This window comes from Lissotriton vulgaris, chromosome 7, assembly GCF_964263255.1.
Source record: "Lissotriton vulgaris chromosome 7, aLisVul1.2, whole genome shotgun sequence".
Taxonomy (NCBI): domain Eukaryota; kingdom Metazoa; phylum Chordata; class Amphibia; order Caudata; family Salamandridae; genus Lissotriton; species Lissotriton vulgaris.
The window spans coordinates 83,353,253-83,641,610 of NC_141695.1; the positions used below are offsets into that span (position 1 = coordinate 83,353,253).

Genomic DNA, 288,358 nt, shown 5'->3' on the forward strand with positions numbered 1-288,358 from the left:
GAACGCAAAGCAATGACTCTAGCTTCTTCAATTGTGTTTCCATATGAGAGCATGTCTTCTATCATCTAGGGGTAGGCAATTACATAAACATTTTATCTGAGTGGAAGTCCTTACATATAGGGGCATCATCTAATGGGTAAACATTTTCCTAAATGAGAAAATCTGAGTGTTCCTAAATCCCTCACCTAAAACATTTCAAAAACGAATTTACATAACAGATGATCAGGGGCATTCATACAATGGCTAATTTATCAAAAATGCGAAAACAGAGAAAAAACAAGAGTACAAACTCCTAATGTTTCCATTATTAGAACACATGTGGTCCATCAAACATTAAAACAGCAGCTAAAAGAACTGAGAACCTAATTAGAATGGGCATTACATTTTTTTCACATTCAAGAATGAACATACAGTGTCTCCTATTGAGATGAGAAACTTTCCTTATTATATTAAAAAAAATCAGTTAACCAGTCTATCACTAAGCTGACAGTCAGACTGGAAAGCATCAAAAATATAGGCCTAAAGAAAAAGTCTAAAAAGAAAGAAACAGTCTGGTCAGGTCATACTAAGGGGAATTATGCATAATGTTGTTGTTCCTATTACATCTCTGCAGTCTGGACACAATGCAACATCTGGGGAGAAGCGCCTCCTTCAAGGGAAAAAAATGAAAAATGTCGAAAAAATGAAAAAGTTAGGTCACCTTTTAACAAGAGCCACAAATCTATAATTGCATCCTTAGGTCCAATCAAATATATGTATATAAATCTGGGCCTGCCTGTTCCTTAAGGGAGAAAGGGCAGTATCTGTATTGTGGCTTCCTGTATATCTCTTTTATTTTACTTCAATACTATTATGTCCAAATTTTAACATCCACTGGTGAGGCGAATGTATTCTCATGATCACAGTATGCAAATATCATATCTGTGAAATTTAGTATGAACAAGAATATTAACCACGTGGTGTAAAACGACACATACCGTCATACATGTCTCTTCACAACACAGGCAAATTTGTAATAATATCAAAAAGCAGCTAATAAAACAAAACAACATGTCATTACGCTATCATCAAATATACATGCATATATAGTAGGCACAAAAAGCATAAACAAAGCACAATGGTACTTGTAATCAAGCAGAAACGCGTGCATGCATGCAACCCAAAACCCAGAATCCAGGCCAGCTTAATTTGTCAAAATCAAAAATTACACCAAAAGTACGCTTTCATTTTACTCACACCCCGCTTTTTGCCAGGTTATCACCAGTTGCGGGTTATCAAAACTGGCAAATACAACTTACAGTGCCGTTTGTGACCCATAGGATGAGCAAGAACCATTCATAAGGGAAAAATGCAAAATCATGAAAAAAAAACACACAAACATTTCATTTCAAAGAAGTCATAATAAAACCCATCTCTTCGCAAAATACTACTAACATAGCGCATAACAGAGTAAATCTCAACTGTTAACCAACCATCCTCATTGTAAAACATGCTAACCCGCTTTCATAGTGACTGTAAAACTTTTTCACAGACACACTGCATTCCTTGCACCAGCCTTTCCATGTGGCCCCTTCAGACCCCCTGCCCTCAAGGCCTTGAGAGCCTGCGGCCCCTCATGGCCCTGGGAGCCTGCGCCCCTTCACAGCCCTGGGAGCCTGCGAGCCCCACATGGTCCCCCCCTCTCCAAAGCCCTTGGAGGCCTGCTTTTTTTTTGTTTTTGTCTTTAGGGCTGGTCAAGAATGCACTACTCAAAAACAAAAACCTTCATGTAACCCATCTAATGTGCAAGCTTGAAATTCTGCTAATCAGAGAAGCTTTTTCACCAAGCAGTCCTTGCTCCATCTGTTCACTTACTTACTCCTAAACCCCCTTCTCACTGACCTTAAGGTCAAATTCTGCCAGGCCTACCGTGTGGGCCCTATATCCTATTTCCTCCCTTAAACTTACAAGACCAGAAACCATTCCCCACTCATTCTAAGCTACAAGATCAACCCTGTTGAAAAACACATGTTATATAAATGACTTCTTTCAGGAATAAAATGCATTTAGTAAAACATTTACTGTGAACAATTTGCAGAACATAACAACATAGCATACCAGCATTATCTTAAATGTTTGCTACCAGCCTATACAATTGCACTCAGTTATGAGCTCCACAAAGATAAAAGACAGAGTAGGCCCTGCCGAAATTTGAATTATCAATCCTGATATTAAACATAAACCTCTACACCGGGCACAGTAGCTCACTGAGCTATGAAGAACAACCTCAAATAATAACAACCCACACGTTTTGTAATAGATACAAACATGCATTCTCTGAAAGCCAGAAACACTGCAAGGCTATGGTAAATGACTAGAATGCTTTTTAAAAGGTCCAGTTTAACCTATTTTCGACTTTTGAGTTTGGGGCACTTAAAATTGAAAATCCTACACTTGCATTACATATTAATCATCCTTAGAATGTGCTTTACATGTTGCAAGGAGCAAACATGAGGCATAGGCATGTAATGCCTTAGAAAAATGAGCCTTTACGCCTGCGTCAAGTAAAACCCTAACATGCAAATATCCTAATTAGTCAGTCACACATTAATTTAATCAAGTTTTAATTTTAGGAGGTCATAGTATGAGTATTAAGCTTTCTAAATATCTAAAAACGATTTTGAAAAACACATTTTTTTTTTCAAATAATTTTTTCATGTTTAATAATTTATTTATTGTTTATTTTTTTCAAACCCATTCTGAATTACTAAAACCGCATTTAAAAACCAAACTGCATCTTTTGCCTAACAGTGTAGATGTAATCATGTATGAGCCTATGCGCAAAAAGCCTAAGTTAGAACAAGACATATTTTCGCGCCAGAATGTAAAAGAGAACATTTGAGCCACAAACCCAGAAATATACCCCTATTTCTTTTTACTTGTTTTACTCGTTTTAGGAAATGATCAAAAACCCCAATTGAAATGCCTTCCTGTAATACAAAATAATGCAACTTACTTTTGTAACCCTTTAAAACACTTATTCTGAGTTGCTAAATTCAGCCCGTGTTAAACTACCTTCTAATCTCTGGCTGAATCAACATTCCAATGTTTTATGGCCTGTAAAAAAAACACCATCTGCCGGTCTCAAGGCAGGAAGGCAGGAAATGACCTGCACGAAGCTGACCCTAGAGCTTTCAGGAAACAGACATTTTTAGAAACCTGTGTGCCACAAAATACATTTAAACTTAGCAAAAATTCACTTGTAGCTGAAACTTTAACATTTTACATGTATGAAAATGCATGTAAGTAAAGGAAGGCTTCAAATTCGTTTTTCCCCACAGAACCCACAATTTAATTTTCAGGCCTTTCATATTCCCAGTAAATGTAAATTTTCAACTCTATCTAATTTAAGCATTTAACATTTTGCACAGATGTGCCTTGTTTAGTCTAAAAAATTACGAGCAGCATATAACTATTTTGGCAAGTAACATGGCAGATTACTGCATTCTTATTTAGTTTCCACCTAATATCAATTAATCCAACATTTTTCTTAACAGACTGAAAAACATCAGGAAATCCACAATCACACATTGAGCTCATTTCACACAGAAACAGAAACATTTTCAAACATGCAGGACACACAATACAGCGCTTAAAGCATGTTTTTTCATAAATTTGCGCCAACGCTATTTACAAGCAGAAGTTACGCTAACAGGAAAAAAAAAAAGCCCACATTTTAACACACATTGAACCCACAGATCAACACATAGGACTGAAACAAAAACATGCCACAAACAGATCCTAAACCAAACCAATTGTAAATGCTAGTTGTACGTCATATTTACAAGGAGTGTTTGGCAATGATGTTTCAATTCACAATTTTTCTGACTGGCAGAGCACCAAAAATCGCTCTGCATTCCCCCATTTATAAAAGTGCGCAGAACAAAAGATCTTTACATGTATTATGGCCATATTTTAATTCCCTGAGGATACAATATCACCAAGGAAGAAATATGTTTTCACACCTAAACCTATTTAGGTATCCCTTCTAAGGGAAGCCGGCTCATTTACTTCACATCACATTATGGTACCATTCACAAAAGCAACACATTTTGACATGTGAGCTTAACCAAGGACAACAGGCATGCCAAAAAATAGTGCAGCGTATACACTACTATCAAAGGTGGAGGAAATATCCTCGCATTACCTGCCTATATGAGTTGCAACACATACATATCAGATCAAATCACATCAAATCATATTCATATCATATTCTTCGAAGATCAAACAAAATCCCAAGTAGACAAGTCTATCTCAAATTCAAATATGCCACAGTAAGCGTTACAAAGGCATTCAAAACTTAGAACAGGCGCCGCAAAATTACTTTTACCAAACATAAGCTGTCCAAATTCTAACTGCCAAGTCTCATCTAACAGTCTATCTTTTTATGTTACATTTTAATACTCACGCCAAAAGTGTTCTCAGTCAGGGGGGGTGACATCCTTAGGAGGACCAGAGGACAGGAAGGTCAGAAAACACACCGAGCTGCAGACACAAGAAATCAGGAGAAGCGCGCCGTGCACAGCATACCTCCTTGCAGAAACCAGTCCCATGCTGCTCAGCAGTTTTCTGCCTCCTGGCAAGTTGATCACTCCTCCAGATTGTCACCTCTCTGATGAGTCCCTTCGTGCGGTCGCCAATTGTGGAATTCAAAAACCTTGGAGTCCTTACATATAATAAAAGGCTGGCACAGAACTCTGAAATATCAAAGGACAGTTTATTACACTCATGTGAGGTGAGGCTGCGTCGCCCAAAAGCCATGGCAAATGAATGAGGCAGTCTGAGGAAGTCAGAAGGCTGATGCCTTATATACATTTCAGACTTACACAGTAAGCATACATAAAAGGGGGCAGTCTTAGCTCCTGCGAGCACACAAAGAATATCATTTAAGGACATGTGGAACCAAGTGGGAGGAGCTAACAGTTTCAGAACGTAGTAAACACATTCCTATGTAAAACTTAATCAGTAACAGATGCAGACTCTACCAGGCATTTCTGAGCATGCGTGGAAGTGGAGGAGGCTAAATATATCCTGTTACTAGGCAGACTTCAAGTGCAGTTAAAAGGAAGGTAGGACAATGCACAAAGTGAGCACATGGCAGCACATGGTAGCCAAGATGGCCTCCAGAAACTAAAATGGCTTCTAAAAAACGGGTAAGATAACTTCTAAATGCGAAATGGCTTCTGCTAACGCTAACCCATTTATGCTAATTTACAACACATGGTGGAAAAGGGGAGTTAAGGCCTAGCTGAACAGCGTATTTGGACTGAATTCCAGGTAGGAGGCCCATTTTTGCTTTTTGCCAGTTTGGGGGTGTTCTGCTTTTTTGTGGGTGGCTGCAGGGGTCTGGGGCCATTGCTGGGAATGTCTAATACTGGATCAAAGTGGTTTGGACAAAATTGGAGGTGAAATTTTGTTTGCGTTTTTGCTGACTTGCTTGTCTTTGAGGTGCTGTTTGGGAGGGTTCCGGGTGTTTGTGGGTGGGTTTTGGGGTCTGGGATCACTGCTGGGTATGGTTTCTTTTGATTGCAAGAGGTTTGAAGCAAATCCATAGTGGCAAAGCGGAGTTAGGGCCTAACTGCAGAGAGCGCGCTGAGTGATTTTGGAAATTTGCCTGAAAATGTCAAAGTCCCCATTTTTGTTGTTTTACTTTTCGGCTGTTTAGGGGTCTTCTACTTGTTTCTGCCTGGGTTGACGGGTCAGGGGCCATTGCTGGGAAGGTCTGATACCGGATCAAAGTGGTTTGGACAATATCGGAGGTGAACATTTTTTTGCGTTTTTGTTGACTTGCTTGTCTTTGAAGTGCTGTTTGGGGGGGTTCCGGGTGTTTGTGGGTGGGTTTTGGGGTCTGGGAGCACTGCTGGCACAGTCTAATGTTGATTGCATTTGTTTTTTCAGGAAATCCATGGTGGAAAAGGGGAGTTAGGGCCTAGCTGCACAGCGCATTTGGACTGAATTCCAGGTAGTATGCCCATGTTTGCTTTTTGCCAGTTTGGGGGTGTTCTGCTTTTCTGCTGGTGGCTGCAGGGGTCTGGGGCCATTGCTGGGAATGTCTAATACCGGATCAAAGTGGTTTGGACAAAATCGGAGGTGAAATTTTGTTTGCGTTTTTGCTGACTTGCAAGTCTTTGAGGTGCTGTTTGGGGGGGGTCCGTGTGTTTGTGGGTGGGTTTTGGGGTCTGGGAGCATTGCTGGGTATGGATACTTTTGATTGCAAGAGGTTTGAAGCAAATCCATGGTGGCAAAGGGGAGTTAGGGCCTAGCTGCAGAGAAATTTGCCTGAAAATTTCAGTCTCCTTTTTTGTAGTTTTGCTTTTTGGCTGTTTGGGGGTCTTCTACTTGTTGCCGCCTGGGTTGACGGGTCTGGGGCCATTGCTGGGAAGGTCTAATACCAGATCAAAGTGGTTTGGAAAAAATCGGAGCAAAAAAGTTTTGGGCTTTTGATCACTTGCCTGTCTTTGGGGTGCTGTTTGGCGGGCTTTTAGGTTGTTGTGGGTGGGTTTTCGGGTCTGGGAGCACTGCTGGCACAGTCTAATGTTGATTTCTTTTGTTTTTCAGGAAATCCATGGTGGAAAAGGGGTGTTAGGGCCTAGCTGCAGAGCGCGTTTGTACAGAATTGAAAGAAGGCCGAAAATATTCTAAGTATGAGATTTTCCATTTTTGCTTTTGCCTGTATGGGGGTGTTCTACTTTTTTGTGGGTGGGTTGGAAGGTCTTGGGGCATTACTGGGAAGGTCTAATTATCGTATAAAAGTGGTTTGGAGAAAATCCATGCTGAAAAGCGTTTTGGCACATTAACTTAGGGCTCGTTAGGGTTAGCACTAGCAGCAGGATTGCATGTGTTTCGGGGTGTTCTAGATTTTTGCAACTGAGTTCTGGGGTCTTAGAGCACTCGTGGGAATGTGTAATTTTAGTTGCAAGTGGTTTGAAGAAAATCCATGGTGGGAAAAGGGGGATTTGGCCTAGTTAAAGAAAGCTTTTGCCACTATTCTTAACGTAGGGCTCTTTAGGGTTAGCAGTATTGTATTGCATGTGTTTGGGTGGGGGGTCTGTTTGTGGGGGGGTTTGCGAGTCTTGGAGCGATGCTGGGTATGGATACTGTTGCTTGTTTGAAAGTGGTTTGAATGCAATCCATGGTGGGTAAGGGGGATTTGGGCCTACTTTACTTTCAAAGTACGTTTTGTCACCATTTTCTACTAGGCCTCGTTTTTGGAGATCTCATTGAGGGTCTTCTACATTTTTGCGACTGGGTTTAGTAAGGGTCTGGGAGCACTGCTGGGAAGGTCTAATTTTGTTCTAAAACATAGTTTACAGTACACCTAGCTTGAGGGGAAAGATCCGCTAAATTAATTCGCCCATACTTATTTATCCTTCAAAAGGAGACTGAGACAGAGTACGCACTTTCAAAAATATTGTACTGTCTATTAGGAAACTCAAAGTGTGACTTTTTGCACTACACAGCGTACATACCTTATATTTATTTGTCAGTGGTGTTCTAATATCACTTCCTGTTTTTCCATCAATAATTACAGGCCGAGTTTCAGCCTGTGCAATGGGAAAAAAGTATGATGTCAGGCTTCACATTAGCAAGCCGCAATTCAGCATCCGCCAGGCAGGCAGTGGACAGGGTGTCTTCTGGTCATCAACATTGATGGACGAGCGTCAGATGGAATGGAGGAGTCCCGCTAATAAGAGGAATGGTTGGATGCATGCAACTTCCAAAATTCAACAGGACAACTACAACAACATACAGATACAGTATCCGTTCTTTTCTAGTTATGTTTTAAGTAATGTTATTGCTGTGAACTTCTATGAGTTTGTCTCTTCATTTCTTTGATCTCTGCTTCTAAATTCATCCCTACAGCCATTCTATAGGTTTTACTTCTGCAATTTTTTTAACCTAATTTAATGTAAGAAGTGTTTCTCTGAGTGCAGAGATAGGCAAGTGAAAACGCACGGTTGTCGAAAGTACTACTTACTTTTAAGTAACCATGCATGCAGTAGTGCATGCACTTCCTTTATGTCACTTAAAAGATTTATGGTTAGCTTTGTACCCAAAGATTTGTTTATCTTCAATTATTGTTTGTCCATGCTGTGCTTTTTTTTCTTCTCTCAACAAAACTTTCCCAAAACCCACATTCCCATCCATTTTCCAAACCCTAACCCTCTTCCCCCGGGCTGTGTGGTTTTGATTGATGTGTGACTAAATGACAGCAATAATTCCACACACTTGCTGGGGAGGATAAGGTCATAGCAACAGGCTGGTGAAGGAATCCAAGGATATATTCTTACTCAGCTTGACACTGAGTCACTATTGGCACATGAAAGCATATTTTCATGTGCGCCATCAACTTGATTGGTAATCAAGAACATCCTCCTCCTAGACATGGCAAACTATTACGCTGCTGTGTCCTTCACCTTCAGTACTATTTCTTGTAGTAGTAGCCAATGTCAAAGAAATTCAACGCAAGTACTAGTTATACTTTCAATACTTTACCATTTGTTAGGCTACATTGTGGCACTGTTCTGGTGTACTGTCACCTGCTATATTCTCTATCGTACCATTCTAATGCTACGGTAAGGACAAACAAGGTTTCATTTTCTTTTTTTTCAGATGCTGCAACTGCCGCTGTGTAACACCACAAGCACCACCGCAATGATGACATTTCACCCGCCCAGGATTGCCAACCTTAATCGCCATTTCGCGTGCAGCCAGCCCGGTGCCTAGCCCTATTTCCAAACACAAATTACAGGTACGATAAGAGTTTGGGGGGAGGTAGTATAATGGAGTATTAGGAGATTAGGAACTTACGGTTCTAGGACTATTGAATTCACTTACTCTGTGAGAGGCACTTAGTTTTGAAAACATTTGGGCCATTACTACTTACTCAACTTGAATCAAGATGCCACTTAAGTTTCAGGACTGTCAAAACCCCACCCACCAGCCTCAAAAGCAGTAAAAATTAAACAAGTATGCTAAGAAAAAGTTTAAAAAAAATGTATATATCCTTAACATAAATAATGTCCCGTAAGACCCAACCCACCCCCCCCCCCCCGAACCCCAACAAATGTCTGTGAAAACGAAGTCCAAAAAAGTAGAAAACCCAACTCCCAATTCCCACCCCCCGGAAGTCTTTAAAAAAGGGGCAACGGACAGACTCCTCCTACTGCTGGCTGCTCTTGACTTTTCGGGCCAGGTCGGCATGCTCCTTGCGGAGGGTCTGGAGCAGGGTTTTGGTGTTGAGGAGCTCCTGCTCGAGGTAGGACACCCTGAGGGAAAGGCAGTGCATCCTTTTTTTGCAACTGCTGTGGGGGGCAGCTGATTTCTTTGCTGCTCGGCGGTAGCGGGTGGCTGCGGTACCCCAGCTCCGTACCGCTGGAGACCTGCTGCGCTGACTGGCTGACCCAGGGAGCACGGAGGAGGATGCAGGTGTCGCCATGGATGTTAGACATGTATGTGAAAATTGTCAAATAATAAATGCAAACACAAAGCATAACAAAAACGATAGACACCATACCCTATGGTGAATGTGTCAGAGCACGGAGAAACTGCAGCGAAGATGGAGAATTCCACACGTGCATAGAGGACATGCGCACACGTTTCTATAAACGTGGCCACAACCAGCAAGTAGTCAACCAGGCAGTCAAAAGAGCAAAAAAACTGAACCGCAGTAACACTCTATTGATCAAACCCAAACCTATTGACAAGAACCCAGAAACAAGAATGATCATTGACTATAACGAGATCAGTCCTGTGATAAAGACAAGTATCAATAGACACTGGAATATCCTCCTGGCAAACAAGACTCTGGCACCATGCATCAACTCCAGACCTCAGATCACATATCGAAGAGGCAAAACACTACGGAACAGGCTTAGCCCTACGGTCCTGCCTTCAGTCAACTCCAACTCATGGTTCACCCCATATACCAAGGGTTTTTACAACTGCGGCGGCTGCGGTGTCTGCAGATGGGCTAAAACAACACCAAACACTTTCAAGGCTACCACAAACAAAAATATGACATTAAGGAAAACATCAACTGTAACACAAAGTTTGTTGTGTACATCTTGGAATACACATGTCACACCCAATACGTGGGCAGCACAATCCGGCCCCTAAAAGAACGTATTGGAGAACATGCCAGAGCTATGCACCAACAGGATCCCCTCTACCCTATGGCTCTTCACATAGCAACGTGTGCCAGCCAATCCCAACACAAGAAATTTGAGTTCTATGGGATTGACACTGCTAAACCAAACATACGGGGAGGAAATAGAGAACTCCGTCTACGCAGACTAGAAGCAACCTGGATAATGCGTCTGCACACTGTAAAATACGGTCAGAACTTTGATTCAGAGCTTCAATACTTTCTAGACCATTGACTTTTCTAACTGATTTAGATTCTGAAATCCCTGGTCAAGCTGTCTACTGTTATCCTGCCACTTAACATCTGCGCAGAGCAGTATGCGCATCTGCCCTTTTCGCGCTTTCTCAGAAACAGTTTCGCCTCAATATGCATATATCCTCACCCTTTCTAACCTTCCACACTAAACTCAATCATGACTCAATTTTCATCAAAACAGATGTTTACCATTTTGTTAGATGATTTTCATGCAAAGTTCATTGCATGTTCTAGAATTTATTTAATTTGTAAATCTCGTTAGTTTCTTGCTTATGTGTTATATTAGTGTCCCTTCGGGACTCCACAACTGTACAAACATGATCCCTTTTGTTTTCGTTCCCGTTACGGTTAGCACACTAGTTTCTAGTCGGCCATACTCACTTCCGGGTGTCACTGCGCATGCGCACCAACACGGATTAGTATTTCCTTAGTCATGGAGGTATACTGCCTCTCGTAGTCACACCCCTCACGGAGCGACACCTCTACCCTGTTTCACGGTAAGGAGAGGAGATTTGCAGCTTTTCCTTCTGCCCCCTCCCTGACGTTACTTCTCCCTAACGTACGGGCATTTCTTTCTTCACTCATAGGTCACCGACTGCAGTCGTACCCGACTGTTACTTCCAGTCAACATATCCCGGTACACCAAGTACATTGACTACCAAGTAAAATACGATTACTCTACCCTACCAGGTGAGTTCTCTATTCCCCACGCTCGCCATTAGTGTAATATAGACATAATTGCTCTACAGGCATTGATATTCTTCTCCTCCCCCATAATTTTTGTCGTTTCTCTATAGTATTCCAATTCTTCACGCCACTCACAGGTATTTATACACATTCACTTGGCTTCGGGACCCCTCGGTCATTTTGTAGTAATCCCTATGTTTACAATTGATCACGCGCCGATACGCAATACTATACCACAACGCGTATATCTGCACCGGGATCATGTTTTAGACTTATTCACCACGATGTACCATGTCATGTTGTTCATCTGTGTACTTTTTTATTAACTAAACTAGGTTTCTGTTGTATATATGAAGTTTCCAGTCACATCTCAATGTCAATTTACAAAAGCGAATGTTTTTTTCTAATCTAGGCATATATTGTAACTGGCCTCATTTTCTTAGAGATGTGTTTCCTTTAATATGTAGCATAGAAACAACTATACTTCGCATTATGCACCTGATTGTTTAAGGCTATCCATGTTACTGGTATTTGTGTTAGACATGTTCTTAGACCCTGATTGTCACCTCTGCATGTCAGTTACCCAAGAACTGGTTATACAATCATCCTGTTGATTCGCTCAAGGGCTTTGTACTTACTTGGTACAATTGCCGAAAATAGCACGTGCTACGGTTTCCACCCACACTCCCGGGGCATACCTTCTGCTATATACCGCACCCGGCACTACCTACCCCTCTTTTCAGCTTTTTTAGGCACGGTATACACACAATCTCCAGATCACTACACCCCACTTTCTTTTATACGCTTTCGGACTGTCCCAGGCTTAACGGACGTCCGTTCACGACCTCTGCAACTTATATTCGCAACAACACTATTTTTAGGTGACTTCCAGTTGTTTTCCTGGCGTGACCAGTGGTTCTCTGTTCTCTCACTATACACTCCCACTCACCTTAGTCATCATCCCAAGTGATCACTCACTGAGCACTCACGTCCCATTTGTGCTGCACATGGTTCCAATGTGCACATGAGATTTTGTTTTTCCGCTGTCTTTCGAGTATCTATCGTTTTTGTTATGTTTTGTGTTTGCATTTATTATTTGACAATTGTCACATACATGTCTTACAGCCCTGATGATTCACAGGCTTCGTCCTGCTTGATGAAACACGTGTCCGCTGGCGTCTGTATACTCCTTAAAGAGAATTACATAAAGCTTTCATCAAACCAACAGCTTAATTTTCGTTTGTCCTACAGTACATGTTTACCAAATTATTTACCTGACATGTGCACAGTAACTGCTTATATGTTCTATAATGTTTAGGCACCCCATGCCTTAATATTAGTTAGAGGTTATAGGGTTCTCCTCTTATCCTATTATCATCCATTACCATACTCTACCCGCACTGTTTGAGCACCTCTCACCTGTACATACCAAACCCACAGCAGATCATACGTCGCCGTGGATGTTGTCTACGTACTTTTCGTGTCCTCCTCTTCCTGGGCTACCAGCCGCCGATATTCGGCGACAGTGGCTTCCAGCCTCCGTTGCTGGGCCCTTTTAGCCAGCTCCTTCTGTGTTGGTTTGGAAGGAGCATCTATATGAAGAAAGAAAGACATAGTCTGTAACCAATGCTCTTTAAGATTAGCACAGAATGATTCAGCAGAAAGTTGTGTCACAGTAGTACTAGCAACTTGCAAGCGCAGTACATAACTATTGTGGCGAGTATCTATCTAACCTCCCACTTCTTCATCCTTCATCTAACATTAGTGGGAGTTTAAGGAATAAATTCTAAGAGCACTATGGACTCACCCCATTAGAGTCGACTATGACAGTACACCAGTCTTATTCTTCTTCTTCTCTCTTGTTTAGAAAAATTGGTATGTTAACTTCTGCAAGCCGGCATAATGCCAGTGCAGTCAACTTGCACCCGAGAAAAACAAACGCCCGCCATGATGAGTGAGACAGACTTGCGTTACTGTACAGTCCGGTACATGCAGGTGGTGATGCTCTTACTTTTCTATTACGAGTGGCACTGAGAATACTCTGTTACAAGGGCTACTGCTTAATTAATTTAACTTTCACCCTACAGTGCCAATGAATACTAGAAAAGGAAAATGAAGAAAATAAATAATCTGATTATCTATCACTGCACATGGTATGTATTTGCTTACATTTAATCCTGGTGATTAAAGCTCACCGCATGCACACTTATATTCTATACAAACCTTCATCTGTGAAAAAATCTATAGGCCGTGTATGACTGGTGCAAAATCAACTCAAAATATAGGAATGAGTACAGGCGGTAAAAGTGAAAAAGAGATAATACTGGAGAGAAGGCAAGAAGTAGAATAGCGCTAGAAAGAAGCAGCAAGGAAAAAGTAGGATGCAATATGGAGAGTGCAGTTAACTGTACTAGAAGCCTAGTAACCATATTATACATGTGAAAACATGCACTGTAAAAACCTCCTTGGCAAAAACAGACTGCTAAACAGATTACCTAAATAGCTACACACAAAATTTTAACCTGCACCTACAAAAAATATTTACATACTCGTCACAAATATGTTCCGAGTACTGCAAGAATAGGATATTTAATAATTACAATATATATTGGAAAGGAGTTTGGATATATATAGGAATTAAATATCGGTTGATTCTTTGTATGGACCCAATTCATGCACGGTTGAGATTTTGGCAAATATAATTGCAATCCCATTTTTGCAGCCTACATGTTCACAACACACTGTACACAATATGCAACTCACCACTTGAATATAGTGTAAACCAACCAACTGTTACAAAGGTCGGTAAACTATGGACAAACTGAACCTCAAAAACATGGATATACTTACTACAACGTATATGGTATATTCTATGCCATCCAACGTATTTACTTATAAATCTAAGTAGTTCAAATGTGCTTCATGTACGATAATATACTATAAATTAATTGGCCTAAATAGCACTCCCATTTAATTGATATAGTTTGGCAATAACACAAACAAAAACATCAATAAATAAAATCCTGCACCTGAAGGGGGGGCACCCGTCTCTAATAGGCCAAGGGCGGATTCATACAGAGAGATAGAAATGAAAAATAAATCAAGGTTTACAGGAAATTAAGAGGGGATGAGGAGCAGGTGCTAGACTGAGGCAGCTCTGAGTATTTCATCACTATCCATATACACATAAACCAGTACACCACCTGAGCACCCCTGCACAACCCGTACATCGCTCCAGACCACGCCCAGGCTCAATAAACCAGCACTGCTGCTCCCTCATGCTCCCAAAGAAATCAGAAACGCAGTTGTACAGGGTTTCAAGTGGATTAGCAGTTCTATCGTGGTTCACACAGACGTGCTGCAGACCCCCTTAGCAGTGTATCGGCCCTCTGTATAGGACTTGAAACCCCAACCTCCTCCATAGCCTATTTGTGCATGACCACGCATCAAACATACGTACCGTGGCTGTAGAGGGCACCCCCAAAAAAAATTATTCAGATGGCGCAACGATGTTGTAATCACCTATAAAAACAAACCCAACTCCCCGCTACACCCTGTGTGTGACCCCCAAAAAAGGACCGCACACAAACAGAATTATAGCTGCACAGAAACCCTCATCTAAGACAAGCAGCGATACAGGACCCATATATAGAGGGAACCCCACCAGCCAGGAGGCACTCCTCAGAACAGAACGCCCCCCACACACACCTACTTATACGGGATCCCTGGTGCTCAGGCACCCCCTCCAACACCCAAATGTAAACTGCCGAACTGCAGGTCAGTGGGAGCCTCATGAAACAAGCAACAAACAAGTGGAGGAAACTAAGAGACAGATTTACGGGAAAAGGAGGAAACAGTGTTGCAGGAAATGAGAAGGGGCAGGAAGTGACCTGTGGATGTGGGTGGGCGTAAGTTGCACAGACCTCGGGACGGGGAGGGGCTATCTCCTCACCACAACCGCTAAGCAACGATTGGCTAAGGCCACGTTGTCACGTTGCCTTTGGATCGTCTGTAAGATAACCCACCTTGTTGGCATGTGTATATGCTAATAAACCTTCAGCTACTTTTCTCCAAAAAAAAGTTGTCTTGTCTGCTTATTCTGCAACATGCATGTTGCTGGGAGCGGGCTGGTGAGTGGGCCGATATTGGCACTAAGGCACGTCACTTTGACATAGACATGTTTACAGTGTGTGATCGGACTGTGCGCTATTCAGTCCTTTGTGAGAACTACAAAGCATAGGTAAAGCCAAGCAGAGCAGCACATGGCTTCTGCACACATCTCTTCATCCCAATGGACACTGATAGCCATAAGTGGGTAGGGGCCCATTGCAGTCCTGCTGTGTGCTCACCCACCAGGCAGCTGGCACCTGCTGACAGAGGGTTCCATGCTGGGGGTGGGCATCCTCGGGGCTGGACAGCGGGCATCCAAGCAGGTTGACCTGGAAAGAAGGTGGCAGTAGGCACGAATAACCTTGCAAGTTGACATCCAGAATCTTGTGAATTTGTGGGTTTCCAAAATGCTGGGCCAACCCTCTCTCACCCAGGAAACTCACCCTCCGGGGAGGAAACAAGAGCAGAGTCACACCCTACATTTGGCGGGGGTTGAGGGGAAAGTTTGCCCTCGTGGCAACAAATATTTTACCTGTGCAAGAAAAAACAATGAAACAAATGTTCATTGGCTCCGTCAGCACTCCATGTATTTCTACACATTGGACCTCTTGTTACCTCACATTTCGGAAATGCAAGTATTGTGATGAAAATGTCTGCCCATGGATGGCTCGGTGATGTTTATCTTAGGGAAAATGTCTGGCAAATTCCAAGACACGCGGAGTTTGGTGCAATAAGCATGAAATCCACAAGTTATTCCCCATTATCGGGGAAGACCCATGATTGGTGGCATGTATAACACCTGATAAATTCGGACTAAGTGAAGTCAGTTTTTATCGGGTGTGATAAATGCTGCACTGATCACCTGCCCACTCACCATGAGGGCAGATGTGAGTCTCCCTCCAAGTCATGGGGGCAGGGGCAGCAATTGGAGACGTCATGTGACATTGACTGGGGTATACCCTGGACCTCTCCCCGGGCCGATATGGCTCCCCACAAGGACCACTGAGAGGGTCTGTGAATTTGTAGGGGCACTATACTGACACCCAGTCATCATCCAACTTCAACGGGTGCAGTTTTGCTACTTTTTCCTGAATTCTCTAATATATCACTTTTCTTCTTTCGGCAATGGGTGGAGAAGGTGAAATACTGCATCAATTATGCACAGAAAAATAGATAATGGTTTTTGCTTAGGGAAGAAACATAAGCATTTTGCAATATTTCTATAAATCAACATGTGTATTAGTTTACATTTTTTTGCAGATTTACATAGCGCAGACTCAACCCGAAGGTATTGGATCACTTTACATGAGCGAGAGCTAGGTTACACAAGGACACATTCATTTTTTTGGGAGTCACGGGGACATGAAGTGATTTGTCCAGAATCACGGGATGTGGAGTCGACTATGAGGCTCAAAACTTGTTTACCCAGCTCCAACGTCGGCAGGCTAGTCATCAGACCACATCCTCTCCTGGAACATTGGGGAAAGATATACTCATCCTGTTGTGTTTTAGATGAATATGTCAATTTATTCCTTTTTACTTGCACTTTCCTGTGAACAATACATACGCTTTGTTACATTTTCACGGCCCTCCGTTTGTTAGAGCATTCCTACAAAAAATGCGCATTACGTATTTTATATGATAAGTATGTATTTGTTTTATGGATATGTGTCTGCAACAAAATGTTTCTGTTTTAAAATAGACATATTTAACAACAGTTTGTGGAAAAAATGTGCATTCTGCAACTTTCAGACATTTTGCTACGTGCATCTCTCCTGTGGGAAACATGACTGTATTTCCATTATCTGCAAAGGTATATTCAATGCCTATTCCGTATCCTTGCCATGGCGTGTAATCTAAGAGTAGGCGGAATTTGTGTAGTCGCGCTACGCAAAGCTCCTTGAAGCGATAAAAAATCTCTGCAAGCACGCAAAATGTCCGTGAACACGCGGAATTGCCTGTTCCGCCCATCAGCAATGCTTTTTTCCTGTTTGCGAACGCTGTTTGCATGCTCGGGGAGAAATATCTTGCGAATACGCATTTTGAAAGAGTGAATAAGCAAAAAATCCGCAAAGCAGCACATCGCAGAATTTTTGAAAATTCTGCCTTCTCCGCGGAACACGAAATTACACAAATTCCGTGAGCGGAACGGAATTTACCACCCAGACCTAGTGTAATCCTTGCCCCAATGTCTTGGGTACCCCTTGCCTTCTCTACCCCCTCGCTGCTAGTGCAGAGTTCCCCCCCACATTCCCCTCATCACACTTACCTTCACCCTCCGAGCTTCCTGAGGTACTTCATCAGATGTCTCTAAAGCTTGTCTGTTGGAGCGAGGGCTGTCCCAGGGGTTCTCTGCTCCACCCAAGATGCCCCTCTCTGTCTAGCCCCTCTCTGCTCACCCAAGTTTCCTCTCTCTGTCCATTTCTTATATGCTCAACCCAAGCTTCCTCTCTCTTCCCAGCCATTCTCTGCTCCACCCAAGCCTCACCTCTCTGTCCATCCCCACTCTCTGCCACCCAAGCTTCCTCTCTCTGTCCAGCCAATGTCTTCTCCACGCAAGCTGCCCCTCTTTGTCCAGCCCCTCTCTGTGCATCCCCTCTCTGTCTACCCCCGTGCCCCTCTCTATCCAGCACCTTCTGTGCTTCCACTTTTGAAGAAACAAAACTTGGACCCGAAAGATCCCAACATTTATAGGCCTATCTTGCGGCTTCTTTTTCCTGCTAAGATCATGGAGAAGATGATGAACATCCAACTCAGTGCATTTCTACATCGTAATAACTCCCTGGACCCATCACAATACGGGTTCAGGGCTGATCACAGCACTTAGTTGGTTCTGTTGAAATCCACTGAAAAAATTAGAGAGGCAGTGTATGGAGGAGGTAATCCTGTATTGATTTTATCGGACTTGTCCACGGCCTTTGACTCGGTCCATCATAAGATACTGATGGACGACTGTCTGAGATAGGTGTCGAAGGCCTAGCGTGGAAACTTCTTCAGTCTTTTTTAGCTGATAGGATCCAAACCGTGGATCGGAATGGTAATTCATCTAAACCATTCACACTCCAATGTGGGGTGCCACAATGCTGTTCATTGAACCCAACGCTTTTCAACATATATGTGGCACCTCTAGCAGGAGTTATTAGTTCCTTTGCTTTTCAGCTGATGACACACAAATTGTGTTGTTGCTGATGAAGTCCTCCAACTGTCTTAAGCTTAATTCTAATAAGACTGAGGTGCTAAATTTCGGTAAAAGATGATCTGGGCCTCTGCCCCATACCCACTAAGAAAGCTAAAAACTTGGGGGTACTAATTGATAACAAACTTGCCATGGGGCATCAAGTGCGCTTGGTGTCCTCAGCCTGCTTTATGATTCTAAGAATCATAAGGAAAATTAAGTTCTTCCTAACTGAGAGCAATCTTAAGACAGTAGTCATGGCTCTTATTTCATCATGTTTGAACGATTGGAATAGCCTATACCTGAACATACAAAAACAACATATGTATAGGCTCCAACTTGTCCAAAATGCAGCAGCAAGGCTGCTGTCCAGAACACCTACATTTGTTTCCGTTAGAGGAGAGCTTAAGAGCTACATTGGCTCCCAATAAAACAAAGAACTTGCTTCAAGGCTCTCTCTATAGTATTCAAAGCCATTAATGGTATTGGCCCGAAGTTTCTCAGGCAAAATTTCGCAGGTACGTTCCTGGGAGAACGTTACAATCCACCAGCGGTAAACAAGTGCACGTCTCCATGGCTAAAAATTAAGCTGGGGAGTCAGGAGTTTTACTCATTGTGCCTCTAAAGCCTGGAATGAGCTCCCTCTTTCCCTCAAAACTGCCCGAGTCTCCTTGTGTTCCGGAAGGGCCTGAAAACATGGCTCTTTTCACAGTTGCACTCCTTTCAGCTTCCCAGAAGACCAGTATTAAGCGCCAGGACACCCAAGGGTAATCGGGCACTTTATAAGTGCATATAATATAACATAACATTACCTCTCTGTTCCACACAAGCTGCCTCTCTCTGACCAGACCCTCTCTGTCCACCCCGCTGTCCCTCTATTTCCAGACCCTCTCTGCTCTGCCAATCTCTGATCCACCCCAGCTACTCCTCTCTAGACCACCCCTTTATGCGCTGCTCCTCTTTGCCCAGACGCTCGCTGCCCTGCCACTCTCTGCCCTGTCACTCTCTGCCCTGCCCCCTCTGCCTGACCCCTCTAAGCCTCTCTCCGCCCTACCCCTCTCTGACCTGCTCTTCTCTTCCTTACCCCTTTATGCCTGACCCCTCTCTGGCATACTCCTCTCTGGCCTGTTCCTCTCTGCCTGTACCCTCTCTTCCCTGCTCCGCTCAGCCCCTCTCTATCCAGCCCCTCTCTCTCCAGCCACTCTCTGCCCTGAACCTCTTTGCCCTGCTCCTCTCTGTCCAGACCCTCTCTGCCCTGCCCCTCTCTGTCATACTCCTCTCTGCCACTCTCTGTCCTGTCCCTCTCTGCTCTTTCCCTCTCTTCCCACCTCTGCTCTGTCCCTCTCTACCATGCCCCTCTCTGTCCAGCCACTCTCTGCCCTGAACCTCTTTGCCCTGCTTCTCTCTGTTCAGCCCCTCTCTGCTCCTCCCCAGTGATCCCTTTCTGTACAGCCCCTCTCTGCACCACCCTGGCTTTTCCTTTCTGGCCAGACCCTCTCTGTCCACCCCAGCTGCCCCTCTCTGTCCAGAACCTCTCTGCTCCACCCAAGGTTCCCCTCTCTGTTCAGCTCCTCTCTGCTCCACCCAAGCTTCCACTCTCTGTCCAGCCCCTCTCTGATCCACCCAAGCTGGCTCTCTCTGTCCAGCCCCTCTCTGCTCTACCAACCTGGCTTCTCTGTTCAGCCCCTTTGTGCTCCCCCCAAGCTGACCCTCTCTGTCCAGCCCCTCTCCACTCCCCTCAAACTGCCCCTTTCTGTCCAACCCTCTCCGCCCATTCCCCCATGCCATGCTCTGCTCTGCCCTGCCATCCCTGTCTTGCTCCTCTCTGCCCATCTCTCTGCCCTGCCCTTCTCTGTCCTGCCCTCTCTGCCCATCCCCTCTCTGCCCCACTCCTCTCTGTCCATCCCCTCTATGCCCTGCCCATCTCCCCCTGCCCCATCTGTGTTCTGCAGACAATGACTTCCAGGGCTGCACCTGGGAACTCAGGCACTTTTAGTCAGACAACGGTTTCACAAGAGAGGTGTCAAGGTGTCTGTATGAACCTGTCTGAACTGAGGTGTTTGGAGACAGCACCCCCCCAGCGACCCCGTATTCTATGTTTTTACTGTTCCCTCCTCTCTTCCTCGCCCTGTTGCCGCTCCGAGGCTGAGCCAGCTTGGTTTACCAGCCTGCGGCCCGAGGCTGCTACAAACAGTGTCTCCTTGTCGCCTACTCCTCAAAGGGGGGCAGTGGGAGTCCCAAAAATGTCCACAGGCTCCTCCGACCGAGGTGGGGAGCACCACCTCCTGCCGCCACCACTGCCCACAGCAAAGAGCACCCAAAGTGTAACCAGACTGCAAACTGTGTCTGCTAGGTGCCTCCTCTTTACAAGGGGCTGTGGGGGTCTCATTAATGTCCAGAGGCTCCTCTGAGTGCTGATGTATCTGGAAGAAATAGGGGGTGGGGGCGAGCGGGGGACACCGCCACTGCCCGCAGCACAGTGCACCCAGACTGCAAGCAGTGTCCCCTTGGTGTCTTCTCCTCAGATGCAAATTCCCAAGTACATTCCCAAGTACATCTCAGGCACAGAAGGTGGGAGCTCAGCAGTTTTGAGTTTCTTTATATATGCATCATTCATCACAATGTATTAGTTTGATTTATTCTTTCTCTACAAGTAAAGAAAGAAAATCTGCATTTCTTGCACATTGGCATAAATATATACTTGATTATAAAAACTGTAGTGAACCCACAACTGGTAAAACACTTTAGGTATTCAGTGCACAGCAACGACAAACATATTGTTTACAACAGTTAATGTTTAGGTTCCGTCCAGAGGTGTCAGGGAACAACACCCAAAGACCCCGGAGTTCCACCTGCCTTGGTGCACAAATGAACAGAAACAAGGGCTTCTCGATGGTGGCGTCAAAGACCAAAGGTTTATTACTGCAGGGACACAGAAGTCACAGATACTACACACGGGCAGTAACCAGGAGCCTGTTCAATTTGTACAAAGCGGGTTGCTCCTTATATACTAAATTTTAAGCTGGGGGCGAATTCTTTACATGTAATACATTCCCAAAACCTTTGTGTCTAAAACAATAAATATTTGGTGTTACACAGGAACCGTCGATAATATCTGAGGCCAAACATTGCGAAGAGAGGGGTTCCCACTAGTTTGTCACAATTCCCTGTCAATATTGCATTCAGGACCCGGACCGCCTCATCGTAAAGTTCGTTACCTCCCCCTAATAAAGATTCAGAAAGAAAGAAACAGAGCCAGGTGTGGAAGATAGAAAAGTGGGATAAGGGATGTTTGTGGGTTGTAAATGGGCAAGGCTACCGGCTTCGGCCGCCTAATCATGATCAGGACAATGGACACGAAGACCAGTTTGGCAGGACTGGCCTCGGGCAGAGGAGGTAGCCTTTGTCGAGTCATGCAGCTACAGCGTGATCTGGTTTAAGGTGCACGTGTCATGAAAGAGGTGAATCTCCGGCTAAGGTTACGTGTCCTTAATCGAAATGAAGTGATCAGAGGCTATTGCGTATGTGAGGGCAAGAAACACAAAATGGCGGCCATGATCTAAGATGGATGCCGTGGGTAGATCAGAAATGTGTTTATAAAAGGAGTGCTCTTGCTCATAGCGTAGCGTAAACACCAGGATATACTAAATGGATCATTTGCGGTTCGCTGATACCAATATTATGTATTTCCGACAAACTTGAAAACACGGGTTCAAATCGTCACGGAACCTCAGACCCTCCTTTTGCCCTTACATAGGCAATTACTCAGTCTATGTCAGAATCTAGTTCTATGCTCATCAGGTCAGTGACATGCTGTTGTATCATCATCCTTTCTCGTGTCTTTTCTCCAAACGCAGGTGGTTTTCTGAGACAAGTTGCAGCACAAAGACTACACAGAGCAGGACCACACTGGATAATCAGACAACATGAGAATAGGAATACTAAGATGACACCAATGACCATCAGAACCTTCCATCCCCATGCTGAGATCAGAGTCCAAAACCACTCCATGAAGGACCAGTTTCCCTTGTCTACATGTATGGAGTCTGAAATCTTGTGCAACTTAGAGATCGCCTCATAGACTGTTGGAGCATTATTAGGAATAAAGACACAGCAGCTCGATTGGATCATTCTACATACCCCACCTCGATCTGCAAGTATAACGTCTAGAACCATACGGTTCTGCAACGTCATGAGCCTATCCGCCTGAAGCTCAGCTGTCAGATTGCTAAGGGCACCAGCAGTTTCGGTAATAGTAGATTCAACTACCCGTGTTAGCTGACGTATGTTTCTACTATTGGCCATAGGTCCCCAGAACGGAAGGAAGTCTTTGTAGAAGTCTCCAGCTTCCTGACCAGCGGTATCTTCCTTGCTGAAGACACCTCTCTCTATTCTGGTTCTGTGGTAATCAGATGAAGCAGTGTATGTCGGAGGCAACAATCGAGCAATGTAACATGATCCTGAAAAGTCGGCAGGCAACCATGTATAAGCTCTGTCTCGACAAATGAAGTAGGTACCCCTAGCAGTAAGAAAGGCAGGGGAAGAGTTAGCCGGAAACACATAAGTCTCTACGCACTCACTCCTCCCTAGCTGAGCTCTCGGATTTCTCCTGTTACCTTGCAAACAGACCTGACCTCGGTGAGGTACGACCCAGATTGGAGTTGAGCTTTTACGTTTGCTTTCTCCTAAACTAAGGCGATACTCTGAAGTATTCCAACTTAAATATACTCGCAATTCGTCTCTAGGGTAAGATGGCGTATTATTGACGTCCTTGACCATGTCAATAATTCCCTGGACTAAGGCTTTGTTGGCAGAGTTATATTTAGTGGAACTCGGTGGACGTGGAGGATAGGTTTCAAGGGCATAAGCAAAGATGGTTTGGAAGGCCTGAAATGATCCATTATAGCTGTAAGGCAAAACCAGATAGGGAATACCTTTATCCATAGTGTGGGGTATCAAACCACACACCCAGCAGTCTGTAGTGTTAACTACCAGTTGGTGTTGGTGTAAGAGCTGTACAAATGTGTTGTTGGTGAACTCTGAGCGTCTGGCTTGCTCATGTTCCGGAAATGAGTGAAAAGAGTGTATAGAAGAAACAGTAGAAATAGCAGGATCAAGGGGAGGTACTGTAGAAACTGGCACAAAAATCAAATTTATACTAAAGACGATTCCACCCACCAATGTTGCTAAAACAATCAAAAATGTAATGGCACATTGCATCAAAAAGCATTTGCTATGAAGAATTCTATTAAGTCTGTTTCTACGAACATAAATCACATTTTCTCGTTGCAGCGCAGGAAGCTCCATCTTCTACAATCCGCTCGCGACCACTGATGATGTGTACGTAGATGAAAATGCCTCTATCAGCCCTGGGAGTTCCCAGAACCAACAGAAAGATCGACCTTGTGTCAGACCCCTGCAAATTCAAACTAGGCACACAGCCACGACCCTACGGCTACCCAGACGGCAAGGCAATTTTAAAAACAATAAACAATAGCAAACTTCCTGGCTGAAGGCAAAAGTTCAATATATCAAAATCACAATATGCAGTTGCCTGCTTTATTTGTCCATTTTACGGCTTCTTAGGTTGTATCTCTGCTTCGCTGGTACTGTCTGATCGGAAAATAGTGTATCACTAGCAGCTGTTGCAGAGTTTAAGTTCGCAGATAGCAAAGTTTCTTCCGATGCTGGAGACAAATGTTCAATGTTCAAAGGAGTCTTTTCAGGAGGAGAGTCAGGTTTTGAAGTGTCAGTAATCAATTCGGCATCGCTGAAAGAGATGAACTTCGGTGTGATTTCAGATTCGGAGGCACCAATTCCCTTTTTCACCCAGTCGTCGTAAGGGAGCGGCAAAGGAACACGCTTAACATGAGAGGCGTGTATCCAGTGCTTACGGCCAGCTACACGAACTGCTGTCCTCGTTGCCAGTAAGATCTGAAAAGGCCCACACAAATCTCGGCTGAAGGTTCTTCGTCCTCGCGAAGTTCTTGATGACAACCAGATCTCCTGGTTTCAGCTGATGCCCTGGACTCTCCGGAGGTTTTGGCAAAGCATCGAAAACCTGTTGATGAATAAGACTCAATTTAGCAGTCAAGTCGTAAAGGTAGTCTATCAACATAGGATATTCTATGGAACAAAATTCTTTAGGCCTTGGTACACCCCAGATATTTGCCGGGCGACCAAAGACTATCTCGTAAGGACTAAGCCCTATTCTAGAATGTACTGTTGCTCTCGTTGATAACAAGGCCAAGGGAAGTACGTCTGGCCAGGCTAAACCTGTGGATGCTTGTATTTTGGCTATTTTCAGCTTGAGGGTGCCATTGTAACCCTCGACTAAACCAGCAGACTGGGGATGGTTTGCACTGTGAAATTTCTGTTTCAATCCTAGGCCGGCACACACACTCTGCATAACTTTCCCTATAAACTCACTTCCGTTATCTGACCATACAATCCGTGGCATTCCATATCTAGGGAAAAATTCTTTGAGAAGAATTTTGGCAGTAGATAGGGCAGTGTTGTCCTTTAGTGGGTATGCTTCTATCCACCTGGAAAAAGCACAGACTACCACCAGGACATACTTCAAATTATTGCAGCGCTCCATGTGAATGAAGTCTAACTGAATCACTTCAAAGGGGCAGGAAGGAGGAGCGAAATGACCAGCTGGAGTTGGAGTTCCCTTGCCAGGATTATGCATCAAGCACACCATACAATTTTTCACCACTCTCTCTGCACACTTACTGATTCCCTCATTCTTCCAGACCGGAGCTAACATCTTACATATCCCTTTAGAACTTATATGCGCTACTCCATGCGCCATCGTCACTACTGCAAGCACATACGCATCGGGCAACATCCAACGCTGCTGTTCTGTCAAATCAATCCAACATCCATTCGAGTCCAACTTGCCCGTACTTTCTCTCCATACACGTTTCTCTTCCTTAGTTGCTTCTTTCTGAATCTCTTTCACACTTTCCATAGTATCCTCACACATTCCAGACTCAGCAATCCATCTTGCAGACGTAGCAACATACATTCTGCTTATCGTGTCTCTAGCTGTCTGTTTAGCAATTTCGTCAGCAAAAGCATTCCCACGACCAACATCATCCGTGATTGCTTTATGAGCACTGCACTTCACAATCGCAACTTCAGTCGGCAAGGTTAGAGATTCCAACAAGTCGTTAACTAGCTGACCATGCTGGATCTTAGTCCCATGGGACGTAATGAAACCTCTTTCTCTCCACAACCGGCCAAAACTATGGGCCACGCCAAATGCGTACTGACTATCTGTAAACACATTCACTCTCTTTCCCTCAGCTAAAACACACGCTCTCGTTAGAGCTATTAATTCTGCAGCTTGGGCAGAATTCTGACTCACTCTTGCAGTCTCCAAAATCGTCTTCAAAGTCGTTACTGCGTAAGCAGCAGTCACATCACCATTCTCCAATTTAAAACATGACCCGTCCACATACAGCGTACCATCCGGATCTGATAGCGGAGTATCTTTTAAATCAATGCGTCCTTTTGTCTCTTCCTCCGTTTTGAAATAGCAATCATGTGGCTCGGAATCACTCGACTCTTGATCAGTCGGCAACAATGTTGCTGGATTCAATACATTGCATCTTTTGATCTGAATATGGCTCGCTAACAGTGTCAGCTCATAGCCTGATAATCTAGCACTGGTAAGGTGTTGTGTCTTGGTTCGGTTCATGAGTGTATCCACAGCATGAGGAACCATGACCACTAGCATATTGTTCATCACCAAACCAGCAGATTGTCGAATGGAAGCTGCAGCTGCCGCTGTAGCTCTCAAACAACTAGGTAACGCTCTAGCTACCGGATCTAATGTTGATGAAAAATACGCACACGGGCGTTGTTTATCACAAAACTTCTGTGTCAGAACACTCAACGCGCAACCTTCTCTTTCGTGAACGTAGAGCGTGAATGGTTTACTGTAGTCAGGTGTACCCAATACAGGAGCTGAACACAATGCTTTTCGTAATTCAGTAAAACTCTCTTGGCCTTCATCAGACCATGGCACCGGACTCGGAACATTTTTCCCAGTCAAAGCTACCAATGGTTTCGCTAAAAGAGAAAAATTTGGAATCCACTGCCTACAGTAAGAGGTAATACCTAGGAAGGCACGTACTTCTCTCTGTGTGCGTGGAACACTCATCTGTGTAATTGCTTTTATTCTCTCTGGGGTCAACTTCCTTCCCTCCTTTGACAAGAGATGACCTAGGTAGGTCACTTCTTGGCAGCAGTATTGCATTTTGGAAGGAGACACCTTGTGATTCAAATTAGACAAATGATGCAATAGGGAAATTGTAGCTGCTTTGCAAGTTTCCTTGTCATCGGCAGCAACTAGAAGATTGTCTACGTACTGTACTAGGGCAGAACCTGGAGGAAGGACAAAAGAATCTAACTGGCTTTTTAATGCTTGACTGTAAATGGATGGACTTTCACAATAGCCTTGTGGTGCGCGTTTAAATCTGAAACTGCGACCTCCTAGACAGAAGCCGAAAATATCTCTACTTTCTTCGGCTATTGGAATGCTGAAAAAGGCATTCTTTAAGTCAATAACTGAGAACCATGTAGCTGTGGCAGGAATCAATGTTAACAAGGCAGTAATGTCTGGCACTACAGGAAACTGCGGGACTACAATCTTATTAACTTCTCTAAGGTCTATGACAAACCTGTACACTGGAGGTTTTGTAGGATCAGTTCGCTTCAGAATCGGTAATACAGGACTGTTACAGACATTTCCTCTAGTTTCTTCAACCACACCTTTCTTAATCAAATCTTGCACAATCAATAAAAGTGCACGCTCACCTTCACTTGATATTTTATATTGGGGAATTCTTGGAAATTTCACATTCGCTTTCAAAGTTACCACATACGGTGGAATTTCTAGGAGACCTACATCATTAGGACCAGTCGCCCAAAGAGAATCAGGGAGTGAATGTAGCTCCGGCGGGAGTGCATCCATTGACAAGTACATCGGAGAGGTGATATTTTTACCCAACGTAAGCTGTACTCCTTCCGGAGAACAGTACAATGTCGCATATAGTCGTTTTAACAAATCTAAACCAAGCAGATTTTCATTACAACCTGTCGTCAAAATCAGGGGTGCTTTCAATTGGCACGGTCCAACAGAAATAGACAAAGGACCAGATATCGGGTTGTAAACAGGGGCGCCTGAAAAACCTACGGAAACATTTGTTGAGCCGGACAAAGGTGCGCCAGGGAGTTTCGCATGAATGATAGAACTTTTTGCGGCACCAGTATCCAACAGAAACGGTTCGACTACACCTGATGTTGCTACTGCGACATAAGGCCCACTCTGATCCACTGGAACTGATACTACTCCCTCTCTCTGTCCATGGCTGTCCTAGTACCCATTTTGCTGAAAACCCTCATCTACTTCATTATAGTCCTCAACAAGATACTGTTGAGATCTATTTTGCTGAGCAGATTGTCCATTTCGTTGATCAAAGTGATTGGAGGGACGATCATTCGTTTGTGGAGGCATAGCACCTCGTCCTCGTCCTCTAGAATTCTGCACAAAACCACCACGACCTCTCTGAGCTGCTGCTGCATTATTTTGCGCTAAGATCGGACATTCATTTTTATAGTGACCCTCTTTCTTACAGTACGCACACTGATTCCACTGATATTGAGGTCTTGATGAACCATAATCTGTCCTTTGGTATGAACCTTGCTGCGTATTAGTCTGATTCGTGCGAGGCGGATACGCCTGCTGCAAAAGAACTTTAGTTTTTAAATCTTTCGTTTTCTTCTCTGATTTTTCCTTTTCCTCTTTATCCCTATTTTCGTAGTACTGTGCAGTCGCAAGTATTTGCGCTGTCGTAGATACAGCCCACGCACTTTCTGAATCCTTTAATTTATTGCATAATTCAGGTAACAAATTATGCACAAATTTATCTACAAACAGTCTTTGCCCTCCTTCTGTACTCATGTCCTGACCACTATGATCTACAAAAGTCTCTTCGAACCTCGTGAAGAAGTCGGAGACACTTTCGTCTTTCCTCTGCCTGCATGCTGACAGCTTGTCCCAATTTACACGCAATGCTGGCATCAGAGTCTTCATTAGATCAATTATTCTACCTGGAAGATTAGCAATTAGAGGTTCGGGTTTTGCACCACCTATTTGTTGACCATCTGCTGCAGTGATAGCTGCCCAATCACCACCTAAGGCAGCTTGATGATCCTCTCTACGAATTTTAGCCCACACTGGTTGCGGAACTACGTTACCAAACAACATATCGATGTCGGCTAGGTTCATTATACAAGCCTCAACTGTCTGTGTTAATTCCTTGTAATATCCAGCTGGATTCTTACGTGGATCTGGCAAGGCCTGTTTCACCGCTAACACTTCAGCTCGCTTCCATGGAATGTGTATCCACACTCGTTGAAACTGTGCTGGAGCAGCTGCAATTCCTGCATTATCATCACGTTGTATTGCTTCGCGCCAGATTGGAGGAACCTCCCTCATAGGATATTGGCGACTTAGTTTCATTTTACCTTTTTCTAAATCTCTCGGTGAACGAAGAGATGGATCATTCCTAAAACTTAAAATAAGTTCCATCGCTTCCTTTATATTCTCACCCACTATCATTCCAGCAGCGAACTCTTTTTGAACCCTAATTAAATCTTCCAAATCTGATTCGACATCATCTTCTTCTATTTCCTCACGTAACAACGAGCACATCTCATCAAAGACGTACCGTTGCGTTGGTTCCCCCCACTGCATAAATGTGTCTAGCACATCTCTCGTACTATATCTTCTACTCTTCGAAATCCATCTGAGAGCCGTGGAATCTAAAATTCCTCGTTCCTCAGTACTTGGAAGCTGACTTCGTCTCTGAACAGAGTCAGGAGTAGGAGTCTTAATTAAAGTTTTATATAAAGGAGACAGCATATTAGTAACAGAATCAGTGATTCTTCGACGAACAGAAAGCGGAGTTAGCACACTCGCAGACGTAGAGAACGCAGTAGAGGTAGGAATAGATAACGGAACAGTAGGAGTATCGAGGAAAATAGTTTCTGGAGCAGTAGGTACAGAGGTAGGTATGGAAGCTGGCAGTGCAGGAAGAGAAGGAGCTGTAGGAACATTCACATTCATCACAGGAGGTACGGGAACTTGATTCTGAGGGATAGGAGCAGGAACACCAGGTTGTCCAGCAACCGGCAATTGAACATTCGGGACAAGCGGAGCCGTAGCACCTTGTGCATACGGTGGAGGTGACCTTAACAGATAAGATAGCAGAGGATCGTTTTCAGAATCCTCCAGTATCTTAGCCATTTTCGATGGCAAGGCAGGATAGCACTTGTCAATTGCTAGATTATGCTCTCTAATGGCTATATCTATGGCCTTCTCACACTCGTTAGCCTGCAACTGTTTAGCCGCTTGCTCTAGAGTTAACTCTTCTTGTTCTTTCTGTTCTTTCTTCAACCTTTTCATTTCTCTCTGTTTGGATTCTTTTCGCCAGTAACGGAAAGAATCAAACATTGCCGGCCGGGCTTTCTTCCTGAACAATTTCGCTTCTAAGTTGTCGAGAATCTCTGGTTCAAAACTACCATGCAGTGGCCAACTAAGGACACCATCCTTCTTACAATAACGGACCCATACCTCATTATAAGATATAGGACCCACGCCATGCTTACAATATAAATCATATAGGGGAGTCCCAATCGGAGGAACCAGACAAGAGTCCTCCAATCGTGAGTCACGGTTGCAACCAAAACAAGACAACATTTTCCGACTTACCATTTTCAGTCCGGAACACAAAACAAACGAACACGAAACAAATATGTGCACTTGAACCAAGAACTTAGGCCTACCAAAACGAACTGATGTATCGATACCCAAACTAAACCAAATAGATTATCGTAACTAGAACAACCAGTGATAATCTGACAAAACCAAACCAAACCAAGAACCGATCAAGGATTTTTAACAATCCTCACAAAAGTAACCAGCTAGCTATCACTAAATACTTAACTGAGTCACTGAAGACGTCACCAAGGAGAAACCCGTCACGTTTCGCCGTACTAAGGACTGCACCTCGGGTCCAAGACAGGGCGACGGTCAAGGCAACGGCCCACTGCAGCCGTCCTGAACGGGAAACCCTCGTGGAAGAGAACTTCGGGCCACTTTTGCGATATGCCGGGATCGATGAAGTGGGGCGCCTCCCTCAGGAATCTTCACACGAAGCTTCTCGAACTCTTCAGGCTTTTGGACCGGTACCGAATGACGTCGCCCCACGTTGGGCGCCAATTGGAGTTCTGGACTTTTTGGTTCCGTCCAGAGGTGTCAGGGAACAACACCCAAAGACCCCGGAGTTCCACCTGCCTTGGTGCACAAATGAACAGAAACACGGGCTTCTCGATGGTGGCGTCAAAGACCAAAGGTTTATTACTGCAGGGACACAGAAGTCACAGATACTACACACGGGCAGTAACCAGGAGCCTGTTCAATTTGTACAAAGCGGGTTGCTCCTTATATACTAAATTTTAAGCTGGGGGTGAATTCTTTACATGTAATACATTCCCAAAACCTTTGTGTCTAAAACAATAAATATTTGGTGTTACACAGGAACCGTCGATAATATCTGAGGCCAAACATTGCGAAGAGAGGGGTTCCCACTAGTTTGTCACAATTCCCTGTCAATATTGCATTCAGGACCCGGACCGCCTCATCGTAAAGTTCGTTACCTCCCCCTAATAAAGATTCAGAAAGAAAGAAACAGAGCCAGGTGTGGAAGATAGAAAAGTGGGATAAGGGATGTTTGTGGGTTGTAAATGGGCAAGGCTACCGGCTTCGGCCGCCTAATCATGATCAGGACAATGGACACGAAGACCAGTTTGGCAGGACTGGCCTCGGGCAGAGGAGGTAGCCTTTGTCGAGTCATGCAGCTACAGCGTGATCTGGTTTAAGGTGCATGTGTCATGAAAGAGGTGAATCTCCGGCTAAGGTTACGTGTCCTTAATCGAAATGAAGTGATCAGAGGCTATTGCGTATGTGAGGGCAAGAAACACAAAATGGCGGCCATGATCTAAGATGGATGCCGTGGGTAGATCAGAAATGTGTTTATAAAAGGAGTGCTCTTGCTCATAGCGTAGCGTAAACACCAGGATATACTAAATGGATCATTTGCGGTTCGCTGATACCAATATTATGTATTTCCGACAAACTTGAAAACACGGGTTCAAATCGTCACGGAACCTCAACCCTCTTTGTTCACCCCGCTGCCCCCTCTGTCTATCCCCTCCCTGCTCCACCCAAGCTTCCTCTCTCTGCCCAGCCCATCTCAGCTCCACCCAAGCTTCCTCTCTCTGTCCAGCAGCCCCTCTCTGCTCCACCCAAGCTTCCGCTCTCTGTCCAGCCCCTCTCTGCTCCACCCAAGCTGGCTCTGTCCAGCCCCTCTCTGCTCTACCAAGCTGGCTTCTCTGTCCAGCCCCTCTGTGCTCCACCCAAGCTGCCCCTCTCTGTCCAGCCCCTCTCCGCTCCACTCAAGCTGCGCCTCTCTGCCCAGACCCTCTCTGGGTCGTTTTGGCCACCTGCAGGACATAAGCCTCAATGGTAGAAGTGAAAGAAGCTTCTTTCTGGGACAATAAGGTTATTATTCGGCTCAGCTTGTCGAACTCTGCCTTCAAGGTCAGAATGGAAGGCCAAATCGAGATATCTAAACTTCCCTGTGAGGGAGGAAACAGCATGTTTTTACAGAAACTATACGTTGTGACACAGTCACAATGTATGGAATACCTTTTAAGATGCACAGCATTTTTCAATATTCACGAGTAAAAAAGTGTCATTACACAACATCGTTTCTGCTGTTGTTGATATTGTACAGGATGATGTATCTGTGTTATATCATGGTCAGAACCAATTGCGGCTCGCGGCTATGCCTTAAGGAACCAGTACATTGGCGCACAGCTGTGCACCAACAAGCTGTTGGACCCGTAGCTCTACCTCTGTGAGCCAGCCGGTTAGCTCGTAGGTGTGTCTCTGCTAGCAGGCCCGTTGCTCCGTTGCTCTTCCTCTGCAAGTCAGGCCGTCGGCTCGCAGCTCGGGCACGCAGTTCAACCTCTGCGAGTTAGGCCGTTTGCTCGTAGCTGTTTCTCTGCTAGCACGGCTGTTGGTCCGTTGCTCTAACCACAGCTGTCCCTCTGCTAGCCAGTATGCTGCTGTGCCTTTATGAGCTGACAGCCTGTAGCTTTCCCTCTGCGAGCCAATATATATTCATTGAAAAAAACATAGGTTTTACAGACGTTATAGTTAGAAATTAGCATTTAAAAAACTTATGAAATTCACTGAAAAAACCCATAGGTAGGTTTCACAGATGTTATAGTTAGAAATTTGCATTTAAAAAACATTGAAATTCACTGAAAAAACCTTAAGTTTCAGCGGTGTTATGGTTAGCTGGATATTTCACACGTGCAAAACCAGAAAAAATTCCACTGTTATAGTTAGTTCAGCTAACTATAACTTGCGTCCCCGCAATGCATTGCTCATGACGTTACATATTACATCATTCATGGCATGGTGGGTGACATCACTGATTACATCACTAATTACATCTCAAATGACATCACTGTGCAGAAAGTACCAACCGAGATGCAGAAGGAGGCAACAGAACTACAGAACGAAGCAAGAGAGTTGCAGAAACTGGCAAGAGAGGTGCAGAAAAAGAGAGCGGGGTGCAGAAAGAGCCAAGAGAGGTTCAGAAAGAGGGTGAAGGGTGCAGAAAGAGGCAAGAGGGTTATAGAAAGAAGCAAGAGAAGTACAGAAAGAGGCAAGAGAGTTGCACAAACAAGCAACAGAGCTGCGTAAAGAAGCAAGAGCTGTGCAGAAAGAACCAACAGAGGTGCTGAAGGAGGCAAGAGGGGTGCAGAAAGAGTCAAGACAAGAGCAGAAATATGAAACAAGAGGTACAGAAAGAGACAAAAGGGGTACAGAAAGAGGCAAGATAAATGCAGAAAGAAGCAACAGAGGTTCAGAAAGAGGCAGGAAGGGTACAGAAATAAGCAAGAGAAGTGCAGAGAAGCAATAGAGATGTAGAAAGAGGAATGAGAGGTGGATAAAGAAGAGAGGACTGAAAAAAGGAGGAGAAGTGCCAAAAGAACCAACAGAGGTGCAGAAGGAGGCAAGAGAACTGCAGAAAGAGGCAAGATTGCAGAAAGAAGCAAGAGGCGTACAGAAACGGGCATGAGAAGTGTATAAATAAGCAAGAGAGATGTAGAAAGAGGCAAGAGAGTTACAGAAAAGCAGGAGTGGTGTAGAAAGAGATGAGAAGTACAGGAAGAAGCAACAGAGGTACAGAAGGAGGCAAGAGAAGTATAGAAAGAAGCAAAAGAGGTGCATAAAGAAGCACAAGCAGTGCAGAAAGTAACAGCAGAGGTGCGGAATGAGGCACGAGGGGTGCAGAAAGAGGCAAGAGAAGTGCAGACGGAAGCAAAAGACGTGCAGAAAGAAGAGGCAAGAGGGGTACAGAATGAAGCAAAAGAGGTGCAGAAAGAAGCAAGAGAAGTGAAGAAACAAGCAACACAGGTGCAGGAAGAGGCAAGAGAAGTCTAGAAAGAAGCAACAGAGGGGCAGAAAGAGGCAGGGGAAGTACAGAAAGGGGCAAAAGAGTTGCAGAAACAGGTAACAGCTGTGCGGAAAGAAGGAGTAAGGGTACAGACAGAGGCAAGAGAAGTGTGGAAAGATGGAAGAAGAGTGCAGAAAGAGGCAAGAGGGGTGCAAAAGTTTTCAAGAAGGGTGCAGAAAGAAGCAGGAGCATTGCAGAAAGAACCAATAGAGGTGCAGAAAGAGACAAGAGAGGTACAGAAATTGGCAAAAGAAGTGCAGAAAGAAGTAAAAGATTTGCATAAATTGGCAAGAGGGATGCAGAAAGAAGCAAGAAAGGTGCCTAAAAAAACAACAGAGGTCAAACAAGAGGTAAGAGGGGTGCAGAAAGAGGCAAGAGAAGTGCAGAAAGAAGCAACATAGGTACAGACAAAGGCAAGAGAAGTACAGAAAGGGACAAAAGAGTTAAAGAAACAGGCAAACGGGGTGCAGAAAGAGGGAACAAGGGTACAGAAAGAGGCAAGATTGGTGCAGTAATTATTCAAGAAAGGTGCCGAAAGAAGTAGGAGCATTGCAGAAAGAACCAACAGCGGTGCAGAAAGAGGCAAGAGGGGTGCAGAAAGAGGCAAGAGGAGTGCAGAAAAATGCTAAAGAGTTGTAGAAAGAGGCAAGAGGTGTACAGAAAGAGGCAAGAGAGGTGCAGAAAGGGGCAAGAGAGGTGCAATAATTTGCAAGAGAGGTACAGAAAGGAGCAAGAGAGTTGCAGAACGTAGCAGGAGTAGTGCAGAAAGAGGCAACAGAGGTGCAGAAAGAGGCAAGAGAGGTGTAGAAAGAAACAAGAGAAGTGAAGAAAGAAGCATCAGTGGTGCAGAAGGAGGCAAGAAAAATGCTAAAAGAGGCAAGAGTGAAGAAAGAACCAAGAGGGGTACACAAAGAGGCATGAGAAGTGCAGACAGAAGAAAAAGAGGTGCAGAAAGAGGCAAGAGGGGTACAGAAAGAGGCAATAGAAGTGCAGAATGAAGAAAAAGAGGTGTAGAAAGAGGCAATAGGGTTACAGAAAGAGGCAAGAGAAGTGCCGAAAGAAGCAAGAGAGATGCAGAAACACACAACATAGATGCAGAAAGAGAAAAGAGGAATGCAGAATGAAGCAAGAAAGGTGCAGAAAGAAGCAAGAAAAGTGCAGAAAAAAGCAAACGAGGTGCAGAAAAAGGCAAGAGAAGTGCATAAAGAGGCAAGAGAGGTGCAGAAAGAGGCAACAGAGGTGCAGAAAGAGCAAACAGATTGCAGAAAGAGGCAAGAGAATTGGAGAAAGAGGCAACAGAGGTGTAGAAAGTGGCAAGAGAGGTGCAGAGAGAAGGGAGCTGCAGAAAGCAGAAGAGTTGTGCAGAAAGAGGCAAGAGAAGTGCAGAAAAAGGAAGAACGTTGCAAAAAGAAGCAAGAGAAATACAGAAAGAGGCAAGATAGGCGCAGAAACAAGCTAGAGTGGTTTGCACACCATTAGTACCAACTTAACCTCCATATTTAGCGATAAGTAAGAGGTGATCATTCTAGATTTGCAACTGGCCTTTCACCACGTTATTTAGCACTTGTTGCCATATTTTTGGTAACATTTAAGGAGTTTTAACTAGAAACATGTTTTTTTGTTCAAATCTGCAGATTAGTCAGCAGATGATAGATTATGTGGAAATGTGCAAAATGTATATTTGTACAAAAGTTGATGCAGCCAAACAGTCGCATAATTCCAGAGACCCTGATCATACCTCTGACTAGGTCCAGAAGTGCTTTTTAGCAGTTTGCTATTGCACGGTGGAAGCACAGCTCCCGCCCTGCCATAGAAAACACTGCTTTGCTTCATGGAAGCAAGAGCAGGAAACCTGCTCTCACTTGCATGAAGCATAGCGGAATTGCTTTTTGGGCAAAGGGAGCTGCATGTTTGCCGCTCCCTTTGTCCAAAAGCAATACTGGCTCCCGCAGGAGGCAGAGAGCCGGCTGGGACAGTGGGGGCATTGGGGCTCCCCCCATGGCCCCCAACATGAGTTCAAGTGAAAGGGAGATGGAGTGTAGACTTCTTGATGCTTGGTGGAAGTTCATGTGGTGGTTAATGTAGGCAGGTCTGTTAAAATCATCCAAAGTCCAATAAAGTTTTAAAGTAGATGTATTTCAGTTTCAGCAAAGCAATGTAAGACCATCCACAAACTGCTCCAGATGCAACTGGGCCATAGATAGATCTCTAGTATAAACAGCTCATACAGAATTTGGAATGTAATTGGGAAGTAAACAGCTGGCATGAAACCAGGTGATGTAATAAAAAGGAAAGAAAAAAGAAATAGATAAAGAAAAAGGAAAAAGAATGCAACATATCCACCTATTAATAATAACAAGATAAACTTGTGAGCTAATTAAATACAATTATTAAACCTTTTTGGTCTTTGTATTATGTGATCAGATAATAACTGTTATTACTGGGACACTTAGCTATTCTTTGCACAATCCAAACCTTACTATCCTGAGTAATTAGCTATTACTGAAAACGTTTTGAAATTGTATAGGTTTTCCGAATTTATTTGTACTCTTATTCATTATACTAGATTTAAGAATTCTGACCCAAACTCCAACTTGGAAACTATGTAGTTTGTCTTTCCATCTATGATTGTACCACCTCATAGTTTTCTTTTGCTTTGTTTCAACTCTTTTGGCAGTATCATGCACACATTCCTTATCAGTAAATTTAGTTTGACATTTGTTCCTGAACCACCATGGACCAACACATGACGCAGGATCTCTTCTTTTGAGAATCTTGAATGGACTGATTTCTGTGCTAGAATGAGGAATAATACGATAAACCCATAATTTTTCTCATAAAGAGTTCATCCAGTTTCCACCTACTTTTAATGAATCAGAAACAAAAGTCTTTAGAACCCTATTAAATCGTTTCACTTGTCCATTTTCGTGTGGTTCGTATGAGGACGTGCATTTATGTTCAAAGCCATATTCCTTAAGAAAGTTTTCCATTTCCCCAGAAGTCAGCTGTACTCCATTGTCAGTAACTAAGATGGTGGTACACCCTTCTCATGCAAAAATGTATTTAAAGAAAATAATAACAGCACTCGTTGTAGCTTTGGAAACAAACTTGACCTCTGGGCACTTAGAATGGTTGTCAATCATGACTAAAGCAAAACGTGATGACTCCGGCAAATCACAAAATAGAACCCGATATATCAAAGGCCACCTTCTGCCATGGTACTTCAGGCCACTTAACCACTTTCAATGGTGGCCCATGCACTCTTAAAAATGTTTCACTTGAGACACATTCTTGACATTCCCTGACAGTGTGATCAATAAACCTATCCATGCCAGGCCACCAAAAGAAACTTCGGACCAAGCGTTTCATGGACGAAATTCCAGGATGTGTCTTGTGAGCTATATTGAGTATAATGTCTTGCATACCTCTAGGAGGAACACACTTCCCTGATTTGAACAGAAATTTGCCCTCCAAATCTAATTCTCCTGCTATATTGAAAAATTGTAAAAGTTCTGGTCTTACCATATTTTTTTGGGGCCATCCATGTGTGACAAATGTTTTTAAATCACTCCACCTTTCATCTAATTGGTCACAGTTATCCCACGTGTCTTCGGTAATTTCCTGAAATTGATTTGAAACAATATCACAAATAGTAACTACAAAATCGCACTCTTTGGTGATGCTTATCTTTTTTTCCTCACATAGAAGGCGAGAAAGAAAATCACCAGTATTATTTTTCTTTCCAGGAACATACTCTGTACTGAAGTTATATTCCTGTAACTTAGAGGTTAACCTTGCAATTCTGGCAGTAGAGTTCCGACCACCACCGTAGACAGAATGTTGACTAATGGTTTGTGATCTGTTTTAAGGATAAATGTAGTGCCCCATATGTATAGCCTGTAATGACTCCTGCCCACACACATGCAAGTAGTTCTCACTATCCAAAAATCTGGTTCCCCTATGGAACTCCTCACTAGCGAGGGGCATATTCCCTGAAACGTAGAAACATGCAACGGTGCTCCCCCTTACGAAAAAACACAATGTAGTGCCAGAAGAGCTGAGTAACTACCGCCCCATCTCACTTTTACCAGCCCCTGCCAAAATGCTGGAGACGTGGGTGCAAATACAACTATCTTTGCTTGTAGAGAACTCAGGTATCCTGCATGATACCAGATCCGGTTTTAGATCAGGCTTCAGCACCGAAACGGCCATTCTGGAAGTTTCAGAATCCCTCAAAGCCACATTGAACGCTGGAGATTCTGCAATGCTGGTGTAACTAGATTTAGCCCACGCTTTTGACACGGTGGACCATGCTCTACTTTTGGCTAGACTTTAAGAGAGCGGCATAGGTGGCAAAGCACTAAGCTGGCTAAGGTCTTTTCTGTCTAACCAGTCACAGCAAATTGCCCTTCAAACCCTTAAATTCAAATGTCAAAAGATCTGGTGATCTGTCCCCCAGGGCTCAGCACTCATCCCGCTCCTTTTTAATATTTACCTGGCTCCTTTAATTAACTCTTATCGCAAAATGGAGTGTGAAGCCAATATCTGATGCCGACGACACCCAGTTGGTGTTCTCCTTCAAAGAACATAAAGACATAGCCCTAACTAACTTTAAGGGATGCCTAACTGACATTTCTCATTGGATGAGTAACAACAAACTGAAGTTGAATGCCAGCAAAACGGAGGTACTATTCTTCGGGAACATCAGCCCTCCACCTACAGAGCTCTGGTGTCCGCAGAAAATGGGACTCCCACCAACCCCAGCAGCCTCTGCAAAAAATCTAGGGGTGAAATGGGTGACGGATCTCTCCATATCAGCACAGATCACACAGGTGTCAGCGACCTTATTTTAGGAAATTGAAAAGCCTACGAAAAGTCATCGAACTATTGCCTGGGGAATGCTTCCGGGTGGTTATACATGCCATGGTGACGGCAAGGTTGGACTATGCCAACAGCCTATATGTAGGACTGCCGGCCTACCAGATTAAAAGGTTGCAGTAGTCCAAAATGCTGCAGCAAGAATGATAAGGAGAGTGCTGTTCCGGCGCCACATTTCGTCACACCTCAAGATACTCCATTGGCTGCCCGTGGCCAGCAAAAGAGAGTTCAAGGCACTTACACTTGCTTTCCATTCTCTCTATAGGAACTGCCCTAAGTATTTTAAACAATGTCTCTGCAGCTACAAACAAAACAGGCCCCTTAGATCTAACGACTTGAACCTTCTGAACGTCCCTAGGTTCAAGAAGGCACGCATTGGAGGCAGATCCTTTGGGACCGTTGCCTCTAAGCACTGGAACGCGCTGCCCAATTTTCTGAGGCAGATTAAATCGGAGCCCATTTTTAGGAAAGCCTTGAAAACGTGGCTTTTCAGCCGATATCCTCAGTGACGAGAACACTCCTGCTGGTCTTGCAGTTGCACCCATGATATTTTCTCAGCGCCTGGACACCTATGCTTGAGGTAACTGTTCGCGCTCTTATACATTTCATTATTATTATTATTATTAATATGGTCCAAAACAATCTCTGCAGAATAGCCCTCTCTTGCAAATACACTGTGTCAAAATTGAATGACAACGCTGCAGGTAACACTATTTATAAATCCCAACTCCAGTCATTTTGCTATATAATTCATGAGAACAATAGCAAACTTGGAATTATCACCTAAAATGGTTATGGGGCCAGCTATGTCCAATGCCACTTTCATACATGAAATTAATAGTGGTAGGTTGAGTGACATGAGTTTTGTCACTAAGGACACAAGCCCCACAGTCTTGCACAAAACATTCCACCATCTTGTCAACCCCAGGCCCCCATAAATCTTCCCTAATCCTCTGTTTCATCAATCTTATCTCACTGTGACTTTCATAAGCAATTCCCAATATTTTTGACCTTAAACTTGTGGCAGCTACCAGCAGACCAAGTCTCCTTAGACATTCCTCTCCACATGTCAAGTCATAGGCAACATGTTCATTTTGTATGAAATTCTCACCCAGAGACTTAAGTCTGGAACACACCTGCACAATGCGAAACATGACTTTGCTAAGAGCGGGATACTTTCTAAACTCAGCTCTCATTCACTCTCTTCCAATGTACCTTACCACACACTGTTAATGGCATTAGTGAACATACAACATCATTGTTGTGAGGAAATAGAAATTTTACGTGGCCAGTGTGTCCCCCACTTGCACCCTATCTATGTACCAATGCCCCATGTATGTCCATGTCATCATGTAATTCCCTTCCCATGCCTGTAATAATAATGCCTCTGCATTTCCGTCCAATATTAGCATGTCAGTTATTAGGCCCTGTATGAATGAAACGTTAATTCTGCACTGAGGCCTATGTTGCCAATGCATTTACATGGTACACGTTTAAAAATCGAGATGCACGCGTTTTGTGGCACAGCCGAGCCAGGACCCGAATTCAGGCTCCGAGCCTCCTGATACTCTGGAAGCTGCCGTTTAGTTATGCATCCCTGACCTCTCACTTACTTCCTGCTCAGCCGAGAGGTGCCCAGCCTGGCCTGCCAAAGACAGTATTTTGCCTACAGTTATCTGCTCAGCACCACAGAAAACACATTCCAGTCTAGTGAAAGGGGTAAACATATTCCGCCTGCAGAAGACAGGGCCTAGCCTTTCTGTCTCCATTCAAGTGATTTACTGAACCCGTTTCCATAGAAGACCCATGCCCCCACGCAATGCACGAAGAAATATATGCACACACTAGCATTTAGTGATGAGCAGCCTTTGCTCAAGCGACCTTTACTTCAGACAATACATCCTCAAACACAAGATATCAGATAATGCCAAAGGTACAGGTCGTTCTGACATCCCAGACTCTCCTACTAGCACTAAAGTCAGCTCCCCCCCAGCTCTCCCCAGTTACACGTCAATTCCACGTCATGACCAGTTTTGCGCGCACAAGTAGGGTAAACGTTCCTGCTGACCATGCAGACCCCCTCTATGCATCCACCCACCTATGACACACCTATGACTCATCAAGTGAACACCCACGTGTACGCCTCCTTACACGCCTTCTTTCATGCCTATGTGCCCTTATCTCTCTCTTTAGCTTGCTCCGCCTAGAGCGCTCCGCCTTCTCTATCTAACTCAATGTATGTTTTAACCATATATAATGTGTTATGTGAATAAAGAATTCAGATGACGATCCTTCCTGAACCTTAGTGGTGATGGAACCCGATTCTCCAGTAGCTCAAGCTATTGTATTAAAGCCCTTCTGAATCGGACACCACGGACTCTGCCTCTCATTATATGCATGATCCTTATTAATGTATAGAAATTATGACAGGGTAAATAATTATTTACCACAGTTGTAGGAGAGTAGGATCTGCTTACCATGGTTACCCCCACTCTTTGCTGGTGTTTCACTGTTTTTCAACTTTAGTCTGGCTGGGGCCCTGCTATCCAGGACCCCAGTCTAGCTGCTTACTCTCTAAATTGATTGCATGTACTATGGGTACAATCCAGTTTGGTTACTGGGGTATCCCTGTGAGTCCCAAATATATGGTACACTAGGTAATAGGTACCCCAGAGGCCTACCAGGGGCTGCAGAATGTATTATGTCACCCCTGGGAAGCCTTCCAAAATGACACCACAGGACTGCTACTGCAGCTGGGGTAATGAGGTGCATGCACATTTGTTGTCCCTGTATATAGTCCAGTCCATACCAGTGGCAGGGACACTCAGCCCCTGCTCTGGCGCAAAACTGGACAAAGGAAATGGGTGTAGCCACCCCTCTATCCAAACCCTCCCATAGGTGGGTCCCCAGAGTATGTTCAACCCCTTTTTTTTAGTATAAGTAAGGGACCCCTGGCAACAGAACTTTAGATTACACCTGGATGAAACTCTGAAACTGAATCCTGGAACTTCACCGCTCTGCTGAAGACTAGAGGATGGAAGAATCTCCCTTGGGGTCAAGGAGTGACTAACCTGCTCAAGCAGGCACCAACAAAGCAATTGAGCCATCTGCAACCATGAAGCTCCTGATAGACTCCGATGTGTCCACAGCACAGAAATCACCTGACATTGGTGGGCACATGCCTATCGTGCTCCTGGTCACTGGATAGTGACCCAGACTCTGACCCCTCTGCTTTCAGGTTCTTCACATCTCCGATCCAGGCTTGGATCCACCCGACCAGATTCCTCTTCACCGGCAGCAGCCCTTTGCAGCAGATCGCCATCGGAACCGACGACGATTCCTGATTCCAAAAGACACCTCTGCACCTGACATCCCTGGGTGAGGTAAATTGAGTACTCCAGTGCTCCCATGGGTGTTCACTCTAGAACCCCTTAAGTCTAAAGGGGTTGGCTCAAAGTCATCTCTGAAGTGTCCCTTTTCTTTAAATCTCCAACTGCGACTTTTCCCATTGAAGTCAACAGTGATCTGCGGCTGTGTTTAGACACTGCACACGTCTCCTTTGGGACCCCTGTGTCACTACCTTGGGTATTTCCTTGTGGTCCCAGCACTTCTACAGGCTCTAGGCCTTGTGTCTAAGTCGTGGTTCTTATGCCGCTTTATTGATATATGGTTTGGTACACCCCTAGGCACAACGGATATTGTGCTAATTTATTGTGTGGTATTAAGTTTACTGAATGTACTTTTGCCTCTAGCCTCATAAAAAGACTAGAGGGATGTGTTTAGAATAAATCCATATATATATACCTGGTGTGGTTCTCCTTTCATTTTGTCATTCACAAGATTATAGACTAGTAAAACAAGCTGCTTTACATTCCTCCAAGACTTAGCCTGAAGGCTGCTCTCCACAACTACCATTAGGATAGCTTTCTATAAAGGTTGCCTTTAACCTACCATCAATAAGGAGTCATTTGGACTGGTGCAAGGTGCCCACTAGAATAGTGGACAGCATATGCCAGGCCAACTTCTCACAATTGTCTCCCTCAACAGCCACTTCAACATGTCCAACTGAATTATCTCACAGTATTATGTACAACAAGTCTGCAATAATGTTATTTTTTATTCATTTTACTAGGAACATACTCTATATAATAATTACATTCTTGTAGGTTATATTCTACTTGGCAATAATTGAAGTAGCCTTTTTACCCCTTTTCGTGCTAAACAATTCAATTAACTGTTTGTGATTTGTTCTTAGCAGAAAGGGAACACCCCATACATGTGTGCAGAAATGCTGAGTTCCCTACCATAGAGCCAAAGCTTCCTTCTCAAAGGTTTAGCATGTATGTTCAGCCCCCCAAGAGCCCGAGAGTCAAAGGCTAACATATCCTCGCTATCATCACTCTTTCTCTGCATGAGTATAGCACCAACCTCAACTCTGATAGCAGAGAAAACTTTGATGCTATTGTCCCTAGTATCAAACAATTTCAGCAGCCCAGCTGATACACTGTCAGACCGCACCTTGTTGAATGCTACTTGGCACTCATCACCCCACCCAAAAACAACCCTTTCCTCAACAGGTCCCTGAGGGGCCAGTGTTGCTTGCAAAATGGGGCAAACATTTCGAGCAATACTGGGCTAATCCCAGGAAGGATCTTAATTGGTCTTTGTTACAGGGAATAGGCGCTTCCTGTATAGCTTTAGGCAGCTTTATTTTGGGATTGATGTCCTCTTTAGCTATATAATGACCTAATGGTCTAGTCCAGGCTGTTTAAATGTACACTTTTCCTCCCTCAAAGTTACAACCCTTTCCTGCAATAAATTTAAAACACTGTCCACACGCCCATTGTGCTGATGAATATTTTGACCAAAAATCAAAATGTTGCCTTGAAAGTACTTGACCCCTCGAAATCCTTGAATATTTGCTATATAAGCCTTTGGAAGACTGATGCAATAGGTGCAAGGCTGAAGGGCATTCATTTAAAATGAAACATACCTTCTGGAATTCACAAACAAGGAAAAAATCCTGGATTCATCACACAGAACTACCTGGTGGTATGTGGGAGACATAACGAGGGAGGTAAATAGTTTTGCCCCTTCCAAAGTACTCAACATTTCACTAATGTTGTGCAAGGGTTTCCTGTCTACCCAAATATTTTGATTGAGGTTGCACAAATCTGCACACACATGTAAAGCATTGTCACTTTTACATGCCAAGAACACTGGGGCTAACCATTTGTAGCTCTCAATGGGCTTGATCACATCAAGACTGCACAACTTATTTAGTTCCTTGCACAGATCACACCTCAATTACAATGGCCCCCTGCTTATCTTGTGTGCTACAGTAAAACCAGTTCTCAAAATTATTTTTTTCTTAAATCCTAACAATTTTCCCATCTCCTTGGTAAAAATTTTGGGAAACTTTTCAACCCTCATATTGGCATAGACATGCTGGTACCACACTGGACCTTGACCTCACCCCATTAGGTTGATTGGAGTCCCCTTGGTCATGCCATCCCAACAGTTTCAAAACCTCCTTTGCCATAAACACAACCTCGCAAGCTGTGCTTTTAATTTTAACAGGCCATCAAATTGGCCATCAACTTCAATTCTTTTCCCACAATATGCGCATAGTCTCACCTTGGATGGTTGAAGTTTTTGAGGACTAAACTATGAAAAAGACATCAAGACCAATTTACGTGAAAGGTTAACTAGAATCCACCATTAGGCATACACCAAAACTGTTTATCATGACATTGCACAATGGCGGCTTCCCGCGAACAAGTTTTAATTCTCCCACCACATCATCAAACTCTTCAACTAATTCATTGCCCATAGCATATACATTATCATTAGGTGTTAGAATGACATCTTCGTCAGTCTCAATTGTACCATCATCCACCTGAGATAACACTGGCTTGCACGTGTTCCTGCAAACCCTAGCAAAATGTACCTTATGATTGCACTTAAAGCATGTAACAGACAATGCAAGGCAATTATTTGCTGAAGCCATGTAATAGTGACTCTCACATCTAAAAAACACAATAACGACACTGCCTTTTCTCGCTCTGATGAAGTATACTTCTTACTATCCTTCTGTTCTTCTAGATTATGGAGGATTCACTTCCATTGAGGTGCTTGTAACTAAGTATGGGCGAAATATGCGAATTTGCGGTCCGTGAAGTCGTGCGAAACGGCAAAAGAAATCCACGAGTTCGTGAATTTTCCCGCGAACTCGCAGATTTTGTGCCATTTGCACAAATATGTGACCACGTGTGCCTGTAAGTTTGCCAGCGCGCCAAAAGGCGCTGAAGTCCCTTGAGTGAGCTGGCCCTTATAGTGGGGATGGGCGGGAAGGCGTTTCATACAGCTAGTGTGTGGTGGACGTGACTAAATGGGCGGGGTTTCTATGCGAGTTCCCATGCATCTTGTTTATAAAGGGTCAGAGACAGAGCAGAGCAGCAGATGAGGAGAAAGCAGCCTCCTGGTCACAGGAGCTACACGGGGATGGCGCTCGGGAAACTCATTGATGCAAAAATACGTTTGGCACAGGACCTCAGAATCCTTCAGATGTCCAAGATAGCTCTGCTGCGTGTGTTGGTACGAAGCCATTCTGATCCTGCTCAGTGGGTTCAGGCGCATGCAGCTGCTGCTGCTGCTGGACAATGTTGTATCTCATACTAAACTGCCTTCTGCGGGTGCTCCACGCCTGGTACATGCACATACCGGTCCAGGGGGGACAAGTGTTTATTGGAGCTGTGCAGCAAGTTATGACTTTACATTTTGACTGCACCAGACGGTGGTACCACCTACACGGATCAGGAGCATACAGGCACCAGACTTCAAGGTGCAAGAGAATAATGGTGCTGTGCCGTACGGGTATATATGTTCTGGGCACCACTTAGCACAATGTGTGCTCACACCCAGAGGGCTCCCAGGCAACTGAGCACGAATGACTTTCACACTGAGGGCTCCTGGGCAGTTCAGCAGCACAGGGGCTCACACCCACTGAGCCCCGGGGCAGTTCAGTAGCGCGTGGGCTCACAACCCCTGGGCAGCTCAGCAGCACGGGGGCACACACCCACAGGGCTCCCGGGCAGTTTAGCAGTGCCACCCTCTGGTTCATCACTGCCACACTCTGGTTCATCACTGCCATCCTCTGGTACACCACTGCCACCCTTTGGTTCATCACAGCACCCTCTGGTTCACCACTGCCACCCTCTGGTTCATCACTGTCACCCTTTGGTTCATCACTGCCACCCTCTGGTTCATCACTGCTACCCTCTGGTTCATCACAGCTCCCTCTGGTTCACCACTGCCACCCTCTGGTTCATCACTGCTACCCTCGGTTAATCACAGCACCCTGGGGTTCACCACTGCCACCCTCTGGTTCCTCACTGCTACCCTCTAGTTCATCACTGCCACCCTCTGGTTCACCACTGACACCCTCTAGATCATCACTGTCAACCTCTGGTTCATCACTGCCACCCTCTGGTTCACCAATGCCACCCACTGGTTCATCACTGCAACCCTCTGGTTCATCACATCACCCTCTTGTTCACCGCTGCCACCCTCTGGTTCATCACTGCCACCCTCTGGTTCATCACTGCCAGCCTCTGGTTCACCACTGCCACCCTCTGGTTCACCACTGCCAGCATCTGGTTCATCACAGCACCCTCTGCTTCACCATTGCCACCCTCTGGTTCACCACTTCCACCCTCTGGTTCAACCCTCCCTCCATTTGGTTCATCACAGCACCCTTTGGTTCACCACTGCCACCCTATGGTTCACCACTGTCACCCTCTGGTTCATCACTGCCACCCTCTGTTTTACCACTGCCACCCTCTGGTTCACCACTGCCACCCTCTGGTTCACCACTGCCACCCTCTGGTTCATCACAACACCCTCTGGTTCACCGCTGCCACCCCCAGGTTCACTCCTGCCACCATCTGGTTCATCACTGCCACCCTCTGGTTCATCACTGCCACCCTCTGGTTCACCACTGCCACCCTCTGGTTCATCACTGCCACCATCTGGTTCACCACTGCCACCCTCAGGTTCATCACAGTCACCTTCTGGTTCACCACTGCCACCCTCTGGTTCATCACTGCCACCCACTGGTTCACCACTGCAACCCTCTGGTTCACCATTTCCACCTTCTGGTTCATCACTGCCACCTTCTGGTTCACCACTGCCACCCTCAGGTTCATCACAGTCACCCTCTGGTTCACCACTGCCACCCTCTGGTTCATCACTGCCACCCACTAGTTGACCACTGCAACCCTCTGGTTCATCACTGTCACCCTCTGGTTCATCACCTCCACCCTCTGGTTCATCACAGCACCCTCTGGTTCACCACTGCCACCCTCTGGTTCACCACTGACACCCTCTGGTTCACCACTGCCACCCTCTGGTTCATCCTTGTCACCCTCTGGTTCATCACTGTCACCCTCTGGTTCGTCACTGCCACCCTTTGGTTCATCACAGCACCCTCTGGTACACCACTGCTACCCTCTGGTTCACCACTGCCTCTCCCTGGTTCATCACAGCACCCTCTGTCTCACAACTGCACATTCTGGTTCATCACAGCACCCTCTGGTTCACCACTGCCACCCTCTGGTTCACCACTGCCACCCTCTGAATCACAACTGCACCTTTTGGTTCATCACAGCACCCTCTGGTGCACCACTGTAGATTATGGAAAGAAAGCACACCTGCCCAGTCTCAACCAGGGGCTGGTTAATGTGTTACTGAATTTGAGCTTCATGTCTCGCACCTGCTTCCTTATCTGTAAGTGCTTCCTGTTGTGGTTTAATTTTTGTGACAGCCTGGAGCATTGTGTCATACTTGTAACTATTCTCTGACCCTGCTTCGAGGGTCAGAGCAGGGTCAGAGAATAGTTGCAAGTAGGCAACAACTCTGGAGGCGCCACTCAGGAAGAACTTACAGGGTTACAGCAGGTGCCCAAGTTGAAGTTAATTTCTTTGTAACCATTTTGTAAATGGTTACAAAGAAATTACCTTTAACTTGGGCACCTTCTGTTACCCTGTAAGTGCTTCATGTACCTCAGTTTTTCAAAATCCGTCCCGCACGCGATTTCGCAGATTTTTCTGCAATTTCTCGAGATTCGCGGACCGCGAACTTGTAGAAAATCTGCAAATTCCGCGAACGGAAAAGATTTTACGCCCATGCTTATTTGTAACACCCTAGCCCTACAACTCCTTGAAATTCACGTCAGAATTTTCTGCATCCCTGGCAATGGTAATTGCAACCACAAGACTAGTATCATCCGTGTACAGCAACCTTTCCTCGATCTTCCTGCTGAATGTCTTTTATATCAACTCATCACAAATAATTTCATCTTTGAACTGTATGTTCCACTTCCAATTTCATATTTATTTATTTGATTCAGACCTCGACTAAGATCAACAAATACATACATAAAATTATTATTTGTGAATTAAGATAACATTTTTAAAACTCTTTCTAAGATGGAGAAATGACAATGTATTGTAGTCCGCTTATGCAGCATCTGAGTGTATAAGTTTATTAGAATTATGCACTTTACATTTAAAACATCCCTAAAAAAACTTTTAACAAACGTAAACAGATTATAGCATACAAATTCAATAACTGGTGAATTACACAGCAAGATGAAATAATTTGAGAAACGGTATACATATATTTGAAAGTAATTGCCAATTGATTTTTCATAGCCACAAAATCATAAACAGATTTGCCCTGATGTTATGCTCTTTGTGAAATGTATGTCTCTCTAGTACTACATTCCTAGATGGAGAAAATCTTCTATCAAGCATTTTTATCACTGAAGCATACTCATCCACAACGTCCACCCCTACCATATTCCCAGACACCCCTCCTTCTGTATTTACATTTTTACCTCTTGTACCAGTAATGTTAAAATAGACCTGCCTTCAAAGCCTACATTTTTTCTAATTAGTAAATGTGTCCACATCAATGGCATTCAAATGTGCCTCAAAGGCTCCTTCCATTAAATTCAGCACAGATGGAGTACACTTGGTGTGGACAAAAATGTGAGTGGAGCAGTTACACTATCCATTATGGTCCATGAAAGTGTGTAAGTACGTCCAACCACTCCGGAAGAGAGATCCCACCCTTTTAGCCAATAATAGAAAAATGGTCTTCAAAACATGGGCCAGGTAAGAAGGTTTAATGTATTATACAATTTCTCTTCAATCCAGCAGTACATCACCTTGTTCGGCACTTCCAATAATGCCAGTCCCCAACCGTCCGCCCAGAATCAATGTACCCCCACATTGCACATTCCATACACAACAGTGAGGGGCACTGTGGGATTGTTTACTGATGTGTATATAGGTAATGCCTCATTAGATGATAGGGTTACCCCTGGGAACTTTTACCCTACAGTTTATGGAGGGGTCAGAAATAACCCTCAGCCACCATTTGAAAGAGGTATTTTTCATGAAGAGCCCAGCTGACCAGCTGCAACTGGACCTGCCCTGGACCCTAATGTTGTGCTGGAGTGAGTCTTCACTTCCAGGTGCTGTTCCTGTGAGATAATCATCAGGAATTGCTCTATTGCCATTATTATAGATATCACTACATTTATCAATCAAAAGCCTAAGGGAAGTACATCATTGTGCAAAGTGGGAATATTGAGTGACCCCACTGATTAACCGTCCTGATTTCAGAGAAGTTTTTTAGGTTTTGACAATGACAACAGATCTGCGACATTTGCATTTTTTATTATCAGGAAGATGAACAATTATTCTGATTACTTATCGTAGGTATAGCTATTCATGACAGTTCATTGAATAGTTTTAGAATAGGTTTACACATATTCAGAAGTAAATATTATTGAGGAATTGAAAAACATATTTGGGGTACTGAACATTGGCAAAATCCAGGACACTGATGCCATGTTCAGAACATGCATGAATCCTAGAGATATTATATATTTTTTTAATAAGCCTGTGCAGCAAACAACATAGATGAAATTTGCATGCATAAAGATGTAAAAACACCATCTGTTTTGAGAATACATTTCAAACATTTTGTTAATGATGTCATTGAAATGGTTCTGAATTTAACGTACAATTCAAATAATGTTTGAGTTAGGTGATATAGACTTATGGCCAACAGAAACTCATACGATGCTTGTGCAGTTTTCTGAATGGGTCTATTATCATCTCTGCTGTAAATCTATTGCAGAAAGCTTTGAATTGGTTATATCATGTGCAATCTCTGCACTGATGCATTTCAGTTGGCAATGACTAGCACTTAAATTCAATAGAGAGCCACAGTCATGCATAAGGGATTCCACCGTCTTCCTCTCTTACAATCCTACTGATAACAATATTGTGAATGATTTGCCACCGCCTGCGTGGGGTCAGTACATTTTTTGTGAATGTCGATACCAAAGCATCGACATATTAGATTCCAATTCGTTATTTGGAAGGGATGCCTACAAGACTGCCCTTCCCGAGACCAATTGGTATCCATTCAGAATCCCATTTTAGAAGTTGGAAAAACTTTTCTAAGTCCTGAAAGTGGCATTAGAACTTAGGAAATAGAATTTTAACAGTTGCAAATGCTGAATTGGATTATTTGTGAATGTTAGGATGCTTAGTACATCTGGCCCCCTTTCTCTTCTTTTCTGTCTGGTCTATCAGTAAAAGTTGAAGTGCATATCTTCTGCTGCTTGGTGTACACTCAACATTTGCCAGCTACTAGGAAATTAGTGAGAAGGAAGCAAGATGCCACCACATGATGGGAGGAGAGCATGCTAACAAAGAGAGGAAAGTTTCAGAGTAGGTTTATATACATACAGTACTGTGTAGATATAGCATTTCATACAAAGGAGTAACTGTAAATCTGACAGACATTTAACTTTTTCCAGTGAACAGTGCAGGAATATGTTTAAGCTCTAGGAATCACAGTGAAAGCTGAAAGGAGAAATACAATGAGATGAAGAACCCCTGTAATTGAGCTGCGGCCAGTGTCAGTCATGAGAGCTTGATTGGAGTAGATAGAGATGGCGCACAACTTGTTGACTCTCAAACAGTGCAGGATGTGTTTGGTGGGTCAGAGATGTTGTGAACATAGCTGAAGTCATCAATGAAGCTTTGCTGAAAGCAGAGAACAAAGAAGAGAGGATTAGTTATCACAGAGCACATACATCAGCCATTGAGCATTAAAAGTGGCATAAAGATTGTCTTGCATTTTACAAATTCCTCGCAGAGAGGGGCACATACATGTACAGTCTAGCGCATAATGTAGCACCGTCCCCAGAGCAAGTGCATGCAAATGATCATTACACACCCAGAACTTTGTATTACATGTCTTCATTCCTCAGAATGTATCTATAATTGAAAATTGTACATCATGATTTCTATCCCTACACTCACACACTTATGTCACTGCTCTACAGAGTCGATCAGCAACCAAAATGGTCCCATCTTCTCTAACTCACAATACGTTGCATCTTCCCCTTTGTTAAATAAAAAGTGCAAGCAATACATACATAGATGACAACTATTCAAGAAGTTGTTTAGGTGCTCAAATCAATTTCCCAGATCTTGTCATGTAAAGCAGCAGCGATACAGGAGACCTGCCCATGACTGGCACTGGTGATAAAAATACTGGTGTAGTCACTCGGCAGATACATGAAATGCAAATAATCTAAGATAATGGACTTTCCAGGATGGTGAGCAGTCACCATGTGTCCTTTACTGGGCACAAATTCTCAGTGGGTTAGCATTAAAAGGAGCATTACACTTCCAAACACTGCCCGAGCACAGCGTCGTCTATCAGCATAGGTCTCCATTTTCTATTTGTGAGATGAATCAGTAGTGTGAAGTTTATCAATGTCAATAGATCTTTCAGTTGCCCATTGTGGCACTTTAGTTCTTATGTTTCTCCCAAACATTAAGGTGATAACAACATTTGTCTGTGGGCGGAGAGGTGTGCTTTTCTAGTGATTGACATTCAAATGAGTGAGAAAATCTTTAAACCTTTGACTATTGAAAGGTGTGCCATTGTTAGATTTCAAAATCAAAGGAACGTCCTATTTTGCAAAAATGCTTTCTAATCTCTCAATTACTCTGCCATGAGTAGATGATGACAGATCTGCCTCAAGAGGAAAATAGGAGTATTTATCGACAGTGACTAGTAGATGATGTCCATTGTCGAGGGTTTTAAAGAAATCAATTGCAATCTTATCCCATGCATTTTCTCAAATGGCAGGCCCTTAATTCATTTTCAACTCTTTCATCAAGATCGTTAAGAAGAAACATTCTCAGGTGACAGTTCTAGAACGTCATAAGATGATGCCTTCTTTAGTACACTAAAAGAGAAAAATTATCCTGGGTTGAGCTTTAAATATTGTACTAGGATGTTCTTCATAAAGTTATCTGTTCTCTGTGTTGTTTTTAGAATGTGTTAATTGTTTGTGGTATGTCTGAATGTGTAAGATCAGATAAGACAATACTCTCTGTGTCTTGGTGATGTTGTTTTCATTAACCCTTTTATTCTTTATATTGTATTAATCACCCTGATACGATTATATAATATATAGTATTTATTGTTGTGATACAAATAAAAATAAGAATGTAGGGGGATATTTACAAGGGCCATATCTCTGATTTTTTAGCTTTTAAAGCCAAAAAAGCTGAGATAAAAATATCGCCCTATTTACAAGAGGGGGCTAACATGCATTAGTGCATGTTAGCACCCTTTTATCCAACGCCTCCCTTTGCATTTCTAATGAGATGCAAAGTGGGCATCACTGGGCAGTACAGCCTTGTAAACATCGCTGATGTGCACATCGCGATATGTACAAGGTGGCCCACGTATTTTAGCAGACGTTAGTTTTGGGCGAAAATCGCTGTTTTCGCCCATAACTAACGTCTGCTAAAATCATGACTAACCCATACCTAATATAGGGGGTGGATTCTTGTGTTACAACCACATGGTTGTATCAACAAGCATATCGCAGTTTTGCAGGGAATATCACTGAAAAACCAGCGATGTTCCCAGCAAAACGGTGATTACCCCGCTATCGCCTGAATTTATATTGCCATTGCACTATGCGTTGTAAATACAGCACAAGCATGACGATAAATTCCAGCGATAGATGGCGATAAATATTAAAGCGATAAGCTTGCTTTACAATATTTATTGCCGTCTGTTATTAAGTATTGCCATGATATGTAATTGATACATATGAGAAATAGTCAAGAGGGTTTTGACCTGTCCCTGGTGATACACAATCATATAATCATACGCATGTAGTTGTTACCCTCACCTCTCAATGTACATGGGCATCTTGGCTTTATGATTGGTCAAATGCATTCCAAACAGAAACACATGAAAATGCTCACAAGCCCACACCACAGTGAGACTTTCTATTTCAGGTTGTCCATCTGTCACCAAAATTCTGATTTTTTTGTGGAATTGAACGGAGGCGGGGGTTTCAAGAATGCTGCAGCATCATAGCCTGTGTAACTTTATGCTGCCGGGAGCATAGCCTGCTGGGGCAGTGTCAGCTGCCCACCTGGACTGGCACCTTCATCCAGTATCCGCTGCATTTGGATCATCACGCCTGCTCTCTGGATGTAAGGTGCTGTCTTCTTCTTCGGTGGTGAGAAGAGGCTTTGTTTCCTGCAATGGTAATTCACCCTTCTCAACTCTTTGCATTGTACCTTGTTTCTACTGCCTTTAGTGTTTCTTTGTGTTAGAAAGGTTTTCTACTTATAACTCTTCCTTGCAGTTGACAATCACTACCTTTGGCAATACTCTGTACCTGGTTGTAGCTGCTTTTAGCGTTGTGATGTATGAATAATATCTCTTTGTTATGCTGTGGCATATTATCTCTTGTCTCAACATTTACCAGCAAATTTCTAGCAAATGAGAAGTAAACTTTCTGTAACACCTTCACCTTCTTTACCGTCCTTTCACTGCATGGAGTGGCGCTTTGACTCCAGATAAACCAACGGTCAGCTTTCACTTCAACTGAGGCACATGTGGCACACACAAGCAGTTTGCTGGACCATGGCAAAGTCTCTGGGAGAGCACTTTCAGTTCTTCGGGTCATGGGGTTTATGTAATCCCGTATCTTGTCCCCAATTGCAGCATCTACCCCAGCTCAGGTACATGCAAATAATCACGCCATTGATGATGCTTGGTATTACATGTCTTTATACCTCAGTATGTAATCATTAAGTGAATACTCTGCATCATGAATTATATACTCACACCCATGAACTTACATTACTATTCCATGCAGTCTTTCAGAACCAAAAGGGACTTATCATCTTTGACTTTCAATGCCCTTCACATAGGTACTTGGTGATCTTGGCTGTTTTAAAATTGTGGATCTTCGTAGGTGAACAGATATACTTGTGATTCTCTTGTGATGCTTTGATTCTGTGATGCCTACTCTTGGTAATGCAGGACCATGTAAGTAGAACTGCCCCCATGGGGCCTGAACCTTTTTTTGATTTTCTTTCAAGAAGGGAGAGGGGCCCCGGAGACCCCTCCACTGAGACCTGGCACTTTTTTCAAATTATTTTTAAACAAAACCAAGGGGGCTGCCCGGCCCCAATCCTGGGCTGAATTAAGACTTGGGGACCCCTGCTCCCATGCACCAGCCTGTAGTTTGGGTGCCCTGGTGGCAACCCAGGGAACCCACCGTAGGAAGGTGGATATCTGACTATGGTTACCCCCAAACTTTTTGCCTGGTGTTTAGCTGGTTTTTGAATTAGTTGGCCTGGGATCCTGCTATTCAAGGTCCCAGGCTAATTGCTCTCCCCTTAAAATGGACTCCATGTACCTTAGGTACATTCACAATTGGAACTGGTTCACCTTATAGGCCCCTGTAACAGTGTACCCCAGGTACCCAGGGCATAGGTGTATCCAAGGCCTACCAGGGGCTGCAGCATGTATTATGCCACCCCTGGCCTCCATATTCAACACAACTGGCTGATAGATCAGCTGGGGTAAGTTGGTGTAATCACCTCTTACTTAGGTATAGTAAATCTATATCTAACATATCTGGACACATGTTAACCTCTAAGATTCTCCTATGGGAGGCCTCAACAATCCTGGAGGCAGAGTGCTTGGTTTCCTGTGAGATTGTGCTCTGGCACTTGCTGAGCCTGTCTGCAGCTGTCAGGAACAACTCCCTAAGCTGTTCCGGGATATTGCCATACCATATACTCTTAAGTGCATTATAATCCTTGCGGTTTCATGCTAACTTTGGTTTGGCTTTATCAAAACATGTCAAGTAAGGTGTCATACAAATTGGAATACTACCCCCTCACCAATTCTGGTGACGGGGGTAGCATTCCAACCTTCTAGAGGGACACGACTTGTACATAACCTGAACCCCGGTTGAAGTTAACTCGAGCCTCAGGATCACAAAATGGATGCTGCCACCACAGACACAAGTCTGACCTCCTGCTGCTGGAAGTCCTTCCAGCGAGGGAGGCTTGGACAAAGGGTTTCCTGCCTTAGGAGGTGCTAACACCACCCCAGACAGGATGTTGTGTATTGGGTAGGACAGGGCTGAATAGGATGAGACATGCCTGGGGCACACAAGGTGGCCCTGTGCTTAAGCCAATCCAAACCGGTGCTGGGGCTTTCCAGCCCCAGTCCTGGCACGGAGCTGGTCAAAGGAAAGGGGGTGTAACCCCCCCCTTCCTGGTCCCACCCAGAGGAGGGACCTAGCAGGTGATCCGGCCCCTAGATTTGGAATAAGAGTAGGAGCTGTGTCGCAAGACTTCAGATCATCCTGAACTCGACTTGAAACTAAGAAGAAAACTGGACTTCGACATTCTGCTGCACAGAAGACTGAAAAGAAGAGACCCGTGGCGGCACCGATAGACGTGGGACCATCCATCTTGGAAGATTCACGAGAAGCTGACTGCACAGCACCCGAGGCACCCTCGACGCTGTGCTTTGGGGTTTGAGAAGCCCTACCACCGAGCAGCATCTGCACCGAAGATCAGCCCCCCAGCATCTCCACGATCTGCGTCATCCCGGTTACTGGCCCGTTGGCTAGTGGCCATCTTGGCGATGAAATCCAAAATCAACACTGCTGGTCTGGTTGCTCCAGACTGGCCCTCGCTCCTGTAAATAGGAGCGGCCCCTCTGACCTTGCTGGTCCGAGTGAGAAGCTTGCATCATTTCCTGCGTGGCTTGCATTAGCCAAGGCGTGTTTGCTCCAATCAAGAAGCCGACACTACCTTCAGCTAGAGCCTTTGTGGGACAGCTCGTGATCGATGCCTGGACGTCCTTGACTTCTTCATGTCCACGTGGCTACAGAGAAAATCTTCACTTCTTCGCCTCTTTGCACCCGACATCGCCTGGTTCCCTCCTGGTTCCATGCTAGTCACTGACTAGTGGCGTTGAACATTGTCCCCTTTGCTTTCAGGTCTTCACCTCTTCAGATCCACCTTTGGATCCACCGGAACTCTCCTCGACGACCCGCCTGCAGCATCTTCATCTACCGGCTCCATAGACAAGCGCTACGAAATCCGACACACTTGAGACATATGCACCCGCTTCCTGTGGGTGAGGTAACCCTGGCACTTTGGTGCTCCTGTGTAGCAATACACCTCTAGTGTCTATGTTCCAAGTTTATAGGTTCTAGGTCATCCGGAAGGTTCCCTTTTCAGTAACTTTGTACTTTTTACGCACCATTGACTTTGCATTGGTGCATGCGTGTGCTTTAAGCGCTGCACCCGAGTCCCGCGGGCCTTTCCCGACTTAGTCACTACTAGTTCCGAACAGCTCCAGCAATTCCCAAGGCCCTAGGCCTACTTACTTTTCAATTAGTGATACTCATACCACTATTTTAGTATATGGTTTAGGTGGCCCCTAGGGCCTATCCATATTGTGCAACTTTTGTATATTTAAACAGTGTTTCGTTTTAACGCATTTGCTTCTGTGCTCATAAAGAGTATAGGGGATAAATAAATATATATATATTTTCAATATATATCTGTGTGGTGTCCTTTCATTTGGTATTCAAGGGGATTTTATATGGTAAAACAGCTTGCTTCACATGCCTTTACAGAGTTTAGCCTAAGACTGCTTTGCCCACGCTACCTCTAGGATAGCTGGTCTATAAGGTTGACTTACAACCAATCATCATAAGGGTTGCTTGGCATGGTACAAGGTGATCACTAAAACTAGTGAGCATCATATACCAGGCCAACTTCTCACACCCACTGCCAGTGGTGGGACATGGGGGGAGCCTCAAGGCCCTCACACTCCTTGCCAGGTCCACACCACCTTCAGGAGCTGGGATTGCTTTCAGATCTAAGGAGCTGCTGACATGCAGCTCAATGAGATCCCAAAGCAATGCGTATGTTTCCCTGCTCGCTTCACAGCAGGCAGGGAAACAGACACTTGCTCTGCTTTCACCAAAAAAGAACACAAACTTGCTTGCTGAAAGCAGAGAGTTTGCTATGGCTTGGCAGGATCGGTTCTCCCACCAAGCAATAGGAAACTGCAATATCCCTGGGCTGGACACTTTGGGACATTGGGACATTCCCCAGGGCCATGTAGGACTCCAGGAGGGTGGCTCCGACAGCTCTCTCCTTTATTTGTTTTAGCCCGGGGAGGTGGTGAACCCATGGCTGCGGGGGAAGGGCAGAGCCTCCCCGCATTGTTATGATGTTTAGAGGTGGCAGTCCCTAGGGCTGTGGGGGCCCGCGTGGCCCCTCACAATTCTATTATGTTTAGCCCTAGGGAAGTGGCAGTCCCCAGGGCTTTAGCAGTGCCTCATGCCACCCTGAATCATCAAAACATCAGCCCAAGGGAGCTGGCAGTCCCCAGGGTGTGTGGAATGCCACAAGAGCAACCCCTGCATAAAAAAGAAAGATTCCCTTGGCTTTAGGCATTCTAGGAGGGGGGCCCTTGCACCGCCTCCTACATATTGAAACCAACCCCTGGGGCCTGATCCACCCGGGGACTTAAATTAAATGAAGCACAGAAGTACTGGTACTGATGAAACAGTTTGTCAAATTTCTTCAAATGAACACTGCGACAAACAGCATTTGATTGCTAACCTGTCAAGCCCCAACATTTACCAATTCACTTTTCACTATCTTCAAATTGTAGTGACAGCAATTGACAGACTACACAAGAGCATTGATAATAACAGGCTCACTCCATTAATTCCGGAGTTCAGGGATTGAAACCATTTATAAAGAATTGAACATATAATGGCTCAAACAGTTTAATATCACTTCATGCACAAATGTCTTTTTTCAAATTCTTCATATGGAAATAGAAAGCAGCTTACATTAGAATGAAACACTTCGATATACTGAACTGTTTCCTTTGTTTTCTTTTGCAGCAGTGCAATATTGTCAGTGGTCCAGGGAATGGAGTTCAAAGCATTGGGATTACTGCAAAAGAAAAGACAGATTAGTTAAAAAGGACAGTAGGTTTTCTATATCAGTTATATTAAGAATATCCAAATGCAGTTGAACTGAACAACCAGGAGCTTTCAATCAAAGTCCCCAAATGGGTGCTCTGTGTCCTGTAGTCCTTTAGCATTTGGTGGTGTCTCCTTTTACTAAGGCTAACAGCACACATCAAAGGTGGACCACCCACTTTAAAAGTACCCTCACTACATGGACATCACTGAGAGGTGGGAAGAGGCAGCACCTTATATATCTGATGTGCTCTCTCAAACCTCAGACGCTGCCCTCAAGGGCCTTAGTCTAAGGGTCACAAAGGCAGAAGCAGAACTCTAATCATGGCTCAACCTTGTGCTAACCCTGATGAGGCTGATAAAAGGCTACAGGAAGCACATATTGCCAAGCCTGTGATGTCACTGGTGGTCAATGATATAATTTCCGCTAACATTGGTGATTTTTAATGTGGCAAACAGCCTGGAAGTGCTCTTTTGCAATTCATGCCCTTTGGATCTGCAACACTACTTTAACCATTGATTTGTCCATCATTTTAACTGTCTTGCAAGTGGTTTAATTACTTACATTTAAGTCTTAAATGTTTAGCTCTTTGTTCAATCTTTTTAAGCGCATCCACTGCCTCACCTGCTCATGTATTTCAGTAAAAGTCCTGTTAATGATTCAACAATTGTTTAATGCTGTCATAGTAGCAAAAACTGGTTGGGCCACTAGTTGCCTAAAATATTTCTTTAGGACCTTTAACCCTTTAAGTGCTGCGGTCGGCCAACGGTGGTCACGAGCACTACCTTGCCAGTGCTGCACACGACCGTTGGCCGACGGGTCAGCATTCGTTATTTTAACGTTCAGCACTGGGCGCCGAACGTTCGACGCTCGGAAGGTGTTAAATACAAGCAGCACTGTGTACTCTCTAGCTTTAACGTCATTAAGACCAAGCAAGTGGGATATTTAACTGTAGGATACTACAGGCCTCGTTTAGAGTCTGGTAGACAGGGCACACGACCACAAATGAGTACTGTGTCCGCAAACCTGATTGTCCATTCACTCTATTTAGATTTAGAAGGATTTTCAAATTTCTGCCATTGGAAAAGTTGGTGTCTCTGTTTAAACCTTACATTGTTGACCTGTACCGGACTGCCCACCCTATTTAGAGCAGACAGAACGTTTCCTGGCAGTCACAAACAGACACAAAAGAAAAACACTGGCCATGCATTTAGAGCTGTCAGAGTCATCATTATGTTGTTTTTCAAAACAGGTCCCTCTTTGTAAAACAAAAAAATGAGCAGAACAGAAGTATGAAGCTTTCAGCACCTTCAGAGGAGCTGCAATGGCAGCAGCTTCTTTAAAGGAACATGCATCTCTACCAGTCCTGTAGACATGTCTAAGTATGGTGTGCAGGGCCTTTGTCTGTTAGAAAAATGTAAAAGAGATCAATTGTAAATTTATTTCAGTAGACATGGATGACACTTTATGTTGATCAATTAAGTGATAGATGGATTGGACTGAACAACAAGCTACTTATCTTAGTATCCAACTGGTGGATACTCTATCTAACCAGACAGTCCTTAGCTTGCGTCACACTGCATCATAAATATTTTCAGCAACTCCTCCCACATTCTGGTAGGTGGTATTCTCAGACTGCGCCGAGGTTCTGCACTGCCTTCAGGAGGGATGCAATGAGTCATATATAAAGAAGCTGTAAATTGAGATAGACTCCCCAATGTTGAAGGCCCACTCTACTGTTGGCAGAAAAGAAGCTAAGCACCAAGTTGCCACGCAAGAATGTGATATATGGTAGGTATACTGACATCACCTATGGTTTACTGACATCGAACACTGAAGTACTTGTAATAAGGAAAGCATTCATAATTCACAGCAACATCAGAGAACAGCTCTGCATAGGATCCATAGCAGTGCATATCAAGCAAGTGTTAAGATCCCACTGTAGCAGGAATAAGCATATAAGTGAAACCCTTCAGGAACCACATCACAACAGGTGACGTCCACAACAAAGCTCGGACCGACAAATGAAAAAAGGACTAAAGGGCCCACAAATAACATTTAACTATGATCACAGCAAAGTCTTGTGGGCTTGCAACAAAACAAATACCACTTCAGATAACTTGGCCTGAAGTGGGTCAGTCTTATGGTACTCACATTAGGACACACACGTTTATTTGTCCAGATACAAGAATACATTGATTTAGTACATGGGTTCTAAGCCTCCAAATAATGTCTACCTCTTCTGAGGGCTGATCAAAACTACTAAATTGGTGCCTTTCAAGGGAGTGTAGGTTGTGGAGTGTAGATCACTGATTTACTGCTGAGACAGGATACCCTCCTAAGGAGGTAGTTAGTGTTGTGTAGCATTTTAGGATTCAAGCAAAATCTACTGATTCATGCCCTTATATAGGTACAATTAACATTGCCCTTATATAGGCATAGAAATCATAACCATATTTAGACATAACCCATGCAGTCCACATACAGGCATGGCTTCTTCTACTCGTTCCAAAAAGCCACAAAGATTTCTTAGAAAACTCGGCTTCAGCAGTCAGGGACATCCCCTTGCTTGAATATTATTTTGTCCAAGAATTCATGGAGTTTTCATAGAACTACCATTCCCTTGGGGTTCTTTGGTGACATTATTATGTCCGATTTTACATCAAAATAGGCACCTTCCAGGTATAAATATGCATAGACTTGCCCTAGCAAACACACAGTGGTTCGGAGCAGCTCGACTATCTACTTGCCAAATGCAGCTCGCTAAAGCAAGTGCCGAAGGAAGCCGACCCTCCAGCTAATGCACTGACAGAGTTGCTGCATTTCTCCTGGCGATAATCCAGCTCCAGTGTTTCCAAGCTCCCCTCATGGGATGTTGGGAAATCGAGTCCGAGACAGAGATACCAGACCTCCGTCATTCTAAAACCAAGGTATGGAGCTGATTAGACCCTAAGAGAAATCTTGGTTAGATTCTTGGCAAAGAAATACTAAACCTATGCTCCACCTCACTTATTTCTTCCCTCATACTAGTCTTAGGTTAGGTATATTGGGGTAGGCGTATTTTAGAAGCACCAGTTGAGTACTTTTTAGCCTTTGTTATTTATGTATTTATTTTTCTATGGTTTATAAACCATACAATGCTTTTACAGTATTATTTCATAATACTCTTCTTACTGTACGCATTATACTTTGCAACCAGTATTACGATTGTAGCAGTTCACTTTACTTGCATGAGAAGGAAGACTGTTCAATAAACCCTTTTATTGAAAACGCCCCTCTCTCTATTTCTCTGCACATCTGATAAAACGAAGCATGCACGATTGACTGAGTAATCTATCTATCTATTGTTTCCACAACTCTGAAGATCAGTTTTATTCTTGGGGAAACAAAGTTGTCATGTTTATGCGGTTTTCAGAAACAAATACCTTCTTGTTATTCGAGAAAGTTTCTAGTGACCTCTGAGATAGCTGGCACTCAAAATTAAGTCTAATATATTCAATAGACACTTAGTCAACATAAGTCCTATGTCAAATCTACAGGATATATTATTCCAACGCGCAGAGCCTATTGGGAATATAGGAACTACACTACACTAGAGCAGAGGTGAAAGTCTCCACCACTCTCCTGGCTTAAAACAGGGCAGCAAGAATAATGTGAGCTCAGTCCATCCTGACATTCAGATCTTGGGAAAGAAGCAGCAGCAGTGGAAAAGCAAGCAGATTAAATGTTTATCCCAGAGAGCCTTGAAGTTCTAACACTAGTGTGCAGGAAGCATGACACACTGGGACTCATTGCCATGTCAGTTGGAGTTGTCTACGACTGATACCGTCTTAGGTCGGCAGTTCTGACTGCCTGTTTACAATGCGACTTAACACTGTCCAGTTGAATTCCCCCTGTTCTCTATGGGAGATAGTGTCAGAGCCAGAAACCAGCCTTAATCATGTCCGAAAGGCTGACATTGACCGGCTGAGGGAAACCGACATTCTAATCACAACAGCAGAAATACCATCCATTGGCGATTATGGTGCAGTTCAGACTGGCTGGAAGACTCCGAGAGACGTTCAGAACCATGTCGGAATCGCCGACTGTTTACATTCTGACTGCCGACATCGTAATCGGACAGTCGGACCACAAACTGACCGTGTAGGTCAGAAGACCTCCGACTGCAGACAGAAAGCTTCAGAATAGTGGTAAGAGGCTTTCCCCCCAACATCGTAATCGCTCCATGTGTGTTCTCTGCAGTAGTATAATAATCTGTTCAAGGCATGCACCACTGACCAAAGAGATGTTTTGCAACCCTTTTTGGTGCAAATGTCCTGTTTGCCCCACCAGATGGTGCCTGCTTAGCTCATGCAACCTGACATTTTAAGAACCCACCAAATGATTAGCAGTCAGATATATCGCTTGGCAGTTGACCCACTGCCAGAGACTGGGTGCTTCCTGGCACAGTCCCGTCAACCCATTACCATCCTTTTTGTAGCAGTACCAGTGGCGGTTTTGCTGTCAGCCAGGAATTGCTATGTTTCTCTTGGATCAATGGGAGAAAATTCTTCAGGACCAATTGATTAGCACACAATCTGAAAGTAATTTAACTCAAGTACAAACTGAAGGAATTGTCTGTGAGACTGCAATTTGCATGAAAAGATGCCTCTTCCAGTCCCCTTAATGCAGGGCATAGAGGACTTTGGCCATCAGCGCCAAAATCTTTAACATGCTATTTCAAAGGGAGGCATTCAAGAACCGAAGATCTAGAATCAGTAGAACCTGCAAGCCTTCTCAGGCATTCGGAAGAAGTGGGAGTGAAATCCTGTGCCCTTCTCTACCTCTGGAAAAACTCTGTGGGTCGCCTTGTCCAACAGTGAACTTTTCGAGAGAGAAAAGGAAGTATGATCTTCTGAATTTAGAAGAAGAGGAGCGAGTAAGATATGAACACAAGGGTGTAACCATGTTGAATAACCTGTGAAACTCACTGGTCTGAGGTAATCCCAAGCCAGGCAAGTAGGAAAAGCATGTGCTGCAGTCATGGCAGGTGTTGAGGAAGAAGAAGATTGGTGTCCCTGCTGATGACTATGGCCTCTACCACCACCATATCCCTTAGAGGCATGAAAGGGCTGCACATATTGTTGCACAGACTTCCAAGACTGCATTTGGCAATAAGCAAGGTCTCCTCTGACTTTACAGTATTGTCAGTTGAACTAACAGTCTAGAGATTGCAAGCCCAACAAATGGGGCAATTACACAGCTCTCCTTGAAGCGCTCTAGGGCAGAATCTGGAATCAATCTAAAGGGCACTTTGAAGGCAGATGACACGGCAGGGGTGTCGAAACTGAGAAAGTGAGAGACCAGAAGACTGAAGGATGACCTGTTTATGTGGCACACAATGTAGGGAACCTGAACTGAGGAGACCACTTGGATACCTGAATAGAAACTGATCAGTGTGAGCTATTTTATGAATCAAAATGGTCTGCAGAGGTTTATCTGTCGGATTTGTAATAGAAAAAGCACAGCATTTAATTACAGCAATCTTTGCAGTGGTTCTGGCAGTGCATCGTTGGGTCTATTTTTCTGAATTAGTTTGGGGTTTTTAATTTCTTTTCCTATGATATGCCAGCCTGCTACTGGCTTGTAGCCATTCTATTTACAGAGGCTGACGACCGCCCTTGTTTTTTGCAAAACTTGCCCCAAGGGTGTTTCTCTAAACTGATAGAGAATTTGGGGTCCTAATTCATACATGGATGAGCAGTCAATCTTTGTGTATTCTTGTTGGTAATTAGCTTGTCTAGCTTTGGCTCCAGATGGTGTGATAAGTCCCATTGCCTGAATAACGTAAACTCCAGGTGAGCTTGAGTCCTGATGCACATTTTTGTCCAGAATGAGAAGTTCCAAACATAGATTGCTTAGACCACCCTAGAAGGGAGCTCATTTGAGCCCCAGGAAAGTTCAGCACCATTGACCTATTTCTGACTTCAAGTGTACCTTAAAGTCTTTGCATGTTAGACCCCAATTTCTGGTTGAATGTATTTTGTGTTGGTCAGATCAGTTGAGTGTGGAACAACATTGAGTACTTAGGAATGCCACTTTTTCTAGATGGATGGTCAAGCACAAAATCCTCTTGGAATAACCTCCTAAAGGGAAGGCAAGACAAGCAAGAAAGTTCATGTGACATCAAATGCATTGCTTTCAGATTACACTCATTACTCTAATTCCAGTTTTAGGACCATAATTTCCTCCTTTCTTGTTCTCTTGGGGGGTGTGCTATCAATTCTTGATGTTAGCAAGAGGAGGATGAGACGTCCTTCTTAATGCCAGACTGAAGGATGAAGTTAAAAAATAAAGTAATAGTAATCATGCTTTTTCCTAGAATTCAAAGTGGCCAATTCCCTTTTTTGAGTTGGGGCTACAGCATAACCTGTCTCTGAGATGTTGATACCCGTCACAGAGCAAAGAGCTTGACTGAAAGATGTGGACTTAGCAACATGAGAATTAACAGTAACTCCTTTAATTACTTACATCAGATACAAGATGAGAGCATAAACATACCTGGTAATGTCAAAGCCAAGGGATGATGAGACAGGGTTGTAAACTGGGATGCTCAGACACACAGTGATGTCATTCTTAGGGTAGTACATAAGGAAAGCAAGGCACCTCTCTTCATTGATGCCAATACCACTCTGGAGGGAGACACAATCAGAAACAACTAATAAGGTAGGTGCAACTAATCCAATGTATTGCCATGTTGGTGATATGACTGCTACCTGTTGCACAAAAGGGTAACATACTGGCTAGAAAGTAGCAGGCAGTGGCCACAGATATCAGTGTTGCTTGTAATGTGCCTGTCTCATAATGTGTTTTGCATTGCCTCATTATTGGATCTCACTGATGGGATAACAGTCCTTTCTCACCCTATTTTCACAGGTTGCACAGTGAAGTGGAAATAAAGTGACAAAGAAACCTTTGTATAGTGATGTTCCCGTACTATAACTAGCTTTAGAACAGTCTAAATAATTTGCAAAGCAGCTATGGCCCTTACAATAGCTTCCCAAAGACACTCCCAGTTTCTTCATGCAGGTGCTCTCCCCAACTAGCATCCGCTGCTGCTACAAGTGCAGATAAACAAAAATATTTAGGATGAGGGGGGCCTCAATAGTCCTTAATATACAAGGTCATTTTAGATCAGTGAGTCTCATCAATTCTTAATTAATTCATCTTTTATATTTCTTTTAAAACAACCAAACAGTTACAGCCAATGTTTTTAGGTCAGTAAACTTCTTCAGGGCTACAAGAGACATAGGGGGCCATTACGATGATGGAAGGAAGGCCATCCATAGTGGTGGTGGTGGCGGAAATCCGTCATGTCCTCTTCCCCAGGTGCGGTCATTCTGACCAACAAATCACAATTGACACATAGAGGCAATTTTCCATCTGCGCAATCTGCCAGGCTCCGCATGCTTTTTGCGCATGCAAGGGTGGCAGACTAAGACAATAAGGCAGGTACAACGTGCAAAACATGTTTCGTCCACCAAGCAAATCACTTTGTTGCAGACAGCCCTTCCCACCACTGCGTCAAAACCACCACGTTGTGGATGGCGGAAATACAACATCGGAGAGGAAGAGACGATACTGTACCCAACCAAAATCCCTGGACCCGCTATGGATCCTGCGCCACAGGCCTTCCCACTGGACTTCTGGCCTCACCTCCGGCAGACAAGTTGCCGCTGCACTCAACAGCAGAGGTACGTACCAGACATTTCCACGCATGCAACCCCTGAACAACCACATCTCCCAGCAAGCGTGGTGGCACCGCAATGAATGTGGCAACCTGCAAAAATGCAACGTGTGAGGCCCACCCAATCCCCATGAGTGACCCTCGGTGCTCCAGAAGGCAATTGGAGCTAATGGCAAGCCCCACAGTTGCAGAGCGCGCACATGTGCGCCAAAGGCACCCATTGACTAATGGCTCATCGCATTGTGTGTGCCACATCCTGGTGGCCCGGAAGCTGCAACCGCAACCCTGCAATGTTCAGGTGTGGACAATGTATTTCCTCGCTGCGAATGCCAGCAACCATGCATGAGAACATATACTGCATCTGCAATGGCGCCCTGATAATTACATCACTCATCACAACTCATGTGCCTAAAGTGACTGGTGCACCCCATTGGCAATGTTGTTGGGCATGAGGTCCCGATGCATATTGAGTAACCACACAGACACCGTACATGCATAAGAGAACTGTCCCAGGGCACCAGTGACGCCTGTGATTGGTGGCTGTGGGTGGAGTGTAAATCAGCCCTCTGGGAGTGGCTGGAACCTCAGAACAACTAGAACAGTGACCAGCTGGTCACTACTAAGTGATGGGTTCAGAATGTATGACCCGTGAGCCAAGTGTGAAATTACATACATAGCCATGCCTCGTGGCCAGCATGGACTCAAATGAGGAAAGGAGTCAACAAGGACAAAGGTCTCCCACACTGTACCAATGTTGTGTAATGAAACATCCAACCTGTGAACCATGCTTGAACATCCCTTGACATCTGACTGGCGTCTCTTGGCCAGAGGTCGAATTGTGAAGGGTCAGTGGCGTAGGCAGACAATCAGAGGTGTCCAGTGTCTGCCAATCAGACATAGATGTAATTCCTACCACACCCAACACACATACTGGTGTGGCGTGCAGTGTGCCTAGCTGCCACTGCATGTAAATGTCCCCACACACATCCTGAGACAGAGCTTCTCCAGACCCAACGCCTTAAAAAATCCTGCCCACCAGTATGGATGACGTGTGATTACCACACCTTGCAATCCTCATTGGCTCACGTGACATTCCCTGTTGACTGATAAACTTACACACCTGCATGACTGATTGTCACTGTACAATGTGTATGTGATGTAAAGCACTGTCACACCCCACACTCATATCAGTTGTGCCATACAAAAAATGAGAAGCACATGAGCGAGCAGACATTGAGAGATGAGGGGAAATGGACAAGGGAGCAGAGAGGTAATCTGAGGAGGAGGGCATGAGAGAGCGCATGGGAAGTATTACTTGCCTGATACTCCCACCTTAGGAAACCTGTGCATCCCATTAGTAGGTCCTTTCAAGGAAAAAACACACTTCTTGATAGTGACAACATCTATCATGAAAATCTGGATAGAAATAATGTGTCTCCCTAGCCCATGTGAAACAGGCCTGGCAGGAGACAGAAGTGACAACTCAGGCTTGCAGTGGCCCACCCGAATGCATCATTGAAGAACACAAATAAAGATTCCTGGAGTCAGCCCTGCCTGGGAGGCATCCCAAATGTTCATCGCAACCATTGATGGCACACACATTGGCCTCGTACCACCACAGGGAAGTGCACCCGTCTCTAGGATCTGCAAACACTACCACTCCATCAATGTGCCAGTGGTATGACAGGCGTAGCAGATAATCTCACATGTGTGTGCAGAGTAACAGGGGTCGGCACATGACAACTAAATCTGGTCACCATCACTCCTGCACCCTACCCACACATGGTCAGTGACAATGATAGTGGTGAGGAAGAATGCCTTGACCAGCATCTAAAGCTCATCACCAACTCCTGATGAGTGTGATGCAACAATAGAAGGCCATGACTGTGTCAGTGTGCCTTGCTGATGTCTCACAGACTCAGACAAATTTCCATGAGATTTCGTACACACACTGGGCTATGCGCCGGAGTCGAAAACACATGCATGCAGGGACTGAGCATCCAGAAGCACCACTATGCACAGGACACTATTGCCATACTGCCTCACTTGCTCTCCTACTCACTCTGAGGCATCCAAGTGCATGTACACAAGTAGATTGAAGTCAATAAACGTTTCCATATGTGAAGTTTTCACTAGAGTGTCAAAGCATGCTAAATACGTGCTAATACAGGTTGAAAATGCATGAGTACTGAACCAGTAACCACAGTGACATATTCATTTCACGCAATATGTGGCATCCATAACCACTCTGGACGTTGAATCACGAGCATACCCCCCACCCCTTTCAGGAAGGAGCCGAATAGGATGTCCCTGGTGTATGGCCTTTGTCAGTAGAACCCATTACCCAGACTATACATGGAGAGACTACACAACACTGGCTGTGTCACACTCATCACTGGATGGATGACTCTCCAAGTGTGAGCCATCTGGCTTGCATTCCCATGTCAATCAAAGTGGATCTGGGTCCTCTAGTAGCTGTGAGACCTTGCTGATTTGGGGTGCTATGGCCTGAGCAGAACAGAATGAAGGGGGACAAGCTTCTGTGACTACGGACAGATTGTTCAGACAGTACTCAGAACAAGCTCTGTGGACACCTTCCATGTGACAGACATGTACTAAGGTACTTACAGGGCACAAGTCCTAAAAAATGAAGTGGGGGAACTGACCAAGTAAGACAAAACACACTTAACCTCACAACACCCCGACGTAGCGCTATGAAAGATGGAAAATCGTGTGACTAAGATGATTTGTGCAAATACTGGGACAGACCAACCCATCTGACAGTCTTATAGTGTCAAAATTGATATACAGGGATATAATAGTGACAAAAGCATGCCTCTTTTAAGTACCTGTGTAGAGATGGAAAACTGTGTGCACAGGTTCCCCTCTGTGGCATCAGCATTCAAATGTAAAGTTCAAGGTGGACCCTAGTCAGCATGTACAGAGGGATGTTGTATAGCTACTTTCTTCAGGCCTGGCTGGGTGTGAAAAACAGGCACACTCGCTGAATGCACATTGCTGCTGGGAATGGACTGCAGACAAAGTGCAGGTGCTGCAGAATGTGTACTAGTAACTCGATGGTACACCGGGACAAGTGAAGCATATTTCTGTCGGGACAAACGGCAGTGCAGGGCGACCGCATCAAACCCGGCCAAAGTGGGGGGGGGGAGGCGCCGTGTACCCCCGATTCCAGCCCTGGGTACTTGCAAAACAACAACCCTATTTCTTCTTTGTGTGCTACAGCTGCATAATGGAAGCTGGGCTCATGTCAGACGACAAAGTCCATGACAGTCAGATGATAGCATCCACTTGCCCTGGTCTGTGGTACCAAGCACAATAGACCGCAGAGCACAGCACTGTCCAACCCAATGCAGACCGGGCCATAGTCAGTGAGGTGAATGCCACTTCTTGTCAGGTGGTGTGCATAAAGGGATACAACGATTGATTTCGTCACTAACAGTTCCTGTTGCTGTAAAGTAGTTACGAGAATAGAAGAAGGCACACGCAGCTTCGAAGGGAATCATTTCTAAGATACGATCCTTTTCATCTCCAGGAAGTTAACCGCCATCCAATCCAGCAGTAAGAAGGAACAGATGTGCTCTCTGCACCACAAGGTTGCAAGGGGCATCCCATCGTAACCTGGGAGAGGTTCGATGTAGGCATGGCACAGGAGTGATTGTGCATAAGCACAGGTGCATCTGTCCGCCTGCCTGACACATTGAAAGGCATCCCATAAACGTGTCTCACCAAAGCAGTCTTGCACGTGGACCAACAAAGGAGTCACCCACAACTCATGATCCAGGTCAGCAAGGTATGTGTTTGAAAGGCAGGCATCCATGGCCCACTGAAAAAGACATCTTCTGCAGGAAAAGACAGGTTGCACACAGGTGTAGAAGGAACATTAGTCAAAAGCTAATGCCCAGCACAGCCAGTGGACACATCCAAAGAGAATCTGCACGTGGGCATGGTAGAGTTGCAACAGACCGGGCTCACCCTGGCTCACTGAACGGTCAGACATGGTGTGAGAGCAATCTCAGACACAGCGCTCAGCTGTAGAGACAAAGTAATGGTCAGAAAGCATGAAATGCAGGGTGCAAATTGGGGGACTGACACCTGGTGGTACTTCCTGAAAAGCATGTAATTGAGGGATAAGGCCAGAGGCCACAAGTCTGATAAAAAGTGTGCAACGGCCTTCAGTATCAGACACTAACAGTACTCTGTGTGTCAGTTCCCGCGAGAATAGTGGGAGAGCCGCTTTCAGCACTGACTGAATCACGCAAGACGGTCAGGACACCTGGTATCTGAAGGTCTTAGGGCTGAGGCTCATTGTACCTGTACACTCATTGAAGTATGCTTTTGCTGTGGGAATGTGAGACCACAATTGACTATCCAAAATCATTTAGGGGGAGTTAGCAGAAAATTGGCGCAAAAAAAGACACGTTGTGCAACTCTTACCATATGTTGAATGCCTGGCCTGTGCATGCCTAAGGGGTCATGTAGGTCCACATCACCTGAACAGACCAAGGACTCTGCATCTGAGGCTTAACTTTCTGGGCGGTGGACTGGCTGGAGTCGTTCATGGCATGCTCGCCTTCTGTGGGTATCGAGTCACTTTTGGAGTTAGGTCACTTTTGTCAGCATGTTCTGCACACACCGCAACTTAGCTGTTCATGTTTGCTACATTTGAATTGAGAGGTGACATGACTTTTGCCTTGGCTTTACTAGCCATTCATGTCAGAATGTCATCAGCCGCACATCTCCATATGTATAAGCCATATTAATTGAAAGAGCGCAGCACCACCACTTCAGAATGATTCAGCACCACCACAGCATCCATCAGCGCCACCCTAGCATCACTCAGCGCCAGCCTAGCATCACTCAGGGTCACCACAGCATCACTCAGGGACACTCCAGCATCACTCGCACCACCACAGCATCACTCGCACCACCTTAGTCTGCCCTCGGAATTTGACATCTGTTGGATCTCCTCTAGTGTCCGTTTGCTGCTCATGTTGCAATTCAGGTACTATTTCTCAACCTCCACTCTCCTGTTGTTTATGACCCCCCCCCACAAAAAAAACAATAACAAACAAGCATTAGAACAGGCAGTACAAAATTGCACGGACAAAAAAAATACATTTTGTATGTTAATTATTTTTTTAATTGGGTCGTTCAGTTGTACATAATGTCTTCTTGATTATATATAAGGTGGCAATAACACTGCTATAAAACATAGCTTAAAGGGTATGCAACCTTTAGCACGCATCTTTTAGCACGCACTACCATTACCACGCATCTGTTACAACGCATACCATTACAACGCATAGCGCTTCGAGGCGATCTGACTTAGGGAATGGCTAGTGAATAGGTTAATTTACTATCCAATAACCTTCTCTAGTGTCCACGGGGACTGGTGTTGGAATAGTAAATTAAACTATTCACTATCCAGCACCCAAAGCACTATGCGTTGTAAAGGTATTGCGTTGTAAAAAATGCGTGGTAATGGTATTCGTGGTAAAAGTGTGCGTGCTAACATCATACATCCAGCTTAAAGACATTGACAAAGCCTATAGCTCTGGCTAAACACTTATAAGATCCCAAAGGCGAGACCTATTGGCTATGCAATGCTTGTTTTTAAAACATGGCGAGAATCAAGAGGGAGAGAGAGGACCAGAAAGCTAGTCCAGATCCCCGGTTTATATGTATCGGTATCAATAGGAGACTAGCTCTAGAATGGATTAATCTGACACGGTTATGGTAGATTAATATTAGCTATGTAGCGACTCAGTATTTTGCCGGGTGGCAATGGCACCTCTTGGGTGTCTTTTGAAAGCCCTCACCCACCAACCTAGTTGGTGGCATGCTTCATCATCGGGCCCACCCAGTAACACCTAGCGTGTCCCGGGTGTGCTTCGACGCCTGATTACAGCGGAGCAGGTATGTCACTGTGTGTGCGGTGTGAGGTGCTAAGGTAAGTGAAGTTAAAACGGCTTGGCAGATGGTCCCTGGGGTGAGGATACTTTATTAAAAGGGCCTCTGCCAGCGGTTAAAAATAAGGCTGTGGGACGTTAGAGGCGGGTTACGACCTCCTACGTCCTTGAGTAGTCAACATGTTTCAGCCAGTGCCTTATATTAATCTGGCTTTCATCAGGACAATAAATATGTGTGGGTTAAAATTAGGGGTTGTGTAGTGTAGTCTATGTGTCTACACGCCCTAAAGTGTATCTAGCTGTGAGATGGGGGATTCCCTTCTCAAGATCACGCTTTCAATGCTTGTTGATAGCTCCAAGGTTATTGAAGTGGCAGGGTGAAGCCAGGATTTCTGGCCAGCACCAGCGTGGGACCTGTTGTGCCTCCTTCGCAGAACATGTCAGCTGTCCATGGAATTCACTTCTCTCCAGTATACCTTGCCCAAAATCTGCAGTCCTGCAGTTACTGTAGCTGTTAGAACGCATACCACCTCCCTTGGTGTAACTCTATACTACATTTGTTGCTAAACATGTGCCCATCTCCCATGTTCAAATGCGAAACCCAGGGCACGCGCTTGTCAAAATGTTATTATTAGCCTGTCTCTAATAAACTTCTCAAGACTCGCAGCAGCCATGGGCCACCCACGATGCCCAGCCCCATAAATTAAAGAGCTGGCAATCTCCTGTCCAATACCTGTGCATTAACACACACTGTCCAGCAACACATTGAAGGAGCACAGCATTGTGGAACTGTCAAATGCACAACTCACACACGCGTATGTGGTACAAGCAAATTCCACTAGGCAAGTACACACCGAGGTACACATTCATCTCACTTTGAAGCCACAAAGTGCCAGAGAACAGCCACACATGTATCTAAATTCCCCTCGACTGTGAACTTCAGCAAGCGTGCCTGCAGAAATTGCGCATGCCTTATGCAGTTAGCATGATTTATATTTGAAGACCTTCAGAATATTTGACATGCGCAATGATTTGATTTGATTTGATTTATCTATTTGTATAGCGCGTGATTACCCGAGGGCGTCTTGGCACTGAGATATACCACTGGCTCATTAAAGATGTATGACTAGAGCTGTTTAGCGAAAAGCCATGTTTTAACTTCCTTTCTGAAAGATTTTAGGGATGGACTGGTTTTTATGTCTAGTGGTAGTAGGTTCCATGTTTTTGCCATGTGTACCAGGAAGCTTCTTCCGCCCCAGTTAGTTCTTCTGAATCTAGGGACCCTCATGAGTTTCATTTGGCTGGATCTGAGAAGTCTGTTTGGCTCATATAGTTGCAGATGTGTTCTTAGGAATTGTGATCCAGTTCCGTTTATTGCTTTGTATGCCAAGCATAGTGATTTAAATTGTATCCTGCTTACAATTGGGAGCCAATGCAGGCTCTTTAGTTTATGGCTTACTTTTTCGAACTTTGGTATTTCTAGTATCAGCCTAGCTGCTGCGTTCTGCAGGCGTTGTAGCTTAAGTAGGATTTTCTTCCTTGCTCCGGCATATAGGCCGTTCTCGTAGTCCAGTCTGGACAAGGCCAGTGCTGTCACCACTGTCTTGCGTGAGTCATATGGTATGTAAGGTAGAATCTTTTTAATCATTTTTAAGATGTACCAGAGTGATGAGGCTAATTTGCTTGCTTGAGCGTCGAAAGAAAGGTTAGTGTCTAACATGATCCCTAGGTTTTTCACCTTTTCTGATGACTCTGGGCATCTTCCCATATCTTTAGGCCACCATAGTGGGGACCATATGTTTGTGTCTCCTCCTAGTATCATGACTTCAATTTTAAGCAGTTCATTTTCATCCATTGGCTGATTTCTGCAGCGTTGGAATTTTTCTGCTGTGACTTGTACCTCCTTACTTACTGACACCACAATTTGGGTGTCGTCTGCGTAAGACATAGGGGTGAAGCCGTTGTTCCTTATTATCTGTGCGAGTGGAGCTACATATAAATTAAAAAGAGTGGGGCTCATTGATGAGCCCTGCGGGACTCCGCATGGTAGGCTGAACAGATTGGATTTTGCTTCTCCTGATTCTACTGAGAAGGTTCTGTTCTCTAGGTAGGAGGCTGTAAGAGCGCATGCTGAGTCATGTATGTTTGCTGTTTTTAACCGTGTTATAAGGATTTCGTGGCTGACCGTATCGAAGGCCGCTGAAAGGTCGAGTAGTATCAGAGCGGCCTTCAATCCGTTGTCCATTATTTGCCTAAGTTCCTCCACTGCTGTGATCAGGCTGTCTCCGTCCCATGTTCTACTCGGAAACCGAACTGGGAATGGTCCAGCAATTCTCCGTCCATCAGATGTTGAGATAGCTGTTTGTTTAACAGTTTCTCCAAGATTTTTGCGGCGAAAGGGATCCTGGCGATGGGTCTGTAGTTGTTGGGATTTTCGCAGTCTAGATTAGGTTTCTTTAGCAGTGGCCTGATAGATATCATTTTCCAGTCGTCTGGGAAGATATTGGTATTGATCATTTTGGAGAATAATTTTTCCAGTACTAGGCTTAGTTGTATGGAACAGACCTGCATGATTCTGGGTGGACAAGGGTCCGTTGGGCTACCTGAATTGGTAGTGTGGATTTCTTTCTGGATCTGCTCAGCTGTCGGGGGTGTAAATCTAAAAGCTGATGTTTGATCTTGTTGGATTACTGGATTTATTGGGTGTGATGTGTCCTTTTCTATTGTTTCAGTACTCTGATTTTTGAAGGAGTCGTATACTGATGAGACTTTATTAACGAAGAAGTCCCCTAGTATATTGCAGAAGTTTGATGACAGTGCTTCTGGGTTATTGTTTTCAAATTTTGACAGTGCCAAAAAGGGTTTTGCTGGAGTTTTTTGACTCGTTAATCTTCTTAATGAAGTATTTACTTTTTTCTTCTATTATTAGCTTTTAGTATCTGTTTAAGGTATCTTTGTATTGTTGTATGAGGTGGGCATCGTAGTTAGTTCTCCACTTTTTCTCTGCTCTTCTACAAGTTTGTTTTTGTGTTTTTAGAGCTTCTGAGAACCATGGTTGTGATGGGGTTTTTCTTTTCAATGTAGCCTTTTTTGAGGGACTGTCGAATTGCCTTGTCTATCAAATCATTGAATTGTTTGCAGGCTATATTACTATTGTCGTTAAAAGTGGGATGGGATGTTTGGAGTTTTTCTATGAATGCCTGGTTGTCAATTTTAGACCAGTCACGATAGGTTACTTGCTTGATAACTTCCACTGGTCTTCCAGTGTCCTCCTTAACTTCCAGAGTGAATCTTACTAGTTTGTGGTCTGACCATGGGATTGGGAGAGTGTCAATTTTATTGAGGCTCTTACAAGATGTGAAAATACCGTCTAATGTATGTCCGGCGTTATGAGTTTCTAGATGTACTTTCTGTTTCACGTCGAAGTTTGCCATTGCATCAATAAATGCTGCTATCTTAGGGTCTGATTTTTTCTCTAGATTCAAGGAAAGGGCTTAGCAGGTCGATTAAGGGGGTTTTTGCACTAGGTGGTCTTTATATTAGTATTCCGTTAAACGTGTAATTGTTTGTAATCTTTATTTGGAAGGTTAATGTTTCGCAGTCTGAGGTGTTACCTTTATCTGAGATTTTAATTCTAAGGTTTTCCTTTGCTATGATCGCTAAACCTCCCCCTCGTTTTATTTTTCTGTCGACTCTGGAGAAGGAGTATCCTTCCGGAATAGCTAAGGCCAGGTCAGCATCTGATGCCTCGTCTGCCCATGTTTCGGTAACGAATAGTATATCAATTTTTTGTTCATCTATTAGTTCTGATGTCTGTATATTATGCTTGACCAATGATCTGGCATTGATCAAACTGATTTTCAGAATATAGTTTCTGTATTTCGGTATTCCGGATTTATCCATGTTTTTAACGGGAAGAAAGTCGATTGTAAGTGGGCATGACAGACATTTCTTACTTTCTTTGTGTGGCTCTATCTGAGCACATGTGAAGTTTGGTCTCATTCCTCGTAGTTCCTGGTTGGAGTATTTCCATAGTCTTTTATCGGGGTCGTTTTGTCCAGGGGGTTTGGCCTTGGGCCCGGTCTTGGCGCGGACGGGCGCAGGCGGGCTTGCCTTAGGCTCACCTTCGGCGCGCAATCGTCGCGCCCGCTGCGCGCGTCCGCTGCGCGTTTGTGGAGGGCACATTTTCTAGTGGGGTGGGAGGGGGGCGTGGCCTGCGTCGGTGGGCGTGGCTTGTGCTACCTCCGATTTTTGGCGCCAAGAACTCCGACCCGCCGCAGCCCTGAAATCGGCAGCGCGGGGCGTTTCTCAGCAGGTGAGGTGGGGGAGTGCTCTGGGGGATTGTGCAACAATTTTTCAAAGTTTTAAAATCACATTTACTAAATAGTGCAACAATTTATCTCAACACGACAATTTTAAAAGTAGGCTTTGAAATCCGTTCCGTCTCCCGGCTATCTCGCCTCAGGAGTGGTTAGTCTCTGAACGCGGCCTGAATTGTGCTCGCTCTTAAGGTCTAGCGAGGGGGTGTGGCCTGCGTCGGTGGGCGTGGCTTGTGCTCGCTCCGATTTTTGGCGCCAAGAACTTCGACCCGCCGCAGCCCTGAAATCGGCAGCGCGGGGCGTTTCTCAGCAGGTGAGGTGGGGGAGTGCTCTAGGGGATTGTGCAACAATTTTTCAAAGTTTTAAAATCACATTTACTAAATAGTGCAACAATGTATCTCAATACGACAATTTTAAAAGTAGGCTTGAAAATCTGTTCCGTCTCCCGGCTATCTCGCCTCAGGAGTGGTTAGTCTCTGAACGCGGCCTGAATTGTGCTCGCTCTTAAGGTTTAGCGAGGGGGCGTGACCTGCGTCAGTGGGCGTGGCTTGTGCTCGCTCCGATTTTTGGCGCCAAGAACTCCAACCAGCCGCAGCCCTGAACTCGGCAGCGCGGGGCGTTTCTCAGCAGGTGAGGTGGGGGAGTGCTCTGGGGGATTGTGCAACAATTTTTCAAAGTTTTAAAATCACATTTACTAAATAGTGCAACAATTTATCTCAATACAACAATTATAAAAGTAGGCTTGAAAATCTGTTCCGTCTCCCGGCTATCTCGCCTCAGGAGTGGTTAGTCTCTGAACGCGGCCTGAATTGTGCTCGCTCTTAAGGTTTAGCGAGGGGGCGTGGCCTGCGTCAGTGGGCGTGGCTTGTGCTCGCTCCGATTTTTGGCGCCAAGAACTCCAACCAGCCGCAGCCCTGAAATCTGCAGCGCGGGGCGTTTCTCAGCAGGTGAGGTGGGGGAGTGCTCTGGGGGATTGTGCAACAATTTTTCAAAGTTTTAAAATCACATTTACTAAATAGTGCAACAATTTATCTCAACACGACAATTTTAAAAGTAGGCTTTAAAATCCGTTCCGTCTCCCGGCTATCTCGCCTCAGGAGTGGTTAGTCTCTTCCAACTTTCCAGAATCGGTGGACACGGCTGCACACCTTTTTTTGCATGCATGGTAAACAAAAAGGTGCCTAAAATGCCCCTATCACCAGACACACATGTGTGTGCCTCGTAATGAGCTGATTAGGGGATCACATACTTCTGGCTGCTGCCAACTTCAACAGCTTTTAAAAGCCGCCTGCAGTCTCTCCTACGGCCTTCTGACTATGAGCAGACATTTTTCTTGAATGGCTAAGTACAGTAACCAGAAAGGGGAACAGCGGGGCATTGTTCGAAGGCTAAAAACACCACAAAACTGGCAACGGCCCGCTGCGGTGGTTACAATGGAAATCGTTTACATTCAAATGCACCGTCTTTTCTGTTGGGAGGGTAAATGTTTTTTAAATGGGGGGCGGGGTTGACACCAGTTCCCAAGACTGGGCCCATCTGGCTTAAAAAAAAGTTAAAACCAGTGAACATGATGCAGATTTTATAGTGCTTGAAAAACATAATACGTCATGCAGGAATTAAATATTTTTGTGAGACAAAGCAGATCCTCAAACTGTGCTCTGTCCTCCCAGTAGAAATGCCTGAAAAGTTTTCAGTATAACGTATTCCCTATCGTGTATTCTTATACCTCCTAACTCAGGGGGTGCTAAGTTTTTTAGTTACAGGTTTAGCCCTAGGTCTAGAGTTTGCGCGTGGGTTTTTGACACATGGCAAATACAGAGCTGCCTGTCACTCATGAAACACCCTTCACTCCACTTTCATCACTAGCAGGAATCTGGAGATAAGGCTCTGCAGGGGGCTGGGAGATCCATAGGCTGACCCCCTTGAGAACCTTATGGCCCTTCTGGACAATGGTTTGCTTTTTTAAGGGGGCACGTGGCACCTTAGAAATATTGTTCGCAGAAATCCCAGTATAGGACATACCATTTAAAACCCTTTCAGTCTTTTGATGACACCTGGCGGATATTCCAACTGGCCTGTTACAGTTGGTTACTTCTGAGTTCGATTTAGCGTCTGGATATTTGGACAATTTATATATCAGCCTCTGTAGGCACTATCCAACACTATGCCAATATATAGAAAAACGTTTTTTCGCTGAAGATCAAAACAGAGGTAACACTCATCATGGTACAAAATCACCACTAAACTGGAACGCATCTAATTTTGTCACCAAATAATTTTCCTAATTAAAAAACATTGACTGATATAGAACTTAATTGGGTACCCCTCCACCTCATACCACCAACATTTCACATTTCTTCACACCACAAGGAAAATCACAGGACAATAGTAACCAGGTCAAGATGCTGCAGGCATTTCCTTCATGGAGTCCGGATCTCCTATACATCCGAGTATATACACCTGAGCCCCCCCGCATGTTGAATGTATGCCAAGGTGTACCCAGCGCAGCAGTGTTTTTTTCGCCAACACGCAGAACTGTTTCACAAAAGTAAATAGGGATGCATCAGTGCACTCAAAAGTATTTTTTTAAAAGCGATAGTTTTCAGACATATTTATTTAGTACCACCTTGGCGACAATATATGGATTCAATTGTGGGGCATAAAAGAAGGATGTTAACACGTTACTTTTTCCGGGAGTCATGTTGAGCTTGAACTATAGCATGGAATGCGGGCATCATTTTAAGACGGACTTCGCCCCCCATAAAGCAACGCACAGAATCATGCTGAGCAGCCAATCACTGGCGTGCGATCTCGCTAAATTGGGGGGCGGGGCCAAATGGTGCTCTATGGACTGTATGCCGCTGAGGAAAGGAGATACCCGAAACGCATCCGCACTAACAGCTCAATGCTTAATGGAACTGACAAGAGCAAGTATTTGACCTGAATAAAGCTATTGGGGAAAAGCTCTTTTATGCCTGAGTGCTTCTCGATCTGTTGGACACTCCCCATGAGTACAAATGCTAGAGCGGCTGTCCTGCCGCTGGGAGGCACCACTTCAGAAGCAGGAAGCCACGGAGTCACGCAGTAAGTGGCTTCAATTGTGAGGCATAAAAGAAGGATGTTAACATGTTGCTTTCTCCGGGGGTCATGTTGAGCTTGAAATATAGCATGCAATGCGGGCATCATTTTAAGACGGACTTCGCCCCCATAAAGCAACACAAAGAATCATGTTGAGCAGCCAATCACTGGCGTGCGACCTTGCTAAATTGGGAGGCGGGGCCAAATGGTGCTCTATGGACTGTATGCCGCTGAGGAAAGGAGATACCCGAAACGCGTCCGCACAAACAGCTCGATGCTTAATGGAACTGGCAAGAGCAAGTGTTTGACCTGAAGAAAGCTATTGGGGAAAAGCTCTTTTATGCCCGAGTGCTTCTCGATCTGTTGGACCTTCCCCATGAGCACAAATGTAAGAGCGGCTGTCCTGCTGCTTGGAGGCACCACTTCAGAAGCAGGAGGCCATGGAGTCACGCAGTAAGTAGCTTCAATTGTGGGGCATAAAAGAAGGATGTTAACATGTTGCTTTCTCCGGGGCTCATGTTGAGCTTGAACTATAGCATGGAATGTGGGCATCATTTTAAGACGAACTTCGCCCCCCATTAAGCAACGCAAAGAATCATGCTGAGCAGCCAATCACTGGTGTGGGATCTCGCTAAATTGAGAGGCGGGGCCAAATGGTTCTCTATGGACTGTGAGCCGCCGAGGAAGGGAGATACCCGAAACGCGTCCGGACAAACAGCCCGATGCTTAATGGAACTGGTGAGAGCAAGTGTTTGACCTGAATAAAGATATTGGGGAAAGCTCTATTATGCCCAAGTGCTTCTCGATCTGTTGGACACTCCCCATGAGCCCAAATGTTAGAGCGGCGTTTCCTGTGGCTGGGAGGTGCCACTTCAGAAGCAGGAGGCCACGGAGTCATGCAGCAAGTGGCTTCAATTGTGGGGCATAAAAGAAGGATGTTAACACGTTGCTCTCTCCGGGGCTCATGTTGAGCTTGAACTATCGCATGGAATGCGGGCATCATTTTAAGACGGACTTCGCCCCCCATAAAGTAACGCACAGAATCATGCTGAGCAGCCAATCACTGGCGTGCGATCTCGCTAAATTGAGAGGCGGGGCCAAATGGTGCTCTATGGACTGTATGCCGCCGAGGACGGGAGATACCCGATACGCGTCTGGACAAACAGCACAATGCTTAAAGGAACTGGCGAAAGCAAGAGTTTGACCTGAATAAAGCTATTGGGGAAAATCTCTTTTATGCCCAAGTGCTTCTCGATCTGTTGGACACTCCCCATGAGCACAAATGTTAGATCTCGCTAAATTGGGAGGTGGGGCCTAATTGTGCTCTATGGACTGTAATGCACGCCGAGGCGTGGGAGATACTCGAAACGCGTCCGGACAAGCAGCCCGATGCTTAATGGAACTGGCGAGAGCAAGTGTTTGAATGTTGTTTTTGGAATGATATGTAATTCCAAATGTTTTATCTTTTATTTGTTCTTTTTTTGAAGAAACACCAAAAAAATACAAAATTGTTAAAAAAATACAAAAGAAAAAAGAAGAAAAAAAAGTTTTTAGCAGAACTGCTGTATCTGGTTAAGGAAATAACTATAATTGCAAGGCAATGTGTGAAAGTTTGGTTGAATATATGTATACAGCATGATTGGCTGAAAGAATGCATTAGTAGTGTTTGGTGAATTTATAGGTGAAGATTTATGAGGAAGTACTGCATCATGGCACTGCAAGCTCTTTAGCTGCACTGCGGCACTTCCGAAGCACAGGGGTGTGACATATGTACATGAATATGTTGCAACTCTGTGGTTCCCTCGGCATTGCTGCACAAACTGCAGCCATGCGGTGACACAGGCACCCTTGCACCATGGTGCAACGATGTCTGTGCCGTGCGGAGATTGTTTTTGTGCAGGAAGGAACACCTTCCTGCACAAAAACGATCAGTAAAGGCATTTTCCTTTGTCAATCTGTGCTGCGGAATGCAGCATGCATTGAAAGAGGAAAATATGAGGAGAAATTAAAACAATTCTCCTTGTTGCGCCTTGCCACACCAACTGTAGAATAGCGCAGCATTCACACAGATCTCCAGATTTACGATTTCTCATAAATCTGATGATGTGTCTTGTTCTATGGTTGTTGCCTGGGGACACCCAGAGCAACATCTATGGAACCCCCTTCAATGCAAAGTTCTGTGTATGAAGGGGTCGTATTTGCAAGGAAAGGAAAAACCACGCAGGATGGCTTTTCCTCTTCTTGTAAATATGAAGACGTGCCTGGCGCCATCACTACTTTACAAAAAGTGACGTACTGGTGGTGAAGGGTTATTGTAAATCTGCCTCATAAGTTCCTAGGTATTGGCAGACTGATATAATAGGAACATAGTGCTGGATGGGTGATTGAAGAATTGCATGAGACTGACAGGAGGTATCCTACACTGCATGGGTACTACTTCAGTATTTAATGGAGTGGACCAATAGGATGCATCTGCTTGGAGATTTGTAGGGATTATGCACAGAATTTTTATGTGTATTTGTGTTGGTGCCTCGGTCGTTTTATAAGAATACCACCACTACTAGAATTATAACAGTGCTGCAAACAGAGTGAACACTTAATGTATAAGTGCTTGCATATTGATAGAGTGATAGGATAAGTAGATAGTGGTAGATAAGTGATTAAAGAAGTGCATGGGACACACTGGACGATTCATACTCTGCATGAGTGCTAACTGGGTATTTAAAAGAGTGTATCAATAGTATGTAGCTACTTAGAGGTCTGCTTGGATAGTGCACAAAATATTATAGCTGTACTTGTGTTAGTAGCTAGGCCATTCTATAAGTTCATGACTAGTAACTAGAATAATTATATATTGTATTTTGGGAATTTATAAGTGCTTAGGTATTGGTGGAGTAATAGGATAAGTAGATAGTGCTGGATGGGTGATTGGAGAAATGCATGGGTCAGACAGGAGGATTCCTACACTGCATAGGTACTAACTATCTATTTCGAAGAGCGTATCAATAGTTTGTAGCTGGTTAGAGGTGTGCATGCATAGTGTACAAAAAATTGTACTTTCACTTGTGTTAGTGACTACGCCATTCCTTAAGTATACCACTAATCACTGGAGTAATTTCAGTGTTGGAAAGAAATTGCGTGCTGAATTTATAATTGCTTACGTATTGGTGGAGTAATAGGATATGCAGGTAGTGCTGGATGGGTGAATGGAGAAGTGCATGGGACAGACAGAAGGATTCCTAGACTGCAACTGGGTATTTAGAAGAGGATATCAATAGTATGTAGCTAGTTAGAGGTCTGTATGCATAGTGTACAAAATATTGTACCTGCACTTGTGTTTGTGGCTAGGCCATTCCTTAAGTATATGACTAATAACTACAATAATTTCAGTGCTGCAAAGTGAGTACATGTTGAATTTATATGTGCTTAGGTATTGCAGATTGATAGGATACGTAGATAGTGCTGGATGGGTGATTGGAAATGTGCATGGAACAGACAGGAGGATTCCTAGGTTGAATGGGTAGTACTTTACTAAGTAGCTGGTTAGAGGTTTATATATATATATATATTCACTGAAAAAACCATAGGTTATAGACCATATATAGTTAGGGATTAGCATTTAAAAAACCTTATTTTATTTGCACAAAACCATTGAAATTCCATATATAGTTAGTTGCACTAACTATATATCGCGGACCCGCAATCCACTGCTAATGATGTCACATATTACATCATTCATGACATGGTCAGTGACATCACTGATGACCGAAGAAGAATTTGTTGCAGTGATTTCCCTTTTTAATCTAAGTGTCAAATGTTGTGTTTTTGATTGTATTTTGTTGTGTCTGCTTATATGGTGTTTGCCAAATACAGAATAAAGCTATCTTTGACTTTGACTTTGACACTGATGACATCTCAAATGACATCACTGATGACATAACTGATGACATCACTGATGACAACACCCAGTGACTGTATGTTTCTGTAAAGTTAAAATATGTCTTACATATTGAAGAATGAGTGGATGTATAAGTGTCTGGATGAAGGATTTAGTAGGTGCATGACTGACTGTATGAGAGAATAATTAAATGTGTCTCACTGAGTGTATGGGTTAGTGATTAAAGTGTCTTAATTTGGCAATCATTATTTATGTTGTTCTGTAAACTGCTGCATGTTTAAATCAGTAGCTATATCAGTAACTATATGGGTTATTGAATGGTTGCCCAAGTATTTGTATGGGAGACTGAGTATGTGTGTGGGTGGCTGGGAGGTGTATAACTCTGTGCATAGATGTGTTTGCAGTTGATTCCCTAGGTGTATGGGTTTAAAAGTGCATGTAGAAACAGCTGTATGGACAGTTGACTGTGTGCATGAGTATATTGGTGAGTGAATGGATATCTCAGTGCTACATGTCAAAGTAAGTACATATGTAAAACACACTCCATGTGAGAGTTGACATATATAAATAACTGAACATAAGAGCCAGTGAATGTGTGAGTGGCTGTATGAATCATTGTGAACTTGTATCAAGGATTGTATAAGAGAGTAAATATGTGTTACTATATGTTTGAATAAGTAAGGTGTGTATAACTGTATAGTTGAGGAAATGGAGATGTGATTGATTCTCTGCATGACTGACTAGGTGTGTGAGTAACTCCATGGATGTGTGACAGTCTGTGAGTGCCTGTTTACACTGAGTGTATCTAAGGTTATATTAGAGTCTGAAGATGTATTATCACATAAATGATATCATCAGTGATGTAATCAGTAATGTCAAATGAGATGTCAGTGATGTCATCAGTGATGTCATTTGAGATGTCATCAGTGATGTCATCAGTGATGTTATTTGAGATGTCATCAGTGATGTCATCAGTGATGTCACTGACGATGTCATGAATGATGTAATATGTGACATCATTAGCAGTGGATTGCGGGTCCGCGATATATAGTTAGTGCAACTAACTATATATGGAATTTCAATGGTTTTGTGCAAATAAAATAAGGTTTTTTAAATGCTAATCCCTAACTATATATGGTCTATAACCTATGGTTTTTTCAGTGAATTTTCAAGGTTTTGTAAATGCAAATTCCTAACTATATATGGTCTATAACCTATGTTTTTTTCTGTGAATTTCATTGGTTTTTTAAAAGCTAATATCTATAGCTGTAAAATATATTCTTTATTAAGTGACGTATCACGTAGCCCGTGAGACGCCTCATGATGCATCGCATAACCGTGATGTATCGTCTCTGCAGCGCAAACCAAACCCAAAACGTAAGCGCGCCAGAACACGCTTAAAGATATATATATATATTTTTAACCTTAATTATACAAAATCCACACGTGCACATATCACAAACGTTCAAAAAACACAATATGTCGGACTCCCGTTACGCTGCCGGTTAGCTGCCCGGTTAACGTACCAGGAAGCACCTTTACCTCGAAAAATCGCATTTTTTTTTCTTTTGCCCCGCAGGGAACTTTAATAGCCCCCTCATCAATCCTAGGGGTTCAGGAGGGGTCTGCCTTACCCCTTTCATTCATTTACACCTTTTTTTTCCACCTCTTGTCTCTCGATCCTACCGAGAGACAAGATGGCGGCCGCTCCGGACTGTTTACAATGTTGACAGCCAATCAGCTACTCCTCAGACTCCCGTTACACTGCCGGTTAGCTTCCCGGTTAGCTGCCTGGTTAGCTGCCCGGTTCGGGTACCAAGACGCGTCTCTACGGCGAAAAAATCTTTTTTTTTTTTTCTTTTGGCCCCGCGTGGCTTTATAATATCCCCCTCATCAATCCTATGGGGTAGGAAGGGGTCTACCTTGCCCTCTTTCCTTCATTTCCCCCTTTGTTTTGGTCTCCTCTTGTCTCTCGATCCTACCGAGAGACAAGATGGCGGCCGCTCCGGACTGTTTACAATGTTGACAGCCAATCAGCTACTCCTCAGACTCCAGTTACACTGCCGGTTAGCTTCCCGGTTAGCTGCCCGGTTAGCTTCCCGGTTCGCGTACCAAGACGCTTCTCTACGGCGAAAAAATCGGATTTTTTTTTTTTTGGGGCCCCGCGTGGCTCTATAATATCCCCCTCATCAATCCTAGGGGGTCAGAAGGGGTCTACCTTGCCCCCTTTCCTTCATTTCCCCCTTTGTTTTGGCCTCCTCTTGTCTCTCGATCCTACCGAGAGACAAGATGGCGGCCGCTCCGGACTGTTTAGAATGTTGACAGACACCGGAGAGCCAATCAGCTTCGCTTCGCAAAGTTCCGATACGCGAAAAGTTCGCGAACCGGAGCGCTACCCGGAGCGCTGTTACAGATATATATCTTGTTTTAAACGTTAATTTCTCAAAATCCACTGAAGCACATATATTGAGACCTAGCAAAGGCACATCGGGCTAACAGTCCCTACAATTTTGCCAAGTTTCGTGGAAATCCATTTAGCCGTTCGGGCTAAAAGTGAGGCCAACCGCCCTATTGAAATTAACATGGGAAAAACGCGTTTTGGGACCCCCCTTTTTTCTCGGCCCCCCCTTGACAAACCCCCCCCCAAATTTCCAGGAGCTGCTCAGAAACAAAATGTGCCATTTTCCTGAAAATGTCAGCCAATTCCGTCCACAAACGCCAAAGTTATTAGGCATAGAATTTTCAAAAGTTCCATAGAGAAAAAATCCTAACTATATATACCTACTGGCTATCGCCAGTAGGTAATATATATATATATATATAGATATATATATATCTATATATATATATATATATAGTGCACAGCTGAATGTAGTTGTGCATTGATGTTGTTTGGATTACTTAATATTACCGTGACGGTAGTACATATCCAAAAATGCTAAACATTTTTTTCAGGTATTATACATGAGTAGGTATTGGTGGAGTGATAGGATAAGTAGCTAGTGCTGGATGGGTGATTGGGGAAATGCATGGGACAGACAGGAGAATTCTTACACTGCAAAAGTACTACCTGGATATTTAGGAGAACGTATCAATGGTATGTAGCTGGTTAAAGGTCTGCATATATTGTACCTGCACTTGTATTAGTGGCTAGGCCATTCTTCAAGTATATGACTAATAACTCAAGCAATGTCAGTGCTGTAAAGAGAGTGCATGCTCAATTTATAAGTGCTTAGGTATTGGTGAAGTGATAGGATAGATAGATAGCACTGGATGGATGAATGGAGAACTGCATGGGACAGACAGAAGGATTCCTAGACTGTATAGGTACTGGGTATTTAAAAGACTGTATCAATGCTATGTAGCTGATTAGAGGCCATTCCTTAGGTATATGACTAGTAACTAGAATAATTTCAGTGCTGCAAAGAGAGTGGCGGAGTGATAGGATACATAGATAGTGCTCTATGGGTGATTGGAGAAATACATGGCACAGACAGAAGGATTCCAACACTGCATACGTAATAACTGGGTATTTTGAAGAGGGTATTAATAGTATGTAGCTTGTTAGAGGTCTGCATTCATAGTGTACAAAACATTGTACCTGTACTTGGGTTAGTGGCTAGGCCATTCCTTAAGTATATGACTAATAACTGAAGTAATTCCAGTGCTGCAAGGAGAGTGCATGCTAAATTTATAAGTGCTTAGGTATTGGCAGAGTGATAGGATACATACATCGTGCTGGATGGATAAATGGACAAGTTCAAGGGACAGACAGAAGGATTACTAGACTGCATAGGTACTAACTGAGAATTTAAAAGACTGTTAGCTAGATTCATCAAAGTCCCGATTTGCGAGTCCTTAAATAGCGATTATTAAGGAATCGCTATTAAGGACTTGCAAATCGGAATTCATGTAGAAATCGCCTTAGGCCCATAGGAAGGAATGGGGAGTTATTCCATATTTGCGATTAGCAATTTGCTAATTGCAAATAAGGATGCAATTTCAAGGGTGCCAGGGGTGTCTAAAGGACACCCTGTAGCACCCCTGAAATGTGAATTTACACTGATGTTGTGCACACACATGTTTAAAGGACATGTGTGTGTGTGTAACATGCAACTTAGAAAAATGCATTTAAATGCATTTTTCTAAGTTTTCGCTATTTACCATGAGGTTTGACTTTGTGGTAAATAGCGCTCCTAAATTGCGAATTCGCAATTTTTAAATGCTTCATGAATAGCATTTAAGGAATCTCTAAAAGAGATTCCTTAAATGCTAATCCTCGCAAATTTGCGAATTCTTTATTAGCGATTTTTGCATTTGGGATGATGAATCCCAAATGCAAAAATTGCACTCGCAAAGGGCCAGATTCTCAGAATCTGGCCCTTTTGCGAGCGCATTTCGCTTGATGAATATGGCTGTGTATCAATTCTATGTAGCTGATTAGAGGTCTACATGCATAGTGCATAGAATATTGTAGCTGTACTAATATTGGTGTGTCTATGGTTTCGAGAATGGTAATCTGTATTTTATGGTGTGAGGAGGTGCATCAGATGATCATGTGGATGATGTTATCAGTGATGTCATTTGAGATGTCATAAGTGATGTCATGAGTGATGTCTCTTACCATGTCATGAGTGATCTAATATGTGACGTCATCAGCTCTGCATTGCGGGGGCATGAGTTATAGTTAGCACAAGTAACTATAATGGCCGAATTTGTCTTTTTTTTGTGTTAGTGAAATGTCCAACTAACTATGACGTCCATGAAACCAGTGTTTTTTTCAGTGAATTTCTGAGGTTTTTTAAAAGCAAATTTCAAACTATAATGTCCCTGAAACGCATGTTTTTTTCAGTGAATTCTATATATATGTATTTAATATCCTCTCACTTTTACAAGTAAGGAATAAGCTCTCAGGTTGTAATTTGGAAGTATTGAATCTGCAAAGGACGTGAGCACGAATTTCGGCTCTTCCGAACCTTGATAATGATACAAAACGTCATTGTAGCATCCTTATTTAAATGTACAAATGCATCCAGTTGACAACATTAACAAAGTACTACATATTTCTTTAATCCAAAAAGCTGGCTGCCATATTGGCCTGGTTTCTATGTGAAAATTCAGGAGTTGATACAATAAGGAAAAGAAAACAAGTGTTAAGATGCACACAATGCATATGGCTGGGTTCAGACTGGAATGGCATGGTGAGCAAAAAAACAATGGATTTAGGCCCAGATCTCTGTCCTGGGGTGAATGTATGACATGGTTCTGCATTCTGTCCTTCTACTGTTTTTGCATTTGTCACCCCGAGTCGGACGGGTATGCTCAGACATGAGTCTTGTGCACTCCATGCAACTGGAATCAAGTTATCCTGGCTGATGAGGGCTGAAAGCCTGAAACCAGTCCTAGGATGCTTGTTTCCAGTCCAGGGAGGACCTGGGTTGGCAGTTCGGGCTGAACTGTTCCCTTGGGGCACAGGGTCAAGACTGATTTGCATATGGCTGGGTTCAAACTGAAATGGCATGGTGAGCAAAAGAATGATGGCTTTAGGCCCAGATCTCTGTACTGGGGTGAATATATGACATTGTTCTGCATTCTGTCCATCAACTGTTGTTTTTGCACAATGTCATTTCAGCATATCTTGCCCGTGACCGCCATACTTGTATGTTCGTCAACGTGACTTATTCATTATACTTAAGATTGCAAACATCCACATAAACAAAGGACTACACATTACTTTAAAGTGAAAGGCTTTCGGCCATATTAATCTGGGCATGTTGCGTATTTTAATGGTTCATACACAAAAGAAAAGAAAAAAAGCTTTGGGTGTAGCACTGCAGGTTTCCATCACACTCCAAGATATCGGCTAGAAGGGCTCAGGGGGTTCTTCCATGAGAAAATGTTGAATAAATTGAGATAAAATGTCACACAAGTTGGCTAAAAAGCTAATGGTGTGTCAATCCAATGTAGCATGATGCTACCCAGGAGCTAGACCTATCTATATGAAATTGGTGTACCTCCTTATACGTAGGTTATGCTGCTGCCAGACTTTTGCAAGAGTTACTTGCAATATGACATTGACATAACTGTCATTTTCACTCATACACTTGCTCACATGCTATCTATCTCTTTCTCATACACATAAACACACACACACACACACACACACAATACAGTTGTAAGGCGCTTGCCACTCTGGTCTATCTCCAATATCTGGCCCGATGGAATGTCATAAAGGACTGTCACTCACAGTTTTACTATTCTGACTAGGAGGCAAAAATAGCACTTTCAAGAATGCAACATAATTCTAAAGAATGCCAGGGCTATCGGTGCTTATCCTTTTGTCACTCTAAGTTCTTTTTTTTCATTCTCTCCAACAAATCTGACATCTTTTTTTTCTACTGTACCAAGATATCGAACTGCATTATGATGCTACTAAATTATAGCAGGGAGGCTCTTGAGGGTGCTGCTCCTCAAGGCTATCTTAAATCGACAGCATGTTAGTGGGTGTGATTCCTCTTCTTGAATACTGGGTGGGTGGGTGGTTTCCCGATTTTAGGGCTCTGCTTCTTTCCGGTTTACCTGTGGGATACAGGAGTGCACTGGGGTTTTAAAGTACAGGGGTATAGATTATATCAGATGTAAACAATTTGATAAATCGTGATGTTCATTATATTTATGTAGCAAGTTTATTTTTTCTAATGCCTGTATTTTGGCTTTCTTTTTCTTTAAACCTCTCAAGGGATAATCGCTGTTGAAAGGCAAAACCTACGCATAGTATGAGTTGTTATGCGTCTTATAATGGGGGGAATTAGGTGTATTATCTGGAATGTAGCAGGGCTGAATTCGCCATCTAAATGTCAGTTGATCAGGGAAGAGCTGAAACTTTATAAGCCACATTTGAAGAGACGCACCTGGCCTATAAGGATAGAGGTCTGCGCAAACAGCTAGGTTTTGAAACACTTGTATGTACCTCACATGGCACTGCAATTAGAGGGGCAGCAATCCTTAAGGATAAACTGTTAGTCCGCAAAAACTTAAAACCGCTTCTGATCCAGGTGGTTGATGGGTCTTGGTACAACTCGAAGTATATAAGGAAAAATATGTCTTTTGTCCGATCTATGGTCCAAACGTGGACGATTACATCCTGTCTAACAAATTAATGCTAGACTTATTTGATTGGCAAGGAGAAATCAGTATTGCAGGGGACTTTAATTGCACTTTAAACTATGACGGTGATGCAACTAATAGGTCAGATTTCCCTAGAATGCTAAGGGTTCGTGAGTCAATTTTTTAATTATCTCAAAGCCATGGTTTGACAGATGTATGGCGGATGTTACATCCTACTTTGCCAGGTGATACATATTACTCTGCAGCCAATCAACATTATTCAAGAAGAGATCTGGTTACTAATAGTATTTTAACAAGTGCTCAAACAGAGGTTTGACCTTGAATAACCTCTGACCATAACCCTGCTTTGTTAAGCTTTCAGTCAACAGCTACAGACAAGAACTAGCGATCGTTCTAATTTTCTAGATACCTATTGATTGGCCAAGAAGTTATAGCATACACTCAATGGAGCATTGCGGAGTTCTTGTGGTCCAATACTAATACTGCTTCTCCTGTCATAGTATGGGACACAATGAAAGCATATATACGGGGTACTATTCAACAGTATATTTATCAAATAAATAGAACTCAACAGAACAATCTGAAACTAAACTGTGATACTCCAACTTGCCTAGAAATGATGCACGCAGAGGAATTTAAGTCTGGCGGCCAAAACATTGATTTAATATATGCATCTTTAATTGACTTGTGTTCACTTATGAGTAGGAAGCTTAAGGAAAAAATAGCAGCTGCTTTTAACAAAAATTGATCCTATTAATATAAATATGGGGACCAAGTCGGGAGAATCTTGTCATACCAGATTGCGAATAAAAAAATCTAAAAAGCGGATAGACACAATAGAATGTAGAGCTGGCCGAGAACACACATCACCTGACTCAATCTTAGAACAATTTACTCAGTTTTATACTCAACTCCACACCCTCCCTGGCAACATTGATAAAAGTACATTAGACAAATACTTACATCTTGGGGAACTCTCATCATGAAAGTACAGAGGCAGCGGACTGTCTTCAGCAAGATAATACTAATGAAGAACTACTATCTGCCATAGCTGCGCTGTCTTCTGGCAAGGTTGCAGGTGATAATACTCTGCCAATAGAATTTTACAAAAATCTTAAACAATTCTATTCTTTCGCTACTTTGGGACCTTATATACCAGATAGGAGAAGTTGGGGAAGCTTCCAAGTCCTGGGAAATGAGGAACACTGTTTTTTTTCTTAAAATGGGGAAACCTGCGGAAGACTGTTGGTCCTACCGCCCGATATTCCTTATTAATCCTGAGGCTAAAATCAATGGCAAAATACTGGCTAACCATTTAACGCCCTCCATGACGGACCTTGTATCTGATAAATATCATGGGTTCCTAATGGATGGAGATACTACTGCTCATGTTAATACAGCTATAACAGCATTTGATATTGCTAATAAAACATCTAGCAATGTAGGGATGGTCCTTTTAGATGCATTAAAAATTAACCCACATGTGAAACTTCTATATACCAACCAACATTCATCTTCTTTTACGACATGTTGTGGTACCCGGCAGTGGTGCCCACTCACTCCCCTGCTGTTTGCTCTATGAATAGAGCCATTCATAAATGCACTAAACCAGAACACTCGCATTATCCCATTTAGTAATGGGATGTGTCAATTTAAGGCTATTGCGAATACCAATGATATTGCGTTATTTACATCCAACCCAGTATCAGCACTGAGCACAATTCAGGAAGAAGCAACATCGTTTGGTCACTTCTCAGGTTATACACTCAATTTCCATAAAACTCAAATTCTTCACAATTTGGATTTGCCTACCCTTTTAATTGAAGGGTGTGCAGTTGTAACTTTCCTGGGGGTTCATATTTCTGCTACCATTAAACAAATCTGGAGACCTAATTATGAACCATTACTAGTAATGGAATAAACTTCGAATAACTATTATCCACATGATTGATATAATAAAGATGATGTCAATTCTACCCAAGTTTTTATACTAGTTCCGAGCCATCACTATACGTGTTCCCAACTACTATTGTAAAAAAACTGGAAGGTGCAAGCAATATTTTTATTTGGGGCTTCAAGCAAGCACGTCGAGTGATATGTTCTCTTGAACTTCCCTATAAGCTAGGTGGATTACAACTCCCTGATTTCAAACTTTACTTTTGGGCAGCATTTACTGGGCTCCTGCAAAGCTTATACAACCATATTTTGGCCTCTCTCTGGCATTGGATACAGACAGCAAAATGTTTTTGTATAGGATAAATGATCCTTACTATTACAAAAGGGTCCCCTTTCAGACCATTAGACATATGGTCCACATATGGCACGACATTCTTGATTACTGCTCAAATACTCCTAAAGATCTCACACAGCATGACTATTTTAGATTATGGAATAATCCAATTCTCCCAAGCATATTTCAAGATTTTACCGCTTGTAGATGGGCAAGGTGTGGCATTGAGCGGCTTCTCCAGCTTAATGATGCTAATGGTGTTCGTACCTTCGCATCACGTCAATACACATTTGATCTCCCACAACAATTTTTTTTAATACTTACAAATTAGAGATTATTTCTTAAAATTCACAACGAGTGATGCTTCCTCACTCTCATGAACTATTGACATATTTTTAAATCTCTTGCTAAAAGCTAGAATAAGCTCAATATATCTCCAACTCTGTAGCTTCAAAGGTGGTGATACTTGTTGCCTGGCTTCCAAATGGAGTCAGACATTAGCTACTACTACGGACACTTTTGAGATAGTCTCTGCTCTAGATACCTAGGATAGTTATATTCATTCTATAAGCTTACATATGCTGCAACTATTTAGAACTATTTGTATGCTCTATTATACCCATGAAAGGATTATTAAATGGCAGCAAAACGCACAGCGGGGTGGGTGATGACGCAGACAGATCATGTTGTTCCAAATGTAGCTTTATGGCAGCTAATATTCTTCATATGTTCTGCACCTGCCCTATGCTGACTGATTTTTGGGAAAAAGTCACACAATATATTGCTCAATGCTTGGGCTCTGATCTCCTGCTCACTAACAAAGAGATTATGCTAGGTTTTAAGGAGAGTGAGAATCATGCCATGAGAAGCATCTAATGCATTGCATTCGTTGCTGCCTATCTGTGTATAGCCAGAGTATGGATTATGCCTAATCCACCTACTTTTTTTAATGTTTGGCTTTTATGAAAGACATATCTGAGAGGGAGACGGCACTGGCCAAAACTAGAGCTATACTCTCAATGCGAAAATTTAACCACATATGGAAATTTCATTTGGGATCTGTGTGATCCCCCAGACATATATACGTACACAGTTACTTTTAACTTTTCCTTCAGTTCGACATGATTATTTCATATATGTATACAACTATATGTTATGGTTTACTTATTTGATACTTATGTACTCTCTGTATTGAAAAAAAAGAATGAAAAAAGGAAAAGTAGAGAAAAAAGCAAAAAAAAGTAAACCAGACTTGAATGGATCGTAGCAAAGATAACAAGAAAGTCAAGCGTGAGCAAGGAAGAAAATACCCTAAGGAAATGAAAGAGGAAGTGCAAGAGGATATCATATAGAAGGTTAAGACCGAAGTGCAAGAGAAATGGAAAGAAAATTTAGAGAAAATAGGCAAGACATGTACAAGAAGTACATGTAAGAAAATTAGACAATGTAGAGGCGATGCATAGACAAATACACATAATATATCTCACCCACCCATCATCCTCGTATAATTCTTTTTTTTATTTAACACCAGAACTGACTTCCCCAAAATACAGGTGAATAATGGACCAGAAACAACATGGAACATATACACCCAACATCAAACAAAAAAAATAGTTAGTGGATATAAGGAAAAGAATGTTGACTGCTAACTATACAGCCACATAGGCCTAGGGACAGACAATCACACAAGTGTGGCACACAGTGAAAAAGATATACAAAACAACAAACGCAAAGAATAGGAAAAATCAAACACTGTCAGCAAACAAATGTAAGCATGTACCACAGTGTACACAAAAACAAAGGCATGCACATGGGACTAAAACCCATTAGAACCCAGCATGGGGTTAGAAACTCAAACATAGTCACAAAAAACATGGGATTTGTACTCATAAGCAATAGAAAACATGGTATTGGAACCCATTAGAACCCCTATGTGGTGGTTAGAAGATGAACAAAACAAATATATACATGGAACTTGTACCCATTAGATCCCCTAAGTGGTGGTTAGAGCGTGAACAAAACAATTGAATACATGGAAATTGTACCCAGTAGAACCCCTAAGTGGTGGTTACAGCGTGAACAAAACAATTGAATACATGGGACTCATACACATTAGAACTCCTAAATAGAGGCTAAACCTGTAAAGGGGTGGACCCCTTGAAACAACCCTCCTGTAAGGGAAAAGACTAACTGTGTTGGTTTGGACTAAAACCTGCAAACAGTGAAAACTGTATTGAATGGGACTTAAACCCATAACTATGTTGAATGGGACTAAAACTGAAAACCAATTAAAGCTGTGTTGAATGGGACTACCGCACCAAACAACGATCCATTCTGGGATAAACAAGAACATGTAAATACTGTCAGTATAACAACAAAACAGACATAAAGAACCAGGGGCATTTTATAATATTATAATTATATAAGGCTTAGTGAAGGCAAAATTGCCATAGACAACAAAGTACTTTGCCGGCAAGTGACCTCTCACTCGTGTCATGAAATAGTGTCATAATGCCCATTTTACGAGTTGCAAATGATTTTTTGATTCATAAATAGGTTTAATACATATCAAAAAGTCAATTCTATGTTTGGGATGCAAATTATGTGAATTTACAAATCTGAGGGTGGCAAGGGAAAATTAGCTTTTGACATTTAACACAAAGTTAACTGTTGAAGCAAACACACAGATTGTAATATTCCTTTCATGCTGATTAAGAATGGCGAATGAGAGTAGGATATTTAAAAATTAACTTACAAATGTTACTTTGGTACGTCCTAATGTGTTGTAGGTGCACACTGTCTGCAACTCATCTCCCTGTAATCAGAGAATAAAGAAATTGCTCATTACCAAATATAGGGATACATTTTGAAGAATTTAGTGTACATGTACACCATGTTTTGCTCTCAGTTTTACAGTGAAGGGAGTTATTTAACATTTGGTGGCCAACTTGCCATACTGACAGGACAAAGGGGATTATAACCGCAGCCACCCTTGCAGATAATGACTCTCAATATTGAGGGATCCCCAACCTTTCAGGTGAAGAACTCTGTGACCAATGGTAGCTCTTCTCAACGCACTGTATGTTTGCTGAATGGGAAACATCCATTACAATGCAGTCATTACAACACACTACCTTTACAATGCCTCTACATCACATGCAATACAACGCAGCCATTATAACGCATGTCACTACAATACATGTCATTACAACGTATACCATTACAATGCATGCCATTACAATGCTTTATAAGGTAAGTAATGGATATTTTTTAAGTTTTAGGGTGGGTATGGGTTTTGGGGTACATGGGAATAGTATTTTTACCCCTGCACTATTCAAAACTATCCCTACTGTTGCATTCACTGGAGTGGGAATGGTAATTGCTACCCCTACACTTTCCACACTTACCATACTGTTGCACTAACTGGAGTGGGAATACTCATTTGTACCCTTACACTATCCAACACTTACCCTACAGTTGCTCTAAAAGTATCATGTGTTGTGATGGGATGCGTTGTAAATGTAGCTTCTAAAAATGCATTGCAATGGCATGCGTTGTGAATTCATGCATTGTAATGGCAGCTGCGATGTAAAAACAGAGTTGCAAAACCATGCGTTTTAAATGTTTGCATAGGATTGTCATATATTCTTGCCGAATAGCTGCAATATATCATGCACCTGCTCAGCAAACTTTTTAGCTTTTCAAAAATAGTTCAATACAATTTTAGTTTTTTCCAAAGCAAATTTCCAAATCAGAACTTAAATAAGTCACACAGTCTGAGGTACGTAGGCCAATGTCTGTTAGGTCTCTGGTCTAAACTTTCCACTGGCATAGCCATCTAGGATACCACCAACTGAAACATGATGGTATTTTCAACTACAAACAGACCTTCAGTTTGGCAGAGATAGGTATTACAAAGAAACAAAAAGGTCCTTACTGACACAGAAGCTTGAGGATTCAGGTCTGGAGTTTTTTAAAGATTAGAGTCAAGGTGGAGAACCCCACACATCAAATCAAATCAAAAGATTCTTTATACAGTGATTGTAGGACCATAAAAGCACAGGAAAAAACACTTCATAAAATATAAATAACACTTTAAAAGCACAGGCCTTTCTTGCTATGTGTGGAGTCTCCAACTTGAGTGTGTAGTCCCTGCAGTCATAAAATTACTTTTGTAAATCTGGGATTGTGTGACATCTATAGATCTATAGATGGAAGCATATGAACGCCCAAGCTCCACCCACGAGATGCATTGCTGCGGTACATTTCTTTAGAATGGAAATCAAGGTGGTACAAGTAACCCCTCACATGACTTTGTAAATATCTGACAGCATTTTGCTTCATCGCTGAACCATAAAAATGGTGGAACCATGATGCAAAATGTTAGTATATCTGGCCTCGGACATTTCTTTCTTTAAAGCAGCACCAATACCTTTAAGGAACAGGAGCTGCTTTAAAAAGAAGTATCCCTGTCGGCAATGCAAACACAGGAATCACGGTTTGCTGTTCCTTGAAGGCCAACAACTCTGTGTGTGTGTCGCCAATCACAGGGGTTTACAAATGGTGATCTGTCTAATCAATATTGATGCAGTGAGTCAATTTGCAACACCTTACAACTTCAGATTTTACAACGTGACATATTAGTAGATGGACACACTGCACATTCACAGACAGGTCACAAAATGTTGGAGATCAGTTTTTATTTACTGTTTTATGGCCTGTCTCTTAATAAATATGGTACATATAGTTTGTAATGTTGTATTAATTTCAGTTAATACTTTTCTCGACAGACATGTGTAATTCGGAACTTATGCAGTAGAAATACTTTAGAATTAAATTCATTCAACATATTGGATTGATTGACCAGCTTGTTAAGCAGGAGTGTAATTGTGGAATGTAATACAAAATCAATCCCAGAAGAAGTGTGTCCAATAGGGACTAGTTCAGTGATAACAACAGTTCTTTCAGTTTCAAGCACTGCACTTACCATTTTGATTGTCATGATTTCAGGCATGTATCTTGCTTCTTGTAGGCTGTAGTCATAGGATGTATCTCGGCTTAAGAATCCCGTCTGGGTTCCATTTCTTATAGATATGAAAGACTGTTAAGAACTTTCTCATTTGTAAAACATCTTCAAAACATTATATTTAGACTGGATTTAAATGAGTTTTTCACTTAGACTTAGACAGCATAATGGCTCCAGAAAAAAGGTTTAATAAATAGGGCCTCTAAATGTGATAGCACAGATTTTCTATTCATGAAGTTTATATTCTGGAATTATTTTACACCTGCTCTTGAAGAAAGTGCCAACATTTGATGAGCTCCCACAAGTTCAGATCCAATAAGCATGTCCCAAATACCATTCAGCTACATGCAATCCTTTGAGGGACACTAACATGAATAACATAACAAAAGTTCTCAGACAATAATATTTGGAATCTGTACTTTCATGCCCAGTTATGTTTACCCCTTGTTTGCTGATAACCTACTCTTATATGTATAAACCTAGAAGCCATACAATTGCTTGCTGCAAAAGCAAATCTAATTCTTAGGAAAGCAAATTACGAGATAGTCATCACCGCACGTTTGCATTTAAGATATTTTAGGTGCATTTTTGAATGAAGAATTTCCTGTGACTGAATTTCCCTGCTAAATGGAGCAAGATTTGTTATCAGTAGTTCTCTTTTGTTATCAGTGCCTTACATCAGATTAATTTCCTAATATTATTTATTGACTCCTTATCAATGATACAGTGACACTTTAGTGGTATCTCTAGTACACTGGCATTGTAAACTCAAAGACTGTTCTCCTTAACATCCTATTATATACAAATATATCTATATATATATATATAAATATATATATATATATATATATAGATATATACATATACATATTACCTACTGGCGGTCGCCAGTAGGTATATATAGTTAGGATTTTTTCTCTATGGGACTTTTGAAAATTCTATGTCTAATAACTTTGGCGTTTGTGGACGGAATTGGCTAATATTTTCAGGACAATGGGACATTTTGTTTCTGAGCAGCCCCTGGAAATTTGGGGGAGTTTCGTCAAGGGGGGGCCGAGAAAAAAGGGGGGGGCCCAAAACGCGTTTTTCCCATTCATTTTTCCATAGGGCGTTTGGCCTACACTTTTAGCTCGAACAGCTGAATGGATTTGCACGAAACTTGGCAACATTGTAAGGACTGTTAGCCCGATGTGCCTCTGCTAGGTCTCAATATATGTGCTCCAGTGGATTTTGAGAAATTAACGTTTTAAAAAACAGATATATCTGTGACAGCGTGCCAGGGTAGCGCTCCGGTTCGCGTACTTTTCGCGTAACGGAACTTTGCGAAGCGAAGCTGATTGGCTCTCCGGTGTCTGTCAACATTCTAAACAGTCCAGAGCGGCCGCCATCTTGTCTCTCGGTAGGATCGAGAGACAAGAGGTGGTGAAAAACGAAGGGGGAAATGAAGGAAAGGGGGCAAGGTAGACCCCTCCTGACCCCCTAGGATTGATGAGGGAGATATTAAAGTGCCCCGCGGGGCAAAAAAAAATGAAAAAAATGTTTTGCGATTTTTCGCCGTAGAGGCGCGTCCCGGTACGCAAACCGGGCAGCTAACCGGGCAGCTAACCGGCAGCGTAACAGGAGTCTGAGGAGAAGCTGATTGGCTGTCAACATTGTAAACAGTCCGGAGCGGCCGCCATCTTGTCTCTCGGTAGGATTGAGAGACAAGAGGTAGAAAAAAAAAGGTGTAAATGAAGGAAAGGGGTAAGGTAGACCCCTCCTGACCCCCTAGGATTGATGAGGGGGCTATTAAAGTTCCCCGCGGGGCAAAAGAAAAAAAATTGCGATTTTTCGCAGTAGAGGCGCTTCCCGGTACGCGAACTGGGCAGCTAACCGGCAGCGTAACGGGAGTCCGCCATCTTGTGTTTTTGGAGCGTCCGGTTTGCGTACCGGGTAGCGTTCCGGTAAGCGTAACAAGGGGAAAACCAAGAGAAACAGTAAAATAAAATTTAAAGGAATAGATTTCCACCAAACTTGGCAAAATTGTAGGGACTGTTTGTTTGATGTGACTTTGCAAGGCCTCAAGATATGTGCACGTGTTGATTTTGTCTAATTAAGGTTAAAAAAATATATATATCTGTAAGTGTGCTCCGGCGCGCTTACGTTACGGGTTTTGTTTGCGCTGCTGAGCCGATACGTCACGGTTATGCGACGCATCATGAGGCGTCTCACGTGGCTACGTAATAAAGAATATATTTTACAGCTATAGATATTAGCTTTTAAAAAACCAATGAAATTCACTTAAAAACCATAGGTTATAGACCATATATAGTTAGGAATTAGCATTTACAAAACCTTGAAAATTCACTGAAAAAACCATAGGTTATAGACCATATATAGTTAGGGATTAGCATTTACAAAACCTTAATTTACTCGCACAAAACCATTGAAATTCGCATATATAGTTAGTTGCACTAACTACATATCGCGCACCCGCAATCCACTGCTGATGATGTCACATATTACATCATTCATGACATGGTCAGTGACATCACTGATGACATCACTGATGACAACTCAAATGACATCACTGACAACATCACTGATAATATCATTCATGTGATAATACGATGAACCTCTTCAGACTCTAATATAACCTTAGATACAATCAGTGTAAACAGACACTCACAGACTGTCACTCATCCATGGAGTTACTCAAACATCTACTCAGTCATTCAAAGAATCAATCACACCTCCATTTCCGCAACTATACAGTTTTACACACCTTACTAATTCAAACATATTGTAACACATATTTAATCTCCTATACGATCCCTAATACAAGTTCACAATGATCCATACAGCCACTCACACATTCACTGACGCTTATGCACGGTTATATATGTCAACTCTCACATGCACTGTGTTTTACATATGTACTTACTTTGACATGTTGCACTGAGATATCCATTCACTCACCAATACACTCATGCACACAGTCAACCGCCCATGCAGCTGTTTCCACATGCACTTTTGAACCCATACATCTAGTGAATCAACTGCTCACACATCTATGCACAGAGTCATACACCTCCCAGCCACTCATACACATACTCAGTCTCCCATACAAATAATTGGGCAACCAATGAATATCCCATATAGTTACTCATATAGCTACTGATTAACACATTCAGCAGTTTACAGAACAACAGACATAATGATGCACAAATTAAGACAGTTTAGTCACTGACCCATGCACTCAGCGAGACACATTTAATCACTCTCTCATACAGTCAGTCATGCACCTACTAAATTCTTCATCCAGACACTTATACATCCACTCATTCTTCAATATGTAAGACATATTTTAACTTTACAGAAACATACAGTCAATGGATAATGTCATCAGTGATGTCATTTTATTTGTCATTAGTGATGTTGTCAGTGATGTCATTTGAGTTGTCATCAGTGATGTCATCAGTGATGTCACTGACCATGTCATGAATGATGTAATATGTGACATCATCAGCAGTGGATTGCGGGTGCGCGATATATAGTTAGTGCAACTAACTATATATGCGAATTTCAATGGTTTTGTGCGAGTAAATTAAGGTTTTGTAAATGCTAATCCCTAACTACATATGGTCTATAACCTATGGTTTTTTCAGTGAATACATATATATATATATATATATATATATATATATATATATATATATATATATATATATATATATATATATATATATATATATATATATATATTCACTGAAAAAACCATAGGTTTCACACCAGTTATAGTTAGGAATTAGCATTTAAAAAACCTATTAAATTCACTGAAAAAACCATAGGTTTCACACCAGTTATAGTAAGCTGGAAATTTTACTGATATAAAACCATTGAAATTCCCACGTTATAGTTAGATGGACTCACTATAACTTGCGCGTGCAATGCAATGGTGGTTTTTTCAGTGAATTTAATAGGTTTTTTAAATGCTAATTCCTAACTATAACTGGTGTGAAACCTATGGTTTTTTCAGTGAATTTCATAGGTTTTTTAAATGCTAATTCCTTTGTATATCGAGTTTCTAACCTTTTTCTTTTTTTACAATTTGCTGTTTTTTTTTAAGTATTCATTTTTTTTATATAATTTTTTTCTTTTGCGCTCTGGGTGCGCGCTCCGGGAAGCTTTCAGCTAAGCTCTCCGGTAAGCTTTTCCGTGAGCTCATCTGAAAGCGCACCCAGAGCGCAACTGTCGTTCGTGAAAAAAAATATGAATGAAAAGTTAATAATAATGCAAAACATTTCGTACCATACAAATAAAATTAGTTTTTTTTAATAAGGAAAATGATTATGCATTTCTATAAAAGATTGATGACGTCACTTCGGCGCGCAACGTAAGTGCCCTCGGAAGCGCCTACGTTCGCGGCGCATAAACGCACGCAAAAGCGCCTACGATCGCGCCACGTTTGCGCCCCAGAAGCGCCTACGATCGCGCTGCGTAAACGCACCGGAAGTGCTCCGGAGCACGCAGCGTAAACGCGTCGGGTCATGTGACCCTAAAATAACACGTTTCATTGGTTGCTAACAGTTTTTTTTTACCATGAATGAAATCCCCACCCATTTCCTTCACTTCTTCTTTCACTTTTGTGACTGAAAGACCTGCCTTTTTTGCTGTTCCATATTCCTTGATTAATCATGGCTGCCAGACCATCCAGCAGTGAAGATGACTCCAATGATTTCATTGATGAAGAGCCTCCTCAGCCGAAGGTCAAAGAACATTTCATCTGGAAATTTTTTAAGTTTCCAGCAGACCAGAAGAAGGTGAATGCACCAAAAGTAGAGTGCAGGATCTGCAAACAGGTCCTGTCACGGGGTAACCCCCCAAAAAAATACTCTTTTGGCAACTTCACCATGATTCGCCATGTGGAGAGGAGGCACCCCCAGAATTTTGCCCGGGAAAGTGTCAGGGCTCTGGCACAAGAGGTTCCCAGAGATGGGGCCTCTACATCAACAGGAGGAGCAACTTCTTCTGGGAGAGAACAATCACAGGAGCAGGTAGCAAACATACAACCTGCATTTAACCATGGGGTCGTCAAATGCAGATACTGCAATCAACTCCTCACCTATGGGGAGCAAAGTGTCCTGCTCATGGTTCGAGCATTGGAGAACCATCGCTGCCCTTCCCACCCCTAATTTTTTTCTTTTCTTTTTGCTCCTGTTGAGCAGTTTCCATTCCCTGTTTTTGTTCCTGTTCAGTTAAAAGAAGAAAACCAAAAGTTCTTTTCAGAACTACCTCCAATTCTCATCAAAGAGCTATATTCTTAAAAAATGAAGAGTAAGTGAAATATAGTGCATTGATAATTGAAAGGAGAATGAGTAAGAAAGAACAGAAAGGTATGAGAGGTGAAAGGAAGTGAAGTAGGAGGAATGAAAGAAGGTGAGTGTTAGAAAAGAAAGTTATGACACAGTGAATAAACTGGAGGCCTCATTTCTGAAAAGTGACGCATCGCTACGTGAAAACAGCGATGCGTCACTTTTCTGGACACACTCCTTATGACATTCCAGATATGTCATATTTAATATATGACTAATCAATTCGCAAGGAGTTACAGATATGTCAGTATTTCTGACGTATCTGTAAACACAAAAGTAACGCATTGCAGGAGTGCGTCACAAAAGTGACGCAACTCCAGTAATGTGTCCTTTCACATGGAAAAAGCACCATGTGAAAGGTTTGCTGTGAAGCAGGCGCAAGATTTTGGCGCAACAGCATCCTAAAAGTGACGCACTGCGTCATTATTACCAAGCTTTTTGCAGGGGAACACCCCCTCTGCATGCATTATACCTGACACTATTTTTTAAAAAGTGACGCATCTAGGTACATGGGTCACTTTTTAAAACTCTGCGCCACATTGTATCTGAATCAGGTATAAGGTATGCAGAGGGGGCAATCCCTCGCAAAAAGCTTGGTAATAACGACGTACTGAAATCTATGAGATTTCTCTGCGTCACTTTTAGGATGCTGTTGCGTCAAAATCTTGCGCCTGCCTCGCGTCTCTTTCATGTTTACAGATATGTGAGAAATACTGACGTATCTGTAACTCCTTGCAACATGATTCATCATACATTAAATATGACACATCTGGAATGTCATAAGGACTGTGGACAGAAAAGTGACGCATCACACCAGCAGTGTAATAAAATGTGCCTCGTTGCACTATATTTAAAGGATGCAACAGCATCCTAAAAGTGACGCAGTGAAATCTCAAACATTTCACTGCGTCGCTATTACAAAGCTTTTTGTGGGGGAACACCCCCTCTGCATGCATTATACCTCACGCAGATATAATGTGGCGCTTGATTTTAAAAAGTGACCCATCTACCTAGATACGTCACTTTTTAAATATAACGCAACGAGGCACTTTTTTTACACCACTGGTGCGATGCGTCACTTTTCTGTGCGCACTCCTTATGACATTCCAAGTAACGCATTGCTGGAGTGCGTCACAAAAGTGACGCAACTCCAGTAATGCGTCCTTTCAAATGGGGAAAGCAGCATGTGAAAGGTCTTGCCTCAGTCTAACACCTGCTGTAAAGCAGGCACAAGATTTTGACGCAACAGCATCCTAAAACTGATGCAGTGAAATCTCAAAGATTTCACTGCATCGCTATTACAAAGCTTTTTGCGGGAGAACACCCCCTCTGCATGCATTATACCTGACACTATTTTTAAAAAGTGACGCATCTAGGTACATGGGTCACTTTTTAAAACTCTGCGCCACATTATATCTGCGTCAGGTATAATGTATGCAAAGGGGGCATTCCCCCGCAAAAAGCTTGGTAATAACGACGTACTGAAATCTATAAGATTTCTCTGCGTCACTTTTAGGATGCTGTTGCGTCAAAATCTTGCACCTGCCTCGCATCACTTTTATGTTTACAGATATGTCAGAAATACTGACGTATCTCTAACTCCTTGCAACATGATTCGTCATACATTAAATATGACACATCTGGAAAGTCATAAGGAGTGCGCACAGAAAAGTGACGCATAACACCAGCAGTGTAATAAAATGTGCCTCGTTGCACTATATTTAAAAAGTGACGCATCTAGATAGATGCGTCACTTTTTAAATATTGCATAACAATGCGCATTTTTTTACACCGCTGGTGCGTCACAAAAATTGACGCACAGGAGGCGCAAAACTAACAGCGCAAGGTCTTCATAAATATGGTCCTGGATTTTCCCCGTGCTTCGCCGGTGCGCGTACCATGCGCTTCCCCCGCGCAAAACGAAAAAAAAATTTAATGCCCTGCAGGACCCTATTTTAGTCCCTACATCAAACCTAGGGGGTCAGAGGGGGTCTACTCTTCCCCCTTATGGTCATTTGCCCCTTTTTTTTTCAAACCCCTTGTGTCTCGATTTTACCGAGACACAAGATGGCGGCCGCTCCAGACTGTTTAGAATGTTTACAGACACCCAAGAGCCAATCAGCTTTCTGCGCGCAAGTCGCGTGTCGCGCCAGGAGCGCACTCAAGTGCGCGCACCGGAGAGCGCCTATAGATATATATATTTTTTTGAACCTAAATTACTCAAAATCCACTGGAGCACATATCTTGAGACATAGCAAAGGCACATCGGGCTACCAGTCCCTACAATTTTGCCAAGTTTGGTGTAAATCCATTCAGCCGTTCGGGCTAAAAGTGAAATTGACCGCCCTATGGAAATTAACATGGGGAAAATGCGTTTTGGGACCCCCCTTTTATCTCGGCCCCCGCTTGACGTATCCCCCCCAAACTTTCAGGGAAGGACCGGAGCTCGACGAGGCCATTTTCAGGAAATTTTCAGGCAGATTCGTCAACCGGAGCCAAAGTTATTCGAAATAGAATTTTGAGATTTAACATTGAAAAAAATCCTAACTATAACTACCTACTGGCGACCGCCAGTAGGTAATATATATATATATATATACATATATTCACTGGAAAAAACATAGGTTTCACACCAGTTATAGTTAGGAATTAACATTTAAAAAACCTATTAAATTCACTGAAAAAACCATAGGTTTGACACCAGTTATAGTTAGCTGGGAATTTTACTGACATAAAAGCATTGAAATTCCCACGTTATAGTTAGTTGGACTCACTATAACTTGCGCGCCTGCAATGCACTCCTGATGACGTCACATATTACATCACTCATGACATGGTCAGTGACATCACTCATGACATGATATATATCATGATATACATATATATATATATATATATATATATATATATATATATATATATATATATATATATATATATATATATATATATATATATATATATATAAATATATAAACGCAGTCTTCAAACCTCCACACACGAGTGGAGAAAGAAGAGGCAGACCCCACGTTGTCCAGGCAAGTTGTTTATTTCGTGCCTTTCAAAAATGTAACGTTTCGATATATATAGATATATATATATTAATATCACTTATGTTAGAATTTTGTAAGAATGTTTGGGAAAGTATTGTGCACATTATGAGTATTGTGGATATCTTGTATAAAATGCTAATATTAATAATTAGATTTTTGTCAGGTATTACATCCATTACCCCCACTTAGAGGGGTGTTAACCTTACCTGATTGACTTATATTTACTGGAAAAGGCACATATATCTACTTAAGTAAAGCCCCTAAAATGACTCCTGCTCATCACTTTTTTGAAGCCTCTAAATACTATGTAAGAAATGTTTCTGCAAGTAGTGACACATATTTTAGTTTTATTATAGCTCCTGTATTGAATGTATGAGTGTCTACAAATGTAAATATTACTTTACATTGTATTGTGTAATTAGCCCATATTTAATTAATGAGATTCTGTTGAATAATGTGGCACTTAAAGTTACATGTATTTGTATTTCTCTTAGTAAATTTGGTATATATTTCTGTCCTTGTCTAGTTATATGAAATTGTATACAATATATGTAATGAATCTGAACACAAAACAAATACTTCTTGAAACCAAGGAACAGTTTTATTTGATTAATCATGTGCCTCCACTACAAGGGTTCAAGTCAAGTTATATATGTGTGATAACTCCTTTTAGTGAGTGTATCTAAATTATGAGTTGTGCAGATTGTATCCCACCCGGTAATTACAGGGTTTTATAAACTTTTTAAACCCCCACAGAATTTCAGCAGGTCAGCCCTGCCTATGTTTCCTGGGTCAGGAATTCCTAGTAAATACCAAGAGATGGAGATTTTGGTCCGGTAATTACCCAAATCTGCATTGCATGCTTATTGTTTGAGCTTGGAATAGGCAATAATTATTGCAATTGCAATCTGCCAGCAGTGCCGGATCGTATCAAGACCCATTTTTAACACATCTGACATTGGGTGACTGGTAAAGAAAGGTCATTTTCCCATACTGCATTTACTTTATTTAAGGGTGAGCTCATGCAGGGTCAAGACAATCAGTCTGCGGTTTTCCTCTTATGTCATATTCAACACTTGCTAAGCAACCTAGATGACCTTATTTGAAAATTTCAATAATGAAAACTCTGAGTCCCATTGGACTGATGAACTGAAGTCTGGTAACAGAAACACAAAAAGTGAAATCCTTTTGAGGTCTGCATTGTGGGAATCAATTGTAAATTCTAACGATAAAAAAACAATATTTACAATTTTGTATTGGGATGTATGACGGTACCACGCATACTTTTACAACGCGTACCGTTACCACGCTACTTTTACCACGCAAGTCGTTACAACGACTTGCGTGGAGGGGCGCTGCATAGTAAATTATTTAATTTACTATTCCAACTCCAGTCCCCGTGGACTCTAGGGAAAGGAGTTGGATAGTAATTAAAGTATTTACTATCCTGGAGTGCCCCCCAGCGCATTTCGTTGTAGTGACCTGCGTGGTAAAAGTAGCGTGCTAACGGTACTGCGTTGTAAAAAATGCGTGGTAACCGTTGCATACCGCTCTGCTTACCTGTACTGAACCACCTGTACTGCTGTTCCCGTCAGGTGAGTATGGAGGAGGCTTGCAAACACCTGCATATCTGGAATCACCTGGTCAGTCATCTACAACAATAATGGACACATGTCTTTAGGGAACAGTGCTGCACAACAGCATTCCTACTTCAAGCCACTCCCAAAGCCCACCGCAGTTAGATTAGCTCATGCTGAAACAAGGGACATCTCAGAGGGTGTTTGCTATGGGTGAAAATGTTTTGGTCAAAGAGAGGAAGGTTCACTGAACCTTGTCCCCTCTGTAGAACGAGCATGATTTACATCCATAAAATTAACTTTCGCTGAATGAGTGGGGATACAAGTAATGAGTCAAAGGAAAAGCAATAAACTCATTCACCCAACCCAAAGATAATTCAGTGGCTGGAGATTTACACTGATGCCAAAGCTGACATTTTTCTGCCTTACATCAGTAGGAGGGGTTTCTATTCTCGCACCCTGAGGAAATGGACACAAAATTGGGGCACATAGTTCTCATGGCAATATTTCAGGTATATTTTAAGCATACATCTGCCAAATATGGTTCTAAAATGCGTAGGTGTAAATATAGGGCCCCAGGGGAAGTGAAGACGCAGTTTAGTCTTTCCCTGGGGTCGTTCGCGCGGGGAGGGCCAGGCTGTATGTATGTATGTATGTATAGGCATTTATATAGTGCACTACTTACCCGTAGGGTCCCAAGGCGCTTCGACCGCTGCGAAACCCTTCCTGGCTTCCCTGAGAGATGGTCCCTTAATGGGCATCTCCAGGGTGAGACCAAGCATCCCCGGCGGTCTGGTGGGGCCGCTAGTGAAGATGAGGCAAGCTAATGCCCAGAGTTGCCGAGTGTGATCGCTGATCAGAGTGGGCACCGAGGCGAGAGAATTATCGAGTCCACTGACCCTGGTCCAGAAACCTGCCGCGCCGGGAATCGAACCCTGGTCCCGGGCCGTCCTCTGCTCTCGGGTCTGCCGCCTCTAACCAGTGAATGCAGGAGAGGAGTGCAAATTCCTCTTCCTACATTCTGACATTGTCGGGTTGAGTAATTTTTTGTAAGATGTTAGGAAGTTAGGTAGGCTTTTTTGGGGGTTTCTACGTGCTGCAGCTGAATGTCGACGTGGCCCACTGGTCGGTGGAGAGGTTCGGTGTTGTCCATTTGCGTTGTTGCGGCGGCAGTTTGCGTGGGACTATGGCCAACTTGTTGGCCGTGGAGGTAAGGGAGACCTTGAGGGTTCTGGGGCGGGCCAGGCAGGAGGATTTGTTGAGGGCCAGGGTGCTTAGTGAGGCATGGTTGGAGCTCGAGCGGGTCCCCCGGGCGGCCTCCGTGGGTCTATCTGCGGCTGTGATGGCATGCCTGGAGGAGCCATCACCGCAGGGCCGAGGTGCTCCTGGGAGGGCCGGGGCGCAGGGGAAATAGGAGCATCGCGCAGAGGCCAGCGTAAGAGCCTGCCTCCGTGCCTGGATGGGTGAGGGGGAGTGAGGTAGCCCCCTCTCGCAACCAATGCTATTAGCCCAGAAACAGGAGGCAGGGTGCAAGGGCAGGCCTGCACTCTATGAAGGACACACTTTCCTCTGTGCCCGTGTGGGAGGGGGGGCTGGGGACAGTGGGGGTAGCCCCTGTTTGTTTAAAAGAGGCTGAGCATTTGGTGGACAGTGAGGGGGAGGAGGCGGCATGCAATGAGGCTGGGTTTCTTGGGGGGGCATGCCCATGAATCTTTTGGGGGGCTGGCGATCTCACCCCCGGCCCTAAAGGGGGTTGAGGAGAGGGGCAGCAGGGTGTGCCTGGGTGCTGGAAGGTCTTGGGCTGGGTGGCCCCCCAGTGCAATTACTCCTTGGGGGCACATGCAGGGTGTAGGGTCTAGGGGGCATTGGCCACCCTTGTTGCCCAGGTGGAAGCCAGGATCAGTGAACAGCGTCAGCTGGTACAGGAGTCAGAGGCTCGGTGGGCAGAACTGGAAGCGCTCAGGGCAAGGGAAGTCTGGGATGACAATATGGAGGGGCCCCCTACACCCACCTTGGAAGAGGAGCAATGGGCGGAGCAGGAGGATAAGGAGAGAGTGGAGAGGGCCCGGCCGGAGCCAGTGTGTGGCATAGGGGTGCAACCAGTGCAGTCAGGGATGGCCAGGACGACGGTGAGGCCGGACAATGCCACAGCCTGCCCAGGTTGGAGCGACTTGGGGGTAAAGGGATCTCAGCTGTCGGAGGTCAGCAAATGGGTGGCAGGTTCGGTGGGGTGCAAGACAGCCTCTGGATGCTGTTGTGAAGCAGCAGGGGGGTCTGCTGCGGCCTTCCCTCCAGAATGGGAGCAGGCAACAGCGTTGTGTGTGGTGCGGTATGTGAGGTTGTGTGGAAGCCTGTGGCAGATGAGCCTGTTTTGGAGTTGGACTATGGTTCTGAGAGTGGTGAGTTGGAAGACGGGGAGGTGAGGGATGACTTGGACAGGACAGGGGGTGCAGAGCAACAGTGGTCTTGGTGTTTTACAGGCCTCACAGAAGAAGACGGGCAAGGCGAAAGCGACCACCACTAAGGCCAGCAGCTCGGAAGGACGGTCGAGAGTTACGAGAACGCCTTTATCAGGTGAGGGGGCTTGGTGGTCTGCTTGGAAAGAGGGCCCAAAGGAGGTCTGGAAGAAGGCTTGCTAGTCTGTGGGTGTGGGGGACAGGTCTGTGCAGGACACAGGGGTAGTGGCAGCTGGTGTGTTGGGAGCCCATAGCTGCGACAGGCAAGATTGTGGTGACGGCTGGGGTCCAGACTGACAAACCTGTAGCGAAAGAGGACAAGGCTCATGGGAAGGAGGACAGTGATGGAAAGGGGGAAAACAAGCATCAGAAGAAACTGCCATACATGGGTTTGGCCAGGCTCCTGGGGTCCCAATTATCGGATAAGTTTAAGAGTAGGATTTGGATGCATGAATACGTAGATATATTCAAGCTCTTGCATAGGGAAGTGCAAGCGCAGGAAGGATCTAAGGAGGAGGAATGGGAGCTGACTAGGCGACCCAGGGTGCCAGTGAGCATGGAGAATTGGCATCTGACTTTCTCATCTACGCAAGTATATATTGCAAAAAGCACTTAGATAAGGCTATACCCCTGTTAAAGTACATGGATATTAAAAGGAAGGCGCAGTTACAATTTGGTTGAGTTATGATGAGGAGTTCCGGGCCCGGGTTAGTGAGAACCTCAACAAACCTTGGGGTGAAATTGATCAGGAGCTGTGGATGCAGTGGATGGCATCGACGCACTCGTCGGCGTCCAGGCAGAGTGCCAGTGGTTTGTTGGTCCCTTATCGGTCCTTTCTGTTGCGGCCTGCATAGTCTAGGGCGGAGGGCTACTACACCCGCAGGACACACCACCCAATCAGCTAAGCCAGGCACCAGCACTACCGGTGCCTGCTGGAGCTACAACAAGGGATATTGCTCACGGTATCCTTATAAGTTCAAGCATGAGTGCTCCAAATGTGAAGGCCGGCATGTATTCACTCAATGTTTCACCTTGGTCACATCTTCGGAGCAGTGGCGAAACACAAATGCGAAGGGTAGGGGGCAGCCGGGACAGAAGGGCGCCTACTCCGGTTAAGGTGGAGGTGATGCCCCTGTGGCTCTCGTATTATCCAGACAGGGAGGCGGCTTTGAAGTTGCAAAGGGGTTTCACAGAGGGCTTTTGTGTGGGCTACCAGGGATCGAGGGTTCGGAGATGGGCAGACAATCTTAAATCAGCTAAAGAATTGCCTGGGGTGGTGGCGGCAAAATTGCAGAAGGAAGTGTTGGAAGGCAGGGTGGGGGGCCATTTGCGGACTGGCCCCTTGGGCATTTGATCGTTTCCCCATTGGGAGTCGTGCCAAAGAAGTAGGAGGGTGAGTTTTGCATGATACATCACTTCTCTTGGCCGGAAGGACAGTCCTTGAAAGATTTAATTGCAGAGGTAGACTCACGGGTACTCTATGCAACGGTGGATGATACAATTCGCCTTGTGCGGGGGTGTGGTCAAAGGGAGGAACTAGCAAAGTGTGATATCAAATCTGCTTTCCGCCTCCTACCAATTCACCCGGTGGAATTTGCTCTGCGCAGGATGCAGTTTGCAGGGGGCATCTACGTGGACAAGGTCTTGCCCATGGGGTGTGCCATTTCCTGTGCGCTTTTCGAGATGTTTAGCACAGTTTTGCAATGGGCTTTTACAAAGATTAGCGGGCATCATGATGTGACTCACTATTGGACGACTTTCTCTTACTTGGTAAAGATATCACAGGGTCCTGTCACAGTTTCAGGAGATGGCTCAGCGCTTTGGAGTCCCTTTGGTGCCTGAAATAACAGCTGAGCCCAGCTGCTGCTTGACTTTCTTGAGCTGGATTCCATTCACTGGATGACTCGCCTCCCGCTGACAAAGGTGGAGGAGATACAAGCGTGTTTGCTGTGGGTGATTGGTGGGAAGATGATTGTGTTGAGGGCAGTGCAGCAACTGTTGGGTTTCCTGAACTTCGCATGTAGGGTGCTGAGGGCTGGATGGATGTTCTGCAGGTGGCTCGGCATGTCAGGGGCAGTCTTACCACATCACAGGGTCCAGATTTCCATAGGGGTGCGGGCTGACTTACGGACTTGGCTTAAGTTACTCACTGTTTTCAACGGGGTATCACTCGACTATGTGTGAGGAAAGGATGCTCTGGCAGATCCAAATTTACTCTGACACAGCCTGGGCAGCCAGTTTTGGGATCTTTTGGGATAGCAGATGGTGTGCTGAGGAGTGGCCGGTCCATTTGGCGAAGCAGGAAGGAACATTGCGTTTCTGGAGTTTTTTCCATTTTGTTGGTGGCTTTGGAAGTGTGGGGATCGGAGTTTCAGAACAGGTCAGTGCTTTTCCAGACAATATGACTGTGGTCGAGTTGATCTACCGGCAGTGAGCGAGAGATTTGAGAGTGTCGCGTTTGTTGAGGAGTTTCACGCTGCAATGTTTGAGGTTGAATGTGGTTTTTCGAGGCAAGCATGTCCCTTGAGTGAATAATGACATTGCGGATGCTCTGTCTCGTTCGCAGTGGAAGCGGTTCTGGAGATTGGCACGCGAGTAGATCAGTGCAAGACCAGACTGCCGCCTGGCGTCTGGGCCTTGTGGGAGTGAGGGTGTTAGGCCTGGTGGAGAAATCTGTGGAAGACTCAACGAGACGGACCAAAAGGCTGGGATGGGCTGAGTTCTGCTCCTTTATGGGATGGCAGGAAGAAGATGCGACATGTGGAGATCGTGCAGTAGTGGAGCAAGGGGTGTTACGGTTTGCATAACATTGTATGGACGAGGGGTTGTCGTCTGCGACCATTGCGGAGAAATTGGCGGGGTTGTCATTCTATGGGACTTTGTTTATTGGATTTGACCCTACCAAAGATGTGGTAATAGGTAGGATGATCAGGGGTTGGGGTAGGGAGTAGAGGGGGGAAGGAATGTTGAGGGAAGCTGTTACTGTTGATTTGTTGGTTAAGTTGGTTGAGGTCTTACTGTTATGATGGTATGACAGTTTTGAGGTTTGTATTTTCTGCTTGTGCATGGTGTGGATGTTTTTCTGGAGCTTTCAGGGTCTCTGAATTGCTTGGGACAAGGGCCAAAGGCAGCAGGAGGTATGAAGAAATCAGGTTGGATGCGGGTCATCTGGTGATTTGGTTGGGTCAGTCTAAAACAGATTAGTTGGGGACGGGAAAGTTGGTTTGGCTGTGTGAGGCTGGTTGGGAGCTAGTGTGTCCAGTGGCTGAGTGGAGGGCGAGATCTTTTGTCATGCATCTGGGGCTAGAGTCATGGCGGCACAGTTGCTGACAGTCGTGCGCGTGGCATTGAACAGGTTGGGGCTGAACCTGGCGGGATTTGGAACGCAATATTTCCGCATTGGGAAGGTGACGGCAGCTGCACGGTTGGGTTGGTCATGGGACAGAATCCGGCAGATTGGCAGGTGGATAGCTCGGTCTTGTGAGCGTTAACTCGGGAAGTAGGGTCCTGGTCCGGGTTTTGGGGTAATGTGGGATCGTGTGGAGTTGGGGGAGCTGAGTTCCAGGATGTGTACTAATTTCTTCTCTTAGGTTGCGTGGGTGGCCCGGGGGTCAAGATGGTCAAATGGATTGCGAGGCATTCATTTGTGCACTGGGTCTCCAAATATGCAGAGCAACATGTGTACGTCTGTAACCTGGGACTCAGAGTACAACAACATGAGGTGCATTGGTGGGGGAAAGGGTGGATGCGATGGGGGGCACTATTGCCCTGGCTCGGGAAGATGGTCTCACAGAAAGGATGCCCGGATCTCTTGATAATCCATTTGGGGGAAAATGACGATTCAGCTGTTGGGGTTGGCGCTCTTACAGCTAATGCAAAGAGACTTGGAAGTGATGAAGCAGAAATTATCTGGGACTTGTATTGCATGGACTGAATTTGTCCCAAGAAGGATTTGGAAGGGGGTGATCAAGCAGTTGAGACAGCTCGAAGGAAGGTGAACAGAGCTATGAGGGTTTTTTTGCGAGGATAGAGACATTAAGGTGATATCGCACTCTGGACTATGACTGGAGGAGAGACAGCTTTTTAGGAATGACTGTGTGCATATTTCAACACTAGGGAATGCCTTTTATATGATGAAAGTGAGAGATGTCGTGAACAAGCTGTGGAATGAGGCGATATAGTGTCATAGGAATACTTGAAGGAATGGAGGCGAAAGATGCACAGGAGGTTCCGGGGGGGGGGGGGTAACCATCTTAAAGGGGGTTCCCTGGTTGGCGGTACTTGAGAGGGGTGGGGGAGTCACTAGCAGGCGCATCCACCTCCCATGGGGGGGAGGAGTAAAGGATGGGGGGACTGGAGGCATGAGAGTAATGCCAGGATGGTAAGAGAGATTGAAGAAACGGATAAAGAACGGAATGGGTCATGGAGTGAAATGGAAAGTGAGTCCGGAGTGTATGAAGGTTGAGTTGATGTTGGGGGGGAGTTGTTGTTAATTATTGTATTTTGGTTGTTTATTTTTGTGCAGCCTGATCCTAATAAATGGCCTTTTACGCTTTAAACATCAGTGTGGCCTGAATATTGCGTGATCTCTGTGTATGCTATAAAGAACTATTAATTGAAAAGAACAGAGAAACAGGCATCATCTGAGAATATATTCCTGATAAACACAAGTTGAAGAACATAAATGCAGCACACAGAAAGGGCTTTGCTCTCTTTCACTTGTTCCTGTGAGATATTGCTGAGAGGTGAGAAAGAGACTAAGGGGCTTATTTATGGGATTTTGGCATCGGGTTGCCCTACACCAAAGTGACAGGGCAGGAATGCAGCATATTTAAGCAAAATGCTGTGGTAAAACTTGTTCGGAAAATATTTGCACAACCAAAAAAGTGAAGGATTTGCATTTTAATGTAACCGTGAAACTTCAAGCTGTGATCACAAATATTAAGTCAAATCAAGAAAGACCCAGCGGAGTTAACATCTCCTGTCCATATAGCCAGGACATCACGGCGATATGGATCAGAAAGCAGAATCTTTACTGCGTGCATTACATTAGGGATATTACCACCATTATCACGCACAGTATAATTTGAATAAAGTCTCAAAAAAGACGCACAGATTTTGCAATACAGGATAGCAATATGTATGAAAATGCTTAATCTTTGGAGCAATACTCCAACATGAACTAAATTTCCCATCAAACCTGAAAAAAAACACACACAAATCCATCTGACTTTGTTGTGAAATAGGCACATTTCATGACAACCCATGTTACACAGGAGAATCTTCTTTACAGATTTTCACCCTACACAACCATTAATATGCAGGGTTGAGAGGACGCTTGTAGGTCAATAAGCCTATACTTAATATGGTCTATGTAGGATGCATGACAAAGTAATCCTCAATGATGGGGGAACTCTATTCCTGTTTTCATAATGAGTACAGTTTTTTCCTTTGTAGAGTGTGGCTATAAAGAACTATTAATTGAAAAGAACAGAGAAACAGGCATCATCTGAGAATATATTCCTGATAAACACAAGTTGAAGAACATAAATGCAGCACACAGAAAGGGCTTTGCTCTCTTTCACTTGTTCCTGTGAGATATTGCTGAGAGGTGAGAAAGAGACTAAGGGGCTTATTTATGGGATTTTGGCATCGGGTTGCCCTACACCAAAGTGACAGGGCAGGAATGCAGCATATTTAAGCAAAATGCTGTGGTAAAACTTGTTCGGAAAATATTTGCACAACCAAAAAAGTGAAGGATTTGCATTTTAATGTAACCGTGAAACTTCAAGCTGTGATCACAAATATTAAGTCAAATCAAGAAAGACCCAGCGGAGTTAACATCTCCTGTCCATATAGCCAGGACATCACGGCGATATGGATCAGAAAGCAGAATCTTTACTGCGTGCATTACATTAGGGATATTACCACCATTATCACGCACAGTATAATTTGAATAAAGTCTCAAAAAAGACGCACAGATTTTGCAATACAGGATAGCAATATGTATGAAAATGCTTAATCTTTGGAGCAATACTCCAACATGAACTAAATTTCCCATCAAACCTGAAAAAAAACACACACAAATCCATCTGACTTTGTTGTGAAATAGGCACATTTCATGACAACCCATGTTACACAGGAGAATCTTCTTTACAGATTTTCACCCTACACAACCATTAATATGCAGGGTTGAGAGGACGCTTGTAGGTCAATAAGCCTATACTTAATATGGTCTATGTAGGATGCATGACAAAGTAATCCTCAATGATGGGGGAACTCTATTCCTGTTTTCATAATGAGTACAGTTTTTTCCTTTGTAGAGTGTGGCTTCAGAGCCCTCCCACCTGTCAGACCCTTTGGGTTTTAAGCAATCACTATCCAGGTTTTAGTTTTGCTTTTGTTTTGTTTGCATGTTTTATACACATAGGTGCACTTTACACGTGAGTGCATGTACCTAAGTGATCTCCTCTTATCAGTAAGGCAGTGTGTGTCTGTTTTTCAACATGATATAAGATTAAAAGGAAAGTGTTTGTTCATGTAAAAACGACTTATGAACAGTAACCCATGTCTCTCTACCTATCTTCACAGATTTAGGCATGAGCAACGTTTCCCATATATGGTTGGTACAGGCATGCAGAATGTATCACAGGTGCACAAACCATGGAGCCACACACAAAGGTTTCCATTAGGATAGAGGGCTGAACACCACCACCCGCATGTCGGTGGCGATCCACCCTACATCCTACCCCGCCCGCCACCCATTTCCCCCGCCATATTAGTATGGTGGTGGACCTCGGCAGACGGAAAGACCGCCCAACGCCTATCCACCCGGTCGACTCGTCATCCGGGCAGAAAATAATTTAATATGGTGGCGGTGTCTGCTCGACACCGCAATCCATGTTAGTATTCAGGCGGAGAGCAGCCTTTCCACACAGTGCATTTGTACCATTGCGGCAGGTGCTGCTCAATGCTGTAGCAATGTTAAAAATGTGTGATGCGCCCACCAGTGTGGCGGTGCATCGTAATCTCACCCACGGGAACGCGCACATATGACAGGCGGTCCCGTTTTCCATCAGGATGGCCACAATGTCCAGTTTTTCAAACTAATTGTTAGAGATCTTAGTCAATGGCACTGAAGAAATCCAGCCAATATTTTTGTAGGCAATTTTTATTTGATGAAACGTGTCGACCCTTTTTGTACATGTATACTCTTAGGACATCCTGTGTTGGTTATAACCTTGCAAGCATACCCTAAATAAAAAAGTACACAAACAATATATGGATCAATTTTAATATAAGATTCGGTGTCACTGTCAAAAAACAGAGCTCTACTAATCTGCATCTTTGAGCCCACCTAAACACAGTAGGGTAGTGGGTGAGGAACCAAGTATGGAGCATACCACCAGTGGTAGCGGTGGGTGAGGGTCCTTTGATAAAAACAATTAGGTTCCGCCTTCTCCCCATGGAAGAAAACATTCAGAGAGGCACAGTAACGAGACTTCTTTCACTCTATCTGAGCTTTATTTAATTTTCTAACCTGAGGCCAATCTTTATCTTTGCTTCTAGCTCCCAAGTTTTGATATGAGACTAATTAATTGTGCTTCAAATGATTATTGAAACTATGGAAAACTATGTAATTTCAGCTTTGTGTTATTCATCTCCACGTTGTTTAAAAGTCATGTCCTGTGCTAGACTGTGACTCCCTCAAAAGGAACAAATGAAAAGGTGATGATGATTTGTCTATTCGGGAGAATGGTGATTTCAAAATGAATTAATTTGCGGACATAGACGTAGAAATGGTCCAAATGCAAATGAATAAGCCATTGACCAAGGCAATTTCTTGAGAACTGAAGGACTTTATAGTGTAAAAATATAATAGGAATTGCCAGTTAAATATTTATATGATTATTTGTGGGTCCAAAATGCCAAAATGTTTTAGTCTGAGATAAAATGGGCTATGACTTAGGTTTGGTCAAAGAAGCCCTTACAGATTGTTAGCTTATTAGATCAACACCCCAAAGTTGCATCTACTACTCACTGCAGAGAAATGTACCTAGAAATTAAAAATAGGGAATTGGAAGTAGTAAAATAATTTGAACATCAAATACTAGAGATTTACTGTACAAAATCTCACCCATGCTTCGTCATTGTTCAAATGATATGTTTTCAAATATATCACTGCTACTTATATATTGCAACAGAATAATGGAATGCAGTCAAGACCTACATTATCTTTAAAGTTTTAGTTGATGTCAGGAACAGTTGTTGTCAGAGTACCATTAACAACTTGTTCCAATTTTTCAGGTTTTTTCCAATCTTCTTTACTTAACTGCCACTATGAACTGCACTGCGAACTGCTAAATCTCCATGACTACCTCAATCATTGATGTTTTTGAAGGATGCTTAACCTCAAAAGAGAGGATAATGCTTTTTGAGATAATGTCCCCACTCTCAATAAGATTGTTTAACCCTACCTGAAATCAAAATCCATCCCACTGACCCACACAGGTTCATGATCTGTAAAACGTATTTGGTCAAAGTTTCACTTTCTGTATGGCATCCATAAAACGGAATTAGCAGGCCAGCAAGATCCCTGGACACTCAACCACTAATAAGGATACCTGCAGGCAGACAACAGGTGAAAGAGCTTAGTCTAAGCAATGAAAATATATAGGAGCGAAGGTAACATCCATACTGGTGATAACAATCTCTCGCTCATTATTGGTTTCTATGAATCACTGGTCATCAAACTGGTGAACAAACTAGTGAATACCCATTTTCTACCAGTTAGACAATCCCCTATTTAGGATTAATTTTTATGGTAGTTCATAATTAGCATGTACACAACAAACACTAAAAACAAATAAAAAATGAAGTGTAGGGAGAAACCTATTAAATGTCTCCCTATAATATTTTCTAAAAAAGTGCTCCACCGAGGCTTTTGCCTCCTTCACATTGTTTTAAAGAGAAAAGTGGCACAATAGTTCCACTTGCTTTAGCAGTGTAATGGGGCTTCAGAGTTTTAGTATGCAAGTATGTTATCCTAAATATTCAGGGTAAACAACAGACTTTGACTCAACAAATACATGGCATTTATTCACCTGATTGAAAAGATCCGTTTTGCAAATTGTGTAAAGGTTGAATGATTCTGCCTGTGGTGGGATGAAGCTAAAATATCGTGATATAATCCCTGTTATTAGTATGCCAACATCATGCTCTCTTAATGATGGGGTGTAATACATCCGAATGCCAGAGCTGTCTATTTGCCCTGGAAGAAAAGAGAGATACAACACTTCCATTATTAACATTAATAAAACAGTTTTAAGACAATAACATCAGAGTTTAGGACACAGAATCTCCCTGATTGTTTGTTTGTCACTGTTTTGATCACACCAATGTTGGGTTACCATAATTATTTTGGAATAACATCATTGTGGTCAGGTAAAAGTCTGTATACCTATAGAGCTATATCAGATTCTAAAATTAATTTCAGTTTGTTCTTATTTATTATGTGTATGCTTTTTTTGCTAATATATATTTATTTATTTTATTTATTTCACTTGTAAATCAAACTGTCGCCTAACAGGCATCCTCGCGCTGACAGACTCATAACAGAGGGAGGGACAAGACTATCGACAATATAGGACTTTGGGAATAGCCAGGTTTTTAATCTCCTCCTAAACGGTAGGAGGTCAGTGGTTTGTCTGAGCTCGACCAGAAGAGCATTCCACAGTTTCGCTGCCGCCACACCAAATGATCTGCCTCCTGCTTTGGCTTTCTTAAACCTTGGTATCTTCACCCGTCTAGCCGAAGAGGAACGAAGGTTATGAACTGACACATGTCACGCAAACGTTCTTTGCAAGAGGACAGGACCCGACCCATGAAGGGCTTTCAACACCAGACAGAACTACTTAAACTAAACTCTCTGTCTCAACAGGAGCCAGTGCAACTGCGCCAGAGCCTTAGAGGAGGAAGACCTTGTAGGCCACCCTAGGGCTAACTTGGCCACAGCAGACTGGATTCGTTGAAGTCTGTCCATAAGATAGTTAAGGGACTTTAGCAGCAGCGAGTGACAGTAGTCTTACCTACTAAGTATGGTGCAACGCACCACCTATGCCTGAGCTGGGGAAGGCAGCAGAGGAATGATTTACCTTAGCAGTCTAATAATGGCCAGGCAACCCGCCACTATCTTCGAGACCTGAGCCTCCAAGTTGAGATTGCTGTTAAACATGACGCCCAGTTTCCGAACCACCTTCACTGGCTGAACCGATGGAAAAAGGTCAGAAGGCCAGAAGTTGCAAGGAAGAACAGATTGAACCCTGGCCCTCGGACAGTATAACACCTCTGTTTTACCTGCATTAAATTGCAGGGAGTTCTCCTTCAGCCAGTCCGCCGTATCTCACAGACAATTATTGAATGCTTACAGAGAAGTTGAATGATCTCCCTCCAAGGAGAGAATCAGCTAGGGGTCATCAGCATAATTAGCGATTTTAATGATATATTCTTTGATGACCGCAATCAATGGCTTCATGTAGAGGTTAAATAAAATCAGACTAATTGCCAAGCCTTGAGGAACACCATGCAAGATGGTGGAAAAGGTGGATTGGTAAGAAGGGAGGGACACAGCTTGTTGTCTGCCCTGAAGAAAGGACTGAAAACCACCAAAGGGCACTACCTGTAACCCCCACCTCTCTCAGCCTCCCCAGCAAGAGATATTTATATATATATATATATATACATATATATGGATGTGATCAAGCTCCCTAGAGGAGTGAAACGCGTTGTGGATGGACACCGGTCCTATGATTTTGATTTAATAAAATCTTGAACTCTGCTATCCATTTTAGGATTCGTACTTTCTTTCTGAACCACTACAAGCTACAGAAATAGAGTTGATCTGGAGGTCTGCACCTGGTTGTGTTTTCGCCGAGTAGTGGCGGAACAGGAACATTGTTTTTATATATATATATATCTATATATATATATATATATAGATATATATATATATATATATTCACAAAAAAAATCAGGGGTGTTATAGTTAGTTGGACATTTCGCTCATACAAAACCATTGAAATTCCTTTGTTATAGTTAGTTGCACTAACTATAACTCGCTCGCCCGCAATACACTGCTAATGGTGTCACATATTACATCATTCATGACATGGTCAGTGACATCATTGATGACATCTCAACTAAGTGGGCACCACAGGACACTGCAGGAGCCGGCCTGGGGAGTGGCGGTCCCCAGGGCATAGACAAGGCTCCAGGAGGGGGGCCGCGTGGCCCCCTTCCTACATTTTTCAGAAGCGCCGGGGGCGGAGGTCCCCGGGGCTGGGGGGCCTCTGGGTCCCCATTTCCAAATTGTTTAAACCCCAGTGTGAGGGTCCCCAGGGCTAGGGGGCCTGAGAGCCCCCACCCATTTCAAAGAAGCCCCACGGGGTGGCGGTCCCTGGGGCTACGGGGGGCCCTGTGGGCCCCCGCATATATTAAATTGGAACCCCAGGGGTGGCAGTCCCCGGGGCTGGGGGCATCAGAGCCCCTCACACCTAATGCTATAAAGCCCTGTGTGGTTGCAGTCCCCGGAGCTAGGGGGTTCTGAGAGCCCCCCACCCATTTTAAACAAGCCCCTGAGGGTGGCCATCCCTGGGGCTGCGTGGGGCCCCGTGAGCCCCCCACATATATTAACTAAGAGCCCTGGGGGGTGGCAGTCCACAGGGTAGGGTAGGGGGATTGGGACCCCCACACTACTTTTTTTAATAATGACACCGGGATTGGCTCCCCGGGAAAAATTACAATATTTAGCGCGGGAGACCGTGTTTCTTATTTTTTATATCGGTAGGATGCTGGATCCTATGTGCATCTCGCGATTTAAAAAAAAAAAAAATGTGGGACCCCCTGAGCAGTCCTAGGGGGTCAGTGTGTATCTAACCTGTCCCCTTTTCGTGTTTTGCGGTGTTTGTTTTTATGTTTCTTGTGCATCAGTTCTACCGAGACACAAGATGACTGCCAACACTTCCTGGTTTGGAGTGTTGACAGCCAATTAAAATACAGCTCTTGAATGGCAGGGTACGTTCAGGCTGTGCTTAAGGTACGCGGACCCTCTGAGCTCATAGATATATAAATGACTTTAACTGTCATTTTCTCAGGAACTACTGAACGGATTTACACAAAATAAGCAAAGGGCACGAGTCTAAACCAAGGACTACCTCTTTACCAAATTTGGTGTTATTCCGTTCAGCAGTTCAGGCTGTAGCTGCGGCTAAAAATCCTATTGGAAATTGCATGGGAAAATGTGTTTTTGGACGCCCCTTTTTTCTCAGCCTCCGCTTGATGAATCATCATGAAACTTTCAGAATGGGGGCAGACCGGAGCTGGACAATCGGCACCAAAGTTATTCGAAATAGAATGCTGCGGATTTCCTATGGACAATAGGTCCTAACTATAACTACCTACTGGCGACCGATTTACTGTGCGCGTACCATGCACGTTCGTACGATGTACGGTGCAAAGTCTGTAAGTCGTTCCGTGAGCGTATACAACCAAGAAAAATAAAAATATTTTTTGATATTTATGAAGTGTATGAAGTGTATGTGTTTACATGTTGGGTGGCTCTAAAAAGAGCCCTTATGTTTAATGGGAGATTTTAGTACCTACAAGTAAGTACCGATGTAGAGTCTTAAGTTCAAGAGGAAGACTCAGTTCCCCTCACCTGTAAAATATACACCATCTCTCCTATAGATGCCATGCATATTGAAACGCAGATTGTTATGGTAAATGGACCTCATTCCATAGTCTCGGAGAAACGCAGAAACAGATTTATTCACATGTTTCCTAGCTTTCTAAATCTGTGGACGAAATTGATTGGACCAGTTCCATTTTTGCCTTTGACATATATTAGACTTGACAAAGGTAGTTTGGGGAAAAAGTAACATCAGTTCTGTAAAGGTGTCCTTCATAAACATTTCCAGACCTACCCCAGTCAAAGTGCCTAGGTCATTGCCACCACAGTGCACAATTATGAGGTCAGGGTGTTGGAGATGCATAAAGGATTTCACCAATGGTATCAAGTGGTGCCAATTTAACCTCTCTATCCATTCCATTTAATGTCTACATTTGGTAAACCTAGGTCTTTGTGAATTCCTTTCTGTTGTGCATATATTTCACTCCCAAAAATATAGCTGTGTCCCACAATCCATACTCTAAGCATCTTGAAGAGAGGTCTGTATGCACTCAGATGGCTTCTGTAATAAAAGGGTAGTTTGAAGATTTTTTTTTCTAAAATGGTGGAAAAAATACAAAGAAGTGATTGGTTGTTTGAAACGTTTTTAGCTCTAAAACTAGGGTGCAATTTTCTGTTTTTTAAATGCCGGTTATTTATTGGTTAAGAAAAAGTGATAGAAAAGAACATTACTTAAGGTAAGCTGGTATATTGAAGAGTAAAGCACACTTGCTGTTTTGATTTACAACAATGTATGATGAACTTTTCACCTGTGTGCTCAGTTAGGTGTTCTCTGAAGTGTTTCTATTGTAACTGGCAGAATGTGGAATGGGGAAGGGTTGAAAGTTTTGTCAGGTGGAAAGGGTTCAAAAGTTCAAGTAATAGAAATGTGTGTTTCATTTTCATTTAATGTGGGAATAAATTCGATTTGTTATTTATTTGTATATGTGTGTAGATTGAGTGTGTAGATTGACAGGAAATGTTTGCTGTTTGCTATAGGACTTCCTGACTCCCTAGGGTTGCTTAGGTAGTTTTACAATGATTCCCAATGTCAAAATCTTTTTTTTTTTCTAGCTTAGGTACGTTTACGGAACGACTTACAGTCGTACGTACGTGCATGGTACTCACACAGTAAATATACTGCAACAAAAAAAATAGCCGGTATTATTAACTTTGTTTAAATCCCCGGGGACCCAATCCTGTGTTTTTGTGGTGGGGCTTATGGTCCCCCCGCAGCCCCTGGGACAGCCAACCCACGGGGTCTTTTTAAAAAAAAAAAAAAAAAAAACACTTGTAGGGGGGGCTGAAGTTCCCCTACACGCCCCGGGGACCGCCATCTCCCAGCCGTGGTGCATCTATTGGGGGCATAGGGATGTAGCCCCACTAGCCACACATGGACCCACCATCGCGTAAAGAGGACGCAAAAAATATTGCAATCATGCTTATGATCAATGATGAATTATAAGCAGAGCAACCCTCCGCCGCCGGGAATCCGGGACACACCCAACATATCCGGAGTGCGCCGTGGGGCTGGCCTGCTGCAGCTTGAGTGACAGTCCACACACTCAGCTGCAGCAGACAGTAGTGCGCACTGTGCAAGTGAATATTGGGGCTGAAACTTGCCTGAGCATACGCAAAAACTACCTGTGAAGTTCCCCTTAGAGAGAGGGACCAGGTGGTGCTGGTTTAGCCGGGCCGCAACCCCCAGGGTTACAAAGGGCGACTGGGCGAGTAATCAGTGTGCCCCCCTAGCCAATCCTGGCACTGCATGCAGCCCCAGGATTGGCTGGTCCACCGCGCAGCAGGGCAGGGCAATCAATTATTGGATGCCGCGCGTGGGTGGTGCAGCCACACTGCATAATGGCCAATCACTGTGTGAATTCATGTGAAGCCATGCAGTGATTGGCCATTTGATGTAGGGATGCGCGCACCGAATCTTCTACCTCTGTAGCCTGGGGCTCACCTCGTGCGCAGGCAGCAGCAGACTGTGACTCCCACCTGAGGCGCCTCCCCGTCACGACTTTCGGTGCGGTGCCTGTGTTGCTGAGTGTTATCGTGCTCTGCTCCACTCGTGTACACTACTACACACTAGATTAGTGCCTGGTAAGGCCACAGTGCATACAGTTTAGCTTAGTATATAACATTTATGAAATTGGCCTTGACTTTGTATGGAAAAAGGCGGAATGAGGCTAAAAAAGAATAACTCAGTGGTCTTTCCAAATAATTCCCAGTAGTCATTTCATGGCCCTTTCATCGCTTGAAGGAACAGTTGGAAATGTACTTAAAGAAGAATGGTGTGTCACAATGTCTTCTTCGGGTCGGAACGGATCGATAATATTTCATTGTTTGTGTTCCTCTCTCTGCTTCTCAAATCAAAACCATATTCCTTGATTGCTAACAAATGTCTGACCACATGTTCTGTACGAATTCCAACTCACAGTGCTTTGGCTTTGCTTTTTAGTAGATCGGCGTGCTCACCAGATAGCTCTGGTAAGGGCCGGACTGGGGCAAAAATAGGGCTCTGCGCCAACATCGAAGCTAAAAAAGGTGCACCCTGTTTGGAAATCAAAGCACCTTTGAACTTCTTAAGACAGGCTGTATGAGTATTTTCCAAGGTATGAAAGACTGCAAGGAGGATGTGACATAACTGAAGGCAATCTATGTTTTAATATCAGGTTACTCGCAGTGCATACCCAATACTAGTCCGAGCTGTCAGAAGTTTGCTGAGAATGTGGGGTTTGCATGTGAGAATATTGAAGCAAGAGACTAGCCTTGAAATTGGTTTTCTCTCACCTGAATTGGGAGGGTTGGACTTGGTATGCATGTTGTGTGCTTATGCATACAATCCAAAGCATACTCATTTTTCAGGGCACACTCACACGGCAAAGCAGACTCACACAGGAATGCTTCCACACTAATACTGAAAGGTATGCTCACATTGAAAGAGGCACCCATTTTGTAATGCATGCTCAATGCAGTTCGGGCAAACCTTTCATCTGCTAACTAACAGAGGGAATAGAGCAGCTCTCATGGTTGAAATCCATGCCAAGTTATTGCCGCTGTTGTAAAAGTCATGGTGGCAAGGCACTCTCACAAAAGGCATGCTTCCACTAATACTGCAAGGCAGGCTCACATTGAAAGAGGCACTCATATTGTAATGCATGCTCACTGAAGCTCAGTGAAGCTCTTCATCTGCTAGCTCACAGAGGTAATAGAGCAGATCACGGAGATGAAATCAATTTGCTCGTCGAAATCCATGTCAAGTACATCATGTTACAAACAACAGGAAAATAATGGTTATAGTGCAAGCGAGATGTGCTACTAATTTTAAAGGACAAGCACACACAACGAGGCACATATACTTAGAGACTCACACTGTCAAAATGCTCTAACCTTGGGATGTATGTCATTACGATGTGTTGTTTACACCACGCTACCATTACAACGCAGTTATCACAACGCAAGTCGTTACAACGACTTGCACTGTAGGCGCCAGACTTAGGAATAGCACGATTTACTATTCCAAGTCCAGCCTATGCAACAGTAGGTAAGGTGTTGGAATAGTAAATCTAGTATTCCTTAGTCTCCAGCGCAATCCAGCGCAAGTCGTAGTAACGACTTGCATTGTGACGACCGCGTCGTAATGGTAGTGCGGTGTAAGGACCACGTTGTAATGGTCGTCTCCCCTACCCTTGCAGTCTAGATCCACACTAAAATCCCATAATACAGGCCCTTAAACAGCCAAACCCGGCTCATGCATTGACCAACTCACCTGCCTGCCAGACCCTGCTCGGTCGCTGTATAGGCCAGGCCGAGCCTGAATCGAGCAGGGAGGCCAGTCCACTTGAAGTGGCATTGACAGGCCAGTGCGCCTGCAGGCTGCCCCTCCAGAAAGAGGCCTGTGGCCACATTATCCACTCGACTTGCGTTTGGAAAGGTCATCATTAATGCCATGAGCCTGTGAGGTGTGCGTTGTGTATGTCTGAATGTCAGAGGCGGAGACGGGCTACTAGCTGGTGTGTAAGCATACAAGTCTAGTCTACAGCAGGCCCTAAGAATGCCCACCCCATCTCCATCTGATGCTCCCCATTGGCTTTTGAATGTGCCCGCTGCAACCCGGAGGCCTGTGAGGCTGCACAATTGGACTTGGTATTTTATAAAAGTGTGCACGTCAAACGCTTCTAAGCCGTGGACTTCCATGTGAGAACGGGGACTTTTACAATGCTTTAATATCTCGATTTGAACATTTTGTAGGTGAGTGTACATTGAAATACATCTTAAAGTACATTCCGTGCAAGTGCTGAGTCACCTGCAAGAGAAAGGCACAGTAGTTGCCTAGCGACCACGCCTCAGTCAAACCTTCACACGTTTTTTTTTCTTCAATAATGCACTAGTACCTTGCGTTATGGGCGTTACATACATGATCGCCATTCCTAATCTTGGGGGTATATTCAACAGTGTGTAAAGTGATGACATAAATGACACAAAGGAGGAAGTTCTTAGTCTGTTTTGACTGCAGCCGTGATAATCAGTCATCGGGCGGGCAGCTACAGTAGGAACTCTGGGAGATATTTTAAGTCTCGCAGTTGTGCTGGGGTGATCTGCCTGCTGAACTATTCCAACGCCATGGTATGTACTGATGAGCAAGAAGGGCTCCCACAAATCATCCTTTTCACATAGTGCTTGCTGCTACAGCCTTCCTCCTGCTTTATGGCGCTGTAAATCGTGCATTTGTGCAGGTTCAGCGGGGCAACCTACTTACAACCCATAGTGGGCAGTCATAAGCAGTGCGCAGAGTATGTATATGTGTAAAAAAAATGTGTCTCACTCCTTGGCACTGTCCCACGTGACAGAGGCCATGCTTTACCAGGTGCTGAAAATGAACAGATAACAATTTATTTTTGAAACACTAGGGTCATCCAACAAAGACTGTGGGGGAAAAAACATAACCTCTCTCTGCTTATACTGTCCCCTCTCTTCTGATATTTCCCCTCTTTCTTTATTTTTACTTGGCTTTCTTCATATTGCTGCTAGTTCTAATAGTCCCTTCTGTCCTCTTAGTCCCTCTCTGTCCTCCTTGTCTCCTCTTTCTCTTAATAGTCCCCCTTCTTTTTATACTCCCTCCTCTTACTTCTTATTTTTCTCTCTCTAATCATACCTCCCTTTAACAATTCCCCAGTCAGTATATATAGACTGCTGCATACACTCTTGGGCAGATTTACAGGCACCTTGGGCCTCTTTCTTGTTCTATTGTGTCTCATTTTTGGATGTAATGTTGGCAAAAAATAATGCAGCAAATTGGAAATGTGTTTGCAAAATGAGTCAGATTGAGGAGAAGATTGCGGCTGGTCAGTGAGTCCGAACGGGAGCTCCTTGTTTGCTCCGTGTAAAAATGGACTCGAAATCTTGAAAATACTCTGCTGATAACACAAAAATGCATCCGATCACAGCCTGGTGAACTCGGTGAAGTTGTTGCTTTTGGGGAAGTTCCTATTGTCTCTCTTTTCACTGTGTGAAAGAAAGCATGGCGATAGATATAGGAGATAAGAATCCAGTCCTGGACCCGGATATCTTTAGGAACAGACCGGACACACAAGGAAAGCACCACAGCTATCCGGCAGCAGTCCGGAAACACAAAGATATACAAAGAAATGCCAAAAGTCACACATACAGCAGGAAAAGTGGAGTTACCTGGTGAAGTTCTCTTGCAGAGTTCTGCGTCCCCAGATTACGCGTCTCACCGTCCTGAACACGAGACATATGTCGGCTGGTGGGAGGCGGCGTCTGCAGCCCACAGGAATTGCCGTAGGGCAGCAGGCAGAATTGTCGTTTTCTTCCGGGGTAAGGGAGGAAGCGACAGAACCTGCAGTAGCGGCGGAGCAAGTACAGATGAGACGAAGACTCATGCAGGTCAGAAGGGACGAATCCTAGCCCAAGAGATAGCGCTTGGACCGGCGGAGGGGCGCAACATAATCAAGCAGACGGTGGAGACAAAAAAGAAGTCAGCAGGGGGGTCCCCATAACCAGCACATGAGTCGGGTAAGCCGGGTTTGAGGCCAAAAGGTGGAGGGAGCGAAGGAAAAGGCTGCAGCAACAGTAGTAGGGGCAAAGAGTTCTGGCTATAAACAACAAATTATTAGTCTTGGAACTGCATCTTGCAAACTTTTTGAGGAGGGCGGTGAGGTTTCTGTTGGGGGCTTAAAAAAGGCAGACACAGTCTTCTCTGTCGAGGCGGTCCAAGTTGTGGAGAAAGGAGCACGTCAAGATTTGGAGCTAAACGGGAAATCTACCTATTGTTTAAGGAATAGGCAGTTTTTTAAAACGAACCAACCTCCAGACATTAAACAACCCATTAGCCTGCGCAGTACAAAAAGAAAAACTAAGAAGCCCCAAGAATCCAAGTGAAGACAAACAAAAAATAAAGCAATTGGTGGATAAAGTGGACATAAGTGACTGCTCAAAAGTTAAGATTGATTGATTGATTGATGCTTTATTTCGATATGCACATATCATAAAAGCAGTACAAAAGATAAAAACAGCATGTCGAAAAAAGTAAGAATGTACATTTAGTAAAAAGATAAAACACATTAGGTCAGCATAAATTAGATAAAAAGAGAATTAAATTGATATGGACAGTCTTCTAATTCTAATCAACCAAGCCCATTTTAAAAACTTAGCGACAGCACAAACAATGGGAGGGGCTGTGTTAGTTAAGAGGATCCGGAGTGCAACAGAGTGCTGACGAGTACTCAGTTTTCTACAGATGTGACCGAGCCAACGTGATCTGGGGCGACCGTAGTCCGGGCATTCAAAAAGAAAATGTGGCACCGTCTCTGGCTTGTCTTGACAAAGAGCACAGTAGCCTGATGTAGACTGGGATTTATTCCACCTCGAGCAGAAGTCGGCCAAGGGTAGGGTTCCTAACCGAAATTTAATGTTAAGATAACTCCCTCTTTAAGAACTTTCTTTAAATACAGGAATAGGGCCGAGAGCCGGCCAGGAGATAAAACAAATAGAGAGACCTCAGGGAAAGTCGCTAAACAGCGAACACACTAGGATGAAGGATACTCCTGCTCATAGTTCCCCTAATCTTCCAGCAGGCTCAGCGGATGCGACGACAGGGCAGGCAGACAGACCTAGCCAGAGTCCAGCTCATAGCCAGACCCAAGCCCAAGCCCGAGCCCAAGCCCAAAGCCAAGCTCAAATAAAAATTCAACAGAAGTCTTTTTAGGAAAAATGCTAGAGGAGGTCAGGTCTAGATTTCAAATCTCTGAAGGGAATCAAATCAAGATCCAAGACGCTTATGAGATGCTAGATACCAAATTAAATGCCCTAGGAGAAAGAGTAACAGCAGTAGAAGCAGCGGTGGACTCACTATGCAGCAAAGTACAGTCAAACCAAAAAGAAATCAGAACCTTGAAGGCAAAAAATAAAACCGTCAATGACAAGCTCGAAGCATTGAAAAATCAATCCAGAAGAAGTAACTTGAGAGTTCTAAATATACCAGAAGGGCGAGAAGGCTGAGATATAAAAAAAATTCATCATTACACTTCTGGAGGAATATTTCCCATGGAGTAAGGATCTTGGTCTAGAGGAGGACATCCAGCGGGTGCATAGAGACCTGTTTGGGAAAAATAAGGAGAGAAAAAATCCAAGAAAAGTACTGATTAATTTCAGAACATATTCTCTCAAAGAAAGAATCCAAAGCGAGGATTTAAAAACTGGAAGTCACAACAAAGATGACTGGTCTTTTAGAATACGTTTGGATATAGCAAAAGCAACACAAGACAGGCAGTGGGAATTGGGGCAGATAATGCGGGAACTAAAATCCCTTGGGGCCACAGTCCAAATGAAATTCCCGGCTTCACTCAGGATCATGTGGAGGAACAAAATGTACAATATCAGAGACCCAAAAGAGATTGAAATATTCCCGGAACAAATGCGTGATCAAATGCGAGATCAGACTCAGAAATAACCTCTACTGAAAACAATAATCAGAGTATTTTCTATAAATATTGTAAATAAGTAAAAGTGGGCTATTACCAAAGCCCTAAGAAGAAGGGAAGCTTCTCCAGGTAGGGGAGTGTTTTAAACTTGCACATAACAAAAAAAAAACAGAAGATAAATATGCACAGGAGATGGGAGCAAGTTAGGGGAAAGAAAACAAAAATATGTCCTCAGCATTGCACAAGAGGGGGAAACCGGGGGCTGGCATAAGGAAAAAGGTTGATAGAAATGAAAAAAGATATAAAAAATGTAAAAATACCTTCCTGGAATGTTAACGGGTTATGTACCAAGAGTAGATGAAGGAGAATACTAGAATATATAAAAACAATAGATAGTGAAATATTAATCCTTCAAGAAACGCATATATTAAAAAAAGAGTGGGAGGAGATCATAAAGAAATTATATTGGGTTGACACATATACATGCACTGATCAAACTTGTATTATTAACGGAGTGGCCATTCTTTTTAAGAAACCGTTAAAGGCAAAGGTGGAGTCAGCCGAAACGGATCCAAAGGGCAGATGGGCAGTGGCTAATGTAAGGATACAGAATGAAGTATACACGGTAGCAGGTTATTACGGTCTTAACATGGATGATCCACTCCCCCTACAATCTCTATACACACAATTACTCTCGGCCACCTCACCAATTTTAGGGGGAGATCTTATTATCATCTGGACCCAAAAGTGGATTGGTACCGCCAAGGCAGACAAACAAGCCTGCCAAAAGTGAGAGACTGGATAGGGGTGTGTACAAGGGATCTGAAAATTGCTGATATATGGACAGAAAAAGAGGACAAACAAAATAATTTTACATTTAAGAACAAAAAATTAGGTATACAATCACAAATTGACTACTTCCTGGTAGATCAAGGGCTAGTCGAGAAAACACTAAAAGTTATACATATCCAAGCATACCTCTTGGACCATTCTGCGGTCCAGATCACATTACAATTGAGGGATAGCACTGTAGGTCCGAGATGGACAATGGATCGAACAATCCTCACAGACCCCCAAATAGTCAAGCTGCTTAAACAGGAGACAGAGTTCTACTTTAAGGACAACAAAGAGGGCGTATCCACGCAGACCACCTGGGACGCATATAAGGCAGTGATCTGGGGGAAAATCCTCAGCCTGGCAACATTTAAATCTAAGGGAATTAAACAGAAAATCTATAACTTGGAAAACATTATCAAATCCCTTGATTTACAGATAGTAGCAGAAACACCATCCCCTGTCAGAGACCGCTTGGAGGCGGATAGAGCAAAACAAAAAGAAAAACTAACAGAAATGCTGGAAGATAGAATCAGAGAGAAATGGGAAGCTAGCAAACTCACCCATTATGAGTATGGGGAGGGATGTGGGAAAATGCTGGCATGGAAAACCAAGACGGACCCGACCAGAAATAAAATTGCTAGCATAGACCCTCGTAATGCTCTACACAATGGCTCAGAGGAAGCAGTAATAAAACATGAGTTTGCCGCTTTCTTCTCGGATCTCTACACGGAAGACTGTAATCCTGAAATTGAGGAAATAAGGTATTTCCTGGATGCCCAGAATCTCTCCAAGCTATCAGCTGCTGAGAAAGAAAAACTAAATGAAGAAATAACAACTAAATAAGTAGAAGAAGTCATTAAAAGCCTAAAGAGAGGTAAAGCAGCAGGCCCGACTCCATTCCGAACGAGTTTATATTAAATTAAGAGACTCCCTGGTTCCTTTTTTAACGTTGTTGCTCAATGAAATTTTCCTGGAAAACGGCGCTCTGCCTGAGTCATGGAATGATGCCACAATCACTATCCTCCTAAAACCTGGCAAAAACCCTAAAAAAAGTGAGTCATACCGCCCAATATCCATTTTGAATTGCGACTACAAAATCTCTTTACGCAAATTGTTGCTAAAAGACTTGGGAAAATAGCAGGGTCTCTGATAAATGATAACCAAACGGGCTTTGTGGCAGGAAGGCACCTACAAGATTTGACGCATGAATTGATCGGTGCAATCGACATAACTGTTAATGAGAAACTCCCCCTTTCAATAATAGCAATAGACGCTGCTAAAGCCTTTGACAGAGTCATTTGGACCTACCTGAGTGAAGTTTTAAAAAAATTCAAACTGGGGGTAAATATACAGAACATGGTAGAAAAAATCTATTGCTCCCCTAGGGCAAAAATCTTAATTAATGGCAATCTCAATGATAACATCCAGATAAAAAGAGGAACAAGACAAGGTTGCCCGCTCTCCCCCCTGCTATTCAATTTCTATATCGAACCAGTGGCAGAGAGTCTCATAAACCAACAGTTAATATACCCGTTTTTTTATCAAGGGTGGTCCAAGATAGTGGCCCTTTATGCAGATGACCTAATGATATTTACGAGCAACCTGATCGGGTCCCTGAACACAATAGAAGAGACCCTACTAAACTTTGAGAAAATCTCTGGTTATCAAATCACCCAAGCTAAAATGGAGACCATGAGCTGGAACGAACATGCAGTCAGCCCCTATGATAAGAATAAAATCAGGTGCTTAGGTATAGATCTCATTAAAGATCTGGATAAATTAGCACAAATTAACATCCACAGAGTTGAGGGGGAAGTAATAAAGTTTCTGAAAGTGTGGGGCAGCCTACCGTTGACAATATTGGGCAAGTCCAACATTATTAAAATGTCTGTCATTCCGAAATATACATTTGTGTTTGCGCTATCCCGTTGGAATTTAAGAGAGAGACAATAATGAAAATATAGGGAGAACTCACACGTTTTATCTGGTCTTCGAAAAGACCCCGAATTACTTGGAGCAAAATAAGAGGAAAGAAAGAACAGGGGGGGATTGCCAGCCCAGATCTTTTGGAATATTGCAGAGCCTTCCAATTTAAACCGGGCAGGGTGATGCTAAACACATACGACAAGTATCCACCATATCTCCAAGCAATGACCAAATATACTAGCCATTTCCTTTATATATTCGGACATCCAAAATATTTTAAAAAAGTGAAACTAAAGATTTTAAAGTCTGCGGCAAAATTATGGAATTGCATAAGATGTGCTCTGGATATTCCCTATTTCAGTGACCTGGCCCCAATATGGGACTCCCCTGGCACTCCGGAATGTCTCAAAGACACATTTTCATTTCCATTAAAAACAGCAGGAATAACAGAATGGGGACAACTCTTGTCACATTACAAAATAATGGACTGGGAGATACTATCCTATTCAACAAATGCTTCCCTAGCAAAATTTACATATTATCAGCTTTCAATTTGGGTGAAATCATTAAAAGAAACCAGAAAAGGAAATGTGACTATTGAATCCGTGATATTGCAAAAAAAATCTTTCCACAAAGAAATCTCCTACTGGTATTGGGCCCTCATCTCAGCAGGAGAGGAGGAATTCCTGATTCCAGAGAGAACTTGGGGGAATGAAATGACGACGCTGGATATAAACAACATATGGCAAGTATCTATGATCAGATGCTGGTCAATTTTAACGTCAGCTGCATTAAAGAGAAATCATACATTTACCACCCATTGAGCATATTGGACCCCGAAAAGACTCTCCAAATTCAGCGGGGCCTCAGTCAAGAACTGTCCAAAATGCGGGTTGGAAAAAGCCGACAACTTACATATGTTCCGGCAGTGCCCCAATCTTGATGGCTTCTGGAATATTGTGGGTAAGACCCTAGATGAGGTGTTGGGAAGACATCTGAATGTAAGTATCGACCTAGTTATTTTCAGGGTAGGTAGCTCTAATGCCTTAGAAAAATTGTCTAAGTCACAGGAAAACATATCATTCCTATTGATATTGTTGGCCAGAAGGGAGATTTGCGTGAAATGGATCAGTCCAACTCCTCCGCTCCATAGAGAATGGCTGGCTTCAGTCCTGAAAATATATAAAATGGATAAAAGGAAATTACCTAGTAGGAAGTATACATTTTGGGAGATATGGGAAAATTATCACTTGAGATAAAACCAGATAATTTACCAGAAATGTCAGAACAGAAAAGGTTGGTATAACATCTCCACAGTCCAATGATTATGTGTTAGCAATGTAAAACCAGGTGAAGGCCTGCAAGAGTAGCCAGAGTGATTAGGTCAACCCCACTCGGAAAAACCTTCCGGGTTATTGGAAATAAGGGGACCCCTCTATGGATGTATGACGGTACCATGCGTACTTTTACAACGCGTACCGTTACTACGCTACTTTTACCACACAAGTCGTTACAACGACTTGCATGGAGGGGCGCTGGATAGTAAATTATTTAATTTACTATTCAAACTCCAGTCCCCGTGGACTCTAGGGAAAGGAGTTGGATAGTAAATTAAAGTATTTACTTTCCTGGAGCGCCCCCCAGCGCATGTCGTTGTAACGACTTGCGCGGTAAAAGTAGCGTGGTAACGGTACCGCGTTGTAAAAAATGCGTGGTAACCGCTGTATACCCCCCTCTATCTTTAAAGCTCCGTAGGGTAACTGCCCAGCCCCAGCCCCATGGCGGTGAAGGTAAAGGATAAAGAAAGAAAAGGGACCCCGACAACTCCTTACTCACAATGTTGCACAATGAGGACTAAAAAAAAAAAAAGCAAAATGAGTCAGGATTGTCCACTGAAATGTAGTGGTTATATACATAGAATGTGTTCAGTCACTTAAACATTTTAGAGTGGTAAATGTGTTTTGGTAAAATGTACGGTTTTATATTTTTGGTCTAGAATCACACTGAGCATCTGCGTAAATTAAGGAATTATACTTGCACCTTTTTTCCATAATCTCCACTGTCTCTCCTCACAGTCTACCTCTCTTTGCTTATACTGACCCCACTCTTCCGATATTTCCCCTCTTTCCTTATTTTCACTTGTCTTTCCTCATAGTGCTGCTTGTTCTCATAGTCCCTCCTGTCCTCATTGTCCCCCTCTGTCCTCATTTTGTCCTCTGACTCCTAATCGTTCCCCTTCTTTTTATATTCCCTCCTCTGACCTCTTAATCCTCCCTGTCTCATCATACCTCCCTCTTAAAAAAGCCCCAGTCAGTATTCATAGACTGCTGCATACACTCTTGGGCAGATTTATAAGACCCTTTGGCCTCTTTCTTGTTGTATTGTTTCTCATTGTGGATGTAATGTTGGCAAAAAAATAATGCAGCAAATTGGAAATGTGTTTACAAAATGAGTCAGGATTGTCCACTGAAATGTAGTGGTTATATACATAGAATGTGTTTAGTCACTTAAACGTTTTGGAGTAGTAAATATGTTTTGGTAAAATGTATGGTTTTACATTTTTGTCTATAATCACACTGAGCGTCTGTGTAAATTAAGGAATTATACTTGCACCTTTTTCTAAAATACCTCTTAATCCTCCCTGTCTCATCATACCTCCCTCTTATCAAGGCCCCAGTCAGTATTCATCGACTGCTGCACACACTCTTGGGCAGATTTACAAGCCCCTTGGGCTTCTTTCTTGTTGTATTTTGTCTAATTTTCCTGTCTCCTTATACTTCTCTTTTGTCTTCCTATTTGCCTTTCTTTTAACATAATTCCACTACTCTTCATAATCTCTCCTGTCTTAATATTCATCCCTGTCATCATAGTTTTTACTGTCTCGTCATAATAATCTCTCTATTGGTATACATTCAGTCCTTTGTTATATTTCTGTTTTCTCCTCATTTGTGTGTCTCTCTCTCTCTTTATATTCCTTATTTTTTCTCATATATACTATTTTTTCCTTTTCTTCTTATTCTTGCTCTTCTTTGCACATACTTCACATTCTTTTCTTTTCTTTTTCTTTCTCTTCTCATACTCTCCTCTCTCTGCTCTCAATTCTATTCTCTTTTCTTATACTCCCGATTCTGTCCTGATATTTCACACTTTTCTTATTGTTATATTCCTCTCATCATTCTCACCCCTGTCCTTACACTCCCTCCTGTTTTCATATTTTTCTCTCTTTTCTCTGACTTCTCCCTGTCTCCTCATACTATTCCCTTTTACTTATATTCCCTTTTGTCCTATACTCCTTCTCTTTGTGTTCGTCTTCTCCTGTCTCTCTTCATATTCTTTTTCTGTTTTCATTTTGTGTTGGCTCTCTTTATACTTCACGTTTTTTGTTCATATTGCCTGTTCTCTTCTCTTACTCCTCCTTGACTCCCTATGTATACTTTGCAGCACTTTCCTCATACTCCGGTCTTTTCATACTGACCTCTCTCTTTATATTTGTTTGTCTTGTCATACTCTACCCTCTTTCGTCATACTTTCTTTCACACTTCATAATCCACCATCTGTTTATACTCTTTCATTTCTCTCGTAGTGTATCTTCTGTTTTTGTATACCCTTTTTCTTCTTATTTAACACTTTTTCTCACGTTATTGCTGCTCTCTTCTGGTACTCTTCTGTCTCTTGCTATATTCACCCCTCTTTAGTTATATATTTTTTTGTCCTAATACTAGTGCCTGTTTCCACATATTCCTTGTTTTCTGTTTATACTCCTAGTCTCTCTTCTTATACTGTCCCCCTGTTTCTTCACAGTCTGTCTCTTTCTTCTTATACTCTTCCTTTTCTCGTCATACTGGCACCTTTCTCCTCATACTCCTTCTAATCTCTTCATACTTTCCAGTCTTTTCATAGCCTTATACTGTAGTGTCTTCTAATTTTCTTTTTTCTATTTAAATTTCTCGTTGTCTCATAGTCCTCTTTCTCTTGTTGTAACTCCTTCTATTTTCAAACTCCCACGTTTTTTGTGATAATCTCCCCTTAATTCTTTTAAGTAATATAATAGTGTATTTCATATATTTATTTTTCTAAAGTGATATATATTTTTTATAATAGATTCTTTTGATCAACACTAAAAAAAATCATTCTGCCTACAAAAACTGAAAAGAGGAAAGAACAAAAGAAAGCAGTTTATTTAAAGAGAAGTCATCTACAAGATTTACCTGAAGAACAATGTGTTAATAAAAAGAAAAAAAGTCCTGGTAAGAAAACTAATACTGTTCTGTGAAAATTGTTAAACACTAAGAGTAGTGTGCACAAAGAAATTTTTTTTATTATTGCATCTGCAACTAAGAGGAAAGAGAAGAACCATGGAAAATCATCTTCTGAAAAAAAAAACGTGTTCAGCAGAATGAGGAAAAAACACTAAAAGGAATACGGAAGAAGTTGTTCTGTAAGTATTGTGTAATTTGACTAAGGTAGTAAATAATTGTAAAAGAAAAACAGCATTTTATAAGAAGAATAAATGTATTGAAAAAGTAGTTGAGAAATGTTTTGAATTGAAAAAAAACTATTCATTTAAGTAATCAATATAATTTGATCATTAGATAAGCCAATCCATTTAATGAAGGCCAAAAGTAAGCGGTAAAAACAGAAGTAATTTTTCTGAGTTTTTTTTGGGTGAATGGAAACATAGTTCAAGTTCTGAGCCTTTTTTTAATAAAGACAGTTATCTTCAGTGTAATGATTTGTTGCATGCAGTTGACACTACAGGTCGTGCTTATGAGGTTAAAAATGGTTGTCCTATGGAGAAAGAGAAAATTGTTCCTAGAAATGCAGAAGAGGTGTTAGCTGATGAAGTTTCAGGGAGACATCCTAAAGCTCCAGTGTACACGTCGAATTGCAGTAGCATTTGTAGTGTACGACAGGAATCTATTGATTTTGTTCACAATTTCTTATGTAACTGTACTAAGAAAAGTGTTAAACAGAAATTACGATGTTGCAAGGATTGGACCCTTGTAGAGTGAAATAAAATACTGGTTTGCAAGGTCATTCTCTGGCTTGTCTTTCTAAAAAAGTATGTCGAAGTGTTTTCCACCATTTCAGGATGTTAGCAGTTCATCATACTCAGATGGGGAAATTAGTCAGAACAATGTATTAAGTCCAGCACTAATGTTAAAAAAATTAAACAGTGCTCTTTTGCATGGATCTGTATCAGATGTAACGATTGTTTGTGATGAAATTCAGATTATTCACTTTGGTCCTCAGGAAAACAGTGCAAAAACTGAGATATTATTTGAAGAAAATGTGGAAGAGAATATACAACACTGTACTGTAGAAAAAATTTGAGCAAGAAATTACAAAGTTTAAGGTGATTTCAGGTGAAAGGCCAAATTATTCTTGTATCTGTTATCGACTAACTTATTATAAAAATCAGACAAGGACTGTTGATTTGTATTTAAAAAGTGAAATGGAAAATAATAATGAGTGGAAGGATTTTGCAACCTATTTGTTGGTAGAGAATTGTTTTGATTTGGGTACTGATCAGCGTATTTGTAAATATTGTTATAAAAAATTAGATCGGAACAGAATGCCTGCTGGAGCTGTTCATAAGTTGGTAAGTATTCCTTCTAAACTGATGGATTTAAATATTTATGAGTCTATTCTGATTCAATGTGTGCATCCATTTCAAGCTATTGTTCGTATGGAGCCTAAGACAGGGAAATTGCTTCCTTCATATTTACAGAGAGGATTAAAGGGAAGAGTTGTATATTTGCCTCTAGATTTAAAAAAAAATATGGAAAAGATGAACCTCTAGTTTTTCTTGTTAATGGTGTTACTACAAAGAGTAAAAAAAATGGCAAGAATTAGTGGATGTTAGGAAAGTGAAAATGGCAACGTTGAATCTGGTAAAAAATAATCAGTACTATAAAAATGTGTATGTGAGAGAAGAATAAATAACTGTAGAAGAAGATAGTGAGTCGCCTTCTGGACAATTTGAAAAAGTGGATGTGTCCAGAACTGAAGAAATATACGAACATTACAGTGTCCATCCACTTCATTCTAAAGAAGTGATTGGGAATACTATTGAGTTATTCCAAATGAAAGAAGCAAAGGGAAATCCTATTAGTGTATGGGAAAAAAGCGTGGAAGCTCGTTGTTTCCCTCAGTTGTTTCCCACAGGAAAAGGAGGAAGATATGATGAGCGACCTGTGCAGATTCCTGCATCAGAATACCAGACATCAAGATTGTATGACGAAGATCCAAGATTTCGACAATGTATTCAGTATTTGTTTCATCTTTTGTTTGAGAGTCATTTGTCTAGACTTTCTTATGAAGTAAATCATACATTGAAAACAGGTGTACATCTGCAAAATGTTTTGGCAAAGGAATTTATGGATAAAGTACACCAGAAAGATAATGTCTTGGAATCTCAGCTAATTATTCTCATTGCATGTCAGTGTGGTACTAATGAGTACTGGTACCGTTGTCATGGAGAATTTAAATGTATGCTAGGGAACTTAGGAACCCCTACATGCTTCCTTACTCTAAGCTGTGCTAAATATCCCTGGGGTGATTTACTTTAATTTCTTCGCGAGGCAAATCCAAATATAGTAAATATTTATTATAAGACACCTGGAGCATTGTGCTCTTTGGATGCAGTTAATGTATGCAGTTATTTCGATCATAGATTTGAAGCTTTGATGTCTTTTATCACCAATAAAAATAATTCTCCTCTTGGAGAGGTTCTGGACTTCTTTTGGAGAAAGGAGTATCAAGCAAGAGGTGCTCCTCACATACATATGGTGATATGTATCAAATATGCTCCCAAATTTGGAACAGACTCAGATGATACTATGTTGTCTTTTATTGAAGAATATGCTACATGTGATGTTCCCAAAATTACACAAGATAAAGACTTAAGACAACATGTCTTACGATTCCAAAGCTATCGTTGTGGGAAATACTATCGTTGAAAGTACAAATCTAAGGACAAATTCTACACCAAATGCCATTTTGAATTTCCATGACCTGTAATATCGAAAGGAAGAGTGAACAGTTTTATGTCATCTTTGCAACATACTATCAAAAGAAAGTCTCCAAAAATTACCTACAACTTAAGAAGAAATGGAGAATCAAAATATATAAATGACTATAACTCAGTCATTTTGTCCATGTGGAATGCTAATATGTATATTCAATATGTTGTGGACAATTCCACTGCTGTTGCTCGATATGTAACATCGTGCATAACAAAATCAGAAAAGACAGATTTGAAGGAAATCTGGGAAGAGATTTCTCACGAGAAGAGTCTAAGTAAGAAATTATATACTTACAGTTTGAAGATGTTATTTCATTGAGGAATTGGAGCATATGAATGCTCGGATCACCTATCGTCTGCAAGTCTATACTCCAAATCTAGAAGAATCATTTAAGTGAGTCTAGGTCTTGCTGCAACTCGAAACCGAGTACCTAAATCTATACAAGAAATTGAATATTTAGCTGGAAAAGATCCAGAAAGTACAGATATTTTGAAAACAAATATTTTGGATACATATTATCCAAATAGAAGTCATCATCTTGAGAACGCTTGTCTCTATGAAGTTCTGCAAAACTATATTTTTAAACAGAATATTACAGAAAACATTAATAATGCGTAATTGGTTCTGAAGGATGTTTGATGAAACAAAGAAAAGGACATTTGATTAATCACTGTAAACTGAGTTGCAAAACACCTGACAAAAGGGAATTTTACTATTTAGCTCTTTTGACACTTTTTAAGCCATGGCGTTCAGAATTGGAAATACTTGGAGATTTCGAGAGCTATGAAGATTTCTTCAACGCAAGTAAAGATACTATAGAATGTCCTGTTTTTGCTAATTATGTGAAAATGTTGAACGACGAAATTGAAAACGAAGCTACAAGTGCAGCTGAGATTGCTAGAGACAGTTCTCAAGACAGTCAAACATCTGCTCAGTTGAGTCAGGACCCACTAGGAGAACGAATTGTTCAAAATGAAGCAGCAACTGCTATGGAAGAGGTGGAAACAGCAATGTATCAAACTCAATGAGATGTATCAAACTTAGGAAATTTGGAGGAACAACTAAATGTTGAGCAGAAACAAATATATGAGCAAGTGAGAGAACAGATTCACCATGGATTACTTAATGAGAAGAAAGAGTGCTCTTGCTCATCATTTGAACCTATTCGAATGTACGTGAGTGGACAAGCTGGAACAGGGAAAAGTTTTTTAATTAAAGTAATCACAACTTTTCTACAGAAAACAACTGAGTCGCATTTGTCTTTTGTTGTCACTGCTCCAACTGGATTAGCAGCCACCAATATTAAAGGAATTCAGTGCCTCAGTGCCGCGTTTGACACTGTAGCACACTCCATCTTGCTACAGTGTCTAAACAAAGCGGGGGTCATCAAGGAGGCACTGGGGTGGCTGAAAGCCTTCTTAACCAACAGATGCTTTCAGGTTCAGAGAGGCAATTTTCTCTCGGATAGCATTGCCTTAGAACAGGGGGTACCTCAGGGCTCTGCCCTGAGTCCCACCCTGTTCAACCTGTATATGGCTCCGCTGGCAGAGGTGGTCCAATCGTACGGCGTAGAGCTAGTCTCCTACGCCGACGATACTCAACTGCTGATCTCCCTGTCCCAGGCTCCCTCAATAGCTGCTGAAAACTTTAAAACCTGCATGAGTGATCTCGCAGGTTGGATGTCCAAACACTGCCTCAAACTCAACGGCTCAAAAACGGAGGTATTAGTCATAGGAGGTAAGGACACTGGCTGGACCAAAGATTGGTGGCCACCCGGCCTGGGGCCCCTACCCACTCCTGCCAAGGAAGCGAAGAACTTAGGTGTCTGGGTGGATACGAAACTTTCGTTTGACAGCCATGTACACAAAATGGTAGGGAAATGTTTTGGGGTCATGAAAACCCTTAACCGCACCTTGGATCTCCTCCCCCTGGAGTCCAGGCGTACCATGACTCAGGCCCTAGTAACCTCTCGAATGGACTATGGCAACGTGCTTCTTCTAGGCACCTCGGAAAAAAACATCAGGAAACTGCAGGTGCTACAAAACTCAGCAGCACGGCTTGTGCTGAGACTTCCTAGAAGAATGCCATCTAAACCTACCTTGGCTACCCTTCATTGGTTGCCTATTAGGAAGAGAATCCTATTTAAAGCACTTCTATGGTGCTATAGGATCATCTCTGATAAAGCACCGTCCTATTTATCTGATCTCGCCGTTCCCTATGAGCCTAACAGATCCCTTCGCTCCATGGGAATGGGTCTGCTCAAGACCCCTCGTATAAAAAAAGCGAGAATGGGAGGTCGTTCGTTCCGATCGTTGGCAGCCAACAAATGGAACTCCCTTCCCACCAACATTAGGCTAGCGAATAATGAGTCCACATTTAGAAAACTGCTAAAAACCTATTTATTCACCCATTAGCTCCTTTCCTTCAGACAATCTGACTCTTCTCCACAGCGCAGGGATATGCCGGGAGGCGTCACCAGGCGCTTTATAAGCCCCTTTAATAATAATAATAACAATAATAATTACTTTACATTGTTTATTAATGCTACCAGTAGAGTATGAAAACAAATTGGAGTACTACAAGCTATCTGGAGAAGCTTGTTGTGAAGTTTCAAGAGTGTTGAGGAAAATGAAACTTCTGATTATTGATGAGGTAAGCATGGTATCAAACTTAATGCTTGCCTTTATGCATTTAAGAATGCAGCAAATTCTTGAAACTGAGTATGACTTATTATTTGGAGGAAAACACGTCATAGTTTTTGGAGATCTACTACAGCTTACTCCTGTGAAAGGACAACCAGTTTTTAAAACACTGACACATGAAGATACCAGAACGTCTTTGGGGAGTATTGGAAACGTTAACATTTGGTCATTTTTTGAATATAAGGAACTTATTACAAATATGTGTCAGGTAAATGATGCTGATTATGGAAATATTCTTCAAGATATAAGAATTGGAAAAGTGTAAGAACATGGCAAACAAGCTTTATAGAGATGTTTACTTCCCAATTTGTTTCCAAATGAAAATATTGTTCCTGAGGAAATATATAGCAGAATTACAGAAAACAAATCTGTAATCTGCTCAATGCCAACACTGCGTGAATGTTCTATATTCAATGAAGAAATGTTAAAGTTGGAAAATGAAGAAATTATACAATTAGAAGCTATTGATAAAATAGAACATGACGGAATCACCAATATTTTGACTGAAAAGTTAAAGAGGAAATAGGATTCTTTAGAGAAATCGATAAGTAAAACTGCTGGTTTAGAAAAGAATTTGTATGTATGTGTAAACTGTAGAGTAATTTTATGTCGTAATTTGCATGTGGAAAAGGGTTTAGTAAATGGAGCACTGGGTAAAATCATTGATTTTGTTAATTATATAAATAGAGATGGGATTGAATGTTTGAAAATCAAATTTGATGAAATTGGTGAAGCACATCAATTTAGTTGGTATTCAACTCAGTTTTTGCTTGTAAAAGATATTTATGTACGCTGAAAACAGTTTCCTATTTGTTTGGCATATACGGTGACTATTCATAAATCTCAAGGTTTAAGTGTAGATAATGCTTTAGTGAATATTGGAAGTACAACGTTTAAAGAGGGTATGGCATATGTTGCTTTGTCTTTAGTGAGAACCTTATCTGGATTGTACTTGATTGACTTTGATGAGACAAAGGTTAGTGCAGATGCAAATTGTGTGAAAGAGTATAATAGGTTAAGAAAAAAATGTGCACCATATTTAGGTCAATTTCCAGTATTTGAAAAGCCTGTGGTAGGTAGAAAAAGAAGATTTGAGAATATCTGTAGGTAAACTGTAGAGAAAGGAAAAAAAAAGATGAAGAAAAGAAAAAGGACAGTGTTGAAGAGAATGTTAGTTATCGGTTTGAAAATAGTTTTGGTGTCAACTGCTAAGCTAATGTAGTTGTTAATGTTGTTTTTTTGTCTTGAAAGTTTGCAACAGCAAATTGTTGAAAATCGGGACGAAAGACTCTGTTCATTGTTATAATCTGTTCATGAGAAATGAAGTAGTGATAAAAGTAAAATACAAAGTGTTTCTGATATTCCAAATGTTTTGGACATATGTACTGGTTATACTCAATTTACGCACAATATTCAGCAAGATTGTCAGGAATTTTTAATGTTTATGCTTGGTGTATTGGAAGATGAAGGTATAGATATTGAAAACCTTTTTGGCCTTTCTTATGAATTGCAGCATGACTATGAACATTGTTTGTTTACATGTACCACTAACATAAACATTGAAATATTCATATATTTGATTTTACCAGACTGTGAATCAGTGTCTTTTAGCAATCTAGTTAGAGGAGCAACTCAAAACATGGAGTGTAGCCAATGTAAATCAGAAATATCATCAACATTATTTATACAAAGATATGTACAGTATGTCATTTTAATGCTGCAAAGTTGTAGAGCTGATGGAAGAAAATTGGAAACTTTAATTCAAAATGTTGTAGCTACTCAACTATCAATAGCTGTTGCAATTATTTTTCATGATGGGCCTTCTACAACATCTGGACATTACACTGTTTATTTAAAATGTCTGAAAGGTTGGATACATTGTAATGATAGTCAATTCGTTTTTAAGCAACGTTTGCCTAATATCTTTAAAACCAAAATTTTAAGAACAAAATTTGGCTTTTCAGGATTACTGCTGTAAAGGTAGATTAGTCTGGTGTTGTAAAGTACTTTGTAAGTGAGGGTGAGGAGCTTGAAGGTGATCCTCTTGTTGATGTAAGGCAGTGTAGGTGTATCAGGTCGTGGGTGATGTGGCTGCAGCAGGGGACATTGAAGATCAGTCAGGTGGAGGTGTTTTGGATTTGTTGTAGTCGTTGTAGGTGTTGGGCTGGAATTCTTGTGTAGAGTGTGTTGCCACAGTGCAGTCTGCTGCTAATGAGGGCCTGTGTTACTGTTCTTCTTCTTTTTGTTAGGATCTACTTGTAAATGTTGCGGAACATGTGGAGGGTGTTGTAGCAGTATGAGGAAATGCTGTAGACTTGTTTACATATGTAGAGGGGGGAGTTGAGGATGAATCGTAGGTTGTGTACATGGTCAGTAGGTGTTGGTACTGTTCACATTGTAGTAGGCCAGTATCATTCATCTGAAGATGAGGGGGTGGGTCTGAGGATGAGTACCTTCATGTTGTGCAAGCTCAGTTTAGAGAGCTGCTCCTTATCCAATTGGTGACGTCCTTAATTGCATCATGGAGGTTGTTTTTTGTGGTATGTGGCGCCTTGATGAGGAAGAGGATTAGCTGGGTGTCGTCGACGTAGGAGATGATGTTCAGATTGTGATGTCGGGCTACTTGTGTGAGGGTGGCCATGGAGATGTTGAATAGCGTCGGGCTGAGGGATGAGCACTGGGGGATGGTACAAATGATGTCAGTGGTTTCGGATCAGAAGGCTGGGAGGCAGATGCTCAGGCTTACTATTGAAAAACTTTCAAACTAATAATTTCACACATACTATTTGGCCTTGGGGAAATGTATGTGAAACCATTAAAGACTTTTTGTTGTAAATTTTGTCAGCATATATTCGTAAGTAATATTATTTATAATGGTAGAAAATTAATGATAGTCTTTTGCTGTTTTAAGATTGTTTGGCATACCTCATAGTTACGTAAGAAATTGGTCTTAAAACAAACATTTTAACATATGTTTTATTTCTATTTTTTAGATTGTTATTGAGAATGTTTTTTTTTAAGATAATCTTCTTGATTGTCTTTTTTTTGCTCGCTGTTATGTGATGAGTACTATTGAACTCACTGTTTCTAGTGAAATTCAATTATTCTGAGAATAGCAAAAAAGGCAAATAAAATGCTTTACAAATGTATTATGTGTTGTAAAAGATAAATTGTAACTGTATTTTGTTGTCTTCTACAGATGCTAATTTTATAATAATTATTATTTTTGTAATTTGTCATTTTGAAGGTAAGTATAAGTAACTGTTAAAAATGATCAATGGGATGTACTTCTACAGAGCTGAAGTAACAGAACGTGGATGGAGTATATAAGTATGTAAAGCTGGTCTGTACCTTTTAAACACATTTGAAGAAATTAAAAAAATATATACCTAGTGTACCTGTATTCTTTGCATTTTACTACAACACATCTACTACTTTGGAACTGGTAAGGTGAATAGATATATTGTACTTTTTTTAGTACTGCATATTATTTTAATAGCCTTAGTTTTTTCCTATAGTGATAAGGAGTGACTGGTTTGAAAATGGAAGAAAATGTTATAACTAAAAATTCATATAAGCAATTGTATTGATATAATCTTATAAAGTAGTTGAAAATGGTATTTGTATAATATTTTTCAAATGGCAAAATAGTTGATAAAGTTAGTTTTGTATTAGGTAATATGAAAAACGATAAAATAAAGTGTTTAGGTTTTTGAACAAGGAACAACAACCTTTAAAAATTTCCCTATGGAAGAAGAACAGAACTATGTAGAAGAAAATGTTGAAATGTCTAACACTCTCATAGAAGAGCTAGTAAACCTTTCATGGATAGCCAAAATGAAGATGAAAATATTGCTGCAGATACAAGCTGCGATTTTTTAGATGAAACATTGGATGATGATTTTGTGCAAGCATTAGAGGACATCGAGTTTCATGATATGACTTTTGAAATTCATAATCAAGAAATGACATTTCAGATGAAATCATGTTAGAAGCTCTATTAAATTATGAAATGTTACAATAATAAATTCATGATTAAAAATTAAAAATGGTTTGAGAGACTCTTCTTGCAGAATTGTAATGATTCAGCTAGTGTCCAAGTACTCATGTTGCAAAGTGGGCCTTAGGGCATGAACTGCTTCAAGCCTCTATAGATTATGTATGCACTCTTCTATGCACCAGCAAAGTTGTGTTTTATAGCTTTATTTTCCAGGTCTATATCCTTTGACTTCCTGCAAAGTCTCTGTGATTGCTGATTCCGTATTGTACTGAGCTATTCAGCAGAATGTCCTTATCTATGCACTGTGCTAAAAATGAACCAATTTTTTAAATTCAGTCAGGCACTCTCCTTGCTGAGCTGTAATTATCCAGTCAGTACCCAAATATTCATGGAGGAAAGTAGGCCTTAGGCCATGGACTCCTTAAAACTTGTATAGACTATGCATGAAGTCTTCTATGTACCTACAAACTAGTCCTTTATACATTGAATTCCCCAGTCTTTATTATTAGACTTTCAGAAATCACTCTCACTCTACTGTTTCAGTATTGCAGTGAGCCATTGAGAAGTTTTTCATTATGTATGTACTGAGGTAAAACTGAAGCTGTTATAAATTGAGGGAGGGATTTTCTTTGAAGATCTGTTTTTATCCAGTCAGTATCTAAGTATTCATAAATTAAAATAGGGCTTAGGTCATAGACTGCTTCAGACTCCTATAGACTTTACATGCAGTTTTTTATGCACTGGGAATCTTGTCTTTTATACCTTCAATTTCCCAGTCTGTATCCTTATACTTCCAGCAAACACTATCACACTACTGTTTCAGTATTGTACTGAGCCATTTAGCAAAATATGCTTGTCTATACATTGTATAAAAAGTGAAGCAGTTATACATTTTGCTCTTCACTCTCCTTGGAGAAGTGTATTCATTCTACCACTACCCAAGTAGTCATGCAGCAAAGTAGGCCTAAGGGTATGGACTGCTTCAAACACCTATATATATTAAATTCACTTTTCTAAGGCATCTGTGATCGATCTCTCCATGATGTGGATTTCGGTCTTTGGGCGTGTATGAACAAGGGAATCTTTCAGGCTTCTTCCTTTTTTGAAGGAAAAGAGGGGTTTTCCCATGTTTTTCTGTTGCTGGTAATGATACACCAATTTTTGTTGATTGATTTCTTCATTGCGTCTGATAGAGTACTATACGTAGTTACGCAGGTGAGTGGTATTTCTTTGCGTTCTTTCACGTTATCTTCAAGAAGTGCTTTGCAAGGTTGGTTTCTAGCTCGTTTGAAGCCTTTGTTCAAGATATGCGTTGGGTAGCCTCTTGATCTGAGTTTAGAGGTTAGGTCAGTAGCTAGTTCCCGGTAATCACTAATATTGCTGCAATTTCTCCGGATCCTGAGATACTGACCGTAAGGTAAGTTTTCCCTAAGCGGTCTAGGGTGAAAGCTCGAGAACTCGAGCAGGTTGTTCTTGGCAGTGGGTTTAAAGGGTGTTCTTGTCGTGAGAGTTGTACCCTTCACTGTGATACCAACGTCACAACTTGAACTTGAACTTGAACTCTAAGAATACAACTTCATGTTTTCTCCAACAGTGGGTGAATTTCAGGTTGAAGTCTAGGGTGTTAATCCAGTTGAAAAATTGTTCCAGGAGGGTTTGGCAACCCTTCCAAATGAGGAGGACGTCATCTATATACCTTCTCCATAATCCTATGGAGGAGGAGAAAGGGCCTTCTGTGGGTAAAATGTGTTTCACTTCAAAGTCATGGACGTATAGTCCCACTACACTGGGGGCGCATGTGCTGCCCATTGAAGTACCAGTGCTTTGGAGGTATAGTTTGCCCTTATATTTGAAAAAATTCTCTTTCAGAGCTATTGTCGCACATTGTAGGATGAAGTCCTTAGGTGTTCAATATTCCCAATTTATGGAATCAAGAGCTGATCCCAAATCTCTCAGGGTGTCATCCTGGGGAATACTTGTATAAAGACGATCTATGTCTAGTGTTACAAGAATGTTCTTCCTCAAAGGTATAATTTTGCAGAAGTTGTAGTACGCTTTTTGTGTCATTAAGGTAGGTTGCGGTACCTTGTATGATAGTTTTAAAGAAAGGGTCACAGAACACAGAGAGCGGTTCCAAAAGTGTACCAATCCCTGACACGATCGGTCTGCCTGGTGAAGGGATTTTGTTCTTGTGTGTCTTCGGCAGCGTGTAAAAATAGGGTATCACACTTTCCCCTGTCGTAAGAAACGTTGCCTCATGGCTGGAGATGTAATCGTTTCCTTCTGCTTCCTTGACTAGGTCTTTAATACGTGCTTTAAGTTCTGGAGTAGGATCCTGTGTCAAGGGGTTGTAGTTAGTTCTATCGTTCAGAAGTGTCAGACAAACTTTGTCATAGTCAGTCATGTTTTGGACGACAATACCTCCCTCTTGTCCGCTGGTTTTATGTTAATATCTTTATTGTTCTGTAAATCTTGAAGAGCTTGGTATTCTAGAGCACTAAAGTTCTTATAGGGGTTGGGGGCTTGTAAGGCCTCAATGTCGTTGAACACTGCCTGCTCAAAGGCTGAAATTCAGGAGGTATTGCGTAGGGAGGTGGCATAAAATTAGACTTAACTCTAAGGTTAGTGTGTCCTCTGTGAGTATCAGTAGTGTCTTCTTAGGATTCGAAAAAAGATTTGAGTTTAAGCTTCCTAAAATATTCTGACAGCTCTCAGTGCAATTTGAATTTGTCTGGTCTCTCAGTGGGAACAAAGCCAAGACCCTTCTCTAATACTTTGTTTTCTGCAGGACATAGTTATTTGTCTGACAGATTGGTTATCAAACTCACTGGGCACTTGCGCCTAGTATTGGTGTCCTACTCCGGGTGTGGTTGCCACTGGGTCCTCATTTCCCAAGACACTCGGTTGTTGCCTCTCCTCCTTCCTCTTCCGCTCCGGCCTCTCTCTAAAAAAGGTGGTTGGAATTGGTTCTGGTGGTAGGCAGGTGGTTGCATATAAGGGTTTCAACCCATTAGGGGAAACAGGGCTTGTTGGAAGTAGTGAGGAGGTGGTGGTCCACTACCTGGTGTATAGAAAGGTGGCCACCTTGGTTTTTGGTTGCTGTGGTTAAATCTACCTCTGCCTCCTCTTCTTCGTCTTTGTTTCTGGCTGTCATTACTTGATCCACTACTATTTGAAGTATTGTCATCAGAGTAGTCTAATTTGTTGGGATCTCTGCTAGGTGGTATATATGCGGGACTAACATACAGGTAGACTTTATCAAATTCACATTTCTTGAGGTCTTTCTGGAATTTAGTCACTTTAGATGGAGTCTTTGTTTTCAGTTATGTCTCTATTGATTTCATCCAGCTTCTTTTTGTAGCCTGTCAATGTTGCCTTAAAGTCTGTTTCGGTTTGTTGTATTTCCACCATTAGTGCTTCCGATAGGCGAAGTGCTGTTTTGATAATCAACACTAGCCAGTCTCGAGTACAGTGCCAAGCTATCATTGCCCATTCTTTTCAAAAGGTGGTATTCGATAGAAGATATTGTTTCAGTATTGTTCCAAGTAAGATAGTGCGGATCCGGTCACATTTCTGCTCAGTTAGTTGTTCCCATTCAGTTGTGTGTGTTATTGCCTGTGAAATAGCTGGATCTGCAAAAAGAGAGGAGTCTGCTAGAATAGCTTCTACCTCTTCTTCGGAGTATGTAAGTCCCAGGTTAGCCATGTTTGATTAAGGTGAGAGTATAGAGTAGACAGGAAAAGGAGAGATGTCACCGGAAAGGGAGAACGCGGTGCCTCTTAATTGCTTATTTTCTCTCACAGCTGTGCGCTGCTCAATACTTAATATCATTGTGAGAAGGAAGGGAAGTATAAGTACACTCTCAGTCCCCCGGGAAATCAATTTTAAACAACAAAAGAGTGTAAATAAATGAATGTGTAGAAGCACAAAAGGCAAGAGGACTTGATAAACAGATCTCTACCCCCTGGGGGGAGAGAGAGATGTGGTCAGCCTTGTTGGTGGAGTGTTTTCGAATATGTTTAGCTCCGGTAATTCACGATGCAGAAACTATGATCAGCCAATTTATTAGTGTGTATTTAACCGTTCAGTAAAGTACAGACATAGGCTATATTTGACAGAGGGTACTGAGCTTGGCTGATGGTAAGTATCTTGGTATGGTTACACCAAGTGGTAGCTATGGTGTTTTAGCACTTCAATGTTTTAGAACTGTTGACCATGGTATACCATCATTCAGGCCGTCTAAATGGGTTCCCAAACGGTAAACCCAGCATTGCTCTTTTTCAAACAATATGTTGTGGATGTTTTTGCCAGTGCATACTTGTTCAACAATTGTCCATTTAAGGTCATTTGTGGTATGGGTAGAAAGAAGGAAGTGTTCACTCATTTTGGTTGTGCCCTTTCGGCACCTGATGTTGCTACGGTGTTCGCATATCCTCTGTTTGATTTTGCGTGTGGTCCTGCCTATGTACCTTTTCTCATACAGGCAAGTGATCAGGTAGACCACATTAGTGGAGTTACAGTTTGTGTGAACTCGTTGAGTCCATATTTCGCCTGGCTCCACGGTGAGTTGGTTTGTATGTGTGGTTAGATTGAGCACTGAATAACATTTTTTTTATGTGAGATACAATCTGTACATTTTTAACCTTTCACACTTACACGTTCCTCACAAATAACCAGCTCCGCAGTAAATCTGGTGTTGAAGCACACCGGGGAGGCACTCGGCTTCTCCCGGTGGGCCCGATGATGAAGCATGTCACCAACCATGTTGGTGAGTGCGGGCTTTCTATACAAATCTAAGATTTGTTTATCCATCCTCTTCCCTTTTGTGCTTCTACACATTCTTTAGTTTACACTCTTTTGTTGTTTAAAATTGATTTCCCAGGGGACTGAGAGTGTACTTATACTTCCCTCCCTCTCCCGTTGATAATAAGAAATCACCATCTTTCCTGCTTTCAGGGGCAGGCAATCGTTTGCCAGAAAACTATTTTTTTTACCCTGTTTTGGTATTGTTGAGGGACATAGCCTATTTTGCTACTTTTTGTGCTTTCCAACTCCTTCCAGTTAATGGTAGAAGTGGGTGTGAAAGCAATAATGGATACTGAAAAGCTATACATTTCTTTCAAGTAGACAACATTTTGAATTCAGCAAGGGGTAATTTGTGTAAATCCTTCAAGGCTTTGAAAATTAGTTGAAAAAAACATACAATTTGTGCCAACGTTTTCACTTGTAACTTTTTAAGTATGAATGATGAATGAACGAATGTTTGAAAGCAATATACCATTACATCTGCTGGACCATTCTGGCTTTGAGGATACATAAGACTTGTAGGTTCACCAAGACCCGATGAACCCAGAGCCAAAACTGAGCAGGGTCTTGCAATGGTTTTTTAGTGTGTACTGGGTTTATAGCAATTCATTTGGTAAAATATAGCAATTCATTTGGTAAAATATAAAAAGAGAAAACTAGGTATCAAAGACACATATGTATTTACATATGGGGAACAGAACATAGAGTTTAGAAACAGTAGATATTCGCACATTTCCAAAATTGTGGTTACCCATGTGATGTATTCGACTATTTTCAAAGTGACTTCTTTTTTGCACATTCTTACATTTGAAAGGCAGAAATGCAACCAAGGTGAATGGGTAACAACAGTTGCTGTACAATTATTTGTTCCTGTAAGTCTACTAAAAGTAAAATGGTACCTCACATGTGTGGATAGGCCTAGTGTCAGCGACAGGAAATTGCCCAAAAAGCAACATGGACATACCACATTTCATATAGAAAACAGACCCTTGTTTTGCAAAGTGCCTAGCTTTGGATTTTGAAATGTAGCTCAGCGACACATAGGAAAATCTAGCAAAGCTTTACGTTTTTAAAAAGTAGGCATCCAGAGGAATCCAGGATAGGGAGACTTGAGTGGCTCCCACCAGGTTCTGTTGGTATACAACCTTTACAACGCAACTTTTACAACGACCTACCATTACAACACAACTTTTACCACGCAAACTATTACAACGCATTGCGCTGGGGGGCGCTCTAGGATAGGGAATAGGTTAATTTACTATCCAATAACCTTCCCTACTATCCACGGGGACTGGAGTTGGAATAGTAAATTAAACTATTCACTATCCAGCGCCTAAAAGCATTATGCGTTGTAATGGTATGCGTGGTAAAAACCGCGTTGTAAAGGTAGGCGTTGTAAAAGTATGCGTTGTAACGTCATAAATCCGGTTCTGTTACCAAGAATCCCTTGCAAACCTCAAACATTTTGAAAAAAAAACATTTTCCTCACATGTCTGTGATTGGAAATTCTGGAATCTGCATTGATCCATAAAATCCACCCAACCCACATTCCCCAAAGTATTATGATATAAATGGTTCCTCACTTGTGTGGGTAGGCATAGTGCCAGTGTCAGGAAACGGCACAAAAAACAACATGGACACACCACATTTTAACAGTGAAAACCGATCCTTTCCAGGATGTGGTGACTTTGGAGAGGGGCGACCACTCGGTCCCCCCTAATGTATGGTTGGGTGCCCCATTTCTCCCGGGAAACCATTTTGGGTGGGGGGCGTGTCTCGGCTGGTATGCCCGAAGCGGCGTAGCCGGGGCGCGCCTTTTCCCGCCCAGGAGGGGTTGTCCTAGACACCTACACCGATGACCACGCCCTGTAGGCGTACCGGAGGAGGGTACACGCCCTCCCGCAGAAGAATAAATTGAGCGGGAATCCGAAGAAGCGTCCTCTTGTTCCTGCGCTCTGAAGGCCGCACCCACTCGTTGCTCGTGTGCCCTCGACGGAACAAGCAGCAATTTTGAGAACTTGTAATTCTTGTGTTTCTCTTTCAGTTACTCGAAGGCGAAGAGTCCAGGACCTCGTTGATTGTCTAGGAGCGGATAATCGAAACCATGGCTGGCAAGAAAGCAGGAAAGGGTTCCGAGACGGATAAAGTGCTACGCATGTTGGTGAACCGGATGGCTGGCATGGAGCGGAAACTCGTCAAGTCCCATCGATCGGTCGAGGTTTGGCGGAGGTCAAGCAACAACTGGCTGCAGTGAGCAATCCTGGTAACCCTAAGAAGGTAATAGGCCCGGCCTTGCTGGGAATCGTCCCCGAGGGTAGAGGGAAGCGGGTCAAGAGGAGGGCAGTTTCAGGGGAGGTTCCGGTCCCAGAGGTTCCGGTCCCGGAGGTACCCCCGGCCACCCCTGTCACACCGGCAGACAACCCGGTACCAATCCCAGATGCGGGTCAACCGATCCCGGTAGTAATTACCCCCGCTAACAATGAAGATATGCCTCCTGAATTGGCCACCCAGTTGGCCGCATGGCTCAATAAAAAGGCAGGGGGTGCCAAGGCGCCCGGAGACACGGACGAAGAGGCCAAGCTACTAATCCAGCAATTGGGGCGCGAGAGGCCGCAAAGGCGAATCTTCCTCTTGTTCCCCCACAGGTGACACAGGTAGGACCTGCAGTTGGTCTCGAGAAAACGGCGGGAACAACGACCGAACCGGGTAAGCTCGCTTTGCCAGTGGCAGGGGAGGGCTCATTACCCTCAAGGCGGGAGAGGGTGGCACAGCACATCCCTATGGCCACAAAAGAGTTAATATGGGGAGACAAGTATGTCAATATGTTTTCATTATTAACTGACCATCGCGAGATGGAGTATGCAATAACCCAGAAAGATTTGTGGCACCCGAGCGCGTGATGGCGGAATTCAGGGTGGATGAAACGATAACGAATTGGGCGAAGGCCTTTGCAATCTTTACTGCAGTCATGGGGGAACGTAAACCCGAGGTGTTAACTGAACTGTCTTGCTATCAAACTCGTATTATGGATTTTTATGCAATGTATGAGGGAGAGGAATGGAAAGGTTATGACATGAAATTCCGAAAAGCGAAAGAATATGATGCCTCTCTGACATGGGACTGCCTCGACTCGGTCTCATGGCATAAGCAGCTCCTGCCGGGAGCGGCAGGTACATCCTCGCCAGGCGGGAGTGGGTCTGGGGCCTTCCGCCAAAAGCCCGTGGTGACCTTTCGAGCAGGCGCCGGTATCGATCACCAGCCGAAAACCGGCGGGAATGGCGGCAAGCGGGGGTCTGTTGGAGCTTCAATCGAGGCAACTGTAACAGACCGCAAGGAACATGTAGGTTCAAGCATGTGTGTGCGGGCTGTGGGAATTCCTCACACCCAGAGAGTTCATGTAGATCGAAAAATAACGGGGCGGGAGGAAAGGGAGGGTCCAAGCAGGAGTAATGTAAAACGCTGTGACCAATTGCCTACACCCGTTGATCTCATGGCTATGACTCCTTGGTTAAACAAATACCCTGATCATGTCTCTGCTGGGGTGTTGGGGAAGGGATTCTTGCACGGCTTCCACATCCCGGCGGGGGATTTTCGAGGGAACTCCTTTTGTAAAAAACAGTTATCGGCGCAACATAATCCAAGTGTGGTAGAGAGAAAAATTGCAAAGGAAGTCAGCTTAGGGCGAGTGGCAGGGCCTTTTTATCGCCTACCGGTGGCGGATTTCATCTGTTCCCCGTTAGGGGTTGTCCCGAAGAAAGACCCAGGGGAGTTTAGACTTATTCATAATCTGTCGGCTCCAAGGGGTCCCTCGGTGAACGAGGCCATTGACCCAGAAGTCTGTTCGGTGCGGTACGCATCGTTCGATGGAGCCGTGGCCATGCTGAATCGCCTGGGCCCCGGGGCGCTGATGGCGAAATCAGATATCGAGTCAGCGTTCCGGTTGCTCCCGGTACACCCGCAGGATCAGCGTTTGCTGGGTTTTGCATTCCAAGGGAGTTATTACATGGATAAATGCATGCCTATGGGTTGCTCCATTTCTTGTGCCTATTTCGAAATGTTCAGTTGTTTTTTAGAATGGGCATTCACCGAGGCCACAGGGCATAGGCATGTTATGCATTATCTCGACGACTTCCTGTTTTTGGGAGCAGCCGGCGACACGAAATGTGCGCAGGCGCTGCACGACTTCTGCATCCTCATGAGGGAGTTTGGAGTCCCATTGACACCAGGTAAGACGGTTGGGCCATCTACTTCACTGGAGTTTCTGGGAATTGAGCTCGATTCTGTGGAGGGATGTTTCTGTTTGCCGTTGGGAAAAGTGGCCAAATTTAGGGCTTCCTTGAAGCTATGCCTTGATAAGGAGAAAGTGACCCTGCACCAGTTGCAGCAAACATTGGGTCAGCTTAACTTTGCCTTGAGAGTGATACCGATGGCCCGCCCCTTCTCACGCTCTATTGCACAAGCTATGGTTGGTCTCAAAGAAAGACACCACCGGGCGAGACTGTCTGCAGAGGTTCGCCAGGATATGCGCATTTGGTTGGCATTTCTGGCGGACTTCAACGGTCGGGTAGTGTGGAACAAGCCGCCAGCGTCTTCAGATGAACTAGGTCTGTGGACTGACTCGGCGGGGAGCGTGGGATTTGGCGCCATTTTTGGTAATCGATGGTCGGCGCAAACATGGCCGGCGTGGTGGCACTCCAGCGGTCTCACAAGTAACATTGGGTTCCTGGAGCTATTCCCCATTTTGGTTGCTCTGATGGCATGGCCAGACGATTTCAGAGACCGCTCAGTGGTGTTTTGGTCTGATAATATGACTGTTGTCGAATGCATTAACCAACAAGCAGCATGCTGCAAGTGGATCTTGAGATTGTTGAAAGAGGTTGTGCTGCTTTGCATGAGACTGAAAGTACAGTTCAGGGCGAAACATGTGCCGGGTGTACTGAATCATGCGGCTGATGCACTCTCTCATATGCAGGTGTTCAGGGGTTATCTACCTGCAGCGGACCTAGTGGCGGCACCATTCCCCAAAGCACTTTGGCTAATCGGTGCCCCGGAGTACAAGACCTTGTGGCAGCAAGCTTAGGCGCCAGGACAAGGAAGGCATATGAAGGAGCGTTTTGTTCCTATTGCACATTTTTAGGTCCAGCAGGGGATCAGAGCTGGGGTCAGGAGGAATCCTTCCTGGGGTTCCTGGCAGCACTGCACAGGGAGGGCCGATCAGCGGCAACGGCCAATAGGCATAGGGCGGCCATTTCATTCATGGTGCAGGTGCATGGCATAAAAGACCCAACGGGTTCCTTTTTGGTGGAAAAAAGCCCTTCGCGGCTGGCAGCGCCTCGAGGGTCGCAAGCAAGATGAAAGGTGCCCGATTGGCTTACATAGGTTGTCCCTACTCATAGCGAAACTAGACGGAACATGCTCCTCCCCATACAAAGCAGTTCTGTTCCGGGCAGCTTTCGCATTAGCTTTCCATGGGGCTATGCGGGTGAGCGAACTGGTCGCAAGGAATAAGAAAGACGTTGAGGGAGGCTTGTGCAGGGATCACGTCCAAATTAGGGGTGATTCGAGGGTGGTTACGATAGCCAGATCCAAGACCGACCAAGGGGCTATGGGAAATAGTGTTGTTGTGCAGCGCGCGCGAGGGTCCCCCATGTGCCCGATAATGTGTATAGAGGAATACTTGGCACTGAGGACGGCTACATGGGGGGGAGAGTTTGCTGAGGCACAAGGATGGCACCCCACTGATGAGATTTCAGTTCCAGAGGGTATTAGCACTGACAATCGCTGCGGCAGGCATGGACCCGTGTGATTTTGGGACCCACTCCTTTAGGATAGGGGCTGCTACGGAGGCTACAGCCAGGGGTCAGAGTGCACGAAGTGAAACAATTGGGGCGATGGTCCTCGAATTGCTTCAAAAGGTATGTGCGATTGCACATGTTGTAAAAAACGAAGTGACATGCACTCACGCCTTTTGTCTTTTGTTTTAATTACAGTTTCGCGAGCCTGTCACGCGGGGCGGAATTTGCAGTCGACCCAGTACCAGGAGACCAGCGGTCATTGATCACCGTCTAGAGAGAGAGTGGTATGGGTCGTGGGCCACTCATACGTGAGGCGCGCCGGGAACGTATTCAAAGCAGGTGACGCGACTCGCACAGCTGGGGAATACGGGTACAGAGTGGCCTTCCATGGGAAGGGCGGGCTCTGTTTTGACCAATTCGAGTCATTTGTTGAGGGTCTCTTAGGGCGGCAAAGGTCACCGCCATCTGTAGTCATAGTACACATGGGGGGCAATGACTTGGTGGCACTGGGTAGACGAGTGTTGTTTGAACAAGTTTTGTCTGCTGTTAGCTGGTTGGCGAAAAGAATCCCGGGGTGCACGATTGCCTGGTCCCACATGATTCCCAGGATGGTATGGCGGGGGGGCCTTTCGGTGTCAGCACTGAACCATTCAGTGAAGAGGGTGAACAATAAAATTGGTAGATTGTTTCGCTCTGCGCAGTAGCATTGCATTCCTCGTGGGTGTATTCGGGGTGATCACATGTATCTGAATGATGGGGTTCACCTGTCCCGGGAGGGGAATGATTTACTCATAGGAGACTTCATAGCTTGGCTAAGAGGTTTGAGGAAGCATGACTTTTAGGAGGAGTCGGGGGGGCCGGATAGTCGGTCAACTATCCGGCCTGTGGCGGTAAGGTCATGATCGGTGAGCAGTAATTTCAAGGTCCCTGGAGGGGGGGCACCACCCAGAATGGATGGGAGCGCCCCGGGGGAGGCGGCCATTGGCCCCTCCCACGGGGAGGCGGCACCCACTAAGGATGGGTCGCCTAAGGGGAGACGGCCATAGGCCCCTCCCAGGGGAGGAGACGGCTATATGCCCCTCCTACGAATTTCCCGGGGGCCGGATATCTGCGACGGCGGATAGAGAGTGTGGGGATGGGGGGGAGTCCACGCTGTCCTTCCTACAGATACCTCACACGGGAACTCGGACGACCTTTAAGATGGCGTCGAGTGGAAAGGGGGCCCCTACCACGACAAGGGAAATTACAGTTGGCAATGAGGGTAGGTTCCTCTGCGCATGCGCCACTCACACCGTGAGGGCGAGAGTTTTGGTAGTAGGGATCTGACACCGGTTGAGACCTTGCCGTTGGCCCTTAATGCTAGGATGTACAATTTTAATTTAGAATGTATGCATTTGCAGGATGTTAGACTCGGTTAGGAAACCTTTGTATTAGAGATCTGTTAAGGTTAGCCAAAGAACATGTCTTCATCGAAATGTAATAAATGTAAAATTGTACATGATTATGAAACTTTTATTTAACGTTTTAAATTTTGTTTCATATTTTAATAAATACGGCCGGGAGGGTGACTCCCTCCCGCCTTCCAAAAGTTCAAGCCTGCGTCCGACTTCCCATCCTTGGGGATTGTGTTGGGAGGGGGTGACGAGCATCCCGGCCATAGTGTGGCTCTGTTACCCATAATAACTTGCAAACCTCATACTTTGTAAAAAAAAACATTTTCCTCAAATTTCTGTGATGGAAAGTTTAGGAATCTGCGTGGATCCACAAAATTCCACCTGCCCTGCATTTCCCAAAGTCGTTCAATAAAAATGGTACCTCAGTTGTGTGGGTAGGCCTAGTGCCCGCGACAGGAAACTGCTCAAAACACAACGTGAACCACCATATTTTAACAGTGAAAACTGACAGTTTATTTGCAAAGTGCCTAGGTGTGGATTTTGAGCTCTAGCTGTGCCGGCACCTAGAAAAACCTAGCACACCAATGAATGTTTTGAAACTAGACGCACAGGGGAATCCAGGATGGGGTGGCTCACACCAGGTTATGTTACCCAGAATCCTTTGCAAACCTCATACTTAAAAAAAACATATTTCCATCACATTTCTGTGATGGAAAGTTCTAAAATCTGTGTGGAATCACTCAACTCCACCCACCTTCCATTCCTCAAAGTCTTCAGATAAAAATGATACCTCACTTGTATGGGTATGCCTGGCACCTGTGACAGGAAATGGCCCAAAACTCAATGCGGACACACCACTGGATTTACAGTGAAAACTCACCCTTTTTTTGCACAGTACCCAGCTGTGGATTCTGAACCCTAGCTCTGCTGGCACCTAGGGAAACCTAGCAAACCTATACATTTCTTAAAACTAGACACCTTTGGAAATGCAGGAGGGGGTGACTTGTCTGGCTTTCACCGGGTTCCGTTACCCAGAATCCCTTGCAAACCTCAAACTTTGTAAAAAAATATATTTTCCCCACATTTCTGTGATGGAAAGTTCTGGAATCTATGTTGGTCACAACCTTCTACCCGCCCCATATTCTCCCAAGTCTCCTGTTAAAAAGGGTGGGCCGAGTACCCTCGACAGGCAAGGGCCCAAAACATATTGTGGAGACATCAAAATTACCTGTTGCAAGACATCTCATTTTTGCAAGGGGGATTACCTGGGTTTTTGGTCCCTGACTCGGCGGCCATCTAGGGAAACCCACCAAACCCACACATTTCTGAAAACTAGAGTCCCGAGGCAATCCAGGGAATGATAGGTTTGTATGTATCCTCCAATGTTTTCCTACCCAGAATCCCCTGCAAACCTCAAATTTAGCTGAAAAAAATCTAAATATTGTCAAATTTCTGTTTGGAAAAGTTGTGGCATCACTGGGCTGACACAAATTTCCTACTACCCAGCATTACCCCAGGGTCTCCCGATAAACTTGGTACCTCACTTGCATGGGTGGGCCAAGTAACCGCGACAGGCAAGGGCTCAAAATGTATTGAGGAGCCATCAACTTTACCTATCACAAAAAGACTAGATTTTGCATAGGGGCACACAGGTTTTTGGCCCCGGGCTCAGTGGACATCTAAGGAAACTTACCATACCTACACATTTCTGAAAGCTAGACACCCAGGGGAGTCTGGGGAGGTGTGGCTTGCATGGATTCCCCAACGTTTTCCTACCCAGAATCCACTGCAAACCTCCAAAGTAGAATGTTGGCCATTTCCTGATGCGGCTACTATGCCTACCCACACAAGTGAGGTACCATTTTTATTGGGAGACCTGGGGGAATGCTGCGTGGTAGGAAATGTGTGCTGGCCTGGTGATCACACAATATTCACACAGAGAAAAGTGAGGAAAATTAGTTTTTTTAGCTAATTTTAAAGTTTGAGGGGATTTTGGGTAGGAAAATATTGGGAGATCCACATAAACCACACCTCCCTGGACTCCCCCGGGTGTCTAGCTCTCAGAAATGTGTGGGCCTGGGGCCGTCCGACACACATGAGCACTGGTGGGGCTATAAATTGGTGTTGGAATTTTATTGTGTGTTATGTCTTATTTATTTATTGTATTGGTGTTTCTAAATGCTTTGCACACCTGTCTCCTAAGTTAATCCTGGCCGTGTGTTGCCAGCATTTAAGGGTTGAACAAAGGATTAATTTATTGAGACCTTTACATTTTTTACTTTTCTTGTTTTCTGGGTTTGGCCTATGCCAAGTTTTATTGTTCTTCTGGAAATTGATTTTTTCATTTAACTTAAATTTTCTACTGAGTCCCCGCAGTGTTCATGCACACATTCATTCTTGTTCTGCTCTGCAAGTAAACTGGCCAATGTGATTCCTTTTAATCATCTTAGTATCTATGAAGCAGAGATGATTGAAGTCCATGACAAAGCTATGAACTAGAGTTGTCTAACAGCAGGAGCAGTCAGTGCCACCTATTTTCCTGTATAATTTATTTTCAAAAGTCCTGCTTTTTTACAAGGTGCTTAAAGAAAAAAATTGGCAAATATAAGATTGGGTGGGTCACCTCAACCATGGTACTATAATTTGCATTAATGGACCTTAAACAGCAAGATGAAGAGGTAATCAATGTTCTCCAAATACCTGAGACAGGATTGGGAAGCCTACAATATTCTCATACAAAAATCTACCAAGTGATGGGTCCAGTTCAAGTAATGTAGTCACATGGCCCGGTCATAGCTTACTCTCTTGGACACTTCATGTGTGTAATCAGTTTTATGTTCTCAACAGCAAACATAAGCCTTGTGGTCACAAATGCCATTACCAAAAGCAAAAGTTCTCGGAGCTCCTACTCAGACAATGAAGAGGCAAATGATGAATCTTTTGTACGTCCTAACAAGTATTTGAAAATGGCAGATTCTAGTAAATCTGGATGAGTACTCACTTCTGTGGTATGCCTCGACATGAAGACACTATGGCACCTCCACTTAATTAGCAGTAATCGGCAATGAGTGCTAGCACTGAAGATTTGGCACAAATGTTCTTTGGTCTGTGAGAAATGTCTCTTTTCAGATGAAGGTCAAAGCTGGTAAGGCACTCTATGAAAAGCTCTGTACAGTCTCACTCAGCAAATTTCCACAAAAAGGTCTAAAAGTCAGTATTGCTGGCTCTCAAATAACACCCATGTGGTAGATATCAGGAAATGTAGAGGATAAGTAAAAGCTAAGGCTCATGAAATTACGTACATGAGCATGGAGATTTCTGATTTGCAGCACATGCCAAGAGATTAAATCTTATGAGGATTGGCTATCTAGACAGGTTGAAGGGCAGTTATACTCCAAATTTATGGCCAAGTTTTGGATGATGCTTCCCTATAATTCCGATCTTGAACTTCTGTTTACTAAGTCAGCCCCATAAATTACTGAACAGACTTAAGCAAAAAGCAACAGGTTCCAGGTCAACCTGTACTTATATGTGAAATTTCTCTTGTTCGTCATCCATAGATCTACAGATAGAGACTGCATAATACATACTGTGATACCTGTACACCGAGATTTATTTACATAGTACATTTTTGACATGATGGTTACTGTCTTACTGTTACTGCCCTGAAACTGGTCCCAGGATGCTTGTTTCCGGTCCAGGGGGGACCTGACTTGGCAGTTAGGGCTGGACTGTTCCCATCAGGAACAGGGTCAAGACAAATTTGCATGTGGCTGGGTCCAAACTGGGGTGGTGTGGTGAGAAAAAGAATGATGGATTAAACCCAGATCCATGTGGCTGGGGGGGTGAATGTTTGAATTGTCCAGCATTTTGTACATCAATTGTTTATTTTACTGTCTTAATCATATGCAACTCTTACTGAATTGCCCCAAGATAACCATCATTCACAATGCAGCACTCTTTCACAGGGTCAATGTAAGGGTCCTCCTGTGTGTCATATCTGCCTGTGGCATGCCACTCCCAGTATTAGATTATATTCTGTGAAACTGTCCATCTCCTTGGATATTTGTATACTAAAATATTTGAAAAATCTGCTGTACAGTACGAGTACAATACATTTTTACAATGATTAAAAACAATTCATAAACAAATAATTTACAAACTTGTGTGATACCAACACTGGTTTGATAGGAACAATAAAACCATACAATCCAATATAAAAAATATATATCTAAATGGCTGGAAGGGGCCAGTGTTGTGGGGGAGAAATAGAGGACATTTTACTTCAAAGTGGCCAAATACTCTATTGATACTTAGCAATGGGAAAAAAACAATGACAGGGGATGAGTCTGCTCTCCATACCCTGCACTGGTGGACACCCAGGCGACGACATAGAGGAAAATTTAATGTGTTTGCTGCTTATGATAATTTGAAAAAAAGAACAATAAATGATCATTGGTTTCTTCACCCCTCTGCATGCAAGATAAATGTTGTTACCCCGAGGCTACCTTTCCATTTGGCTGTAAATGTGTTACGGGGTATACCCAACCTAAACCTTATGTCAAGGGCTTTTGTGAAAGGAGGTTCAATCCTGTCTATATAATTATCGAAGCAGTCAAATTGGATGAAAATAACTCTGTAAAAGGGAAATATGTCCCATTGGACCAATTTAAAAGAAATCCAGAAGGGTCATTACACCTTTAACATGTGAAAAAGTTATTTAATGAAGGACTTTGGAACCACAATCAGTAAAAGAAAAGAAAATAGTTCCAGAAACAGGTGAACAATGTATCCTATATACAAGGCGCCATGATGACATACAAATGAATTAAAAGACCTTTAAATATCAAAATTAAGTTTGCTTTAAACTAGTATTCTGCTGCAAATTGCTCAAAGGCAATTTAAAGTGTTGTGCATCTGTTTATTTATGTCTTTGTTTTTTGCAGATGTATCATGAATTGGAACATTTTCACTTTTCACTTTGGTGCGAAATAAATGCTGTAGTTTACCCTGTACAGCAGTATTGTCACAATCATGGAGTATTGAGAGTTTTAACAAGCCTACAAAAGAAGCAACATCTTTGATCCTAAGTGATCTGGACCTTTCTAAATTAAAACATACTCCCACACCCGAGCACCTACCGCTTTCCAACTTTGCGTTGTTATAGTGGATTTCTAGTCTGACGTAGGTTGGAGCGAAACCTGTACCCAGTGGGATGCCAGCATTGCTGGGTAATGTGAATGCCTGGCAAGGAAAAAAATATCTCATTATAACAAAAATAAGACAAGCAATGAGCTAACTACATCACTGATATTTAAAAGATTTGCTTAGGCATTGATGTATCATTAATAAAACAGGAACAAAGTAAAGGCACTTTCAAATTACAATAAATTGACACCAACATGGGGCAATTTGAATAAAGTAATACAAATCTAGCTACAAAGCAATTGTTGCAGAAGAGGATAGAGGTTTTTACAGTGCATAGTCAAGTTTTAGAAAAGGAGACTGCATTATAGATAATGGTCAACAGTCGAAAGAGAAAGCATTCTGGAGAGTGTTTTACAGCAAGAGTTGAACATCGAGGTGTCTAACATAAGAGAAAGACTATAACTGCACCAGGAGGGCAAATAACTCATCACGAAACAATCACTAGAAAGAGTTGCATGAGGAGAAACAAGAGAGGAGAGTTACATCTCCTGTTCCCTAGCACGAAAACAGAAGATCACAAGAAAGCCATCTCTAGACCTAGGATGTTAACACAAGCTCATAAGGATGCAACACTTCAACGTGGCAACGTTGCAAGAGGTCATCCAACTCCTGAAGAAAGGAGACTTCATGGTCACAATAGATTATGGGACACCTATCCACATTTCTTAATAAATCAAAGACACAGAAGGTACGTCAGATATGTCATACTACTACTATTTCATGGTGCAATGATTTTGCATAAAATCTTCAACAAGGGAATTCATAAATTGTCTAGTGTCAGTAGCCACACACCGGAAACAAGGAATATACGTCTGATCGTACTTGGATAACTGGATATTATTGGCAAACTCACAAGTGTCAACAGGATATACAAACTGTCACCCTGACAGTCTACAAATTGGGATTCTCAATAAACCAGGAAAAGTGTTTGCTGCAGCCTGAAAAGTTAAAGTTATTCCTGGGAGTGATACTGAACTTACGGACAGAAAGAGCTCACCCAGTGCAAAAGACACTCTAGGCATTAACAGAATAAACTTGCCTATACCTTAAGGCCGGAAGGGTCAGTCCCTGACAGTGACAACAGAAATAAAGCTGATGGGTATAACAGCATCATGCATATTTCCCACACCTCAGGCCAAGCTTCATTGTGTACATTACTAGAATGGATTAACAACAAATTGTCACAGATCACTGGGAGGCGGGATGATCTAGTGGTGTCACAGAGAGGAATCAAAAGGAGATAACCTGATTGAGCACACATTACATTACAGTGGGGAAACCATTGGAACTACTAACAATTATAGCTCCAACAGTGACCATCAGCACAGATACTTCTCATGCAGCATGGGGAGAATCTAAAGAGCAGAGGTCTGTGTTACCCGATAGAAGAAATGTAAACACATAAACCATCTGCAACTAAAGACAGTGTTCCTAGCACTGAAGGCCTTTGAGGTGCAGGTGAAGGGAAAGACAGAATTGATCCAGACAAACAATATAACAATAATGTTCTTCTTCAACAATCTAGGAGAGTTGAAATGTTTCCACCTGTTCTAAATAGCACAGGAGAAATGGAGATGAACAATTCAAATAGACACAACACTGCAAATGGTTGACCTACCAGGCATCCAAAATGTAGAAACAGGCAGGCTAACCATTTGCTCAAATGTATCCCTCGATTGAGAGCTCTAGTAAGAGGCACTACACAACCTTTTCAGGAGTCCGGGTCCTCCAAGCATGGACTTTTGTATGCCTTTCCACTGATACCCCTAATATGAATGTTGACAGACAAATTCAGACACTCAATATCAGAACAGAGGATTCCTATCAAATCCACAAACAGCTGGCTCATAAGGTAAAGGGAACAATTATGCCAGACAAGAAATCTCAGGAGCGCTAACACACTACTCCTCATTCCTCCTAAAACACATAAAAAAACCTTAGTGCGCTCCTTCTCTGGAAATGCGCTTAAAATCTGGAACTCAAACCCAGCCCATATCAGGAGCAACCCCTCCTTCAAAGACCTCAACCGAACTGTTCCGAATTGACAGCTTCCACCCGATGAGACATATCTCCTCAGGCCACAGGAATCTTGCCCAGTGAAGAATATAGACACTTCAACAAGAAGTCTCCTTCATTGCTGGCCTTTTGATTCGCTCCTATTATCCTCTCCAAGCCTTAACAGGAGTCAACATGAGTCAATGCTACTTATTGAAATAATATGTGTCCCATCGCATCAAGACAAATGTGGTATAGTGCTGCGATTCTTTCGGGTCTGGCTAGGGCTCTATAAGACCCTTAAATATGCCATCTGGAACCTGTCACTCTCAGTCTAGCAATATGGCACCTGGGCACTTAGAATTTGGTCAACTCCCCCTTCCATCCAGAACAATGAAAATCAAAAATAGCTAGTATACACTGTCATATGGATACTTCGTTACATATATTGCGTTAAGTTAGCATGAGTGCATTACATGTTTAAACAGCCTTTTTTCCTTCGGCTTCAGTTTTGCACACGACACATACTTGTTGTTGTCGCCTTCACCCTAGAAGCGGTGAGGTGGTTTATTTGAGAATAATATGTTATTTCTATGCTATCAGCTTTGCCTGGTACACTTGGTACAACTGTCTGCACACTGAGAGCTGCACACTCTAAAATTAACCTAACACAAGGTTGCTGGGAGGCTTGATCCTCGCACCACATTAGACATAACACAAATAATGTTGATGCCAACATTTTGGGCTCTACGCGGGTTTAAGATAGAGTTACACGGAATGAACGCAGACACTTGGTGCTGCGCATGAAGAGAGCTGGTAGCGGTTGATGTGAACTGCTCCTACTGACATTGAGAGGTATGGGGCCGCCCTGCTAAAGCCCGAATGAGACCTTCTTAGATATAATATAATATGCTAAGATAGGGTGCACGAAATATAGGTGATATAGATTTCTATAGATTTTGCATTATAACATGCTAGCACCTTTTGCTTACTATGGATTAGTGACTATGCTGCTGACTCTGATTTTTATAATCTGCATTTTGGTATTATACAAGATACTGCGTTTGAGAACTTTGCATTGAATAATAAATATTTCAAACTTGCACTTGTGTTCTTTGACTCTCAGTTTTGGTTTGAAATGATTATATAACGAAAGAGTGTTCATGTGTTCCACGATTCCTGAGGTATTCTAAAGATCATGTTCTGGTTTGTCTAATACAGGGATCATTCCATAATGATCCATGAGACACTGTAGCTAGCTAGGTAACGAGATTTCTGACACTGAGATGAGTTTTTGGATCATCCTAACTCACTGAGGTTCTAGATCTCTATGCACAGTTCTGTGGGAGAACGGAAACCCTGCTACAACACAAATTCTATACCACTAAATGGAACAAATATGTCCAATTGTGTTAGAAAGCAGGACTAATATACCTTACCTTTATCCTGGATACCATATGCTTCACTCAAAGTCAACAACCTCCATTGAAGCTTACAACATGGGACTATCAGAAACAGGTTTTTCACATCCCTGGTAATATAGAGGTTTCTGGAAGGTTCAAAGAAGGTAGCACCGCCTAAGGCCATACCAACACTTATGTTGAATCTAAGCAACATGCTTGGTCAACTAATGACAGAAACATTTGAGCCAATGCACAAAGTGGAACTTAATTTCTTAACACTAAAAAAGGCCATAATAATAGCCATCAATTTTCTGCCTGGGATCAGCAAACTACAAGTGCTCAAGGGCCCTACCCACAAACACACAAAGACAAGGTACTTCTAAGAACCAATTCCTAGTTCATTCCCAAGAAGGTGTCACAATTCAATGTCAAGTAAACATTTCAATTACCTGTGTTCTTTCAAAATCCAAAAGCACATGGCAAAAGAGCACTACATACATTGCATGCACGAAGGGTGCTCATGTATTAAATCCAAGAAAAAAGACCCTAAGAAAGGCAAATCAGCTGTTTGTCTTATTTGCAAAAGTGTCTAACAGCACACCTAGAGCTAAGGCCACAATCACCGGATAGATAGCACAAATAATCCAAACCTGCTACTTCAAACCTGGGGAACATTCACCCTCTAAACCAAGGGTACTCGTAGTGATTCCATTGATTTTCGGAGGGGAGCTGCAGGAGCCTAAGAGGTGAATTTCAACAAAGCCTACTTAACATGTAAATGGTCTTTTAAAGACCCATGAAGTGCTTGGTGCAGCTGTCTGCGCGCGGTCGGGGAAGCTGTCTCAGCCCGGGCTGAGGGCTGACACACACACACAGGTGAGAGGACAGAGAGGGAGGGAGGGAGACACAGAGGGAAGGAGAAGGGAGACACACAGAGAGGGCAGGAGGGAGGGAAACAGAGAGTGGGAGACAGGGAGGGAGACACAGAGGGAGAGTAGGAGACAGGGATGGAGACACACCGGGAGGGAGGGAGATACAGAGGGAGGGAGACACAGAGGGAGGGAGAGGGAGGGAGAGAGAGAAAGATGTGTGCATGCTAGGTCTCGTGGCTCAGTGGACGAAGGTGTCTGCTGCAGGGACCTGTGTTTAACCTCATGGTCACAATTTTTGTTTGCTTTAGCCCCGCCGCCTCCCCCTCTGACCCCACCCCCACCGGTGCGGCCCTCAGCCACAAACCACACTGTAACGTTGGCCCCGAGAGAAAGTTTGTGAGTACCCATGCTCTAAACCAAGGGCACACTACATATGGATAAAGGGAGCAACATTGACCTTTCTGGAAAATGAACCCACAAATTCCATATGCATGCCCACCTTCACATACCATTACTGTATGGGTTTTCAGATACATAAGGAGGCACATGTGGAATATGGAAACCTAAACACATGTTTGCTAATTCCACAACATTTCAAACTAGCCCTGCCAGGGGGGAAGATACCACGACAATATCAATGCATATGAATCTAGAAATTCAGACCCTTATCCACCTTTCATCTACAAAACACTCTTAACAACTTCATCTGTCATTCCAGTCAGAACACTCATCAATAACTCCTTAATGAGAGGAGTTTTCCCAGAAGACTTAAAGAAGACATACATACGCCAATAAGTAACAGGGACCATTCTTGATTTGAAAAGGGCCTTCCACTGCGCTGTAACACTTGTTGCTGCATTTTTGGTAACATTTGAGTGGTTTGAGCTAGAAACAGGGCTTTTTTTGTTCAAATTTGCAGATTAGGCAGCAGATGATGGATTATGTAGCGAATGCAGAAAATGTATAACTGTGTGTAAGTCTGTGCAGCCAAACAATTGCATCATTCTAGTGGCCCTACTCATACCTCTGATTAGTTCCAGAAGTGCTCCTAAGTGATTCCTTCTTTTTTGTCTCATTGAGTTCATAATTTAGTTTCTATGGAAACAAGGAAGACAAAATCTGAGGTTACCCCTCCACAACACAGACTACCATACTACATAATTACTCTCAATAATTGCTATACACTAAATACCACATACGTTCTAGAAACTCAGACCCTTGTCCACCTTACATCCACAAAACACTCTTAACAACTTCAGCTGCCATTCCAGTCAGAACACTCATCAACAACTCCTTAATGAGAGGAGTTTTCCCAGAAGACTTAAAAAAGACATACATACGCCTGTTATTAAAGAAAACACATCTGAATACTAAAGACTAGGCAGGGCAGTCCCGGGGGGTGGCAGCCCTGGGGACTGCCACCTCCCTGGGGCTTTATGATTTATGTGTGGGGGCATATGTCCCACGCGCAGTCCCGGAGCCCACCGCCTCCCTGGGGCATAATTAAAATAAGGGTGGGTGGCCTCGTGGGGCCTATCAAGCCCAGGGGACCACTATCTCCCTGAGGCCTTCAGTAAAATGAGGGTGGAGGGCCTCAAAGGCACCCCAAGCCCCGGGGACCGTCATCTCCCTGGGGCTATAATTAATAATTTTTCAGGGGGGCTCGAGTGCCCTCACACTGCCCCGGGGACCACTACCTCCCCAGGGCAATAAATACTCAAATAGACCCCGGTCCCCGGGACCACCACCTCCTTGGGGCTTTAAACACTTGGGAGGGGCTGTCTCGCAGCCATCGCACACCAACACAACCTCAACATCATCTCCTATGCCGACAACACCCAGCTGATCTTCTCCCTCACCAACAACCCCACCACTGCCAAAGCCAACCTCCAGGAAGAAATGAGATACGTCACAGAATGGATGAAGATCAGCCGTCTGAAACTGAACTCAGACAAGACAGAAGTCCTCATCCTCGGACCATCTCCCTCCGCGTGGGACAACTCCTGGTGGCCCCCTGCCCTGGGCAGCGCACCCAAACCAACGGACCATGCACGCAACATGGGCTTCATCCTGGACTCCTCCCTCACGATGGCCAAGCAAGTGAACGCAGTCTCATCATCCTGCTTAAACACCCTGCGCATGCTCTGGAAGATCTTCCGATGGATCCCCACAGAAACCAGGAAGACGGTCACCCAGGCCCTCGTCACCAGCCATCTGGACTACGGAAACACCCTCTACGCTGGAACCACAGCCACACTCCAGAAAAGACTCCAGCGCATTCAGAACGCTTCAGCACAACTCATCCTGGACATCCCTCGTCGCAGCCACATCTCAGCCCACCTGAAAGACCTGCACTGGCTCCCCATCAACAAGAGAATCACGTTTAGACTCCTCACCCACGCACACAAGGCTCTCCACGACACAGGCCCGAAATACCTCAACAGCCGCCTCACTTTCTACACACCCACCCACCAGCTCCGATCCGCCAGCCTCGCCCTCGCCTCCGTCCCACGAACTCAGAAATCCACAGTCGGAGGAAGATCCTTCTCCTACCTAGCAGCCAAAACATGGAAATCCCTCCCCATTCACCTACGGCTGACCCGGGATCACCTCTCCTTCAGGAAACAACTCAAGAACTAGCTGCTGTAGCGAACCCCCCCCCCCCTCAGCGCCTTGACACCCTTACGGTGAGTAGCGCGCTATACAATTTCCTTTGATTGATTGATTGATTGATAATTCCACTACACACAAAGTACATCCGCTCAATTCCCAAAAACATTAGTAATTTATTTTTATATTTATTTACAACACCAATAGCTCGAACTCTTGCAAATGCAAGACCTGTTGTGCTACAAATATTTCTCTAACTGGTAGTCATGTTTGCATAGTGGTGGAGAAAGAGGTCTGGGCATCCAACAGGTGCTCAGGAATTCCACTGCATAGGACTTACAGGAGGTACCAGGAGGGCTACTTGGCTGCCAAAGACCCTCAGCAGTAAAGTGGATTTCATCCCCCAACCAGTACTTGCAGAGTGGTGTTAAAAGGTGAGCAACGCCTCCGATGACCTCTCAGCAGTCCCATTGTATGGGACTTTTTGGAGATAACAGGAGGGGTAGTTGACCACCTAGGTCACCCTTGGGGGCCATCTACCCCTCATATTACCTCCAGTAAGTCCCATAGAGAATGATTGCTAAGCAAGCCACGCCCCCTTTCCCCACCACTCTGCAAACGCGCTTCCTGGCATGCTCTGGAGGAAGTCTATTTTGCTGCTTGTAGTCCTTAGGGGCAAACTAGCCTACCTGATACCTCCCATATGCCCCAGAAAGTGGGATTGCTGATTGTGGATACGAGCCATGTCCCCATTAACCACCACTCTGCAAACACGCCTCCTGGCGCGTTCTAGGTTGGGGAATTTTCTCCCCTTGAATCCTGAGGGTCCTTAGTAGGAACCAGCAATGTCCCGGGTTGCCCACCCCTGGGACACTGTAGTTTGCTATTCCCACCAAACCACAGCAAACACTCTGCTTTCAGCAAGTGAGAGCAGAAATCAACCTCAATTGCAGGAAGCAGAGCATGTCTGTTTCCCTGCCCTCTATCAACCGAGTAGGGAAAAAGACATTGCTTTGAGATCAGAAAGCTGCATATTAGCACCTCCCTGGAACTCAATGTAATGGTGGTTCCCACAGGAGGTGAGGAGCCAACAGGGACCGTGGTGCCCTTCAGGCTCTCTGTGTGGTCCCAAATGAAGTGGCTAGGCCCCAAAGGATGGTGTCCCTGTAACCAATATTGGCTCGGGTAGAGGGGCAGCACAAACCTCTCACCCCTTTAAAAAAAAGATATTGAGGCCTGGTCCCAGGGGATGGGGACCGTGGGCCAAAATTGACCTTTGGAGGGGGGCCACGAGGCCCATTTCCCCTTTTTTTAAGAAATGTATAAAGACCTGCCCTGGGGTATTGCTAACATGCAGCTCCCTAGATATCAAAGCAATGTGTCTGTTTCTTTGCTCATTTGAGAGCGGGCAGGGAAGTAGACATGCTCCCCTATCAGCAAGTGAGACCATTGTCTATTTTCTCTGCCAGAGTAGGTTTGCTATGGATTGGCAGGAGCGTTGCTCCCGCCAAGCCATACCAAACTGCAATGTCCCAGGGGGTGGGTACCCTGGGACATTGCTGAAGCTGGCTCTGGGGGGGTACTGATCCAAAGGGCCATCTAGGGCTCCAGGAGGGGAGAATGTGATTATGCCCAGGGAGGTGGTGATGATTGGCTGAAAACAACCAGATTGAGAGGACATTTTAAATATCAGGAATAGTCCCAGCACCTCAATATGGTTCTGTAAAGTGATAAAATGGGCCAAGGTAGAGATACCCTGAACCCATGGGCATGTTAGATGAGTGTCAGAGGATCCCTCTATGTTGCATAAAAAATTGAGTTATAGCATTTTTTTTACTTTGGGAATCTGTTTTCTCAGTGTAGCTCCGTGTAAATGTGCACCGGACAGATCTGTGAATCTTGATGCACTTTAGGGAAAAATCTCTTTTAGACTGAATGAGGCAGTCTCTTACCCACTCTCAGAGCCACACATGCACTAGCACATCTACTCACAGACCTACATAGACACTCTCACACCCACTCACAAGCCCACACAGCCACTCATAAATGCACTCACTCAGCCACACAGCCACTCACATGCCCATTCACATTCCATGCAGGCACTGACAGACTTATTCACAGACCTACAGAGGTACTAACAAACCCACTAACAGACCATACTACCAGTCACACAGCCAGTCACACACCCACATAATGACCACCAAGGACACTCAGACACCAACTTACACATCTCCTCAAAGACCCACTCAATAACTGACGCACCCACTCACAGACCCACTCACAAACTCACAGACCTAGTAATAGACCCACACTAACACTCACACAACCACAGACAGATACATGTACGGTCTCACACAGTCACTCACAGACTCCCACAGACACTCAAACACACACTCACACACCCACTCACAAAACACAAACACCAATGTACATACCGATACAAAAACGCACACACCCACAAAGGTACTCACAAAGCCACTGACAAACTGGGAGAAGCATCCACACCCACAACCATATACCCACAGAGATACTCACACACTCATTAACACATGCATTCCAGCACTCACACCCATACAGCCACTGTACACACACTCATACAACCTCTCTCACAGCCACTAATGTACCCATATTGCTACTATACTGTAATTGAGACAACCAGTCACACACTAACTCATCAACACACACGTATCTACTCTGTGACACACCTACTCATGCATTCAAACAGCCAGTCAAACAGATACTCACTTACCCAGTCACAGACTCAGAAACTCACTCAGCGAAGTGAAGATGAAGGAGTGCTAAAATGGTAAACAACAAATTGAATATAAAAGAACATATTTGATTGGGTGGTGGAGATGGTATGTTGCTTACAGAAAACATTTGTACTTTTGACCTAGTGGTGGACAGAGAGTGCTGCTAACACGGTCACCATGGAAACGGAGCTAAAAGAATATTCGAAATGGGAACAAAAATTACTGCACTTTGAAACTGAAAAAGAGGAGTGTGGTAACATTGGTAATTATGGAGTGTGTGGTTTTTAATTGGGTAATTTTTTCAAAGTAATACATAAATGCAAACAAATATTAGTAGTTAGTAAAATGATTCTCCGGGTTTCCTTCTGGGTCCGCAGGTCCACCGCAAAGTTACATGGGGGAGCTTATCTAAGCCTCACAGTAGATTCACAGGGGAAAAAAACTAATTGTGGTACTTTCCAGGAACTATAGTAAGGGTTACAAAAAACTGACCATTTAGAAGTTGTTCACAGGTATGCTAATTTGGTTGTAGTATAAAAAAGTTGATTTAGATAAAACATTCTGAGCATCTATAAGATGAAAGTAAATGTGGAGCTTCTAAACAGCATACTAGAAGGCAAAACATAAGGTATCTTAGATGAGAATACCAACTAAAAGATACAGTGATTAAGAAAGGAGAAAGAGGAATTGGTATACTGAAAATACAGTAATTTTCTTAAGCCAGTATGAATTACTGTGTCTGCAATTAGATGTATGTGTTTGCATATAGTGCATAATTTAATAGTATTTTATTTGTACCCTCTCACACAGTGAGGCAAGCACTTACACACCCAGTTACAATACCATACAAGCACTTACGTACCCATCACTCATATAATCAGACAGTGGAAGCCACACTCAGTCACACACTATAATATCATTACCACATAACCATTTGCTCACCTTTACATACACTTATCTAATTATGTACACACTCATATAGGCACTGGTATGCCTACTCAAATACCTGCATCACATACATGTACTCAGCACTCAGTCAGTTAAACATATACTTACACACCTGTAAACCCAGTCGCTCACCCGTACAGCAACTCGCATACTTATTTATAAAAACATACAGCCATTCACACATCCAGTGAGAGAGCAAAAGAGGCAGTTACACATACAATTATATGCCCCCATAGCACCCATGTATCCAGAAGAAACTAAGCTGGTTGCACACACCGTTGAATAACCCTAAACTTTCTGCCAGTAATTAATCCATACAGCCACATTCATAAACATGTACAGACTCATACAATTACTAATCCAGCAACATAGGTACTTACACATCCAGTGATACACTTGCATAGGATCTGATGGTGCCACTAAGATATATACTGACACTCTTACTCACCCATCTGGACAAGTAGCCCTTTACACATGTCTCAGGCAGGCTACTGCAAAGCTCCTATGTGCAGTTTTACTACCATGTTGACTTTGCATTTAAAACCTTTACCAAGCCTTAAACTCCTCTTCAGTACATATACGTCACCCTTATGGTAGGCCATAGGTAGGCCATAGGGCAGGGTGCTATGTGCCTAAACTGTTAGACATGTATTTTGAAGTTTCACTGAGTTACACACGCACTTAGAGACCCATACACCCAGGTATACATCCAGTGTCCCTCCAATGCTGTGACTCACATATCTATGTACAAAATCAAAGGGCCACCAACCCACCCAGTAAGACAGCGAAAGAGGCACTGACACATTTAATCACACATGCATATCCAGCAGTAACAGAGCAAGTTGCACTTACTAAGACAACACGTAAGCAATCCATACATCCACTTACAAACACATTTACAGACCTTTAGAGTTATAAGAGGCAGTCACATGTGCTGACATAGTTACTTACATATCCAATGACACACTCACAGAGGGACTGATACACTCATGCAGATATGTACTCAATAACTAGTGCACCTAGTCACCCATCTAGACAAGCCCTTTCGGCCTGCTACTGCAGATATTGTGTGTGAATTTTTATTGCTAGGAGGACCTGGTATTTAAAATCTCTTATCAATGTTCAAGCTCTCCTTTTTTTACACATGCCACCTCTAAGGTACTTACTATATAGCCCAATGGACAGGGTGCTGTTTGGTTAAGGGAACAAAGGTATTTTACATTTCAGTCACTTTCACACACATACAGACCCTTACAACCAAATGATATAGCCAGTCACCCACCTACACAGCCAAAAATATACCTATTTAGAAAACCATTCAGCCACTGTCACAAAAAGTCAGACAATGACAGAATAACTTACACATCCACTCACAAAGGACATATGTATCTGCTACTAATAGAACCACTTGTGTACACAATTACAAAGCCAAAAACTCAGTAACACAACCAGTTACGAATCCACTAAGCCACTTATATGCCAATTTAGACTACCATACAGTCACTAACACAGCCAGAGTATATATGATTCTCACTCATGGTTTAGTTCACTTATCTAAAATTGGTATATTTAATTGATCTGTAGACCTAGTAGAGACTTCTTATGCCCAGGGCCTGGAATTTAAATGTTATTTGTGTGTAGTGGCACCTATCAGAATCAGGTAGGCTGAAGTCTTTGTGACAATTTTCAAAGGAAAAAATGTTCCCATTCTTGGGACAAGTCAGAGATGGTAATGGCCGTCCATCCCTCCAGCGATTGAAGGAAACTGTTGTAAGTGCCGGGAGAAAGGCTGGGTTAAAACTAATAGGGGTAAACGGGGAGGGAAATGCAGCCCAAGTGGCAGAGTGGTTTAGTCGTCTCAGCATATAAAGTGTGTTCTTGTAGGTGAATGTTAGACCTGGCATCTTTGACGTGGTTTTCTCCTATCTTTTTACCTCTACCTCCTGTATTTTTTATGCTGTGCTGGATTTTGTTTTTGCTGGTTTAGATGCTTTGGACACTCTGCCACTGCTGATCAGTGCCAGAGTGTAAGTGCTCCCTATGTAAATTGTTATCATGATTGGATATACATGATTGGCATATTTGTATCACCATGAAGTCCCTAGTAAAGTGCACTGGGTGTGCCAGGGCTGGTGATGAGAAATGCTACTAGTGGGCCTGCAGCAATGATTGTGCCACCCATAGGAGTAGCTCCAAAATGGTGTCTCAGGCCTGCCACTGCAGTGCATGTGTGCAGTTTAGAAACTACCATGTCCTCCTGGTCAGTGTCCCCACTGACCAGGCCTAAACCTTGCTTTTTATGCACATTAGTCACCCCTATGGAAGGCCTAAGGTACCCCCCTGGGCAGGGTTCAGTGTATGTGAAAGGTAGAGAATGTACTGGTGCAGGTGACATGCTCTGGTAGTGAATTACAGCCATTTTCGTTTTCCACTATTGTAAGGCTAACTTGCTCCATAGATTAATATGGGGAATGCTGGCTACAGTGGCTTCCAGCATTTCTTCCCATAGGAACAAGATAGGACATAAGTATCTAGTATCCCTGAACTCAGAATTTAATAACACATCTTGTAGAAAAGGTTGTTTTTAAATCCTGTGCTCGTGAACAGCACATTTAGAAAGTTGCTGTTCTCTTGTCTGACCCCTCTGTGTGCCTTGGCCTGTTTGTGTATTGACTGTCTGGTTTGAGAGTGACAGGAGCCTGGTATTTCCCAGGGGGCTGGCTGAGTCAGCCCTAGGCTGAATGACTGCATTTGCAACCTGAGTGGTGGGAGGAGTTAGCACCGGCTCCACCTCCTGCTGGGTGGCTGACGACCCTGCCCCTCACTCTGAAAGGAAAGGAGAAGACAGGAAAGCAAAGTAATCAGGAAACACCCTGAACTGGTTCAGACTGGGCTCAGAACCACATGCACAAAGAGAACAAAGAATTTCAGGGGTATAAGTACAGGACCCCTGACAACAGAAAATGAGATCATTCTGGAACCAAGAAGTAACCTCTGCCAGGGAGAAAGCTGAATCTGTAGAAGGAAGACTGTCCAGCTGTTGCTCTGCTGGACTGACCTGTTGCTTTGCTGCCAAGGAGAGGAAAAGGACTTTGCTGCTGTGCTGTGTCCCCTGTCTTGAAGGAATCTCCAAGGGCATGAGAAGAGCAAAAGGACTTCACCCCCAGCTTCCCTGAACTCTGCTGAGAGAGTTCTGTCCTTCCTAGAGTGATTGATCCAGTTGTGGGGCCTCTGGAAGTTGTACCTGTGCTGGGAAGCTTGACACTAAGCTTCAGAGACTTTTGCAATTGAAAAGTGTCACATCGCTCGCTTGTGGAGCGCATCCCCGACAGTGCGAGAAGTTTCCCACCACTACACAGGTCGAGATCGTCGCAGTGCCTGACGCCGCAGCCAGAGCCATCATATCCGTCGTTTGCAGATGCACCAAACCGGTGTGTGAAAATCGAACATCACTGCGAGTGTCGTCGCAGAGCCTGTCATCGTTGGGTGAGATCGCCGCACCGCTTGCTTGTGGACCGTATCACGTCGCTGCGAGCATCGTCGCAGAACGATCGCATCTAGGCGCTGTGAGAGAGAGGATCACTGCAGGACTGCGCATCGTCACCCGGAGATCGTCGCAGCCCCTTCGAGATCATTGCATCGTGCCTTTGAGAGAACAAACTTCCTACGGAACCTACGCACCGGAATCCATACAAGTGGCCTTCCTCCCCATACAGACCGGAGTTGCCGTAACACGCCCGCTGCTGCAGCGGGGCTGTCGCATCACCTCCCCAGGGTCTCAAGAGCAAAGCATCGCTTGTTTTCCACCGCACCAGCTTCTGCTTTTGGAACTTTGTTGCAACTAAAAGGTACTGTGAGTAAACGTGACGCAACTGTGAACTTTTCACGCATCTGTGGATTATTTTATCGCAACCTAAAGAACTTACCTTACAAACTTAAGAACTCTTTTGAAACCATATTCTTAGACTGTGTATGTTGGATTTTTGTCGTTTTGGTCTTGTGTAGTATAGAATAAACACCTTTATTTTTCTAAACTGTTGTGGAGTCAGTTGGTGGTGTTTTCACTGTGTTACTGTGAGTGTTGGTACAAATACTTTGCACATTGCTTCCCGAATAGCCTGACTGCTCGTGCCAAGCTACCTAGAGGGTGAGCAGGGGTTATCTCAGAGGGTTTCCTCCTTACCCTGACTAGAATCAAGGGTCCTTATTTGGACAGTGGTACCTACCTCTGCCAACTAAAGACCCCCAGATCTAAGAGTGAGCATTAGGGGTCGGTCTGCTTTCGCTCTCCATAGCAAGTCCCAAATAGATTGCCCCACTATTGCCCGGCCCATATTGAGCCAGTGTTTTTGTTTGATTTCTTCAGAGTCCATTCAGAGATTACTCTCAGCTTTGCTGCCTTATAGTAGGAGAAGAAGTCTGAAAAAGCTAATCTGCCCGCCTCCTAAGGTAAGCGCAGTACTATGTAAGAAAGTTGGGCTCTGTGATTCTGACAAATAAGATTGGTCACTAGAGGGAGTAATTGTGTGAATCCTTGTTCCATTTTAATTGGTAGGCCCTGAAAGAGGTATGGAATCTTTAGTAAAACAGTCATTTTGATGGCTTGGATATAGTCAGGCTACGATAGGTATGTTGGGGCCCATCTTTTGAGGTACGCTTTGAGTTGTTGAGGCAATGGGAGATAATTAGTTCTAAACTGCTCGAAAATCTTGAGATCAATTTAATCTACAAATACGGATGCTCTTTTTTAACCCACTGGAAAGTGGAAAGTAGTATTCGCTAGTGTCTCTATCTCAGGTGAAGGGAGTGTCAAAATCAATAAGAAGGATTTATGGAGGTTTATGCAGCACCATGTCATTTTCTCAAAAATTTCTAGTACTTGGTGTTGATGGAGCGGGTTAATGAACAATATTTTGTTCAGGCCTTGTGAAGTCAGACTTCCATAATGTTTAATAAAACTAATATGTTTTGCTGCATGTTATTAAATCAAGCTGCAAAATAAATAATACATAAAATTATTGTCTATTGTCCTTGTCATATACTAACTGCTGCTGTCAAAAATAATAGCATGTGCTTTTTAAATGTGCTTTTGTCTTGTCTTTTCTGTGACAAATGCAGTTCCAGATCGGATTGGTACATCAACGGTAATATATGCTGCTTAAATGTGCTTTTGCTAGGTAACATAATTAATGGATTAACATTTAGCAAAGGGGGTGGGTAACAGAACAAATGTCAATTCTTTAATTAATTGATGTTTTATGTTTGTTTAACTAATAGTTTACTAAAAGAAGCATAGAGTTGGCTGCAGAAAAATAATGCATTCTGAAAAAGTGACGCAAGATAAAAAGTCGCGCAGAAAAATTGACGCTTTCTGAAAAGAGGCCTGCTGATGTAAAGCCACACGAGAAAACTTATTTTGAAAAAGATGAGAAGCCTATAAACTTTTACTGTGAAAAGTTTTCAAAAGAACTGCCAAAGGCGACCCAGTGGAGAGGTTTTGCTATTGTGCTACGGGAAGCTCAGAATGGACAGGCTCAAGGCCAGGATGTGAGTCGCGGTACTTTTGTGCATTTCATGAACATCTTTGCTACAAAATGTAGCAGCCTAAGGAAGTGCTGCCAGGACTCTGTGCATGAACAATGGCTTTGTGTAAAAGCCCGGACCTGAGGTGGAAGATGTCACAATTTACTGTGGCATGAGGTGGTTCAGCTAATGGGGAGCCAGAATTCAGCTGTTGGAATGTGAAAATAGTTAGTTTAGCCTTAGTTTTAGGCTATAAGAATTGGCTCAAGGAGCAGACTTTTTCCTATGCTTCTTGATTCCAGAGGGTCGTGTTCTGCTGATCGACGAACGCACGTAAGGAAAGGAGACTTTTTAAAGGCTTTGTTTTCAGGCAATGAGGGTAGAGACAGGGAATTAGTTAGGGTTTTGAAATGCTCTTTTTCACTTATTTCTGTTAATGAATAATATTTCTTGAATTAAGCTCTCTTTATAAATGCTGAATAAACGTTTCTTTATGACATTTTCTAATACTTGTTTAATAAAGTTCCAAAACCTACGTTTTCATGAATATGTTTGAATACACTTACTAAATGACAAGCTGGTCTTGTTTATTGTAGATAGTTTAAACAACATATTAGATTCATTCGCCTCATGATTCAGCTGCTCTGTTATTTTTATGGGCCTGGTATTGATTGGTAAGTTTGGTGATAGATGGTGACAACATTTATGCAGAATTTTAGTAGGAGCGCTGGGTCAGTGTATTGCTGCAAAGGAAGTCATGGGCAAAGACAGAGAGAGCAATACTTTGTCACAAATACAGACATTTTGTGGTGAATAGAACCAAAGGGTAGAATTGGTATTGCTTCCTCCTTTCTCATTACAACTGAAACATCGGTACTCCACCCAGAATTTAGAAATGCTGCCAGAAGAGAACTCTCACCATTTGAGACATTTGTAAGACAAGTGAAGGGGGTCAAGGCTACCATCTCCTCTCTCCATTCTATTTTACTAGAAACTTACCCCAAAATCTGACCATAACACATGGACTTCCAGTCCACTGTTTTGGGGGACACAATCCCAGGGGAACGATGGCTGAAGCTATGCATGTTATACCCAAGTTTAACCACTCTCTGGGGATGGGAGATGCACCTTATAAGTTATTATATGATTGGTACTTATACACTAATAAACAAAAAAAAAACTTTCCCAATGCAACCGATCTGTGCTGAAGGGTATGCAGGTTGCTAGGAGACTTCCATCATATATGGTGGGACTGTCCTATAATCCAGCCTTTCTGTTCTGAAATTTGAGCACAAATTAAAGACATACTAGGATACCCAATCTTCTCCATGCATGGGTTTGAACTTCTGGGATTACGTGATGAAACCTTTAAATAACAAACTTCAGGTGACCGTTCCATTGTCTGGTTTTGTTTGGGAACGGCCAAGACAGCATTTGCAACCTCGTGGAAATAATAAGCACTCCCTCGATCACACAGTGGCACTCCTGGTTATGGCAAGCCTTCACAATGGAAAGCATGGCTGACATACTCTTGGATAACTTTAAGAACTTTGACTATACCTGGGTTCTATCCATTGGCCTCCCACTCACAGCTTGCCCCACCCGTACTAGGGTATTCCATTGCTTCCAAATATAGTATCATAAGAAAACTGGCGAAGGACCTGGGAATATCTGTGGCCTGCCCCTCGGGTCTCATCAAACTGCACGCATTTCACAACATGCAGCTCCTATGCGCTCCCTTATGGTTTTATAGTTCACAGGGAGGTTCAAAGGTGGGATGGTGGAATAATGATGGGTAATCATTGTGCATTTCTGAGGCAAAATAATGGTCGACAATGTTATCATTGGAAAATCTGACTACTATGGCAAATATTAGTACACATCAGAAACTGTTTGTACTAACAGCACTCAATGTATAATACTGATGATCTTGTTGATGCTTGCTGACAATGTATAATGCTCTACACAGTTAAAATCCAATAAAAACAATTTGACTAAATTAAATGTTAGTAGTGGACCTGCTGCACTAATAGAGTCATTTTACAAGTAACACTTTAAACCTGACAGAAGCTTGCTACTCCTGAGCCTGTGTGTTCACTTTACTGCCACTACGACTTGGCATTTAATTCCACTTAGCAACATTTACACTCTCCTTTATTACACCTAAATCACACCTATGGTGTGCTCTAGGTAGCAAAATGGGAGGGTGCTCGGTTGTTAAAAAATAAGACATGTACTTTTACGTTTTAGTCACACATGCACTTAAAGACCCATACACCTAGTTATTCAGCCAGGAACCCACCTATAAAGCCACACACATAACTATTTAGAAAACCATATAGCCACTTCCACGTACAGCCAGACAATGACAGAGTCATTTTTACATCCACTCACACACTCAAACAGTACTTATATATGCAGTATGTATAGTGCCACTTCTATACAGTTACACAGTCAAACACTGTCAAACACAGCCAGTTACTAAGCCATACAGCTAAGTGCATTCCCATTTAGACACCCATACACTCACTAACACACGCAGCCACATACTTGGACACCCAGTTCGCCAACGGAATCCGAGCAGTTTACCACTGATAGATAATGGCAGAATGTATGTGCTTCTCACCAAAACATAGTTTCATTGACTTATCTACAATTGGTATATTTAATTCAGATGTAAGACACTAATAGAGTGCAGTCCCCATTCCCAGGGTCAATAGATACCATACACTCCCTAACACACCCAGACACATACTTGGACACCCAGTCCGCCTAAGGAATACAAGCAGTTTACCTCTGATAGATAATGGCAGAGTGCATGTGCTTCTCACCAAAACATAGTTTCATTGACTTATCTACAATTGGTATATTTAATTGATCTGTAAGACTTTAATAGAGTGCACTCCCCATGCCCAGGGCCAATAAATTAAATGCTAGTAGTAGGCCTGCAGAACTAATTGAGTCACACATACAAGTAGCCCTTTAAATTTGACTGAGCTTCGCCACTGCTGAGCCTGTGTGTGCACTTTATTGTCACTTCAATGTGGCATTTAATAACCATTGACAATATTTAAACTCTCATTTTTAATCACATCAGTCACCCCTAAGGTATGACCTTGATAGCCCAATGGGAGGGTGCTCTTTAGTTAAAAAATAAGACATGCATTTTTAAGTTTAAGTCACTTACAAACCTACTTACATACCCATCCACGTGCTTTACAGCTAGTCACCCACCAATATAGCCACAAACATACCTGTTTAGAAAACCACATAGCCACTGTCACATTCAGCCAGACAATAACAAAGTCAAATACACTTCCAATCACACACTCACACAGTACATATGTATGTACTGCTAATAAAACCACTTGCACACACAGTTACACAGCCAAACACTGACTAATACATCCAGTTACAAATCCATACTGCCACTGCTGATGCACTTAAGAGTGCGCGTTCAGTAGTGTGTGAACTCGAGTTTCCCTACTTTATTTTTCCTTGCAATATTATATAGCACGACAACATGGCATGAGCACAATTTACATTACAGAAGAACACTTGAGTTTGTGGTAGGCACGGGGAGATAAAGCGATTTGCCTGGAATCACAGGATGTTGAGCTGATGCCGAAATTCGAACGTAGCTCCCCAGCTCTAAAGTTCGCAATTCTAGAACTTGTGGCGGGAGGTGTGTCTTAAAGTGTATGTCGTGCTTGCCATCAATGAGAGAGACCTGTGCATTTTTCAAATTAGTGGTAAATAAATATGAGTATATTGGTGGAGATGTGGGCCACCATGCCACCAATGTACTTACCTGGGAAGGGTAAACACCCATTATTCCGCAACTTTCTTTCCGCATACCATCACTCCGCATACTTTCATTACGAAAGTACCATGACTCCGCAATGCCATTATAACGCATGGCATTACATTTTATATGCTTTTACCAAGTTTGGATAAGGTAAGTATGGGTATAGGGATATATATTTTTGAGGTATATGTTTTGGGGTGTTTGGGTATTTTTAAGGTTCAGATATAGTTTTGGGTTATGGGGTACAGGGGTAGTTTTAGAGATAGGTATGGGTTTTGGGGTACAGGGGTATTTTAGGGTTCAGGGGTAGGTTTGGGTTTTGGGGTACAGGGTTATTTTTATGGTTCAGGGCTAGGTTTGGGTTTTGGGGTACAGGGGTATTTTTAGGGTTCAGGGCTATTTTTGGGTTTTGGGGTACAGGGGTATTTTTAGGGTTCAGGGGTAGGTTTGGGTTTTGGGGTACATGGGTATTTTAAGGGTTCAGGGCTAGGCTTGGGTTTTGGGGTACAGGGGTATTTTAGGATTCGGGGTAGGTTTGGGTTTTGGGGTACAGGGGTATTTTTAGGGTTCAGGGCTAGGTTTGAGTTTTGGGGTACAGGGGTATTTTTAGAGTTGAGGGATAGGTTTGGGTTTTTGGGTACAGGGTATATTTATAGGGTTAAGTTGGGTTAGTGTTTAAGGGTGTTGGGGTATTTTAAGGAGTAAGGGTGGGTTATGATTATGGGGTGCAGGGGTATTTAAAGGGAGCAGGGTGGACACCTGGAGCTGGAATGTACAGAACCTGGGAAGAAAAAACAATGAAATATTGGGCACAATGCTCGTTTTTTTCCCTCTAATCCCGGGCCGGCACACACCCACACCCCCAGCACACGCTCACAGCACACGATATGAGACATGGCATGAAGGGCTGAATGTACCACATGCCCCCAGCATTTGTCATGCCCCAGCACACGCCCACAGCACAACGCAGACACGCCCACAAGGGACTACTTTGCTGGCACTGTTCTTTTCCCTTTTAAATGTATATAGTGGGCGTCTGCATAGCCTATGTCCTTCTGCTGCAACTGCTCTTTCCAACGCTGTATTGGGTGTTGTGATTGGTGCTGTGGTTCCTGAGTTTACCCGCCTCAAATGTTTGGGCTCTCTCTTTATTATATTAGTATGGATATGGATATGGATGCCCCAGGGGCTGCGGGGAGGACCCTACAGGCCTTCCACATACTAATTTAGTAAACATATCCAGGGATATGGCTGTCCCAGAGGCTGGGGTGGCATGCAGGCCCCCATCATCAGTTTATTATTGCTTTGCCCAGGAAAGTGGCAGTTCCCAAGGACGGGGTGCTTCAAGGACACCTCCCGCATAATTATAAAACACAGCCTCCAGGATTTGGCCTACCTGGTAAAAAAGATGCACATGAGCCCTTGCGTTCTCTTTTTATTTTTGAAGGTCCATCCATGAATATGTTTCAAGCAGTGACCCAAGATGGCTGCCACCACCTCCTGGTTGAAGTGTTGGTAGCTAATCAAATCTTGGTTGGATCTGTGAGTCCCTTGCAAGGACTCGCTTCCGCTGAAATCTATATTTTGTAAATCTTTATATCTCTAAAACTGCTGAACGGATTCATACCAAGCCCCAAAAAGGAAACTTTCTGGCCCAACAGATAGCATTCGTCCAACTTTGGTGTAATTCCATTCAGTGGTTCTGTCTAAAGTTATGTTCAAAATCCGAATGGGAAAATGCAGGGGGGAAATGCTTTTTGTGCTGCCCCTCTTTTCTTGGGTCCTGCTTTACGGATCACCTTGAAACTTTGAACATAGAAGCTACACCTAAAACAACACTGTTATTTAAAAAATTGTAAAGATTCATAAAGCAGCACCAAAGTTATTGGCAAAACAAAAAAACACGTTTCTTATGGAAACATGGTCCTAACTATAACTAAATATATATATGGATTAAAGACTGAGACTATTTTGGGATCTCCAAACTGGGTGAAGTTTGGGATACAAGCCATATGAAACCTATAGGGTCCTGTGGGACCACATCTGCAAAATAATTTTCTAGACACACATCCCCCCTCTTCTACCTTCTTTAGATAATGCAGACATGATAACGAGAATACAATGCTGATCTTTCAAGACATTAAAATATTTACAACTGTCCTTCATGTTACCGTGTTTCTATTTTCAGATACATGCCTTGTATACACTGTCTGTTGTATCCACTGAAAATTTCATAACAGATTTTTGAAGAAAAAATTAGTGGTCTCAATGAAAAGCTGAATGTGATCCAACCAGATTAACTGAAGCTTTCTTTATACTTTTTACTCTGTAAAGAATGGTTTCTTCAGCTTTCTGTATACGTTTTACTCTGCAAAGACTTATTTCTTCATCAATTGTGCTTTTGTTTTTTACACAGGTGTTTTCAACATCAGTGTAGGTAAGTCATCATTTAGAGCTATAAATGTCCTTGTGAAAGGCAAATTTACATTGGTTTATAGAACACCTAAAATAGAATACTAAGCCATGACTGTCAGCATATAGATTCTGTCCTGATTTATAGCGCAGATGCTGCTGTTTGTGCGAAGGTTTACCATCAGTCATTGTATTTTTTTCCTTTTATGTTGTCATGCTGTGACATTGACCTGACAATTGCACTCCAATGTTCCTTGTCCTTTTTTCCCTTTACCAGTGTCCCTCTTCTCCCCTTCTATACCCAGTGTCTAGCCCATTCAATCATTTCTGTGTCTAATGATTATTGTTATTTAAAATAGTTCCCAGTGGGGGGAGTGCTGTTCAGTGGGTGAGACAAAACAGGAAGCGAAAGATGAGAAAGGGGGCATGTTACAGTTGAGCAACAAACGCTACCAAAGAGGAGGTGAACTTTGATTAACAAGGGAAAAGATTGTGATGCAAAAAATAAAAAATGGTTCATCAAAATGGAAGTGATGGTTGAGAAACATGGAAAGATACCCTATAGCACCAACAATGCTAACACAGTCTAAGCTATAGCTGCCATAGAATCGCCTGATGGAATCCCTCCAGTACTCTATGGTCTTAGTAACTATGACCACAAGCTTTGTACAAGCCCAGTTGTTCATTCTTTGACTTACCTTACCACCAACAGCCCATCCAGCAATCACCTCTGTACAGCCATAAAAGTTTGGATTGTTATTACAAATTCCAGGTGCAATGTCGACGTTGGTGGAGTTTGGACAGCCATAGACCAGGATGTGCTGAACCAGATTTTTGTTGCTCTCTTGTATGATTGGATCAAACTGTGAAGGGGTCACAGAGCAGAAAATGAGTTATAGAAAGTACATGTTGTTTCTTGTGAGAAGAAAAGAAAAGATTCAGGTCAAATTTCTACTATTTAACATGGAAGTGCATTTAATCCAAGGAGACAGATATCCAAAGTGCTTAGGTCTTGAACATTAAAGCGCCTTTGAAATAAGAGTCTATATTTTTGTACATTAGGAGGTATCCTATTGTGCATAATGGAAGCCAGAGAGAAGAGCGCACTGGTACAAGAAAACACATTTCCACGATGACCAGAAATTAACACATTTGGCTCAAGTGTATGTGCTTGAGAGTCACCAGGATGCTTAGACGATGCACAATGAAGAGTGAAACACATATTGTAGGCATACAATGTATATGTACATTTTGTTAGTGAGATGATAAACAAATAAATATTCATTCAAACCTATCCGGTAATAACAATCTAGCAAAAACAGATTAGAATATGCATTAGAAAAAAAGACATTTAGTTATACTTACTATTAATCAGATTTTAAAATTTAACTAACAAAGGCTTTATTTACAAGGGGTCTACAAAGGCAGGACCCTTGTCAGGATTTCAGGATATTCACATGGGATAAATTCACATACATTTAACTTAAATGACATTCATTTACATAATCAGTCGTTGTCCCTACAATTTGAACATATCTAAAACCAATAGATTATGGTCTGACATTCAAAAATGTGTAAGTATCCATATTGCTTTGGTCATTAACTCTGGAGGGGTTCAGCCTTCACCTTTACTCTCCTTCTTTAAGAACTTAACAGTAGGGGTACTCAGAGCTCGCAGAGTTTCACTCCATGAAAGTCGGAGGAGTTACCCAAAAACTCTGCCAAATTCCACAAAGTTCTGCTAGTGAGCGGAGATACCGGCTCCAGAATGAGAGTCACCACACATTTGATGTACAAGACACATTTGATGTACAAGACAAGGACAGTGGCAGCAGAAATAAAACAATGTTAGGCAGGAATGCTCAATTGGGTGTTGTGAAGCCTTAAGCTCCCGCTCCACAAAAAACAGCCACCATAACGGTTCGATAAATTGTCAAAATCTGTAAATGAAATGCCAGACGTGTTGAAAGAAACAATGTCAAATGGATTCATCTACCTTTTCAGACAAACCCGTAATAGAGCACCAGGAGGACTCCTGAGCTGAACGCTCTGTGCCCCAGGCCAGTGCTGGACACCACAGAGGGCAGTGGGGGAAAGCAAATGAGCCCCTGAACAGGTGCTGGTGCTGGGGCTGGCGCCAATACGAAGCAGCCATGCACACGGCAAGCAACTGGCCACACAGGCACTTCACTGAGGGTGGTGATCTGACCTTCGAATGGCTGAAGGAATTGTGTGAAGGGATTGGCTGGAGAAGCTCCTCATATCTGCTTAACACTAGACCACCATCCACAGAGGCAATTTTGTGGATACGTAGCCTATCCAAATCTATAGGTGCCAGATAGGTGGTAGTAAGGGTGCTTGTAAAAATGTGTTCCGCTCGCAGAATTTGCGGATTTTCCGCGATTTCGCAATCCGCGAATCAGCAGGGACGAATTTTCAGCCAAGCACTTACAGGGTTACAGCAACAGGTGCAAAAGTTGAAGCTAACTTTTTGTATCCTTTTACAAAAGGGTTACAAAGAAATTAACTTCAACTTGGGCACCTGCTGCTGTAAGCCTGTAAGTGCTTCCTGGTGCCTCGTTGCCTACTTGCAACTATTCTCTGACCCTGCTCTGACCCTTGAAGCAGGGTCAGAGAATAGTCACAAGTAGGCAATGAGGCGCCTGTCACGAAAATTAAACATTAACAGAAAGCACTGACAGATATAAAAACAAGCATTTGCAATGCAATAGGTCTCGCATTAGGAAGGTTTGAGCTATTGGTCTTGTAAATTAAAACATTTTTTTATTTACGTGTTGGTTTTGAAAATAGCTACATTAATAGCTTTGTCATTTACAATGCCAATGGTTATTAACTTTTGCAAATGTGACACCTATAGCATTTGTAATGCAACATGTTTAGTATTTACGTGACTTAGCTGTATTGATATTACAAATTACAATGACATTTTTTTAAAATAATTAATACTTAAATAAAAGTGATTTTAATTTATAATGGCAATAGCGTACATTTTTGTGAATAACCTTTGTGAAGATTATGTTTAGTGTATTTTATTGTGGCAAAAATCCAAGAACAGATGTGGAATATTAACATCTTTTTGTGACATTTGTAATAAAGTTTGAAACATTGAGAGAACATATTTGAACCAGTTGTTGTTGAATGGTTGCGCAGATTGATTCTGTTGTGGAGCTTAGTGATGCTGTGGTGGTGCTGAGTGGTGCTGTGGTGATGCTGAGTGGTGCTGTGGTGGTGCTGAGTGATGCTGTGGTGGTGCTGAGTGATGCTGTGGGGGCGCTGAGTGGTGCTGTGGTGGTGTTGATTGGTGCTGTGGTGGTGCTGAGTGATAATGTGGTGGTGCTGAGTGATGCTGTAGTGGTGCTGAGTGATGCTGTGGTGGTGCTGAGTGGTGCTGTGTTGGTGCTGAGTGATAATGTGGTGGCACTGAGTGATGCTGTGGTAGCGCTTAGTGATGCTGTGGTGGCGCTAAGTGGTGCTGTGGTGGTGCTGAGTGATAATGTGGTGGTGCTGAGTGATAATGTGGTGGTGCTGAGTGATGCTGGGGTAGTGCTGTGTGATGATGTTGTGATGCAGAGGGCACAAAGACACAAAAAGCAGTCTAACAAAGGGCAGAACGACAGAAAAACAAGGGAAAAACGAGTATAACAGAGGGCAGAAGGGCACAAAAAACAGTCTAACGGGGCAGAAAGGCACAAAAACGAGTCTAACAGAGGGCAGAAGGGCACAAAAAACGAGTCTAACAGAGGGCAGAAGGGCAAAAAAACAAGGGAATAACAGAGGGCAGAAGGGCACAAAAATCGAGTCTAACAGGGGGCAGAATGTATCCCGCCCTGCGTGTTTGTCTACGAAGATGCCACCTTTTTGTGCAATACCTCGACTCAACTGGAGTACTTTCTACTGTCTAATCAGTAAGTGCTCCATCGTTGGTTAAATGTATAGGGGCAGATTTACAATAACTTGCGCATCCCCAGGGATGCACCAGTTATTGTGCGCCACTGCTCCGCCACCCATGGTGCGCAGGATTTACAATGTGGCACACCATGTGGCAAAAACGGCACATATGTGTCACGCATGAAATGAAGTTAATGAAATGAAATGAATGAAAATGAAATGAAAAGGAGTTTTATTGAGCACGACTGCTGCCCTGTGGCGTCCAAGCGCTTAGAGAGAGAAAAGGATAGTGCCTCGTGATACAACAGCTTAAGAGTTAGTCTTCTTTAATGAAAAGAAAAGTTTTGAGCTGATTGCGGAAGGATGACAGATTGGGATTACAACTTAAGTGTAGAGGGAGTGAGTTCCACAGCTTGGCGGCGTTGAAAGTAAAAGACCTGCCTCCCTCTCTTGATCCCCTAATCTGAAGAGCTACGTTCAGGAATGCATGGGTGGAGCGGAGTAGTTTACTGGGGTGGTAGAGGGAAAGCAGAGGGTGGTTAATCTTAGGGCCAGTTTTCCAGAAAGCTTGGTGGGAGATGCACATGGCTTTAAATTTGATTATCTCCCTAACAGGGAGCCAGTGCAAAGTCCTTATCCCAGATTCTACTGAAGCTCTACTTGGGAGCTGGAGCAGCGTGCATGCGGCACAATTTTGAGTCCGCTGGAGTTTTTGCAGAACATATTCAGGCGGCCCTAAGTACAAGGCATTGCTAAAATCTAGTCGGCATTGGATTAGGCCTTGTATTACAATTTGCTTAGCTTCAAAAGGTAGGAGCGGAAGGATTTTTTCCAGCGTCCTCATGATTCCGAAGCAGGTCGCAGATATTTTCGTTGCTAGGGTGTTGAGGGTCAAGGATTTAATCAGCCAGACCCAAAGACTTTTTATGTTGTCTTTCGGGGTGGGCGGTGTACCTATGCTGATGGGCCACAAGAGGTCGATGGTAGACAACGCTGGATGGCCAAGTAGCATCAGCTCGGTTTTGTCACCTTTGAGGTTGAGAGACGACGCAGTCATCCAGCTTTTGACCTCTCCCACGCACGTCGTCAGGTTGATCAGCTGGCTGCAACCATAGTGCATGAAGGGGCAGGATCACATGGGGAACCGGACTTTACTTGTTGTATCAAGGGTTCCAGTGTTTCTAGGTCTAGCAGGGGAAAATGATCTAAGGTTATTCGGGAGGAGTGATCAGATTCCGTGGAGAGATGGAATCCATTAGTAGGGGGCTCCAGAACTGTGGCTGCAAGTGAAAAATTATTTTTATTTATTTTCTCTGATAGAAAAAGTCCACTAGGTCATTGCAGCGGGAGAGTGGATTGTCATTAGGAACCATCGGTGGGGGAAGCTTGGTAAGACTTTTGACTATTTGGTAGATCTCTCTTGGTTTTAATCTGGCCATCATAATTTTATCACTGTAATAGGTAGATTGTGTATTTTTTACTTCCAATTTTTAGGCTCTAATAGCCTCCCTGTACATGACTTTGTCTACGGTGGCATATCCCAGGCGCCACTTCCTTTCAAGCTTCTTACAATGTCGCTTTTTCGCTCTGAGCTCCTCCGAGAACCATGGAGCTGTTTTTCGTGGCCTCTTTAGACTGATTTTTCTAGGGGAGAGTACAGAGTCAAGCGACTTCCGAATCCAATTATCGAATTCCCTATTATCTGATGAGGGATTCTGGTAAAATGAGGGTCTGGAGGCAGCCAAGGAACTAATCCACTGTTCTAGTGGGAGCCTGGACCAGTTTCTCATTTTTCGTGGAGTGGGGGTGCAATAAGCGGGCCTATGTATCGACCAGATGAGAGGAATTAAGAAATGGTAGGTCCATGGAAGATGAGTGATGGAGCCTGCCTTGAGGTCTACACAGTTGCTAAATACAGGGTCCAGCAAGTTCCCTTTGATGTGCATAAGGGGCTAGAACTAATTGGTCATGCTGACCTGCAGCCAAACTCGCTATCAGCTCTTTGACCATGTTAATTGAACTATTGTCAAAGTGAATGTTAAGGTCCCCCAGCAACGTAAAATTAGAGGGAGACGTAACTGAATTGCTACAAAAGAGAGTAGTGCAGTGTGGAATTGGTTAAATGGACCTGGAGGGTGATAAATGAGGATCCCTGAGAAGGAGTCGTTGGAAGAGAATTTAATGGAAAAAGACAGACTTTCACAGTCAGGAATGGTATCCAAGGTGCAGTGACACGAGTATTGAGCTTTGTAAATAATTGCAAGTCCCCCGCCTTTCCCATGAGCGCGGTCCCTGCGTGCAATTTGGTAGGCAGAGCCATCTGTGCTGTAAAAGTAGGACATGGCTGGAGCTGCGTCAAGCTTGCGATGCAGCTCCAGCAATGCTCTGGGGGGCCCTATCTCCCCAATACTGCATCCATTGGCCTAAAAGTGACTGAGTGAATTTTTGTAGATTTCACTCAGCCACTTTTAGAAAGTGTTCCTGCGCAGGAACGCCCTCCCCTGCGCCGGAATGCCTCCTGATGGCGCAGGGCTTTACAACGTGACACATCTCTCAGATGCGTCACGTTGTTAATACCCAGCACCATGTAGCATCTTTTGTGCTGCCGCTGCACCACAAAAGGTCTTGGTAGAGGGTGGGGGTGGTGAACCAGAGGGTGGCAGTGATGAACCAGAGGGTGACAGTGATGATCCAGAGGATGGTAGGGGTGAACCTGAGGATGACAGTGCTGAAACAGAGGGTGGCAGTGCTGAACCAGAGGGTGGCAGTGATGAACCAGATGGTGGCAGAGATGAACCAGAGGGTGGCAGTGGTGAACCAGAGGGTAGCATGGATGAACTAGAGGGTGGCAGTGGTGAACCAGAGAGTCGCAGTGGTGAACCAGCGGGTGGCAGTGCTGAACCAGAGGGTGACAGTGGTCAACCAGAGGGTGGTAGTGGTGGACTTGGTCTCATGAACAATGTACTATATTGAGGGAGGTATACAAAAACATACCTTATAGACATGATTTTTTTCAGACAGTTGTGGCAGCGGAATGTATGCACATCCGTAGGTGGTTGCATCAGGTGGTATAGGAAACTAAACATTGGAGAGAAAAAAGAATTATGTTAGAATTTCAGCAACCTTGGCTGACCATAATGGAGGTCATTAAAAGTGACTGTTATTAAAGAGCGAAGAGGAAATAGTGTCAAGACATAAATTCTATATGGCTTAACAGTGAGTATCCATTTGAGGGAATTACTTAGTGCAACCTTGTTTGGAAAAATGAGTGAAAACTCTGATGTAACTTAAAACACCTATCCAGGAATCTTCCATCTTGGTTAAGTTAAAGCCCTAAATCATATGCATTGAATTCCCAAGGGCCCAATGGACAATAGGTAGAGACTTAAAGCAGTTGGTGAGTCGTACACCTATTGCTTTGCCACCCAACCTACCTTTTGCACTGCAACACATGTGCATAACTATCACTGTGCAATATGACCATTCTATAGGATTTGATAAATTCAGCCTTATTAATATTATTGTGGCTGGCTTCCAGTTTTCAAATCCTACCGAAAGCCTATGGATGCAGAGATGGAGCCCCACAAGGGACAGCAAACCTTCAACCCTGCACTCTCAATCTCAAATTGTTATTTTTCTTAAGGAAGAAATTCAGTATTCAGAATAAAATTAGCATGCTGCAAGTGGACATCATGAGGACCTCTTTCTCCCTGTCTTCTCTCACCTGTGCCTGAAGCTGGTATTGACATAGTGGAAGCTGACTGCCTTAGTCGGCTTCCACTTTATGATTGACTGTGAGTAATGTTTAGTTTAGTTTAGTTTAAAGGAGTTTGTAGAGCGCTTGGTGACACCTCCCGGCGTGTCCCCGCGCTATGGAGAGAGAATGCAGCAGCAGAGGAAAAAAGAAAGAACCAGTTCACACAGCAAAGAGGCAAGTTTTCAGCTTCTTCCTGAATACAATTTCATTACTCTCCAACCTGATATCTAGAGGCAGGAGGTTCCATTGCTTGGCAGCTAAGGTGCGGAATGATCTGCCACCCATTTTAGCTTTTTTGGGGCAGGTAGTTTTGAGTAGACCCATTCCTTTGGATCTAAGAGATCTGTTAGGTTCATACACAGACACCAAATCAGACATATATGCCGGAGCTCTGTGATGAATTATTTTATGGCACCAGAGCATAGCTTTAAAAACAATCCTCTTACTGATCGGTAGCCAGTGGAGGGCTGCTAGAGAGGGACGTGAAGGAGCTCGGCGGGGAAGCCTTAGCACCAGGCGAGCTGCCGAGTTTTGTAGAACCTGTAGCTTTTTTATGTTTTTCACTGATGTCCCCATAAGTAGTACATTGCCGTAATCAATACGGGACGTTATTAGTGCCTGCATCATGGTACGCCTGGAGTTAATGGGTAACAGGTCGAGGGTGCAATATGACCATTCTATAGGATTTGATAAATTCAGCCTTATGAATATTATTGTGGCTGGCTTCCAGTTTTCAAATCCTACCGAAAGCCTATGGATACAGAGATGGAGCCCCACAAGGGACAGCAAACCTAATGTAATGTATTATATATTGATTGTGCAACTTCAACATTTAATACACTCAACAACCTGTCTTGGTTCCATTCAGGCTCATTTGAGAAAACCTTAGCTCAACCATGGGTATCTGTGGCTTCAAGCAGTCAGGCTGTCATAGGAACAAGTGCAAAGCATTTAGAAGTATTAACTCAGCCTAATGAAACACAAAAAGGAGCCCCGCAACCAATTCATAGAAACTGGCAATTGTTTAGAAATAGTTAGACACACAAACTAGCAAAATCCACTGAAGGGTTCTGGAGAAACAAATATTCAAACAATTCTTAAATCACACATTTTCACTCGAAAAAGTATTGACCACTACCACAGCTAGCTATAACTTTTAAAACATTTGGAAACTTTAAAAGAAATTGTGTTTGGGTACTCCAGCTTACTTTAGATGACCATCTTTGGCAGGGAGCAAGCTAAGGGGGCCTATAAGCCATATGTGGCAGTTTCCTCAAGGCCAAAGCTGTCTCCAATGCCGTTCCAGTCCTTAGTCACCAAACACCATGACTCAATAGAGTGGTCCTGATGCAAGGACTACAGGATGCTGAAAATGCTGAAGGATATTGAGGGTGCAGCACTGACAATGGGGTAGTTCTGGGGCTACTCCTTAGTCCATGGTCATGGTGGGATGTCTTTAGCCATAGGAGTCTAGGTCCTTGGAACTTGGGGTGAACTCCAGCTGAAAACCAATTACCACTGGTCTACTGGTCTACGGCCATAGCAAAACCACTGGTTCTCTTTTGATGAGGCTAATGTACTTCTTGGGCGACCAACCTGCACTCCAACTTTTCTCCTGGGTTCAGCAGAATCTGGTGTAACTTTTGAATGTCAGAATCCTTCTCCATGGCTGCACTTTGGTGGTCAGCAGCAGTCAAGTGATTGTGGATACTTTTCACCAAGGCATTCTTCTTCAGCTTTTGTAACCCTCTACATGGAACAGGAAGTCAGCAAACTGACTTTTGGTGTCACTTCTTCTGCTGGGGCTCGAGGACAACTATTCCTCAAACCAGCAGGGCACCACAGGTACTGTCCTTACTTTGCGGGGTCAAGGAAACAGCAGGGCAGTCCTTACTCAGTTCTCTATCCAGTTCAGATGTGAACCTGGGGCCGGGGTGCAATATTTCTGCCCATACTCTGCCTGCAATGGCTACTGGACAATGGACTACCAGGTCTCCTGGTGACAACTTCCTGCAAAGTGAGGCATCTAGTAAACCCAGAATGCTTTATATTACCCACTCCCAAGTTGGCAGAAACCTCTCTCAGTGTGTAAAGCTTGGTAGCCCATCCTAGACATGTGCCTACCTGAGGGAAACACTTCCAATGGCAGGCACCTAAATATTCCTTCCTGGGGTTTGTTCACACCTCTACCCAGGAGGGCAGCCGACTGCCTTATAGCTAAGCTTGGGCCCTAAATCGGTTCCGTTCGTGGAATTTGTGGATTTTTGGCGATTTCGAGGTCCGCGAATCCCGCAAATTTGTCCCAAAATTGGCAAATTCGCAAGCTGGTGGATATTTTTGCTTGGTCGCGCTTGAAAAATACATTATTGCGCGTGCGATGTTTACTTACTGTTATTCTGTGTTTGCCGAGTTGTTTTTCTCCCTGTTTGAGTGTGCTGCACCATTTTGGATCTTGCTGCGTTATTGCACGAGAGTTTTTGGACCGTGATTACGTCATCGCGGCCTGCCATCCTGAACAGCGAGAGTTTGACAACGCGAGTACCTCATAAGGGTCCGCGATCACGCATCGCAGGAGTAAACAATGCGGAGCACGTAGATGCGGCGCGCAGCTGACTTCCGGCGGGAGATTTGAATAGCTTGCTTTCCCGAAATCGCAAAAATTGCAATTATGCACAAGAAATCCACCGCGTGCTGCATAAACCTTCTGAAAATGATGATTTTGATCAGAATAACTCCTCAGATTGACAATTGGCTGCACTTTTGGTGCAAGGAGTCCATTTTGGGGGGGGGGTGGGAGGAAGGAAGTGCCCCAGAGTCTCCAAGTCCTGTTCCCGTCCAGCAGGCTCCACCCAGTGCTTTGTCAATGTCCTGGTCATTTTTGATTTGGATCTGGAGCTTGAAGGATTACTTTTTATGGCTGCTGCTGGATATTTGTATTTGAGGACTGTTTGGACTTTGGAGTTCGGATCACTTTTGGACTTGAGATTTCACAAGTAAGTTGGTGTTGTTTGTTTGGGGCATTGCAGTTGCTGCAACTACAGTTTTAAAACTATTTTCACAAATTAAAAAAAACGATATTTTGGGTTAATCATGGGTGCATGATACAACTGTTTCTGGGATTTTTTTTACTTAATTCTCATTTATGTCATGGAATTGTAGCTCTCTGTTATATGTTGATTTTTAATTTTAGGGTGCCTATAAAGCCTCACTAGCCAGTAGGCCCAGGGGTAGTGAGTGGTGCATGGACCAAGTCTTTCTGTGGGGTCTCTTGAATTTAGACATCATTGAGGGCATGGACGGCATTGGATTGGGGTGATTTGTGTGTGGTTTTAGACTTTTTGGGGTGTTGTTGGGGCCTGGCCATGTGGGTGGGGGCCATTTTGAGGACTGGTCTAGGCAGGGCCTTTCCATGTGGTGGCGGTCAAGGGGCCATTTTGAAGCCAGGCAGTGTGCTCAGGTCTGCACCCAGTTTGCCTTGCTTTCATCAATTATGCCCAGGGATAGTGCGTGGTGCATGGGCCAAGTCTTTCTGTGGGGTGTCTTGAAATTAAAGATTTGGCAGTAACACTGCTAATCATACCAGTGTGTTGGCCAGCACTCCTTTGTCAGACAAGGTGTCTTCAAAGAGCGTGATCAATTGTCTGCATGATGTAATCCGAAAAAAATCAAGGTATTCCAAACAGTTGTCTTTTATTTTTATCCAATTTGGTTAGTTCACTGTTACATCACAGTTTCAAAAAGTTTGCAAACTTAATCGATGTAATTCTGGTACATCTGTAATCTTGTCCAGAATAATATTATGGTCTATGTGGGTTCAATCCCAATGCATTTCGTGCCGCAGCACTTCATCAGGGGAAATACATTACATCTATGAATAAAGTAAAATAAATGCGTGTAAGACGATAAGGAAGTAGAAACATAACAGTCAACAGAACTACTCAAAAAATTAACATTTGCAGAGGGTAACTGAGCGTGTGCCATGAAGTGATCTTAGTATTGCGCGATCTCGATGTTCCAAAAGCTGTCATGGAATGTGATTGGCATGAACCTGAATGGTCCCGTGCGTAAAGCGAATCTGTGGCTTTAAAACCGTAACAACCCGAGTGAGTGGAAGTGATTAAACAAGAGTTCGAAGGTTCAAGTGAAAAATAAATAAAAGAGCAACCTGGTGCATCATGTTAACCGGAAATTAATATACTAAAAAGGAAAATGGGATTGCCAAGAGTTTAAAGGTGTGTAAACGAAGTATGTGAAGAAACGGCAAAAAGTCAAATCACCAGTTTAATCTAAGGTGATCGATGTGCGTGCTAATTCGTGCGCATTTCTCTTACCGGTAAACGGCGTCCAGCTATCAAATGCGGGATAGAAGTTGAAAAACTCCCCCACAATGGTACCGTGATTATAAAAATTGGTACTGCGCATGCGTGAAGTTCCGATCAGTGCATTACATCACCAACAGCTACAGCATAAATGAAAAATTTGCCAAAATAAAACGTGGTGCATTGAATGCGTAGGTAAAAGAATACAGACTGATGGGCTATGTACATGCACTATAGCGAAAAAAATAATAAACATGTACAAATAAGCGCCAGTGGAAAGTGTCAGGGGATAATAGAAAAGGTGCTGGCGGCGGCCATCTTGGAAAAGGTATATAGAGACGATACTAGTGGGAAAAACAGTAAGAAAAGGTGCTGAAAAAAGTTTGAGAACCAACTGAAGATGTAATATGCGAGTATATGAGAATACACAAGACTACTGTGTGTCTGTGGCATGGGAATAACACAAATCTATCCCATCTGTAAATATAAACAAATCCTTATGTAAACAAATCATTATGGGTGAATAATGTATGATTATGATACAAGAATTATTAAAGGAAGCAGCTGTATTCCATACAGTCATTTAACCCCCTGGGGTTACATGAGTCCAATTTCTTTATCCAGTACATTTCGCGTTGCAGTAATTTCTTCCTGTTGTCAACGCCTCGCAGGGGCAAAGTCTTTCTGTGGGGCGTCTTGAATTTAAACATCATTGGAGGCATGGATGGCATTGGATTGGGGTGATTTTTTTGTGTTTTTCGACTTTTTGGGGTGTTGTTGGGGCCTGGCCATATGTTTGGGGGCCATTTTGAGGCCTGGTCCATGCAGGGCCTGGCCATGTGGTGGGGGTCAAGGGGCCCTTTTGAAACCAGGCAGTGTGCTCAGGCCTGCACCCAGTTTGCCTTGCTTTCATCCATTATGCCCAGGGGTACTCAGAGGTGCATGGACCAAGTCTTTCTGTGGGGTGTCTTGAATTTAAACATCATTGAGGGCATGGATGCCATTGGATTGTGGTGATTTTTGTGTGTTTTTCGACTTTTTGGGGTGTTGTTGGGGCCTGGCCAAGTGGGTGGGGGGCCATTTTAAGGACTGGTACAGGCAGGGCCTGGCCATGTGGTGGGGGTCAAGGGGCCATTTTGAAACCAGGCAGTGTGCTCAGGCCTGCACCCAGTTTGCCTTTCTTTCAACCATTATGCCCAGGGGTACTCAGTGATGCATGGACCTAGTCTTTCTGTGGGGTGTCTTGAATTTAAACATCATTGAGGGCATGGATGTCATTGGATTGGGGTGATTTTTGTGTGTTTTTTTTTAACTTTTTGGGTGCTGTTGGGGCCTGGCCATGTGGGTTGGGGCCATTTTGAGGCCTAGTCCAGGCAGGGCCTAGCCATGTGGTGGGGGTCAAGGGGCCATTTTGAAGCCAGGCAGTGTGCTCAGGCCTGCACCAAGTTTGCCTTGCGTTCATCCATTATGCCCCGGGGTAATGAGTGGTGCTGCATGGGCCAAGTCTTTCTGTGGGGTGTCTTGAATTTAAACATTATTGAGGGCATGGATGGCATTGGATTGTGGTGATTTTTGTGTGTTTTTTTTACTTTTTGGGGTGGTGTTGGGGCCTGGCCATGTGGGCGGGGGCCATTTTGAGGCCTGGTCCAGGCAGGGCCGGGCCATGTAGCTGGGGGTCAAGGGCCCATTTTGGAGCCAGGCATCGTGATCAGGTCTGCACCGAGTTTGCCTTGCTTTCTTCCATTAGGCCCAGGGGTAGTGAGTGGTAAATGGACTAAGTCTTTCTGTGGGGTGTCTTGAATTTAAACATCATTGAGGGCATGGATGTCATTGGATTGGGGGGATTTTTGTGTGTTTTTTTTTACTTTTTGGGTGCTGTTGGGGCCTGGCCATGTGGGTTGGGGCCATTTTGAGGCCTATTCCAGGCAGGGCCTAGCAATGTGGTGGGGGTCAAGGGGCCATTTTGAAGCCAGGCAGTGTGCTCAGGCCTGCATCAAGTTTGCCTTGCGTTCATCCATTATGCCCAGGGGTGGTGAGTGGTGCTGCATGGGCCAAGTCTTTCTGTGGGGTGTCTTGAATTTAAACATTATTGAGGGCATGGATGGCATTGGATTGTGGTGATTTTTGTGTGTTTTTTTACTTTTTGGGGTGTAATTGGGGCCTGGCCATGTTGGTGTGGGCCATTTTGAGGACTTGTCCAGGCAGGGCCTGGCCATGTGGTGGGGGTAAAGGGGCCATATTGGAGCTAGGCAGTGTGCTCAGGCCTGCACCCAGTTTGCCGTGCTTTCATCCATTATGCCCAGGGGTAGTGAGTGGTGGTGCAAGGACCAAGTCTTTCTGTGGGGTGTCTTGAAATTAACACCTTGGCTGCTATGGGGTTTTCCCGCTGTGCAGTGGAAATTGACATTTTCCATTGTTCATGACAAGGTCAACTCGTCATAAGCACAGCACAGGTAACACCCATGACGAGCTGACCTTGTTAATAGCATGGAAGGGGTTAAACATCATTGAGGGCATGGATGGTATTGGATTGGGGTGATTTTTGTGTGTTTTACTACTTTTTGGGGTGGTGTTGGGGCCTGGCCTTGTGGGTGGGGCCCATTTTGAGGCCTGGTCCAGGCAGGGCCTGGCCATGTAGCTGGGGGTCAAGGGCCCATTTTGGAGCCAGCCAGTGTGCTCAGGCCTGCACCCAGTTTGCCTTGCTTTCTTCCATTAGGCCCAGGGGTAGTGAGTGGTGCATGGACCAAGTCTTTCTGTGGGGCATTTTGAATTTAAACATCATTGAGGGCATGGATGGCATTGGATTGTGGTGATTTGTTTGTGTGTTTTCACTTTTTGGGGTGTTCAACTGATGTTCCTCTGGCTGCCATTGCTTTTAGGTGCACAAGAGAACCACCAGTGCCAGGAAAAAGTCCTGCAGCGGAGTGTGTAGCACGTGTGGCCACAGACAAGACAACTCTGCAACTCGTGCAACTGCGGCCTGCTGTTCTGACATCTGAAGAAGATGGGCCCAAAGAAAGGTAGCCATAGCACCTCAGCCACAAAAGTTACCAGTGCCACTTCCAGTAAGAAGGAGCAGAAGAAGCAAGTGGCACCACCTACCAAGGAGACTGGTGGGCCCACCGACACCTTTTTTGGAAGAAAAAAAAAACGACGCCTGCAGCAGCAGCGGTGTCCGCCGGGGACCAAGCTGGAAGCAGTGCCTCTGCTTCATTGGGCTCAGTGCCACCATGCCAAGTTAGGTCCAAGACCATGAGTGCTGCTGAGGCAGCCACTTTAGTTTCTCAATCACCATCAACCAGTGATGTTGGCTCATCACAAGAAAGTACCATCCAATCAACGCCGGGTGTAACTCAGCTGACGAGTTTTCAACAACGACAGCCGCAACGACAACCACAGGTGCAACTAGTAAGTAGAGGTGCATGGAGAGGTGCAACTAGAGGTTCAGGGAGCGGCACAACTGCCAACAACGCTTGCTCCTTCAGAAGTAGGGGCACATCAGGAAATTGAGATTCAAGCGGCGGTATCATCCGAGAAAGCAACTCCTCCTGATGATGATCCATTGTCTTTCAGATCCCCAGCAAGAAAAAGGTCAAGGAGGGCTACTATTACTACAAGTTCTTCTTCTTCTATGAACTTGATCTTGATTGGAACCCACCAATGCAGTCTGAGAGTGAGGCACGCCATGAGCCGACAAAGGTAGCTAAGCCTAAAAGGAAGGTTCCTGCAAGGCTTCCACTTATGGGTGATGACGACGAACAAGAAGTGGTGTCTTCTGCCTTTGATGAACAGTCTGACGACGACCCAGTCATCACAGTCGTCACTCCAGCCCCAGCGGACATGCAGCAGACAGACATTTTCACCCTATCCTGAATGGCTGCCACCACCAACGCAGTTACCTACAACACCAACACAACCTACAGCTTCCATATTTTTTAGTCAGAAGGGCCGGCAGGGACCTCCATCCAGCTCGACCTCCATTACCTCAGTAGTGGTGCTGTAAGTGAACAACAGAGTCGAATTCAGCCACGCCCATCCTCCACTTCATCTGGCATTGGACCTGAAAGTAGCACCTCCACCACCAGCAGACATCTCCAGTCCCCAGTTTGGGACTTCTTTAGTGTTAGCAAAAAGGTGGAAAACATGGTTGTTTGTTCGATTTGTAAAATAGTAGTTAGTCGGGGTAAGCTTGGTACCAATTATGGTACCGGAGGCCAGAGAGGTAATCTCCAAAAACACCACACTATCCAGTGGGAGGAGCACCTAAAGAATATCCGGGAAGCCAAAAGTAGAACTGATCCAAATGTATCCATTCACATTGCATCTGATGCTGACGAGGGGCTGATTGTGCAGAGGGGAAATCAAGAACCGACTGACATTTTTTCTAGTACACCTAGTACCCCTGGCAGCAGCACACCCTCGACCCCTGCAACATGTATGAGGCACACTAGGACACCAATACGAAAAAGTACATCAATGAGCCTAACTGGTTTGAAGAAGTCTGCATCATTATCATCATGTAAAACGGTCCAGACCACCATTAGCAGAATATTTTGGTCGGAAGCGCCATTTGAAGGCAACCACCCAACGGCACGTCTGTATAATGCAAAGCTGGCTAAAATGCTAGTGCTGGACCTTCTCCCTTTTTCTTTCGTGGAAGGGGTGGGTTTTCTAGAATTTGAGGCAACAGTCTGCCCTAAATGGAAGGTTCCTAGCCGGTCCTATTTTGCCAGGGTTGCTGTTCCAGCACTACATCAAGATCTGATTGAGGTGATTGGCGCAGCTATTCTAAAGAGTGCTGTTCACACTATCCACCTGACAACAGACATGTGGACCAGTTGCCAAGCCCATGATTACATGTGCATCACTGCACACTGGGTCTCTTTTGCAGGGGTTAAAGACCAGTTAAAAGCAGGTGTTGACACGGACACAGTTATTCAAGCTACTTGGAAACATGCAACAGTAGCAATGTTTGCCATGGAGAAAACTCACACTGCACCTAACCTTTTGCAGGAGCTTGATAGGAAGGTCTATGAATGGCTGCATCCAAGAAATCGTATATTTGGGTATGTTTCCATGGATAATGGCAGAAATATAGTTAGGACCATGGCTGATTATGAATATTTCAGAGTGCTGTGTTTGGCGCACAGTATTAACATCGTGGTGCAAGATTTCTTGAAAAAAGAAAACACAGTCAGCAAGTTACTGACCACCTGCCGAAGAATCTGCACACATTTCAGACATTCTTTTAAGGCCCGGAAGCAGCTGAGGAGCATTCAACATGAATGTAGACTGCCAGTCAAAGGACTCATCCAGGAGGTAGCAACACGTTGGAACTCAATCTTTTACATGTGTGAGTGTCTGACTGAGCAGTGGGGGGTAATAAATGATTATGTCTATAAACTGGGTTCTACTATGAAAAACATGAGGCTAGAGTTGGAGTAATGGAAGCTAGTTGCAAGCCTGACAGACATGATTCGTCCTTTTGAGGTCTTCACGCGTGAAGTCAGCAGGGAGGACTGTTGGCTCAATGGTTAGAGCGGCAGACCCTGATGCAGAGGTCTAGCCCGGGACCAAGGTTCAATTCCCCGCCTAGGTGGGACTTGGGCTCAAAATTCCACGGACCTGATAATTTTCGCCTCGGTGCCTATTCCAATCATGGAGTCCCACTCTGCAACTCTGGAAAATAGCTTGCTTAATCTCCACAATGGCCCCCACAACGCTAAGGATGCTTGGCCTCCACCTTGGGGGTGCCCAATAGTGAACGCCTCACAGGGAAAGCCAGGATGGGTTCCACAGCGGTATTCGTACAAGCGCCTTGAGACCCTTGCGGGTGAGTAGTGCGCTATACAAGTATCAATTTACATTTACATTTACACTGTTCTTTGGGCAAAGCTATCCCATTGTTGGTTATGCTAGAGCACCAACTGAAGGTGGTGTTTTCAACATTCCGAGATGATGCTGAAAAGCAAGACACATATCAGTCGGCGGAGAGGTTATTAAGCCGCCTAGTTGACAATGAAAGTCTTAAGAAATACATACAGAACAACAATACATTTGTGCCACTACTCTGGATCCATGGTACAAAAAGGCAGTGGCCAGCAAAGCATTCATTCCTTTTGATGAAGCAGATGTTTCAAAGTACATACATTGGCTAGCTGTGTCAGCCACTCGGTTCGAAAAAGAGCGGTAGAAAATTCAAGGAGCTGGCAGAAGTACAACTGAATCAGCAGGCCATCCAGCATCAAGTTCCACTTCTGAATCTGTGGCCGAATGGAGTCACTTTTCCTCACAGCCGTTACCGACACAAGCAATCGTATCATCATCCTCACCTGCACCAGGCCCAGCCATAAGATTATCGGAAGCGGATTGGCTAACTCATCAAGGGTTTGCTTGTTCCAGTGATGCAAAGGCCACAGATGGTACACAAAGTGGAGCAACCCTGGAGAACCTTCAGTCGATGGTGCAGGCCTATCTGGATGACCCAACAGAGGTCTTTGGTAATCAGAACCCATTGCTGTATTGATGTAAGAAAAGACCTCTATGGCGACTGATCACCAAACTGGCTCTAAATTGTTTGTCTTGCCCACTCGCAAGCGTGTCTTCTGAATGTGTTTTCAGTGCTACTGGTGCCATTGAAACTTCAAAAACGACCCGCCTCTCGCCCAATAATGTGGAGAGGTTAACACTGATCAAGATGAATCAGCACTTCATACCACCAGATTACAAAATATGTGAATGCATGCAGGAAGAAGAGGACACCGACTTAGGTGACTGAAGTTCTTTTCTGTTAGCTAACCTACTCCAGTCTCTATTCATAGAGTTTGAGGACGAGCTCTACTTCCCTGACACCGAGGCCTGAAAATTACTTCCTTTTTTTCATCCTTATTCACTTAAATTCCTGTGTGTCTTTCTTTGTTTTGCAACTTTTACCACCACAAAACTCTAATCACCTAAACACAACAAGTCCATCAGCAGCACTGTCTTCATCTTATTTTCCTTATTGATTTGAAGGTGCCGCAGTCTGCATTCCTGTGGTTCACAAGTTCACAACTCAATCATGCTCCTCTATCCTCCTCCAAACTCCCCCTATTCATTTCCCTCAAGGCAGATGGATGGATTACGCAGAATAAATAAACTTTGTCTTCGTAGACAAGTCCCCTCAAGTGGGACTGAAATTACTTACTGACTACATGCTTACTGATTTGCTGACAGAGTTACTTCTGAAATTGACAGGAGAGGCTGCCCTGTGTGCCCTCACTTTCCGAAGAAGATGCGGACAAAAAGTAGAACAAGTAATGAATAATGAGAAGATGGCATGCAGTGGACAGCAATGACTCTCTGGCTCTGATGAAACCAATTGCTGTTTGTTTTTTGTGCATGAAATGAATCATATGTCTTGTTTTAGTTATTTTTTAATCTTTTACACAGTAATTGTAACTCATGTCTACTACTCATTTTTTTTTTTACCTTGCTTAATTCAAATTGTACTTCAACTTCAGGGGCCACTATGTTGCATTTTCCAATATGCAAAATGTCCTTGGAGTGGACTCACTTGCCAATCTACGACTTGACTAGACACATTGCCTAGAGCCTGTACAATTGCTGGGACCACAAGGAACCGCCAAAGGTAGTGACACAGGGGACCCACGGTGGACGTGTGCAGTGTGAGAACACAGCCGCAAATCGCCTTTAGCTTCCATGGGGAAAAGTTGTGGTTGGAAATTTAAAGATTAAGGACACTTAGAAGAGGACTTTGAGCAAACCCCTTTAGACTTTAGGGGTTCTAGGGCCAACACCCATGGGAGCACTGGAGTACTCAAGTTACCTCACCCAGGGAAGCCGGGTGCATAGGTGTCTTTTGGTGTCAGGAATCGGCGTTGATTTCAAAGGTGATCTGCTGCAAAGAACTGCTGACGTCAAAGTGGAATGTGTCTGGGGTGATCCAAGCCTGGATCGAAGATGTGAAGAACCTGAAAGCAGAGGGGAGAGAGTCTGGGTCACTTGCCAGTGACAAGGGGCATGATAGACGAATGTCTACCGATGTCGGGTGTTTCTGGTGTGAAGAGGTAAAGCTTGACTCTGCAGCCATGAGGACCAGGAGGTGTTGATGATGTCCAGGAGCTGGATTTGAGCTGTCCCACAAAAGATGTTGAGTGCTGCTGTATCGGTGCCCGGATTGGACCCAACAAGCATTGGCAACAGTAACCCACGCAGGAACAGAAAATAGGCTTTGGTGCGGACCAGGAAGGTCCAGGGGATTAACCAAGTGGTGGAGAGTCAGAGCAAGGAAAGCCAAAGTTGCCTTTTCAGGGACCCACCAGTCAACGGACCAGGGATCAGGAAGGTACCTCAAGCGAATACACATAGGGAACACTCGTGGAGTGTAGGCCAGGACTCTTCGGTGGAAAAGGTGCCCAGGGTCTGGGCTACAAGTAACCCAATGCAGAGCTTTAATGAACATTGAGAAGCTAATGCACTTGCAAATGTTCATGGTGTCCAGGGGTTTCAGTTCCATAGTAATTACAAGGGCTGCAGGTCTCATCTTTGCTGCAGACTCAGGTCAGCCTCGGAGAAATCTGGACATCCACCTCCTGGGCTGCAAATACTTTGGAGTCCGGCGGGAGCTTCAGAGATGCAGACCGGGCAGATGCATTTACTTCAAGGGAGATTCTTCATTCATCTAGTCATGTAGCTTGTCGAAATTCCGGGAATTCTGTAGCAAAGTTTTGTCAAGGTGTAATCTAAAGTCCTGTAGTTAGGGGTTCCTTTCTTATACCCAAGGAAGGGGATGGACTAACACTGGGGACCCACCTATGAAAGGGTTTGGAAAGAGGGGTGGCTATACCCATTTCCTTTGTCCAGTTTTGCACCAAAGCAGGGGATGTTAGCACCTGCAACCGGTTTGAACTGGGCTATGCACAGGGACACCAAATGTGCCCTCAGTGCAGACTTTAAAGCACTCTTGGAGTGCACCCACCCAACCCCAATACACTAAAGCCTCTCTGGGAGGTGGTTACACCAACCAATGACAGGAAAGCTATTGTCCAGGCCTACCCTGCCTGAGTTTCATCCAGCAGCTGGAGGCCAGACTTGTGATTGTGGCTGCAGCATCCATTTTGCAATGCCAGGGTTCTTTTAAACAGGTACCAGGTATACCGTGTGTCAAGTCAACATGCCTCTCCCTCTAGAAGGGTGGAATCATACCTCCACCACCAGGACGGGCGGGGGGTATGATTCCAAAGTGTTTGACACCAAACATGACTTGATTCCTGCCAACCATTCCAAAGTTAGCATTTAGTGCAAGGTTATAATGCACTTAAGAGTATATGGTTTGGATGCATCACAAACCAGCCCAAGAAAATAGATTCCGAAGGCCGCAGAGGGGCCCTGCTCATGCATGGCCACCCTCTCACACAAAACCCAGCACCCTGCATTCAGGATTTATAAGGCCTGCCATAGGGGTGACAGATAGGTGTATTAATTTAAGGTAGATATAGGTAACCTATATCTAAGTAAGGGGTGCATGCACCACCTTACACAGGCTACAGTAGCAGTCCTGTGGTGTCATTTTGCAAGGATTCCCAGGGGTGGCACCATACATGCTGCAGCCCCAGGCGGGCTTCTGGGATACCTAGGCCCTTGGTACCTAAGGAGTGTACCTGGAATCAATTTAGAGAGGAAGCAGCTAGGCTAGAGACCCTAATAGCAGGTTACCAGCCAAAGTAAGTCATAAACCATCAAAACACCAGGAGAAAAGTGGGGGAAACCATGTAGTCAGATTCCACCTCCTGCAAGTACTGTCAATTGCAGATAAAACTGTCTTCCAACTTTACAAAGTAGTTTTCTGTCTGTCAAGCCTCTTTGATTCCCTAGACAATGTTCACCATTTTATGTTACATAAAATGCTGCATGATTTCATTCTGTGGAAACTGGTTTTAGTCGAAAGGTCTCCATTAGAGACATTTTCTTGTTGAACAAGTCATTTATTTCTGCTTGTGTGTCTTTTGAAGGCAAATGTAACCCTTATGTGCACTTTTCACATAGCATGTTCACTAATGGTGTTCAGCAAAATACTTGCATCTTCACAAAGCTTCCAGAAAAAAAAAAACACTTTACTCAAATCAAACGTTTGTGACTTTTGCACTCATGCTTTTAACCTGATATAAATAAGTAAGCAGCAGGTGCATCTTGGCCCGGCCTATTACCAGCCTTCATCCCTGTTAACTAGATTCCAGAGCTATCCCATTGACACTCAGAATTGTCAAAATTTACCTAGAATCCAAAGACTTTCTTGAACTTATGCAGCGGTCTCATGAATCCTTGGAAGTATCCATGGAAGCCTGATTGTGAAGATATACTTTCTTACAGATGTCTAACCCTACCTAAAGTCTCCTTCTCTACTCCTGCACTATTTGCATATAAGCATTTCACTTTTCATGTTAGTCTATTTAGTTATGTATGCGGGAACCGGCGTGAAACATTCAGTAAGTGTATCAGCAGAGTTGCTGCCTTGATGCAAGTGTGACTACAGGCTACACTGTCCCCCGGAAGACCCATGGGCCATTAGCAAAGTGATATCAATAAACAAAGACATGGCTTGTCAGTTAGGCGGTATATGAGCGTACACCTTTAAGTTGAATGTAGTATATGTACTTCCAGTCGGATCAGAGCAGGAGGGGTACCAGTGAGTTACTGTCAACATAAATGACTCTTTCCCTTGGTCCTGATGAAAAGTCAATAGGGGTATGGCTTGAAACATATTGACCCTTTAAGAACCAGGTACATGACACACTGCATTCTTAAACCCCACCCCTTCCTGTTTTTAACCATATTGACTAGGGGTCAGAACACATTTAAATAACACTTTAGGCAGGCATTTTTTAGATCAACTTCCTACCACTCCGTTATTTACCCCAACTCCCTTTTCATCTAAAGTCATCTAAGTGCTCCCACATAATCTGTAGGTTGTAGCATGCCCTGCACTGCAGTGGAACGGGATGGGTCCAATGATAATGTATGCCATTAAAGGGGTAACCGTGGCGAGTGAGGGCTTTACAAAAAACATTTTATTTTCTAGTGGAGGGTTAGTATTTCCTTGGCACTGTTGGGTTTTGCTATGCTGATTTAGAAACTCCATTTAGTAAGCAATTGTTGAATTCTTTAACCAAATTTAATTCATGATTTTTATAGAGAGATTGTATTTTAAGTTCCTGCCATTATTTTCTACAGGAAGGTATTACAGTACTAGTGGTTGGCCATGTGAGTTGCTGGGCATACGCTGAGCTGAAGTAGATTTACTAATGTTTTGGATCTTTTTTGGCTGGAATAATTTTAGAAGTGGAGTTTGTGGATAGGAATGGGCTTACTATAGTTAGGTGAGTGCATGCCCCTCCCTAAACCTCCAAAGCCCTCTGTTATCCCCTTCTTACGCTGCCCTAAATTACATTTATTTTTAATAAGTACACTCCATTTTTCAAACACAACTCCTGGTCCCTCCAATATGTACTATCAAGTAGTAAAATTGGATGTGTGAGTATTTCCCTCTAGAAAAGATAGGAGAGGTGGAGGTGGAGTTTTACGCCCATTGGTTTGTGAATAACATTTTGTAGTACTTTAGTAGTATTAATGTGGTACTACTAAACACACCACCACATGTAGTTTGTGAATAGGCACCCTAGACATCTGTATTTGGTGATTTATGAGCTGATGTTTGCAGTGGCTTGGGCACAATCCTGTGCATACAAGTAATATTCACTCATTTAACCTCAACAGCAACATCCACTGCTGCCTTGTCATTTTTCAAATCCAAAGAGCTTTGGCCACCACTGGAGGACCTGAAAGACACTCAAGACCAGATTGGCACAATTTTCTCCTTTCATCTTCCAGCCTTGATGAGCTTGACCATTTTTGCTGTGTCAAACATGAGAGCTGACCCCGTAGTAATGCACAGACATGAGAGTTGAGCATGTAGTTATGTTTAGACATGAGATTTGAACCTGTAGTTGTGTTCAGACATGGGAGATGAGCTTGTAGTAATTTTCAGATATGAGAACAGACCTGTTGACCCTATAATAATGTTCAGACATTGAGATTGGAACCTGTAGTAAGGTTCACACATTAGAAATAAACATATAGTCATGTTCCATTTAGTTTAATCAAGGAATCTTTACTTGGTTGGGCCCAGCAATTCCATTTTACATGACGCTATTTCGGGAGAGTAAGACCCCTTCTTGTCTCATTCCTAGCCCTCCATACATTCTTAACGAAATGCAGCTCTTTGTTATTTTTCAATCTGATACAGAATGAAGCTCCTCAAGAAAGAGACAATGGGAAAAATAATATGTGACATTTTGCAGCAGTAGGAAACTGACCCTACAGGCAGAAATGGCTGCTCAGGGCAGCAGTGTACATAGTGGCAAGGAGCAGTTGGTCGCAGTTCTCCAGTGGGAGCCACACACTCACCCAGAACAAAGTTATTACTAGTACTGCACCAACACTGATGTCTCCACCGCGACTTGTCTAGGAGCCAGCATGATAGCAGAATATCCCAGCCTGAATATAAATTAAAAAATATATTGTGTTCAAAATATTGTTTACTAAAATATTGCCGCCATTGAAGTTAATAATAAAATGTTCACACTCAAGTAAGCAATTAATCTGTAAACAACAGGCTGAAATATTTATATCAGACTATATTGTTATCAATATTGTAACATGGAACTGCCCACAAGCACATTTTGATTAGCTACACTCCCAGCTCCCTGCGTACCTCCTCTCTCGCATCTTTACCCAACTACTACAATCCCCACAATCTGTTGTTGGATGCAATAGTATTAACCTTCTCATCCACCATTTCCTGCTCCAGGGTGTCTTGCTGTTTTTTTTGCCAACAACAAAATATATTTACCTTTGCTTGTAATTACTGAAGAAGATACAATATTAACAGTAGGAAACATTATGAGAAACAATGCTGGATAAATATGAGAACTTCAACTGTAAAAAATAAAGCCAAACAAAGAAAAGAGTAAGACGTTGAAAGAAATGAGAGGCTCAAAACTCTCCACTGTCTTATCAGGAAAAGACAGATGCTTAAGGGTAGCACTGAGCCAAAAACCGCCTTTAAGTGAGAAGATGCATGGGGAGTGCTTCAGCAGCAACTTTATACTTTGTCTGGGGCACTAAACATACATTATTCATATTTTGCAGCAAGCACCAAAATACTTGCACAGCACCTATTACTGTTACATAACCCAGTGAGTAACATTAACTACCATTGTTCCTACCACTTGGGGAACAAAACTATAACTCATGTCCTATTGCTGTGTTATAGAAGCAGTACCAAGTCAGGAGAGTCTGTTTCAATACCTATAAAAATAAGTGTTCAATGGCCAAATGATCCCACTCGCAAACGTAGGAGGCACAGTTTCATATGAATAATTTTATACTAGTTATTGAACTTTAATTATGATGCTCACATTGGACATTTTTATGTCATAGGTGAAGGACGGCTCTGGATCTGGTCCTGAGGCAGGTGCTTCTGACAGCAACTGGACGGATGCCATGAAACGTTGGGTGGATCCATTGTAGGCAATCGTGTCAGAATTCCCATATAAGGCGATGATGCGCTGGGTGTTTCCCTACAAATGGGGAAGGTAAAAAAGACTACTGTTCAATACTTCAACCTTTAATTCCTTTCTTCTTGATTCTCTGGCGGTGGTTGGGTTGGTGTGGGATGGAGAGATTAGCTCAAGCATTGCCCATGTTTGTACTTTGCAGGGGTATATTTTCACCAATTTTTGTTCTCGATTACATCCTTTATGATGGTTATCTATATTGCAGTTAGTTAACATCTAACCACTAGACAACAGCAGCACTAGATCACCAGGAAGCTACTATCTCACACGATCGTGGCCATCACACCTAACCGCCAAGCTAGGGAAGAGTGTTTGAAAAAGATAAGGCTGAACATGCAAGTCACTATTTGGATTCTTCATTACATCACATGAGCTTTTATGTCATGGACAACCATCCCACACTCATAAGATAACCACTTACTGTGATATCAACATCGAAGGGGTCACATGATATGAACTTGCGGCTGAACCTCATGGTGGTAAGTTCTTCATTTTCAGACACGAACTGAAGTTGGTAATTTTGAACAGTATCTTGCACCAGAGTAACTTCATCAATAGCATGGTAATCCTGAAATAAATGCACAATTGGAAAATTATCCTGCGGTACAGAGATATTTTGTTGTACTTTTTTCTGTTAATAGAATGCATGCCTCTACCAGGCATGCCTTTTGCACGCAGCCTTTACCATGAAGATGCCTCTACTAGGCATGCCTTCAGCACACAGTATTATAAGCTATGTGAACCTCTATGTATATATGTATAGGTATATTATATCTAAATACATTTTTGCCCTAAAACTCTATTTTTGTTAACTCCTAAAAACCCTTTATCACTGCCCACCCCTAAACCCTAAATATACCCTCACCAACCTATATCCCGAAACTTAGCCTTACCACCCTTTACCACTACACACCCCTTAGCCCTAAAATTACCTGTTACATCCTTTACCACTACTCACCACTAAACTCTAAATTTACCCTTACGACCCTTTATCACTATTCTCCCCTAATCCCCCCAAATACCATTCTTAGCACTACACACTCAAAAAACCACCTTGTCAGCCTTTACCACTAGCACTACCCTTACATCCCTAAACCCTAAAATTACCCTTACTACCATTTATCAAAAACCTCCCCATAACCTTAAAACACCCCTTACAACCCTTCACCACTGCTCACCCTTAAATCATAAAATGGCCCTATTATCTTCTAGCCGAGGGGTCTCTAACCAGAAGATTGTGAGTTACCAGCAGCTAGCAGAAGGCTTCAGAGTAGCTCCCAGCCTTGAGTTCATTTTAACTAAAATCTTCAAGTGTTGTGTTGTCTTTTTAAAGTTAAGAAAGGCTATGTTTATTTTATATCATCATCAGGTTGCAATTGGCAGCATTCCACTCAGATGTATGACCCATGTGTGTCACATAAGTTCAGAAAAGAATCACTAGTGTATTTAACTATTAATTAAAAGTCCTTCTCAACTCAGTATTCTAACTTAATAAATGAGTCATGTTTAGCTAAAAACTGCAATAAAGAAGTGTTGAATTTTCCTTTTACAGTTAATGAAACACTATGTTTATTTTAGCTAGCAAAAACCTTCACAGTAGCTCCAAGCCTTGAGTTCATTTTAACTAAAAACTGCACTAAATACGTGTTGTGTTATCTTTTTAAAGTTAAGGCTATGTTTATTTTATACTATCATCAAGCTGCTGATAGCACTGCAAGACAATTGGCTGTGCTTCACTCAGAGTTATGACCCATGTGGGTCAAAGATGGTCAGAACTGAAGCAAGGAAGTATTCAACTCTTAAATCAAGGTGCTTCTGAACTCAATATTTGAGCATGAGAACACAATTATATTTATGAATGCTTTTAAATGAGAGAAAACTGAAATGAAGTGTCAATCTAGAATTGAGTCAGCTCTTCATTTTAATTTTCTCCCTTTTAAAAGTGTCACATTTACAAACAGCAAGCATTTGCTCCCAGCAAATATAGTAATTTCCAACAAGTGCAAATATTTTTTGATATTATGAATATTTTTGAAAACATTTTCAGCACTTTAAATTTCTCTCATTTAAAAAACAACATCTTTTGTTTTGTTCATGTAACAATGTCACACATAGCTAAAGGTATGTCCTGTGCCACAAATACATATGACACAGGCTCCAGTCACCCAAACACCTTATTGATACACATAGCACTTTTATAGTACCTCTAGTTAGAGCATTTTATTAAAACCATGGCATCAGGCTCCATGGATATTAGATTTAAAGTCAATAAAGCTAGGCACGGGGTGTCAAGTAACACGATAAGCTGATAACACGAGCCGGGAACTATTCCGAATTGTGAAGGAATTCACAGAACCGGTAGCGGCCGCTAGGGTTCACTCCCATACTGAGGAGTGGATCAAGCAGCTTGCTGACTTCTTTGTGGACAAGATCCGTAGGATTCAGGACTCTTTCGATCGGGTGGAGTCCCTGGAAGTGGACGCAGCTGTGGAAAGTGATCTGAAGGTCCTTCCATCCGCTGCAGCCGAGCAGGTGCCCACTCTTTCGACGTTCCCCCCGCTATCCCGCGAGTCCTCTCTGGAGCTGCTTTCCCGGTTGAAATCTGGATCCCCCTTGGATGCGTGTCCGGCCAAATGCCTGAGCTCGGTGGCACCAGCTATTAACAACTTGCTGAACCCCTTGCTCAACATGTCTCTGAGTTCTGGAGTGGTCCCTAAAGAATGGAAGCATGCTCTTATTCTCCCGCTCATTAAGAAGCCTCTGCTCGACCCTTTACAGTGGGCCAACTACAGACCAATCTCCCTCCTCCCTGCTCTGGCGAAGGTGGCGGAGAAACATGTTCAGCACACTCTTACCACCTTTATAGAGAATAACAAACTGCTGCATGACTCCCAATCTGGTTTCCGTGCTAACTATAGTACGGAGACAGCTCTTGTGGAGGTGACCGACGCCATCAGGGAGACGCTTGATCTTGGGGGAAAGGCCATGTTGGTCTTGCTGGACCTGTCGGCGGCATTCGACACCGTCCCACACGCCGGCCTCCTCCGAAGACTCTGGGAGGTCGGTCTGCGGGGGACGGTGTTGGACTGGTTTCAATCCTTCTTAACCGACCGTCGGCAGGTGATCTGGGCTCCTCCGTTCTCCGCGGAAATGCCTTCGCTAGAGGTGGGGGTGCCTCAAGGATCCATCCTGAGCCCCACCATTTTTAACATTTATGTGGCCCCTTTGGCGAAGGTCGCGGAGGCATTTGGAGCCCGGGTCATTTCATACGCTGACGACACCCAGCTCCTGTTCACCTGTAGGAAGGGAGAGGTTTTTAATGGCGACAGAATCAGAGACTGCCTAAGTGCTGTTTTTGCATGGTTTCAGCACCAGAACCTGAAATGTAACTCGGATAAGTCCGAGTTGCTCTTTTTTGGCTGTGCTGAAGACCCTGGCTGGAAATCGTGGTGGCCTTCCGACATGTTCCCCCCTGAGAAACCAGTTGCCCAAGTAAAAAATCTGGGTGTGGTATTCGACGACAGTCTTTCCTTTCGTCCCCACATCACGGGCCTGGCGGGAAAATGTTTTGGTATCCTGAGGATGGTGAGGAAATTTCTCCCACTGCTTTCCCTTCAATATCGCAAGAACATTGTGCAAGCACTCGTGGGTTCGCGTTTAGATTACGCTAACGCACTCTTCGCTGGTCTGCCTAAATATCTGGTATCCAGATTGCAAGTGGTCCAAAACTCGGCGGCCAGAGCCATCTTTGGCCTTCCACGGAGAGCCAGTGCCTCTCTACTGCGTGGAAAACTGCATTGGCTGTCTATTCCCAGCAGAATTAGTTTCAAAGTCCTTACGTTGGCGTTTAAAGCCCTCCACTGCATTGGCCCAGCTTACCTCAGGAAGCGGATTGTTCGCTACGTTCCCCGGAGGAGTTTAAGATCTGCTGACCTGGCTAAAGTGGAGATACCAGTGATCAAACGCGTGCGGATGGGAGGCCGGTCTTTCCAGTTTATGGCGGCCAGGTTGTGGAATGAGCTCCCTCTATCACTCCGCAAGGCTAATAATCTTCTGGCCTTTAGAAAGGAGCTCAAGACGCTCCTATTCTCCACCTAACCAGTGGGCCTACAGTGTTTCTGTCGCTGGGTTTTTTCTTGGTTGTGTTCAGGACTCTCTGCCAAAGCGCCGGGACACCCGTTCTGGGTAGCCGTGCGCTCAAGAAATACAGTTCTAACCTAACCTAACCTAACAATGCACAGGTTACTTAGCCTTCAATAGCTCATAATGAATTTGACCGATCAGAAGTAGGTATTATTATACAAAGGGTTGGAGACCCCTGAACTAAATCATTCATTCATTCGTACATTTCCTCTCGATGGGCGGTCTATGGATGACTCCTCATGATTCTCACAGTTAAAACTCCAATTACCCCCTCAAAACTTTTCTACTGAGTCACTTTATTTTCCAATCCCACTAAATTTATGAGATGTGTTAACAAAGTGTGGCAATGTGTTCTAGGCTCCTACAGTAGGTAACTTTTCTTGAAAAGAAAGGGAAAAAGAAAACTTGGTCATCTTCGAAAATACTTGTGAAACTCTACTTATAACTGCAGCTTACAGAAATTGCTTTTTTCCATTTCATCCAGTGGGGAAGTTTACTAAGTTGACAAATGCAGCGACTTTAGAATGTGCAAAATCCGCAATCTTCAAAAATATTGTGGTAAAATTTCAGTTTCATACTCCATTAAAACATGACTCTCAATACTAAAGACAAGAGCAAAACAGCACATTTTATTATTAAGACCAATGGACTAGAAGAGCTGAACAGCGCCTATGCGTGGGTGCTGAGAGTGCAAGGTCTGAAGGTTGCAGCCATGGAAAGACTATGGAGCCTATAAACATGAAAACAGGTGCAGTTTTGAAACAAAGCACAGGGCCTGTTTACATAAAACATGTGTGTGGCAGTCTATTAAACACGCCTGTGCTGCATAGTAATAAATAAAAAAACATAAAAGAGGGTGCTGTGCTAAATATAAAGTGAATGCCCAAATACATAGTGGACTTAGTGGAGGCCCTTAGGCACACCGCCCCAGTGAAAGCACAAAATTTGGATGAAGCTGTCGATAATTTTTCATCCTGGATAGACTCTTCCATTAGATCACTACCAGAGTGTAAAGGAAAAAACAACCGTAGGGCCACCCCCACATCCCCTTGGTATACTGAACAACTAAAGTTTTTAAAAGTAGGATGTAAGGCGCGAGAACGAGTATGGAGAAGAAATTACTGTCCCATTGCTAAATCGGAACTCCGAGCAGCCCAACAAAATTACTATGCGGCGATTAAGACGGCCAAGGGGGAATTCTACGCAGCTAGAATTCTTAAAGCTAAGAACAACAGCCGAGAAATTTTCTCCATTGTAAAAAGCTTCACAGCCCCGATGGCAGAGAAGATGGCAGAAAATCAAAAGTTAGTGATGGGAGAGGCACTCCTTAGATCAACAATATTCAATGAAAAATTGTTTGTATGATATACTACGTGTGCTGCAGAGGTAGACGCAATGTCCGTGTGCGCCAGTTACTTAATAGATAATAAGATCAAGCGAAACCGCTTGCCCTCTGCGCACAGTTGCTAGTCCAAATTGGAAATTAAACAAATCATCCAATATGCATTTAGATATAGAAGACACAACTACAATATTAGATTCAATCAAAACACATTATTCTAAATCATAATGTTCATGATTCTGAAATTCTATCATGAGTTCATTATTTTAAGGGTTCTAATATTTGTATCACATCAAGAATCTTATTTAATCTCACAGATTGCCCATGCCCAATGCATTTCGGGCCATGTGGCCCTTCGTCAGGGGCGATACTTTTGTTAGTGTGGACGTTGGCAGGAAGCCAAAATGCAATTGCAACAACTTCCAGGTATGAAAGAGCTTGACGCTGTGATGTGTTGAAATTAATGATGAACGATGGCTAGGAGAAACGGGAGCACGTTACAAATCTTTCCCTCGAGACACAAGGGGCTGACGCCTCGAACTGTTGAAACGATATACTGAAGGTTCGTAATGCTGAAATACATTCCTTATCCTTCCCCTCACCTTTGGGGCACAATATGGTGAAATATAACTTACGTTTCTAACTTCGGTCCATTATCATAGGAAAACCATTCTTGTCTTCTACCCAGTTTGGCCCAAGAATCAAAGTTTCAGTCTGCTATCTCGAAGATGTGGCGAAATGAATTAACTCTCCCGATCGTCTTCACTCTCCCGTTTCCACGGAATGATAACGGACCGAAGTTAGAAACGTAAGAATTTCAGAATCATGAACATTATGATTTAGAATAATGTGTTGAAGACAGTAAAAAAAATACGTTTTGATTTAATCTAAAATTGTAGTTGTGTCTTCTATATCTAAATGCATATTGGATGATTTGTTTAATTTCCAATTTGGACTAGCAACTAGCAACTGTGCGCAGAGGGCAAGCGGTTTCGCTTGATCCTTTTATCTATTAAGAGAAGATGTCAGCCCCGATCTCCACAGATTGGTGTGAGCAACTATCCACCTTTTTTATTGATAAAATAAAACAAATTCAAGATAGTTTTAAATCCTTCGATCAGCCACCCTCTCTGCAAACTGATCCAAGTCTAACCGATCGACTTCCTTCACCTTCACTATGCCAAGTAACAAAGGGTAAAACTGAGATGTCTACATTTACTCATGTTGAAGAGATGGATGTGATGACCATACTAAAAGCTCTGAAGTTGGGGTCCCCAGCAGATCCATGCCCTGCGAGGGTTCTGAGTGGAGTGGCCGAAGTAATTACCCCTATGGCCACTGCTCTGGTCAATGAGTCACTAGCTTCAGGAATGGTGCCTTCCCAGTGGAAACAAGCTAAACTCCTCCCTCTGATTAAAAAACCCACTGCAGATCCACTGATTACATCTAACTACCGGCCCATATCCCTTCTCCCAGCCCTCGCCAAAGTATGCGAGAAGGCCGCATTTCGGCAGTTGGAGAGGTTCGTGGAATCCTCTGGGGCACTTCACCCGACCCAATCAGGGTTCCATACCTCTTTTAGCACCGAGACTGCACTTGTGGAGATGGCAGAGGCCATCAGGGAATGCCTGGATGGAGGCGGCAGAGCGGCCCTAATTTTATTGGACCTCTCTGCCGCGTTCGATACGGTGCCCCACCTCCAGATTCTGTCTAGGCTGGAGGATATTGGCATCTCGGGCATGGTCCTTGGGTGGATCAGGTCTTTCCTGTCTGACCGGTCCCAACAAATCTGGTTACCTCCCTTTTATTCTTCTAACTGCAGGGTAGAGACTGGAGTACCACAAGGGTCGACCTTGAGTCCCCTTTTATTTAATGTTTATTTAACACCTTTGATTCTGCTGGCAGAGAACTTGGGTGCAAAGATAATGGCATACGCCGACGACACCCAACTTCTCTTTACCTGGAATAAGGAGAATATCTGCACTTCAGGAGCTCGCCAATGCCTATCCTCTGTATTTGCTTGGCTAGCAAGAGCATGCCTCAAATGCAATGAGGACAAATCGGAAATCTTGCTCTTCGGCCAATTTCCAACTGACTTTAGGGAGTCCATTTGGCCTAGTGAATTACCTTGCCCTAAGGGAGAGGGTGGGATAGCTAAGAACCTTGGAGTCTGGTTTGGAGCCGACCTGTGTTTCCGTGACCAGATTTTCTAGACTGGCTGGGACTTGCTTTGGTACTCTGACCACCCTTCGAAGATTCTTTCCCCTTCTCCCCCAAGAGGCCAAAGAAACGGTAGCCAGAGCACTGGTGCTCTTCCGCCTGGACTACTCGAATGCCCTTTACATCGGGGCACCTGACTTTCTGATTGCAAAGCTACAGGTAGTCCAGAATGCGACGGTGAGACTCCTCTATAACATCCCACGGAGGCTCAGCTTTCATAAGCAATTGAGGGAGCTTCACTGGCTCCCAGTGGCCCAAAGAGTGCGCTTCAAGGCTCTGGTACTCGTTTTTAAAGCTCTACATGGACCATGCCCACACTACCTTTAAAAAAGATTTGCCTTCTACATACCGACCCGTCAGTTGCGATCTGCCTCCCGAAAGCAGGTGGTCGTCCCTAGATTTAAGAGAGTTCACCTAGGGGGGCAATCTCTGACAGTAAGGGGAGCTCAGATGTGGAACGCCCTTAAGCATGGGCGAATTTAGCGAATCTCGCGTTCGCGAATTTTGCGGATTTGCGAACTTGCAATTCGCAAAATCCACGAATTCTCGCGAATTTGCGGATTTTTTTTGTGTGTTCGCACGGGTTTCTGCCACTTCGCGAGGGTTTTGTACAATTTCGCAAACGCGAACTTACCTGTCGGGTCGCAAGTTTCGCGAACTTGTTGTTTCTACTTGTCCAGCCTGTTTGGGACACTCTTCTTCCTCACTGCCACTCTCTGTCACCACTGCCACTCTTTGACTACTCATGCCACCCTCTGGCCCACCCATGCCACCCTCTGTTTCATCACAGCACCCTCTGGTTGTCCAGTCAGTGTACATTATTGTGGCAAAGCAAGCACACCTTCCCTGCCTCAAGTGACCTGAATTAATTTGGGGCTGATTAATGTGTCACAGAATATTTTTTTAGCTGGCACCTGCTTCCTTAGTGCTTCCTGATTAGTGATCTTTTGCACTTGCTAAGTGCTTTCATTGTTGCAAAATTAGTTACAACACCTGCCCTGCCCCAACTGACAATAATGAGTTAGGGGCTGATTAATGGATTTGAACTTCCAGCCTGGCTCCTGCTTGTCTCCCTTAGCTGTAATTCAGGACCTTTGTGGCATATGTGTAACTATTCTGAGGTTCAGAGCAGGGTCACATAATAGTTGCAACTGGCAACTGAACTCTGGAGGGGCCCCTCAGGAAGCACTACAGGAAATGGCTACTAATGATGAGCCTGAACTTTTGAACCTGGTAAGAAGTTTCAGTTTTGCTAAGATCGTATTTCTGCAATTTTGCGCTTATTCGCGGGGCGCGAAGTTGTACTGGGAAGCCGCGAACTCACGCGAACAGTGCGAGCAAGCCATAAAATCCGCTGCTCGCGGATTTGCGGATTTTGCAGGAGATTCGCGAATCTCGCGGATTGCGAATTTACCGAAAATCCGCAAAATCCGCGAGCGAAACGGATTTTCCGCCCATGCTTAAACGCCCTTCCTGATGCTCTAAGACATTCTCCCAACCTGATTAATTTTAAAAAACTGTTAAAAACTCACCTTTTTACACATCATGAATAGCTGTTCCCCTGATCACTCTGATTCAGTTTCTTCCCCGCGCCAGGACAGTCTTGACAAACGGATCGCGTTATAAATCATTATATAACATAACATATTAGTTATGCTCTTGGAGGCCCATAAAGCGGGCACCATGCTGAAGGGCAAGGTACTATGAACAGACTCACAGTAACACTAACAGTAAATAAAGTAAACAAACAAGTAGTCCCCAAAGGAAGGCATAACACATAGAAAACTGTAGTTGGCTGATGTTCTTCACCTATTACCGGTAGTGATGTATGGGGAGCACCAACCAATAAGGATCCAGGAAATAAAAGCGATGGAGGAGTGAACCAATTACAAGCAGCAGGAGGAATTATACTGCGTATAATGATTACAGCAGGTCTTCCAGACACTGCATGCGCACTGCTACTAGACCTAAGAAATAGAGTATGTTGAAATCACAAATTGCCTATAGCAAATTTTTACATGTACAAGGAAATAAACAGAAATATACTCCAATCTTACTTCCCATGTCGACAATGTGAAATCACCAGATTTTTTAACTGGATTTGAAACATAATTTCAAAATTATTCACCTTAAATTGAGCACACAAATATGATAACAATCCCTTAAAATATATGTCAGAACTGCAGAAAATGTTCTTCTATTGCAAAAAACACATGAGCCCCGAGGAGTTGTAAATTTCTGCAAGGTATTCCTCTCTATTAATATTAAGAGATTTTTATTAAACCTGATGTGTGTTTGTACGGAAATGCCCATGTTCCACCCATTGTAGGTCTTCTGGACTCAAAGTAGCGCTATATAGCGCACAATACTACTGTGCACTACTGTGCCCTAATTTTTGCAACTTTCCAAAGTAAATTGTGTATTGAGTTAGAAAGTAAATCCTCCACAACACTTTGTCCTGGATTTGAATCACTGTTGTGACCCAAACTCACTGCAATGTGTTAATAAATATTTGCCGTTATTTATGGAGATTTTAAAAGAAAATGTTAATCTTTTAAAATATTTTTTTCTATAAAAATAGACCAAGAATGTGAACGACTTTTCTACATATGTATTGAAAATGGAATAAACTTTTGTTTCAGATATAGTTTCATCTTGAGAGAAATGCAAAAATTATGTGAATTCAGTCTGTGTCATATTTGACCAAGTGTATATCCATTTGCTCTCCCTGGAAACCACCTATATTTTGAAAATGGTTCTAAATTGGAAGAATGGAAAACGAATTCACTCCATCTTTTTTCATCTTTCCTTAACAAGGACAACTAGAATTTGGATTGGTGCCTCCTCTCACCACCATGTGCCCCCTTCTGCCACCTGTGCCCCCAATGGCCTCGTAGCTCCTTGATCCCTCCCTTTCAACTGCTTCTCTTCTTTATACTCTGCACTGTCTGTAAAGGGCTGTCCTCTGCCCAGGAGTACACATTTTGTAAGCGGATGGTCAACTTCAGTTTATTATGAACATTTGATGCCACAAAACCACACTTTAAATAACCTGGATCCCCCGGGAAACTTTGGAGCACTTACTGCAAAATATGTGGATGGGTTTGGTGCTGTTGACACTCCACCAATCACAATGTCTGCCCCCGCCATGCCCCCGCTGGGGCTCAGTCCGAATCCGATCCACCCAGTGGTCTCCACTTGAAGTTCAAAGGTGATCTCCTCGGTGGTCTAGTTGAAGTCCCACCAAATGACAACTCTCCCCTCGGTGTCCAGGGTCAGAGAAAACCTCAGGGCAGGCAGCTGGCCCAGGACCAGGGGCACCAAGGTGAGGAGTAAGAGTGCTCGGGGGCCCATGGTCTCAGGGGGTGGGACGGCGTCAGTATCAAACAACAGCCACCAGAGCTCACTACGGTTCTGAGGACCGGGACAGGTGCGCCTGGTATTAATCACCCACTCCCGGAAGATAAACAAGGGAAAACAATGGTTTGACACATGACTGTGCAATGGAAACGCTTGGACTAATAATCACTCGGGCGAAAGGTTCCTACAATTTTGGAGCTTTTCAAGTTTCTGAATAAACGCCCCCCCTTTCCTGTCTAATAGGTTATTTGGAATAGTGGTAAAAGATTTATCCTGGGGCATAGGGCTTTTTTATTGTTTCTCAGCTGCATTAACTGTGTAAGTTTGTCAGCTGTAAATTGACTAGTCACAAAGGTGTATACACACATGGGCATGTATTCACTTATATTTTTGCTTCTATACCTAGATGTATCTGTACACTTTTTGCTATTGACAATTTCTGAGTAGATTTGTACCTATGTGTAGATTTATGAGTCTCCACTCCTTCCAGCCAGGGATGGGCACTCCTATTTATTTATTTAAAGTATTTGTAGAGTGCAACATTCATCCCCAAAGGGTATCACGGTGTTGGAACGCCCACTACCTTCCAACCTGCCTCAAACGCAATTATATGGGAAATAGCCCGGTCTTCAAACTATTCTGGAAGCTAGCATGGTCTGCAGTCAGAGGAAGATCAACAGACTGTGAATTCCAGTTCACGGCAGCCAAATGGGTAAAAGAGCGGCCTCCCATTCTGGTTTTCCTAATACATTTAGCGCTGACGAACGCTAAATGAGCTTTGCGAAGAGCTCGTGACTTCTTAAGGAAAGCCACTCAACTAGTCAGAATAGCAGGTCCAGTGTCATACAAACTTTGTGACATGACACAACTGCTTTAAATTTGCTCTCTTTATGTAGAGCCAGCCAATTAATTGATTTTAGTCACCAAGAAGCAAGGATGTTTCAGGCACAGTTATAGCTGAGTCTGGATGCTGCATTTTGGATGGACTACAGATGGATAAAAAGAAAATCAGCCATTCCCAAATATAAAGCATTGTCATAATCCAGGCTGCTCATAATCCAGCGAATTATCTTATGTATTTACCTGGTTTTGCAAGGGAAGGGAATCATCTACGCGGCATACCAGATTCTTTGCTGCTTTCTTTGGTTCTGGTACAGTGCCCAGGGATGTTGGCCACCAAAAATCATCCGATACCCTGCGAGCTCCTCCAAAAAGTAAGAGCTCTGACTTTTCTTAGTTAAGCTTGAAACTGCGCTTGCATCCTTACTTCATACAAACATCCAATGAGGTTCTCGTGGGTCTCCATGTGTCTCTCCCCTATGGAGATAATGAGCTGAGTATCCTCATCATAGGACCAGATCTCAAAGCCCAAACTTTAATGATACCAGCCAAGGAGGAGACATATACATGAAATAATGTAGGACTGCAAGAGAAACCCTCTGGATCGCCACATTTACATGTACAGCAAGAGGATCTAAAATTGCCAATTTGAACTGACTAAGTTATTTTATTATAAAAGATCCAAACGTATTGCAAGGCTTTCACGTACAGGCCAGTCTCATGCAGTCAATTGATCAGTAGGTTGTGAGGAACCGTGTTGAAGGCTGAGGATAGATCAAACATGATCAGAAGCGTGCAATTCCTCCGGTAATCTTCAGATCTAGGGCTATCCAGCACTGCCAACAAGGTGGACTCCTACAATAGAATCTCCTTGTAACTTTTCAGCGGAAATTCACATTCTGTCATGTTGGTGGTTATGTTACCACTGGGGCTGGCAGAATCCATTTCAGAGGGCAATGGTACATCTGTAGTTACTGGGTCCAACTGTGGGGATTGTGTCCCTTTACTCCTGCTATTCCAAGCCTGCCCTACTAATGGTCCTGACCAGCTATGCCAAGTACTACCCATTCAGCGCTTGGCACTTAATGGTAGTTTGCATCGATCAGTCCAAGGCTTCTCAGAAAAGTGCAAGGCATATACAGAGACAAGGCTCAAAGTAGGGAAAGTATCCCCAATAACTGATTTCCATTCAAGTAATCACTTTTTGATAAAAGTAGTATTTATTAGAATACAAGGTATATGCACAGCACAACAAATATTATCCACAGTTTGTTAAGGTCGGCCTGCAAGTGTTTGCCTGGATAGTGTCCCGGAATCTGCCCTTTGCTTCTAATTGAGTAATGGAGTTTGTATTTCCCATTTGATAATGGAGGCAACTTTCATGAGTACTATTCAACATGCCTGGTCTGGGGTGCTTTTTGCCGCCCCCGGGGGCAGATTTGGGGCTAATGCCCCATCTGCTCCCCGGGGGGGGGCAGAAAGACTGTTTGTGCCCAAAATGTTTGGGGGGGAGCAAATTCCCCTGCCCAATAGTGGGTGTATACCTGCTTGGGGATCGTCCTCCTGGGGGGATCCCCAAGCAGGGATCCACTAGGGAAGGGTACTATTAGAAAGGGTAGATTCTTCCCTTTCCAAGGATACCTCTCCCATCTGTTTCGGTGCTTGGAGGCTGAGATAGCCCCACAGGCACCGAAACTGTGAAAATTAAACTAAGTTTAGTTTTCGTTGCAATGACAATCGGGCGCCATGCGCACAATCGTCATTGCGAGGAAATCCAAAAATGGGCCTGGGCAAAAAAAAATTGGAAAATCTCTCTGCTGTCTGGTTCCGTTATGAGCAGAGGAGTACTGGTGCGCATGACAGAACCATTCCGTCATGAGCACCCAAAGGGTTAATGTTGGAATGCAGGCTTTAACTCAAATTGCTCGACAAATTATTTATTGTTAAATGTGCTTTGGTTCCAGTTGTTAACTTTGCACTTACACTAGTTCAAACCATATCTTAACCTAAAACATTACTGAAGGGTCGTCCTCAGTAACAAGAAGATTGGAAAGGGGCGACCACTCGGTCCCCCCGAACGTATGGATGAGTGCCTCGATCCCCCCGGGAAGCCATTTTGGGGCGGGAGGCGCGTCACGGCTGGTATGCCCGAAGCGGCGTAGCCGGGGCGCGCTTTTTCCCGCCCTAGAGTGGGCTGGCCTAGACACCGACGCAGCCAGCCACGCCCTCGGGGCGGGCAGGGGCGGGTTTTCGCCCGCCCTGAAGACGGATAAAAGAAGGCGCAAGACCAGAAGACGTCCTCTTGTTCTTGTGCTCCGAAGCTGCACCTCCTCGCTACACGTGAGCTCGGGACGGAACGAAGAGCCAATTTTGAGCGTTTTAATCTTTTTCTTTGTCTTCTAGATACTTCGTCTTAGAGATGCCCAAGAAAGGCGCAAAGAGAATGTCGACTGAGCAGATGGTTCGGGCCCTCTTCAAGGATATGTCCGACATAAAGAGGCGGCTGGCGGAGCGAGATGGGGAGGAGGGATCGGGCCAACCACCGGCTGGAGGGAGACCTAAGAGGCCGAGAAGGGTTCCAGCCGGGGGAGATGTCCCGGCTCCCTCTGCCCCGCTCGAGGCGCCGACCCCGGTACCGATCGAAGGGAATCCAATCCCCGTTGTCATCACCCCGACACCTAAGGAAGATATGCCCCCCGAGCTGGCAGCACAGCTTGCAGCTTGGTTGGGGGATAGCAGTGATGGCGCCACGGCTGCCGAAGCACAGGCGCTAATAAAGGGGCTTCGTGAGAAGAAGGAGGCAGCTAGAGTGGCTGCACCGTTGGCAGGGACAGACAAGCCGCAAGCGGCAGAAGCTGCGTCCGGTTCAGGTAAGCGGCCGTTGCCGATTGCACGGGACGAGTCAGCACCCTCCCGTAGAGAGAGATTGGGACAACATGTGCCTTTAGCCATGAAGGAAAAGATCTGGGCAGGGGAATACGTGAATATATTTTCCTTGCTTGTTGATCATTATGATGTGGAGCATGTAAAAAGTCAGAAGGACCTAATGCATCCGAGTGTTTGGCGCGCAAAAATGGCCGCCTTCAAGGTAAATGAGAACATTGGCAACTGGGGCAATGCCTGGGGTATTTTTACATCGATTTTGGGGGAACGTAGGCCCGAGTTGCTTCCTGAGTTTCCCGTTTATCAATCACGGATTATGGGTTACTCGACGGCGTATCAAGGTAACCATTGGTTTTGTTATGATAATCTGTTCAGGAAAGAAAAGGAACATAACAAGAGTTTGACCTGGGATTGTTACGATTCTTTAACGTGGGATAAAATGAAGGAATCGGGAATGTTAAGAATGCCATTGGTCGGGAGCAATGTTGTTGATCACTCCCGCCAAAATGTGGGGTCGCCCTTTCGACCGAGTACGAGCACCGACGACCAGTCGAGGCCCGCAGGTAATACCGGGAGAAAGGGTATCTGTTATAACTTCAACAGGGGAGGGAAATGTAACAGGCCTCCGGGGTCCTGTAAATTTAGACACGAATGTGGTACGTGTGGGTCATCCCATCCTGAGTCATCGTGCAGAGCCAGAACGGGTGAGAATGGGGGTAAGGGAGGCGCCAAACAGGTCTAATGTAGTCCGAGGGGCGCCTTTACCAACCCCGATTGATACCTTGGCAATGATCCCCTGGCTCAGTGATTACCCGGATCGTGCCTCTGCCGGGGTGCTGCGGAACGGTTTTACACATGGTTTCCGCATCCCGGTGGGGGACTTTCAGGGTGTAGGGATTTGCAAGAATCAGCTTTCCGCCTTACAACATTCATCTGTGGTGCAGGAAAAAATTCAGAAAGAGGTTAACCGGGGACGGGTTGCCGGCCCGTTTAGTGTACCCCCGGTTCCGGATTTTGTTTGTTCTCCGTTAGGGGTGGTCCCCAAGAAGGACCCAGGGGAGTTTCGTCTGATCCATAATCTGTCTGCTCCACACGGCCTTTCGGTAAATGGCGCAATTGATCCTGAAGTTTGTTCGGTGCGATACGCATCGTTTGATGAGGCAGTAGCCATTTTGAATCGCCTGGGGCCCGGGACGTTGATGGCGAAATCAGATATCGAGTCAGCGTTCCGGTTGCTCCCGGTACACCCAGACGATCAGCGTCTTTTGGGATTCGGGTTTCAGGGATCGTTTTACATGGATAGGTGTATGCCAATGGGATGCTCTATATCATGTGCTTATTTTGAGCAATTCAGTACTTTCCTGCAATGGGTGTTCACTAAGAAGACGGGTTTTCGAAATGTAATGCACTACCTTGACGACTTTTTGTTCCTTGGCCCCGCCGGAAACCCCGAGTGTGCCCAGGCCTTGGATGAATTCTGTGTGTTGATGGGTCATTTTGGCGTGCCGTTGGCACCGGGTAAAACTATGGGTCCCACGACTTGCCTCGAGTTTTTGGGGGTCGAGTTGGACTCAAGGGAGGGGTGTTTCCGTTTACCAGCCAGCAAAGTGTTGAAATTCAGGTCAGCCCTCCGAATATGTTTAAATACGCCCAAGGTCACACTGCATCAGTTGCAACAATTAGTGGGGAAGTTGAATTTTGCCTTAAGAGTAATCCCAATGGCTCGCCCTTTTTCCCGCTCCATTGCCCAGGCGATGATTGGCCTGAAGGAGGGTCATCATCGCACGAGGTTATCGGCTGAGGTCCGCCAGGACATGCGGATATGGTTAGCATTCCTGGCGGACTTCAATGGCCGAGTCGTTTGGAACAAGCCAGCCGTGTCCTCGGAAGAGCTTGGGCTATGGACGGATTCAGCAGGAAGCATAGGTTTCGGCGCCATCTTCGGCACGAACTGGTCTGCTCAAAGATGGCCCCTATGGTGGCACGAGAAGGGGCTAACGAGTAATATCGCTTTCCTTGAATTATTTCCCATTCTCGTGGCCCTGAGAACCTGGCCAGAAGGTTTCAGAGATCATTCTGTCGTTTTTTGGTCCGATAATATGACCGTAGTAGAATGCATCAACAGTCAGTCAGCCCATTGTAAATTGATTTTGAGGCTGCTCAAAGAAATTGTCCTACTGTGTATGCAACTGAATGTGGTTTTCAGAGCAAAACATGTCCCGGGAGTAATGAATCAGGCCGCTGACGCACTGTCTCGTTTTCACATGCAGGCTTTCTCGGGTTTCCTCCCTTCAGCGGACCCGGAGCCGGCACCCTTCCCCGAAGCTCTCTGGTCTCTCGGTGCCCCGAACTTCGTCACCTCGTGGGAGAGAGTCTAGCACCCAGGACAAGGAAGGCATATGAAGGGGCGTTCCGGGCCTATTTAGCCTTTTTGGGGGCAGAGAGAGAGGGTCTTTGGGGTCAGGAAGAGTGGGTAGTACTCTTTCTTATGTCTTTACATAGGGCTGGGAAATCGGTGGCTACGGCCCAAAGGCATCGAGCCGCCATTTCCTTTGTTGCCAGGGCTCATGGCATCTTGGACCCAACAGCGTCGTTTACAGTACAGAAAGCGCTGCGTGGGTGGCAACGCCTAGAGGGTCGCAGAGTAGACGTGAGGCGACCGATAGGTCTAGACAGGTTGTCCCTGTTACTGGCCACACTCCCGAACACATGCTCGTCCCCTTTTGAGACCTGTTTGTTCCGTTCTGCATTTACGCTGGCGTTTCACGGGGCTATGAGAGTTAGTGAGCTGGTTGCAAGGAACAAACGGGATGTGTCGGGGGGCCTGTGCAGAGAACATGTTCAGGTCAGGGGGGACGCGATGATTGTCTCCTTTCTCCGGTCTAAGACCGACCAAGATGGGAGGGGGGACTTTACGATCATTCGCAGGAACCCCGAGTCATCCATGTGTCCGGTACAGTGCTTAGAAGATTACCTAGCACGGAGAGTGGCATCATGGGGGGGGACATTGTTGAGGCATGCAGACGCCACCCCGCTGACGAGGTTTCAGTTTCAACGGGTGCTTGCAATGGCCATTGCCGCAGCGGGCTTGGACCCGGGCGAATTTGGGACCCACTCCTTTCGTATAGGGGCTGCCACTGAAGCAACAGCCAGGGGTCTTAATGTAGAACAAGTGAAACGTGTGGGGCGCTGGTCCTCCAATTGTTATAAGAGGTACGTGCGATTGCACATGTTGTGATGCTGTATTCATGTACTCACGCCTCTTGTCTTTTGTTTGTTTTCAGTTGCGCAGGCCTACGCGGCAGGGCAGACTGAGCAGTCGACCCAACACCAGGCCAGCGGTCGCACGTCACCGGCTGTGAAGAAGGAGGTGTGGGTCGTGGGCCACTCATACGTGAGACGGGCCGCAGACGTATTCAAAGCAGGTGACATGATTCACGTAGCTGGGGAATACGGGTACAGAGTGTCCTTCTACGGGAGGGGCGGTCTCTGTATTGACCAGTTTCAGGAATATTTTGAGGGCCTGTTAGAGCGGATGAGGTCACCGCCGTCCATAGTCATAGTACATTTGGGGGGCAATGATTTGGTCACCACCGGTAGACGACTGCTCCTGGAGACGATGCTTTCCACGGTAAGTTGGTTAGCAAGGAGAGTTCCGGGGTGCCTAATTGCCTGGTCTCATGTGATCCCACGAAGAGTGTGGCGGGGGGCTATCTCGATCCCTGCTTTGAATCACTCCGTTAGAAAATTGAATAACAAAGTGAGTAGGTTGTTCCGTTCCAAGACATTGCATTCAATCTCGCATAATTGTATTAAAGATGACAGCATGTATCTGGGGGATGGTGTGCATTTGTCGAGGGCAGGGAATGAGTTACTCATAGGAGACTTCCTAGCCTGGTTAAAATCTTTAAAACATGACCTTTAGGTAGGAGTTTTGTGGGGGGTCCGGATAGCCGGTCAACTATCCGGACCTGTGGCGGTAAGGTCATGATCGGTGAGCACTAATTGGTAGATCCCTATGAGTGGGCGTCACCCAACACGGATGGGAGCGCTCGGGAGAGGTGGCCATTGGCCCCTCAGTGGGAGGCGGTCCCGTCTAAGGGCGGGTCGCCGGAAGGAAAGGAAAGGCGGTCAAGGCCCCTTCCTTTGTAGGAGGGGTTACAGCCCCCTCCTGGGGAATTTCCCGGGGCCAGTGTCATCTGCGACGGCAGATGCGGTAAGTTGTGTGGGGTGGGGAGAGGTCAACGATACCTTCTAGATACCACACACAAGTGTTCGAACGACCTTTAAATGGCGTCGAGTCTTAAGGGGCCCCCGTCAAGTCAAGGGAAATTGTTGGTAGTTGCACTTGGGTAAGCCCCTGTGCCATCGCCCCTCCTAAGTGGGAGGGGTAAGTCTGGTTAGGGATCTTGACACCGGTTATGACCTTGCCGTTGGCCCTTAAACGTTAGGATGTACAATTTCAGTGTTCTTAGAGAATGTTTTTGTAGGATGCTAGTTCGGCTAGGAGAACCTCTGTATTAGAGATCATGTTAAGGTTAGCCAAACATCGTAATGTGATAATGAAATTGTACATAACATGAAAACGTTTAATGTTTTAATTTTTGTTTTAATAAATACGGCCGGGATGGTCACTCCATCCCACATCCAAAAACTTTAAGAACTGTTTCCGGTTTCCCTTCCTTTTTGGGATTGTGTTGAGAGGGGGTGGCGGGTATCTCAGCCATATGGAAAGGGGCGACCACTCGGTCCCCCCGAACGTATGGATGAGTGCCTCGATCCCCCCGGGAAGCCATTTTGGGGCGGGAGGCGCGTCACGGCTGGTATGCCCGAAGCGGCGTAGCCGGGGCGCGCTTTTTCCCGCCCTAGAGTGGGCTGGCCTAGACACCGACGCAGCCAGCCACGCCCTCGGGGCGGGCAGGGGCGGGTTTTCGCCCGCCCTGAAGACGGATAAAAGAAGGCGCAAGACCAGAAGACGTCCTCTTGTTCTTGTGCTCCGAAGCTGCACCTCCTCGCTACACGTGAGCTCGGGACGGAACGAAGAGCCAATTTTGACCCACCCACCAGCCCCTGAGGACAGCAAAGTTGTTGTGCAATAAAGTGAATTGATGAGTTTGTTTTTACCATTTCGTTCGCAGGCTATAACAGTATCAGTTTGTGGTTAATCATAATAAAGGATGGTATATCGTTTAGGTTGTTACGATTAAAATGTTTGATGTAGTGTTGCATTTCTAGCATGTTATTTCGGTCGTAGCGACCAATGTTTTCATAGGTTTAAGAATTGTCGTATTTATTTTTTGGTAGGCGGTAAGGTCATGATCGGTGAGCACTAATTGGTAGATCCCTATGAGTGGGCGTCACCCAACACGGATGGGAGCGCTCGGGAGAGGTGGCCATTGGCCCCTCAGTGGGAGGCGGTCCCGTCTAAGGGCGGGTCGCCGGAAGGAAAGGAAAGGCGGTCAAGGCCCCTTCCTTTGTAGGAGGGGTTACAGCCCCCTCCTGGGGAATTTCCCGGGGCCAGTGTCATCTGCGACGGCAGATGCGGTAAGTTGTGTGGGGTGGGGAGAGGTCAACGATACCTTCTAGATACCACACACAAGTGTTCGAACGACCTTTAAATGGCGTTGAGTCTTAAGGGGCCCCCGTCAAGTCAAGGGAAATTGTTGGTAGTTGCACTTGGGTAAGCCCCTGTGCCATCGCCCCTCCTAAGTGGGAGGGGTAAGTCTGGTTAGGGATCTTGACACCGGTTATGACCTTGCCGTTGGCCCTTAAACGTTAGGATGTACAATTTCAGTGTTCTTAGAGAATGTTTTTGTAGGATGCTAGTTCGGCTAGGAGAACCTCTGTATTAGAGATCATGTTAAGGTTAGCCAAACATCGTAATGTGATAATGAAATTGTACATAACATGAAAACGTTTAATGTTTTAATTTTTGTTTTAATAAATACGGCCGGGATGGTCACTCCATCCCACATCCAAAAACTTTAAGAACTGTTTCCGGTTTCCCTTCCTTTTTGGGATTGTGTTGAGAGGGGGTGGCGGGTATCTCAGCCATAGGTTTCTGCTATTTAATTCTCAGGACGAGTTTGCCTAACAGCTAGGGCAGTCGACGTTCGAACCTAGGGAACTGGAGTCTCGGCACTGATGCTGAACATCCTGTGATTCTGGGCAAATTACTTATTCTCCCCGTGCCTAACAAAAATGAATGTGTCCTAATGTAATGCTACTGGTGCTATGTAAAATGCGCTGATACCCTATTCGGGTTAAGTTTGCACTGTATAAAACTCTACAAAATAATTGCTTTTGTCGAATAGTTACGCATGTATAATTCAATTAAAATTGTGAAAGAAAATATGGTTTTTATAATTTCACAGACATAAATGAACAAATGCAATTTGCCATGGAGGAATATAAATAGTTTTGTCAACTGCAAAGTCAACCACACAGCAAGATTGTAAGCCTAGGGACACAGACGCACTCCATGACTTATTGCTTTCCGATAAGGGATAATGATGAAGTAGTCCAAGATCACAGTGTGCTACTGAAGATATGTTTATTTCCTGTAAAAGTAAACTCAAGGCATGGTTTGTGGTCCTGAAAATAAACCAGACACAATCAGGATAAAACCTGCCGGTATGCCCAGAGCAGCACCGATTACTCAGGTAGGATCTTTTTAAGCACACCTCTGTAGGACTGCAATCTGGTGATTGAAAGACATTAGACATAGCTTTTTTTTCAAGACAGTTGCATTGCTCGACTGAACTATCACTGTAAATGCCTGGTTGTCTGACTAATTGGCTATGTTATCTACATCCATCTTCACAAAGAGGCCTCAGACTATTACCAATGTTTTTTTTGTTTCCAGGGAGATGTGTCACCTTGTAAAGCCATGTGTCACATTATACCTGCAACAGGTATAATTTATGCAGGGGGCGTTCCTACGCAGGAAAGCCTCGTAAAAGTGACGCAGTGAAATCTACAAGATTTCACGGCGTCACTTTTAGGACGCCACTGCAAAAAAACCTTACGCCTGCTTGAAGCAGGCGTAAGGAATGACGCACTGTAGTGGGAATAGGCCACAAAATGCATTGCGGGAGTTGCCTCGTGCTTGCGACAGGACTCCAGCAATGCGTGACGTTTGCCCCAACAGAAGCATCAGAACTTCTGATGGATCCGTCAATCCTTCCTCTATGGTGTGCCGTATTGTAAATACGAGTGAAAGCAACAGTGGTCCTATGCAAGAAAGGAATGTACTCATGGGATAAATATAGACACAATGGAAACTATATTGTATATTGACTTGCCCAGCCGGGCAGAGGTCTGATATTTAATTTTAACACAATTTTTAGAAAAATACCTTCAACAATTTCTTGGAGATGGGCACAAGCCTGTGTCCAAATGTTTACAAATTGTCATGGTTAGCAGAGTGGATAGAGATTAGAAAAAGGATTTTAGGCAAAAGCTATTATATTCTGTGCATATAGCAATAACAGAATTCACATTCACACCATTACTTGAGTTATAGTGATCAATACACAACACAGTATATGGTGTAGTAATTGTCGACGGCGTTTCGATCCCATTAGAGGGTTACAGGGATCATCATCAGGATTGAATAGAGCCTAATTATTCCTATCCATGATAGCCTAAAGGAAAAGGAAGAAAAATAAAGAGGTGTGTCCAAGGGAGGATGCATATTAGAGATCGCTACAAGCTTACATTTGTCCATGATCTTAATACAAGACATGAGTGACATTCAGTGTCGCCTTAAGGGCCTATGTCAAGGAATCGTGCACAAGGAATGAAGTGAAGTTTAAAAATTAAGAGATTTAAGAGTTTAAAAACTATCGTGGTGACAAAAGCATTTGTTTATGGCAGCAGCATTCATGCAGTACCCACGTTTTCCATACCGATGTTAAGGTTCCAGGTATAGTCATGATGAACTTCATAATGCCCTGTGCCCTGTGGGCGTGCAAACATACGATAGTTACAAGATATTGCGGTGATTGTGAATGACCCTGTTAGCGATACTACATTGATGGTAAAAGGTTTATGATGAAACGTGGGCGATTGGCGGTGGTAAAAAGGGTCGTGATGCGACATGTGCGGCTGGTGGTGATAAGTGAAGAGTGATAAAATCAGTGCGTCAAGGTATTTGAGAGTGCCTAGAGAGCCCGTGAAGACATGCCGCGCAAACTCTAGACTTACCGCGATGGGTAAGACGCACGCAGTTGGTGCCGGCCGGTACAGGGTAAGGAATGCAGTCGTGACCTACAAGAGACCGAGAGGTCTGTGAGCAGTCAGGTAAAGTGAGAAGGAAAGGGCTGAAACACTTGTTAAAAGCGGGTACTTACCCGTGATGGAACAGAGTGTTCTATATCAGTGGTTCCCAAACTTTTGACTTCTGAGGACCCCCATTGAGTCACCACTGAAATCCGGGGACCCCCAATCAATCTGTAGGATTTACATTTCAAACATTAAAACAGTAATTTGAAAAAAATAAACACACCTGAAGTTTGGGAACCACTGATATAGAACACTCTGTTCCATCACGGGTAACCTTTTACCACCAATGTAGTATCGCTAACCGAGTCATTCACAATCGCCGCAATATCTTGTAACTATCGTATGTTTGCACGCCCACAGGGCACAGGGCATTATGAAGTTCATCATTGACTATACCTGGCCCCTTAACATCGGTATGGAAAACGCGGGTACTGCATGAATGCAGCTGCCATAAACAAATGCTTTTGTCACCACAGTAGTTTTTAAACTCTTAAATCTCTTAATTTTTAAACTTCACTTCACTCCTTGTGCACTATTCCTTGACATAGGCCCTTAAGGCGACACTGAATGTCACTCATGTCTTGTATCAAGATCATGGACAAATGTAAGCTTGTAGCAATCTCTAATATGCGTCCTCCCTTGGACAAACCTCTTTATTTTTCTCCCTTTTCCTTTAGGCTATCATGGCTAGGAATCATTAAGCTCTATTCAGTCCTAATGATGATCCCTGTAACCCTCTAATGGGATCGAAACGCCGTGGACAATTACTACACCATATACTGTGTTGTGCATTGATCACTATAACTCAAGTAATGGTGTGAATGTGGATTCTGTTATTGCTATAAGCACAGAATATAATAGCTTTTGCTAAAATTCTTTTTCTACTCTCTATCCACTCTGCTAACCATGACAATTTGTAAACGTTTGGGCACAGGCTTGTGCCCATCTCCAAGAAATTGTTGAAGGTATTTTTCTAAAAATTGTGTTAAAAATTAAATATTAGACCTCTGCCCGGCTGGGCAAGTCAATATACAATATAGTTTCCATTGTGTCTATATTTATCCCTTGATTACATTCTTTCCTTGCATAGGACCACTGTTGCTTTCACTCATATGTTCCCCAAGGTCCTGTGTGACTCGATTGGGTGCCCTTGTTGTGTTTCATGTATTGTAAATACAGAGCATCCATGGTGGCACAAGCATTTTTTAGGGTGGCACAAGGAAAATTACGCATCTCTATAGATGAATCACTTTCTTGTAAATCTGCCCCTGCATGTGTTCTGCCACTAGACTTAAAAATTAGAGTATGCTAAAATCACGAATTGCCTATCGCAAATTTTGTCATGTACAAGGAAATACACAGAAATGTACTCCTATGTTACTTCTCATGTTACATTGCACTAGATTTTAGTTGACCTGATTGACAATGAGAAATCACCAAATTTTTAAACTGGAATTGAAACATAATTTCATATTTATTCGCCTTAAATTGAGCACTCAAATCAGATGACAATCCCTTAAAATATATGTCCGTATTGCAGAAAATGTTATTCTATTGCAAAATACACATGATACTCGAAGAGTTGTACATTTTTGCAAGGTATTCTTCTCTATTAATCTTAAAAATTGAGATTTTTATTAAAATTGATGTGTGGTTGAATGGAATTGCCCATTGTTCCACCCATTGTAGGTGTCTTGGACTCAAAGTAGCGCTATATAGCGCACACAACTACTGCGCACTATTATGCCCTAATTTTTGCAACTTTCCAAACCAAAATGTGATTTGAGTTAGAAAGTAAATCCACCACAACACTTTGCCCTGGATTTGAATCACTGTTGGGACTGAAACCCACTGCAATGTGTTAGTAATATGGGCCTTTATTTATGGAGATTTTAAAAGGAAATTCGAATCCATTAACATATATTTTTAAATATAAATAGACCTAGAATGTGAACAACTTTTCTACATATGTAAATAAACTAGAATAAACGTTTCCCTAAGATATAGTTTCATCTTAACAGCGAGAAAAACATTATGTACATTCAGTCTGTGTCATATTTGACACAGTGCATATCCTTTTGCTCTCCCTGGAAACCACCTATATTTTGAACATGGTTGTAAATTGGAAGAATGGGAAATTAATTCACTCAATCTTTTTCCATCTTTCCTTAAAAAGGACAACTAGAATTTGGATTGGTGCCACCTCTCACCACCATTTGCCCCCTTCTGCTACTCGCGCCCCCCATGACCTCGTAGCTGCTTCATCCCTCCCCTCCACCTGCTCCTCTTCTTCATACTCTGCACTGTCTGTAAAGGGCTGACCTCTGCCCAGGAGCACACATTTTGTAAGCGGATGGTCCACTTCAGTTTCATATGAACATTTCCTGCTACAAATCCACACTTTAAATAACCTAGATCCCCCTGGAATATTTAGAGCACTTACTGCAAAATAGGTTGTTTGATTTGGTGCTGGTGACACTCCACCAATCACGATGTCTGCCCCCGCCATCCCCCCGCTGGGGCTCAAGCCAAATCCGATCCACCCAGTGGTCTCCACTTGAAGTTCAAAGGTGATCTCCTCGGTGGTCTTGTTGAAGTCCCACCGCAGGACAACTTTCCCCTCGGTGTCCAGGGTCAGAGAAAACCTCAGGTCAGGCAGCTGGCCCAGGACCAGGGGCACCAAGGAGAGGAGTAAGAGTGCGCGGGGGCTCATGGTCTCTGGGGGGCCTTCAGTATCAAACAACAGGCACCAATCCTCACTGCTGCTCTGAAGACTAAGGCTTGTACACCTGGTATTTATCACCCGCTCCCGGAAGATAAACAAGGGAAAACAATGGTTTGTCACATGACTGTGCAATGGAAACGCTTGGACTAATAATCACTAGGGCGAAACGTTCCTAGAATTTTGGCTCTTTTCAAGTTTCTAGAATAAACGTCCCCCCCTTTCCTGTCTAATAGGCTATTTGGAATAGTAGTAAAGCTTTTTTTTATTGTTTCTCAGATGCATCAAGAATGTACGTTTGCCAGCAGTAAATTGCCTAGTCACAAAGGTGTCTATTCACATGACATGTATTCACTTACATATTTGCTTCTACACCTGGATGTATCTCAACAATTATTGCTATTGACAATTTGCACCTATGTATAGATTTATAAGTCTCCACGCCTCCCATTCTGGTTTTCCTGATGCGTTTAGTGTTGACGAACACTAAATGAGCTTTGCGACGAGCTCGTGACGTCTTGTAGAATGCCACTCAACTACTCAGAATAGCCGGTCCAGTGTCATACAAACTTTGTGACATGACACAACAGCTTTAATTTTGCTCTGATATGTACAGGCAGCCAATGAATTGATTTTAGTCAAAACGAAGCTGAGCCGATTCAGGCACTGTTACAGGTGAGCCTGGCTGCAGAATTTTTGATGGACTACTCACTGATGAATTAAAAATCAACCATTTCCAAATATAGAGCATTGCTGTACTTTAGGCTGCCCATAATTAATGCCTGTATTACTGTATTTCGCTATTCCACAGATCGTATGTATTTACCTGGTTTGGAAAGGGAAGGGAATCATCTACGCGGCATTCCAGATTCTTTGCTGCTCTCCTTGGTTCTGGTACAGTGCCCAGGGATGTTGGCCACCCCAAATCATCCCATATCCAGCGAGCTGTTCCAAAAAGTAAGAGCTATGACTTTTCTGAGTTAAGCTTGAAATTGCGCTTGCATCCTTACTTCAGACAAACATCCAAAGAGGTTCTCTCGGGTCTCCATGTGTCTCTCCCCTATGGAGATAATGAGCTGAGTATCCTCACCATAGGAGCAGACCTCAAAGTCCAAACTTTATTGATACCAGCCAAGGAGGAGACATATACATGAAATAATGTAGGACTGCAAGAGGAACCCTGTGGATCCCCACATTTAGATGTATAGGAAGAGGATCTAAAATTCCCCATTTGAACTGACTGAATCATTTTATTAAAAAAAAAAAACACATTGCAAGGCTTTCACGTACAGGCCAGTCTCATGCAATCAATTAGTGGGTTGTGACGAACCTTGTTGAAGGCTGAGGATAGATCCAACATGATCAGAACCGCGCTATTCCTCCGGAAAACTTTAGATCCAGGGCTATCCAGCACTGCCAACAAGGTGGCCTTATCGACAATGAGAAATCACCAAATTTTTAAACTGGAATTGAAAAATAATTTTACATTTACTTACCTTAAATTGAGCACACAAATCAGATGACAATCCCTTAAAATATACGTCCGTATTGCAGGAAAATGGTATTCCATTGCAAAATACACATGATTGCAGAGGAGTTGTACATTTTTGCAAGGTATTCTTCTCTATTAATCTTAAAAATTGAGATTTTTATTAAAACTGATGTGTGGTTGTTGAAGTCCAACTGCAAGACAACTCTCCCCTCGGTGTCCAGGGTCAGAGAAAACCTCATAGAGGAGGCCCGACCCAAATGATGAGATATCACAACTTGTGAATGATGGGTTCTGGCAAAAGAGGTACTCTTCTCTAATAGAGGAAGCTGTTGTCTTAACTTTTGAAACATGTTTACCCCTGCCTTTCTAATTTTTCATCTTCTTTTTTAGACCCGAGGCTTTGTGTGGTATTTATACTTTCTGAGGGGAAATACACCTTGCAGGTCTGTAAAATATCCCTGAGACCTCCCTTAAATATTTTGTTTCACCAGGACCAGGGGCACCAAGCAAAGGAGTGAGAGTGCTCGGGGGCTCATGGTCTCCGGGGGGGAGGGGGAGGTGTGCCAGTATGAAACAAGAGGCACCTGACCTCACTGCAGCTCTGAGGACCGTGACAGGTGTGCCTGGTATTAATCACCCGCTCCCGGAAGATAAACAAGGGAAAACAATGGTTTGTCACATGACTGTGCAATGGAAACAATTGGACTAATAATCACTTAGGCGAAACGTTCCTACAATTTTGGAGCTTTTCAAGTTTCTGCATAACCCCCCTTTCCTGTCTAATAGGTTATTTGGGATAGTAGTAAAAGAATTATCATGGGGCAAAGTCCTTTTTTTACTGTTTCTCAGCTGCATCAACTGTGTAAGTTTGTCAGCTGTAAATTGACTAGTCACGAAGGTATATAGACACATGGGCATGTATTCATTTATACATTTGCTTCTATAAATAGATGTATCTGTACACTTTTTGCTATTGACAATTTCTGAGTAGATTTGTACCTATGAATAGATTTATAAGTCTCCACTCCTCCCAATGGGGGCTGGGCATTTCTATTTATTTATTTAAAGTATTTTTAGAGCGCCACATTCATCCCCAAAGGGTATCACAGTGTTGGAACGCCCACTACCTTCCAACCTGCCTCACACTCAATTATATGGGAAATAGCCCGTTCTTCAATCTATTCTGTAAGCTAGCATGGTCTTAGTCAGAGGAAGATCAACAGACTGTGAATTCCAGTTCACGGCAGCCAAATGGGCGAAAGAGCGGCCACCCATTCTGTTTGTCCTGATGCATTTACCGCTGACCAAAGATAAATGAGCTTTTTGAAGAGCTTGTAACATCTTGTAGAAAGCCACTCAACTACTCAGAATAGCAAGTCCATTGTCATACAAACTTTGTGCCATGACACAACAGCTTTAACTTTCCTCTCTTATGTACAGGCAGCCAATGAATTGATTTTAGTCAGCAAGAAGCTGAAATGTTTCGGCCACTGTTACAGATGAGTCTGGATGCTGCATTTTGGTTGGACTACAGATGGATAAATAGAAAAACAGCCATTCCTAAATATAGAGCATTGCCATAATCCAGGCTGCTCATAATCAGTGCCTGGATTACTGTATTTTGATATTCCACTGGAATCCAGCGACAGATCTTAGGTATTTACCTGGAGTTGCAAGGGAAGGGAATCCTCTACGCGGCATTCCAGATTCTTTGCTGTTCTCCTTGGTTCTGGTACCGTGCCCAGGGATGTTGGCCACCACAAATCATTCCCTATCCTGCTAGCTCTGCCAAAAAGTTAGAGCTCTGTCTTTTCTGAGTGAAGCTTGACACTCCACTTGCATCCATACTTCTGACAAACATCCAAAGAGGTTCTCTCGCGTCTCCATGTGTCTCTCCCCTATGGAGATAATGAGCTGAGTATCCTCATCATGTGAGCAGATCTCAAAGCTCAAACTTTAATTATACCAGCCAAGGATACATTTTATTTATTATGTTTTGGCTCTCAAAAGAGGGCCACATAAAATACATATTACAAATACACAAATGGAAATAGGATAGGATACATAGAAAACCAAAAGACAGTTTACAACAATTAACATCAGACAAGATAATCAGCAGCAAACACCTCCATATTTCATTAATAAATAGATAAAAAAACCTTTAAAAAAATTAAAAATATAGAAGCAGAACATTTCATTTGGGGGAAAATACAAAGCCTGTAAAAAGATGTTCGCATTAAAAATGCCTAGTTGAAGACAAATCAGCTTTAACCATTTCAACCGCAAAGAGCACAATGCAGGACATAAAAACAACACATGAGTTTGATCCCGTACAGCCATATTGCATAGGTTACATACCGAAGAAGATCCATACCATTTTGATAAAAGAAGATTTAAAGGTAATAAATCATGTCTTAGGAGAAACCATAGTCTTCGAACTCCATGTTGAATATTCCAGGTGACATACGGTTGGGCAAGCTTTATTGAATAAGTATTAAAAAGGAGATCACATCCCCTCTTTTCTTGTAGAGCATTCTTATCCAATTTGAAACAGAGTTCCCACGAAGCCTGTTTCAGCAGGGATTTTAGCTGAGTAGGAGAATTTCTAAAAAGAGTACTTTCATCCAACTCTAAAAGTGTCACAGCTTTACTAAAATTCCTAACTATTTGAGGAAACTCTTTAAAGCTGCCCAACAATTCTCCTTTAAGAAGAGCTCTCAATGATCCCGGTTCTCCTCTGGCCAAACTGGCCACCCATGTAACCAAAGCACACAATCCTTGAACCCAGCTACTCCTAAGGCTGAATTCAAGCCTACATGCGGCCAGCGAACAAGCTGTGCTAAGATTAGATAAAGATCTTAATAATTTTCCTTCAACTGTGTGACAGAAACCCCAATGCTTCAGCTCTACAAGTTCTATTCCATATAGAAGTGTTGCAGGAATTTTTGCCCTAAACACCTCCAGTAAACAAGCAACATGTCTTTTCCCTGTAGCAAAGTAAAGGGAACACAAACCTTTGCCATGTGCAAGGGCTTTACGCGAGTTATGATCAATATGGGGCTTCTCACTCAAATTGGCCGAAATTATTTTACCTAAAAAAGTATAAGATCTAACTACCTCTAATTTTTGGCCACCAATAGACCATCCAAAATTTTCTGACCTGGATTTCTTCTTTCCTGAAATGCACATAATTTTGCTTTTGGAAGCATTTATTCTCATAAAATGGGACTCAGCGAATAAATGTAGAGCCTGCAGACGATTAGCCAAGCCCTTAGGTGTTAGGTCTAGGATGAGGATATCGTCTGCATACAGCAAACAGGAGATAGGAGAACCCCCCACAACCGGGGCAATGCCCGCACAAGCAGACAGAGAAGCTGGGAGATCAGCAATGTACAGGGAGAACAATAGTGGGGCCAAAAGGCAACCCTTTTTAAGTCCATTCAAGGATGGAATTAGTTGTGAAAGACCCCTTTCTCCACCTTGAAGCACACGACACCAGGTATCCGTATGAAGAGACCGTACAAGATCCAATAAATGAGATGGCATACCCAGTGCTGCTAATTTTCTCCACAACGTAAGACGATCTACTTTGGCGAACGCTGTGGAGAAATCAATAAAAGCCGCAACCCCCCCCCCCTCCCTCCAACATGTATGTATTTGTCCGAAATCACCTGAAGGGCGGTGAGATTATCTAGTGTACCGTGCCCTTTGCGGAAACCAGTCTGTTCCAATGGTAAAATTTTATTTACTTCAACCCAATCATTAATTAATATTAAAAGACACTTTGCAAAAACTTTTCCGATTGAATCAAGGAGGGCTATCAAACGGTAATTCATAGGCTTGTCCCTATCTCCCTTCTTAAATAGTGGGACCAGTATACTTCCCCTCCAAGAAGCAGGCACCATTTTAGAGATGAAGCAAGATCTAAACAATGGGAAAAGTATCTTACTCCATAGAATCGGATCCTGCTTCAAAACTGATATGGGTAACTCATCAGATCCCATTGCTCCCGAGGAGTGCATGTTCTTAATAGCCATTGCAATAGTTTTCTCTGAAGGGGAGTCAATAGGAAGCTCAACTTTTTGAACAAACCCACTATCCTCTACCATTGTGCCATTCCCAGCATATAGCTTTGAGATAAAAGAGGTCCATACCTCTTCAGAAATGGGGATAGGAAGAGGGCTAGCTCTTACTCCACATCCCTTGCCAATTATAGACCAACATTCTCTAGCCTTACCATGCACAACGGCCTCCCTTAGACTTATCCACAGTGAGTCTTCTTTTTCTTTTTTAAGTTTCATTCTCAGTCTACTTCTCCTTCTTTTTAGCAGAGATATTTTATTTGCTAATTCACTAGATCTACATAGAAATTGCTCCCGCACTAATTTATTTATTTCCTTATTTAGGGGGAGCATTGCACTAGGATATGAGAACTTTTTCCTAGGAAAACTAGACTTTTTTGCAACCAAGGTGATCTTCCTCATAAATTTTTCAAAGTACATGATTTCAGAACCCAGCCAATCACTTAATTCTAGTATGGTTTTACGAAGAATATCCTGCACACCCTTCTTGGCACTTGGATTCCAAAAACATCTACCCGAGACTTTATGGAAATTAACACCTTTGTTATTAAATGACCAGGTATCAGAGGGAGGAGACTGTAAAGAGATGCTTATACTAATCACATTGTGGTCACTCAATGCTGTTGGGGATACCTTTAGATCCTGGACAAGCGATAAAATACCATAATCAGAAATCACGTAATCTAGAATTGACTCGCTATGAGCGGACCTATGGGTAAATTTAGCAGGGATATCAGAGGGGAGCCTCCCGTTTAAAATAAGCCCTTCAACCGCAGACAGTTCTTCCAACAATATCTTCCCTCTTTTGTTAGTTTTTATTTTATCTGGGAAGAGTGATTGTGGAATGAGGTAGGCCTCTTCTTTAGATCTATTTCTAAATAAATCTATACTTGAATTAGAAACTTTACAATTCAAATCCCCTACTAATATTACTTCAGGGGGTGGATATTCCTCTTTAATCTGCTTAATATAAAGAAACACTTGCTTCAATAAAATATTAAAACATTCTTCGGGGGAATGTAAGCATTAATAATTACAACAGAATGCTTATTGCCAGTACTAGCGAGACTACCTATTGTTATTGCTTGGAAAAGATTACTTGGATCAACATAATGAGAACATTTCCACTGCAATATATTAGACAAAAGACAAGCAATTGCCCCTTTTGCGTGCCCTTTCTTTGAAGGGGAGGCCGCAGCCTCAAGCACAAAGTAGTCTTTCCCTGCACATAAATTATTAACACACCATGTTTCTTGGATGCAAATCATGTTAGCCTCTAGAAAAAACAAAAACTCTAGTTTCTCTGGGCTATTATGTATCACGGCTGCATTCCAAGATATCATTTTCAATTTATTGTTAAAGATGTTGAAACAATTTGGGGTTGTCTGTGATTTTATTTGACAAGGCACCAGGAAGCCAATTCCACTGTTGATTGTCCTCTACAGGAAGAGAATTCTGATTTAACGGAAGAGGCAAGACCTGGGAAACCAAGCGTTTGCCTTTTGAAACCCAAATCTTTAAGTCATTGAAAGAAGGAAGGGTCCCATCTTGCCCGTTGCCCTTTTGAGCAAACCCATTTTGGGGTAAATTAACCTTTCCTAAAGAGAAAATAGGTAAAACATCAATTCCTCTACATTGGAAATTCTCAGCCTGTTGTAGTATAAGGTTTACAATAATTTTGGAGTATTATTTTACCCTTATACGTGACACATTGTCTCCACCTAACAAGGTAACCAACTCAATATCACTCGATTGAATACGTTTTAAACTCTCTAGATCTTTGAAACAATTGAGCAACCATGTCCTATTTAAATGCAGGTCAGAATCAAACAATGCCAAGAAGTCCACAATCAAAGTGTCAACATAAATCTTTGATACTTTTGTCAGAGAGTGTTGGGAATGTATATCAACATCTTCTGGTAACAAAAAAGGAGGAGCTAGAGGGTTAAGAGCCCCTGATAAAACCAGGATAGGTCTTATCACCTCTGCTGTTGGAGGAAAAATCAACCTTCCTCCACCGTCAGGGGGATGGACTCCCACAGAAGCGAGAGAACCATTAGAAAGGACTTTTTCTCCAAAGGCAGAGGCGAGGATATCAACATCTGGATTCAGGGACCCAGTTATAGACTCACTAACAATATCATTGTTACCAGCTAAAGCATTAGGATCTTGAAACATTATTTGCCTGTCTTTTCTTCCTGTATTTACGCACTGGTTTCCTTTTTTTTCCTTTGTTCTTTCTATGTCTATCACTTTTTTCTTTTTCTTTTTCTTCATCCTGAGGCCCTTTTTTTCTGGCACAAAATTTGGGAATAACTCATTTCCAGCTTTTGAATCTGGAACAATCATGCTTTCTTCCTCTATTTCGAGGTCAGAAGCCTTTACACAATTAGATGCGGAAGAAGTAGGTATTCCAGTGGAATCGTTTTCTTGGACTACCACTGGAATATTTATGCCTGAATTTCCCGCAGAAGCTTTACCACCCTCCTTTGCCCCCTGCAAACCCGCCTCAGAAGCAGGATCAGAAATCTTTTCCGGGGCTTTAAGCAACATAGCATTTAATATTTGTGTAACTGAATCCAGAATACAGTCAGAGATTCCTATGAATTTGCCCAATAATAATAGTATAGAAGCCAATAAGTGTTCCAGAGCAATCAAGGATTCAGAAATAGATTTTTCATCTTTATGATACCCAGAAGGAGCAAGAGGACAAATGCCTGACAAATTAAGCACAGAGCTCCTAGAGACATTAAGCAGTGAAGACATGTCTTGCAAGTTTATAGAGGGAGTACTACTGTACAACAATAGTCCAGAGGTAGTAGCGCCCGCTGGAGACTTGATAGCCTCTGGTAGTTTCAGGCTACCACTATCCAAGTAACGACCACAGAGCTCTAGGTCAATAATTGACAAAGAAGAGTCACCCTTAGCACCCACCTCGGGATGCAAACCTCCAATCGGAACATTAGGCACAGTAACTTTAAGAGCTGGTGTCGTATTATTATATTGCTCTCCCTCAGAATTTGGTGCAGAGTGCTTAATGTCACTATATATTTCAGAGTGCACTAGGCAATTCTTCACAACAGACCCTGCATGGGAGGAATCCTTCACAACCAGAGAGGAGTCCATATTGTCTACCACCATTGCAGGACCCACAGGTGGAACTATATCAGAGCCTACAGTTGCGTCAACTGGCAGAACCTTATCAATGGGTTTTTCCCACAATTTCAAAAGCTGGCATTGACCCTTCAATAGAAAGTTATTAGCAGACTTATTTCTAAGGGGGTTGGATATATGTTAAATAATGTGGGACTGCAAGAGGAATCCTGTGGATCCTCACATTTAGATGTACTGGAAGAGGATCTAAAATTGCCCATTTGAACTGACTGAGTTATTTTATGAAAAAAAGATCCAAACCCATTGCAAGGCTTTCATGTACAAGCCAGTCTCATGCAATCAATTAATCAGTAGGTTGTGAGGAACCAGGTTGAAGGCTGCAGAGAGATCCAACATGATCAGAACTGCAGCATTCCTTTGGTAAACTTCAGATCTAGTGCTATCCAGCACTGCCAACAAGGTGGACTCCTACAACAGAATTTCCTTTTAACTTTACAGCGGAAGTTCACATTCTGTCTTGTTGGTGGATATGGTCACCACTGGGGCTGGCAGAATCCATTTCAGCGGGCAATGGTAAGTCAGAGGTTACTGGGTCCAACAGTGGGGATTGTGGCCTTTACTCCTGCTGTTCCAGGGCCTGACCTACTATTGGTCCTAACCAGCTATGCCAAGTACTACCCATTCAGCACTTGGTGCTAAATGATGGAGTGCTACTGATCAGTCCAAGGTTTCTCAGAAAGGTGCAAGGCATATACAGGGACAATGCTCAAAGTAGGGAAAGTATCCCCAATAACTGATTTCCATTCAAGTAAACACTTTGTGATAAAAGTAATATTTATTAGGATACAAGGTATATGCACAACACACCAAATAATATCCACAGTTTCTTAAGGTGGGCCTGCAAGCGTTTGCCTGGATAGGGTCCCGGTGCCCGCCCTTATCTTCTAATTGAGTAATAGAGTTAGTTATATCCCATTTGATAATGGAGCCAACTTTCTTGAATACTAGTCAACATGCAACAGCCTTGTTCTGGTCTTAAGAGTCAATAAATCAGTGCTTAGCGTTAAAATAAAGCACATACCAGAGAGGAATGTGATCTAGAATGATTGTACTTCTCAATATAGACATCAACAATATCGAGTTGAAAGAATATTGTAGACAGAATTAAGAGAGACAAAATATCAACAGGTAAGGGAATATAGTTTTACTATTCCTAGCACCACATCTAGGTTTCTTGGAGATGTATCTACCATCAAGGTACATATATGAGGAGTTAGGTATAGAAAATCTTGACTTACTTACCTTTTGATTTTTTTGTCCTGTTATATTGTCCTTTATATTCTGTCCCACTGTCGTTGTGGGTTCGATATTCAGGATGCACGCCCTAGCAAGCAGTGGTACCCATCCAATGGCAGTTGATGAGTTTAAGGAGGACTGGCATGAGTCTTCTTGTACTCGACCTCTTGATGCTGGAGAAACACATCTCTCCAATATGATGCTTTGGGGTCTATGGATGGCTTGCAGTTGTGTCAACCATCTTCTCTGTGGGTTTCTTGTCTTTTGGTAAGTGTTACTATGAGTGGTGCTTTCTAGGGCAGCTCCTTTCTTCTGGATCTTTCAGCAGGGATCCTCCTAACATATTGCTCCAAGACAATGGCCCTAATCCTCAAGGTGGCACCAGCCTGACAGTCAGGGGTAGTCAACTTGACAACAAGAGGGACAGCCCGCACTTTCACAACATTCTTAAACACCGCAAAGCATCTTACACTGCTTACCTAGAACCACACATCAGGATCCAGGCTGGGTTTCGCTCTACCCAGGTGCTCTCCTCCACTTCACAAGTTACACTGGCTTTGGGAGGCAAGCTGAAGGCCGGTGCTCCAGGCTCAGGGCACGTGGTCTTGTTGCTTGAATATGAATTTACCTAGAACAAATAAAAGACAAGTGACATTTGCCAAAACAGGAACAGTTGGTTTAATAAAACGCTACGGCCAGGAGCACAGTTACAGAGTCAAGGTCCTAGGACTGTCTCAAAGAACATTGGTTCTGAGTGCCATTATATATATATATATTACATGAAGTGTCATAAAACAATGTCTATGTTCTGTTTAGGGAAAGGAATTCAGGTCTAGTCATGGAGCCATATATCTGACCATCTGATAACAAATGCAGGTGGGATCTTGACCTTGCTTGGGGACAGTGTGGTCCAGTGGGAAACATGTTCAGATGAGTTTGAGTTCATTGAGTGTATTGGTTTGTATAGCGCTGAATCACCCATGAGGGTATCTCAGTGCTGAGGACGGCGAGGAACATCATGGACAGGAGGAAGATTAGAAGAGGTTAGTTTTCAGCATCTTTCTGAATTGGGCCAGATTTAGTCCCAAACGTAGCTGGAACTGTAAGTTATTCCAAAATAGGGGGGGAAAGATAGGAAAATGCCTTGCCACACTACATGCCTTTTTGATTCTGGGAATGGTGAGCAGATGCTCAGTGCTGGACCTGAGAGTTCGTGCAGGGGTATAAGAGGAGAGCTTGTTAGCTAGATACAAGGGGCCCTTGCCATTACGGGCTTTGTAAATTATACAGCCTTTTTTGAATTTACCTCTTTTCTTCCTAGGGAGCCAGTGGAGTTGGTTAAGGAGGGGTGCAGAGGGTGTTCTTGATGGAGCATTGGTAGTTAGTCGGGCAGCGGTATTCTGCACCACCTGGAGTTTATTAATGGCGCTTTTGTTGGCTGAAAACAGCAGGGCATTGCAGTAGTCAAGCCTACTCAGTCACAAGGCCTGCATAAGCGTTTTTTTTGTGGAGGAAGCTAAGAGGGGGAAGATCCTTCGCAGGAGGCCAAGAATATAGTAGCAGGAACCTGCAGTAGTGTTGGCATGTGTGTTATGGGTGAGTCTGTGATCAGTCCTGACCCCTAAGTTCTTGACTACTTCTTTAGGATTAGGGGCGGTGCCCAGCTCTTCCGGCCACCATGTAGGTGACCAATAAGAGGCAGCTCCTCCAAACAGCATGATTTCATATTTGCCCGCATTAAGTTGCAAATAGTTGTTACGCATCCAGGCAGCAATTGATTTCATGCCTTCAGAGAACAAGAGTTCGATGTTGGGTATGTTTTTATCAAATGTTAGAAGGAGCTGAGTGTTGTCTGCGTATGAAATGGGAGTGAATCCCAAAGATCTCATGAGTCTGGCCAGGGGGGTGTCATAAATGCTAAAGAGGGTCGAACTCAGGCAGGAGCCCTGCGGCACCCCTTTGCTAACCTTGGTAGTGGCAGAAGTAAAAGAACCCATGGTGACTGTTTGGGCCCGATCCACAGAATGAACTTAAGACGAAATCCTAAACTTACTACAATTTGGTATTCACAGAATGCACTTACTACTATTTGGTATTCACAGAATGCACTTACTAATTTTAGGATTCACAGAATGAACATACTACTTTCGGGATTCACAGAATGAACTTGCTACTTTCGGGATTCACAGAATAGACTTACGACTACTAACTTTACGTCTGCCTCCGGGCCGTAATTTACGCCGCCTGGCCGTAATTTACGGCACTTTGGCGAATTACCGGCGTATTAGCGCAAAATCCGATTACGGGCCATAAATTACGATTACGGGCCGTAAATTATGATTGCTGGCCGTTGGTCATGTTAGCCAAGGGGAAACACCTGGCCAAGGTCCACCCATCCCCCAACATGGATCAGCTGACACACAGCCGCCAATCCCAGCCAACAGCTCCATTTTGCCATGGTGTATGCTGCCACTGCCTACCATCCCTCACCACGCTCCAGCAGAAGCAAATTAACACTAATTGACCAGTACCACAAAACACATAAAAGCAGCACATAGTGAAGGAACAGGTTTGGCCACAGAAAGACTGTTACTACCACGCTTCCAGTGCCAGAGAACATGGAGATGAGAAGGAAAAAAAAATCACAGCAGAGGAGACCACCATGCTTGTGGAATACATAGTAAGGCAGCACAATCACCTACATGGGCTACCACCATACTGCACCACTGGTGCACAGAAGCAAGAACTATGGCAGCAGATAGCCACTACTGTCTCAGCCCTGGGGTGGAGAGGCAAACTGTACAGGACATTAAAAAAAAGTGGCAGGACAAAAAGCAGAGGGTGAAGGAGAAATTCTCCAGGATAGAACAGCGCAGAATCCTCCCTGCTGCATGCCCTGGACCCCGTATCCAGCTCACCCCACTGGAGGAGGATATCCTGACAACAATACACCCCCACTTGGTCCATGGGCTGCCTGTTAGTGACGTCCGCCACGTGGTACCAGGTTAGTGGAATGAAAATAAAAGTGCATGAAGAGATTGTCTGTGTTACATTGTTATAGTGATCATGGAAATTGTCCAAAGTGCATATAAATATATGGTTAGTCAGAGAATCATGTGTCACCCACTACGTAGCACCACAAGTCCCAGAATCCTTTGCATCAGAAAAGGCTAATACCCCCCACCCTATTAAAAACATGTGCACAGTACTGATGCCATACATACACAACCCAGCTAATTCAATAACTGTACATATTGACAGAAAATGTGCAATGACAAATGGAGATTTAAAATTAAGTTAAATAAATAAATTAGCTAAAGACAAACATTAGCAGGGAAGCGCCAGTACCAATGTGACATGTGACCAATTCAATACTTGCGCAAACACTGATGTGTCGTGTACATATGATGGTGCACTGTGGTACAGGGATAGACAGATGTCTGTTGAATCTGATGGTGTCTAGGGGGGGCTTTGCTGAAGTTGTGTCGCAAGAGCGTTGTAACTCCAACAATGTCCATGCACTGGCCATACCTAACGTGCTGTGCCACTCCGTACGTCTGCCACAAGCATGCGTAAGGTTGCGTCGCAGCAGCCTCCGATAAGTTATACTGTGAAATCATGTAGATCAGTGTTTCCCAAACTGTGCTCCGCGGAACCCCAGGGGTCCGTGAACATTTCCAGGGGGTCTGTAGGCAACAGTTTTAAAAGCACAGAAACTTTCTGGTATAATTAGCAGCTTTCCAGCAACAATAAAAGTGTCAAGAGAATGCCAGTGATTAATATACCTGCTGGAGCATGAGGAGAATTTTTTTCAGTGGCAGCTTTGTTTAACTAATATAGCACAGAGAGTTAATGTGCCTACTGCAAAGAACGTATAAAATGCATCTTAAAAAGCAGTATTGTAAGTGCCTGGGTTTGTGGTTACTGCTTTTGTCACAGAGATTATTTTGTTACTGTGCACTTCATAAGTGACAATCGTAATCTAACAGAGGGACCTATAAACTGTCATCAAAGAGCTGCTTGCAAACTGCATGGTACCATTTAGTAACTTATATTTTGTCCCAGTTATTAATTATCCTGATGCTGCTAAAAAGAAATATTTGGGTGGAAATACATTTTATATGTTAAAGTCAATGCTAGCCACTGTGTTATGTTCTGAATCCTGAGTTTGTGCTATTCCAGACCAAGCACTCTTTAAACATTTTATATACACACTGATTTACATGTACGATTCAATGTCTCCATATGTGTGTGATGTAAAGTGCTCTGACATTCTACATTGGTATGAAAGATGCTATAAAACAAATGAAATACATTTGACAGAGGGCCTATTACTTCAATATAAAACACTAAGGGCCAGATGTACGATCGGTTTTGATATGCACGAACGGGTTCGCAAACCCGTTTGCGCATGCCAAAACCAATTGGGCCATGTACATAGCCGATTTTGTGAGTTGCAATTTGTTTGCAACTCTCTAAATAGGTTTTTAAACTTGCTGTTTGGAAGGGGCATTCCCTTCCAAATAGTGAGTCTCAAAACCATGTACAAATGTTTGTGGTCGCAAAACAGTCACAATTACCACCTACTTCAAGTAGATGGTAATGCACTCGCAAATGGGAAGGGGTCCCCAAGGGACCCCTTCCCCTTTGCAAATGCATGCAAAATTATTTTTTAAGGGCAGGCAGTGGTCCCAGGGACCTCTGCCTGCCCTAAGAAAATGTAAAAAAAACTTTTCATTTTCTTTTTTCTTTTTATTAAATGCATTGTAAACAGGCTGCATTTTTTTTCAAAACTGCTTTATTTAAAAGCAGTCCCGGACATGGTGGCCTGCAGAGCCCAGCAGGCCACCATACCTGGGAGGGCTGGCATTCCCAATGGGCTTGCAAATTGCGAGAGGCTCAATAATATTAATGAACCTCGCAATTTGCGACCCCATTGGGAATCCCAGACAGTGTTAAACACACTGTTGTACATTTCATTTAGCGACTCGCAATTTGCCACTCGCAATGTGTCGCCAATTGCAAGGCGCTAAATTAAATGGTCGCACATCTCGCCCCAAAATCCTTAGTACTTTGAGTATTTATTTTGTGTGCACACGTGTGTATTTTTTTCGAATTACTGTTTACATGTTTGAAATTTAACTCATACAAATTGCTTGGGGGTCCCCGGCTTCCATTGGTAACTCAATGGGGGTCCTCAGGAGTCAAAAGTTTGGGAACCACTGATGTAGATTACACTGACTCACTTGGACACGGCAAAGGAGTGCACACCCTGCCTACCTCCAAGCTGACGTGCGCAGGGCCTCACAAAATGACGATTCACCATAGTAGCGTCACGTTGCGAATAATCCTAAATGTGGTGTCTGTTGTATACCACCTTTGTGTCACAGAAGTGATGCAAGAACAGTGTAAATTCTTGTTCTAGGGGGTTGTAAACCTGCCACAAAATCTGCAAAAAGTACATCACCCTGTGCCGGCCTAAATCACAAAGCAGATGGTGAGAGTATCCTCTGATGTGAATATGTCCAACACATATCCTGTTGTCCAATTTCCAATCTGCCACGCCATTACATCCCCAACACACCACTGCTCCTACCTGCCCCGTCTGCAGCAGTTCCGCGCAATACTGTTATCACACAGAAGATATGGGCAAATCCCCGAAACGTTACACAAGCACATTTCCCATTTGTCCACTTTTCTCTCTTCTCACCCATTGACACATCCAGCCAGATCACCGACAACTGCAGTAGCAGAGGTCACCGCATCGCATTGGAGGAATCGGCAACGTACCGAGGAAGGCATGTCAACCACAGTAACGGGTAAGTCAAAGTGGACAGGAGATGGTCAAAGTGCATACATCGTCAGAAGACGACATAGGGACAAATAGTGCCCAGCTATGTAAGTCAACCATTTACGCTACATTTGCTGCATTACAATAGGAGTTGTCAATGGATATTCACCTTTAACATATGACATTTGTGAACAGCGAAAGACATCATAAAATGTCTTGGCTCATCATACCTTTGTAAATGTGGTACACAACATGTATTACACCAACAGACCCAGAACGGGGAAAGCAATCCTGTAATCGAGGGCCACAACAAGTCAAAAGGCTGTACACACCATATTGTAATAGTGTTTGTAGACCTTATCAAGAAATAGCATTTGCACCAATACGGAAATGAAGACCAAACGGGGAGATACCAATCTCTGTAGTATTGTCAATGCATACACTGTCCAACTTCTAATCTTTCATACATACTTTATTCAGCACAGTCCACACAGCTGATCATGTACTGTGTACATTGGATGGATAATTTCCAGACATCAACAAAACACGATAGTGGACTTTACCTCTGGATTCGTAGGCATCTCATTGTGATATAGGTAGCATCAAGGTAGTGGGCCCGATCTAAGTTATATGTGGGACCACTCATTACATAATTTATGACACACTTCTGCGTACGGGGGTGACCATGACTGCTTGTGCCCATCCTGTGCCAGAAATTGGTTAGAGGCGGCAGACCCGAGAGCAGAGGACGGCCTGGGACCAGGGTTCGATTCCCGGCGCGGCAGGTTGCGGCAGGTTTCTGGACCAGGGTCAGTGGACTCGATAATTCTCTCGCCTCGGTGCCCACTCTGATCAGCGATCACACTCGGCAACTCTGGGCATTAGCTTGCCTCATCTTCACTAACGGCCCCACCAGACCGCCGGGGATGCCTGATCTCACCCTGGAGATACCCATTAAGGGACCATCTCTCAGGGAAGCCAGGAAGGGTTTCGCAGCGGTCGAAGCGCCTTGGGATCCTACGGGTAAGTAGTGCGCTATATAAATGCCTATACATACATCACATGTGGCAGCAGGAATATAAAAATGCTAAGCAAACTTATCATTGTAGGTACAATGCGGTCCTCTTAGAACCACAGAAGCCCACTGACTTCTGCTACTAGGTTGGACTTGACATCTGTCCAGGGACCACCGACTGCTCCGGTGCTGGGCAACGGTAAGTCAAGCTTGCTGAATGCTTATTAATTGTGCCTTTCACCTCCACCGTATGTGTTGTACAACACTGTTATCTTGCATCACAATATGCTCACATAGGGCATTTGAACACATGGCCGATCAGACCCTGGTGGCAAATGAGATGCTGACACCAAATGTATGCCAAGTGTGTGCACAATGGACATACAATAAAACAATGTGCCATAAGAAACATCCACAACACAACAGGCTTGCAAGTCAATGATATGCTAAATCCCTAGCAAAATTAACATGGTCAAACCAATATGAAATTGGTATGGCTGAGGCACACACTGGTGCCAGTTGTGTACCTGTGAGATGGGTGTAGGGGCTGCTAAGGTGAATCTTCATGCAGTTACACCTGCAAAATGATTTCGCTGAAGAGCAACAGGATAATCCAGTGCAGGTGGGAAGATTCAAAGCCTCTCACCTCATCTGAATGTGTGATCTAAACCAAATGTTGTCTTCTGCTTGCCTCCCTTCTACCATATTCACATGTATAGGTGAGTGTATGAAATATGAGGTTTGGATGTCTGCTGCACACACAAGACACTATCTGTTGTCATGTAAGTAGTACCATGATGTTGGAAATGGAGCATGGGAACAGAGAACACTCAAAGGATGGACATTAGTAATCTGTGTTCTCTCATTCAAAAATGAGCTGTGTGACCTCATGGGTAGGGAAGCACAAATGGGCAACATCAGGCCCCTGACAACTGCATATCTCACACATGAACTCCTTTCTGACTTGTCAACAGACACCATTACACCCATGAAAATAGTCAGTCACAATGGTAAGGGTGAAATCAGTAACCTTCTCATACAAGTCCGTCAGTTGATGTGTAATCTTATTGATGTCAGTGCTGCATGGCTGTAAGCTTGCAAATGCTGCTTGTGAGCAGGTGCCCACATGTTAAGTCAATGAGCTACACATGCTGCACATCGTCCTTGATTATCCACAAATGGCTAATGAGAATGTAATTTGTTCTCATAGCTACTGTCTGTTATACGAAAATATGGACATGTATTTCTCATCACAGGTGCTGACAGGATGAGACCACTGCAGCGGACACCATCCCGGGGGATGCATGACATCCTGGCTGCAGCGGTGAAACTGTCACGCACCTGTCCCTCAGGTAAATCGGGCATGAGGAGTGTCAACAGCTTAGATTACAAAGCCATTACAGATATCGAGATCCCCTTCTACATGGAATCAACAGTTATAGATTACAAAGTGAAATACAGACCAGGAGTGACACATATACATGTCTGTCATTTGGTGAGGCAGATCGTTGAGAATGTTGTTTCTACCCTCTACAGCTTTGTCTACAACAACTATGATGAGACAGGTGCAGCAGGATACACCAGGAGGGAACGCTAAGGGACAGAGAGTTGTGGCTGGAACTGGTGAGTTTGCTAGTATCATGCAGATCTCCGTGGGCTATGGTGTGAGCGGCCATTTGTGGTGGTACCCTAACCTGATAACATGATCCTCATCTGCTGATCCAAAGTGCAGTAAATACAACCCTGGTGTTGCTGCACATGTAATACCTGGTCAATCACCAATACAGTTGCAACCTCTGTGTTTCAGATGATGCTGAGGGAGAGGCTGACAGACCGACAACCAGTGCTGGCCGACGGGAAATCCGAGGGGAGAATCCCGTGATCCACCAGGCAGCAATGTCGGCTGCAACTCATGCCCAAGAGGAGGAGGATCAAGATCAAGAGGACGTTGACTTTGAGGAGGATGATGAGTACATTTGCATTGACTCCGGGGATGACAATACTGACGTCCCCGTCTCACATCATCTGACAAGCAACGCCTGTCTGCCTCCTCTCAAACCATTAATACCACAGCATAAATCAAACCTGCCACGGCTCCCACACATCCACTCACAGACATCACTCACTCACAGCCCCACGTCCGGGACCGACATGGTGGTTCCCCTACCCACTCTTCCCTACGCAGTGTATACCCTTCCATTCTCTCCACCATCTGTGGGAAGTGCCAGCCCTGTTGTGGACCAGGTATCCCCTGGGAACCCTTCTCCTGCCCACAGACTTCTATCTGCCACCCCCCATGTTATTTGACCTGCTCATCTCATCCCTGGCAGACACCCGCAGAGGGGGCCTGCACATGACGATGGTGGCCAGTGGGAGCAGGACTTCTTCTGACAGCAGGCAGATGTGAGGCAGGACATTCGGGCCGTAGGGGCTACCCTTACCGACATTTCTGGGTCCCTGCAGGACATGGCCCTATTCCCTCAGGTGGTGGACAGGGTGGGCCAAGCTTTGAAAAGGATGGATAGCACTTGGCAGGAAATATCTAGAAATATGAGAGACCTCATATCCATCCAAAGGGAAGAGAGTGTAAGACACCATGCCTTGGCCATTAAGATGATGGAGGGCATGGTGAGAGTGATCCAAAGTCTACCTTCACGGCCAACGCAGAGAGGGGAACAATCATGTCGGCCTGTAGGACAGCACATCCCCACACCTGTAACACAAACTGCACAGCACCACAGCCAAGGTACACAAACACACCCGCACCCTGAACAGGCATGCACACCACCCCCACTACCTGCCCAAACATCACCAACCTCTGCACAGTCACTCCCACCACCCCTACTACCTGCCCAAACACCACCCACCTCTGCACAGTCACTCCCACCACCCCCAATACCTGCCCAAACACCACCAACCTCTGCACAGTCACTCCCACCACCACCACTACCTGCCCAAACACCACCAACCTCTGCACAGTCACTCCCACCACCCCCACTACCTGCCCAAACACCACCAACCTCTGCACAGTCATTTCAACCACCTGAACAACCAGCCCTTGTCCAGACACCTAATGTGCAGACACCATCGGCACCTGCACCTCTTGACCAGCCTGGACAACACCCACAGACATGAAGGCGACAACCTCAACCTCACCCCTCACCGCGTTCCTCCCCCCACTATTGCGGAAACGCAAAAAATGACCTCCATTGACATGGCCAATTTGTTTTGGGCTCCTTAGGAATATTTTGACAATAAATAACTACTAAAGTAATATCCTGTTGTGTACCATGTCTCTTCTGATGATGAAGGCATGTGTGGGTGTTTGAGACAGGTACAAGTGTAACACATCATAGCAACACGTTGTAGTGTGCATAGCATATGACTTACTAAATATGTGTCTATATTTGGGAATAGACATTCAAAATGAAGTCAAACTAGTCAGACAAAGTATAATTCTGCAAAGGTATTTATGTAGGAACACAAACAAACCATCCGTTTGGAAGGGAGAAAGGAAAACAAATGATGATCTTAATGCAGAAGGAGAAGGGAACTTGGATTTGGGTGGGGCAAAACAAATATAATACGTCAGGTAGTGTCATGGGAACCAGTCTATTCACAAGGGGAGTAAGAAATCTTTGTCCAAAACAGTCTAGTGTCTTTCTGGTCATCATCCAGGACCGCAAGGTCTATATCCTCAGGGCTGGCTGATGCAGGAACAGGCACCACACGGGAACGTGACACACAAGAGTATGGGGGGAAACCGTGTAGGGCAACGGACAGGGGGACACATTGACGGTGGTATGGGAAGGAACTTGGGAGATGAAAGATGTAATGGCTGTGTTCAGGGACTGGACTTGGGTGCCGAGGTTGTCAATAGATCGGACTAGGTCCGTGTTCAGGGACTGGACTTGGGTGCCGGGGTTGTCTAGAGATCGGACTAGGTGCGCTTGCATCGAGCGTATCTCCAGACAAACTTGTAGCAAGATGAGAGCGGACATGTCAGGTTGACCCACGACCATCCAACTCAGGTCCCCTGGCACAGCCACAGGAGGAACAGCACCGGCACTGGGGGGGACACAGAAGGGATGTGGTGCCTCAGGTCCGGAGCGGATGGGTTCGGCTTGGCGGCTACGAGGAGGGGGACAGGTATCAGGGGATTGAGCAGGAGCCCCCGATGGCATGGGGGACTCTAGAGGTAGGGTGGGGCAGATGGCAGGCCCAGATTGAACGTTGGCCTGCCCCGGGGACATATCTTCGTGACCCACTGGTGATGTATGTGTGGGTGAGGGGCTATCCCCCACATCATGGTCCGAGGTGTCCGGTCCTTCACCCCCCCTTCAATGTCCACAGCCTCCACCCGGGACATAGTACCAGTGTCGTGTTCTTCTTCATCCCAGGTGTGTGAAACCCTCTGGCCTGCAGATGTTGAGGGCCCCTCCTCCTCCTCCTCTTCCTCCTCCTCCTCCTCCTCCTCATCCTCTCCTTCATCGCTGGTAGAAAGAGGGTTTAGCGGCCGCCGGACTGATGGTCTCCTTCTCCGGACTTGTTCCTGCGGATCTCCTGTCTCACCAACCGTGCCTGCAGAAGTGTAAGCAAAATCTTGATGTGGTGGTTGTTCCATGCATGACGCTACACATACATAAAATAGCCTAGGTCCGAATATGTTTATCTCTGATCACACTGTACAGTTATCAGGGGGCGATTTACAACTTCTGGTGCATCTCCGCTAATCAGCAGAGGTGTGTCTGATGAGTTGCCACGCATCAGCCCACCCGTGCGTCACCCCTGATGGACCACATGTACAAAGCGGCACACCGTGGTGCTTGGGTGTGCAGATGTGTGATGCATCCCCGGTGGAATAGCCAGGCTTTGCTGGAGTGGCATGGCAAGTGTGAACCCGCCTCCAGCAAGGCTCGGGGGTGCACGATCGCTAACATGCTGCAGCAATCCTTACACCTTCTTCAAGCAGTTGCGTAGATTTGACTTCGCTTGGCCCTAATGGTGACTGAGTGAAATCTTGTAGTTTCACTCAGCCACTTTTAGGATGCGATCCTGCACTGTATACGTCACATTGTAATAATCCAGCAGCATGGCGCTTTGTGTGCTCCGCCGCTGCGACACAGTCCCAGGACAGTTTGCCCCTTTGCATCCGGGTACATGCTGTGTACAGTACTAACTAACTCCTGAATCATCTGTGTTTGCTGGGAATGCTGCCAAGTTCCTCTCAGGTCACAGTAACACTCACAGGCACACAGCAAACCAAGATGATTTACTTTGCTCTCTCTGAAACTGCTGCTCTCTACTGATGTAGCGCTCATTCCAGGAACACGTGTCTAGGGATATACAGCAAAGTCAGCAGCAGATTTGGTGTATGACTCCAGATTATTCCAAAGTAAGTTTGGAATGTGTACTGCATTTACCAGGATGCAAAGAGACAAACCGTGCTGGGACTGTGAGGCAGTGTGCTCCCAACCCCCATTCTGTCCATGCACTTACATTACATGTATGCACACTGTCATATACTGATTTGAGTTTGACATGGACATCTCATGTGTATTATTGTGGCTTGTGCAACTGCATTATCCAAACCTCAACCTTGGCATTGTTGTGATCTGTGTGTCGTGTCACTACTGCATGTGCCAGTTCAACTACAAGTCCACCAGAGGAGAACATGAAGAGTCCAGATATAATAGATATTGGCCATTGATATGGATTTGCAGCTATTTAACATCTGGACAAGTGTCATCTGCTTTTTAGCATTGTATGGAACAAGACAAATGTGGGTCACACATCCACGTGGGGTCTGGAGTACTCCTCTAGCTACATTGTGTGTCTAGTCTTTTGATGCCCCACACATCTTCGGAAAATCCAGTGCCACATAGTGGCTTACTTGACTAACAAGGTAGTGCAGTACACCGCTGAACAGTGGTGGGCGGTTGTGACAGCTACCTGTACATGTAAAATGTCATACAGGCCACTGAGGGTGAGACGTCTGTCAGTGGACACACCTTGCAAACCTATGAAAACTTGTGAGTGATGCAAGGATCTCAATATCTGTCTTGACTCCAAGGCACATGATGATCTGTCTCAATTGGAACACAATGCTACAGGTGCAATGCTATTCACAACATCCAATCCCCTATGGCCTGCCATCTGCAGACTGAACAGTCTCTGTACCATCACTCATCCAATGCACACATCCGTTATGATAGACTTGGTACAATTGTAGTGGTGCTGGCAGAGCAGAATTCATTATGGATGCATGAGTGTGGCTCATTTACCCACTTGTCATGAGAAAATTACGACTCCCAAAAATCACTCTGGCCTGTATAGTCCATATGCCACAGTGTGCCTCTAGAAACTTGGTGACTGCTGCTTGGACATGGAATTGGCTAATGGAGGCATGGGACACACAATGGTACAGCACAGTTTCACTCACATCATACTCCCAGACTGATATTGCATATGATGCACTTACTAGGTCTATGCTGCTCGTGCTCCTCCAGCTGAGCATGGAGGGTCGGCCACGCGGTTCGCAGGACCTTCCTGTACAGTGGTGAGAGGCGAGGACGATGTACATGGTGCTGGGAGGACAGGCCAGCCAGCTCCGTAGCCTTGTGACAGGCCCACCGCTTCAGGTCCTCCCAGTGTTTGCGGCCTTCCTGGTGGCCACTCCCACTGCACTGCAGTGCTCGGCGATGTTGGCCCATAGCCTGCACCGGGCTGCAGTGCTGAGCTGGTGCTCAGGGTCCCCATATAGCTGAGGGAATTTCTCCAGCACCCTCTCCACCAAGATGTCCAATTCCCTGTCTGAGAAAGGGGGGGCTCTCTCCTCATATTCCTCAGCCATTATGGGGAAATAGGTCAGATGAGAGCAGCAGGATGCCTGAGGATCTGATCAGTGATAGAGGATGACTCAGAATGACCACAAAATGGCCTCCAAGTACTTCCTGTGATGTATTTCCTGTCTCCCACTTCATGTATTACCTTGCCATTATGCAATGATGTGTTCTAGTTTATTTACGTAATTTACGGCCCGAATTCGTAGTTTCCGGTTCCGGGGCGTCGTTTACGCGCACGCACATTACGATACAGCACCGAAAATTATGATTTTGCGCTGTAACTTGCGAAAATGACCCGGAACACATCATATCATACAGGAAATGTTATACAGGTAGTGGGAGACAGGAAATACATCACAGGAAGTATTTTGCAGCCATTTTGTATTCATCCTGGGCCATCCACATTCAGTAAATACATCCACTGCCATCCTGTTGTTCTGATGTAGGGGAAAGTGAAATGACAATGCAGGTGTGATTCATGAATATGTATCAAAAGGGGGAACAGAGCATTTCATGTCATTTATGCACTGACAGGGGGTAGGGGGCTGACAACATCCATCCCACTTTCCTATTCTCATACTTTGCATTATGGGACATGTAGTTCATATTGAGTACTCAGTATCAGAGTTGAATGAAGTGTTATGTAACATTGGTGTGGAGAAGTGTGGATATGTCAGATATATATGGGGCAGCTCTACGACCCTTGTGTGCCCCAATTGCGCCACAGTAGCGTAACTTTAGTGGCTCGGCAGCGCTACGCCTACTCCATGCTGTGGGGTATCTTCAACGTGACACATCTGTGAAATGTGTCATATTGTAAGGCCCTGCACCGCAGTTGTGCGTTCCTGCACAGGGGGGGAGGGCGTTCCAGCACACAAACGCCTCCGAACAGTGGCAGCGTGAAATGTACAAAATTACACTCAGTCATTTTCATGGCCATGCTGCGTCACAACCCTGCACCTGCTTGTAGGAGGCCTAAGAATTGATGCAGCATGTTAGGCATCGGCTCGCCGCTTGCCTTGCTGGAGCTGCGTTGCGCTTGCGACCCAACTCCAGTGGTACTTCACCTTTATGACAGCATATGCTTCACGCTTTTGACTATACTTGGCCCACAACGCACAGCTTTGTAAATGCGGCACAGCCATGATGGGGCAAGGGATGTCTGCTGTAAGGCACAATTACTGGGGCATCCCTGCTGATAGGCAAAGATGCAACTCTTATTGTAAATCTGACCCATGGTGCATGATTCTCCCATGACATCATCACTCACATTCTGGGCCCATCATTTGTGGGGGAGTCAATTCTGTAGTGGTCATAGGCCTGAGTATGCAGCCTTTTGTGATTTGGTGACCCATCCTTATGAGGTCCAGGTATGTCTCTCAGGACATGTATTGTTTGTCATCAGCGTGAATAGTTTGTTTACCGGATGTCCACTACACTGATCGCTGAATCATCTGTGTTTGCTGGGAATGCTGCCAAGTTCCTCTCAGGTCACAGTAACACTCACAGGCACACAGCAAACCAAGATGATTTACTTTGCTCTCTCTGAAACTGCTGCTCTCTACTGATGTAGCGCTCATTCCAGGAACACGTGTCTAGGGATATACAGCAAAGTCAGCAGCAGATTTGGTGTATGACTCCAGATTATTCCAAAGTAAGTTTGGAATGTGTACTGCATTTACCAGGATGCAAAGAGACAAACCGTGCTGGGACTGTGAGGCAGTGTGCTCCCAACCCCCATTCTGTCCATGCACTTACATTACATGTATGCACACTGTCATATACTGATTTGAGTTTGACATGGACATCTCATGTGTATTATTGTGGCTTGTGCAACTGCATTATCCAAACCTCAACCTTGGCATTGTTGTGATCTGTGTGTCGTGTCACTACTGCATGTGCCAGTTCAACTACAAGTCCACCAGAGGAGAACATGAAGAGTCCAGATATAATAGATATTGGCCATTGATATGGATTTGCAGCTATTTAACATCTGGACAAGTGTCATCTGCTTTTTAGCATTGTATGGGACAAGACAAATGTGGGTCACACATCCACGTGGGGTCTGGAGTACTCCTCTAGCTACATTGTGTGTCTAGTCTTTTGATGCCCCACACATCTTCGGAAAATCCAGTGCCACATAGTGGCTTACTTGACTAACAAGGTAGTGCAGTACACCGCTGAACAGTGGTGGGCGGTTGTGACAGCTACCTGTACATGTAAAATGTCATACAGGCCACTGAGGGTGAGACGTCTGTCAGTGGACACACCTTGCAAACCTATGAAAACTTGTGAGTGATGCAAGGATCTCAATATCTGTCTTGACTCCAAGGCACATGATGATCTGTCTCAATTGGAACACAATGCTACAGGTGCAATGCTATTCACAACATCCAATCCCCTATGGCCTGCCATCTGCAGACTGAACAGTCTCTGTACCATCACTCATCCAATGCACACATCCGTTATGATAGACTTGGTACAATTGTAGTGGTGCTGGCAGAGCAGAATTCATTATGGATGCATGAGTGTGGCTCATTTACCCACTTGTCATGAGAAAATTACGACTCCCAAAAATCACTCTGGCCTGTATAGTCCATATGCCACAGTGTGCCTCTAGAAACTTGGTGACTGCTGCTTGGACATGGAATTGGCTAATGGAGGCATGGGACACACAATGGTACAGCACAGTTTCACTCACATCATACTCCCAGACTGATATTGCATATGATGCACTTACTAGGTCTATGCTGCTCGTGCTCCTCCAGCTGAGCATGGAGGGTCGGCCACGCGGTTCGCAGGACCTTCCTGTACAGTGGTGAGAGGCGAGGACGATGTACATGGTGCTGGGAGGACAGGCCAGCCAGCTCCGTAGCCTTGTGACAGGCCCACCGCTTCAGGTCCTCCCAGTGTTTGCGGCCTTCCTGGTGGCCACTCCCACTGCACTGCAGTGCTCGGCGATGTTGGCCCATAGCCTGCACCGGGCTGCAGTGCTGAGCTGGTGCTCAGGGTCCCCATATAGCTGAGGGAATTTCTCCAGCACCCTCTCCACCAAGATGTCCAATTCCCTGTCTGAGAAAGGGGGGGCTCTCTCCTCATATTCCTCAGCCATTATGGGGAAATAGGTCAGATGAGAGCAGCAGGATGCCTGAGGATCTGATCAGTGATAGAGGATGACTCAGAATGACCACAAAATGGCTGCCAAGTACTTCCTGTGATGTATTTCCTGTCTCCCACTTCATGTATTACCTTGCCAGTATGCAATGATGTGTTCTAGTTTATTTACGTAATTTACGGCCCGAATTCGTAGTTTCCGGTTCCGGGGCGTCGTTTAGGCGCACGCACATTACGATACAGCACCGAAAATTATGATTTTGCGCTGTAACTTGCGAAAATGACCCGGAACACATCATATCATACAGGAAATGTTATACAGGTAGTGGGAGACAGGAAATACATCACAGGAAGTATTTTGCAGCCATTTTGTATTCATCCTGGGCCATCCACATTCAGTAAATACATCCACTGCCATCCTGTTGTTCTGATGTAGGGGAAAGTGAAATGACAATGCAGGTGTGATTCATGAATATGTATCAAAAGGGGGAACAGAGCATTTCATGTCATTTATGCACTGACAGGGGGTAGGGGGCTGACAACATCCATCCCACTTTCCTATTCTCATACTTTGCATTATGGGACATGTAGTTCATATTGAGTACTCAGTATCAGAGTTGAATGAAGTGTTATGTAACATTGGTGTGGAGAAGTGTGGATATGTCAGATACATATGGGGCAGCTCTACGACCCTTGTGTGCCCCAATTGCGCCACAGTAGCGTAACTTTAGTGGCTCGGCAGCGCTACGCCTACTCCATGCTGTGGGGTATCTTCAACGTGACACATCTGTGAAATGTGTCATATTGTAAGGCCCTGCACCGCAGTTGTGCGTTCCTGCACAGGGGGGGAGGGCGTTCCAGCACACAAACGCCTCCGAACAGTGGCAGCGTGAAATGTACAAAATTACACTCAGTCATTTTCATGGCCATGCTGCGTCACAACCCTGCACCTGCTTGTAGGAGGCCTAAGAATTGATGCAGCATGTTAGGCATCGGCTCGCCGCTTGCCTTGCTGGAGCTGCGTTGCGCTTGCGACCCAACTCCAGTGGTACTTCACCTTTATGACAGCATATGCTTCACGCTTTTGACTATACTTGGCCCACAGCGCACAGCTTTGTAAATGCGGCACAGCCATGATGGGGCAAGGGATGTTTGCTGTAAGGCACAATTACTGGGGCATCCCTGCTGATAGGCAAAGATGCAACTCTTATTGTAAATCTGACCCATGGTGCATGATTCTCCCATGACATCATCACTCACATTCTGGGCCCATCATTTGTGGGGGAGTCAATCCTGTAGTGGTCATAGGCCTGAGTATGCAGCCTTTTGTGATTTGGTGACCCATCCTTATGAGGTCCAGGTATGTCTCTCAGGACATGTATTGTTTGTCATCAGCGTGAATAGTTTGTTTAACGGATGTCCACTACACTGATCGCTGACATGGGCACGTGACCTGAGGCACAATCCACCTTTTGACTTCTGTCAGCAGCTGTGATTTGCATGCAGTTAGTGTGGTTTGCAAAGTCGTCTCAGGGTAGGATTTATGGACACTGTTGTGTCTGTCCACATTTCATCATTGACATCAGACAGCAAACCACATGTTGTCCGTGGCACTACAGGTTGCTCATGCGAAATATGTGGCAACGAGCTGATCAGGGACTTGCATGCCCTGACGTAGGTCATGTGCAATAGCCCGGTCTCCCACATTCAGAGCTAGTCGAGGTACGAGAGGCATGTGTAAGCCATGCATTAGAGCAATGTTGTGCAAAACACAACAGGCTAGTATGATCTTGCACACGACTACTGGGGACAACAGAAGCACACCCCCTGTATGGTCGAGACATCTGAATCGCATCCTCAACAGACCAAAAGTGCGCTCGATGATGGCTCGAGTACGTATGTGTGCCCTATTGTACCAACGCTGAGGTACAGGAGATGTGGAGAGAGTGCATACCCAGCGTCGCCTGAGGAGGGAAGAATGGGCAGTTGTTAACATTTCACTCTTTGACTTTCACAGAACATGATCTATACGTTCATACATGCAGTGTCTGTTGGGCCATGTTTCTTATTATACAATCGTTACTATTGGGGGGCATTCAGACATTTCAATGACGCATATCACTCATTTTCAGTGCTTGGTACTTACCCAGTAGCTACATGTTACCAAATTCTCCAGCAGCCATACGTCGAGCAAGAGGTGACATGCGGAATATGAAGCTGTCATGTGTACTGCCTGGGAACACTGCATGCACATTGATGAACCTTCCACTGGCATCACAGACTGCTTGAACATTGATGGAATACCATCTGTGTCTGTTGCAGAAGATGTGTGCAATGTGGCGGGGTGGCTGAAGGGCCACATGGGTGCAATCAATTGCACCCAGAACACGTGGGAATTGTGCAAGGAGATAAACATCTCTTGCTGCCCTTTGTCTCATGGCCAGTGCATATGGCATTTTTATGTAGTTTGGGGCTATATCAGTGATGCATCTCAGTACCTGATGCAGGCACTGCGACTGGCTCGCCTGGGAAATGCCCAAATGGTCACTGGTGACCCTTTGGAAGGACCCAGTAACAAAGAAGTGGAGGGCAGAAAGGATCTTGAGGTATGCTGGTATTGCATGTGAGCAGCAGGTCACAGAGTCAAGTTCCTGCTCCCACTCACATACCATTTCCAAGATTACTTCAGGTGGGAAACGGTACCTGGCCCTTACATCCTGGCTAGACATTCCAAATAGTTTGATCCTCTGTCTGTATATCCTCTATGCTCTCCTCCTCCTCAAGTAGTTTTGCCGCATGGCAAGGGGTAGTGCTACAAACACGTTCAGTGACCTCCTGAAAAGGGATTGTTTGTGTCTGCTCTGCATTCATACATGCTGCAGGGCTGGGATTGGCTGCTGTGTGTCAGCTGATCCATGTTGGGGGATGGGTGGACCTTGGCCAGGTGTTTCCCCTTGGCTAACATGACCAAGGCCAACAATCGTAATTTACGGGCCGTAATCGTAATTTACGGCCCGTAATCGTAATTCACGCCCCGTAATTGTAATTTACGGCCCGTAATTGGATTTTGCGCTAATACGCCGGTAATTCCACCAAAGTGCCGTAAATTATGGCCCGGCGGCTTAAATTATGGCCCGGCGGCGGGCGTAAAGTTAGTAGTCGTAAGTCTATTCTGTGAATCCCGAAAGTAGTAAGTTCATTCTGTGAATCCCAAAAGTAGTAAGTGCATTCTGTGAATACCAAATAGTAGTAAGTGCATTCTGTGAATACCAAATTGTAGTAAGTTTAGGATTTTGTCTTAAGTTCTTTCTGTGAATCGGGCCCATGGTGTTCTATCTATCAAGATGTTGGTGATCCACGTCAGAGCTAATCCCTGAATTCCTATGTCTTGGAGTCTTTCCAGAAGGATGTGATGAGAAATAGTGTTGAACGCTGCTGAGAAGTCAAGCAGCACCAAGAGTGCTGCCTGACCCGTGTCGGCAGCCATGAGTATGTTGTTGGTGACCTCAATAAGGGCGGATTTGGTGCTATGGTTAGCCCGAAACCCCGATTGAGAAATTTCCAGAAGTTGGTGTGTCTCTAAATATTCTGACAGGTGTCTATTGATGTGTTTCTCAATGAGCTTAGACTGTAGGGGTAGAAAGGATATGGTTCGGGAATTGCTGAAATCAGTGGTGGGGATCGTAGGATCTTTGCGTATCGGTTTGATTTGAGCATCTTTCCAACCAGGGGGGAGGAGACCCTCGCTGAGGGAGCAGTTAAGAATAGAACATATGGGAGGGCCAATTGTTCCGCAAATTTAGCAGAAATCCTGGCAGGGATGATGTTCATAGGTCAGCCCAATTTCAAAGTCTCTAAGATGGATATGACTTCCGACATTTGATGTTGAGGGAAGGTGGGAAGTTGGGCAGATGTGGTGTGAGAAACAGGGGAGTTAACCGTGGAGGGAAGGGAAATGGTGTTGGCTGCGATCATTTTGGGTAGATGGAATCAATGTTAACACCTTGGCTGCTAGGTGTTTTCCCCTCCTGTGCTGACTTTTTTTGATTATCATTATACATGACGAGCTCAGCTCGTCATCAGCACAGCTCAACCGTGCCTCATGACGAGCTGAGCTCGTCATGAGCATGGAAGGGGTTAAGAGTGAGATGTGCCGCAACATTATTGCATAGGGATTGCGAGGGAGATTCAGCAGTATCACATACCGATGGGTTAAAATAGGCATTCGCTATTTGAAATAGTGCCCTGGAGTTGGATCCAGCCAGCTCCAATTGCTGAGTAAAGTGGGTTTTACGTGCTTTTTTAATGTTATTGTGATAGGCTGCTAAGGCACTTTTGTATCTGATTTTGTCTTGTTCTAGAATTGAGAGTCGCCAGGTGTGTTCCAGTTTTTTGCACCCCCTCTTTTTCTTACATAGGGCCAGGGAGTACAATTCAGTTGTAGAAGTAGAGGTTTTGTGAGTGTGAGTAGTCGGTTTTAAAGGTGCTGCTTCACCCAAGTTACAGGAGATGATGTTATTAAAATGCTGTATTTGTTGTTCGACATTGAGATTGAAAGTGTCAATGTCCCATGTCAAAAAAGGGGAAGCGAGGTGGTAAGTTTTGATTTTATGCTAAGGTCTGTACCATCTATCTGTGGGGGGTAAGGGAGAGGGTTTGGTAGAGGGGCTTGTCAGATGGAAGTTTATTAAAGAGTGGTCTGATCAAGTAAGAGGGAGAGTATCTCTATATTCAATGTGTTGGGAATTAAAAAGAATAAGATCAAGGGGTCGTATTGAGTTTGAGGAGACCATGGGAAGCCAAGTCCTCTAGAAAAGGTTCTTGCGTCATGATTATTTGAGTCCTCGCTGTGAATGTTAAAATCTCCTAGGAGTAGGAAATTGCGGGTAGCAACAATATGGGGGGAGATAAGTTCTTAAAAGCGACTATTGAAGTTGTGCATCAGGCCTGGGGGCCTGTAAACCAGGGCCCCTTTCCAACTATGTTGAGGGTGTAGATCTAGTTTAAAAATAAGACATTCGAATAAGTCTGAGCAGAGCAGGTCGAGTATGGTGACTGTTATCCGCTCTTTATGGAATATAGAAATACCTCCGCCCGCTCGTTCTAGCCTATCAAGCCTTTGAATTCGAAAGCCGGGTGGGAGAGCTAGAGTGATCGCTGGAACCACTGAGGGTTTAATCCACGTTTCCGTGAAAAATCCAATGTCTGGATTATTATCCTTAAAGAGATCCCCGATAGCAGTGGTATGTCTGGGGAGGGATCTGACATTTTCTAGAAGGACACACCATGTTGTATGGTTGGGTGAGTTGGCAGGGAAGTTAGTATGGGGCCCTGACTCCGAGGTAAGGGGTAATCCAGTAGTAGTAGGATTAGGTGTAGTTTTAATGCTGGTGCTTACACATTATGCAAGAAAAAGGCCCTTCTGGCCTGTTTCCAAGGTGACATTTCAGGGAGGTCGGTCTGAGTTTAAGCAAGGTTTCGCTAGTATAGGTGGGCATGGGTATAGACCGGGAGGAAGTAACAAGGTTAAAATGACCAGGGGTCCTGGCTCCTGGCGACAGACAGGCGTGGACGGGCGCAGACGGGCTTGCCTTCGGCGCGCCGCCGGCGCTACCGATGTGCGCGTCCGCTGCGCTTCGTGTCAGGCCCCAATCTAAATAATAAAGGCTGCTCGACCAGCTAGAGCGCCAACCTCGTTTACGGTCAAAATGGCGGCGTGGGGTGAGTACCCGTCCAGCACAGTTTTTAAGAGCAGGCTACAGGTAGTTATACAAATGATTAAAAAAAAAGGATTGGCAGTGATTTAAAAAAGGTTTTAAAATCAGGCAAAGAGAAGTTTGTGGTCAGTACCTGACATTCGGCGCGTCCACTGCACTTCTGCCAGGCCACAGTTTAAATAATGAAGGCTTCTCGACCAGCTAGAGCGCCAACCTCGTTTCCGGTCTAAATCGGAAGTGCCCTGGAGACCCGGAAATGCCCCTGATCGCTCCCGTCAGATCTACCTCTCTCCACGCAACGAGCAAGCCCGCGTTGGAATGGAGAGGAGATCTTAGGAGGCAGCCTGGGGTGAGTACCCGTCCAGCACAGTTTTTTAAGAGCAGGCCACAGGTGGTTATACAAATGATTTTAAAAAATAGGATTCACAATGATTTAAAAAAGGTTTTAAAATCAGGCAAAGAGAAGTTTGTTGTCAGTACCTGGCATTCGCCGCCTCCACTGAACTTCTGCCAGGCCCCAGTTTTGTCTGACAGAAGGACTCTGCTTAGTGTGTGTGGTGTGTTCTGATTGGCTGAGTGCTCCTAACTTAATGTGGCATCTAACTTTATGGTGTTTTGGAAACGTGAGTACCTCTCCAGCCATATGTGTTTTATTGGGGCAAATCTCCCTGGACCATTGTGGTATTGCTGCCTATTTGTGGGATTAATCTCAGTTTTTCCGGTTCACACATTTGTTTACTGGCTATTTATCACCCCACCTGTAATCCATCAATTAGCTGCTTCATGTATAAGTAGTAGACCCTGCCTGACCACGTATTTCTGACTCTGGGTTAGTGTTGATATCATATCGGGTGAATTCAACAACAGGGATGTGAGTTTGTTGAAATCGACACTGTACCTTCCAGTATTAACATTCCCTCTTCTAGTTGAATATTCAACTACGTCATTTACTTTATACTTCATGTCAGTCAAAATATTCAAGGTTTGGTGTGTTTCTGTTTTGTCTATTACTATTTCCCTAGTCACTTGTATTCCACCTAATTTCGAGACTGCATTTTTACTGCACTTGTAGAAACCCACTCAAAAAAGTACAAGAATGAGAATTGGGAGCAACAATATGCACAGTCTGGTGACCCAAACTGGGAACCAGGAGAACCATCTAAAAAACAGTCCTGCTCAGGGGCACAAACCTCTTTTCTCATGTCAGCTTGTGGTGCTCAGATGGTAAGAGTGAACAAACCATTGTCCATGTCATTGGTAGGTATAAATGCACAGCAGGATGCACCAAACTTGGCACACACCCCACACTCCATTGACTTCCTCAAGTCCAAATGACTCTTAGTTCTTCCTTGATAGCATTTAGGTTGAACTCAGTAGTGTTCATCCTTTAGAAAATTTCTCACCTTGTTATTTGAAACCTTCAGGAGATTGCCTTTGTTTGTATGTTGAAGAAGGGTACGGACTCTTGTACTGAGCCTAATGCAATAGAGTCATCTTCTTCTGTAGCAGAGGTTTGAACAACTCAGACAGATCTTCTCAAGGGAAGACCAGGGTCGGATGTGTATGATTAACAATCGTGCAGAGTCTCTGCCATCTGGGGACCAACTCAGCTTAGGCAAAATTGCCACACTGCCAGAAGATATCAATCAGAATGGAAGAGGACCATTGCATGTCAGGTATGTGCAGTATTTCGAAAGAAACAATTGAAGGACGGAATGCTGGACAATGCAAATATACACCCCCAGTCATGAGGATCCGGGTTAAATCGATCATTCTTTTGCTCACCACCCCAGTTTCGACCCAGCTATATGCAAATCAGTCTTGACCCTGTTCCTTGTGGGAACAGTCCAGCCCGAACTGCCAAGCCAGGTCCTCCCTTGACCGTAAACAAGCATCCTGGGACCGGTTTCAGGGCATCACTCTTCATCAGCCAGGCTAGCTTGTATCCAGTGGTGTAGTGCACATGGGGCGCTCGTTTGGACATACCCTTCCCACTTAGGGCGACACATACAAAAGAAACAATTGATGGGTGAAATGCTAGACAATGCAAGCATTCACTCCCAGTCACAAGGATATGCGTTAAATATGTCATTGTTTTCCTCACCACACCACCCCAGCTTGGACTCAGCCATATGCAAATCAGTCTAGACCCTGTTCCTTGAGGGAATAGCCCAGAACAAACTGCCAAGCCGGGTCCTCCCTGGACCAGAAACAAGCATCCTGGGACCGGTTTCCAGAGGTGTAGTGAGCACTGAAACTACGTTTGGGCATTCCCGTCCCATTTAGGGTAACATATACAAAAGAAACAATTGATGGACGGAATGATGGACAATGCAAACATTCACCCCCAGTCACAAGGATCTTGGTTAAATCTGTCATTCTTATGCTCACGACAACACCCCAGTTTGAACCCAGCCATATGCCGATCAGTCTTGACCCTGTTTCTTGTGAGAACAGTTCAGGCTGTACTGCCAAGCCAGGTCCTCCCTGGACTTGAAACAAACACCCTGGGACCGGTTTCAGGGCATCACCCTCCATCAGCCAGGCTAGCTTGAATCCAGTGGTGTAGTGAGCACGGGACCCACGTCTGGGCATACCCTTCCCACTTAGGGTCACATATACAAAAGAAACAATTGATGGACGGAATGCTGGACAATGCAAACATTCACCCCCAGTCACAAGGATCTAGTTTAAATCCCTCATTCTTTTGCTCACCACACCACCCCAGTTGGGACCCAGTCATATGAAAATCAGTCTTGGCCCTGATCCTTGTGGGAACAGTCCAGCACGAACTGCCAAACCAGGTCCTCCCTGGACTGAAAACAAGCTTCCTCGGGCCGGTTTCAGGGAATCACCCTTCATCAACCAGGCTAGATTGAATCCAGTGGTGTAGTGAGCTCGAGACCCATGTCTGGGCATACGCTTCCCACTTAGGGCGACATATACAAAAGTTACAATTGATGGATGGAATGCTAGCCAATGCAAACATGCACCCCCAGTCACAAGGATCTGGGTTAAATCCATAATTATTTTCTCACCACACCACCCCAGGTTGGACCCAGCCATATGCAAATCAGTCTTGAAACTGTCCCTTGTGGGAACAGTCCAGCCCGAACTGCCAAGCCAGGTCCTCCCTGGACTGGAAACAAGCATTCTGGGACCGGTGTCAGGGCATCACCCTTCATCAGCCAGTCTTGCTTGAACCCAGTGGTGTAGTGAGCACGGGACCTACATCTGGGAATACCCTTCCCACTTAGGGGGACATATACAAAAGAAACAATTGATGGACAGAATGCTGGAGAATGCAAACATTCAACCCCAGTCACAAGGATCTGGGTTATATCCATCATTATTTGCTCACCACATCACCCCAGTTTTGACCCAGCCATATGCAAATCAGTCTTGACCCTGTTCCTTGTGGAACAGTCTAGCCCGAACTGCCTAGCCAGGTCCTCCCTTGACCGGAAACAAGCATCCTGGGACTGGTTTCAGGGAATCATCCTTCATCAGCCAGACTAACTTGAAACCAGTGGTGTAGTGAGCACTGGGCCCACGTCTGGGCATACCCTTCCCGCTTAGGGCTACATTTACAAAAGAAACAATTGATGGACAGAATGCTGGACAATGCAAACATTCACCCCCAGTCACTAAGATCTGGGTTAAATCCATCATTCTTTTGCTCACCGCACTACCCCAGTTTGGACCCCGCCACATGCAAATCAGTCATGACCCTGGTCCTTTTGGGAACAGTCCAGCCCGAACTGCCAAACCAGTTCCTCCCTGGACCGGAAACAAGCATCCTGGGACCAGTTTCAGGTCATCACCCTTCATCAGCAAGGAGAGCTTGAACCCAGTGGTGTAGTGAGCATGGTACCTTAGGGCAACATATACAAAAGATACAATTGATGGATGGAATGTTGGACAATGCAAACATTCACCCCCAGTCAAAAGAATCTGGGTTAAATCCATCATTTGTTTGCTCAACACACCACCCCAGTTTGGACCCAGCCATATGCAAATCAGTCTTGACATTTATTTACTTATTGTTTATTTTCTTTACGGAGTTTTATATAGTGCTTAAAAGATCGGAGGGCATTAGAGCGCTGTACAGCATACATAAAAAGAAAAACATAAGAAATAAAGTACAGTGAGTATCATCAAGGATATTGAGGACCAAGAAGAACAAGGTGATTGGCCAGATGCATAGAGATGGCGTTGAGGAGAAGTTCTTTTAGTTGTCTCTTGAAGATCGTGAAAGAGGGATTAGTTCTGATGTGAGTAGGGAGAGAGTTACAGATTTTTGGGGCATCCCCAGAGAAAGAGCAGGAGAGGGCTTTTTGTTTATGTCTTTTTGGGGGGATTAAGAGGAGCGAGTTGGAGCTGTGGGAACAGTCCAGCCCGAACTGCCAAGCCATGTCCTCCCTGGACCAGAAACAAGCATCCTGGGACCGGTTTCAGGGCATCACCCTTCATCAGCCAAGCTAGCTTGAATCCAGTGGTGTAGTGAGCACGGGACCCATGTCTGGGCATACCCTTCCCACTTAGGGCAACATATACAAAACAAACAATTGATGAACGGAATGCTGGACAATGCAAACATTCACTCCCCGACACAAGGATCTGGGTTAAATCCATCAATATTTGATCACCAAACAACCCCAGTTTGGACCCAGCCATATGCAAATTACTCTTGACCCTGTTCCTTGTGGGAACAGTCCAGCCCGAACTGCCAAGCCAGGTCCTCCCTGGACCTGAAACAAGAATCCTGGGACCGGTGTCAGGACATCACCCTTCATCAGCTTGAACCCAGTAGTGTAGTGAGCACGGGACCCAAGTCTGGACATACCATTCCCACTTAGGTCGATATATACAAAAGAAACAATTGATGGGCAGAATGCTAGACAATCCAAGCATTCAACCCAGTCACAAGGATCTGGGTTAAATCAATCATTCTTTTGCTCACCACACCACCCCAATTTGGATTCAGCCATATGCAAATCAGTCTTGACCCTGTTCCTTGTGGGAACTGTCCAGCCCGAACTGCCAGCCCAGTTCCTCCCTGGACTGGAAACAAGCATCCTGGGACCAAGTTAATGGTATCACCCTTCATCAGCCTGGCTAGCTTGAACCCAGTGGTGTAGTGAGCTCGGTACCTTAGGGCAACGTATACAAAAGATACACTTGATGGATGGAATGCTGGACAATGCAAAAGTTCACCCCCAGTCACTAGGATCTGGGTTAAATCCATCATTATTTGTTCACCACACCAACCCAGTCACACCAACCTAGTTTGGACCCAGCCATACGCAAATCAGTCTCAAAACTGTTCCTTGTGGGTACAGTCCAGCCAGAACTGCACAGCCTGGTTCTTCCTGGACGAGAAACAAGCATTCTGGGACTGGTTTTAGGGCATCACCCTTCATCATGTAGGCTAGCTTTAATCCAGTGGTGTAGAGAGCACCAGACCCACGTCTTGGCATAACCTTCCTACTTGATTTGATTTGGTATTTCTATATCTTAAGGCGAAATATACAAAAGAAACAATTGATGGACGGAATGCTGGACAATGCAAACATTCACCCACAATCACAAGGATCTGGGTTAAATCTATCATTCTTTTGCTCACCACCCCAGTTTGGACCCAGCCCTATGCAAATCAGTCTTCACCCTGTTCCTTGTGGGAACACTCCCACCCGATCAGCCAACCAGGTTCGCCCTAGCCCGGAAACGAGCATCCTGGGTCCGGTTTCAGGGCATCACTCATCATTAGGCAGGCTAGCTTGAATGCAGTGGTGTAGTGAGCACGGGACCCCCGTTTGGGCATACCCTTCCTAGTAAGGGCGACATATACAAAAGAAACAATTGATGGATGGAATACTAGACAATGCAAGCATTTACTCCCAGTCACAAGGATATGGGTTAAATCCATCAGTTGTTTGCTCACCACACCACCCCAGCTATGACCCAGCCATATGCCATTCAGTCTTGACCCTGTTCCTTGTGGGAACAGCCCAGATCGACCTGCCAAGCTAGGTCCTCCTTGGACCGGAAACAAGCATCCTGGGACCAGTTTCAGGGCATTGCCCTTCGTCAGATAGGCTAGCCTGAATCCAGAGGTGTAGTGAGCACAGGACCCACGTCTGGGCATACCCTTCACGCTTAGGGCGACATATATACAAAAGAAACAATTGATCTACGGAATGTTGGACAATGCAAACATTTACCCCGAGTCACAAGGATCTGGGTTAAATCCATCATTTGTTTGCTCACCACACCACCCCAGCTAGGACCCAGCCATATGCAAATCAATTTTGACCCTGTTCCTTGTGGGAACAGTCCAGCCTGAACTACCAAGCCATGTCCTACTTGGACTGGAAACAAGAATCCTGGGACCGGTTTCAGGGCATCACCCTGCATCAGCCAGGCTAGCTTGAATTCAGGGGTGTATTGAGCACAAGACCCACATCTAGGCATACCCTTCCCACTTAAGACGACATATACAAAAGAAACAAATGATGGACGGAATGCTGGACAATGCAAACATTCACCATTAATCACAAGGATCTGGGTTAAATCCATCATTCTTTTGCTTACCACACCACCCCAGTTTGGATCCAGCCATATGCAAATCAGTCTTGACCCTGTTCCTCGTGGGAACAGTCCAGCAGTATCGCTCCATAATTTGTATTTGTACTATGCAGAGTTGTTCCTTTTCCTCAGAAACACAAGGAATTCAGTGTAACTTGCCTTACTTGGGACTGCCCCTTCTTTTCTGACCAAGTGTACCTATATATCTCAGTGTACCAGATTTGCTGATATGTTTTTTTTCTGGTATTAAACCCTCCCCAACAAGACTCATCTCCCTTTGTATTATCGATGTAGATGCCTCTACACTGGAACTAGAGGCCTGGGGTCCATTTGTTATCAAAGAACACTGCCCCAGACACTCTAATGGCCACCCTTGGACCACAGACTGAGGTAGAATTGGCTTGTTTGTGCACTGGTTGAGTGGTTTGCTACCTTGAAGAACCTCTTTACTGGAAGATCTTGGGACAAAACAGTGTCCCTCTCTATAATGACTGCCTGCACACCCTTTCTAGCTTGGTTTGATTATCACTAGGCTCAGACAAAAGGTACAGTGTTGTGGGATTGATCCTGTATCATGGTACGTTTACTACTACTATGTTGTATCTTGGCCCTAACCCTTTATAGATTCAGGTGGATGAGACAAGTTGCACTTTTGAGTGCTATCTCTTGACATAAGTTAAGCCTGGCTTTGCCTACAGTGTGTGGTATCAACAAACTGACGTAACATGACCTGGGCGCCCAAGGAGTAAGAGTGTACTCTGTAGTGCGTGTGGAATACTAGCGTTGGGTTCAATGTAATTTAATTGATGTGGAGGAGGTCCCTTCGCAAGCGCTGTAGAAATGTCAAGGTGGGCTCTGTTTGACTAGACAGATTTCGGGCTGAGGATGGATGTGGCCACACCCATATTAAACAGAGAGTGTACAATTGTACAGTCTGTGGTCTTTAACTTGCACATTTGGGCTTTGTTGGTGTTCTGGAAGTGGTACTGAAGAGGTGGTGTGCCACTGTAAAAGTGGTGCATTTGTGGTTCAACTGCAGACCTGGTGTATGAGAGCTGTCAATTTGTAGGTTGGTTTAGAAAGACGTGCATCATTATTTACTCTTGGGAATTTCCTGTGCCTTTATTTTTAGGGTAGTATTCTGTAAATGTGTTCCTGCAAGTTTTTAGTGGGGTACCTGCAGGTGGCCCAAATCAGGCGAGCTATTTAAAGGAACAGTGAGTGATTAGTAATGAGTCACCTGGGATTTTACTTTATGGGTCATTTGGCCCTCACCTCTCACCATGACCGAGGTGGATGGCTCCGTTAGGTGGCCTTCATGTGTGTGTGAATGATTCCATCAATCTAATAACCTTCTTTACCTAATGTACGTGTGTGTGTGTGGGTGCATTATCAATACGGATGGTGCCGTTTGACTTACACATGTGTGGGGTGATGTGAAAGGAGAGGGGCGTGTCTCAATCGGTAGTTGTTGGTGATCACAATATGTTCTGAGGTTACGAGTGTGCCCCTCTAGTCCCTACACATGGTGTGCAATGAGATTCTCCCTAATGGTCTCAAGTGACATGGTTACACACTTTTACTGTTGGCTTCATTTTGGGCTACTATTGGGCTTTGTTTTGCTGTTCGTTAGGCCCCTCACTAGATTTTCATGTACCTGAATGGCAGACTCTGCCATGGATTTCCTATTGACTAAACATAGAACAGGCCTGAGTTTTTCCCAAACGCATGTAAAGGCTTGAGTTTTCTCTTAATGTTTTGTCATTGGTCTTTATTTTTTAGATGAGTTTTGAAGTCACATGAGGTGGATGTTTTGCTTTGGGGGTTTGGACTGCGTTTGTGGGTTGTGCAATTGTGTAAAAGCATTGCCTTCCAAGACAATCAACCTGTCCAGCCATGGTTGTGGCCGCAGTCCTTGTTGGGCTGGGTTCCTTATCTGCTGCTGCTATTGCCATGTGTTTGGCGAACAACCTGGTCGGTGTTGCGGTGGTGTGGTTGCTGACTAATTTCCCTGCGGCTGAATGTTAGATCCATTTGGGTTATTCTGGGCTCGGTTTTGGGGATGGGGATTTTGGGAGACTGGCCCAGGCTTATCGATCTTTGCTCATGATATGCCTTAAAGCAGTATCGTTTGGCCATATGGCCCATTCTGTGGCAATAAGAACACGCTCTGAGGTCTAGCTGCTTCCAACCGCTCTGACCTCTGCTGCTTGTATGTCAATACAACGCAGTGTTTACACCGCACTACCATTACAACGCTGGTTTTACAACGCAAGTCGTTACCAAGACTTACACTGTAGGGTGCTGGACTTAGGAATAGTAAGATTTACTATTCCCACACCAGCCTACGTACAGTAGGGAAAGTGTTGGAATAGTAAATCTACTATTCCGTAGCCTAGAGCGCCCTCCAGCGCAAGTCGTGGTAACGACTTGCATTGTAAAACCAGAGTTGTAATGGTAGTGCGGTGTAAACACTGCGTCGTAATGGATGTTTCCCCCTCTGCTGGTAGTACTGGCCAGAAACCCTATGGGGTACTGAGGCAGAGCTCACTTCAAGGCTGGGAACAGTCCAGCCCGAACTGCCTAGCCAGGTCCTCCCTTGACCGGAAACAAGCATCCTGGGACTGGTTTCAGGGAATCATCCTTCATCAGCCAGACTAACTTGAATGCAGTGGTGTAGTGAGCACTGGACCCACGTCTGGGCATACCCTTCCCGCTTAGGGCTACATTTACAAAAGAAACAATTGATGGACAGAATGCTGGACAATGCAAACATTCACCCCCAGTCACTAAGATCTGGGTTAAATCCATCATTCTTTTGCTCACCACACTACCCCAGTTTGGACCCAGCCACATGCAAATCAGTCATGACCCTGGTCCTTTTGGGAACAGTCCAGCCTGAACTGCCAACCCAGTTCCTCCCTGGACCGGAAACAAGCATCCTGGGACCAGTTTCAGGTCATCACCCTTCATCAGCAAGGAGAGCTTGAACCCAGTGGTGTAGTGAGCACGGTACCTTAGGGCAACATATACAAAAGATACAATTGATGGATGGAATGTTGGACAATGCAAACATTCACCCCCAGTCAAAAGAATCTGGGTTAAATCCATCATTTGTTTGATCAACACACCACCCCAGTTTGGACCCAGCCATATGCAAGTCAGTCTTGACATTTATTTATTTATTGTTTAATTTCTTTACAGAGTTTTATATAGTGCTTACAAGATAGGAGGGCATTAGAGCGCTGTACAGCATACATAAAAAGAAAAACATAAGAAATAAAGTACAGTGAGTATCATCAAGGATATTGAGGACCAAGAAGAACAAGGTGATTGGCCAGATGCATAGAGATGGCGTTGAGGAGAAGTTCTTTTAGATGTCTCTTGAAGATCGTGAAAGAGGGATTAGTCCTGATGTGAGTAGGGAGAGAGTTACAGATTTTTGGGGCATCCCCAGAGAAAGAGCAGTAGAGGGCTTTTTGTTTATGTCTTTTTGGGGGGATTAAGAGGAGCGAGTTGGAGCTGTGGGAACAGTCCATCCCTAACTGCCAAGCCATGTCCTCCCTGGACCAGAAACAAGCATCCTGGGCCCGGTTTCAGGGCATCACCCTTCATCAGCCAGGCTAGCTTGAATCCAGTGGTGTAGAGAGCATGGGACCCACGTCTGGGCATACCCTTCCCACTTAGGACAACATATACAAAAGAAACAATTGATTGACGGAATGCTGGACAGTACAAACAATCACTCCCAGACAAAAGGATCTGGGTTAAATCCATCATTATTGCCTCATCAAACAACCCCAGTTTGGACCCAGCCATATGCAAATGAGTCTTTACCCTGTTCCTTGTGAGAACAGTCCAGCCCGAACTGCCAAGCCAGGTCCTCTCTGTACCGGAAACAAGCATCCTGGGACCGGTGTCAGGGCATCACCCTTCATCAGCCAGTATTGCTTGAACCCAGTGGTGTAGTGAGCACGGGACCTACATCTGGGCATACCCTTCCCACTTAGGGGGACATATACAAAAGAAACAATTGATGGACAGAATGCTAGAGAATGCAAACATTCAACCCCAATCATAAGGATCTGGGTTAAATCCATCATTGTTTTGCTCACCACAGCACCCCAGTTTGGACCCCGCCATATGCAAATCAGTCATAATCCTGGTCCTTTTGGGAACAGTCCAGCCCGAACTGCCAACCCAGTTCCTCCTTGGAACGGAAAGAAGCATCCTGGGACCAGTTTCAGGGCATCACCCTCATCAGCCAGGCTAGCTTGAACCCAGTGGTGTAGTAAGCAGAGTACCTTAGGGCATTATATACAAAAGAAACAATTGATGGACAGAATGCTGGAGAATGCAAACATTCAACCCCAGTCACAAGGATCTGGGTTATATCCATCATTATTTGCTCACCACATCACCCCAGTTTTGACCCAGCCATATGCAAATCAGTCTTGACCCTGTTCCTTGTGGAACAGTCTAGCCCGAACTGCCTAGCCAGGTCCTCCCTTGACCGGAAACAAGCATCCTGGGACTGGTTTCAGGGAATCATCCTTCATCAGCCAGACTAACTTGAAACCAGTGGTGTAGTGAGCACCGGACCCACGTCTGGGCATACCCTTCCCGCTTAGGGCTACATTTACAAAAGAAACAATTGATGGATAGAATGCTGAACAATGCAAACATTCACCCCCAGTCACTAAGGTCTGGGTTAAATCCATCATTCTTTTGCTCACCGCACTACCCCAGTTTGGACCCCGCCACATGCAAATCAGTCATGACCCTGGTCCTTTTGGGAACAGTCCAGCCCGAACTGCCAAACCAGTTCCTCCCTGGACCGGAAACAAGCATCCTGGGACCAGTTTCAGGTCATCACCCTTCATCAGCAAGGAGAGCTTGAACCCAGTGGTGTAGTGAGCATGGTACCTTAGGGCAACATATACAAAAGATACAATTGATGGATGGAATGTTGGACAATGCAAACATTCACCCCCAGTCAAAAGAATCTGGGTTAAATCCATCATTTGTTTGCTCAACACACCGCCCCAGTTTGGACCCAGCCATATGCAAATCAGTCTTGACATTTATTTACTTATTGTTTATTTTCTTTACGGAGTTTTATATAGTGCTTAAAAGATCGGAGGGCATTAGAGCGCTGTACAGCATACATAAAAAGAAAAACATAAGAAATAAAGTACAGTGAGTATCATCAAGGATATTGAGGACCAAGAAGAACAAGGTGATTGGCCAGATGCATAGAGATGGCGTTGAGGAGAAGTTCTTTTAGTTGTCTCTTGAAGATCGTGAAAGAGGGATTAGTTCTGATGTGAGTAGGGAGAGAGTTACAGATTTTTGGGGCATCCCCAGAGAAAGAGCAGGAGAGGGCTTTTTGTTTATGTCTTTTTGGGGGGATTAAGAGGAGCGAGTTGGAGCTGTGGGAACAGTCCAGCCCGAACTGCCAAGCCATGTCCTCCCTGGACCAGAAACAAGCATCCTGGGACCGGTTTCAGGGCATCACCCTTCATCAGCCAAGCTAGCTTGAATCCAGTGGTGTAGTGAGCACGGGACCCATGTCTGGGCATACCCTTCCCACTTAGGGCAACATATACAAAACAAACAATTGATGAACGGAATGCTGGACAATGCAAACATTCACTCCCCGACACAAGGATCTGGGTTAAATCCATCAATATTTGATCACCAAACAACCCCAGTTTGGACCCAGCCATATGCAAATTACTCTTGACCCTGTTCCTTGTGGGAACAGTCCAGCCCGAACTGCCAAGCCAGGTCCTCCCTGGACCTGAAACAAGAATCCTGGGACCGGTGTCAGGACATCACCCTTCATCAGCTTGAACCCAGTAGTGTAGTGAGCACGGGACCCAAGTCTGGACATACCATTCCCACTTAGGTCGATATATACAAAAGAAACAATTGATGGACAGAATGCTAGACAATCCAAGCATTCAACCCAGTCACAAGGATCTGGGTTAAATCAATCATTCTTTTGCTCACCACACCACCCCAATTTGGATCCAGCCATATGCAAATCAGTCTTGACCCTGTTCATTGTGGGAACTGTCCAGCCCGAACTGCCAGCCCAGTTCCTCCCTGGACTGGAAACAAGCATCCTGGGACCAAGTTAATGGTATCACCCTTCATCAGCCTGGCTAGCTTTAACCCAGTGGTGTAGTGAGCTCGGTACCTTAGGGCAACGTATACAAAAGATACACTTGATGGATGGAATGCTGGACAATGCAAAAGTTCACCCCCAGTCACTAGGATCTGGGTTAAATCCATCATTATTTGTTCACCACACCAACCCAGTCACACCAACCCAGTTTGGACCCAGCCATACGCAAATCAGTCTCAAAACTGTTCCTTGTGGGTACAGTCCAGCCAGAACTGCACAGCCAGGTCCTTCCTGGACGAGAAACAAGCATTCTGGGACTGGTTTTAGGGCATCACCCTTCATCATGTAGGCTAGCTTTAATCCAGTGGTGTAGAGAGCACCAGACCCACGTCTTGGCATAACCTTCCTACTTGATTTGATTTGGTATTTCTATATCTTAAGGCGAAATATACAAAAGAAACAATTGATGGACGGAATGCTGGACAATGCAAACATTCACCCACAATCACAAGGATCTGGGTTAAATCTATCATTCTTTTGCTCACCACCCCAGTTTGGACCCAGCCATATGCAAATCAGTCTTCACCCTGTTCCTTGTGGGAACACTCCCGCCCGATCAGCCAACCAGGTTCTCCCTAGCCCGGAAACGAGCATCCTGGGTCCGGTTTCAGGGCATCACTCATCATTAGGCAGGCTAGCTTGAATGCAGTGGTGTAGTGAGCACGGGACCCCCGTTTGGGCATACCCTTCCTAGTAAGGGCGACATATACAAAAGAAACAATTGATGGATGGAATACTAGACAATGCAAGCATTTACTCCCAGTCACAAGGATATGGGTTAAATCCATCAGTTGTTTGCTCACCACACCACCCCAGCTATGACCCAGCCATATGCCATTCAGTCTTGACCCTGTTCCTTGTGGGAACAGCCCAGATCGACCTGCCAAGCTAGGTCCTCCTTGGACCGGAAACAAGCATCCTGGGACCAGTTTCAGGGCATTGCCCTTCGTCAGATAGGCTAGCCTGAATCCAGAGGTGTAGTGAGCACAGGACCCACGTCTGGGCATACCCTTCACGCTTAGGGCGACATATATACAAAAGAAACAATTGATCTACGGAATGTTGGACAATGCAAACATTTACCCCGAGTCACAAGGATCTGGGTTAAATCCATCATTTGTTTGCTCACCACACCACCCCAGCTAGGACCCAGCCATATGCAAATCAATTTTGACCCTGTTCCTTGTGGGAACAGTCCAGCCTGAACTACCAAGCCAGGTCCTACTTGGACTGGAAACAAGCATCCTGGGACCGGTTTCAGGGCATCACCCTGCATCAGCCAGGCTAGCTTGAATTCAGGGGTGTATTGAGCACAAGACCCACATCTAGGCATACCCTTCCCACTTAAGACGACATATACAAAAGAAACAAATGATGGACGGAATGCTGGACAATGCAAACATTCACCATTAATCACAAGGATCTGGGTTAAATCCATCATTCTTTTCCTTACCACACCACCCCAGTTTGGATCCAGCCATATGCAAATCAGTCTTGACCCTGTTCCTCGTGGGAACAGTCCAGCAGTATCGCTCCATAATTTTATTTTGTACTATGCAGAGTTGTTCCTTTTCCTCAGAAACACAAGGAATTCAGTGTAACTTGCCTTACTTGGGACTGCCCCTTCTTTTCTGACCAAGTGTACCTATATATCTCAGTGTACCAGATTTGCTGATATGGTTTTTTTTCTGGTATTAAACCCTCCCCAACAAGACTCATCTCCCTTTGTATTATCGATGTAGATGCCTCTACACTGGAACTAGAGGCCTGGGGTCCATTTGTTATCAAAGAACACTGCCCCAGACAGTCTAATGGCCACCCTTGGACCACAGACTGAGGTAGAATTGGCTTGTTTGTGCACTGGTTGAGTGGTTTGCTACCTTGAAGAACCTCTTTACTGGAAGATCTTGGGACAAAACAGTGTCCCTCTCTATAATGACTGCCTGCACACCCTTTCTAGCTTGGTTTGATTATCACTAGGCTCAGACAAAAGGTACAGTGTTGTGGGATTGATCCTGTATCATGTTACGTTTACTACTACTATGTTGTATCTTGGCCCTAACCCTTTATAGATTCAGGTGGATGAGACAAGTTGCACTTTTGAGTGCTATCTCTTGACATAAGTTAAGCCTGGCTTTGCCTACAGTGTGTGGAATCAACAAACTGACGTAACATGACCTGGGCGCCCAAGGAGTAAGAGTGTACTCTGTAGTGCGTGTGGAATACTAGCGTTGGGTTCAATGTAATTTAATTGATGTGGAGGAGGTCCCTTCGCAAGCGCTGTAGAAATGTCAAGGTGGGCTCTGTTTGACTAGACAGATTTCGGGCTGAGGATGGATGTGGCCACACCCATATTAAACAGAGAGTGTACAATTGTACAGTCTGTGGTCTTTAACTTGCACATTTGGGCTTTGTTGGTGTTCTGGAAGTGGTACTGAAGAGGTGGTGTGCCACTGTAAAAGTGGTGCATTTGTGGTTCAACTGCAGACCTGGTGTATGAGAGCTGTCAATTTGTAGGTTGGTTTAGAAAGACGTGCATCATTATTTACTCTTGGGAATTTCCTGTGCCTTTATTTTTAGGGTAGTATTCTTTAAATGTGTTCCTGCAAGTTTTTAGTGGGGTACCTGCAGGTGGCCCAAATCAGGCGAGCTATTTAAAGGAACAGTGAGTGATTAGTAATGAGTCACCTGGGATTTTACTTTATGGGTCATTTGGCCCTCACCTCTCACCATGACCGAGGTGGATGGGTCCGTTAGGTGGCCTTCATGTGTGTGTGAATGATTCCATCAATTTAATAACCTTCTTTACCTAATGTACGTGTGTGTGTGTGGGTGCATTATCAATACGGATGGTGCCGTTTGACTTACACATGTGTGGGGTGATGTGAAAGGAGAGGGGCGTGTCTCAATCGGTAGTTGTTGGTGATCACAATATGTTCTGAGGTTACGAGTGTGCCCCTCTAGTCCCTACACATGGTGTGCAATGAGATTCTCCCTAATGGTCTCAAGTGACATGGTTACACACTTTTACTGTTGGCTTCATTTTGGGCTACTATTGGGCTTTGTTTTGCTGTTCGTTAGGCCCCTCACTAGATTTTCATGTACCTGAATGGCAGACTCTGCCATGGATTTCCTATTGACTAAACATAGAACAGGCCTGAGTTTTTCCCAAACGCATGTAAAGGCTTGAGTTTTCTCTTAATGTTTTGTCATTGGTCTTTATTTTTTAGATGAGTTTTGAAGTCACATGAGGTGGATGTTTTGCTTTGGGGGTTTGGACTGCGTTTGTGGGTTGTGCAATTGTGTAAAAGCATTGCCTCCCAAGACAATCAACCTGTCCAGCCATGGTTGTGGCCGCAGTCCTTGTTGGGCTGGGTTCCTTATCTGCTGCTGCTGTTGCCATGTGTTTGGCGAACAACCTGGTCGGTGTTGCGGTGGTGTGGTTGGTGACTAATTTCCCTGCGGCTGAATGTTAGATCCATTTGGGTTATTCTGGGCTCGGTTTTGGGGATGGGGATTTTGGGAGACTGGCCCAGGCTTATCGATCTTTGCTCATGATATGCCTTAAAGCAGTATCGTTTGGCCATATGGCCCATTCTGTGGCAATAAGAACACGCTCTGAGGTCTAGCTGCTTCCAACCGCTCTGACCTCTGCTGCTTGCATGTCAATACAACGCAGTGTTTACACCGCACTACCATTACAACGCTGGTTTTACAATGCAAGTCGTTACCAAGACTTACGCTGTAGGGTGCTGGACTTAGGAAAAGTAAGATGTACTATTCCCACACCAGCCTACGTACAGTAGGGAAAGTGTTGGAATAGTAAATCTACTATTCCGTAGCCTAGAGCGCCCTCCAGCGCAAGTCGTGGTAACGACTTGCATTGTAAAACCAGAGTTGTAATGGTAGTGCGGTGTAAACACTGCGTCGTAATGGATGTTTCCCCCTCTGCTGGTAGTACTGGCCAGAAACCCTATGGGGTACTGAGGCAGAGCTCACTTCAAGGCTGGGAACAGTCCAGCCCGAACTGCCTTGCCAGGTCCTCCCTTGACCGGAAACAAGCATCCTGGGACTGGTTTCAGGGAATCATCCTTCATCAGCCAGACTCACTTGAATCCAGTGGTGTAGTGAGCACTGGACCCACGTCTGGGCATACCCTTCCAGCTTAGGGCTACATTTACAAAATAAACAATTGATGGACAGAATGCTGGACAATGCAAACATTCACCCCCAGTCACTAAGATCTGGGTTAAATCCATCATTCTTTTGCTCACCGCACTACCCCAGTTTGGACCCAGCCACATGCAAATCAGTCAAGACCCTGGTCCTTTTGAGAACAGTCCAGCCCGAACTGCCAACCCAGTTCCTCCCAGGACCGGAAACAAGCATCCTGGGACCAGTTTCAGGTCATCACCCTTCATCAGCAAGGAGAGCTTGAACCCAGTGGTGTAGTGAGCACGGTACCTTAGGGCAACATATACAAAAGATACAATTGATGGATGGAATGTTGGACAATGCAAACATTCACCCCCAGTCAAAAGAATCTGGGTTAAATCCATCATTTGTTTGATCAACACACCACCCCAGTTTGGACCCAGCCATATGCAAGTCAGTCTTGACATTTATTTATTTATTGTTTATTTTCTGTACAGAGTTTTATATAGTGCTTACAAGATAGGAGGGCATTAGAGCGCTGTACAGCATACATAAAAAGAAAAACATAAGAAATAAAGTACAGTGAGTATCATCAAGGATATTGAGGACCAAGAAGAACAAGGTGATTGGCCAGATGCATAGAGACGGCGTTGAGGAGAAGTTCTTTTAGATGTCTCTTGAAGATCGTGAAAGAGGGATTAGTCCTGATGTGAGTAGGGAGAG

The 288,358-nt window shown here is 44.0% G+C and overlaps 1 protein-coding gene across 1 annotated transcript; it reads right to left on the reverse strand.

Moving 5' to 3' along the window:
• Positions 1–50,859: 50,859 nt before the first annotated feature.
• Positions 50,860–238,261, reverse strand: LOC147700838 (DBH-like monooxygenase protein 2). Its single transcript, XM_086928507.1, has 13 exons — positions 237,955–238,261; positions 212,859–213,005; positions 212,279–212,440; positions 193,719–193,802; positions 187,514–187,678; positions 164,425–164,527; positions 119,230–119,396; positions 107,653–107,744; positions 97,647–97,743; positions 95,415–95,474; positions 64,891–65,021; positions 58,215–58,320; positions 50,860–51,030 (listed from the first exon to the last, which is right to left on the reverse strand). The coding sequence occupies exons 1-13, from the start codon at positions 238,222–238,224 to the stop codon at positions 50,959–50,961; spliced, it is 1,656 nt and encodes a 551-aa protein (XP_086784633.1). The 5' UTR covers positions 238,225–238,261; the 3' UTR covers positions 50,860–50,958.
• Between the last annotated feature and the right edge of the window lie 50,097 nt (positions 238,262–288,358).

Excerpts from the sequence above, each read along its gene's own strand:
- LOC147700838 (XM_086928507.1), bottom strand. The coding sequence starts at position 238,224 with ATGAGCCCCCGCGCACTCTTACTCCTCTCCTTGGTGCCCCTGGTCCTG. Across the intron at positions 212,441-212,858 it reads CCTTCGATGTTGATATCACA|GGAAACACCCAGCGCATCAT; the intron begins GTAAGTGGTTAT and ends CCCCATTTGTAG. Across the intron at positions 164,528-187,513 it reads GATGGGCTGTTGGTGGTAAG|GCATTCACATTACCCAGCAA; the intron begins GTAAGTCAAAGA and ends TTTCCTTGCCAG.